This window comes from Pelophylax lessonae (assembly GCF_965119305.1).
Source record: "Pelophylax lessonae genome assembly, chromosome: 4".
In the NCBI taxonomy this organism is placed as follows: domain Eukaryota; kingdom Metazoa; phylum Chordata; class Amphibia; order Anura; family Ranidae; genus Pelophylax; species Pelophylax lessonae.
Genome location: NC_138771.1, coordinates 455145009 through 455433366, shown reverse-complemented (window position 1 = coordinate 455433366; position 288358 = coordinate 455145009). Strand labels below are relative to the sequence as shown.

The 288358-nt window shown below is 43.9% G+C and overlaps 3 protein-coding genes across 8 annotated transcripts in view; 2 read left to right on the top strand and 1 right to left on the bottom strand.

Annotated features, from left to right (window-relative positions):
• LOC309552113 (cationic amino acid transporter 2-like) overlaps positions 1-42931 on the bottom strand; it is a 251702-nt gene extending 208771 nt beyond the window's left edge. The window contains exons 1-4 of one of the 5 annotated variants that reach the window (XM_082252913.1): positions 42746-42923; positions 12519-12894; positions 3614-3769; positions 810-975 (exon numbers count right to left, since the gene is read on the bottom strand). In XM_082252913.1, the coding sequence (XP_082109039.1) occupies positions 810-975; positions 3614-3769; positions 12519-12894 (698 nt within the window). In that variant the 5' untranslated portion in view covers positions 42746-42923. Of the gene's footprint in view, positions 1-809; positions 976-3613; positions 3770-12518; positions 12895-20573; positions 20615-20788; positions 20908-42745 lie in introns of those variants that run through there. The other 4 variants (XM_082252914.1, XM_082252915.1, XM_082252916.1 and 1 more) reach the window with 4 other exon arrangements.
• Positions 42932-54117: 11186 nt separating this feature from the next.
• Positions 54118-56811, top strand: LOC309552699 (uncharacterized protein; the record flags this gene model as incomplete). Its single annotated transcript, XM_082253625.1, has 3 exons — positions 54118-54299; positions 54438-54539; positions 55887-56811. 3 exons carry the CDS (start codon positions 54118-54120, stop codon positions 56809-56811), a joined length of 1209 nt encoding a protein of 402 aa, XP_082109751.1.
• Positions 56812-86669: 29858 nt separating this feature from the next.
• On the top strand, positions 86670-261891 carry ANXA6 (annexin A6). Of its 2 annotated transcripts, XM_082254124.1 has the most exons (26): positions 86670-86843; positions 125130-125178; positions 156634-156724; positions 162381-162475; positions 170758-170871; positions 173597-173687; positions 173785-173864; positions 177985-178041; positions 180580-180673; positions 183248-183343; positions 185900-185958; positions 188379-188501; positions 192713-192771; positions 195929-196013; positions 203013-203094; positions 215232-215326; positions 216919-217032; positions 218507-218597; positions 223109-223188; positions 231611-231664; positions 241324-241341; positions 245527-245620; positions 247493-247588; positions 249616-249674; positions 253494-253616; positions 261466-261891. In XM_082254124.1, exons 2-26 carry the CDS (start codon positions 125167-125169, stop codon positions 261523-261525), a joined length of 2022 nt encoding a protein of 673 aa, XP_082110250.1. In that variant the 5' UTR covers positions 86670-86843; positions 125130-125166; the 3' UTR covers positions 261526-261891. The 2 variants fall into 2 exon arrangements, with proteins under 2 accessions (XP_082110250.1, XP_082110251.1); XM_082254125.1 differs by lacking the exon at positions 241324-241341.
• Positions 261892-288358: the final 26467 nt, after the last annotated feature.

Below are 288358 nucleotides of genomic sequence, written 5' to 3'. Positions count from 1 at the left end.
TGTGAATGTGTAAAACTATAAGTACCAATATCCTTTGCGGCTGTCTGTCTGTGTCCAGTGGCACACAGAGCGTAGTTCGGCCCCACTCCCCGCTCTCTAATCACTGGCTGTGATTGACAGTCTCTCTGTGCAATGAGGAGGGAGGGAGGCACTGTTCTCATGCACATCTCTGGATTGAGGTAGGGCTCAGGTAGATATTTAGGGAGCAGCCACATGCAGAAGGTTTTTTACCTTAATGCTTTATAATGCATTAGGGTAAAAAACCTTATACCTTTAGAACCACTTTAATTAAAACATATTTTTTATTAATTTTTGCATTCTTTTTAGGTGTGTCTGTGTGTGTTTTATGTAGTTTTGTTGCAATCGTTGCAAATTCATTTAAAATGTACAGAGGCGGGCAATCAGAGAGCTCTTCAAGATCTGATCATCTAATTCTGAGCTCAAGCACCATAGCACTATACATGATATTCTTGGAAATCATTCAACACCTGCCCTGATACTTTCCATGGTGATTGGATTAGGGTGACTGAGTGATCTGTATGCCTATAGAGTGTATTTTTGACACTCATCGGAACCAAAGAAGTGACTTGGAAGAGCAGTAAAATGTCTTCAACAATACAGAAAATGTCCAGCTGAATGTGACAATATACTGCTAGCTAGACATACACCCCATTGTGAGTATCTTCTTCCTGCTCCCATCTGGGCTTTTTAAGACACAATTCTCACTTTGTCTGATAGGATGAGCAATAAATATAAAGAACAAAACATTTACAAACTTGTAATAGTAGATATACAATTTCCAGGCATACCTCAAGCGATTGATCGCATCATCAAGCTCGTCCTGTGTGATCTCCCAGTTTCTCAGGTCACCCTTAACACACCCGCTGATGATAACAAACACCAACACCATTATGTTGATGGCTGTAAAGATTTTGTTCACTGTGGTTGACTCTTTCACACCAAAGGAAAGAAGACCTGGAATGGGAAAGAACTACTGTCTACGTGTATGAGTTGCAAAAAGGCATGTATTACATAGGTTCATTATACTGTTATTGCCATCAAGGGAACTTAGTTTACCCTGAATCTATTTGCTTTTTAAAGCATCAATCCACCTAAAAGCTAAATTTAGATATACACTACATAACTAAAAGTATTGGGACACCTGCCTTTACACGCACATGAACTTTAATGGCATCTCAGTCTTTGTTCATTGGGTTCAATATTGAGTTGGCCCACCCTTTTCAGCTATAACAGCTTCAACTCTTCTGGGAAAGGTGTCCACAAGGTTTAGTAGTGCGTCTATGGCAATATTTGACCATTCTTCCAGAAGCACATTTGTGAGGCTAGGCACTAATTTTGGAGAGAAGGCCTGGCTCGCAGTCTCCGCTCTAATCCATCCATCTATCAGGTTAGGGTCAGGACTCTGTGGAAGCCAGTCAAGTTCCTCCACCCCAAACTCACTCATCTTTGTCTTTATGGACATTGCTTTGTGCACTGGTGTGCAGTCATGTTGGAACAGGAAGGGGCCATCCCCAAACTGTTCCCACAAAGTTGGGAGCATGAAATTGTCCAAAATGTCTTGGTATGCTGACACCTTAAGAGTTCCCTTCACTGGAAATAAGGGTCCAAGCCCAACCCCTGAAAAACAACCTCACACCATAATCCCCCCTCCATCAAATGATTTGGGCCAGTGCACAAAGCAAGGTCCATAAAGACATGGATGCGGGGTTTGGGGTGGAGGAACCTGACGGTGACAAGCCTGCACAAAGTCCTAACCTCAACCCGGTAGAACACCTTAGGTATAAATTGGAGTGGGGACTGCGAGCCAGGGCTTCTCTCCAAAATCAGTGCCTGACCTCACAAATGCGCTTCTGGAAGAATGGTCAAACATTCATGCATTCAAGGACAGCCTTCCCACAAGAGTTGAAGCTGTTATAGCTGCAAAGGATGGGCCAACTCAATATTGAACCTTACGAACTAATGCCATTAAAGTTAATGTGCGTGTAAAGGCAGGAGTCCCAATACTTTTGGTAATATAGTGTAGGTGGTGCCTGGTGACTGAGTCAGCCTCTGGGTTCCTATAGGTGTGCAATACTCCTACAGGAAGATCTCCACCAACATAATTCCTGATTTTGTTCAACTGAGTGTTTTGGGTGTTCCCCCCACCTTTCTGTATTCCTGTTGTATTTTTCATAATATAAATGAAATTAAGAAACTTGCAAGGACAATGGGAGCCCCTTATAATAGGTAGATTAGCTATGCAGTCCCTGGAACTTAAGCACAGGTATCCCCATAATAGAGTCCTGGTGAGATACAGGGAGATAATGGGCACAGCAGGTTTACAGACCTAGGAACTCAAATATTCAATATCTCAATAACAGAGTTCCAGAAAGATCTATTTTTTTTTGGTTTAAAATATAACTAAAGGGAAAATGTTTTCTATAGTTTAGGATAGAGTGGAGAAGGATTAGAACACCTGGCAGTTTTTATTGTTGTCTGTTCCCCATTAAGGAGATTCACCCTCTCTATTTGTCCTGTGACCTTTATCATTGTTCCCAGAAAAGTAATAGAGGGAAAATCTTCCAATGGGGACACTAGGTCTGGTGACCTGGGGATCCCCAAGGAATTCCCTTAATTTGCAGGAATTTCCCTCACTACCTATTTGGCTATGGGACAGGAAGTGAAGGGAAATCTCCCCAATGCGACACAGATGGGGTCATAACCCTCCCTTATTATAAAATGAAAAAAGGTGTAGCCTACAGTTCTACTTCAAGGGATAGAGGGAAAGTGTTAAAATAGAACATTTACATACAGTTTAACTATCGAATAAAAACATAAACTTTGGGTAGACTAGACCTTTAAGCCCTTCTTGGCACAGGGTCATTAAAGCTGGATTCTTAGACCAAAATTTTGCAGCGTCAGTATGGATTGGTTCATTTTCACAAAAACCCTTAATTTGCCAACCCTAAATACTTTTTTAATTGCATATAAGAATTTATTTTGGTACATTGGTTTAATCAATTACCTGCTTCCAATTTATAATCCGATTTATGAAAAAAATTTGAAAAATGCATATTTTGGTTATTTTACAGTAGTACAGGTAGTTTTAAATGTATTTTCCTTTTTGCATAATGTAACATTTTGTAAAGCTGTCCATACATACAGTAACTAGATATATAGAAATTTGGCCAGTCCTGCAAGGACCAAATATCCAAAGGGTGTCTACGACCTCTGTATGAATTCCTCCCATATCGTTCTTTCTGTTCAGCTAAAGCTGCATAGTGACACCTTCAGACAAGAGGAGTTAATTTGCAAACACATTTACACTGATCAGCATAATTGGCACATGAATCTGTCGCAATAGTGGCTTTAATGTTGGTCACATGATCAGGAACTATGTTGATTGGTTCCCAATAATTTGTCTGAAAGTTCTAGCTGTCAGTGACAGCACAGCCACAAAACTTAAAATGCACACATTTGCAATGTAAATAATGTTCCCTTAGCATAAGCATTTGTGCTTGAAAATGTTAATGTGCATATTGCAGGCCCTAGGGGTTAATCCACTGCAGTAAGGTTATTTACAGATAATAACAGTAGACATATATAGAAATACCTGCAAGAAGGAGTATGAGACACACCGCAAATATATCAGGGTATTCAGCCAGCCCTGGCAGGTCCATGGGCATTATTCTCCTGAAAAAATTTCCAATTGCCTTTCCAACCATCTCATCAAATGTGGCACTCCATGCTCGAGCAACACTAGAAGTGCCTGTTGTAAACAAAACAATTAGAGGACAGGTTTATTTTTAATGACACTTCCACCCGAGTTCTGATGACATGTAATGACACAGAAAAAAATCTCCACCTCTCCAGTGATGCCATATATTAGGCTCCTCTTCTTATCATATTGCAATGTAGTAGTCTTCACCCCTAAAGGGATGATTTAATGGGTTTCAGACATCATGTAATGGGAAATCCAGTTCTGCCGACAACTGTCTAATAGGGAATTTCCCTTTGATTTGGGGGCTCTCCTATTTCCTTTTAGTTGTACCTACAGGACAGGCAGTGAAAAAACAGATCTTAACCATTCTATACTCTATCCAAGACATAAAAACACACACAGCAGAGGGTGCCATCTAAGTGCAGCATTAAAATATTTATTGTATGTATGTCAAGCCTTGAGGCTTGACAAAGAAGCAGGAATGCCTTGAAACGTGTAGCCATGCCCCCCTGGATGCCTTCTGACATCATTAATTGGGTTCCTCTGGAGTCTCCTTCTGACCAGCAAGTGGTCCGATCTTCCAATGCCCACCCGGCCAGCGGCAGTGCTGCACAATCCTTGGACTGGATGCTTCTGCTACAGGGTTACCTGGATGACCTGTTTTTATGCTCTACAGCCTTCACAAAGATACTTAATGTTAATTGCCAATTTGTTTATATCATACAATAAATAATTTATTGATGCACTTAGAGGGCACCCTCTAGTGTGTGTGTTTTTAAGTCTTGATTCAGAGATCTCTTCCGTCTCTCTCTGGAGAAGCTGCAGCTAATGAAATTAAGCTTACTGGAGCCAACCCCTGCAATACCTGATAAAGACCGATTTATTAATAGGTGTTTCCACTATTGCAAAACTTGGTGTAAGTTGCCAACATCCCGGTATATATGGAAAGAAGAAATCCTAAAATCCCAACCTCTTAGGGGGATTTCCTTCTTTCCAAGAATGTTTTTTTGGACTCATGGTTATGCATCCCAGTGTTTTTTCTCTGCCATAAGGAGGTTACTGATACACTACTTGCACCACGAAGACATTTCTTTTTATACCTTATCCAAAACTGAAAAAAAAAGGTTTTGCCTTTTACAAAAGCTTTGATCCAACTGCAGATTCCTGGAGCCTCATAGCATTAAATTTATAGTGTAAGATCTGCTAAAGTATAGCTGCATCTGACTGTTAGTCTCACTATATTTGGAGTGAGGTTTGGGTAATGCACCTTCTCTACTGTTCACTGTTCTCTTTGCTGTAGAGAAAAGCTGTACCTGAGAACTTGCAGAGCAAGGACATTCCTGCTCCTGCTGCTTTATTCATTCTATGAATCAGTGCTTTCTTCACTTCTACTGCTGCTTCTTGATTATGCCTTGATCATTATTCCCCCATCAGGGAAGCACCTCTGATATGAGAAATGAAAGACCTGCCTCTACCAAGATGGCTGCCCCACCTGATACAAGGTATGATAAGTCAGTAATGGGGAAAAGATCCGCTGCAGGGAACTGACAGCCTATACTAGTGACTAATCCTTTGTCCTCCTTTGGACACAGATTCCACAGTACATGTCCTCTTGAATAAGTCCAGTGCACTGCTCTAGAATTGTAATTTTAATTCTCACTGGGATACAAAGAGCATGACATTTGTATGTTTTCCCCACAGTCTCAAACTAAAAAAAGAGTTAAAGCGGAGTTCCAGCCATTCACTCACCTGTCCAACGGTCCAGCGATGCGGCCGCCCGAAGCCTCGATCCTCTCCCTCGGTGCCGGCATCACTGCTGTGGGCACCCGGCTGTGACAGTTTGTGGCTTTACAGCCGGGTACCCACTGCGCATGCGCGAGTCGCGCTGCGCATCTTGATTGGCCGGAAATCTTCTGGGACCTCTGACGTGTCCCAGAAGATTGCAGGGAGGGAGGGGGAGAGGAGAACTTCCGTTCAGGGCGCCGCGGCGCTCCGAGCGGAAGTGGGAGCGGGTACCTGTCAAAACTAGGTACCCGCTCCCCCCCCCAAAAAAATGACATGCCAAATGTGGCATGTCAGGGGGTCAGGACTCCCTAAAGCGGAAGTTCCACTTTTGGGTGGAACTCCGCTTTAAATTGGCTTCCACCCAGCAACTGTGTGTTTGTGACTGTGTAAGTGACAACAGAAAATTGCGACCAATACTTACCGTAATTTTCCTTTCCTGGCCAGCCCTCACGTCAGGACACCTGGGTTTGCTCCTCCTGCGAACCCTCAGGACCACCCTTATCCTAGCCCTCCCATTCCATCTTGTTCTATATTTAGCAGTGACAGGCCACCTAGGGAGGGTAGCAAGGCTGTGCTGATGTGAGGACTGGCCAGGAAAGGAAAATTATGTTAAGTATTGGTAACAATTTTCTGTTTTCCTGCCAGCCCCACGTCAGCACACCTAGGATCTAAGTTAGCTATGTAGGGGGGGATAATGCAATAAAAGAAAAATCAGTTTTACTGCTTTATGAATAGACTTTATTTTGTCTGCAAGGGTGCCGTCACTACTGCCGTTCCAAATCTTGTTGTGTTGGTTGACATCACGTCCAAGTTTTAGTGTCTGGCAAAGGTGCCGCAGGCGCTCCAGCTGGCTGTTCTGCATATTTACTCCACCGAGACTTTGGCGAGTGCTGCCCATGAGGTCACCACACCTCTAGTTGAGTGAGCACATAATACCTGTGGAGTAGCTAGGCCCTGTTGCTTGTATGCCAGGTTATTTGTCCTGATAATCCAAGTTGATATGAGTCTTGCCGATGTGGCCTCCCCTCTTTTAGGACCCGCTGGCAGGATAAATAGGCATCCAACTTTCCTATTTGTTGGGTACGGTGTAGGTGTGACTTGAATAAGCTGACCATATCCAGTGGCCTCAGGTCTAGCTCATCTGCCTGTTCTGCGGCTGTGTGAAACTTGGTAGGATTAACTCCCAATTTATGTGGAACTCAGAGACTACCTTGGAAATTAAGGCTGGTGAGGGTGGAAGGATAACCTTGTCTGCCAGAACAATACAAAATAGTTGTCAGCAAGATAGGGCTTCTAACTGATGTGATAGCTGTAAGGAAGGTTATCTTGGATTTCAGAAATACAAAGAGCATGTCTCGGTGGGGAAGAACAGAGGTTGGAGCAGGGCCTTTAGCACTATGCCCAAGTCCCAAGTTGGGAAGAGATTCCTCCTCGGAGGCCGTATTCTCATTGTCACTCTTAGGAATTGTCTTTTTAAAGGCTCTTCTGCCCACTTGTGACCTGTGTATGCCGATAATGCAGACACTTGAACTTTGATCGTGTTGTAGGCCAAGCCCACCTCTAGAGTTGATTGCAAGAAATCTAGCACACCCTTGATCCCTGGAGGGGACGGGGAAAAGCCCCATTATGTAGCAAAGATTACGAATCTCTCTCAAAACTCTTGTATATGTAGTATTTAAAGGTATTCTTATGAGTCTTGCGCTGTCTAGAGAGTTTAAATGTATGTATATATCTCTATAATGCCCCTTATTGCTGCAGACACCGGTTCTGTAGACCATACAGTTTCAGATATAAATAGATGGAGGAGGGGTATTGCGCTTCAGGGGGATGATAATAAATTAGCTAAAAGTACTCTATATCCGGTGATCAATAAATTAATGTATCAATAAATAAAACCTTAAAGTGTGCAGTGTTTCAGTATTTCAATAAAAACCTATTAAATATCTAAAACATGATAATTGTGCATAAACCTAAAAAAATACACATGTGATAAACCATAAATGAAACAATCATCAATATTAGTAATAAATATATTCAAAAAAAGTGCTCTGTGCTCCAAAATATATATAGGTGAGTGATAATCTCTCAGTATCCAGTGCTGTTTTAAGGTGCTAAATTGTCCAAAATAAACTTCATCAAATGAGGTAAAATTCTTCTAAATCCAAGTGTTGGACCTCCACCATCCACCGTGTAAACAAGCAAGGTGATTTTCTGCTCCTAATCACCCCTCTGGGTGTGCTAGCCGCTCACCTTCAATTATATAGTATTGCGCCTTTATTGTTATAATCATTAGATCCTCCTCTCCTTCCATTTCTCTCTATATCCTCTCAAAATGGTACTTGGCCTCAGTCTCTGGATCGGGGTATCCGTCCTCACAACGGGGTCCCAGATATCTCAAAGGAAAGTACTTACATAGTGCAGTATTGCCATAGATTTCAATAATTTATTAGAGTAAATAGACACACTTACAAACAAACGTGGTTTCTCCGCTTTGTATATAATACAGGGAATCGCGGACCTACTTCCGCAAACAAACGTCACTTCCGGCACTGTCCCTACGCGTGTCGTCACGTCCGCCCACGTGACTTCTTCAGGGGAAAAAGGTAGATCCTTATGTTCCTTAGACGAATATTTGCGATGGTGGCTAACAGGACCTTGGAGAAGACTCTGGGAGCTGTGTTAATTCCGAAAGGAAAACATCTGAATTGATAATGGTCTTCTCCCAAAGTGAACCTCTGATACCTCTAGTGGTGTTTGTTGATTGGAATGTGCAGATATGCATCTGCAAGATTGATTAATATCAACCAATCATTTGACTGTATCACTGATGTAATAGTATATATAGACTCCATCCTAGTCTCTGAGGGTCGATAAATAGGTTGAGCGATCTCAGGTCCAGGACTGGTCTGAGGTCTCCCGATGCCTAGGGAACCAAAAATATTAAAGAATATTCTTTCCCGCTGTTGTGGCGGGACCGGAATGATTGCCTGTTTCTGATGCAATTCTTTTACGTATTGCTATTAAAGATTCTTGCTTCCCCTGGTCCTGCGGCCATCTTGTTTGGATGAATATGTTCGGTGGTTTATCCCAAAAGACTATCTTTTAGCCCATTTTTATTGTCCTTTGAACCAAATGATCTCTGACTTCGTCCGTCCATACCCTGTCAGGCTGGCCCTCACCTTGAGTGGTGGGACGGATGCATCGTCAAAAATATTTTTCGCCCTTATTCGCCATCTGCACTGCTCGTGTTTTTACAGCACTTAAAAAGGAACTCTGCATTCCTCTCCATGGTTGTCTCTTCCTTGTTCTCTGCGGTAAGAGTCCCATTTTGCTTATTTGCTTCCTCTAAGGTCTTTCCAAAAAGCATCTTACCGTTAAACAGGATATTGCAAAATGCCTGTTTTGATGCACTGTCAGCTACCCAGTACCGCAGCCAAAGCGCTCCCTTTGCTGTCACAGAGTGCACCATAAGCCTCCCTAGCAGCTTTACAAGGTCTATGGAGACCTCTGCAAGGAAGGCCGCTGTCAGATTTTATTCTTCCAATGCCATAACAATCCTGGCTCTCTCTACTCCACAGTTTTGTGCTGTTTTCACATTAGTGACCCATACCTTAACGGCCCTGGAGATGGAGGCCAATGCTATGGTCAGGCGACAGGCTGCACCAGCAACCGGGTAGATCTTTTTAGGATCAGCTTTCACACGTCAAGCCATTGGGTCATTGAAGGTTTCGGAGTCCTCTAAAGGAAGAGAAACTTGCCTTGCCAAATGCTGTAGGGCTGTGTCCACCCCCGGTGGAGTCTCCTAAAAATCGTCATCTGCGGTCTTAAAAGGGTATAACTTAGAAAAACGATTTTGGGTATTCATTTTCTTCTCTGGTTTCTCCCATTCTTCTTCCAATAATTCCCATATTTCTGTCATGAATGGAAAGGCAGCTCCCTGCTTCTTCAGGGTTGGGAAGTATCTTCTTACCTTTTCTGGTGGCTGGGAGTCTTGCTCCCATTCTATGGCTTCCTTTACTGCCGTAACATATGGTTCTATGAATTTAAAATGAACATATGTTCCTCTAGTTCCACCAATTCCAAAGATGTCCCTGAGGAGATGTCCAGCACTGGTGGTGATCCCTTCTTGGACTCTGGGGTACTACTTGTTTTAGGCCAGCTTCTAGATGTACTTGTACTAGCCACCAGTTGTATGCTATCAGCCACGGCTTCCTGGATATAATCCTTAATTCTGTTTGCTTCTGCCTCCTTGTCTGTGGCCACATCTTTAATGCACTCGGCACACAGGAGTTTTCCAGGAATGGCAGGAGCCACACAGGTCCAACATAAGCCCTTTGCAGGTCGTCCTTTCGACCTCTTTGGCTCCATGGCTGGAGATTTACTGCAGCATGGCCTGCCCGGAGAATGAAGCATATGGCTAGAGCATGGTTCAGGTGGTAGTGAACCAGTTAGTTGGCGGGTCTTTTCCTTATGCGAGGGTTTTCTAGGGCTCTTGCTCCTAAAAGACAAACACCTTTTAAATATGGTGTAAGCACTCTTTTCTCCGTCTAGTCACTTGTAGCCCCCTCCTACCTTTCCGACGATCTTCACGCCTTCTGTGGCTGTGGCGAGCTCAAACTATAAAAGAGGAAAGTAAGATAAGCATATTTCCTCTGTTCCCTCTCACTGCAACTTTTCCTAACTTCTATACATATACACGTAACAAAAAAAAAAATACTGCTGCTTACCTGTACTCAAATAAGAGCACCAACAGAGAGAGGGAAGAGCTTGAGAGGAAGAAGCTGACAAGTCTGGGATCCACTGGGTGGCAGCAGAGAACTTACTGCAAGCCAGACGGGGAAAGGAGAGAGAGAGAGAGAATAAAGAGTCATAATGAGTAGAAAAGACAAACACTGCCACCCAGAATCTTAACTGCTTCACTGCAGCGACCTGCACAGTGGGTAGACTCTGCAGTGGCACTCGGCATCGCCGCCATTGCAGCTTCCAATTTTATGGGAATGAGAGGGCTCTCTCTTATAAGCTAGGATAATGGTGGTCCTAAGGGTTTACTGGAGGAGCAAACCCAAGTGTGCTGATGTGGGGCTGGCCAGTAAATTAAGCTGTAAGCTCCTTTAAGCAGAGGTTGATGTGAATGGCGCAGTGTTCCCTGTAAAGCTCTTCTGAATGTCAGGACTTCAACTTATAAAGCTAATCTCTTTGTTAAACAGCTATTTTCACAGCTCAAAATGGGCCTTTCATTTTACAAGTCTGCATATATAAATACCTGACATGTTATAGTATGCAGCAAAGTTGTTTCTTAACCACTTGCCGACCGCCTGCGGCAGGCTGGCTAAGCTGTGCGAATCGCCGTACCTGTATGGTGATCCACAGGAGCGCTCCTGGGGTGAGCACGCGCCGCCGGCGGTGCGCTCCCGCCCCCACTAGGCAGCGGGGATGCCGATCCATGGGACTGACGGATTTGGGAAAAACAATTTTTCATGAATCCATGCTGATTACTACTAATAATACCATTTTCATTACTAAAGTCTTGTATGTGGTCCCTTAACATCCCCTCCAAAATCTTGCAGACTGTTGATGTTAGGCTGACCGGCCTATAGTTACCTGGGATATATCTCTGCCCTTTTTTAAATATTGGTACCACGTTGGCTTTTTTCCAATCAGACCATAACCGTCTGTAAACTATCCTTAAAGATCAAGAATAATGGTCTGGCAATCACCTGGCTAAGCTCTTCAAGAACCCTCGGGTGCAAGCCATCCGGTCCCGGTGATTTATTTATGTTAAGTTTCTTTAGTTTCGTTCTAAGTCTATCTTCTGTTAGCCATGGCGGTACTTCCTGAGGTGTGGTATTTAGTTTGACGTCTGCTACATACATTCCAAAAGGATTCCTAGTGAAGAGAAGTAAAAAGTCCCTGCTGCTGACCTACTGAGTGCTGAGTGCGGGTTGAAGACAAGGACAGAGAGCAGGCCTGCTCCCCCCCCCCCCCAGCATGGATGGTGTAAACTGTGTCTGAGCAGAGGCTGGTTTATTGCCCCACTGGGGACTCTCCTCCCCCGGCCAGACCCAACCAAGCTGTCCCAGCTCCCCCCACCTGCCCCCTGCTGGTCAGGTCAGGAACCGGGATTCACCCGGTGAGTAGAGAGTATCTGGAGCAGAGCTTCAGCCTGGAATGGGGGTCAGGAGGAGGAGAGGAAGAGGGAGAGTGGGAGGGGGGCCGAGTCGCTGTACTATGGGCCTCTGGTTTGTACTTGCCCCCTGGGCTGAAGGTTTCCAGTCTGCCCCTGGCTGCTTGTGTGACATGGATGGAAATGCTGGACCACATATGGGACACTGGGAATGGGCATTTTCACTCTATACCAGGAAGTGCCTGAACAAAAACCATCATGGCAGGATCTCTAGGCATTATTTTCTTGAAAGCTGTAGATTGAAATGAAGATTGAAAAGAGCATTTAAAATGATATTATTGTGTTAAAGCCCATATGGGGGTTTAGTAATAGGGTTTAGATACACTTTCAGAATTTAAGTTTAAGAGACCCTGTCATTTCAGCAAAAACATTCCTATAAGATTGCATGTGCATTTAACATGTTTTATGCAAGTTATTTACCTGTAAAAGCTCTGAGACTGCTGCTGGATGCCTCCATCTGATGTGATGTCAGCAGCCTTAGCAGACTCAAGTGACAATCTATAATATTCCTATTCTCTACTCTCTTGCAAGCTTGGAGAGAGGGGAGGGGCAAAGGAGCTGGACCAGCACAGACAAAAATTAGACACTTCTAGAAGAGGAGAGGGCTATGAATTGCGAAGATGGAGGAGGTTGTGCTGGGGAATTGAGTGGACAATTGTTCTAGTAAGTTCAAAGGCATGCTGTAAATGAAGAAACAATAATTTATAGACATTTAAAATACTTGATTTTTCTGTGCTTTAATCTGCAATGTTTAAAATTGGTAAAGGGGTATTTTTAAAATCAAATGACAGATTATGAAACGGCTCTAATAGAAAAAAGAAATCTTGCCTATAACATAGGACAGTATCAGATTCCACCCAGTAATGAAGGCCCAAAGCTCTCCAACTGTCACGTAGCTGTATAGGTAGGCAGATCCTGTGAGGGGTACACGGGCTCCAAACTCTGCATAGCATAGTCCTGCAAGCACAGAGGCCAAGGCTGCAATCAGGAAGGACAGGATGATGCTGGGCCCAGAGTCCACTTTGGCCACTTCTCCTGCTAGGACGTACACACCAGCCCCTAGAGTGCTTCCCACACCCAGAGCCACCAGATCCACAGAGGATAGGCAACGGCACAACCCTGAGCCCTCTGCTGCTTCTGGCGTCACTCTCTTGGTTCTTGTTAGGTTTTGGTAAAATGTATGTAGAGCATCAAATGGCGGCATCTAAAAATAAATATGAAATATAGGTCAGAAAAGGCGTTACAAAAACATAAACAAAGCCTATAGAAAAGTCATTAACCACTTTCCGACCAGTCACTGGGACTGTACTGCGGCAAAGTGGCTCGATTCCGTCCAGTCTTGGACTCCTCCCCTTGTGGGCCCGGAGGCTCGCTCCCGCTGTTTTTAGTCACAGCGGGAGTCGGGCCAGGGAAGGAGCGGAGGCGATCGCCGCTGCTCTTCCCCGTTCGTCGGGGAATCGAGTCTGGAGATCCGCCCGCTTGTGTAAACAAAGCGGGCGGATCTCCTAAGTGACAAACAGTGACAGATTACAGGGTTCAGCATAGCTGAACATGCGATCTGTCCCTGTGTCACTCAGTCACCTCCCCCACACACGTTAGTAAGCACCAGGCATACATTAACCCCTCCCTCTCCAATAAAATTAACCCCTTCCCTGCCAGTGTCATTTTTACAGTAACAGTGCATATATATAGCACTGATTACTGTAGAAATGTCACTGGTACCCCCAAAAGTGTCAAAAATGTCAGCCAAGGGTCCGATCTGTCCGCCGCAATGTCGCAGTCCCGCAAAAAAAATCGCAGATCGCTGCCATTACTCGTTAAAAAAAAAAACACCAAAAATTACAGAAATCTTTCCCTTAGTTAGTAAACGCAATAACTTTTGTGCAAACCAATCAAAATACGCTTATTGTGATTTTTTTTTACCAAACATAGGTAGCAGAAAACAAATTGGCCAAAAATTTAAAAAAAATAGATTTTTACATTTTTTTGGGGGGGAATTTCATATAAAAAATGTGAAAAATATTGTTATTTTTTCAAAATGTACGCTCTTTTTTTGTTTATAGCACAAAAAGTAAAAATCGCACAGGTGATCAAATACCACCAAAAGAAAGCTCTGTTTGTGGGGGAAAAAAGGACGTAAATTTTGTTTGGGTACAGCGTTGCACGACTGCGCAATTGTCAGTTAAAATCTCACAGTGCCGAATCACAAAAAGTGGCCTGGACGTAAGAGCAAAATCCTCCGGTGGTAAAGTGGTTAAAGTGTATCTAAAGCCAAATAATCTTGAAAGGGGGAACAGTCAGAGTCTCTTTCAGGTTTTCATTGCAGTGTATGTCTCAATTGGCAGGTGAAGACAGGAAGTGAGATGGCAATATGTCACCTCAACAATGCCTGTTTTAACCCTCATGCTGAGCCACAATTACAGGACATTGGTGCCACAATGCTATGCACTTGAATGGGTCATGTTTGGTGGCGGTACCGGTTGCTGACTGTATCATGCCATTAAATTTTTGCTGCAGCCATGAAACAAAGCATCGCTGTGTACAGCCCTGAGTGGTGCATTTCTGTGTTTAGTTGGGCAGTTTTGGGAATGTAACATGGTGGCTCAGCTACCTTCTTTTAATGCCCCCTGTTTGAATGAACCCTAAGGCCCCATTCACACTTATACAACTCCAAGTCATGCATTGTTGGGTGCAACTTTGATGTAAAATTGGATGTGTGCGACTTGGATGTGACTTCTTTTCCCTCTGCAAAGTCAGACCCACTGTTGCATGTAAAACATTCAGCTATGACTTTAATGAAACTTTAGAGGCTTAACATTGAAGTCTATGGCCCTCAAGTTGCATGAAAGTAAAGACTCGAGTAGTGCATGAACTACTTTGAAGTTGCTAATACATCAAGGCACACATACAGGTGCAGCTCATAAAATTGGAATATCTTCAAAAATTTTATTAATTTCAGTAATTCAATTCAAAAAGTGAAACTTCTATCTTTTATATAGATGCGTCACACACAGAGTGATGTATTTCAAGAATTTATTTTGCCTAATTTTGATTTTCTATGCCTTACAGACAGTGAAAACCCAAAACTCAATATCTCAGAAAATTAGAATATTACATAAGACCAATAAAAAAAGGATTTTTAATGCAGAAATGCTGGCTTACTGAAAAGTATGTCCATGTATCATATAGTATGCACTCAATACTTAGTCGGGGCTCCTTTTGCATGAAATACTGCATCAATGTGGCATGGCATGGAGGCGATCAGCCTGTGGCACTGCTGAGGTGGTGTGGAAGCCCAGGTTGCTTTTAGCTCATATGCATTGTTGGGTCTGGTGTCTCTCATCTTCCTCTTGGCAATATCCCGCAGATTCTTTCTGGGTTTTAGGTCAGGTGAGTTTGCTGGCCAATCAAGCAAAGTGATACCATGATCTTTAAACCAGGTATTGATACTTTTGGCAGTGTGGGCAGGTACCAAGTCCTGCTGGAAAATGAAATCAGCATCTTCATAAAGCTGGTCAGCAAAGGGAAGCATGAAGTGCTCTAAAACACAGTGGACCCTCACCAGCAGATGCAATGGCTCCCTAAATCAGCTGGTGTTAGTCCACTGTGTTTTCTAAAGTCAGGAGTCAGCGCAGCCCTCTACCAGGAAATTCTAGAGCACTTTATGCTTCCCTCTGCTGACCAACTTTTTGGAGATGCTGATTTCATTTTCCAGCAGGACTTGGAACCTGCCCACACTGCCAAAAGTACTAATACCTGGTTTAATGATCATGGTATCACTGTGCTTGATTGGCCAGTAAACTCACCTTACCTAAACCTCATGGAGCAGGGGTCTCAAACTGGTGGCCTTCCAGCTGTTGCGGAACTATGATGAAGTCCCATCATGCCTCTGCTTATGGGAGTCATGCTTGTAACTGTCAGCCTTGCAATGCCTCAGGGGAATTGTAGTTCTGCAACAGCTGTAGGGCCACCGGTTTGAGATCCCTGCCATAGAGAATCTGTGGGGTATTGTCAAGAGGAAAATGAGAGACACCAGACCTAACAATGCAGATGAGCTGAAGGCTGCTATCAAAGCAACTTAACCACTTGCCGTCTGCTCACGTTGAGCCTACTGCGGCAAAGTGGTTAGTTATCGTCTGGCGACGTAGACCTACGTCGCCAGACACTCCCCTTTCTCTGCGGCGCGTGCACGCCGCCGGAGGCTCGCTCCCGCTGTTTTCAGTCACAGCGGGAGTCAGGCCAGGGGAGGAGCAGCGGCGATCGCCGATGCTCTTCCCCGAACGTCGGGGAATCAAGTTTTGGAGATCCGCCTGCTTGTGTAAACACAAGTGGGCGGATCTCCTAAGTGACAGGCAGGGTCAGATTGCAGGGTTCAGCATAGTTGAACCCTCGATCTGTCCTTGTGTCACACAGTCACCTCCCCCCACACACGTTAGTAAGCACCAGGCACACATTAACCCCTCCCTCTCCAATAAAATTAACCCCTTCCCTGCCAGTGTCATTTTTACAGTAACAGTGCATATATATAGCACTGATTACTGCAGTAATGTCACTGGTACCCCCAAAAGTGTCAAAAATGTCAGTCAAGGGTCCGATCTGTCCGCCGGAATGTCGCAGTCCCGCAAAAAAAAAATCGCAGATCGCCGCCATTACGCGTTTAAAAAAAACCCACCAAAAATGACATAAATCTTTCCCTTTCTTAGTAAACGCAATAACTTTTGCGCAAACCAATCAAAATACGCTTATTGTGATTTTTTTTACCAAACATGGGTAGCATAAAACAAATTGGCCAAAAATTTAAAAAATTTTGATTTTTACATTTTTTTGGGGGGGAATTTCATATAAAAAAATGTTAAAAATATCGTTATTTTTTCAAAATAAACGCTCTTTTTTTGTTTATAGCGCAAAAAGTAAAAATCGCACAGGTGATCAAATACCACCAAAAGAAAGCTCTGTTTGTGGGAAAAAAAGGACGTAAATTTCGTTTGGGTACGGCGTCGCACGACCGCGCAATTGTCAGTTAAAGTCACACAGTGCCGAATCGCAAACAGTGGCCCAGACGTAAGACAGCAAAATCCTCTAGTGGTAAAGAGGTTAATCTTCCATAACATCTCAGCAGTGCCACAGGTTGATCGCCTCCATGCCACGCCGCATTGATGCAGTAATTAATTCACAAGGAGCCCCAACCAAGTATTGAGTGCATACTATACTGTACATGGTCATACTTCTCAGCAAGCCAATATTTCTGTAATAAAAATCCTTGGTTTTTTTTTGGTCTTATGTAATATTCAAATTTTCTGAGATACTGAATTTTGGGTTTTCACTAGCTGTAAGCCAAAATCATCAACATTAAAAGAAAAAAATGCTTGAAATATATCACTGTATGAAACGCATCTATATAAAATATATGGGTTTCACTTTTTGAATTGAATTACTGAAATAAATTAACTTTTTGATGGCATTCTAATTTTATGAGATGCACTTGTATATGAATAGTTATCATTAAAAAACATGGGGTAAAACTTGTAATGCGACTTTGATGTTCAAAATCATATGACAAGTCACACAAGTGTGTATGGGGTGTAAGGGTCCATTTTTTTTTAGGTTTGTTCTAATTTTATGGTCTCAAAAGGATGGGGATTATTAGAATTGGACTTCGTATGTACAAATATTGTCAAACTAGGGTTGAATGTGGGTAGATAAAGCCAGTGTATATCTCTTTCTTTCTAAACCAGAGGTCTTCAAACATTTCAAGCAAAGGGCCAGTTTACTGTCCTTCAGACATAAGGGTTGCTGGATTGTGGCCATTGGGGGTGGAAATATAATGGATTCAGTAGCAATAATCAATGCCTTAGGCTTTATGGTCAGTGGAATTATAGAAATGACATAGCACCTGTGGTCAGTAGAAGGAATAGCGTCCCATCATATTTATCAAGTTGGAGGGATAGTGCCCCATTGTTGGTGTCAGTGGCAGGAATTATGCCCCACTCTTGGTGTCAGGGGCAGGATTTATGCCCCACTCTTGGTGTTATTTGCAGGAATTGTGCCCCACTATTAGTGTCAGTGGAAAGAATATTTCCCAAAGGGCTAGATAAAGGCTAGCAAAAGGGCCGCATTTGGCCCACGGGCCGCAGTTTGGAGACCACAGTTCTAAATGTTAGGAAGTGTGCAGCTCCCAAAGATTGACATAAAGGGGGTCTGGATAATATTGCTAAATCATGTCATGTTTTGTTTTTATAAAAAGCTAATTTATTCTTCAGTCAGTGGCCATTACAGCTTAATATTCCAGTCCAGCACTACAGTCAATCACCTCGTTTTGTAAGTTTAACACCTTGCTTACCAATGCAACAGATTCTTATATCAACAGAAATCTCTTCCCAAATTTCCGATATAAAATAAACCAAAGGGTAAAAAATGTATTGCACACAAAAAACGGAAGGGGCGAGATATAGCATAATTGTTTAGGTTTAAACTTGATACAGACTCATATATATGTGTGTTTCTAGTGGGTGCTTGTTCCTAATATAATCAAGTAATAAACATAAAAGCTACCGAGCAAAATATAAACACATACGTAAAAGAGAGCAATTAGCTATAAATATGTCTACATCCAACACCACCATGGTACATGACCCCATTGCATATTGCTAAATTCATGCCAGGGGCCCCCAAACTGCTTCAGAGGATGCAAAGGGCACCTGGCTCACTTATTCATATTTGGTGGGAATGTCCTAAGGTAAGGAAGTTATAATTATGCATCTATAATCTCATTATCTTAACATCAACCTTTCTAGGACACCCTGGAAAGCGCTATTACATAGATCCATACCTTATCTAACTAAACAGGAACAAAAGCTTGTACCCTTTATACTCCTGTCTATGAGGCTAAAAATCACAAAGACATGGAGGCAACCTATGGTACGCTTCATGGAAGGTAAGCAGAGAATTATAGGTACTATGATACAAGAAAAGATGATGGCTAGTCTAAAAGATAGCCAAAGGCTGGTCTCCTTGAATAGACAATCATCAACTCCTAGAGTGGAATCTTCATTCCTTTTCTGGTAACACATGGAGGTTATGCAGATCCTGTGCTGCCTGGTCAGGTTTTTTTTTTTTAATCAAAAAGCAAACTCTTTATTAAAAAACAGTGCAGTATGCACCAATAACAGAAAAGAGAAAGATAAGTTCATACAAATACAAGCAATAAAACATGCGGTACCTATATTCATAACGTATTACAGTAACCTGCTGACAGTCATCAAATACACCTGTCTACGATACACAATATTGCAGAATGAAAACATACAATAAGTAGTGCAATTCTATCCATAGAATAGACATTTACAAGCTAGACGATTCATCATCAGTACAAGTAGAGGTATTCTCTAGCCATCTGTCCCACATCTGATGATATTTAGCAGGGCACCCTCTATTGATATATAATACTTTTTTCATAAGGCAGTGGGGTGTTAACAGCAGGGGCCCAATTCTGAAAAGTTGGTGGTAACTCCCTGAGCCACACTCACAATTAACAATCTGGCAATGAAGAGTGTGAAGGTGTTTGTCCTCTTCCGAGGTAGGAAGGGAGCCCAGTAGACATTTTTTGGGGCACATTGCTAGTGGAGAGCCCAAACAATCATGGAGGGACTCGACCACTTGTGTCTAATAACCTTGGATAGCAGGACAAGACCACATAGGGAGGAAAAAGGTAGCGCTGGTCTCCTCACATCCGGGGCAGAATAAATTATGTTGTGGCCGATATCTGGATAGACGAATGGGAGTCAGACAGGATCTATCATACAAATGGGTGAGTCTGTCGGAAAGTTTTGGAAAGACTTGTTCTAGATTCTAGTTGCCTGGTCAGATTTACCCCAATCACACTAATTTCCGTTTGACCCTGTTCCCCTCCTGCAATCTCATCACCAATATTAGCCATAGTTTTTTAAAGCCACTTTAAAAAACTACAATGGCCAATATACCAAACATTTTGGGTGGAACGGCATACACTTAATGAATATTTAGCATTTTATATATATAACATGTGGAAATTGGATATCTTTGACCATCAAGTCTCCTAAATGTCATCCTTATCTTGATGGTTTAAGACTTGTTAAAGACAAATTAATGGTGGATCTTTGTTGACCTTTGACCAATATAAATATATATTATCATATATAGGTAGTTTAGTACCCCATATAGCTGTGTTAATCAGAAAAGTGGTCCTTTGCATCTTTTTGTTTGGTATATTGTTCATTGTAGTGTTTCAAGTGGGTTTACTATACTATTGGTGGTAATGGCGTTGAAAGTAGACACATGTGTAGCAAGTATCTATTTTATGTTTAATGGTGCTCGTTTTTGATGTTTTTTGACAAATTATTAAAGTGTTTATATTTTGAATATGGGTGTCTGAACAGATTTTAGCATCAATGCAAACTATCCTAGATAATGCATTGACATCTTTTTTGGATTTAAACTAAAGTTTAGATATGCTGCAGGATTTTCCTCTACCAGAGTATCACAAAGCAAGGAAGACTGAAAGCAGAACCTCTCTGAACGGTCCTGTGTTACAGGATAGTCTGCTTGATATCTCTTACTGTCATTTTGTGATGTCAAAATACCCTGAAGATCAATGAGTTAGACCACAAGTTAAATATGCACCTTCAACTGCTTGTATTGAAGCTAAAATCCCAATGCTGCAAGATGTTAACCTAGGACCTCAGTTCCACAAGATTATTTAGCAACCACATTGCCCTTTATGATAACACTCGTGTGTAGTGCACTGAAAACGCATCTACCGAATTGTAACAAACAATCTAATTTTGATGTCTCAGTAATAGTAAGCAATAGAGGGTTCAGAAAATCCCAAAAGCTGACATATCTTACCGTAAGCCTATCACAGCCAGTCAGGTACACCAAAATGTCAGTATAAAATGTATGTACTGGTCTGCCAAGGTCATAAAAGTCAAAAAAGTATTTGTAAGTTAATTCCAAAATCCCTTTTCCCCTCCTTTAAATCTTAACCAACTAATATCCATTTACTTAACCCTTACTATAACAGTCTAGCACAAAACGTAACATAGGATTCAATTAAGCATTACCTTCCAGCTCTCCTAAATACTGCCAGTAGTAGGTACATACAGTAACATGTTTCCTGGCTTGTCTGCTGACATCTGTGGCATTTTGGACAGTTCCTTAAATTTAAGATGCAGGGTACAAGGGGTTAACCAGCCAGCCCAGCAGAATACTGAAGAACTATTCAAACCTCGCCATTTATTTCTCAAATCTCATAATCTCCTTTCTATGGGAATGTGATGCAGGTCTCGCCTCCGCCTCTTATAAGCAGCCATGGTCAGCAAATTGTTAGAAATGGACCTCTTTGTTGTTACTGCTTGTGAGAGGGAAGAGCGTTTTCTTTGAAAGACAAATAGTTACAGAAACAGCAATTAAAGACGTTGGCAGCATCCAGCTAAATCTACGTTTATATATCAACTATATAAACCATTAACCCCAATGCTCAAATCCCAATGCTTAAAATAGCTCAGGAACCAAGTCAGAGCTATAGGCAAAGAACTGATTACACAGCCTAAATACATATGGGAACATTGGATTATAAATTCTATCCAGATTTTTTTAAATTTTATTTATTTTTTATTCACTTATCCCTGTTGGAGAGCACAGCAAGGTTCCTGACCTCACTTTTCTCCACTGCATATAAGGCAGTAGAGTTTGGTCATGAACCTGCCCCTATCTAGGTGTGGACAAGAGGGCGCAGGGACCAGTTTATCTTTTACAGAAAAATTAGCAATTTACATATGTCAGCCAACTCCAGATCAATTGGTTTCCTTGAATATTATTATTTGATCATATGATAAATTTGAATTGCACACATTTGTGTCAGGTTTACTTTAAAGTCTAAGTGTACTTTTTGGGAAAAAATAATAAATGCACATATTTCTGCAGAAAAGAAAATGTGCATTTAATATTATTTCCTGGCATGCATTGCACCGATGATCAGTGGATCACGGGTGAAATGTCAGGATCCTGCAGATAAAGCCTACAGCTTTCAGCCCATACCTCTGCACTGGGTGTCATTCTGAAAGGTGCAGAGCTTGTAAATGCACTATAATCACGCTCATCAGCGCCCTCACACAGTTCATTGAGAACTACAAGCTGTTTGCCAGAGATTCCTGTAAATGAATGATGCGGCTAAGCAGGTGGAGCCCCGCACAGCCGCACTGTTTTAAAAATGTGACAGTAGGTGCAGGGAGAGGAACCCTGTCCGCTGTCATGTCATAGGGCGGGGTTATATGGGCGTGGAGGACACCTGCTAAAGGATATTACCTCTTGTATCTCTTGACCCTCCCTCTTAGATTGTATGCTCTAAGGAGCAGAGGCCTCTGATTCCTACTGTATTAAAGTGTATTGTATTTTTACTGTCTACCCACAAGTTGTAAAGCGCTGCATAAACTGTCAGTGCTATATAAATCCTATATAATAATAATAATTATATTACACGTTATGCCCTAAATATGGGTGTAATGTGTAGCATGCTCCAAAAAGTGAACCTATCCTTTTAAAGGAGAAGTATGGCCAACGCTTTTTTTTTTTTTGGCCATACTTTTCCTATGAATCACAGGAGTGCACTTAGTTATGCACTCCTGTGGCTCAGATTCCGCCACCGAGCCGGTTCATGCTCTGCAGGGATCCTGACAGATGTCTGACCGCTGGCTCAGCCACACTGCTGAGAGCCTGAACCAGCTGCTCCTGTCTCCTCCACAGTCCAGCACTCCAGTGAATGCTGGAGTGCAGGGCACAAAGCCAGTTGACTAACAGTCACCATTCTCTGCTCACAGCAGACCCGAGAACTGAGTGATCAGCGGTCTATTATCGCTCAGTTCTCAGTGTAGAGGCAGGGAGGGACAGATGCATTATTGATGCTTTATGTACATAGGTTAGTATGAATGTTTTTTTTTTTTTTTTAATCCCACACTTCTCTTTTAAATTCATATGTTATATTGACTCAAATTTTACATAGGCTACAGTGCCACAAATGGCCACCAGATGGCATTGTAGAGACTTTATTTTGTAACTTCATATAATTCTTAACCACTTGACCTCCGAAGATTCACCCACCTTCATGACCAGGCCATTTTTTGCGATACAGCACTGTGTTATTTTAACTGATTATTGCATGGTCGTGCGACATTGTACCTTAATTAAAATTATGTACTTTTTTCCCCACGAATAGAGCTTTATTTTGGTGATATTTAATCATCTCTGCGTTTTATAGTTTTTACGCTATAAACAAAAATACTGAAAATTAAAAAAAAAAAAAATAATAATAATAATTTTTGCTTTATGCTATAAAACATATCCAATAAAAAAAGTAAAAAATCCAATTTAGGCCAATATCTATTCTTCTACATATTTTTGGTTAACAAAAAAAAAAAATCACAATAAGCATTATGTGATTGGTTTGCACAAAAGTTGTAGCATCTAAAAACTATGGGATATATTTATGGATTATGTATTTTTTACTAGTAATGGTGGCAATCAGCATCTTATAGTGGGACTGTGATAATGCAGGGGACAAATTAGATACTAACACTTTTTGGTGACCAGTGACAATAATACAGAAATCAGTGCTAAAAATATGTACTGCCACTGTACTAATGACACTGGCAGGAAAGGGGTTAACATCAGGGGCTATCAGAGGGTTAATTCTGTGCCTAGCCTATGCTTTCTCACCGTGGGGGAGGTGCTTGAACTATGGGAAAACTTTTCAGGAACACAGGATCAATGCCTTACCTACTGACAGAACAGCAATCTGCCTTGTTTACATAAGCAGATCGCTGTTCTGGGTCTGTCTATTGATCGGTGGGTTCCGGCGGACATCGAGTCCACGGTATCCGTAGATCAGCTCCTGCTGTGTCTAACTCTAATCACAGCGGAAGCGGGTTTCCGGCAGGGCACGTGCGTGCCCCAGGCCTGGAAGTACAGCATCACGTACTAGGTACGTGATCCTGTGCAGGAGAGCCACTTTGCCACTGTATATATACAGTATAAAGTTGGCAAGCGGTTAATCTTTGAACGAATCGAGGAGTACATGATTTGTATGTATCGCTTATCTCAGAGGTAAAATTCCCCAAATATAGCTCTAAATTTCTGTGCCTAACATTTCCACAAATACCAATAGCAGGCCATGGGAGTTTTTTAAACACTTCAGTATGGGGTACTTTCAACCCCTTCCTGCCAAGGCCAATTTTCAGCTTTCAACAATTGCGCGGTCATGCAACACTATACCCATATGAAATGTTATCATTTTTTTTCACTCAAATAGAGCTTTATTTTGGTGTTATTGAATCACCAAAATGAAAAAAGGCCAAAAAATTTCTTAATTTCTATTATGAAATTTTGCAATTTAACCACTTCCCGCCCGCCCTACAGGCGATTGACGGCGGGAATGTGGTTGCATTATCCTGACCGGACGTCATATGGCGGGGCGCGCAGAGCAGCGATCGGTGCTGCGGCGTGTCACTCTGACAGACCACATCTCCGATCTCGGTAAAGAACCTATCAGTGCCCACCAATGCTGCATATCAGTGCTACCTATCAGTGCCCATCAGTGCCACATATCTTGCCACCCCATCAGTGTCTCCTCATCAGTGCCTGTCAGTGTGGCCTCATCAGTGCTCATCAGTGCAGGAAAAAAATTATCTATTTACAAAATTGTATAACATAACAAAAAATTTTATTTTTTTTTCAAACTTTTCTGTCTTTTTTTATTTGTTTAGCAAAAAAGAAAAAACCTGCAGTGATCAAATACCACCAAAAGAAAGCTCTATTTGTGGGGAAAAAATTACATAAATTTGGTTTAGGTACAGCCTTGCATGACTGCACAATTGTCATTCAAAATGCAACAGCGCCAAAATCTGAAAATTGGCCTGGGCAGGAAGGGGGTGAAAGTGCCCTGTATTGAAGTGGTTAAATAATCTTTCTTCATAAATTTATGCCAAACTGCTACATTTCTTTGTTGAAAATAACCCAAATCGGTGTATATTATTTAGTCCATAGGAAAGTTACAGAGTCCACAAACTATGGGATATATCTGAAAGCTGTTCAATCTTGATGTACTGACGGCCAAATTCTTGAGGCCCAAAAATGTCAGGACAGTACAAATATCCTCGAAATTAAGACTTTTTGGAATGTAGACAGCCCAAGGTATTTAGTAAGAGGCATGGCGAGTTTTTGAAATTGTAATTTGTTTGTCACAAATTTTTGGAAAATGAAGAAATTAAAGAAAAAGTTTTGTCACAATTTTTTGGGTTTTTAACATACTGTAGTGCAGTACAGCCCCATCACACTTTGACCAGAGCAATACAGTGTTATAATAGTAACAATGTACTAGAAAAGGAATGGACAGAAGGTGCACCAGCCTAGCGCATTATCTTTAAAACAATTTATTAAAATGAAAAGACATACACATTATACTCACAAAGCAAATGTGAAACACGGGCAAACATAAGCAATACAGGACCACCAAGGGTCTCCACTAAGCATCCTTAACTGCCGCAGGCCGTGGAAGGAAGTGGACCTCCAAAGAACCGTTTACGTGTTTCGGAGTGTTCCCCCTTCATCAGAGCCCTGAAACGCGTAAGCCGTTCTTTGGTGGTCCACTTCCTTCCACAGCCTGCGGCAGCAGAGGATGCTTGGTGGAGACCCTTGCTGGTCCTGTATTGCTTATGTTTGCCCGTGTTTCATATTTGCTTTGTGAGTATAATGTGTATGTCTTTTCATTTTAATAGATTATTTTAAAGATAATGCGCTAGGCTGGTGCGCCCTCTGTCCATTCCTTTTCTAGAATCTATTTGGGTTACCACGGCCTGTTCAGAGTGGCAGCACAGCCGGGACAACTTCAACCAGACCTGAATCACAATTTTAGGATACCGGACTCAAGGCCACCCCTCAAGTGCAGGAGTCATTTGATTTTTGTACAGTAACAATGTACTACTCTGGAGGAGTGGTCAGGATTTTTTTTTTTTTTTAGACATTATGATTGCTTATACCAGTGAATTTCACTTCATGCCCCAAAGCCAATATAGGAGATCTCTCCAAAGTGAGGGAATCTCTAGTTCAAATTGAACAGTATATTTGCCCAGAGTTCAGTGATGGCCAACCTTGGCACCCCAGATGTTTATGAACTACATTTCCCTTGATGCCTCAACTACCCTGCAGAGTGCATGAGCATCATGGGAAATGCAGTTCCAAAACATCTGGGGTGTCAAGGTTCCCCATCAGTGCGGCATAGTCTTTATCATTTTCATGCTCTTCTTCCATCTGATGTACCGGTTTGATCCTTCCAGTCATCTTTATTCCTTGTTCTAAACTGACCACACAAAGTACAAAAGCTAATCTGTGTTAGCAGGGTCAGTTTTCATCCTTTGGCTGGCCATTCAGAGGTACAGGACACTGTGCAGACACAGCATGCCTATATTGGGTAGTTTGTTCAACCACCGCACCCCCTGACCAATCACATCCTGCCTCTGGCACACACCCCCTCCCTATCACAGCCTGCCCCTTGAACACGCCCCCTGCTCTTGCCTTAGGCTCCGTTCACATGTAAGCGTATGGATCACGGGCAGAACCGCCGCGGTTCCGCCCACGATCCGGAGATTATTGGGGTTGCAGGACCCTGTGCAGACACACACTGTGCCTGTATTCCATAGTTTGTTCAGCCTAAGGCTCCGTTCACATGTAAGCGTATGGATCACGGGCAAAACCGCCGCGGTTCCGCCCACGATCCAGAGATTATTGCAAATCGCGGGACGCCTGTGCGTTGCCCGTTGATTTGCAATAGCCCCCCAAACGCTGAGCGATGTTGCTGCGATTTCCGCCTGCCGAATCGCGGTAACATCGCGCAAAAAAAATCGCGGGACGCAATACGATCCAAAGAAGCTCTTGTACTTTTTTGGTCGTAATGCGTCCCGCGATTTTTTTTTGCGCAATGTTACCGCGATTCGGCAGGCGGAAATCGCGGCAACATCGCTCAGCGTTTTGGGGGTCTATTGCAAATCAACGGGCAACGCGATTTGCAATAATCTCCGGATCGCGGGCGGAACCGCGGTGGTTCTGCCCGTGATCCATACGCTTACATGTGAACGGAGCCTTAGGCTGAACAAACTATGGAATACAGGCACAGTGTGTGTCTGCACAGGGTCCTGCAACCCCACCCAGCACTATAAGGAAAAAAGCAATGTATGGTCACATGACAGAACTTTTAACTTTGTAAAAAAGGTAAGAAAACGGAAAATTTATATCAAATACTTACCGTAATTTTCCTTTCCTGATGGACTCCATGGCAGCATACGTTTGGGTAGTCCCGCCTCCACTCCTACCCTATAGGACCCCACTCCCATAAATCTTTGCTCCCTTTCAGCATCCGTGTTCTGTAACTAGCCTACTCAGGAACTGGGAGGGGACTCCTGCTGCCATGGAGTCCATCAGGAAAGGAAAATTACAGTAAGTATTTGATATAAATCTTCCGTTTTCCTGACAGACTCCATGGCAGCATACGTTTGGGAAATAACTCGCCAAAACACAATTGGGTGGGCAGATGCTGATAAATTTAATTAACACCTGCAACAGATAACACTTGAGTACCAAAACCAACAGAAGAAAGAGCCGCCGGCTCAACACAATAATGTGACATAAATGTGTGAATGGACGACCAAGACGCTGCTCTGCAGACCACATCCGGAGCGACATGTCTTGAAGCTGCCCATGAAGTAGCGACACCACGAGTAGAATGCGCAGTCACTGCTTTAGGAGGAACCAAGCCCTTCTCTCTATAAGCCCACTGAATCGTCTCTACTATCCAGGAGGCAATTGATCTTGAAGAGGCACGCATACCTTTGTTCTTCCCAGACAACAAGACAAATAGATAATCCGTCTTCCGGAAAGATGCTGTAGCTTCCAAGTACTGTTTGAGCGTGTTGCCCACATCCAGAGGATGGACTTCCGGAGGTTCGGCCGACGAATTGAAAGTAGGGAGAACAATTTCCTGGTTCTCATGGAAAACCGACGTGACTTTAGGCCTTGCTCCCAGCATTGGAATGAGGACAACTCTGTCCGGGAAAAAAGTCAGAAAGGGTTCCTTACTTCCCAGACTTTGGATCTCTGACACCCTTTTTGCAGATGTGATGGCCACCAGAAAGACCGTCTTGAGGGTGAGATGTTTCATAGATATAGAATCTTCAAGACTTGAGCCAACTGAGGATAAGAAATCCAGGACCAAAGGCATGTCCCACTTGGGGAATCTCAACTTCTTCTGTGGCCTTAGCCTTACGGCCCCTTTGAAAAATTGCCTGATCAAAGGATGTGCAGCCCAGGAAATGCCTGTGAAGGCGGACATGGCTGATACTTGGACTCGCAAGGCGCTTACTGAAAGAGGCAACTCCAGTCCTGACTGAAGAAATGAAAGGATATCTTGCACGGACGGAGATGACCAGGACTTTCCTTTGGACTCTAGGAAAGAAGTAAACCTAGCCCAAATCCTTTCATAGGTTTTATTCGTGCTTTGTCTTCTAGCACTCAAAAGAGTTGGTATGGCTACTTCCGGACATCCTAACGCTTCCAGCCTTCCCCTTTCAAAAACCAGACCCGAAGGTGCAGACGGGCTGGGCATGGGTGAAGGATGGAGCCCTGGGACAGCAGATCCGTCCTGAGAGGAAGAGGGACTGGGTCGCGGTAGCTCAGTTGAAACAGTAGGGGAAACCACGGTCTGTTGGGCCAGAACGGGATTACTGCAACCACTTTGACTAATTCCATCTGTATTCTCCGCAGGAATTGAAAGATGACTGGTACTGGGGGAAAGGCATAAGCCTTGTGAAACCTCCAGCAATCTGTCAGGGCATCCACCCCGAATGCTCTGGGATCTCTGTCCCTCGAGAAAAACTTCTGCAACTTCCTGTTGTTGAAGGAGGCAAATAGATCCACCTCTGGGATGAACTCCAAGGACAGGATCCAGCTGAACACATCCTCGTGGAGAGACCACTCGTTGTTGTTGAGTTGTGTTCTCGAGAGGAAATCTGCTTGTGTGTTCTGAGCCCCTGGTATGTAAACTGCTGACAGATTGACCAGGTTTTCCTGAGCCCAGGTCATTATTGGCTCCACTTCCCGAAGCAGGGATGCACTGCGAGTTCCGCCTTGTTTCCTCACATAGGCTACTGCAGTCGTGTTGTCTAACCTCAGCATGACTGAGGTACCCCGAATGAGGTGGCTGAAGGCTAGTAGCACTTGAAAGGCCGCTAATAGTTCCAAGATGTTGGACACTGTCTGGCGAGACCGAAAGTCCCATTTCCCTTGTGCCATCTCTGTTCCGCAATGACCGCCCCATCCGGTGTTGCTGGCGTCTGATGTCACTATCACCCAAGATATGGGGGTTATGGAGTGACAATTGCTCAAATTCTTCAGCTGTAGCCACCACGGAAGCCAACTCTTCATTGTTGTGGTTATCACAATTCGTTGGGAATTGCTGACTCCATTCCACTGCTGAAGGAAACCCCTCTGAAAAGGTCTCATCCTCCAGAGAGCCCACTTCACCATAGGGGCTGCCGACACCATGGTGCCAATTACCCTTAGGCATTGTTTTGCTGTGAGACGGGATGCTGACAAAGCTAGAGACACTCTGTCCCTGATTACCGGAATCTTTTCTTCTGGCAGAGAGATGGTACTATTCTTGGTGTTGAACAGCGCACCCAAAAAGACCAGGGACTGAGTGGGAATCAGATGGCTCTTCTCCCTGTTCAGGATCCAGCCGAACCTCTCTAGAGACGAGATGACCAGAGCTAGATGTTCCAGGATGACAGACTTGTCTTGGGCCAGAAGAAGGAGGTCGTCCAGGTAGTGATAAAGACGGACCTCTCTCAGTCTTATCAAGGCTACCACCGCTAATAAGACCTTCGAAAAGGTACGAGGCGACGTGGAAAGCCCGAAGGGGAGACATACAAATTGTAGATGACGCTGGCCGACCGAGAATCGGAGATATTGTTGAAACTCTGTTGACACTGGTACGTGGAAGTATGCATCCTTCAGGTCTACTGAGACCATCCAATCTCCTGGTTGAACGGCTTGCTGAATGGAGAATAGAGTCTCCATCTTGAATTTTTCGCCGTTGATGAAGCCATTCAGATGCGTCAGATCTATCACTGGTCTCCAGGCGCAGCTCTTCTTGCGCACCATGAACAGAGGAGAGTACACTCCGAGTCTTCTTTCGGATTCTGGCACTGGAACCACTGCTCCTTGAGTGACTAGCGAGTCTACGTAGGACAAGAGAATCTCTCTTTTGTCGCCTGACCGAGGAAGGGAGGTAGGAAAAAATCTGTCTCCGGGAATACTGGTGAAGGTCCAAGAATGACCTGCAGAGACCGTGTTGACGACCCAAGTATCCCGGATTGAGGCCGCCCAGACCTGCCGAAAGTGAAGGAGACGACCTCCCACCCGACCGGCCTGAGCGGGCCCAATCTCAAAAGGACTTTGTCGTGTCTCTATCCCCAGACGTATTGGTCTTGGGGCCTTTCCGAAAGGAAGACTGCCTGGATTTCCAGTTTCTTCCAAACTCCCTCCCTGGCCTACAACTGCGTGCCTCCCTGGCACAATCAGAATTTTGTCTTCTAAGAGGTGGCCTCTTCTGACCCAGAAGACGCCTATCCTGGGGGAGAAAGCCCGACTTACCACCAGTAGCCTTGGAAATGGCGCTATCTAACTTATTCCCAAAGAGGGACGAACCCTCAAAGGGAATACGGCACCACACCTGCTTAGAAGCAGGATCAGCCAACCAAGGGCGCAACCAAAGTGCACGCTTCGCCGTAACGGATGATAGCATTCCCCGGGCTAACAGGCGAATAACATCAATAGACGCTTCCCCCAGAAAAGCTGAGGCCAGTTTCAACTCTTGGATAGGAGAGTTCTTAGCTGCATCCTCGGAGAAGCTTCTGAGGGAATCATCCACATTGTCCACCCACACTTCCATGGCTTTGGACAAAGAAGCCAGGGCCAAAGCCGGTTTACAGGCAGCACCCACTGAAAGATAGACACGCTTCAAATCCGTGTCGATTTTCCTGTCAAGCGGGTCTTTGAAGGAAACAGTATCCTCAAGAGGTAAAGTTACGTGCTTCACTAGTCTCATGACAGCCGCATCTACCAGAGGAGGAGTTTCCAGATGTCTGACTTCCTCTTCCTTGAATGGATAGAGCTTGGCCAATTTTGAGATCATAGAATTCTTTTTCTCAACCTTACTCCATTCTTCCGTTATGATTTCTCCTAATTCAGGAATAAATGGGAAATTCAGCTGTTCCTTGCTCAGCTGTTTAAAGAGTTTTCTCTGCTTCGGGGCCGAAACTACTGGATCTTCCCAGTTTAAAGTTTCTCTGACGGCCTTTACTAAAGGTGGAACCAAATTGAAAGAGAATCCTAAACTTGGTTCATCCTGATCCGAATCGCTATCAGACTCGAATACCGAGGGATGGCTAGGTTCAGAGGATTCAAGGGCTCTTCCGCTAGTGGTCTCTCTAACTGGAAATACTGATGGCTCTGGCGCTGGAGATTGACGTCTATTAAAATCAGCCAGCGAATCCTTGACTATGCGTTTGACCATAGACTCGAGTTGTTGGTCAGATCTTCCCCTTTCATTCGATGCTCGGGAATAACAGGAGTCGCATAGTGATCCACCGTCCAGTAAACGGATACCACAGCCCCAGCACTTAGTCTCGCTGGATTGGCGTGAAGACCTGGGAGGTGACCGGTCTCTACTACGGTATCTGGACTTGGATGAGCCATGTTTGGAGGAGGAGCGGTGATGCTGCGGATTAGCATGGCGATCCTCCCGCGTGCCCTGCGGTTGTTCCGTCCTAGAAGAGGAGCTGCAAAAGTAAAACACATAAGGCAATACAGTAATGCGCCCATCCGTACATCCTGCTCCCCCCCTTCATGCAGCCCTGCACTCACCTAAGAGAGGGCTGGTCACAGGGGAGCGGTGACGGGTCCATAAAGCAAAGGAACCACTGGAATAAATAATGCACATAAGTATACTAGAAAGGGCTGACATGATGACCTCATAAAGGAAACCCCATAAAAGAAACCCCACATACCTGAGGACTAGAGCGTCAGCTCTTGGGAACAGCTACAGGCTGTGGTGGTCGCTTAGGGATTTGAACTTGCAGCCTGAGTTCAGCAGCCTGATATATAGTAAGTTCCACCGACTGTGGAACTGACAGCTATTTAAATTTGGCGCTGGCCGTGACGTCACGGTAGCGGCGCACTGCGCATGCGCGAGTATCGCACTCGCCTCTACTGCGCATGCGCGAACCAGGCCTCGCTCTCGGTCAGTCGGCGCGCATGCGCAGAGCGTCCGAGGACGGCGGAGATGGAACGCATAGCGTTCCGCGGTGTCCACAGAGCCTCCCGGACCACCAGGAAGACTGTGAACAAAGCGAAGAGCCGCACACTAGACCACCAGGCAGTCGCTAGACCACCAGGTATGAAATAAAAAGGGATAAAATAAAGAAAACACTTACCCCTCCAGTCGCACTAGACACCAGGGACACTTTAGAGCCATAGACCAGGACAACAACTCCAGCGTTGGGGCAATACAATGAGGCCACCCACCACAGCGGGGTCATCGGCCATGCCATTACCAACCCGCTTTGTCAGGCACTTCTTGGCTCCTCTTCAACTTGCCCATCCCATACCCCGCAGCAGCAAGGGCTTATTGGGAAAACAGGTCCTGCCGACTCCAAACGACCCTGCGTCATATAAAACGACCATATTCGTAGGGATTCAGCACCAAACAGGTGCATGGAGGAGGACAAAAAAAGAACACGGATGCTGAAAGGGAGCAAAGATTTATGGGAGTGGGGTCCTATAGGGTAGGAGTGGAGGCGGGACTACCCAAACGTATGCTGCCATGGAGTCTGTCAGGAAAGATAATTTCTGGAACTAAGCAAAAGAAGGTATAGTTCCTGCATAGTTATAACTGTATTATAAGGTGTCTATAGCATTGAATGTTCTCAAATACTTTAATATGGGGTTTCTCACTCTGAGATTTTCTTTCGTTCTCTGTTGCATCTACAAGACAGGACATGAAGGTAAATCTCCCCAGCCAGACACAGTCAGCAACAAATACCCTATGGGGTTACTCTACTCTAGTCAAGATAAAAACAAAAATGTTTCCACTTTAAGGCCTTATTTACATTAGCGGTTGGAGGGCAGCCCTGTTTTTTCTGCCTGCTACTCTGCTAACCTTCCTTCCCCCCCTTTAACACTTTAAGACCGGAAGGATTTGCCCCCTTGAATGACCAGGCCCTATTTTGCGATTTGGCACTGTGTTACTTTAACGGACAATTGCGCGGTCGTGCAACGCTGAACCCAAATAAAATTGATGTCCTTTTTTTCCCACAAATAGAGCTTTCTTTTGGTGGTATTTGATCACCTGTGCAATTTTTATTTTTTGCTCTATATACAAAAAAACAGCGACAATTTTAAAAAATAACAATATTTTTCACATTCTGCTTTATGACATTTTCATCAAAGAAATTTTTAAAAATCAAAATTTTTTAACATTTTAGGCCAATTTGTTTTCTACTACATATTTTTGGTAAAAAAAAAAAAAAAAACGCAATAAGCGTATTTTGATTGATTTGCGCAAAAGTTATCGTGTCTACTAAAAAGATTTATGTCATTTTTATTTATTTATTTATTTTTTTACTAGTAATGGCGGCAATCTGCGTTTTTTTTGCGGGACTGAGACATTGTGGCGGACAGATCGGACCCCTGACTGATATTTTTGACACTTTTGGGGGGGGGGGGGGCAGTGACATTACTATAGTAATCAGTGGTAAAAAATATGCACGGTTACTGTAATAATAACACTGACAGGGAATAGGTTGACATTATGGGTGATCAAGGGGTTAAATGTGAGCCTAGGGGAGTGATTCTAACTGTGGGGAGGCGGGGCTTCTGAACTGACCATAGAGACATGTGATCCTATATAGAAGGATCACATGGGCTCTATGATCATTGCAGGGAGAAGGACTGTCGGCTGTGTTTACAACAGCTGACCGTTCTTCTCTCTCAGCGGGGAACGATCGTGGGTGTCAGGCGGCAATCGCAGCCGCCTGCCTGCTGCATCGGCTTCCCTGCTGACGAGCAGGAGCGTGCCACAAGTGGCGCGCGCTTGCCCCCTAGCCTCCTGAGAGCGAGCGATGTATACTAAGGATGATCGAACTTTTGAAAAGTTTGGTTCGACCAGAACACCCGAATTTCCCAAAAGTTCGGTTCGGATTTCAGAACCCCATTGAAATCAATGGGACCCGAACTTCGGTAATCAAAAAACACAATGTTTAAGCCCTAAAACCCAATAAATGCCCCTAAAAAGTGCCTAGGGTTCTAGGTCATGCCCCATTAACTATTAATCACACAAAAAAAAGTTCTTAAAAATTGTCATTTTTGATAAAAAAGCCAATTATTGAAAAAAAAAAAAAAGAGATATTTTTTGATTTTGACTTTGGATTTAGTATCTGGGGGGTCTAAAAAGTGTACATGTGAAGTTTCAGCTCTGTAGCATGTCCAGAACCATGAAAAAAAAAAAGAAAATTTTTCAGTAGAACAGGGATGTGGGACCCTCCTTTAACACCTATATGATCTTTTTTTCTGGTTCTGGACATGCTACAGAGCTGGAACTTCACAGGTACACATTTTAGACCCCCCAGACACAAAATCACACAAAAAAAGTTCTTAAAAATTGTCATTTTTGATAAAAAAGCCAATTATTGAAAAATTAAAAAAAAAAAAAAAGAGATTTTTTGATTTTTATTTATTAGTGTGAGGAAAGGGATATCTAGTGTAGTTAGAGTGCTCCTTTACACTTAAGTTAGCTTCAAAAATTTAGTTTCTGTAGGGAAAGTGTTAAGTGTAAGGGGACCGTAGTGTAGTGTAGGGTTAACTGGCAGTGACTGCTATGGCAGGGTGACAAAACCCTTCCATAGCAGGGTGACCGCTATAGAGAAATGATCGTTTCTCTGAATTGCTTCGGCACACCCATATGGCTTCTCACCAGCCAAGCATTTTTTATGCTGCAGGGGCTGCCACTGCCAGTGCTTTTTTGAGGACATGTTTGATGTCAGACATGACATCTGAACATGTGTATAGGGGGTATATATAGACATATATGTCTGAATATATACCCCTAGACATATATAGGTGTGATAGTAGCTGAAATATATGCTTGCGCTAATGAAATCATTTACAGTAATATATTTCTGCTACTATCACACCTATATATGTCTAGGTGTGTATATAAATATATGTATGTGTGTATATACACCACTATACACAAGTTCAGATGTTTTATAGAAAAAAAAAGAAGAGGAGGCGCAAACACCTAGTGCATTACCCGTGGTCACTGTTGCAAATAGTTTAATTAAAAAATGCCAAATGCATACTCACAGACGCAGAGATAAAAACATGTTACAAGAATCCACCATGTGTGAACTGGAACAAGTCCTTCAGTCAGGACCGCTAACGCGTTTCGGGGGTCAGGCCCCCTTCCACAGAGCTGGTCTTACCACGTGCAGATCACAACTATATATGACAACTTTTAATTGCATCAATTCAATCCCCCTCCCTCCCTCCTCCCCCCAGGAGAAGGTGGGCGGGATCATCCAGTGCTTCTGATATTGGCTCTCTCAGCCTTAGATGGAAGTTAACCCCTTGTTCCTCTTGACCTAGAGATCATATAGCATCCATCAGGAACTCTGTACCCTAAAGTGTGCATATGTGGACACATGACCCGTTAAGATGACTGTTATTATTACTTTTACTTTTACTGGTGTGTATGTGTTCCGAGTGGGCATTTATCAACAGGAAGCTGGATGGTTAACAATACTCACGGAGACTGCACACAGTCCGCACATACCCCGCCATGATTGCCGGTCCATGTCCTCCCACTTCACGCTGCAGTGGTATCGGCAGTGTGACTGTCTCCCCCTGTTGCACACACGTGTCCGCAGCCTCCCGATGCCTCCCGATCGGCATCGGCGTTGGTTCCGGGTCTCAGGACGCTCGCACGCCACTCTGCGCCCCGGGACCCGTATCACCACACTTCCGGGATTGTGATGCGATGTGGGGCCCGCCTCTGCTGGTTGCCGTGGGAACCTGTAAACAATCCCCACTCGTTTATCATTTGCTGCCGCCACCTAGCGGCTGCAGTGGTGTACTGCACCCCGAAGATGTTATCTAGCAGTGTTAAGTTAGTGTAAGTTTGCCTCCAGGAAAAGCAACAAACGTAGGGGTGGGAGGACCCCTCTCCATCACTGAACAGACTAGCTGTGCAGGGATAGTGTCCTCCAAAACCCACCACTTCACATGAGTGTAGGGGCCAATCCCGGATCTCACTTTCAGTGCACAAAAATCATATACTCCAATGGTGTCGGTGTGACACCCACCAAGTGACAAGTTCAGATGTTTTGCCTGCCTCAAAAGAACCCCAAAAAATGCCAAAAAAAAACGCTAGCGTCAAAAATGCCCAGGTGTGTTTTTGCTGGCATTTTTTGGGGGGTTTTTGGAGGCAGGCAAAACATCAGAACTTGTGCACAGTACCACTATACACAAGTTCAGATGTTTTTCCTGACTGCAAAGAACCCAAAAAAATGCCTGCTTTGAAACCGGCAAGGTGTGAAAACCGAGGAGAGAAGCTAACCCCCTGAGCTGAAAGTTTTGATAGTAGCAGAAATATATTACTGTAAATGATTTCATTAGCGCAAGCATATATTTCTGCTACTATCACACCTATATATGTCTAGGTGTGTATATAAATATATGGATGTGTGTATATACACCACTATACACAAGTTCAGATGTTTTGCCTGCCTCAAAAGAACCCCAAAAAATGCCAAAAAAAAACGCTAGCGTCAAAAAAAAAATGCCCAGGTGTGTTTTTGCTGGCATTTTTTGGGGGGTTTTTGGAGGCAGGCAAAACATCAGAACTTGTGCACAGTACCACTATACACAAGTTCAGATGTTTTTCCTGACTGCAAAGAACCCAAAAAAATGCCTGCTTTGAAACTGGCAAGGTGTGAAAACCGAGGAGAGAAGCTAACCCCCTGAGCTGAAAGTTTTGATAGTAGCAGAAATATATTACTGTAAATGATTTCATTAGCGCAAGCATATATTTCTGCTACTATCACACCTATATATGTCTAGGTGTGTATATAAATATATGGATGTGTGTATATACACCACTATACACAAGTTCAGATGTTTTGCCTGCCTCCAAAACCCCCCAAAAAATGCCAGCAAAAACACACCTGGGCATTTTTTTTGACGCTAGCGTTTTCTTGGCATTTTTTGGGGTTCTTTTGAGGCAGGCAAAACATCTGAACATGTGTATAGGGGGTATATATACACATATATGTCTGAATATATACCCCTAGACATATATAGGTGTGATAGTAGCAGAAATATATTACTGTAAATTATTTCATTAGCGCAAGCATATATTTCAGCTACTATCACACCTATATATGTCTAGGGGTATATATTCAGACATATATGTCTATATATACCCCCTATACACATGTTCAGATGTCATGTCTGACATCAAACATGTCCTCAAAAAAGCACTGGCAGTGGCAGCCCCTGCAGCATAAAAAATGCTTGGCTGGTGAGAAGCCATATGGGTGTGCCGAAGCAATTCAGAGAAATGATCATTTCTCTATAGCGGTCACCCTGCTATGGAAGGGTTTTGTCACCCTGCCATAGCAGTCACTGCCAGTTAACCCTACACTACACTACGGTCCCCTTAAACTTAACACTTTCCCTACAGAAACTACATTTTTGAAGCTAACTTAAGTGTAAAGGAGCACTCTAACTACACTAGATATCCCTTTCCTCACACTAAAAATAGCTAAATGACACTTTTAAAGTAAAATTAACAGAACTGCTTCCACTCTCTTCCATGTCCAGTATAACAATGCTAGGAATATGGCGGGGGCGATCTTATATACTGGGGGGCGTATTCACTAATGATTGGTCTAGGGACCCCCTAGTCACTCCAATCACATTCCTAGCATTCTCCTGCCCCCTCAATTGGCTTTTGCTAATGGTTCTGGTCCAATCATGGGCTTTTAAAGCCCATTTCCTGAAGCATTGCATTTTGGGCGGTTCTGGTTGCCGAATTCCGAACTTTTTGGGCAAAAAGTTCTAAATTCGGCCGAACCTCGAACACCCAATGTTCGGGCCGAACCGATGGTCAACCCGAACCGTTCGATCTTCCCTAATGTATACCTACGTCGCTTTGCCCAGGAGCGGCTGCCTGCCGCAGTATATCTGTGGTGGGCGGGCGTAAAGTGGTTAAGCTGCATGAACGGGAAGTTTTCATGCGATGCTTCATTTTGCAATCCGATGCTTCATTTGACAGAGTTGACCCGACATGTGTCACATGCAAGCCAATGGGGAAGCACCACAAATTCCCCACAACCGATGTTGCGGCAATATTGTCGGCACAAAGAGGGTTAAAACAGGCAGTGAGGAGGCGTCGCATTGCTTCCTCACCGCCTGTCAGTAGCCTCTGGAGAACAATCCCATACCCCCCAACCGTCCCGGATTCCGCGGGACTGTCCCGCAATTTGGCAGGAGTCCCGCGGTCCCAGGAGCCGGGCTGAAGTCCCGGAAAATGTGGCCGGTCTTCTCTGCTCCCCCCTCCTCCTCCCAGAGCTCCGCCTCCCGATCCTGCGTCTCAGCGCTGCTGCGCCGGCCGCGATCGCTGCAGCGGGGGACAATCAGAGGAACCTGTCAGGGAAAGAGAACTCCGCGGCCGCCTGATACAGACTGTAGTTAATGCTGCAGCGAGATTCACTCCTTCACTTTTTAACTACCGTCTGTGTCAGGCGACCGCGGAGTTATCTTCCCCTGACACATGATGATTACAGGAAGTGCCGAGCCCGAGCAGGACCTGCGGGCGGGTGCAGCGGGACCCGGGAGTTGAGGTCTCTGCGATCTCTCTGGATCTCCCTTAGTTCTTCCGAGAGGTTAGTGTCCTTTTTGGAACTCCCTACCTCTTGCTGCGGTGTTAGCCGCGGGGGGGGGGGGGGTGGGTGTATGGAGCTGGGGTGAATGGATGTACCTGGGGGAGGGATTTAACCGGGGGGGAGGGGTGTATGGACCTGGGGGAGGGATTTAGCCAGGGGGTTGTGTGGAGCTTGGGTGGGCATTTGGGGTGGATGTAGGCTGGGGGGGTTTGTTTGGAGATGGGGTGGATGGATGGACCTGGGGGAGGGATTTAGCCAGGGGGGTGTATGGAGCTTGGGTGGGCATTTGGGGTGGATGTAGCTGGGGGGGTTGTATGGACCTGGGGGGATGGATGGACCTAGGGGAGGGATTTAGCGGGGGGGGTGTGGGGAGCTGGGGTGGATGTAGCTGGGGGGGTGGATGGACCGGGGGAGATGTGTGGAGCTGGGGTGGGCATTTGGGGTGGATAGAGCTGGGGGAGGTATTTAACCATGGGGGGGGGTGTATGGAGCTGGGGTGGATGTATCTGGGGGGGTGTATGGACTTGGGGGATGGATGGACCTGGGGGAGGAGGGATTTACCCAGGGGGGTGTATGGAGCTTGGGTGGGCATTTGGGGTGGATGTAGCTGGGGGGTGGATGGACGGACCTAGGGGAGGGATTTAGCCGGGGGGGGGGGGGTGTATGGAGCTGGGGTGGGCATTTGGGGTGGATGTAGCTGGGGGAGGGATGTAGCTGGGGGGGTGGATGGACCGGGGGGATGTGTGGAGCTGGGGTGGGCATTTGGGGTGGATAGAGCTGGGGGAGGGATGTAGCTGGGGGGGGGGGTGGATGGACCTGGGGAAGTATTTAGCCAGGGGGGGGTGTATGGAGCTGGGGTGGGCATTTGGGGTATATGGAGCTGGGGGGTAGATGGAGCTTTGTTGGGTATTTGGGGTATATGGAGCTGGGGTGGGTGTTTGGGATGGATAGAGCTGGGATGGGAGGTTGGGAAGGGGGTGAATGTAGCTGGGGGGGGGTGGAATGAGCTGACGGAGGGATGTAGCTAGGGGAGGGGTGTATGGAGCTGGGGTGGGCATTTGGGGGTGTATGAAGCTGGGGGGGTTGGATGGAGCTGGGGGAGGGATGTAGCTAGGGGGGGTGGATGGAGCTGGGGTGGCCATTTGGTGTGTATGGAGCTGGGGGTAGATGGAGCTTTGTTGGGCATTTGGGGTATATGGAGCTGGGCAGGGTATTTGGGATGGATAGAGCTGGGATGGGAGGTTGGTAAGGGGGTGAATGTAGCTGGGGGGGTGGATGGAGTTTGGGGAGGGATGTATGGACCTGGGGTGGGCATTTGGGGTGGATGGAGCTGGGGGAGGGGGTGTATGGAGCTGGGGTGGGCATTTGGGGTGGATGGAGCTGGGGGGGTGTAGGGAGCTGGCGTGGGCATTTGGTGTGTATGGAGCTGGGGGGTAGATGGTGCTTTGTTGGGCATTTGGGGTATATGGAGCTGGGGTGGGTGTTTGGGATGGATAGAGCTGGGATGGGAGGCTGGGAAGGGGGTGAATGTAGCTGAGGGGGGGTGTAGCTGGGGGAGGGTTGGAGCTAGGGGGGGTGTATGGAGCTAGGGTGGGCATTTGGGGTGTATGGAGCTTGGGGGGGTTATGGAGCTGGGGTGGGCATTTGGGGTGTATAGAGCCTGTGAGGGGGTGGATGGAGCTGGGGTGGGCATTTGGGGTGTATAGAGCTGGGGGGTGGATGGAGCTGGGGTGGGCATTTGGGGTGTATAGAGCTGGGGGGGGTGGATGGAGCTGGGATGGGCATTTGGGGTGGATAGAGCTGGGGGTGGGTGGTGCAGAGTCCGACCCCTGCATTCTGTACATTACACTCCTGTCCCCTGCGCTCTGCACATTACATACTCCTGTCTCCTGCATTCTGTACATTACATACTCCTGTCTCCTGCATTCTATACATTACAAACTCCTGTCTCCTGCATTCTGTACATTACATACTCCTGTCTTCTGCATTCTGTACATTACATACTCCTGTCTCCTGCATTCTGTACATTACACACTCCTGTCTCCTGCATTCTGTACATTACATACTCCTGTCTCCTGTACATTACATACTCCTGTCTCCTGCATTTTGTACATTACACTCTCCTGCACTATATACACAATACTGTACATTGTATACTTCTCACCAAAGTCTTCATTATCTCAACAGTTGCTGGTTGCTATGCAGTCTCTGACTATTTTAATGAAGATTCTATTTTAATGAAGTTCTTCTTTAAGGTAGGCTGAGCAATCAAAGCATATTTTATGAGTACATGGAAGTCTGGGTTTTGTTTACCCTATCCCTTAAGCCCCTCCCACTGCTACGCAATTGGCCACACCCACAATTTTTTGCCTGCAAAATAAATTTGGATTTTAACTTTTTGCATCTTCAACTGGTTGTGCGGCTTTTTGTGCTCTTCCATTTGCTGCTATCAGGACTGCGGATCCGTGCCTGCACCTGGGTTGGATGTGTTTGGAACTATCCCCTCACTTGAGCGGTTCTTTTCCCTCTTGACCGTTTGTCACACCCACAATTTGCCTAGGGCATCGGAGGCAAGGGAGATTTAGACGCACATCTAAATCTACCCTTAGGCTAGGTTCACATATCCGCATTTTATGTAGGCCGTGTTTGCGCGGGCACCGCAGCCTGTTCAAATGAATGGGCTGCTGTGCTTACATTTCCACTAAAAAAAGGTGCATGCACCTTTTCAAAAATGCGACCTCAGGGAAATTGAATGGTCTTTTGGACCATGTGATTTCCCTGCAGTTCCCCCACCCACAAATGTGCTGAGATTTGTGGGGGTGCCGTTCAAAATGATTGCGATTAGGCTGTGGGTATTTATGTGATTCCCCCACCCGGAACGTACAGTGAGGGCTAGTGTGAACATAGCCTAAACCCAGGGCCGCTGATAGGCGGGGACCACCAGTTCTCCTGTAGGGGGCCCAGGCACACAGGGGGGCTCCACTATCATGGGGAATCAGTGTGGTCGGGCTGAGGGGCAATTACAGAAGGAAGCCCTGTGCGGCTCTCTAAAGCAGCCAAAAGCCAGTTTCTCCCCCTCCTGCCAGCTTTCAGCTGCTGCAGGGAGAGAAACAGACACAGGGCATCATTCCTGTAATTGCTTCTCCGACATCGACCCCCCTCCCTGTTCTGCCTGCTTCTGATCCACCTCCCCATGTGCCCCCCTTTCACTGTGCCATCCCCCCACCTTCCCGCAGCGCTGCACCCTATTCTGCCTGCTTCTGATCCACCTCCCCATGTGCCCCCCTTTCACTGTGCCATCCCCCCTCCCTCCCGCAGCGCTGCACCCTGTTCTGCCTGCTTCTGATCCACCTCCCCATGTGCCCCCCTTTCACTGTGCCATCCCCCCTCCCTCCCGCAGCGCTGCACCCTGTTCTGCCTGCTTCTGATCCACCTCCCCATGTGCCCCCCTTTCACTGTGCCATCCCCCCGCCCTCCCGCAGCGCTGCAGGCTTGCCTGCCCTGTAAAAAAATAATAATTAGAAAGAAAAAAAAACAATTAAACATTGTAATAAGTCATTTAAAAAAATTGTAAAATAAATTAAATGTAAACATTTTTAAACTTTAAAAAAAATTATAATGTTTTTTTTTTTAAATGTAAAAAAATATTAAAAAGGGCTAATTCACACAGGTTCTCTGTTATGTTTGTGTCCGCGTGTATTTTTAGTTAAAATATTGTCTTGACATATTGGAGGGGGGCCCTGCCAGGTAGGCTGTATGGGGCCCTGTGATTTCTAACAGCATCCCTGCCTAAACCAGTTACCCACAACTGGCATAGAGCATATTTAGACAAAGTCTGTGATATGTTGCAGCCAGGAAACTAGCATTTTGTTAAAGAAGGTTAACCATAGCAACAACATATTGCGGTTGGTTAGGGTTTCCTGTTGATAACTGTCCCAGGATGACAAAGGTAACAATAAATAAAAGACTTACTGTGTGTGTCCGGTCCTGATGAGACGATCATAGAGAACCTGCACACGGGATGTGATGAGTGGTCCTCGATATTGTCATGGCACAGACTAGCCCTTTAGATCTCTGAATCTCCCACCTCTCATTCGCCTCCATCAGTCAGCGGTCAGTTCCACAAGGAGGTCGCTCTGCAAAGATTTTTTTTCCCACACAGCTTTCCAAATTCTACACAAGGAACAGAGAGAGAGAGAGAGTGTGCTGCAAGGAGGACAGGGTCATAATTAACATTTGGAAAGGGCCCATTCTGGCAAGACGTTCCTGTCACATCTTTCTCCTTCCCTACACATTTCTAATCAAAGCAGTTTCGTTCAGATTGTAAGGCCGGCCATACACAAACAGATATCAGATTGACATCAGATGGGTTAGCTGCAACTTTACTTGGATCCAAGCCCAGTTATAAACAGTCCTTCAGCTATGTATACACAAACTATTTTAGTCTTAGGGCTCTTGCATATGGACTAATATAATGTCAGGCTTTTAGGAATTCAGCTGTTTTTTTATTGAGCTAAATGCAGCTAATTTTTTTAACCAGCTCTGGAAGGTTTTACCCCCTTCATAACCAGGCCATTCTGTGCTAATTAGCACTGCGCTACTTTAAAGCGGAGTTCCACCTAAAAGTGGAACTTCCGCTCTTTTGCTTCCTCCCCCCTCCAGTGCCACATTTGGTACCTTTCCACATTAGACAGGTACCCTTCCCCAGTTCTGGGATACGGCGTCGTGGTGCCGTCCCTCGGAAGTTTGGCCCCCTCCTCCTTCCTCTGCCACCAAGCCAATAGGAATGCACCGCACGCTTCGCACATGCGCAGTAGGGACCTGCCCGTGAAGCCGCAAGGCTTCACTGCCGGGTTCCCTTACCGGCAATGGCGGCGGCAGCACCCGACAGTATGTGTAGCTGCTAACTTTTCATTTTTTGGAGTTGGGTGGAGGGGAAGGCGGAACTCCGATTTAATTGCTAATTGGGTGGTCATGCAACGCTGTACCCAATTTAAATGTATATAATTTTTTTCACACAAATAGAGCTTTCTTTTGGTGGTATTTAATCACCACTGCGTTTTTTATTTTTTGCTATATAACCAAAAAAAAAAACAAGAAAAGTTTGGCCAAAATATATTCTGCTACATGTCTTTAACCACTTCCCGCAAACTCACGTAGATCTACGTGATCTGCATGAAGTGGTTGTACCGGGGTGATGCCTGCAGCTAGAGGCATCATCCCAGTACCATTTTTTAGAGCCGGTTTTCAGCTTACAGGTGGTAATGGCCAGTGCAGCTCGGGAGCCACTCGGTTGTTACCCCAGAGAGCGGGAGGGGAAGCATCCCCCCTCCTGCCGCCTTTCCTTGACTCTGCCCAGGTCTCCCATCACACTGGGAGACCCGAGTAACCAGCCGGCACCTTCGCCGGCTGGTTGGAGTCCCGAAGGAAGCTGGATTCGGCTTTGATTGGGTCTCTGATGATGTATTGAAAAAGTATTCATACCCATTCAAATTCTCCACATTTTGTCATGTTACAACCAAAAACATAAATGTATTTTTTTGGGATTTTATGTGATAGACCAACACAATGTGGTACATGATTGTGAAGTTGAAGGAAAATGATAAATAGTTTTCCAATTTTGTTTACAAATAAATATGTGAAAAGTGTGGCATGACTATGTATTCAGCCCCCAACCCCCCCCCCCTTCTAAAATTGCCCTGTATTTGGCTCCATCCATCTTCCCATCAACTCTGACCAGCTTCCCTGTCCCTGATGAAGAAAAGCATCCCCACAACATGACGCTGTCACCACCATGTTTCGCGGTGGGGATGGTGTGTTCAGGGAGGTGTGCAGTGTTAGTTTTCTGTCACACATAACGTTTTGCTTTTAGGCCAAAAAGTTTAATTTTGATCTCATCTGACCAGAGCACCTTCTTCCACATGTTTGCTGTGTCCCCCACGTGGCTTCTCGCAAACTGCAAATGGAACTTCTTATGGCTTTCTTTCAACAATGGCTTTCTTCTTGACACTCTTCCATAAAGGCCAGATTTGTGGAGTGCATGACTAATTTTTGTCCTGTGGACAGATTCTCCCACCTGAGCTGTGGATCTCTGCAGCTCCTCCAGAGTTACCATGGGCCTCTTGGCTGCTTCTCTGATTAATGCTCTCCTTGTCGGCCTGTAAGTTTAGGTGGACGGCCATGTCTTGGTAGTTTTGCAGTTGTGCCATACTCTTTCCATTTTCAGATGATGGATTGAACAGTGCTTCCTGAGATGTTCAAGTGATCAAAGCATGATATATTCTGTAATAACCTAACCCTGCTTTAAACTTCTCCACAACTTTATCTCTGACCTGTCTGGTGTGTTCCTTGACCTTCATGATACTGTTTGTTCTCTAAGATTCTCTAACAAACCTCTGAGGGCTTCACAGAACAGGTGCATTTAGGGGACTTCTGAAGGCAATTGGTTCCACTAGATTTTAGGTAGGGGTATCAGAGTAAAGGGGGCTGAATACAAATGCACAGCACAATTTTGTAAAAAAATTTGAAACCCATTTATCATTTTCCTTCCACTTCACAATTATGTGCCACTTTGCGTTGATCTATCACATAAAATCCCAATAAAATACATATACGTTTTTGGTTGTAACATGACAAAATATGGAAAATTTTAAGGGGTATGAATACTTTTTCAATGCACTGTAACTGCCACTGACATTACAAGTGGCATTAATACAGTGATCAGTGCTAATAACATACACTGTCACTGTACTAATGAAAAAGGCTGGGAAGTGATTAACATCTATTGCAATTAAGGGGTTAAATGTGTGCCTAACAATGTGTAATGTATGTGCTGTGTGCTGATTTTTACTAAAGATCTCTTTGTTTCTTATCCCTACTTTGAAGGGATGAGAAACAGAGAGATCATTCCCTCTGTACAGAGCCCTGTGTTGCTTGTAAACACAGTGTTCTAGGCTGTGATTGGACACAGCTGATTAGCAGGTCTTGCTGACAGACTCGCACTGTGTGCGTCACTTTGCCTGCATAGGCCGCCCATCCACAGTACATTGTTTGGTCGCATTCGGAACCAAAGTCGCGCAGGACTCTTTTTTTGGTCCGCACCAGAATCAGGTTGCATGGGTGTTCACATCTATGCGATCCGATTTCTGTTCAAATTGACAGTTCGCACTGCGATATGCGAACTAATCTGGGGGTGTCCCTAACTTTGTATTGACACTCCCAGCAGTTCGCATATGACAGTGCGAACTGCCAGAGAGTCGATTGCGATGCGGGAAGCCACAGTGGATTTGCAGGGTTCATGCATCGCACCAGTGTGAATCGGCACTTACCGTCCGTTCAAAAAATATTATATCAGCAGTAAATTTATATATCTGTATATATTTATATAATATTTAGGATCCCTCAAAACTGCTGCTTTTGTATATAATATATATTTACTGCTGATATATAATATTGGGGATCAGATCACACAAGACTACTGCTTTTGTATATACAGTAATATACAGTAATTATTGCTGATATATAATATTGGGGATCACACAAGACTACTGCTTTTGTATATACAGTAATATACAGTAATTATTACTGATATATAATATTGGGGATCACACAAGATTGCTGCTTTTGTATATATTATATTTGCAGCTGATATTATATCAGCAGTAAATAGAATATATACAAAAACAGCAGTCTTGTGTGATCTGATCCCCAATATTATATATCAGCAGTAAATATTATATATTCAAAAGCAGCAGTCTTGTGGGATCCCCAAAATGATATATCAGTGATATTAATATTGGTGATCACTCAAGACTGCTTATTTTGTATATATTATATTTACTTCTAATATATATATATATATATATATATATATATAATAATATTGGGGACACTGGTCTGGTCCCCATCTCTTTTCTCTTATGGACCAGTCTTACCTTGTCTTCTCAGCTCTGTGAGGGACAGACAGGGACTGACGGCAGCAAGCTCCTCTGCTCTGTGGGTGAAAGGAGGAAATTATGTCACTTGGTGGTGCGCCGCACCTCATTGGCTAGAAGCACCTGTCCTGGCATACTGCTGGCAGTGGCAGCCAGGCCGCAGCCTATTCCTATTCGCGATCCGGATTGGCAGTGAACATCAACCAATCCAGGTTGCGCTCGCACACAGTCAGCACAGGTGACCGTGAGGCCTGCACTGCACACTAGTTGCACAGTGACAGAAGGACTCAGTCGTGGCCGCCAGCGAACGGCATGAATGATCCATCACTCCGCGCACACAGGCAGAGCCATGGAGTCTTGGGAAGCCGGGTCGGCATGCACCCTCCCTAGGCAACAGTGTGCCCCTAGGCGGCTGCCTAGTTTGTCTAGCGGAGTGCTGGCCGTGCCTAAAGCGCATCTATGGTCAAAATGTAAAATAATTATATTAATATTCAATTATATTTCAATTATTTATAGCCTTCTCCTATTACTCTGAGTGATCTTGGAATTTGTAAAATTACTTTGTAACGATCCCACATATTTACTTCCTTGAATTCTGTGACACATTTTCGCTATGCTCTGTGAGTGGGCATTGCTGTGTCACACATTTTACAGAGCCAGTCTTCTGAACTACAGAGGTGCTAAGAGGAGGAGTCTCAGGAGGCGGAGTTAGTACAAGAATCTCTGCTGCAGGTGGCAAGGTACCATGGGATATGTAGTCCTTAAAAATTGAAAGTAAACAGCAGAAGGGAAGTTGCAAAGCATGCTGGCAACCCAGGAAGTTGTGGAAAGAGATGGCCAGCAGACAGTCAGAGATCACAACATAAAAGCAGTTTTTTTAAGTAAGATTGGATTGTCAGAAATAACTATAGTTTGTATTACAATTGTAGTGCTAATGTTAAAAAATGAAACTGTATGCTGTGACCATAGATCTCTTTAGCTCATCACACTCCTAAAGCTTGGTAACATACTGCTACAGCAAAAGCTGAACAAAAAAAAAAACAGACAAACCGTATCAAACTACCAACACAAGCTATGTTGGTGCAAAGTTCTCCCCCGCTGTGGTTTTGTATTCTGGCGGGGACTCTCCTGCTAGAATACACTGATCAGCGCTCACAGTCATTGGCTACAAGCGCTAATTGGATGCTGGTTTTCCAGCATATCTCTTCGGCAAAAGTTGGTCATTAGACCTGCTTCTGTCGGACAGACAGCTGGATACACTAAACCAGCCAATTTTCACAGTTGACCTTCACAAACAGTTTGCATGAGAGTACAGATGGGTGCAACAATGTGAATGAGGCTTGAATAATGTCCGCTATCATGTCAGACAAAAAGTGCAATTTGTCAGACAGAAAGTTTGTATTTATTTGTTATGATGCCATCCATCAGTTACTTCAGCCCCCTACACTAGCAATCGTGTTCTCTTCTAGTGTCTTCCTGTGCCTTCACTGATGCCCAGAATTTTCTAATGTGTTCCTAGTGTGTTCCAGCTTGCTTCCAGCCTTGTGTTCCCTGTGTGTCGCACCCTGCTTCCAGCCATGTGTTCCCAGTGTGTTGCACCCTGCTTCCAGTCTTGTGTTCCCAGTGTGTCGCACCCTGCTTCCAGTCTTGTGTTCCCAGTGTGTCGCACCCTGCTTCCAGTCTTGTGTTTCCAGTGTGTTGCACCCTGCTTCCAGTCTTGTGTTCCCAGTGTGTCGCACCCTGCTTCCAGTCTTGTGTTTCCAGTGTGTTGCACCCTGCTTCCAGTCTTGTGTTCCCAGTGTGTCGCACGCTGCTTCCAGTCTTGTGTTCCCAGTGTGTCGCACCATGCTTCCAGTCTTGTGTTCCCAGTGTGTCGCACCCTGCTTCCAGTCTTGTGTTCCCAGTGTGTCGCACCATGCTTCCAGTCTTGTGTTCCCAGTGTGTCGCACCCTGCTTCCAGTCTTGTGTTTCCAGTGTGTTGCACCCTGCTTCCAGTCTTGTGTTCCCAGTGTGTCGCAGCCTGCTACCAGTTTTGTGTTCCCATTGTGTTCCAGCTTGCTCCAGTCCTGTGTTGCCAGTGTGTTCCAGCTTGCTTCCAGCCTTGTGTTCCCAGTGTGTCACACCCTGCTTCCAGTCTTGTGTTCCCAGTGTGTCGCACCCTGCTTCCAGTCCTGTGTTCCCAGTGTGTTCCAGCTTGCTTCCAGTTCTCTGTTTCCAGCGTGTTCCAGCTTGCTTCCAGTCCTGTGTTCCCAGTGTGTTCCAGCTTGCTTCCAGTCCTGTGTTCCCAGTGTGTTCCAGCTTGCTTCCAGTTCTCTGTTTCCATTGTGCTTCAGCTTGCTTCTAGTCCTGTGTTCCAGCTTGCTTCCAGCCTTATGTTTACAGTGTGTCCCAGTCTGCATCCAGTCTTGTGGTGCCAGTGTGTCCCAGCCTGCTTCCAGTCCTGCGTTCTTAGTGTGTCCCAGCCTGCTTCCAGCCTTGTATTCCCAGTGAGTCCCAGCCTATTTCCAGTGCTGTGTTCCAGCTTCGGGCCATCCATTGTTCTCTATGGAGCGGCGGGTGTCAACGGAAATGTGTCCATTGACACCCGCCGACATCCGATCCTGTCCGATAAAAACAGACGGATGGGGATCCATTCCTCATCCATCTGACGGATCAGTTGGGATCCGATGAAAGTCACATGGAAACGGACTGGCGGTTCATTTCCATCCGACTGTCCATAGAGGAAAGCGAGCCTTATCACCTGCTAAGCAGAGATCAGCAGACAGATTGTCTGCTGAGCAAGTGGATTCTGCTGCCTGTCTGAAGCAGGCTTTGGGAACAAATTACAATATCTGGTTCAATGGGAAGGATGTGGGCCATATGAAAATTCTTGGGAACTTGAGGAGAACGTTCATGCTTAACAAGAGATTTCCAGCAGAGCATTTTCCAGCCTTATCTCCACTGCCACTTGTACTGTACTTTGGCTTGTTCTTTGACTACGCTTCCGCTTAATCCCAACCTGCAACCACTTTACCCAACTTTGGCTTGTTTACTGACTATACTTCTGCTTGATAGCTACCTGCTATATCTGCTACTAGACCTTGGCTTGCTCACCTCCTGGTGGGGTGATCCTGAGGACCATGGCCTGGTACTAACACAAAGCAAAACACATCAGGAACTCTGGGAAATATCAGTTAGTTCTTAGACTCTGCACCTCAGGTGAGCCCGTGTTATCCTCCTGGTGACCTCCTTATATATTTATCCTGTTGATTGGTGGGGAGCCTCTCTACGGCTATAGCTACTGATGTTTGAGCCTGGCCCCTGGCAGTGATACCAGGAATGCATCCAGAATTGTGTTCCCAGAGTGTCCCAGTCTGCTTCCAGTCTTATGTTCCCAGTCTGCTTCCAGTCTTGTGTTCCCAGTGTGTCCCAGTCTGCTTCCAGTCTTGTTCTCCCAGAGTGTCCCAGTCTGCTTCCAGTCTTGTGCTCCCAGAGTGTCCCAGTCTGCTTCCAGTCTTGTGCTCCAAGAGTGTCCCAGCCTGCTTCCAGTCTTGTATTTCCATTTTGCTTCCAGTCTTGTGTTCCCAGCCTGCTTCCAGCCTTGTGTTCCCAGTCTGCTTCCAGTCTTGTGTTCCCAGACTGCTTCCAGTCTTGTGTTCTCAGTGTTTCCCAGCCTGCTTCCAATCTTGTGTTCCCAGTCTGCCTCCAGTCTTGTGCTCCCAGAGTGTCCCAGCCTTCTTCCAGTCTTGTGTTCCAAGCCTGCTTCCAGTCTTTTGTTACCAGTGTGTCCCTTCCTATCTTCCTTCATCTCTGTGTCTCCCTTTGCGCTTCATTCTGTTACTTGCATCCCTTCACCAAAACATGGTTGATTCCTGCTTTACTTCACCAGTCTGTTTCCGCTGTGAGTTCCAGCCAGCCTTGTTACCAGCACCTTGCACTCCCAGCCTGTGTGTCTTGTCTGTGTGTCTGTGTTTTTCCATGCCCTCTTACTATTCCTCCGGTGTTATCTGCTGTCTTGTGTATCCTGTGCTCCAACCCTGCAAGAGATTTTCAACAATGCAGTTGTGGCCTACTTAGGTGAGTTGGAAGACCGCAACCTTGGTATTAGCTGCAGCGTAACATCTCCACCTCTGGTGAAGCAATACCCTATACTCTGCTCATCAAATCTTTTAAGGGCTCTGTCTACTGCTGGCATGAGCAGGCATGCCGAACATAGTCATGACACCCAATTCCCTTAATAAATTTCCCCACATGTTTTTCTAATGATTTAAAGAATGTCAGTAATAACACTGAATGTATGCACAGAATAGGCAGTTCTGCTTTTGAACTAAATTGAAAGTACCATGTCCAGTATATGGATGTCCCGTGTGACTTGGTTATTATGCAACAGAAGACTCAGAGAACATTTGTCAGAATGGTCCTGGGATGTTGGCTCCTCTCCCAGACTAAGAACAAGAATGGTGCTTTCTGTTTGCTAGATAGTTTTCAATTCCACTTCTTAGAGATGTTTTGTAATGGGGTGACACAAATGACAAAGTCAGCAGGAACCTAGATGTGTGCACAGCTTGTTACAATAAGCACAAGTTTTCAGTCAAGTTTTTTTAAAGAGAGAATTAAACATTAAGTGCCGGTTTACACTACCGCATTTCGGGGCGACTTGTTAGGGCGACTTCAGCGCGACTTGTGAATTATTTTAAGTGACTTATATGATAGACGACTTTGTATTTGGCCAATCAGAATATGATGTGTTGTGACCGAATTTCCCTTTCTTTTTTTTTTTTTACTTTTTTCCTGTTTCCCATGTGTCCTGTGTTTGGGTCCAAAGCAGATCTCGATCTCTTCATGGTGGAACTTAACCAGAATGATAGAGGCATAAATTTGAGTTTTGAGGCCAGTCAAGAATCCATCAATTTCCTTGATTTAACGATCTTGAGTGCGGGTGACAAGTTTGTCACCAACACTTACTTTAAAATTACTGATCGCAACTCATATATTCCCACGGACAGCTGCCACCATGCTCCTTGGTTGCGTGCTGTTCCGAAGGGACAATATATGAGAATTAAGAGGAACTGTACTAATATGATTGATTTTGAGAATCAGGCCAAAATCCTCACTAGCAGATTCATGGATAAGGGCTATGATAGTACTTTCCTCAGGAACACATTTGAGGAAGTTAGAAGGATGGACCGATCTGATATGCTTTCCACAGTAGCCCGTTCAAAGACCACGAGCACCTCCTTTAGTGCTCCCTTTGTTACTACCTTTTCAACACAGCACAAGAATATAAAAAACATCATTCGGAGACATTGGCATATTCTTAAAAGTGATCGCCTTTTGTCCGATGTGCTACCAGAGCAACCCAGGGTTATTTTCAGAGGGGCCCCTACTCTAAGGGACAAGCTGGCTCCCAATGTTTTGAATCCCCCTGGACCTAAGCCGACCTTTTTTAGCCAGCTTACTGGCTATTATAGGTGCAACCATTGCCAGACCTGTTCAGTTAATAAAAATAAAAAGAGGAACATCAAGGAATTTCTGTCTACGAGTACAGGTATCACCTTCGAGATTAAGCCGTTTATCTCTTGCTCCACGACAGGGGTGGTTTATCTGTTGCAATGCCCTTGTGGCTTGCAGTATATAGGGAGGACTAAAAGACCCCTATACATTAGATGTAATGAACATTTAGCCAATATCCGTAAAGGGTTTACTAAGCATTCTGTATCCAAGCACTACCGACTAAAGCACAACAAGGATCCCCAGGGTACCATTTTCATGGGGATCGACAAATTTGTCCCTCACTGGAGAGGAGAGCCCTTTGTTAGGGGTCTCTCCAAGTTAGAAATGTCCTGGATCTACAGGAATAAATGCTTTACTCCTTTTGGTTTAAATGTAGACACAGACATTAATGCTTTTATCGATAACTCTTGACTTGTTCTTGTTGTACTTATTTCTCATATTGAATGTTCTGAACCTTTTTTATTGACTGGATTTATCCTGTTCCTGGTGGGAGTTGCACCCGTTCAGGCTCTGTGGCTAAATTTCAATCCTTTTCCTTTACATGTTTTTATACATTCTTTTTCATATTTTTATAATATTTTTATATTATAAGTATTTTTAATATTTATACCCGCTGCGATCTTATAACATATGGTGGGCTTAGTATATATTCTTATTGCTTTCTGATTGGGCCAGTTTTAGCTTGGATTGGGCGATTTATTACCCATTTACCCTTTATATAGCCTATTCCGTTATTTGGCTAATATTAGTGGCCATTGCACCGTTTTTATCCATATCGGGTTGAGTTCATTAATTTAGATCCAATCCAAGAGCAGATCCCTGCGGTGGCAACTCCGGCTGGATTTTAATGCTATTTTTTGTGTTTTTGTTTGTTAGTTGTTTTATATTTATCAGTTTCCAGGAATGGTGATTGAGCTTCATTAATATTAGAGACAGCTATGGCGGCTTCATATGTGATCAGGAGCTGAAGCCGCTGTTTGAATGCTCTCTCCGCAAATGCCTTTCCATGTTCTAATATGGCGCTGCCTGCTTCCCCGACTTCCGGTAGGGGCGTATGCCTCTGACGGTACTAATAGTGGTGACTCAGCGCGCTGCCCGCATCCCCTGGAAGACGTCAGTTTTGACGAAACGATCGTAGGGAAGACGTGCTGACGTCACTACTGTGCGGCCGGAAGTCGGGCGGCGGCGGCTGTGATCCTGCTCAACGCTTTTTATCCTTTGACATATTGTGAGTGTTATTCCATTTGTTTTCTATTAAACTGTATATACCATCTACACTATTGTGGCCCCACTCTTCTCTTGCATATGTTTGCTTGGCTTTGATGAGGACGAGATAGCTGGTGCTGTTTTTATCCCTGATTGCATTCGGTGGGAGAGGTGACTTACGCTGGAGCTGGCTTTGAGGATATTTGGTGTATACCCATGCCTAAAACCTGTATCCTTCTGGTAAGCGCATACCCCTGATGCATGCTTCACAGCGGTTGACCGAGTGCTCTCTGGTGGTGGACTTTCTTTTACTCGGAGTCTGTTGGAGGCTTCCTTGAACTATTACACTTGACCTGGATACTCTTTCATGAACTTGGACTGTATTCAAATTCCCACTGTTCTTATATTTGCTATATCATTTGTTAGCGCAGCTTTCCAACATATATTTGCCTCTAGTGTTTCCCACTAAAGCTGCAGCTCCTACTATTATTGCTCCAGCGCAGTTATTTACATCTGCATATGATAGACGACTTTGTATTTGGCCAATCAGAATATGATGTGTTGTGACCGAATTTCCCTTTCTTTTTTTTTTTTTACTTTTTTCCTGTTTCCCATGTGTCCTGTGTTCTCTGTGTGTGTGTGTCATTGCACAAGTATTTGTTAGCCATGTTGGCCTTGCCATATCTGATGTCAGCTGTTATAACAGCGGGTATGGCAGTATTAATTGAAGAAGAAGAGAGGAAGCGTAGGATGAGGATGAGAAGAAGAAGGCGATACTGGATCCATCCTATAATTTCAAATCGGGAAAGCAGAGGGCAGTTTTGGGCCATGTATGCAAACTTTCGTGCTTTTGAGGACAAGTTTTTCAGTTTTACTCGTATGTCCATGGCAAGGTAATTAAACTTTGTAAAATTAAATTGTCAAATGTGTATAAGCAAATATAGATATGTGCGTACAGCTAACATTGTCTAAAATTTGCAATTTTTATTTTAGCAACTGGCATAATTCTTATTTTCCTTTTTTTATAACAGTTTTGATGAATTACTTGGTCTGGTCGGCATCCATTTGCAGCGGCAGGACACGTCTTTTCGGAGAAGTATCTCACCTACTGAACGATTGGTAATCACACTAAGGTAAACTATAGTGACATATATGTCTTTTTTTTTGGTGTTATGCTCAACAAAAGAAAAAGTTATCACACCTTTTTGTTTGAAAATAGGGGTTCTGGAGCAAACTTGGTCAGCAATATATTTTCGGCTACTCTGCAAGTGTATTTTTGTCATTGCTTCACCAGATTATAGACTATGCATATTTTACCATTTCAGGATAGCGTATATTGCACAATATAGCATCTAAACAGTAATTTAACAAATGCACCACAATACTTTCATTTTCATTAGAAAAAAATATTTATTCCGTAACTGGAAAACATTTCAGGCAACTAACATCAAAAATAACATCAAAAAAGAATCACAGTTGGTGATAAACATTGTCATTGTTAGGATCACTTCCTGACCCACTGGTGCCTGTCCGGTAGGACAATAGGAAAATGTGGTGGCTGGAAAACTCTGGCTGGTACAGGTGTGCCTATATAGTAGATGTAATCGGTGATGGGGAAGGATATGGGACAGGGTTTGTTGTTTGGAGGACATTACCATATTCGTCATGGTACGGTTGAATCTAGGGGGATAGTAAGGGTGGGTTCTAGGTGGTGGAGGGGTTGGATGGGAATAATATGGGCCAGATGGTGGTGGTGGGCCATATGGTGTTGGTGGGCCAAATGTTTGGCCTGAGCTTGTTGCTGTTTCCTCCTGGCTATTGTCATGCAATATGTCCAAAATTTGCTTCCACACGTGGTGTTTGCGCTCAGGCCGAACATTTTTTATGAGGCCCGCAACCATGATGCCAAAGCCCTGGTCTTCGGACTCCATACTTTGTAAGGTCTCCTGCAGTTTGTCGACTACTCTAACAAACCTGTCAAGGCTTTCCTCACCCCTCGCTCTTGCAGGTCTGCTAGGACGACGCCTGGTGACACTTGGAACCTGGCTGGGCCCAGTTGGCTCCTCCAGGTTTGAAGATGCCTCTTCCCTGGATTCTTCATCTTCCCCAAGTGTATTGGCTTCAGTCACTTGCCCCAAGGTTTTCTGTGATTGTGCCTGCTCTGCACTTGCACCCTCCCAACTGGCTTGTGTTCTGGAATAAAAATAGAATACTTTTAGGCACACCATTCAATAATTCTAATCAACAAATTACAAACATTACAGATGTTAGCTCACTCTCTCAACGACATGAAGGGTCGCAAGAAGTCCATCTCCTCCGCGTGGACATACAGGACCACTTTTTTTGCTCCAGAACCACTCCTCTGCTCCCTCACCCTTCGAAGGTGTCGCTAGAAACAGTCCCGCAACCCCTTCCATCTTGTCTGTATGACTTGCACTGAAAAACATAACAAAAAACATAAAATGTATTTTGTCTTTCAGGTACCTGGCAACAGGACATTCCATTGTGAGTTTACATTATCAATTCATGGTGGGCAAGTCGACACTCAGCTACATTATCACTGAAACCTGTGAGATATTATGGGATGTGCTCAATGAAATTGTAATGAAGAAGCAGAATGAAGATGACTGGAAGACAATAGCCCAATGTTTTTGGGAATGGTGCAATTTCCCAAATTGCCTTGGAGCTATAGACGGGAAGCACATCCATGTTGTTAAGCCACCTGGTAGTGGAAGTTGGTTCTTCAATTACAAAAAGTTTTTCTCCTTTGTTTTGCTAGCAGTGGCCGACGCAAACTATTGCTTCATCTACATAGACATTGGATCATATGGAAGCAGCTCTGATTCCCGTATTTTTGCCAATTCATCTTTTGGCCAAATGCTAGGAGACAATCAGCTACTTCCTCGTAACTGTCCCTTACCTGGGACCGATGAACCTTATGTCTTTGTTGCAGATGAGGCGTTTGCGTTGGGAGAACACCTAATGAGGCCTTACTCCAACCGTAATCTGAGTACACCCAAGAAAATTTTCAATTATCGGCTGACCAGGGCAAGAAGGGTGGTGGAGTGCACTTTTGGCATTCTGGCCAATAAATGGCACGTACTGCACACCCCTTTTGCTTTAAACTTAGAGAACGCAATAACTGCAGTGAAAGCAGCTTGTGTGCTCCACAATTTTGAACGACAACAGGATGGGTACAATTTTGAGAATTCTCTTCAACATGATCTGGAAACAGCACAATTGACTGCTGCTCGGGGATCCAGTGATGGTGCCACAATTAGAAATAAATTTACCATGGCAAATGGAGGCTATTGGATCCTAGGATGCTGGGGTGTTTTGAGTTATATTATATGGCCTGTACTGCGTGTTTATAACTTTTTATGTTATGCTATTCTCTTTGTTTAATAAAAATTTGATTCTGATTGATGAGTAAAATCATTGTCTCCATATATATATATATCCTATCAGTGTCCACCAGTGCCACGTATCAGTGTCCACCAGTGCCACGGCCACGTATCAGTGTCCACCAGTGCCACATATCAGTGTCCACCAGTGCCACGTCCACATATCTGTGTCCACCAGTGCCACGTATCAGTGTCCACCAGTGCCACGGCCACGTATCAGTGTCCACCAGTGCCACGTATGAGTGTCCACCAGTGTCACGGCCACGTATCAGTGTCCACCAGTGCCACGTATCAGTGTCCACCAGTGCCACGGCCACATATCAGTGTCCACCAGTGCCACGTATCAGTATCCACCAGTGCCACGGCCACGTGTCAGTGTCCACCAGTGCCACGTATCAGTGTCCACCAGTGCCACGTCCATGTATCAGAGTCCACCAGTTCCAGGTATCAGTGTCCACCAGTGCCACTGCCCACAAGTGCCACTTATCAGTGTCCAACAGTACCAGGTATCAGTGTCCACCAGTGCCACTGCCCACCAGTGCCACTTATCAGTGTCCACAAGTGCCAGGTATCAGTGTCCACCAGTGCCACTGCCCACCAGTGCCACTGTCCACCACTGCCACCTATCAGTGTCCACAATTGCCGACTATCAGTGCATATTAAAGAATAAATGAAAAAAGAAGTTCAACTTACATTTTTCAGACCGTTCATCCAGAGACAGCATCTCCCAGTCCTCAACTATTATGCGCACTATCTCCAGCCACGCATTATCTCTTTTTGTCTGATCTTTGTAATTACTGTCAGTGGTATCATAGAGTACTGGACGCTGCTTCACCAGCCGGATGTAACGTTCATGCGATTTTGTTAGTGGATGGATTTACAGCTGCAGAATTATTACACTCAGTAGCCTTGTAGAGATTCTGTTGAACAACATATCCAACTCTCAGGACTTCATCACCGTGCACAGCCTGTTATGCAATATACATATACTCAATCAGATGTTTAATGGAGGGATAGAATATATGAGAATGTATAGATGAGAGACAGGCAATTGTATGGTGAACACTAAGAGTAGTATTAGGAGAGTTGCAGGTGATGGTAAGCAGATAGGTTCTGATGTCAAGTATAGTGCAGATGGTGAGAGGACACAGATGGAGTATACTTAGACAGAGTAACCTAGTGCAAAGATAGTTGAAGGTAGTCCCAAGAGCTAACTGTCTATGCAGATGATAGTAGATAGATAGATACAGATAGTCCTGGTAATTGTAGCAGATGACAGTAAATAGATATATACAGATAGTCCTGGTAATTGCAGTAGATGACAGTAGGAGATTGGTTAGTAAGAATCCCCTGTGGGGTACTTATCACTTAGATAGGTTAGTAGTAACAGTGTCCTTAGAGAGAGGTGATCCCGTAGCGAGATACGGATCAGCAGCGAGGTTCCGGCTTCAGTTCAGCAAAGGGAAATGTCAGCAGCTCCGACTTCACAGGAGAAGGTGCGGTGAACATGTGGTTTGAACGAGCAATGAGTGAGAGAAAGCCGGCGATTGAAATAGCCGCTCATAGCGGCGCTCGGCAATGATGTCATCCGGTCTTAAAGGTGTATGCGTCTCTTGGATAACAAGATGGGACGCAATTTAGAAAGAGAGAAATAGGTAACAAGGGTACCAGAGGTACCAGAACATTACACCGGATCAGCAGCTCATTGTCCACTGCCTCACTCCTCACATTGTCTCTGCAGCATCTGGAAGACATTTTTAGCAGCAGGACACACAGACCAGGCAGAGATAATAGTATATACGGAGTATAGGAAGTGGAGGCGTGGCTGCAATGTGGGGAATGCCTGAGTAATTTTTCTTCTTCTTCCTGGAATGTCTGATGACAAGTCGCTTGACAAAAGATAAGGATCCGACTTGGAGGCGACTCCCATTGAAGTCTATGGGCACAAGTCAGATACAAGTCACCTTGAAGTAGTACAGGAACCTTTTCTGAAGTCGGAGCGACTTCTGTAGTGCATATTAAGACGGCTCTCATTCATTTACATTGCATTTGTTATGACAAGCGACTTGGGGTGACTTGAGGGCACACAAGTCACGTCCCAAGTTGGAGTAGTGTGAACCGACACTAAAGCAACCCTTGGATTGAGCTAGGAGTAGAAATATTAGGATTTACCTCTAGTGCCGGGAAATAGGAAATGCCGTTCATGCATCATTACACAAGCAATATTCAATGCTACTGTTTTGATGGAAAAGGTAATTGACTGAATGATCATGCATGGAGTAACTGGAACTTGCAGTTTACTAAACAGGTGCAAAGTTAGCAAAAATGCAAAACAGGGTGAGGATGGCAAGGAATGCATACACTGCACAATGATATAAAACAGATTATGAAAGCTGTACAAATATGGGTTCTTCACAGCAATGTCTCTGTGACTCAGTCAGGGTAACATGTGGCTATATGGTATAGTCTCTAGCACCCTTCTAGGTAGGTGCTAGAAAAAGGAGTATAGTTTTTGGGTCTTTCTGCTTACCAGAGAGTTTTCCAGGTAAATGTGTATTGCTCTCTGCCTACCAGACAGCAGAATCTGCTAGTAAGGTCTGCTCATGGTGCTAAGGTGCAGCTCAGCTTGACTGAAGTGTTTAACACTGGTCCAAAAGGGAGGCATATTGGACAGTGGGAAGGAACCTGACAAATGAGTGCACCAGCATTTAGTACAGCCCTGGTGATTGGCAGAGAAGTGCCTTGGTGCATGCTGGGATACTGTATAAATGCCAATGGCACATGCGCTTGGGGTCTTTTGGTTGGAGAGCGGGGTCTGGGAGGGAGCGGGGTCTGGGAGGGAGGGGGGGGGGTGACTGCCCCTCCTCTGTAGATGCTGCATTGCGGCCTCAGGTGGTCGACCTGAGGGCCTAAATAGCCAGAGAGGAGCTGAACCCAGATGTCCTGCAGAGCTGACTAGAAGGGAGACACTGGAATGGGTCTGATTCTGCCTACAGTGAGTACAGATCTGTGTCATAGGCCTGTCCTGAGAGGGCCATCCCTTCTGCTAGAAGAGTCAGTGGATGGGTGTCAGTCAAGGGGATGCTAGCGAGTGTCCTGAAGATAATGTAGTTGCATCAAGTCTGCTGCTAGAGAAAGCAAGAGGACTTAATACTTCCATAGAAGTGGCAGTATGGTTAAAGCAGTGTGTCTGCTTCCACAAATACCCTTGTGAGGCCAAGCAAGAGTTATCCTTATCTACTGTGAAGTTCAAGTTGGAATATCCCATTATTCCCTTCTCCCATCCAAGTTCCACAATAGATATAAAAACCAAATCCCCTGGACTGTTTATTGAGTAACGAGCAACTGGGAGTAAGGATGGATGAATGAATTGTCCCATACTGACTGTCTGCAGGTAATCCGAGGAGACCCAAAATGTCATCACACAGCAAGCCCTATGGCGACAGTGCTACATCTATAACAGGGATATTAAATGAAAATTCTCGGAGGCTTGGTTAGTAAAATTCTCTTCCAGCAGAGATCTGAATGGCTTGTTTGTGCATCCTTCACAGCGCTGTCCTCAGCACCCTGTCAAACCCCCCCCCCCCACCCCCATCCTTCACACTAGCATCCTCAGCCCCACTTCAAATCACCACCCATATTTCAAACTAGTGTCCTAAGCCCCACTTCACATGCTCCCCACCCTTCACTATCCTACATTACATGGGAAGGAGGGAGGAGGCATACATTTCTGCAAGCTGGTGATTAATTGCTATGACCACCTTAGCAAACATAGCAAACAACCTCCTGCTGGTTAAAAAGTTAATTTGGGCAGCTCCTGTCCTCTGGCCAGAACTGTCCTGCCTCCCGCTGTCGGCTCTACTGTGAAAATGACAGCGGTGATGACTACAGCAAAGAACTGGCTCCTAAATGATGAGACCATGGCAGTCCGGACAGGGCCGGTTTTAGACAAAGTGTGGCCCTGGGCAAACCTAAAAGTGGGGCCCCAAATTTTTTTATATTCTACCAAAAATATAGGCGCATTTAATCAATTTAGCCAAATAAAACATACAACTACATAAAAATATGCTTTAATTAAATAACATTAAATTAATTATAATCATAATCATTATAATCACATCAATTATAATATTCTATTATGTTTACTGCTCCTCACCCAGATCTATTATAAGTAGGCCTGGGTGAGGAGCAGCAGAGCCATATAAAGAACATACACAGCTCTGCACATAGAGCTACTCATTTACACTAAATAGAAAGCCCCAGGGCAACAAATATAGAATAAAAACTCTAATACTATCACCATTGACGGATTACACTGTAAAAAAATTGCGTGACTTAACAAACAATCATTAGGTTGGTTCAAGAATGACCAGCGTGTCCCCATTCAATGCACAGTGACCAGCATGTCCCCCATCAATGCACAGTGACCAGCATGTCCCCCATCAATGCACAGTGACCAGCATGTCCCCCATCAATGCACAGTGTCCAGCATGTCCCCCATCAATGCACAGTGACCAGCAAGTCCCCCATCAATGCACAGTGACCAGCATGTCCCCCATCAATGCAGTGACCTGACCAGCATGTCCCCATCAATGCACAGTGACCAGCATGTCCCCCATCAATGCACAGTGACCAGCATGTCCCCCATCAATGCACAGTGACCAGCATGTCCCCCACCAATGCACAGTGACCAGCATGTCCCCCACCAATGCACAGTGACCAGCAAGTCCCCCATTCAATGCACAGTGACCAGCATGTCCCCCACCAATGCACAGTGACCAGCATGTCCCCCATCAATGCACAGTGACCAGCATGTCCCCCATCAATGCACAGTGACCAGCATGTCCCCCATCAATGCACAGTGACCAGCATGTCCCCCATCAATGCACAGTGTCCAGCATGTCCCCCATCAATGCACAGTGACCAGCATGTCCCCCATCAATGCACAGTGTCCAGCATGTCCCCCATCAATGCACAGTGACCAGCAAGTCCCCCATCAATGCACAGTGACCAGCATGTCCCCCATCAATGCACAGTGACCAGCATGTCCCCCATCAATGCACAGTGACCAGCATGTCTACCACCAATGCACAGTGTCCAGAATTCCCCCATTCAATGCACAGTGTCCAGCATGCCCCCCATCGATGCACAGTGTCCAGCATGTCCCCCATCAATGCACAGTGACCAGCATGTCCCCCATCAATGCACAGTGACCAGCATGTCCCCCACCAATGTACAGTGACCAGCATGTGCCCCACCAATGCACAGTGACCAGCATGTCCCCATTCAATGCACAGTGACCAGCATGCCCCCCATCGATGCACAGTGTCCAGCATGTCCCCCATCAATGCACAGTGACCAGCATGTCCCCCACCAATGCACAGTGACCAGCATGTCCCCCACCAATGCACAGTGTCCAGAATGCCCCCATTCAATGCACAGTGTCCAGCATGCCCCCCATCGATGCACAGTGTCCAGCATGTCCCCCATCAATGCACAGTGTCCAGCATGTCCCCCATCAATGCACAGTGACCTGACCAGCATGTTCCCATTTAATGCACAGTGACCAGCATAGCATGTCCCCCATCAATGCACAGTGACCTGACCAGCATAGCATGCCCCCCATCAATGCACAGTGACCTGACCAGCATGTCCCCCATCAATGCACAGTGACCTGACCAGCATGTCCCCATTCAATGCACAGTGACCTGACCAGCATGTCCCCATTCAATGCACAGTGACCTGACCAGCATGTCCCCATTCAATGCACAGTGACCTGACCAGCATGTCCCGACTCCCTGGCGACCATGCTGCTCGGGAGTCGACTTCTTCCTCCTCCATGGCGCCGCAACTCGGCCGGACCGGTGTCCTCCGACCGGACACTGGACTATTCTTCCTCAATGCGCGCCGCCCACTGCCTCTTCTCTGACGGCGGGCGGGAATGTGACGTTGGGACGGGGGGGGATAGGTAGTAGTGAATGATCAGGTCTGAAGGGGATCACATATTGGGATGGGGGGGATCACAGTGTTGTGCTGAATTTGGGGGGAGATCATATATTGGTGGGGGGGGGGGCAGTGCTGAATCGTCAGCCCCGAGTGTCAGTGGTGAATTGTGTGTTGGGGAATGAGAGCAGTGGTGAATTTGGGGGAGATCACATTTTGTGGGGTGTAAGGGGGGGGTGACACAGCAGTGGTGAATTTGGTGGGGGATCACATATTAGGGTGGGGGGTGTCAGTGGTGAATTGTGTGGTTTTGGGGGGGCTACACCACCAATGTATCATACCCCCCCGCACACAATTCACCGCTGATCTCCTCACCAAATTCACCACTACTGTGTCATTCCCTCCGAATGATAAAGCAGTGGTGAATTTGGTGAGGAGATCAGCGGTGAATTGTGTGTGGGGGGGGTATGATACAATGGTGGTGATTGGTGAATTTGGTGGGGAGATCACATGTTGGGATGGGGGGGGGGGTGTCAGTGGTGAAATGTGTGGGGTATGACACAGCAGTGGTGAATTTGGTGAGATTACATATTGGTGGGGGTGTCAGTGGTGGTAAGGGGGGGGGGAATAACACAGCAGTGGTGAATTTTGTGGGGAAATCACATATTGGTAGGGGGTTTGTGCCACAGACCCCCTACCAATATGTGATTTCCCCACAAAATTCACCACCGCTGTGTTATTCCCCCCCCCCCCTTACCACCACTGACACCCCCACCAATATGTAATCTCCCCACCAAAGTCAGCACCGCTGTGTCACGCCCCCACCCCCGACACCACACAATTCACCACAGAGTCTGAGTCTAAAAAAAGTCACAGAGTCTGAGTCACAGAGTCTAAAAAAAAAGCAATTCCAGAGAGAGAGAGGTTGGAATTGCTTTGACAAAATTTGTTTCCCACCATATTAAGGGCTGCTTCCAAAGCCTATAAATGTAGCACACTGACACCCCCTCCCCCCTCCCCTTGCTACTGTGCTTCGGAATCGGAACTTACACAGATAAGCACAGTAGCAGGCAGCAGACTCTTAATCTCCATTCTCCTGCACGAACTTCACAGATAAGCACAGTAGCAGCCAGCAGAGGCAGAGCAGACTGTAAATCTCCACGTACCTGTCACAACCTGTGGGTGGCTGCCGGCTGGGCTGGCTGAGAGATGTCTTCCGCTCTCTTCTCTCTCTGCACTCTGGCTGCCCCCCGTGGCGGGAACGTGTGGCCCCGCCCCTCAGCTGAGCAAGAGTGTGTAGGCACCTCCAGGGACAGACTGCTGTGGGCCCCCCCCCCTCAACCACGGGGCCTCGGGCAGTGCCCGACTGCCCGAATGATCAGTCCGCCCCTCGCCTGCCGGCACATAGTGTCACGCTGCCTCCGCTCCGCTGACAGGGGGCGGCTGGGGGCCCCTGGACACTCGGGGCCCTGGGCAGTTGCCCAGTTTGCCCCCCCCTAACGCCGGCCCTGAGTCCGGATGGGACAGTGACTCGGTCCAGATGCAGACTGTGGTCCACCGTTTAGTGATGCCTGCTCCATAACAACAGAGAGTCTAGCTTCAGTAGAACAGTACAAAAACATAAAGAACTACTTGTGATTAACCTCATAAACAGCACCCCCCTCAGTAAAGTCCAGGTTAGGGATCCAATGACAAAGGTTCAGCCACTGGAACTGGAGAACTCTCGTAACAATCAGGGAGGTGCTCCCCACAGTAGCTGATTCTTCTGGAGAAGCTGCATGTCACTAGGCTCTGCCCTGGATACTTGCACATCAGCTCTGACAGTGGAGAGTCTCTCACCTGCAGATCACTTTCCCAGCTACCACCTTTGGCTCATCAGTGTAACCTTTCTGAACTGCTGAGGGAGGAAAGTTATCTTCCCTGGGCAGCGCCGGGAGCCCAGGAAGTTGTGAATTAAAGAGGAGGTCCAAGCTTCTTCAAAAAAAATTAAAAGTCAGCAGCTACAAATACTACAGCTGTTGACTTTTAATATTAGAACACTTACCTGTCCAGGAATCCAGCTGTGTCTTCACTCTTCATTTTTCCATCGGCTCTCGGGTGCTGCTGCTGCTATTGCTTGTAAGGGAAACCGGCAGTGAAGCCTTGCAGCTTCACAGCTGGTTCCCTACTGCGTGTGTGCAAGCTTTTGTGAATGTGCAAAACCAGGCGCCTGCACCCCCCTAAAGATGCCAAATGTGGCACCGGAGGGGGGGGGGAGGAAGATAAGTGGAGCTTCCCTTTTGGGTGGAGCTCCGCTTTAAGGAGTTAAAGGGCCCATGCCTGCATCTAAATATAGAAAAAAAAACAGGCACTCTACTATGCTGTAAAAATTTCCAACAGCTACCAAAAGACAAGAAGGGAAAGGATGGTGGGGCTGGAAATAGGCTTTAAATGCCATTGTGGTTATGCAGGAGAGTGCCCATTAACATAGAAAAGGAGCTTCCTCTCCCCACTATATGGTATGTTCGCTTTTTTTTTTTTTTTTTGCTTTGATACATGTCCCAGTGTTTCAAACGCTTTGTTGTTTTAACTAGGTATTAGTCCAGTTATTCCTTGTGTTGTTTGCCTTATCTTGTAACGATGGGCCCATATGTTGTGGCTGCAGTTTGTTTCATGGCAGATTGATTCCCCTATGTCCATGTATTCATTAACCTAGCTTGTCCCTATTTACTAAAGACACTGGCGTCTTCTTGTTCCTGGTCACACAGCATCCACTCAATGCCTTGCCATTTCCTCTGTGTTGCTGTTGCATCACAAATGCGGGAGTGCTAATGATATGAAACTGCTAGGGTATTTCTCTTTTTTTTTCTCGAAATACTTTATTTGAAGTGCACAAAAATGACACTTCATTCTGTAGAGTGACATGCGATCCTGTACGGTATGCTGCACTAAAATTTAGCATGCTCAGAGCTGTATTTCAGTGTGATTAGAGCACACAGAAAACAATTGTTTTTTGTGTATCCTTGTGGTGACCTGCATTTAACAGTGTGATAAAACACTGGAATTGCACATAGCGTGAATTAGTCATTAATTGCTTTGACTGTTGGTGTCTGTTTCAGATCTAATTACTGGTTGGCTCTCACCTGCATAACACTAGATTGAGAACTAGTTGTTGGAAAATATGTATTTTTTTTTACAGGAAGTGTCAGCTCACACTACAGATAGAGGTCATGCGCTAACCTGTGCAGTGCCATGCGGCATGCCTCATGTTTGAACACAAACAAAAACTTCTGACACTGGAATGGGAAAATGTACTTTACTACAGGCTGTGCATATAAGGCAATAAATGCGGGAGCACCAGTGGGTGCCCATTATGCTCTTTATGACATAAAGCTGCACGGACACATTGTGGTTACAACACATCACGCATTGTTTATTTTTTTTTTACTTTATGTTAATGTCACAAAATGTAATTTATTGAATTTTTATGCACCGCAGCGCATAATGCTGTGGTGTAGTGCATTGCAACATGCTGCGTTAAATAATGATGCAACTTGTCCACTTTTTTTAGTATACACCAACACAGCGCTATGGTGTGGACTGAAATAATAGAGAATAAGACAAATTGCCTTGTGTATGCATTGGAGATTAGTTGGACAACGCTGTGCAGTGGAGCCCCACAAATATGTTGTGAAAAAAAAAACACTTGCTCTTTATAACAACCAAATTGCATCATCCTTATAGGGTGAGGTACATAAAAAGTGTAGCACCCTTTAGTGTGCTAGATGTACATAGTTTGTAGTGTAGGGAAATTTGGATTGGCTGAGAGCCAGGCCTGAGTTGAATCTGGGTCTCGGCTGAGTGACTCAGGGAGGCTGGGTGACTCCCCCTGCTTTTTGGAACCTTAGAGAAGCTTCCAGAAGAATAGGGTGGAGTCTAGGAGGAGCTGCTTGGACTATTGATGGGAGGCCCAGCCAATCCCCAGCAAAATGGGCTGGCAGGGGGCAGGCCATCTCATTAAGACTCATTAGCCATGCCAGGAGGGGCAGTCAGGTGAAAGATGGAGATGGAGTGCTGAGGAGGCTGTCAATGACCCTTGAGGGTGCCCGCTAGTCTGTGGGGGGGTGACTTTGGGCCTTGGGCTCAGGATCTGGGGGGACCCTCTACAACAAATGGAGGAATCCTACCTTGAGGCAGAGGAGTAAGGAGAGGACAGAGGGAGCAGGTCAGCACATCCAGGTGGTCTACTGAGAAGTTAACCGGGTGGGCTGGTGAGTGATCAGTCTGGGAGGACTGTGCAGTGAGGGAGTGTCAGTCTGGGAGGACTGTGGAGAAGTAGCAAGGAGGGCTAGTGAAAGAGGCAGGCGCAGCCAGACAGGCTGGCAGTGCCTGAAGGGGTGGTGCCGGGATAAGTAGCCACAGGAGTGAGTAAACTGGACACTGCATTTTTAGCTTCACACTTAAAGGAGCCTCGGGTTCCTGCCTATGACAGGCATTTGCTCTAAATCTGTCTGCTTTGAGTGCTTTGTCAGATCTACAAACTGTGTGCCAGCTGGAGGTCTGCAAGCAAGTGTGCTGGAGGAAGTGAGGAGTGTATATATAATGTATATAGGAGAAGTCGTTCCTTGAAGTTGTTTGAAGTCAGGTGGCCATCCCTTAATTTACCAATCCCTGTCCAAGTTCTAATTTCTCAATAAAAGAAACAAAAAAAAAGGACTCAAGTGTGCCTGTGAAAATTTGTTGTGCATGGTTGTGTGGGGTGGGGAATCCCATTTCACTTGCTGCTCCTTTAGGGGCACACTACAAAAGTATAATCAATGGATAAGTGGCGTAATAGTCCATAGCACCCAAGTTTAATTTTTCATTACTAAAATTGTGAAATTTTTTTTGTTTGCTTTTTAAATAAACTTGGTGGCTCCAAGGAGAAAACGTCTGAGAGGATTGTAATTATGTTGTACTGAAATATTAATGGGTAGACTGGGCTTAGAAGAGAGGAAACGCTGAAAGGGACAGCTGTGGGGACAGCTATGAGCCAGAATAAAGTAACTGGTGAAAGAAGAGTAGAAGACAGCTGGGGAGTAGAGGGTTTATCCTAAGATGTTTGCAAGAAGGATCTAACTACAAATTCTAGAAATGTAACTAAATCTGAGTTAAAGCTGAACTCCATGCAAACAGTTAAATACACAGATGAGATGTGGCTGTTTTTCTTGCCAAGGGATTTACATTTCTGTGCATTCAGTTCTAAGATTTACACAGCTCTGCTAAACAACACAATAGTAAAGTTAGGCAGCCCACATGCTTACATAAACTCTGGTGGCCCTCACTGTTTATTCCTGGTTTTCTCCAACCAGGGGCAGTTTGCATCCCAAGTGCTAGAATATGTGAAGCAGAGTTCCTTCTCCCTACACCAACTTGCGTCCCAGTTGCCGGTCCAGGCTCTTCCTTTTGTTGCTGGGAAATGGGACGCAGCCTCCCAGCCACATCCCAATGTTTACTGTACTTTTTCCTGTCTGAAATGCAAACAGAAACATCAGTGCTACTACCCATATAACATATTGAGGACAGAGCTCCCGGGTGCTCGATCTACAGACATTAGGGTAGAATAATGTAAAAAAGGTGATCCGCACTACAGTTGTTGCTCTTAAGAAATCTTAATTTTATTGGAAAGCCACAATGTACAAATACAGATAAAATAATCAGACGCATTTCAGCCTATAAGGCCTTAGTCATAACCACTGGTGGTTATGACTAAGGCCTTATAAGCTGAAACGCGTCAACTGATTTTTTCCGTGTTTGTGCATTGTGGCTTTCCAATAAAATTACGATTTTTTTAAGAGCAACAACAGGAGTGCGGATCATCTTTTTTACACTTTTTCCTCTCTGCCTTGTTGGTTGACCAGGTCATGTCCCAGCACACACACCCTGGCTCTGAGATTGGCCCCTGGCAAAGCCAGAGCTTTATTTGCACTTCACCAGCCTGTGTCTGTGTGCTTAGAGTTGCTTTTCCTACTGACCAAGTGCACCTGATTTGTTTGTTTGTTACTGTTGTTGAATACCTCTATTGTCCGCCACGTGCCCTCACATTTGCTACATCCACAGGCTACACCTGCTCTTTCACCTGTCCTCACTCCACATGTGCCCACCATCTTGTTTGCCTCCTTCACTGTATGGCAGGGCCTCATTCACACTTAACGTATGAAAGTGTTCCCACTTGAAAGGGCTATATTGGCCTGCACGGGGATGCACAGGTGTTCTGTGTATCCCATTACAGGCAGTCCCATTACTGTCAATCGGGACACAGTAGCTGCATGGATAAAGCCGCTGCTCCCACTATTACATTTATGCATGGTCCCTGAACACAGATGTCATATTTGAAGCAATGGCTGTGTCCGTGCAGCTGCCGTGTCCTGATTCACATCACGGGGATGCATGGAACACCTGTGCATCCCCATGCGGGTAAACACAACCCTTGCACACGGTACATATTGATACAACACACCTCTAGGGGGCTGTTCCTCAGCCATTACCCATCAGCCACTAGGTTCTGCTCTTCAGTTTCATGCTGCCTAGCCTAGGAGTAGGACCTAGGTTTACCTGCTTGGACCTATGTCTCAGTTGTTTGTCTTTTTCTTTTGAGAAAAAAGTTTTCTTTTTATTTCTTTCCTCACTCACTATTGCAGTTAGTCAGGGGGGTCCCTGGAGGACTACAAGCGACACTAGAGCTGGGCCTTGCACTGGATAATATAGATCCTTACGGTGTCCCAGCCTGCCAACGAGTGTCGCAGGTCATTGGTACGCCCAGGCCTCACCACGACAGTGCCCCTGAGGATGGGGAGGAGCCTGTGGAGAACCCATGTTCGCCGGGATGTCTCAACTCTGGAACGCCCGTGTGTTGCTAGCATCCCTTCCTGGTTGACGGCACCCCCACTCAGGGTGGGAGGTGTTTCGTATCAGAGAGGAGCCCGCAGGCCATGGTATGGTGAGTGATGTTACCCCCCATGTCCCTGGGACAGTCGGCCTGTGGGGGGTGTCATGTGAACCCACTCCTAGGGGAAGGCAGAATGTGATGGTCTCTGTAGTGTCCCCCTGACCGATATGGACGGCCCCTACCCCCTGCCCCTTTGGGGGCACTCTGTGGTGCTCAATGCCTGGTGGTGGGTGTGGGGGTTTTGTTATTTTGTCCTGGGGGTGTCTCTGAGGGCTCCCCGCGGTGGCCAGCTCCTGGGTGTCCTGACTTCTTTTCGAGGGCGGCTTCACTGGCTTCCCTGTGTGGGCAGCAGCCATTTTCTAAGCCTTGGCGTCGGTTCGGTCGCCATCTTAACTGTGGGTGGCCGCCTAGTGCTTCTGTGTACATTGCATACCATAGGCAACCATTATATTGTGGCTCAGGGCTCTATCGGCATCTAGTGGCTAAGGACACTGATTGTTTTGCTGCAGCAGTTAGTGAGAATGTCTGCTTTTACATTGTGACGCTGTGGGGCTGTTTTCTCTCTGTTTTTTTGGGGTTGTCACCATAGAACTGTGCCTTTGCTGTTTTTTGCATCATTTGTAAGGAGACTCCGGCGGCAGGGCAGAATTGCAGTGTGGACCGCGGAAACCGCCGATTTAAAGGGCCAGTGTCCAAATTATTTTTTTTTTCAAAACTTGAGTCCTAAGATGGCAGTTTTTCCCCACAGACCTGGTACTTGCTCAGTGGCGGAGCCAGAGGGTTAGCTGGGGTGGCAATTGTGGAGGCGGAGCCAATGCTAGGCGGCAAGGAGAGGAATTTGAAATCCTCCTCCGCTCCGAGAACCTCTTCTGCTGTCACATGACGAGCGGAGGAGGATTTCAAATTCCTCCCCTTGCCGCCTAGCATTGGCTCCGCCTCCACCCCCCTCCGTCTTCTTCTGGCCGCAGCGCTGCTCAGCTCAGCTGAGAGCCGAAGGAAGAAGAATGTGAGTGCCCGAGGGGGGAGGGGGGGAAAGAAGGAAGAATGTGAGTGCCCGAGGGGGGAGGGGGGGGAAAGAAGGAAGAATGTGAGTGCCCGAGGGGGGGGGGATGTGAGTGCCTGAGGGGGAGGGAGGAGGAAGAATGTGAGTGCCCGAGGGGGGGGGGAGAATGTGAGTGCCTGAGGGGGAGGGAGGAGAAGGAAGGTGAGTGCCCGAGGGGGGGAGGAAGAAGGTGAGTGCCTGATGGGGGGGGGGAGGAAGAAGAAGAAGGTGAGTGCCTGATGGGGGGGAGGAAGAAGAAGGTGAGTGCCTGATGGGGGGGAGGAAGAAGAAGGTGAGTGCCTGATGGGGGGGGGAGAAGAAGGTGAGTGCCTGAGGGGGGGGGAGAAGAAGGTGAGTGCCTGAGGGGGGGGGAGGAGTAAGAAGGTGAGTGCCTGAGGGGGGGGGAGGAGGAAGAAGGTGAGTGCCTGAGAGGGGGGGGGAAGAAGAAGGTGAGTGCCCGAGGGGGGGGGAAGGAGGAGGAAGAAGGTTAGTGCCTGAGGGGGGAGGAGGAAGAAGGTTAGTGCCTGAGGGGGGGGAGGAGGAAGAAGGTGAGTGCCTGAGAGGGGGGGAAGAAGAAGGTGAGTGCCCGAGGGGGGGGGGGGGGAAGGAGGAGGAAGAAGGTTAGTGCCTGAGGGGGGGGTGGAAGAAGGTTAGTGCCTGAGGGGGGAGGAGGAAGAAGGTTAGTGCCTGAGGGGGGCGCAGGGGCGCCGCCCCCCCATCCATGCGTCCAGCCCCCTAATCTGCATGCAGGGGCGTTCAATGGGATTTTTTTTTTTTGCATCACCTGATTAGAGCCAGAGGCTCTAATAGGGCGATGCAAAGGGTGTACCCGGGGCGCAGAGCAGTGCATCCCGAGCCCACCCATTGCGTGACAATAGCGAATGAATATTCGCTATTGTCACACCGATCCAACTCCTGGCCAATCAGGAAGCGCTTCCGATACGCGCTTCTTGATTGGCCACAAGACAAACCCCTTGCCATTAGCCGAGGAGGAGGCGGAAGGACTCGTGGAGACGCGCCGCCGGTCACCGGTACTCAGAAGAAGCCGCTGCTGCTGGAAGGACTCGTGGAGATGCGCCGCCGGTCACCGGGGCTGAGAAGAAGCCGCCTGCTGCCGCTCCAGGTAGGTAAGGGGGCACGCACGCTGATCTCTGCATTGGGGGCATGTACGCTGGTCACTGCATTGGGGGCATGTACGCTGGTCACTGCATTGCGGGCATGTATGCTGGTCACTGCATTGGGGGCATGTATGCTGATCTCTGCATTGAAGGGGGCATGTACGCTGATCTCTGCATTGAAGGGGGCATGTACGCTGGTCACTGCATTGAAGGGGGAATGTACGCTGGTCACTGCATTGAAGGGGGAATGTACGCTGGTCACTGCATTGAAGGGGGAATGTACGCTGGTAACTGCATTGAAGGGGGAATGTACGCTGGTCACTGCATTGAAGGGGGCATGTACGCTGATCTCTGCATTGAAGGGGGCATGTACGCTGATCTCTGCATTGAAGGAGGCATGTACGCTGATCTCTGCATTGAAGGGGGCATGTACGCTGATCTCTGCATTGAAGGGGGAATGTACGCTGGTCACTGCATTGAAGGGGGCATGTACGCTGGTCACTGCATTGGGGGCATGTATGCTGGTCTCTGCATTGGGGGCATGTATGCTGGTCACTGCATTCAGGGCATGTATGCTGATCTCTGCATTGAAGGGGGCATATACACTGATCTCTGCATTGAAGGGGGCATATACGCTGATCTCTGCATTGAAGGGGGCATGTACGCTGGTCTCTGCATTGAAGGGGGCATGTACGCTGGTCACTGCATTGAAGGGGGCATGTACGCTGGTCACTGCATTGAAGGGGGCATGTACGCTGGTCACTGCATTGAAGGGGGCATGTACGCTGGTCACTGCATTGAAGGGGGCACGCTGGTCACTCTGCATTGAAAGGGGGCACACTATACCTTAATTACTGAAGGCCCGTTTCTCACTTTTGCGACCTCAAAGTCATGCAATTTTTTACAGCGTTTTTTGCCGCAAAGCAATGCCTATTACATTTTTCTGTTTGCGCCCCCCTAACATTTTTGAGCACCAGCCGCCACTGTCCCCAATATACCTAGAACATTGTGCACATATTAATCTGCAAGTGTTCACAGATATGTATAGGTCAGAGTGAACTGACAAAGAATGATGTGCCATAGAACTGCTGATGTGGATGTATTTTTCTGCTCTGTATCTAATAAATGCATACTTTACACCCCCCCTTTCCAGTACCCCCCCAGAGCTCTTCAGGCCCCCCCCCCCCACCAGTGCTCTTTAGTCCCCCCCCTCCCCCAGGACTCTTCAGCTCCCCACAGTGCTTTACAGCTCCCCCCTATTTTCATAGATTTAGGCTAATATGTATTCTGCCACATATTTTTTGTAAAAGTGTATTTTGATTGGTTTGCAAAAAAGTTATTACATCTACAAACTGGAACTTTTTATTTTTTAATTGTTTTTACTAGTAATGGCAGCGATCAGCGATTATTAGAGGGACTGCGACATTGCGGTGGACAAATCTGACACTAAATGACACTTTATATATTGACCCCCCAAAATAATACCTTGCCCCCCCTTTGCCACCCCTGTTTTAAAAGTCTAGCTCCGCCACTGTACTTGCTTCAGGAACTCCTGAATCAATGGCAATGACCTCCTTACCTGCTGCACTTGCAACCTTAGCGATTAAGGTTTATCTGCTGCTGTCTGATACCGCTGTTCATAAACGGCTGATGCCTTCTCAGTTTTTTCTGCCTCAGAGCCTGATTTTGGTTGCCACGGACAATGTCCCCCCCCTGAGGGGTCCCAGTCCTCGCGTTCGAATGTGGAGGAGGAGGAGTACTCCCCCACTGGGGCACGGAAACGCGCTTTAGTGGATACGCTTGTTAGCTCTGCAGTGGCGTAGCGTGGGTTGTCAGCACGCGGGGCAAGGCAAGTAATTTGCGCCCCCTAACCCGCGGGATTTTAGCACTCGAGTCTCTTCCACTAGATTAGTTAAAGAAACCCTTACCCCCTAAGCACATGTATTGCTTGTTATGAAAATACTGATGTAATTAAAGTAAAATGCATCTAAATACAAGTTTGAATGACCAGCGTGCCCCCTTTCAATGCAGAGTGACCAGCGTGCCCCCTTTCAATGCAGAGTGACCAGCGTGCCCCCTTTCAATGCAGAATGACCAGCGTGCCCCCTTTCAATGCAGAATGACCAGCGTGCCCCCTTTCAATGCAGAGAGACCAGCGTGCCCCCTTTCAATGCGGAGAGACCAGCGTGCCCCCTTTCAATGGAGACAGACCAGCGTGCTCCCTTCAATGCAGAGAGACTTACCTGCAGCGGCGGCTTCTCCTCAGTTCCCCATGTCTCCTCGAGTCCTCCTGCCTCCTCCTCGGCCAATGGCATGCGTTCGCCTTTCAGCCAATCAGGAAGAGGGTCTCGGACCCGCTTGATTGGCCAGGAGGAGGATCCGTGTGACAATAGCGAATTTTCATTCGCTATTGTCACACAATGGGTGGGCTTGGGGCGCACTGCTCTGCGCCCCGGGTCCACCCTTTTTTTAAGCTTATTAGAGCCTCTGGCTCTAATCAGGTGATTAAAAAAAAAAAAACCCACTCTGTGACAGCGCTAGGCTGCTGACTCACTCGCTGCTAAACTGACTGAGCAGTGAGGAGAGGCGGCATAGGCGGGGCTTGGCTTGCAATGCCACCCAACCCTACACCATTGGACAGGTGAGGCACAGTCCAGCCCCGCCCCGACCTGCCATTTTCAGCCATAGGGCAGCTGCGCTGGACATCTCCCAGCCTAAAGATGGAGGCAGCCACAGACAGTGGGTGAACTGTGTATGTCAGAGTCAGACAGACAAAGTGACACTGCGGATGCGCCCCCCCAGATGTTGCGCCCGGTGCGGCCGGCCCCCCCTGCACCCCCCAAGCTACGCCACTGTAGCTCTGTCAGGGAGACTTTAAACATTGCGTTTGAGCCCACCGAGTCAGGTATGCGGGTTTCTTTCGGGTCCCACACAGCCCAGAAGTTGGGTCAGGTTTTCCCCTGTCCCGATGAGTTTCACGAAACCGTGAACAAACTATGGCATTGCATCAAGCATATGCTGGCAGTGCCTAAGTGGTTTTCCATACCGTTATCCCTTTGCGGATCCTGTCAATAATCGTTGGACGGTGTCACCAATGGTGGACCACACTGTTTTCAGGTTAAATAAATCCACGCTGATGCCCGTGGAGCAGTCCCCGGTGTTCATAGACCCGGCGGATAGGCGCGTGGGGGCACTTTCCTGCCACATATATTTGGTGGTGGGCTCCCTGCTCAAACCTGTGTTCGCTTCTGGGATGGTTTCTCAAGCGGTCACGGAATGGTTCAAGGTGCTTAGGCGCACCTTAGTGACGGAGTCGGTCCCTCCAACTGCCCTTGTCCTGGTGGATCACATGGCCCAGGCCGTGATGTACCTATGTGATGCGGCCTTGGACGAGGCTCCTTTGGTCGCAAGGTTATCTGCGGTTGGGATCGTGATCCGCCGCATTATTTGGCTGAAAAGTTGGTCGGCTGACCACGCTTCCAAGACGACTGTGTCTGATGTCCCTTATATGGGTTATCAACTTTTTGGGGATACTTTAGATGAGTTGATCAAAGGTCTTACTGGTGGTAAGAGTACCCCTTTTTGCCCCAAACCTCTAAGGGAATATCGCTCCGCGCTTGGTGGGGTCCTTCCTTCAAGGCTCATAGTGGGTCCTTTTGTGCCTCAGGGGCACGGGACACAGGTACCTCCTTCAGGAACTCAGGCGGTCACAATGAGCCATGGTCCGAGAAGCCCAAGGCTGGTCAGGCCGGTTCAGCAACCCGGTAAACCTTCCGCCTGATGGGCCACCCTCACCCTTTTCAGGGGTAGGGGGTCGTCTGCGTTACTGTTTCGTTTGGGGTGCAAGATCGAGTTTTTATCTCACCCCGTGGACAGGTTCTTTCCCGCAAATCTCAGTTTGACTCCCGATTGTTTACAGATCTCAAGGGGGCGGTGCAAGATCTTCTTGCCCAAGGAGTTATTGTGCCAGTCCCTCAGCAGGACAGGTTTCACGGGTTCTATTCCAACCTGTTCACGGTGCCCTGAAAAGAGGGCAAGGTGCATCCGATTCTGGATCTCAAGTGCGGAAGTTCTGAATGGAATCCATCCGGTCGGTGGTGGCATCGTTGGGTCCAGGGGACTTTCTGGCCTCCATTGACTTAGAGGATGTGTATCGGCACACCCCTATGTACGGAGGTCATCAGTGATATCTCCGCTTCGCAGTGGCAGAGGAGCATTATCACTTTGTGGCATTACCCTTGGTCTAGCTTCGGCTTCCAGGGTGTTCGCCAAGGTTTTGGCTCCGGTGATGGCTTTGCTGCGCATGACGGGGATGTGGTCCTCGATTATGTGGATGACCTCCTGTTGAGGGCAAGCTCGTGTGCCGCTCTGTCGAGCGATCTGACGGTCATGGTTCAGATGCTTCAGGAGTTCAAGTGGAACATAATTTTTCAGAAGTCGGCACTGACCCCGTCAGTTTATCTCAGTTACCTGGGGATGGTCCGGGACTCTGCTCAAGCAAGGTTTTTTCTCCCGGAGGGAAACCTTTGATCCCTGCAGGGCGAGATAAGGTCCCTCAGGGACAATGATCTCTCCTCTCTAAGGGCCTGCATGCGGTCCCTGGGTCTGTTGGCTTCGGCCTTCAACGCCATCCCGTTTGCTCAGTTTCCAGCGAGCTCTCTGTAAGCAGAGGTTCTTGCCTGGTGGGACAGTATTCCTCAGTCATTGGACAAGAGGATATCTTTGAGCCATCTCACGGGGAAAGACCTTTCATGGTGGCTCCTGTCACCCGCTCTGACACAAGGCAAATCTTTTCTGCCTCTACTTTGGATAGTGATCACCACGGATGCCAGCCTGTGAGGCTGGGGTAGCTTTCTGGGCCCACTTTGTGCCCAGGGAACGTGGTTGGCGGAGGGATCCTCCTTACCGATAACCGTCATGGAGCTCCGGGCACTCAAGCTCTGCTTGTTCCTTTGGACGACTCGGCTTCAGGGTCGACCGGTTCATGTTCAGTCGGACAACGCCACGGCGGTGGCTTACGTCATTCACCAGGGCGGCCAAGGAAGTGACCGAGATCCTGTCTTGGGTCGAGATGCGCGTTCCAGCAATTTCGGCTGTTCACTTTCCGGTAGTGGGGATCTGGCAGGCAGACTATCTGAGTCGCCAGTCCTTGGACTGGAGGAAATGGTCCCTGCATCCCGATGTTTTTCGCCCCTGTGTGCCTGGTGGGCTACTCCGGACATGGCTTTGTTCGCCTCCTGTCTTAAGATAGAGGTAGGAAGGTTCATGGCCGGAACCTGCGATCCTCTGACATGCCATGGACGCGTTGGTGGTGCCCTGGCACCAGTATCGGCTGGTTTATACCTTCCCTCCGTTTTCAACTGCTGTCCAGGTTCCTCCGATGGTTGGAGTAGGAACTGGTGCAGGTAATTCTGGTGGCCCCAGGTTGGCCTCGTCGGTCTTCATGCGCAGACCATGTACAGATGGAGGGCCATTCTTCCATCCTGATTTACGGTCTCTGGCTTTCACGGCATGGCTGTTAAAAGCTGAGTTTTGAGAGACAAGGGTCTCTCGCATGCTGTCATTCCTGCCTTACTGTAGGCTCGGAATTCTACCTCCAGGTGGGTTTACCATCGTGCCTGGAAGGCGTATGTTTCCAGGTGTGGGTCACCAGGGTTTCGTCCACGCTCTTTTTTTGCGGTGGCGGGGGTATTTGGCCTTCCTGCAGGAAGGTGTGGATCAGCCCTTGATGCTGGGCATGATCTAAGGTAATTTGTCATTAGCCATTTTCTTCCAGCATCCCTTGCTGACTGCTTTCTTGCTTCGCACCTTTGTTCAAGGGGTGTGTCTTCCGGTTCCCCCGTGGCAGGCTCCTTTGCCTCCATGGGGCCTGAATTTGGGTTTGTCCATTTTACAACAGCCTCCCTTTGGAGAACATCGGAGCGTTAGCTCTACCTGTGTTATCCCAGAAAGTTGCTTTTCTGGTGGCTATCACCTCTGCTCACAGGGTGTGTGGAGTGGCAGCTCAGTCTTGCCATTCGCCTTATCTGGTTGTTCTTAGGGATGAAGTGGTCTTGCGACCAACTCAGTCTTTTCTCTCTAGGGTGGTGTCTGCTTTCCACCTGTTTGAAGCTGTTATTTTACCTTCGCTTGTGCGACGCCCACGCATCCCTGGGACTTTGCTTTGCATTTGTTGGCTGTGGTCCTGGCGAACAGGGTTGACCTGTCTGCCACGGAGTCCTTTAGGGAGTCTGCTCCCTGTCTGTCCTTCTGAGGGACTTTGGTAGGGTTCGGCTGTGTCCACTGCAACCATTTCCTGTTAGGCTGGACAGGCTATTGCACTGGCCTATTCACTAAGGGGTCAGGTGCCTCCTTTCCCTGCGAGAGCGCGCTCTAGTAGAGCTGTTCTTGCCTTTTTGGGCTTTTCACTTTCAGTTTTTTCTGTGGCTCCAGTGTGCCCAGCGGCAGCATGGTCGTCTGTGCACGCTTTTCACAAACTTCTACGAATTTAATGCTAATGCTAATGTAATGTAGCCGCTAAGTTTTGTGCGCGGTGGTTCTTGCAGAGACGTATTGTTCTGTCTCTTCATGGGGTGCATGTTGTTCTATGGTTGGCTCCTGTTGAGATTCTGTTGCCCTGTTGGCTCAGTTCTTTCTCTGGCCTGGTTGATACGTTTCCTTTTCTTGGTTGAGTCTTCCCACCCCTCACACCTGCACTGCTTTGAGATGTCCCAATGGTGAAGGAATACTAAACGGGCTGCGACTGTCAGAGGACGTAAGAGAAAATATAAGTCCTCTGACAGTTGCAGCCCCCGCCCCTCTATTTTTGGGGTTGCTTATCTTCCTGTACTGCTTGCTACGATACTGAAGAGCAGCACCTAGTGGCTGATGGGTAATGGCTGAGGAACAGCCCCCTAGAGGTGTGTTGTGTGTAAAAGCTTTTGTTGTTAACCGTTTCACTACCTAGCATGCTCCTGCAGAGAGGGCGCATTACCCAATGGTGAAGGAATACTGAACGGGCTGTGACTGTCAGAGGACTCAGAGAAAATAATTTTACGGTAAGTTCTTACAGAAATGAAATTTTCTCTCTTGGGTAGGCCAGATTCCCCTTAACGGAAGAGGGCTGCTAAATGTGAAGCTACACTGGCCTGCTATTTACTCTGAGTGGAGTGTCTGCTTTTGCATCTTACAATTGCCTACTCAGGAAGGGGGCCTGATCTTTTCTGCTGTAGTTTCATGTAGGCTGCATTCACACCCAGGCATTTTCAATAGCGGGCATATTTTCAGTGAGTCTGCCCACGATTTCAAAATGCCCAGGTGTGCATGACAAATCACACAACACACATTTTAGATGCCATTAGTTTGAATGACACCTAAAAACAGAGTGCAGTTCTGCCATGATTGTTCCACAATAAATTGCGCTGCAATCACGGCAAACTCAATCGCGTGAAGCTTGCCGACAAAAGAAGTTTCAGGAGCTTCTTTTGGGTGACATGCTTCACGCGATGTGGTTTGCCGCGATTGCAGCGCGATTTATCGTGCAACAATCGCGACAGAACCGCACCACGCTTTTAGGTGCATTCAATATACAACATACAATGTAAGCATTCAAGATTCTGGCTCCTGGTTCTGCTACCCCCTCTTTCTGTCTGAGCTCTGCTAAACATAGTATTAGAAGAGAATAACAATTCAGATTCATAGACTAGCTTCAATTAAAAAATACATATTTTTATTGCTCAATAAATACATCTCGATAACCACACGATACTCGATACAATACTCGATTAAACACTTGCCGACCACCTCTTAGCAGATTTACTGCTACAGGGCGTATATTAGTGATTCTGCACTTCTGCATAGGGGGCGCGTGTGCACGCCACGGCTCATCGCTTCTGCTGTGCTTAGTCACAGCAGAAGCCGATTAGCGGGTGCGAGTCAATGGATGTTCGCTGGCACCCGCCGATTATCGGGGAGAGGAGCTGGACAGAGCTCTACGTAGGTAAACAATGCAGAGCTCTGTTCTGACAGCGGGATGTGATGGATTTTCTTTCCCTGCTAAGTGGGAAATAAAATCTATCACATCCCTTAGTGAAAGCAGCACACATAGTACACAAAAACACTGGTTAGGCACACATTTAACCCTTTGTTCGCCCATGATGTTTAACCCCTTCCCAGCCAGGGAAGATGGAGACCCTGTGTTTCTGTTAAGGAACATGGATCTCTGTCTTCCCCCAGTCAAAGCACCCCCCACACAGTTAGCAAGCACTCCCAGGGAACATAATTAGCCCTTTGATCTCCCCTTAACCCCTTCCCTACTGGTGTCATTAGTACAGTGACAGTGCATATTTTTAGCACTGATCACTGTATTAGTGTCACTCATTCTTACAAAGTGTCAGAAGCATCAGTTAGTGTCAGATTGTCTGCCGCAGTATCGCAGTTCCACTATCAGTCGCCGATCAGTCGCCATTACTAGTATAAAAAAATAAATGAATACAAATTGCAGTACATATACAATAGTTTATAGACGCTCTAACTTCTGCGCAAAACATTTAACATACGCTTATTGAGACTTTTTTTTACCATAAATATGTAGCAGAGTACATTTTGACCTAAATTTATGAAGAAATTTGATTTTTTTTTTATGGGATATGTTTAATAGCAGAAAGTAAAAATTTTTTTTCAAAATGCTCAGTCTTTTTTTTTTGTTTATAGTGCACAAAATAAAAAACCCAGTGGTGATCAAATACCACCAAAAGAAAGCTGTATTTGTGGGGAAATAAAATCGCACAATCGCGCAATTGTCAGTTATAGTGTCGCAGTGCAGTATCTCAAAAAATGGCCTGGTTATGAAGGGGGTTAAATCTCCTGGAGTGGAAAATTGTTAATTTTACAACTGCATAGAGTGAAGATTGGCTATCTGTGTCCCTATGGGTAGATTTCCCCCAGAAAGTGTTAGATAACATCTATATCAGGGAAACAGACAAAAACCTACTTTAATCACTTGCCGACCGCCAGCGGTACATATACTGCGGTAAGTTGGCTCTGTCCCGTGAAACAACGTAACTGTACGTCATTTTGCAGGACCACTAGTGGAGGCGCATGCTGATTGGCTACAGGGAAAACCGATCAGCGGGCCGGTGGCCACAACTGCCGCCGGGCACCTGCGATTGCTCCCCGTAGAGACAGAACGGCGGTCTGCCGTTGTAAACACGGCAGACCGCTGTTCTGTCAGTTATGAACACAGGGATCCTGTGTTCCACTTATGTAGGAAGACAGCTCTTTGTGTTGATGCAGGAAGCCCCCCCACAGTTAGAAAGCACCCCCTAGGGACACATTTAACCCTTTGATTGCCCCTGGTGTTAACCCCTTCCCTGCCAGTATCATTAGTACAGTAACAGTGCATATTTTTAGCACTGATTTCTGTAGTAATGTCACTGGTCCCCCCCAAAAGTGTCAAAAATGTCAGTTAAGTGTCCGATCTGTCCACTGCAATGTCGCAGTCCCGCCAAAAATCGCTGATCGCCGCCATTACTTGTAAAAAATAAATAAATACAAACCCAGTTCCAAAAAAGTTGGGACACTGTACAAATTGTGAATAAAAAAGGAATGGACTAATTTACAAATCTCATAAACTTATATTTTATTCAAAATATAATATAGATAACATATCAAATGTTGAAAGTGAGACATTTTTAAATGTCATGCCAACTATTGGCTCATTTTGGATTTCATGAGAGCTACACATTCCAAAAAAGTTGGGACAGGTAGCAATAAGAGGCCGGAAAAGTTAAATGTATATATATAAGGAACAGCTGGAGGACCAATTTGCAACTTATTCGGTCAATTGGCACCATGATTGGGTATAAAAAGAGCCTCTCAGAGTGGCAGTGTCCCTCATAAATCAAGATGTGCAGAGGATTACCAATTCCCCCAATGCTGCGGCGAAAAATAGAGCAATTTCAGAAAGGAGTTTCTCAGAGAAAAATGGCAAAGAGTTTGAAGTTATCATTACAGTACATAATATCATCCAAAGATTCAGAGAATCTGGAACAATCTCTGTGCGTAAGGGTCAAGGCCGGAAAACCATACTGGATGCCCGTGATCTTCGGGCCCTTAGAAGGCACTGCATCACATACAGGAATGCTACTGTAATGGAAATCACAACATGGGCTCAGGAATACTTCCAGAAAACATTGTCGGTGAACACAATCCACCGTGCCATTCGCCGTTGCCGGCTAAAACTCCACAAGCCAAAAAATAAGCCAAATCTAAACATGATCCAGAAACGCTAGCGTTTTCTCTGGGCCAAGGCTCATTTAAAATGGTCTATGGCAAAGTGGAAAACTGTTCTGTGGTCAGACGAATCAAAATTTTAAGTTATTTTTGGAAAACTGGGACGCCATGTCATCCGGACTAAAGAGGACAAGGACAAACTAATTTGTTATCAGCGCTCAGTTCAGAAGCCTGCATCTCTAATGGTATGGGGTTGCATGAGTGCGTGTGGCATGGGCAGCTTACACATCTGGAAAGGCACCATCAATGCTGAAAAGTATATCCAAGTTCTAGAACAACATATGCTCCCATCCAGATGTTGTCTCTTGCAGGGAAGGGAAAATAAAGTAAATTATTGCTGCGCTATGGTGATACGTGAAACAACTCAAAGTGCCGCTGTGCAAAAAATCAAATAGATTCTTTAAAGTGACAGCGCAAAAAACAGTGTAAAAAGGTTGTGCTATCATAAAAATATTAAATTATGTGCCAACATCAATTCACATAAATAGAACAAGTGTCCGGTGCACCCTGTGCAATAAATATCAATAAATAAGAATAAATATAATGTGAAAAAAAGTTTCTCATAACATTGCATATAAGTCTCAAAGTGCTTCAGCAAGTAGCAAGTGAAAGATAGTTCATAAAGGTGATTGAGTGCTGAGGGATCGGTGCAAAATTATGCTGACACTGTGAAGTTAGAATGGTGAATATCCAATCCCCTAGGATGTTACACTTACCGGACAGTATGGACCCCTAGACAATACTGTGTAAGGGTCACTCAAGCTTAGTCCAGTAAGGAATCCGGGCAGTATCCTCTAGACTGGCCAGGGACGACAATGGACCTCCGATGTATGTGCTCAGCAGGATACACAGACCATATGGGGAAGGAAAGGCTTACAATAGTGTGATACTGATTTCAAAGCGTTTATTAAGAAAAACATAAATGGATCACTCACATTTTGGTAAGAGAAAGCAGGCTTGTTAGGTCATTCATATGGTATTGAAGATCATTCAGATCGCGGTGTGCTCGGGGCTCCCTTGGTCCTGGCGTGCGTTCCACCGCAAGCGTAGGACCGGAAATTGCGTTGACGCGTTTCGTCCTCCTCCAGGGCATTATCATAGACGTATTTGACAAATACGTCTGTGATATCGCCCTGGAGGAGGGCGAAACGCGTTGACGCAATTTCCGGTCCTTGCAGGGAAGACCTTGCATTTTTCAACATGACAATGCTAGACCACATACTGCATCAATTACAACATCATGGCTGCGTAGAAGAAGGATCCGGGTACTGAAATGGCCAGCCTGCAGTCCAGATCTTTCACCCATAGAAAAATTTGGCGCATCATAAAGAGGAAGATGCGTCAAAGAAGACCTAAGACAGTTGAGCAACTAAAAACCTGTATTAGACAAGAATGGGACAACATTCCTATTCCTAAACTTGGGCAACTTGTCTCCTCAGTCCCCAGACGTTTGCAGACTGTTATAAAATGAAGAGGAGATGCCACACAGTGGTAAACATGGCCTTGTCCCAACTTTTTTGAGATGTGTTGATGCCATAAAATTTCAAATCAATTTATTTTTCCCCTAAAATGATACATTTTCTAAGTTTAAACATTTGATAAGTCATCTTTGTTGTATTCTGAATAAAATATTAAAATTCGAAAACTTCCACATCATTGCATTCTGTTTTTATTCACAATTTGTACAGTGTCCCAACTTTTTTGGAATCGGGTTTGTAAATAAAAATGACATAAATCTTTCCCCTAGTTTGTAGATGCGATAACTTTCGCACACATTATATGCTACCATTATTGGGATTTATTTTTACCAAAAATATGTAGCAGAATACAAATTGGCCTAAAATTATGATAAATGTAGTTTTTTACATTTTTCATTGGGAATGTTATATAGCAGAAATATTGTTTTTTTTTTTTTTTTTAGAATTCGCGCTCTTTTTTTATTTATAGCACCAAAAATAAAAATCGCACAGGTGATCAAATACCATCAAAAGAAAGCTCTATTTGTGGGAAAATTTTTATTTGGGTACAGCATCGCACGACCAGGCAATTGTCAGCTAAAGTAACGCAGTGCCGTATCGCAAAAAAAATGGGCTGGTCATTAAGGTGGAAAACCTTCCGGTCCAGAAGTGGTTAAGCAAAGTGAGGAAGGGTTAGAGTTTGAGCTGACAGTATATTTTGCTGTTTATGCTTCCCTGCCTGTGAAAACGCACCCCTTTTTTGTACCAGTGCCACAGGTACAGGAAAGGAGGGATCTCCATAGTGGGGTCAAAGACAGGAATAAAAACCTTGATCGAAATCCCCAAAAAAGTGGCTTGATAATAGGCTGAATGTTTATTTGAACAGACTAGACAGTTAGGCCGGGTTCCCATATGTGCGAATAGGATGTGGGTTTCCCCGCATCCAATTTACATGACATGCGAGAATGACTGGCTCTCAATGGAGCTGGTTCAAACACGTTCAGGGCAGCCACAGTCCATATTCCAAAAGAGTCCTGTGCGTCTTTGGGTCCGGTTCAGGTGCGATTCCAGGCGAAAATTGGGACCTGATTTGCAACTGAAAGGGTGAACAGGAACGCACCAGACTCCATGCTGGGAACCACAGCCACACATATGCGAACCTGGCTTGAAATAAACGCAGTAAATCCCTTGCTGCTATTCAATCAGCCCTGGGCCGATCTCTTCATGCAAGTGTGACATTTGACTTAGTTAGCAGGCAAGTGTCATTGTGTACAGTATATTGTAGCATTCTGCAGTAAAGGGACAACATAGTAGCAGTAAAGTGACCACACCACACATGACAGGCCATTGAATATGAGGAGAGGGGATTGAGTTGTAGGAATATTATGTGTGCTGATTACAAAGAACATAACTATGCAACTATCTACTCTTTAGTTTCCATAGACACATAAGCATGCACAGGGGATGTGCCTAGTGTGCCTGGGCCTGTACTGGGCCCGTGTCCTATTAGTGCAAAAGGGGAGCCCAGGCACCCTATGAGCAGGAGGACCGTACTACCTTATTGCAGATACCGATCCTCTTGTTCCTCCCCCTGCAGCGCTGCCCGCTTCTCTTTCTCCCCATCCCTCCAGCTCCACTGCAGGGGGATCAATTCTAGCATCTGCTCCCCCATCCTGTCCTCAGTCCCTTTCTCAGTTTTAAATGTAAGACATCAGGGGTCTGTTTAGAACCCTGATATTTCACCAAAGCCAGCAGTTAAGAAATGTAAAAAATAAATAAAAATGTTAAACAAATGTAAAAAAAAAAAAATTACATATATATACAGTATATATATATATATATATATATATAGATACACACACACAGTATATAAAAAGAATGTCAGCACCACAAAAGAATATAATAGAGAAGTGGCCCCCTGGGATTGTCACCCCTAACACCCATTTGTTTTATAAATACATTTTACTTTTAATAGAGGGCTATGATGTTTGCTGACCACTTCTGAACCGGAAGGATTTGCCCTCTTAATGACCAGGCCATTTTTTGCAATTCGGCATCCAATTCCCACCTAAAGGTCTGTACACATGATCAGAAAATGGCACAAAAAATACAGCTTTCGAAACGATCTTGCGATAATCTGACCTTTAGTACAGAGCTTTCAAGAGCCAATCACAACAGTTCATCCTATATTATCGGATGTGACAAGCGCAAAAATCTTTCTCGTACAATGCCAGATCGTACAATTTCCATTTAGGCCCCTTTCACACTTGTGCGCTCTAAAAGTCACGTAAATTTGACGCAACTTGAAGCAATGCCTGTGTAATCTTGAGGTCTATGAACCGCAAGTCACATCAAAGTCGTACCAAAGTAGTGCAGGGACTATTTTGAAGTCGCTGCAACTTGAGTTCGCACAGATATGAACGGTACTCAGATCATGGGAAACAACTTGTCATGTGACTTTGCAGTCCCAGGTCGCAGGACAAGTCGTACAAGTGTAAAAGGGGCCTTAATTAGTACAGTTGTCGTTGTCTTTTGAAATAACAATACAGATATACTACAACACATTACATCGCTTCCATATCTTTATTCTGTCGTATGAGGATTTTTGTAACTTTAGTAAACTTTTCATTTTCGAGACTAGTATGCAAACAAAAGAAAAAACGCATGATAATTCGTCCGATAATCTCATTGTGTGTACCAGGCATAAGTGTGCTTCACTTGAGCTGCCAAAATTTGTTTAAACTGATACGGATAAATATATATTTTTGTATAGACACAGTATTGTTATTATACAGGATTTTTTATAGGGCCAACAGTATACGCAGCGCTATATAGGGCATGGGCCCTTTTTACACCCTGATAAAGCGAGCGCTGCCCCTTCAATCATACATTAATAATGTGACCTGGGCTCAAATCCTTTCTCTTTTTACAATCTTAAACTGCATTCGTAGCAATACAGAATTACAAACTACAAAACAACTGTCTAAATATGTTATGTGTTATTTCAGTTCTCTTTTCCCAAGAGCAAGGCTAGTTACGGTGTTCTGCATTGAAAGGGGTATGTCCCAGCCCTTCCCCCTGAAGTCACTTTAGAACTCAGCTCCAGCAGGCAGACTGCAGGCCTGTGACATCACACTGACGGCTGTGGCAGCAGCAGCTGCTAGTGTAGGAGGGTAGGCTTCTTCTCTCTTCTCTCTCCTCTTCCTCTGCAGGGCTGCACAGGACTTCTCTACTCTCAGGATCCCCAAAAGCTACTTTCATCCTGCAATCAGCCCTACAAGACATCTCAAAAAAGTAAGTTCTAATGTCATTCTTTGTTCTATTGCTCGCACAATGGCCGAGGCCACTGGCACAGTGCCGAGACATTAGGGACCTTCACAAGTCATTTAATCTTTTCCATGTGGCCGTATCACACACTGCTATGACTACGTATACAGATTATCTTTCCGTCCGTTGAAAAAAAGTATCGCATTTTAGCACATATTACCTATTTTCTTACAATTTTCCACCCTGAAGAGATAGAAAAACTTTCGCTAACTTGTTTTAAAAGCAAGATCGCGGTTGGCAGATTTTTAAAAAGAATATATATATATATATATATATATATATATATATATATATATATATACACACATATACACATCATTTTTTCATTTGATATATATATATATATATATATATATATATATATATATATATATATATAAATATATATTTCTATATAATATATATATATATATATATATATATATAATATTCAGTATATATATATATATATATATATATATATATATATAAATATATATTTCTATATACATATATATATATATATATATATATATATATATATATATATATATATATATACTGAATATAATATATATATATATATGTATTCAAATTACTATCTGTATATATATATATATATATATATATATATATATATATATATCTTTATATATCGATTTTATCAGGATAAGCACACTTATACATCTTCTTGAATGTACAATGGTACAGTAGGTTGGGTGTGTCCTCCTTACCGTGTACAGTACTGTACACTTCCCATTGCAACTGCAGCCAAGAGCTAGCTACTGTAACAAAGAACTTTGACTGCACTACGATAATGTAGTCTGCAGATTTGAAGAAAGTTGGCTGGATTGCTGTCTTTTTCCTTTGTTTTATGGTAACGCTGGCCATACATTATGCAATTTTCTTATTCAATTTCCTTTAGATTCACCTTCAGCTATGAAGTGCAAGGGCCTGCCTGACTGCATACTAATTAAAAGCGTTTGGGTTTGACCACGTAATATATGGCTTTGGTAAATCTGAGCCCTCGTTCACATTGAAATCGCGTGACTTCATCTGAAAATGCACGATTTTAAAGCCGCGTGTCAGTGCGACTTGGGGTGCATCTGTGCAGCTTCATGCAGGTCGCACCCAAAATCGCCAAACGTAGCGCAGGAACTACTTTTTTAAAGCGATGCGGCACCGCAGAGTCGGCATTGCACCACCGCAAAGTCGGCATTGCACCACCGAAAAGTCGGCGTTGCCCCAATTTGAACAATGCAATTGCTGGCAATAGGATGTGACTTGTCATGCGATTTGACTTGTCAAATCGTATGACAAGTCGCTCCAATGTGAACGAGGACTAAAGGTAAATTGTACAAGAAAATTGTATAATGTATGGCCAGCCTTAAGCTGGCCTCACACTTTACCATTTTTATACAATTTTCTTGTACAACTTTCCTTTAGATTTACCAAAACCATTTATTATGAGATTAAACCTAAACACTTGCAAATTGTATGCAATCAGACAGGCCCTTGCACTACATAGTTGAAGGTAAATCTAAAAGAAATTAAACATCAACAATCGTATGATGTGTATCCAGCTTTAGTCTGCAAATATAGATTGATATAAGATAAAGTGACAAAAAGTGACAGCACAGATTAGGCATTAGCACGATGTATCCTGGAAATGCTGTGGAACTACAAGTCTAAGCATGCTTGCACTGCTGGCCAAAAGGCAGGCTGAGACTTGTGGTTCCTGAGTAATGGACGACCCTGGGTAACACAATCCATATTCCCCACCCTAGTGCTGCTCTGCAGTTAGATGTGACACCGGGATTAGAGTGATTTCATTCATTTTATGTCATTTTTAACACTGCTACTTTGTATTTAAGTGAGCATTTGAAATGTATGTTTCTGCAGTTCTATGTCAAGCAGTAATATAATGGGCATATGTTCTATGCAAGAAGTAAGTAATTTTTTAGAAACATAAATCATAAAGATCATCAGAATTTCAATTGAGACATTGGGTGTAAATTATTTAAAGTAATTCCTTTTTCACCATTTTTTTGTAGTGTAGTTTAAGTAAGGATTGGCATTAATCTCAATGTACATCCATATGACATAATACAAAAAAAACTGTTTGGAAAATTCTTCTATCTACATTGAATTCAGATCTGCTTTCAGGCACGAGTCATATGATGCTTATCTGCAGTACTTTGATGCTGATAAGAATGCTGTGTATGTACATGGTATTTTCTTGGCATACTGAAGGGTGTGGTTCCCGAAAGATGCAAAGCCTGGTTTTAATTTACCAAGCTGATACCTAGTGCATCCACATTGGCTGGCCGAGACATCCGATGACCCTAGTGCAGGTGCTATAAACTGGCCACCCATCTTGACCATCTTACTGGTAGATATTTGTTAAAGTGACCCTGTTGGAAAAAATAAAAAGTGGAGTTTCAAGATAGACCTAACTAGTCCTAAAATGCAAACCCCCTCCCAATACCTATGCTGACTAACCTATGTAACAATTATATATATATATATATATATATATATATATATACACTATATTACCAAAAGTATTAAGTTGCCTGCCTTTACACACACACTTTGATGGCATCCCAGTCTTAAGGCCCGTACACACGTACCGATTGTCGGCCGTAAAGATTCGGCCGATGACCGATCGGCCGATTGTAGGCTTGTTAGTATGATACTTCCGACAGCCGACAGCGCATTTTCGGCCAAACAGAATCTGTCGTGCAAGCATTAAAATTTTTGTTGGCCAACACCAGAACGGCCGATTATTCGCCAGTCAGTACAGAATTCGGCCGACAGACAGCAGATTTGCAAGACTGGGCATGCTCAGAGAAGAAAAAAGACAAGGAAAGTTAACCATCACATGACATCACTTCTGCAGTCGGCTGTTGTTGGCCGACAAAATTCGTGTGCAGTCTTTTGCAGTTTTCAACAGACACGACAGCCCTGGACAAAAGACGGCCAATCGTTCGGCCGACGATTGGTACGTGTGTACGGGGCTTTACCAAAACCATATAATGTGAGGTCAGACCTAAACACTTTCAATTTGTATGCAATCAGGCTGCGGCAGGCCCTTGCACTACATAGTTGAAGGTAAATAAAAAGGAAATCTACCAACAAAAGTTGTATAGTGTGTATCCAGCTTTAAGGGCCATACACACTATAAGATTATCTGAAGACTTTTTCCTTCAGATTTACCTTTTCTATGTAGTGCAAGGGCCTGCCAGATTGCATACAAATTGAAAGTGTTTAGGTTTGACCTCATATTATATGGTTTTGGTAAATCTAAAGGAAAAAATCTTCAGAAAATCTTACAGTGTGTATGGCCCATTAAGCCCCCTACACATGTACCGATCGTCGGCCGAATGATCGGCCGTCTTTTGTCCAGGGCTGTCTTGTCTGTTGAAAAGTGCAAAAGACTGCACACGAATTTTGTCGGCCAACAACAGCCGACTGCAGAAGTGATGTCATGTGATGGTTAACTTTCCGTGTGTTTTTTCTTCTCTGAGCATGCCCAGTCTTGCAAATCTGCTGATTGTCGGCCGAATTCTGTACTGACTGGCGGACAATCGGCCGTTCTGGTGTCGGCGTACAAAAGTTTTAATGCCTGCACGACAGATTCTGTTCGGCCGAAAATGCGCTGTCAGCTGTCGGAAGCATCATACTAACAAGCCGACAATCAGCCGATCGTTCGGCGGCCAAATATTTGCGGCCGACAATCGGTACATGTGTACGGGGCTTTAGTCTGTAGGGTTCAATATTGAGTTGGCCCATGCTTTGCTTCAACAGCTTCAACTCTTTTAAGAAGGCTGTCCACAAGGTTTAGGAGTGTGTCTATGGGAATGTTTGACCATTCTTCCAGAAGTGCATTTGTGAGGTCAGGCGCTGATGTTGAACGAGAAGGCCTGGCTTGCAGTCTCCGCTCTAATTCATCCCAAACTATCGGGTTGAGGTCAGGACTCTGTGCAGGCCAGCCAAGTTCCTCCACCCCAAACTCGCTCATCCATGTCTTTATGGACCTTGCTTTGTGCACTGGTGCGCAGTCATGTTGGAACAGGAAGGGGCCATCCCCAAACTGTTCCCACAAAGTCAGGAGCATAAAATTGTCCAAAATGTCTTGATGTGCTGACGTCTTAAGAGTAGGGTTGCCACCTCATCCTTTTAAACCAGGACACATATTAATTACACAGGTTCTGAAGCTAATTTAATACAGATAAGGTGAGTTTAATTACCACCTTAATTAGCCAAAAAACCTGTGTAAATAATGCGTGTCCTGGTTTAAAGGGATGAGGTGGGAACCCTACTTAAGAGTTCCCTTCACTGGAACTAAGGGGCCAAGCCCAACCCCTGAAAAACAACCCCATGCCATAATCCCCCCTCCACCAAATGATTTGGACAAGTGCACAAAGCAATGTCCATAAAGACATGAATGAGCGAGTTTGGGGTGGAGTAAATTGACTGGCCTGCACAGAGTCCTGACCTCCAACCGATAGGACACCTTTGGGATAAATTAGAGTGGGGACTGCGAGCCAGGCCTTCGCGCCCAATATTAGTGCCTGAAATGCGCTTCTGGAAGAATGGTCAAACATTCCCATAGACACACTCCTAAACCTTGTGGAAAGCCTTCCCAGAAGAGCTGAAGCTGTTTATAGCCGCAAAGGGTGGGCTAACTCAATATTGAACCCTACTGGGATGTCAATAAAGTTCATGTCCATGGAAAGGCAGGCATCTCAATACATTTAACAATAGAGTATATATATATATATACAGTAAAACCTTGGTTTGAGAGTAACTTGGTTTAAGAGTGCTTTGCAAGACAAGCAAAATTTTCAAATAAATTTTGACTTGGTTTACAAGCGATGTCTTGATATACAAGTAGCTTCAAGTCACAGCTGAGTATAAAAGAGAAGAGAGGCGCCTCTAAGTGTAGCAATATGGTTACATTTAATGAAGGTACAACATTTAGCAACTCACATGGTTGATGATTGGAACAGGCACATCTAAGTATGCAGGCATCCAGGCTAAAGCTGTCCACATAGACCATCCTCTGCACCGCCATCTACGTCATCCCTTCCATGCTGCCCCTCGCTTTTAGATCCCTTTACTGCAGGGTGGTCTTCCCGGTCAGGATTACAGACTGGCAGCCGGCGGTGCAGAAGATAGTCCATGTGGACAGCTTTACCCCGGATGGCTGCATACTTAGATGTGCCTGTTTTATTCATCAACCATGTGAGTTGCTAAATGTTGTACCTTCATTAAATGGAACCATATTGCTACACTTAGAGGCGCCTTTCTTCTCTTTGATACTCTGTAGCTTCTACTGGATTTTGCTTCTTATCCCCTTGTGGAAGGGGCTATTTGTGGATGGACATTTTATGGTTATATAACCTATCGCAATGCTATAATCTTTTTATATGGACTATAAACTGAAGGACTTTTGAATAAATGGTTGTGGAACGAATCATCTGAGTTTCCATTATTTCTTATGGGGAAATTTGCTTTGATATAAGAGTGCTTTGGATTACAAGCATGCTTCCGGAACGAATTATGCTCGCAATCCAAGGTTTTACTGTATATATATATACACACACACACATATTTTTAGCCTGCTCTGGTTCAGCCACGTGATCTGGCTCCCCTGTGTCAGCTAGCGGCAGCTGCAGGGGAGAGGAGGGACCACTGACAACGGCAGGGACTTGGGAGCCTGTGGGTGACATCACTGCACCAGGCTTTTCCAGCTATTGTTGAGCACTATCTCTTCCCCCCTGCAGCTGCCGCTGGCTGACACAGAAGATCGCTTGACTGCACTAGTGTGGGCTTAAAATAGGTACGTATATACATCTTACTACAGAGGTTTGTCAGCATAGGTGTTAGGAGGGGGAAGTTAGGTTTACCCTTGATTTCTGCTTTAGGCTTGTCAATCAGCTGTTCCTGCAAAAGAAGCATGTAAATATTTACCTCTGCCGCCAACCACATCTCAAAAGGAAGCTCTGTTGAAGAGAAATAATCCTCCAAGGACTGCAAGGACTACTTTTTTTTTAGAAATGTCCCCCTTAATGAGGATAATTGTACCACTGACAACTGTCTAAAGTTGGGTATACATTAGTTGATTTATGATTAAAAATGCATACATTGTATGAACACATTCGTAAGGAAATTTGTACTAAAATTCCCAGTACAGTCAACGACTTGATGAATGCTGTTGGAAAAAAGATCACAATATTGTTGACTTTTAAATTTGGTTACCAATGAAAACCACGTACATTATTAGAAATTATGTTTGTTCAAGCACAATAATCCATCCTGCTCCTTCAAATTTTCTCATCACTGTGGTTTAAAGAAATGAGAGGTTTTATGAGAAAATCAAATGGAACGTTCCTAAAACAAAATTCTACTAGTACTTAGCCTGCTTAAACCCAAAAGTGGGGTTCCTCCCCCCCTCTGGTGACACATTTGGTACCTTTCAGGAGGGAGGGGGTAACAGGTACTTGTTTTAGACATGTACCTTTCCCCAGTTGTGGTACATGGCACTGAGGCGCTGTCCCTCGGATGTTTGCCCTCCTCTCCTTCTTCCTCCGCCCCAGGGCCAATTAGAAAGCGTAGCGCGCTTCGTGCATGCGCAATGGGGAACCGTCTGTGAAGCCGTAAGGCTTCACTGCCGGTTTCCCTTATGACAGATAGCATAACCTGACAGCCGACATCGCAGGCTCCCTGGACAGGTAAGTGTCTATATATTTTAAAGTCAGCAGCTACAGTATTTGTAGCTGCAGACTTTTAAATTTTTTTTCCCCCAGGCGGAACTCCTCTTTAAGAGGGGATTTCCTTTCACTTCCTGTTGTCTACAGAAGCAGAAGTGAAAGGAAATCAGGCTTTAGCTCTTTCCTTATCTATCCAAAATGTAAAATAACAATTTGGTTTTAGTTATAGTTTAAAGGAGAAGTACAGCCAAAGCTCATTTGGCTGTACATCTCCTATGGATCACAGGAGTGCAATTTGTTTTGCACTTCTGTGACCCGTTTTCAGCAGACAGCGGGCTGAAGTCTGCTCTCTGCTGACGCCACAGATGTCAGTCCAGGCACCGCGTCATCACGATAATGGAGTCTGGATCCGCCAGGTGCCTGGACCGACACCAGATCAGCCTCTTAGCGAGCCGCTGAGAGCCTGAGCCGGCCTCTCCCGCCCCCTCCACAGCTCAGCACTCCAATGAGCGAGGAGGGGCAGAGCAGAGAGCTGCTGACTGACAGCCAGCAGCTCTCTGCTCGGGGAGCCGTCAGAATGGAGCGATCGGTGGTGTTCGATCACTCGATTCTCAGTGCAGAGACGCCGGAGGGGGGACGGTGCAGATGATTTTGAGCTGCAAAAATCTGTTTAACGCTGATACCAGGGACGAAATTGTACAGATGAGAAGGAAAATATTGCTTCCCAAGATACATTTTAGTAGAAAGTGTTGTAGATTTGTATAGAAGGCAGCCCCTTATCCCTCCTCCTACATGTGTTGCAGAAGGTTACTCAGTTAAAGAGGAAAAGTTCCCCATAGTTTCTAGGAAAGGGAGAGGGATCCCCTCCAATTAAGGGTTGCCATCTCATCTCTTAAAAGCCGAAAACATATTAATTACACAGGTTCTATAGCTTATTAAGGTGGTAATTCAATTAAATTAATGCCTTACCTGCATTAAATTGGCCCAGAACCTGTATAATTAATATGTATTTGGTTTTAAAAGGATGAGGTGGCAACCTTACCTCCAATGCAGATCCTTGTTTCAGTGCCACTTGTCTTAGGCTGGCCATACATGGTTTGAATCTCAGCTGTTTCAGCAGGAACCGGTCATGATTCGAATCAGTAATGGGCAGGCTGAATGTACCAAGTTGATCAATCGATTTACTATGGTACAACCAGCCTGCCGGATTCTCTTGCGATTATCTCTAGCGGCTGCTAAAGCTGCTTCCAATGATAACTGTCTTCTCCCAGCAGGGATGGCTTCCCTTGCCCGCCGGGAGAACATCATTGCTGATTCCCCTGTGAACATTGTCTGTGTTGATGTAAAGCGCTGCGTAAACTGTCGGTGCTATATAAATCCTGTATAATAATAATAATAATGTGGGAATTGTGCGCAATTCTTTCCTGCAACCCATGGTTGCAGGAAAGAAATTTGCACAGTGTATGGCCTACGTTAGAGGGCATTTCCTGTTACTTCCTGTTGTGTCTACAGAAGAAGAAATGAAAGGAAATCATGCAGGGGTTTTTGACCCTTCCCTACTAAAAAAATATTTATTACAGGTACTTATGTAGCGCCATCAATATACATAGTGCTTTACATACAGTATATATACAGTAAGACCTTGGATTGAGAGTAACTTGGTTTGAGAGCGCTTTGTAAGACAAGAATATTTTTTTATAAATTCTGACTTGATAAGCAATGTCTTGATATACAAGTAGCACAGTAGCTTCATATACAAGCGTCATGTCACAACAGAGTATAAAAGAGAAGAGAGGCGCCTCAAAGTATAGCAATATGGTTACATTTATTGAAGGTACAACAATTAGCAACTCACATGGTTGATGATTAAAACAGGCAAATCTAAGTATGCAGGCATGCAGCGTAAAACTGTTCACATAGACCGTCCTCCGCACCGCCATCAACGTCATCCCTTCTATGCTGCACTCCATGAGCGCCTCAAGCCTCGCTTTCAGATCGCTCTACTGCAGGGTAGTCTTCCCTGTCATGACTGCAGACTTACGGCGGTGAGGAGGATGGTCTATATGGACAGCTTTACCCCGGATGCCTGCATTCTTTGGTGTCTCATCAACCATGTGAGTTGCTAAATGTTGAACCTACATTAAATGTAACCATATTGCTACACTTAGAGGCGCCTCTCTTCTCTTCTCTTCCCTGTAGCTCCTGCTAGATTTTGCTTCTATTCCCCTTGTGGAGGCTGCCATTTGTGGATGAACATTTTATGGTTATACAACCTATCACATTGCTGTAATCTTTTTTTATGGACTATAAAATGAAGGACTTATGAATAAATGGTTGCGGAACAAACCATTATTTCTTATGGGGAAACTCGCTTTGATATACAAGTGCTTTGGATTACAAGCATGTTTCCAGAACAAATTATGATCACAGTCCAAGGTTTTACTGTATTGTACATTCACATCAGTCCCTGCTCTCAAGGAGCTTACAATCTAAGCTCCCTAACTCACATTCAAGGGCAAATTAGACAGGAGACAATTAACCTACCATCATGTATTTGGAGTGTGGGAGGAAACCCACACAGGCACAAGGAAAACATGCAAGCTCCAGGCAGGTAGTGCCATGGTTGGGTTTCAAACCAACAACCCTAGTGGTGCTAGGCGGAAGTGCTAAGCACTTAGCCACTCTGCTACCTCATTAACAATAACTTGGGCTTAGATATATTTTAATAATAAAATACATTTCAATGAACTAACTCAGTGTTTCTCAACTGTTGGGTCACGGCCCTGTGCTGTGGACAGGCTTCCTATCTGCAATAGCCTACAGCCAGGATAGGGCCAAGCACTGCACAGCAGGCAAGTGGCAGTCCAGCGCAGGCACTCCCTGAACGGAAAGCCTCCTGGGAGTCCGGTGCTGGCGGTGCATTCTTGGGGAATCTGAGCTGGATGTCTCACTGTCAGGAGATGCCAAGGTCCCCTCTACATCTGCAGGAGCACAGAGATCCTCCTGTTGATCGCACAAAATCCAGTAGAGGCATAGAGCCCGGGGGAGTCCGCAGCAGCATGGATGAGTGGAGAAGACCTACACTAAATAAAACACACCTAGCATTGTTAAGTGAACTGCAGTATGACAGATGTGTCACCTGCCTAGTGCCTGCGTTGTATGCCTATTGATCTTCCTTGCAGTCGCGTACATGACTGCAAGGTAGATCAATAGACATACATAGCGGAAAGTAGGCAGGTAAAAAAAGGTTTACACTCATTCAATAAAAGTATATGAATACATTTTTTGCATTCCCACACTTTTCTTGTATGAGTGTAAAAAAAGGTCAGATTCACACTTTTACTTTCATTTTAAATGGCACCTCAACGCAGTAAGGAAGTGCAACTGTGTTGTAGAATGCCTCAATGTATGGCGTAGCATACCTCAACGTAGCGTGTTGCTATACCCTGCGTCACAATTAAGAGCCATGTGCTATCTTGGACGCTTTGTTCATTTTGAATAGGCTGCCTAATGCCATGCACATTAGCACACAACATAACACATTATCGCAGTAGGAAAAAGTAAATAGGCTCTTAGTGTTGGGGCATGGAAGGTTTTAGAAGAGTTTACCAGACCCTGGTCTCACTAAAGCTGGCCATACACAGATCGAAATTCGGCCGGTTAAGCAGGGACCGGTCGAGATTGGATCCATGTTTGGGCAGGCTGATCCATCGATCAACTTGGGTACAACCAGCCTGTTTGATTTTTACGTGTGATTACTGCCATCAGCTATAGTTGCTAGCAGTAATCGTCTTCTGCCAGACAGAAAGGCTCTTCGCACCTCTTCCCCAGCAGAACACAATAGCACAGCAGAAGGCATTCCCCCATCAACGCTGACTGTAAATCATTTGGTGGAGGGGGGATTATGGTGTGGGGTTGTTTTTTTTAGGGTCAGATTTGGCCCCATAGTTCCAGTGAAGGGAACTTTTAAGGTGTCAACATACCAAGACATTTTGGACAATGTTATGTTCCCAACTTTGTGGGAACAGTTTGGAGATGGTCCCTTCCTGTTCCAACATGACTGTGCACCAGTGCACAAAGCAAGGTCCATAAAGACATGGATGAGAGAGTTTGGGATGGAAAAACTTGACTGGCATGCACCTCAACCCGATAGAACACCTTTGGGATAAATTAGAGCAGAGACTGCGAGCAATATCTGTGCCTGACTTCACAAATGCGCTTCTGGAAGAATGGTCAAACATTTAAACATTCCCATAGTCACACTCCTAAACCTTGTGGGCAGCCTTCCCAGAAGAGTTGAAGCTGTTATAGCTGCAAAGGGTGGGCCAACTCAATATTGAACACTACAGACTTAAGCCTCGTACGCACGCAACGATTGTTGGCCGTGAATTTTTGGCCAACGTCCGATCGGCCGATTGTCGGCTTGTTAGTATGATGCTTCCGACAACCGACTCCGACTTTTCGGCCGAACAAAATCTGGTGTGCATGCTATAAAATTTTTGTTGGCCATCAACAGAACGGCCGATTTTCCGTCAGTCAGTACAGATTTCGGCAGACAAAAATCTGATGAGCAAGACTGGGCATGCTCAGAGAAGAAAAAACACATGGAAAGTAAACCAGCACATGACATCACTTCTGAAGTTGGTTTTTGTTGGCTGAGAAAATTCGTGTGCAGTCTAGGCACATTCCAACCAATACAACAACACTGGACAAAAGGCGGCCGATCAGACCGATAATCGTTGCGTGTGTACGAGGCATTAAGCAGTTTGGTGCAGAAAAACACAGCTTAACACACTGGGGTTGATTTACTTAAACTGGAGAGTGCAAAATCTGGTGCAGCTGCGCATTGGTAACCAATCAGCTTCTAACTTTAAGGGTCCTTTCACGGACTCCGTTTTGGTCAGCGGGGATCGATTCGCCGATCCCCGATGAGCAGGCGGATGACAGGTCCGTCTCCACTCACTGTGCTGAGACAGACCTATCAGAGCCCCGCTCTCCTCTATGGGAGATCGGATGAAAACAGACCATCTGTCCGTTTTCATCAGATCCGATCCTCCAGACAGATGGAAAATAGGGTTATTATCTGTCCAGATTTCAAGGACAGGATCGGATCGGATAGCAGCGGGTGTCAGCGGACATGTCACCGCTGACATGCGCTGTTCCATAGGGATGAATAGAGCGTGGGATCAGATCTGCCTGAAAAGCGGACCTGATCGGAAAGCTTGTGTGTAAGGGGCCTTACTTGTTTAATGAAGCTTTGACAAATAAACCTGGAAGCTGATTGGTTTTCAATGCAGAGCTGCACCAGACTTTGCAAACTTCAGGATAAGTAAATCAACCCCATGGTTTGAATATGCCCCTTGCAAACACAGCCGAGAACTGCAAAGACGCAAGGATTTACATGATAGTGTCATCTCTGACGTCTCAGTCCAAGAAGTAGATCCTGGCCCTGGATAATGCCTGAACAATGACAGCTCTGTCTTTTTGAAGAGAAAAGCAGATGAAGGCATTGTCAGGGGAAGTACTGCGATGTAAGTCATCATTTCAGTCCCGACTCCCTTCACCAAAATAATATGGATGCAGATGTGACAATAGGTAGTCTACATGTGATATTTTCCATACCAGGGGAGACCTGCAGCAGGTGCTATTTCCAGAACAGCCTTTTTAATTATTGCTGTGTTGGGATGTTGCCTGCGGCTAATTAGCAGGTCTGTGAATGTTGCTTTAAATAATGCAACAGAATTCACCAGTGAGTCTCCCTTGTAACGTTTGTACAAGTACATTGATGTAACATATGATAAGGGCTTGTTTACAGATGCATTGCCCTCCAAAGAGTGTTCCGTGGTGGATCGCTTTTTAGATTGCGTTTGTCAGGCGGTGAGGAGGCAATATGTCACCTCCTTGTCCTTTTAACCCATAAAAGTCTGCACCGCCATGCCCCCACTGCATGCGTTGCATGCACTTGCAGCACAGCCCCTTTAACTTGAAGGGGGTATATTTCTTGCTGAACTTCAAAACAATGCATTGTGGCCATGGAAAGTATACAATCCATCCAGCTGCCTTTGCAACTTAAGGGGGGGGGGGGGGTAACTGCCTGTTTTTACTGCCCTCCAATTGCAAGTGTAAACTTATATGTGACCTTTGGTGCGAAGCAAGTGTGAGACAGCAGCGGATCTCTCTGTAACGTCACAATCCCTCATCTATGTGTTTCTGAAATGTACTCCTCTACAGCAAGATATTTTTTTCAAAAAAGCTGTATTTTATCATTAAAAGCCATCTTTGAGCTCCACGCATGTGATTTTGCCTAGGCTGAGATGATGTCATCATCTCAGCCTAGGCTGAGATGATGATGTCATCAGTCTGCTGCAGGCATTTCCTCAGTCCCCTCTCCCCTAGTAATCAGACTACAACATAGTAGACTCAGCATGCAGTAAGTGACAAGATGAGTGGCTACAACAGAGGTTTATCTGTGTCAGACAGTTCTAGACACAACCAAGAACTGCACATGCACCAAAATGTACATAAATGTGCCTTTTATGAGCCAATATATCAGTGCAGGAAGTAGGTACTGACCCCTAGAGCATGCCAGAACAAAAACGGCTCCATCCTTCTCATAAGACAAGCAAATAAAAGTATCATCACTGTGAGAGGTAATCACAAAGGTGCATTCACGCTTAAGGGTTGTGCATGTGCGTTAAAGCATGCGTTACCATGCATTGCATTAGGGCAGCCAATTCAATATGGCAGGGCTGACAAGGCACCTCAACAGATGAAAAAAATGTGCAGGACCACTTATTTAAAATGCAGTGCAACACATCAGCGACAATAATATTTATAAAAGGAGATCACACGGTACTATTTGGGCTTGGTAAAACTTGTGGTCAGGAGCTGTAAAAATATGCAGCTGAGCCACAGTTTTACTGCTCCCTCCTAAAGAGGAGCTCCAGGCTCCTTCAGAAATCATTAAAAATCAGCAGCTAATACTGTAGCTGCTGACTTTTATTATAAGGACACACCTGTGTAGGGATCCCTCAATGTCCTCACCTGAGCCGATTCTTCAATCAGGCTTCAGGTGCCGGCGCCGGCATCTCTAGTAAGGAAAACAGGAAGTAAAGCATTGGGGTTTCACAGCCTGTTTCCTACTGCGCGTGTGTGAGTTGTGCTGCACCTTGTGAATGTTCCCATAATCCTCTGGGACCTGTGATGTGTCACAGAAGACTACGGGAGAAGGAGGGGGGCTAACCTCTGGCTCAGTTCGCTGCGGCAGCAATCTGAGCCGGAAGTGGGAGTGGGTACCTGTCAAAACCAGGTATCTGCTCCCCCCCGCCCCCCCCCAAAAAGTGTCAAATGTGGCAGTGGAGTGGTGCAAACAAGCGAAGCCTCCTCTTTTGGGTGGAGATCTGCTTTAAGGCTCCAAAGCCAACTGGGTGGGGTTGTACACAAGCTGCAACAAAAATTATATACCCTGTTGCAGTCGCCAAACTCGGCCTATTCAAGTGAATGGGGCTGCACCGCAATTACATGCAATGCATACTGTTGCAGTGTGGTGGTGCTGGCTTTTAAGGATTAAAATAGGCACTGAGGATGTGACATATTGCCTTCTAGCTCCCTGTCAACTGCTCTCTGAAAAAAGATCCAAGGTGGATCCATTTTCCTTTTCTTTTGCTCAACTTCAACCCTGCTCCCTGCCTCCATTCTTGCCTAAGTGAGAATGACGTGTATGCCTGTCGGCAGCCCTGAGTCAGAGCCAGCTCTCATCAAGCTGGCCAGGGGCGCCGCCCCGCTTCTTCTTAGGATAGGGCATGCCCATACCTGTAAATGGGAGGGACATTTTGTGTCCAGCCCTGAGACCCACTCATGAATAAAGGATGTCCATGATCAATGCTTTTCAAAAGTTTACTAGAAATGTTTACATAGCATTACAGGCCATAATCCGATGTCCTGAACAGTGTCTTTACAGTGCAGAACACATCTCCTCCATTACATGACCCTTGAACAGTAGTTTCTACAGTGCGGAGCACTATACTTCAGCTATCAGGAACCCATTGAGTCCAGCCATCACTTCCCTTACTGTTCCATGAGTCCCCCAGCAGTGGGTTCACACACATTGAGTCTCTTCCAACCCAAGCCCTTAAGAGCTGCTCCACTTCCAGCTACAGACCTTCTAGATCAGGTGTCTTCAAACTATGGCCCTCCAGTTTTTCGGGAACTACAATTCCCATCATACCTAGTTATGTCTGTGAATGTCTGAGTTTTACAATGCCTCATGGGATGTGTAGTTCCGCAACAGCTCAGCTGGAGGGCCGTAGTTCGAAGATCCTTGTTCTAGGTCAGGGGTCTTCAAACTATGGTTCTCCAGTTGTTCAGGAACTACAATTCCCATCATGCCTAGTCATGTCTGTGAATGTCAGAGTTTTGCAATGCCTCATGGGAAATGTAGTTCCCCAACAGCTGGAGGGCCGTAGTTTGAGTATCCCTGTTCTAGATGAAGGTCAGGGGTAGCTACATACTTCTGCTTCCCTCCAGTTGAGTGCCCCAATTAAGTCTCTCTCCAGTTCAGTCCTGAAGAGGGCCCTTTTTCTCTAGACACAATCACAAGCCTACATCCCAGATAGCAAACAATTGAGCTGCAAGTTTGAAAATGGCTTGCTAAACTATTACTAGACTTGCCAGGCTGCACAATTTTGTTAGACAATTGCAGCAATTCCGCATTGCATGACTCCAGATCAACTTTCTTTGGAAACATCCTGCAAGTCTGCTGCAAGTTCCAGTTCAGTTATGTTATGTGTGCAATAGTCATCCCACCACAGGGGGTCACTGTGACTTGCAAAGCTCTTGCTGTAGACTCACCACTGCAACCTTGCTCTTGCTAGAGACTTGCCACTCAAACTTTGCTTCTAATCGGAAACGTTTCAACTAGAACTTGTGCTTCAAGTGCTCTGCAAGTGTACGACTTGTTAGTGAAAATGTGCAGCCAGTTAACAAGAATTTCAATTCAACACTGCCACAAATTTGTGTCAAGTCATCCATGCTATCTGGGATGGTGTTGGCCAGGGGTGGCCTGTTCCCATACCCCAACTAATTGGCCCCACCCACTGCAGATAATAAAAAGGGCACAGACTCCACCCACTACATCACCAGGGGAGTGGCACTACTTATGGGGCACTACACCTGCCAACAAGCCTCCTCCTGCTGCCTCCTGGGATACTGACATTACATATCCCAGGAGACATCAGCTGTCCCTCAGACCAGGATATGCACCCTGTCATTGGGGGGGGATTAAGTACAAGAACTGCAGATAACCAAGAGCTGCAAGAACCAGAGACTGTTGGCCCCCCACAATGTACGAGAAGAAGATGGTGGCACAGGAAGGCGAACTTGTATTAGGAGAGATGTGTGAAAGAAGAGGACAATGCTGGACCTGTTGGGCTTGTAAGTATATTTAGCCCACATAAAAAGAACACAAACGGTAAAGGGCAGCTGAGCTGTAATTTTTTTGGGGAGCGGTAAGATTCCTCTTTCGGCTACATCCCTGTTCCAGTTTTTTCTGCAGTATACACCCCTAGTTTTTCACCCTATAACTGTTCACCCAGGTTAACATCTCTCAAAGGGCCTGTGTTGAAGGGGTTTTAAGGAGGTAAACAGCAGATCAAATACCCGTGATGATCTACTGATGTCAAACTGATGCTATCGACACAAGTTTAAAACCTGGAAACATATACAGTAGCTATTGTAATTTCTTTGTAAATAGTTCATTTCTAATTTAGCTATTTTTGGCAAATAGCCTGTTGCCTAAATTTGAATAAAATAATTCAAAAAAAGTGATAGGACTTCTTTATAACCACTGTCTGCCCAGACTATGCAGTCTATATGGCACCATTGGGAAATGTTGTGTAGTCATTTGTGTGACTGGGTCCATTCACTATTTACTACATTTGATCAACAAATGACCGCTTTGTAACATAAAGTAGTCTTTTTATACTCTCAGTTATGCTTTGACATAACTAGTCATTAAATAAGGAATGTTCATAAGATACACCACCGTGCCGGAAAGGCTTCTTTGTGCGAGCTCCAGCAGCTGCTAAACAGCCTTCTATTTAGATTTATGTGATAGAAAGAAATATACTCATAATCTCAGTGGAACAGGGCTGTGTGTTCCTATTGATGCACACAGTGTAGGGTGACACAACTCTAGTCCTTGCCATAGGATGCTCTAAGAGTAAGGAGCCACCCTGAAACAGGAAACCTGAGGCAGCAGTCACGGCGCTAGCCTAACTTTTTTTTTGCAATTTTTGCTTACACATAGATTATACAAAACCCTCAAACAATATCTATTTTCTAAAAGCAGACACCCTAGAGAACAAAATAATGGTAGTTCTAATTATTTTATGACACATGTTATTACCGCAAAAGTTCAGTAAAAAACACAGTAGTAAAATTTTAGGGCAAACAAACACAATGAACCACCCAAATTTTTGATAAAAAATAAAAGACAGGGTTGCACCTAGTAAATAGATAACCAACATGTCCAACTTTAAATTTGTGTGCGCCCGTGAAATGGCGAAAAACTTCAGTACTTTATCTTTCCTGTAGTCGATGCTTCAAAAGCCCCTATAGGTATCAATTTAGGGTTACGGAGCAGGTATTGTGTTAGAATTATTGCTCTCCCTCTGGCGTTCACAGCGATATGTAGCGTGTATTGCAATCAACGTTTTCATGCATAGGCACCCTTGACGCATGCGTTTACGTATGTATGTGGGATGGGGGGGCCTCAAAAATGTTTTGGGTGTAAAAAATGTTTTTTCACTTTCTTTTTTTTTTTTTTTTACATAGGGCATAAAAAGTCCCCTATATGATGTTTTTTAGGTGAAAGGTTCTCTTTAATGAGACTTGCAGGATCAAAAGAGAAATAGACTATTAAAGGAACACTCTAACCACCATGACCACTTCAGTGATTTGGAGTGGTGATGGTGGTAGGAGTCAGAAACATCGCACATGCTGGGATAATTACAATTATGTGCGGGGAGATAGTTGCACCCCTAGTACATGTGAATTAGGCAGCCAGAAAATGTAATGTCCTTATTCATACATGTATGAATAAGGACATGACATATTATGACAAAACACAACTAGTTATTAAAAAACACGTTGCAACAATTTACACACGCTAATGCACATATCTTTTCTACTTTTTTTGCAGTCTGGCGGTTACTGCTGGCGGGTACTGCTGGCGGTTACTGCTGGTGGGTACTGCTGGCAGTTACTGCTGGTGGGTAGTGCTGGGGGGACTGCTGGTGGGTAATGCTGGCAGTTACTGCTGGTGGTTGCAGCTGGCGGGTAATGCTGGTGGGTACTGCTGGTGGGTAGTGTTAGTGGGTAATGCTGGCAGTTACTGCTGGCGGGTACGGCCTGTTGCCCGAATCCGGCCCTGATAGGCAGAGGAGACAGAAGGAACCTGTAACAAGCAGACAGCGTCCTACAAGCCATGTTAAACTATCCAATTCCAAGGACTGACAAGTGCCTCTTTTTTGCTCAGAAAGTCACTTGTCAGTCCTTGGAATTGGATAGTTTAACATGGCATGTAGGACGCTGTTTGCGTGTTACAGGTTCCTTCTGTCTCTTCTTCCTGTCAAGGCCGGATTCGGGGCAACAGAAAACAGCATTCGTTATCTGAAGGGAGCATTTTTTTCTGGATGGTACCTTGATCAGATACCCAGGATTCTTTACACACCCCTAAAAGTTACATTCGACCCAACAGAGGGTCTTTATTTTTGGTGAGTACGGGTGCAAGAGGGGAGTGTGACACCTTGGCACCGATGAGCACTTTTTTCAGCACAAAGAAATTAAAGGAACATTAGCACAGTTTGAACACTTTTGCATGTGTTGTTGGACATTTTATGGACTTTTTTATTGAATTATTGTACCATTGATGAAATTTGAAACACGTATTGCATTTTTACACATTTCTATATTTATTATTCATATATTTTTGCACCTTTATTCTCATATGGATTGTATGCATTTAGCACTTTATTTTGTAGTATTTTTAGCACTCTAGTCACTTTAGGCCCCTTTCACACTTGGGGTCTGTTTGTCCATTTTTCAACCATCCATTAACGGATGAAAAACGGACATCAATGCATCTCTATGTAAAAACGGATGACAACGGATGATCATCCGTTAACATCCGTTTTCATCCGCTTCCGTCAATGTCTGTTTTTTGGAACGGATGAATGCCCTATTTTTCATCTGTCAAAAAAACGGATCGGACGAAAAACAGATGTAAACTGACAAACTGCCCGTTTTTCATCCGTTTTTGCATTGGTAGTGGATGTAAAAAAAAACGGTTGAAAAAAGTAGTGAAAAACGGGTGAAAAAAACAGATGCAAAACAGGTGCAAAAATGGACGAAAAACTGATACATTTTGACGTGACTGAACTGATGAATTGAACAGACCGTATGTGTGAAAGGGGCCTTACTCGTTTTAGTCCTATATATCCCTTTGAGTGAACAGCAGCTGCTTTTTGTTTTTCTTACACCATCCAAGCGCGGGCTATATTTTCATTACTATTTACATTTTTCTAACTGACTTGTGTAAAATGCGTGGATCTTAGATGAAAAAATTGCCAAATAGACCTTTTGGCCTCTGTCTTGTAGTAGTGTGTTTGTGTTCACCACACAGAGCTGCGGGGGTTACTTTAGCTGAGGTTGCCCTTTCCTCGTAGTTACCTGAACATGGTCTACAACTGTCTAAATATAGCTCAGCCCTGGCCCTTCAATGCTTCTTTCATGACTAATCTTCAGTCCTCCTCCTTATGAGTCTGCAAATCCGGACAGCTGATACAGGCAATGAAGCAGAAGGATGTACTACAGGGAATCAATGCTGCAGAGCGACATGAAAACACAGCATTTTATGTCCGGACTCTTCCCTTGCTGTGTTTGCTGCGGTTACTACTTATTAAAAGGTCTGTCCACCCAAAGTTGGTATTTTAGAAACAATAATGGATGAAGTTATTCCTTTCCTCAGGGACTTCAGCAGTCAGATACTCACCCCCTGCCCCCCAAACCCCACCCACCACCCACCAATATGGCGTCTGACGTCTACTGCATTCTACACTATGCAAAGTAAATAAACATCCTAAAGGCCTTGTAGCAGCTAAAGGAAGTAGATGGGAAAGGGACTTGGTATCAGAAAGCTCACGACTGGGGATGTTCAAAGCTTAAAGTATTTGTAAGTCCCTGTTCACATAAGCTTGATGACAGACATCACATGTGATTCGAAGCGCACTGTGCTGAAAATCACATGCGATGTCTGTGCGATGCTAATTCAGCCATACAGATTGTATGCCTGAATTTGCATCGCATTCGGGCACAACACGTACAGGACCCTTTTTTTGGGTTCGCAGCAGAATAGGATCGCATGGGTGTTTACACCTATGCGATCTGATTCATATCCGAACTGACAATTCGCACTGCGATGTGCAAACTGATCTGGGGGTGTCGTTCACTTTGTATTGACACCCCCAGTGATTTGCATATGGCAGTGTGAACTGCCTGCGATTTGAATGCGATGCAGGAACCCGCAGTGAATTTGCAGGGTTCCCACATCCCATATATGTGAACCAGCACTGAAGGCGCATTTGTTTTTTTTAAATGACAAACATGTTTTAGCACCTGCTCTGTGCATTGGTTTTGCACAGAGTTGCTCCGTATCCTCCTCTTCTCGGGTCCCCTGCTGGCGTTCTGAGCTCCTCCCTTCTGCATGCCCCTATAGCAAGCAGCTTGCTATGGGGGCACTCGTGTGTGCTTCCACCAGCGCCCTGCTCTTTGTGTTCATAAGACAAAGAGAGCTGGGCTCAGCCCCGCCCCCTCCTCACTGGTTGTGATTGACAGCAGTGGGAGCCGATGAGGAGGGAGAGACCCAGGAGAGCCAAGGCTCTTGTGCACATTGCTGGATCAATGTCAGGCTCAGGTAAGTCTTAGGGAGGCTGAAGTGTAAGTATTAGGAGCTGCACACTGAAGGTATTTTACCTTCATGCATAGAATGCATGAAGGCAAAAATCCTTCAGCCTTTAGAACCATTTGAAAGCCTCATGCACAGGCTGTCAGCAGTGGGGCCGGATGGTGCACCTGTGCCCTCCGCCCACAGCTAAATGCCCAGTGTGCATGAGGCCTAAAGCTGGCCAAACCAGACGTGTAGAAAGGAAAAATTAGTTTAGTTTTAGATACATTCATTATGTTACTAATTTTATTTTGTTGATTCGCTAGGGGAACCCCACGCCACTTCTTTTTTTTTTTGGTTTGGGGTTACCCATAGAATCCAAACGAGGCCCAAAGGGCCTTGTATGAATGGGGGGGGGACCCTATGTTGTTTTTTTTCTGACTTTTCTATTGCCAGCATTTCTTAGTTTACATTTCAGCTCTCAGCGGGAAAGCACGCTGACAGCTGATAATCAATCAGTTGTAAGGATGCGGTGCTGGCTTCCAAGCCCGCTCCATAACAACCTGCTATTCTTCACACAGAATTTAAATCGGTCAATAATTTTTCAACTGATCCAAATTCGAATTGTTCTGAAAATGTAGAATTCTTTAGAAATGCAACAAATTTTTACGAATTTCAATTGAATGTATTACTATTTTATTCTTAGATTTGGATTCAGCATTTGGACCAAAACGAATTGCACATGTCTAGGCCATACACTATACCAGCCATTCTGAACCAGGGTGCAGTGGAATCTTAAGGTACCACCAGAAGTTGATAGGGGTTCCTTGAGCTGTGACTGATTGACCTCTCATCTGATGGTGCTTGCATAGTTCTGAGGCCAACTTTACCTGGCAGAGCCATTGACGCCAATGTTATTTTAAGCTGTTTATAAGTATGACATTCTAATCAGCACTGTAGTGTTCTATTCTTCTCACTTATCATCAGTGTAAGAAGCATTCTTCCCACTAACCCCGGTTGAATTAAATTTACACGGGTTTGATTCCGAACACACCATCCACAGCACATGTTCAACCCTGTGTATGTTCAGCCCTTGGGTCGCACAGCGCCATTGGTCGTTATGGTACAGGTGACCGTTTGACACTGTGCAGCTTGGCTGACTGCATCCTGAAAACCAAAGACACTGTGCAGCCTGGCCGCTAGCTTCCTAGCAACCAGGTGGTATCCAACTCTGGCACGGTCTTAAATGTACCTGCACCAGTGACCAATTTCACCTGGACTGAAAGTAAGGAGGTTTTACAAAATTTTACAGTTGTCTCTGGAACAGAAGAGGAGGGGAAACACGTATTTTTATGGAAACACTGGCTTCATTGATGATTGTCAAAGCTGGGGTCTTCATAACTTGTGGGGAGATCTCCTTTTACTTCTCTCTAAAGCTTGCCATAGATGGGGGATTTAGGAATTTCCCAAGATGGGACATTGCATTCTGACAGCACCTCCCACTGCTGTCAGAATACACTGATCAGCTGCTGCAGCTGCTAAACGACAAATGTTTTCCAGCAAGTCGTTTTGACAGAAGTCAATCTTATAATGAGCCTCACACATATCGAAAATCGGCTGGTCCCAGCTGAACTGATCCACCCAGCTTAAGGCAGGCTATGAGGGAGAATCTCTATAACTAAACTGCAAATGACGGATGAAACCTGATAAAATGTGAAGTAGAGTATAAATTACCTTGAAATCTTATCAGGGTAAAATCAGCTTGGTGATTACTGCACCATCCATAATTGAATTAATAGAGAACAGACATGCAATATCCTGGCAACCAGCACAATATAGGAAGAATAAAAAAAAAAAGAAGCTAAAAGCTGTTGCTGATATAATTAGTATGGCATTTAACCACTTAAGCCCCGGAGGATTTGGCTGCTAAAAGACCAGGGGGTATTTTGCGATTCGGCACTGCGTGTCTTTAACGGACAATTGCGCGGTCGTGCGACGCTGTACCTAAACGAATTTGACGTCCTTTTTTTCCCACAAACAGAGCTTTCTTTTGGTGGTATTTGATCACCTGTGCGATTTTTTGATCACGCACTATAAACAAAAAAAGAGCGACAATTTTGCAAAAAGAACAATATTTTTCAAATTTTTTTATATGAAATTCCCCAAAGAAAAAAAGTAAAAATCAAAATTTTTTAACATTTTCGGCCAATTTGTTTTATGCTACATATGTTTGGTAAAAAAAAAACACAAAAAGCGTATTTTGATTGGTTTGCGCAAAAGTTATTGTGTTTACTAACAAAGGGAAAGATTTTTGTCATTTTTGTTGTTTTTTTTTTTAACGCGTAATGGCAGCGATCTGCGATTTTTTTGCGGTACTGCGACATTGGGGCGGACAGATCGGACCCTTGACTGACATTTTTGACACTTTTGGGGTTACCAGTGACATTTATACAGTAATCAGTGCTATATATATGCACTGTTACTGTAAAAATACACTGGCAGTGAAGGGGTTAACTTTATTTGAGAGGGAGGGGCTGTGTGTGTCCCTAGGGGCGTGATTCTAACTGTGATTGGCTGTGGCTTGAGCTGTAGTTACAATGATCAACGGTCCTACATAGTAGAACCGTATGATCAGTGTTTCTACACAGGGGAGAATGACAGGCAGCTTGTTTACACAAGCTGCCTGCCTTTCTCCCTCTCCCCCGACGATCGCAGAGTGAGCGGCGGACATCGGGTCCGCCGGCCACACGCGCGGGGGGGGGGGTCCGTGACCGGGCGGGATCGCGCCGGCGGCGGCACGCGCTCGCTCCCCAGAACCTCACAGGCTAGGTAAGTATACGTCACTTTGCCTGTGAGGGGCTGACCGCCGCAGTAAATCTACTTGCGGCGGTCGGCAAGTGGTTAAGCAGCCAGGAGTTTCTTTTACATTTTTACTCATGGCAGTCAGCCTTCTAGCACAAGTTATTCAGGTTGCTGTAAAGCCACTTGATCAGTTCTACATGTACCAGTGGCAGCCGGTCCATAAGGGGCGCAGGAGCACCACCCCTAGTTTACATGCGGGAAGCCAGACTATTAGCTTACTTTGAGGTCTGTCATTTTTTTTTACAAGCATGTGATTAGAACCTGAGGCTCTAATTGGCTTGTAAAAGGTTGTCCCCTGGTTGCAGAGCACTGCAACCCGAACCCTCCCAGTTGTGATACTAGCGAATCAATATTCACCATCAGTTTCCACCTTCTCATCCCAGCCAATCTGGAAATAAGGCGGATCTAAAGAAGACTGGGTCAGGCAGGTGGAAGCCGTGGGACCGGGTATCAGGGGAGCCGTGGCCACGGAGGGCTTCGTTTGTGGGTTGAGTGAGTACCTGGAGGGGTTTCTTTGCCGCTCCCCCAAAAATATTTAGCACCAGCCGCTGCTGACATGTACAGTAACGTATGACAGTTGGGCCATATATATTAGATATTGCTGTGCACATTGGAGTGGGAGTTATAATTCTAGGGCCATCATTCATTGCTTACTGACTGAGCTGCAAAAGCTTTTAACACATTTCCTAAGGACAATTTTGAGTACTGTCGTTTTTCACAGTTTCATTGGAGCTCAACATTTTGAGGCTTGAAAAATTTGATATCTGATTATTTGACACGCATTAGCACCGACAATGGATGGGCCATAGGAGCCTATAGGTTACATCGCTACTCCCAGGTATTCCATTGTCGAGCGCACTCTCCTCTCCCCTGCAGCCGCCGCTGGCTGACATAGGGGAAATCATGTGATGACTGGGCCAGAGCAGCCTGAAAGTAGGTAAGTACATTGAGGGAAAAAAGTATTTAATTCTCTGCTGTTTTTGTATGTTTGCCCACTGACAAATTAATGATCAATCTATAATTTTAATAGTAGGTTTATTTTAACAGTGAGAGACAGAATAACAAAAATAATATCCAGAAAAGCGCATTTCAAAAAAGTTATAAATTGATTTGCATTTTAATGAGTGAAATAAGTATTTGATCCCGTATCAATCAGCAAAATTTCTGGCTCCCAGGTGTTTTATATACAGGTAATGAGCTGAGATTAGGAGTAATCTCTTAATAGGAGTACTCCTAATCTCAGCTTGTTACCTGTATAAAAGACACCTGTCCACAGAAGTAATCAATCAATCAGATTCCAATCTCTCCACCATAGCCAAGACCAAAGCTCTGTCCAAGGATGTCAGGGACAGGATTGTAGACCTACACAAGGCTGGAACGGGCTACAAGACCATCGCCAAGCAGCTTGGTGAGAGAGTGAGAACAGTTGGTGTGATTATTCACAAATGGAAGAAACACAAAATAATTGTCAATCTCCCTTGGTCTGGGGCTCCATGCAAGATCTCACCTTGTGGAGTTTCAATGATCATGAGAACGGTGAGGAATCAGCCCAGAACTACATGGGAGAATCTCATCAATGATCTCAAGGCAGCTGGGACCATAGTCACCAAGAAAACAATTGGTAACACACTATGTAGGACTGAAATCCTGCAGTGTCTGCAAGGCCCCCCTGCTCAAGAAAGGACATGTACAGGCCCGTGTGAAGTTATTAATCATCTGAATGATTCGGAGGAGAACTGGGTTAAAGTGTTGTTGTCAAATGAGACCAAAATCAAGCTTTTTGGCATTAATACCACTCACCGTGTTTGGAGGAGGAGGAATGCTGCCTATGACCCCAAGAACACCATCCCCACCGTCAAACATGGAGGTAGAAACATTATGCTTTGGGGGTGTTTTTCTGCTAAGGGGACAGGACAACTTTACAGCATCAAAGGGACGGGGCCATGTACCGTCAAATCTTGGGTGAGAACCTCCTTCCCTCGGCTAAGGCATTGAAAATGGGTCGTGGATGGGTATTCCAGCATGACAATGACCCAAAACACACGGCCAAGGCAACAAAGGAGTGGTTTAAGAAAAAGCACATTAAGGTCCTGGAGTGGCCTAGCCATTCTCCAGACCTTAATCCCATAGAAAATATGTGGAGGGTGCTGAAGGTTCGAGTTACCAAATGTCAGCCTTGAAGCCTTAAGGACTTGGAGAGAATCTGCAAAGAGGAGTGGGAAAAAATCCCTCCTGAGATGTGTGCTAACCTGGTGGCCAACTACAAGAAACGTCTTTCCTCTGTAATTGCCAAGGGGGTTTGCCACCAAGTACTAAGCCATGTTTTGCGAAGGGGTCAAATATTTATTTCATTCATGGAAATGCAAATCAACTTATATTTTTTTTGAAATGTGTTTTTCTGGATTTTTTTGTTGTTTTTCTGTCTCTCATTGTTGAAATAAACCTACCATTAACATTATAGACTGATAATTTATTTTTCAGTGGGCAAACATACAACATCAGCGGAGGGTCAAATACTTTTTTCCCTCATTGTATATACATCTTTATTACACAGGTTAGTCAGCATAGGTGTTAGAAAGGGGAGACGGAGCAATTTTAAGATGTTAGGTTTAGCCTGGAATTCTACATTAACCAAAGAGCTGTGTATTATTATGGTCAGTTCTATTCTCACCATTGGGTTCCTCTTCCTTTATGAGTAGGACCAAGAGTTCATTTATCACTGGATTCAATGGATAAAGTAAATATTTGATTTGCTGCACTAGTCAGCTTTGTGTGCTTGTCTTTCACACTCAGCTGTTGCAGGACATCAGTGTTGGTGCCATAGAACATCTGCTCCATTCCACAGTGATGATAAGTTGGGGGCTCTCCGGGGTTGGTGTGAGTGGGATCTGCAGAAAGAATGAACTGTTAATTCCTGGGATAGCAATGTCGACTGCAAGGCATAAACACACTAGACTGTTATGTCCTAGGAAAAATGTTTGCTTTGGGTAATATGCCTTACTATGTGATATACAGACTATACTATTTGGACCTACTATAGAAATACAGAAAGGCCTTTAAATTCAAATAGATTACATAAACTGTATATTACACATAAGGTGCTGAAACGTTGTGACCACATTAATTCAAAATTCTGAATTAGACCTTTGCACATTGCTATATATCGGGGGTCAGCAACCTGTAGATCGCGATCTACCAGTAGATCGCGGGCAGCTGACTGGTAGATCTCGGTCTGGGCTTGCTAACCCACCATATGTTTGTAGCAAACTTTTGCAAAAAAAAACAGGAATTCTTGGTTCACATAGATGAAATCCATGTTTAATTGTCCAACTGTGTCAAAGTGATCCCTTTCTGGACAGTCCTTATTCAACTGTGCAAAATGTCAAATACTAAATCTGACTATATTCCTGCCTAATTGGCTGAAACTCCAGGCATGGGTGGGCCTGTCAGCACCACCTGGTTAAAGTGGAGTTCCGGCCACAAAAAAATATTTTCAATGAAAATACCACTGGGACAGTCAGGGCTAGTACATTCCACAATGGCTAGCCTCTGATCTGTCCCAGTTCGCACTTACCTGCAAGAAGAAATACTCACTTTTAAAATTTCTTCTCCAGCGTTGCCATCTCTGATGTGGGCAGCTTAAGCCAGCGCGATCCTCTTCTGCGTCCTCTTCTCCCAGAATACGCCTGCTCCGGCCCCTCTCGTCACTTCCGGTGCGGCGCTGCATTCCTCCACAGCTTCTGGGCATGCCCAGAAGCTGTTTAGCAGGGAATGCGGCGTCGCACCGGAAGTGACGAGCAGGGCCGGAGCAGGCGTATTCTGGGAGAAGAGGACACGGAAGTGGACGCAGAAGAGGATCGCGCTGGCTTAAGTTGGACTGGCTATGCAACCTCTATAGGGTCCAGGTATCGCTGTATGCTACCAGTAGTGACACTGACCCTAGCCAAATGCAAAACTAGTGAAAAACAGTCAGAAATGATAAGTAGGGTCAGTGGCCTCCACCTGTATCTAGTGCAACTATTGGTAATTTCATTAGCACCAAAGCAGTTGAAACTGATTAAAAAAACCCCCTCTGCTACTTAACTGACCAGATCAATATCACTGGAGTTTATTTGACTTGATGCTCTACTCTGATTAAACTGTCCCTTTAATTTTTTTGAGCAGTGTATATTATTATCGAACATGCAGTGCCAAAATGGGGCAGACAGAGCATTGGAGGAGAGCAACATACTCAGGACTGGTCACTGACCCGGACTACTCTCTTTGGCTAAATTCACATACTTACAAATTGCCTACTTAAAATTACTATGTTGCTGGATGTTCAGGTCCATAAAACTCACTGTAGTCTTGCCACCAGATGGTCGCAGCATGTTATTTTTATGTAGATTCCCCTTGGGATCGGAAAAAAAAAAAACAGGGATTCAGCAGGTGGAGTATTGCCTTTGACCCACTGCAAACTGCCTCTGAAAAGCTATCCACGGTAGATTGCTTTTCTTGGTGGTGGTAAAATCCATTGCCCATGTGAAAAGGTGCCTTTATGGGACAGCAGATAAACTGACATAACACAAAGATGCCACGATAGAAACGTGGGAGCTGCTATTGCTGATATGAGCCATTTTCACACAGGCAGCACCCTCTAAAAAATCTATTTGCAGTGGTAGAGCAGTGGCTTCCAGGTGTTTAGGAAGTGATCCTGTCATCTCCTAATGTTGTTTTTTTTATGGAGGGGCCTTTTTGTTTATCCCAAGGGGGATCAATAAATTTGTAATACTGCGCAGCAACCGCAAGCAAAGTGTTCGGCTCATGGTTGCAGTCCCATTGACCTCATTAGATGAGTATGATAGAGGCAATGCTGTCTGTCAAACATGGTGAGCTATGTTACACCTGCCATGGTAAGGTTCTAGTCCTGTAATTTGGATCCTGGCTTTACTGCCTAGTGCAGGTCAGATTTAGTTTGACTTTGATATTGGCACTTGATTTTTCTCAACTTAATAGCGAAGTTCCAATACCCTTCACCCTCTTGTCCAGTGAGTGTCTCAACTGGCCACTGAGATGCTCTTACTGGAGAGACCTATTCATGGAGTCAGGACCCAATAGTTGTATAGCGCTGCACAAACTGTTGGCGCTATATAAATCCTGTATAATAATAATAGCATAATGAAACAAAATCAGAGAGGGGCACAAGAGAAGTTTTTTGGCTACTAAAGGTAATACCACATGTTGAAAGTTGACTATTCTCAGGCAGGACTTTTTTACCATTAGGCCCCTTTCAAACGGGCTTTTTGATCCGGTCCGCCTGATAGGATACTCCAGGCAGCCCTATGGAGCAGTGGATGTCAGCGGTGATCCAATCCGGATGGATGGAAACCCTATTTTCCAATCCGTCTGGAGGATTGGATCGGATAAGATCGGATGAAAACAGACAGGCGGTCCGTTTTTTCCCGATCTCCCATAGAGGAGAGTGGGGATCTGAGAGCTCCATACCTACAAAGTAAGCGGAGACGGAGCTGTCATCCACCTGCTCAGCGGGGATCGGCGGATTGATCCTCGCTGAGCAAAACGGAATGCGCCGGCACACCGCCCGTGTGAAAGTGGCCTTAAGGCTCCATGCATACTTTTTTTAAGCTCCTAGACACTATTAGCATTTTTCTATGCTCCTAGAGGCTAAATAGTGTTACCCTATGTGTCCATGCACACTACTTTAAAGCCTCGTACACACGCAACGAATTTCCGCCGACCGGTCGTCCGTCTTTTGTCCAGAGTGCGTGTCTGTTGGTTGGAATGTGCTCTAGACTGCACACGAATCGTCTCGCACGACAGAATTCTACTTCAGAAGTGATGTCATGTGTTGGATTGCTTTCTATGTGTTCTTTCATCTCTGAGCATGCCTAGTCTTGCTCATTAGATTTTTCCCCTTCGAAATCTGTACTTTTTGTGTTTTGACGGTCGACAAAAATTATATAGCCTGCACACCAGGATTTTTTCGGCCGAAAAGTCGGAGTCGGTTGTCGGAAGCATCATACTAACAAGCCGAAAATCGGCACATCGGTCGTCGGACGAAATGTCCCGTCCGAATTTCTACTTGTGTGTACGGGGCTTTAGGCTACTAGCATTTTTTGAGCTTCAGCGTCTAGGAGCAGAAAAAAATTGTTTTTTTAGAGTTTTTTTGGAGTTTTTTTCCAGCAGAAACACTTCTAAACGCTACTAATAGCATTGTTTGAGCTTTTTTTTGGTAAAATGCTACTACAAAAAGCTATTACCAGCATTTTTTTTATCCTTTTTTCCTGTGTTTTTTTTAGCTGCTAGTGTGCATAGAGCCTAAAACTGTAATATGCAGTACAGGTACACTTTAAATTACTCTTCAAATTAAGCTTCCTTTACACAGCATACAGAATACAGGCTTGGTTCCAAGAAAGTTGAGTCACACATAACCCCCCCTCCCAGCCATGATGGGCTACAGGGTCTCCAGGAAAACGTGAGAGACTGAGCCAAGATTTTACAGTGTGAATAATATTCCATAAAAGGGTTCACAAGACTATCAAAGAGCCAGGAGGAGGGACAGCCCAGGCAGGCTGGAGTGATTCAATGAGTGATGGGGTCAATGTGCATTCTCTCTTTTCATTGTTTATATCTGATTTTCTTGCACTCCTTTCCGTTAATAGACTTATGCAGGAAAATGTTAGGCATGCGATTCCAATTTTCAAGCTTTTCAAAGCTGCAGAAAGAGAGCTTTCGACTCAAGACTTGCACTTTTAATTTTCATTTTGCATGGACTTGAGCAAGGTAAATTGTTTTTGTTACATATATTGTACATTGCTTTATCCCCATTGAGGAGATTGCACTTATGCCTCGTACACACGCCTCGATTATTGGCCGGGAATTTTCGGCCAACGTCCGATCGGCCGATTTTCGGCTTGTTAGTATGATGCTTTCGACAACCGACCCCGACTTTTCGGCCGAATAAAATCTGGTGTGCAGGCTATAAAATTTTTGTTGGCCGTCAACACAACGGCCGATTTTCCATCAGTCAGTACAGATTTCGGCAGACAAAAATCTGATGAGCAAGACTGGGCATGCTCAGAGAAGAAAAAACACACGGAAAGTAAACCAGCACATGACATCACTTCTGAAGTTGGTTTTTGTTGGCCGAGAAAATTCGTGTGCAGTCTAGGCACATTCCAACCAACAAAACACAACTCTGGACAAAAGTCGGACGATCGGTCAGCCGATAATCGCTGCATGTGTACGAGGCATAAGTGTTGGTTCACACTATAGCGATGTAAGAGATCGCATTTGATTTGCACTGCGCTGCAAATCACATGCAATGTCTGTGCGATGCAAATTCAGCCATACAGATTGTATGGCTGAATTTGCATCGGATTCGGACCATGCAGTCATGCAGGACCCTTTTTTTGGTTGGCGCCAGAATCGGATCGCATGGGTGTTCACTCCTATGCAATCGATTCATGTCTGAATTGACAGTTTGCACTGCTATATGCGAACTAATCTGGGGGCATCGTTAACTTTGCATTGACACTCCCAGCAGTTCGCATATGGCAGTGTGAACTGCCTGCGAGTCGGGTCTGATGCAGGAATCCGCAGTGGATTCGCAGGGATCCCACATTGCACCAATGTGAAACGGCACTTACTTTTTTATCCTAGTGACAGCAGGACAAGAATTATCTGTTTTCAGATACAGACAATAATACTAACCTGACAGAGGTTCAAATCCTTCCCCCTATTTTTGTTGCAATGTAGGCCTAGTGGAGAGAATTTCCATCACTCCCTGTCCTAACAGAAAGTGAAGGGCGATTTCACCAATGGGGAAATAGGACATAATAAAAAGCGATCAGGGGTTCTATTCTCCCCATCTCTCCTGCTCAGTCAAAAAAAGTTTTGACTTGAGTTAGGCTTGTAGGACTCATTGACACGGGCGTTCAGCCTCCGGAAGCAGAGCCTGTGTGTTTTAATCCGTGAACCTGTTCCTGCATACCTGTCAAATTTGGTTGCACGGATGAGTCGTTACAGCCAATGTACATACATTTACTTTATATAGGCTGCCTGCATATGGTTTAATACTAGTAAAATAGTAAACAAATGGCTCTGTGCAAGGCTGGGTGCCCATGTGAATGAGCCCTTCAGAGTTTAGTTATTGTAAGGGTTTACCCTTTTGAGGTTACATTAAAGTGTTAGTTACCCTAACACTTCATATTTCTTGATATGTGCCTGCTGTGCAATGTACTTGTATGAAAAAGTATCCTGTTCTCTTTGTTTTGCTTCCCTATGTGAAATCCCTGGTAGTCCCTCTTTTTTCCTATTAAAAGCTGATCACACTAAGCAGGAGAGCACACCAAGGTCAGCTATAGCTATGCTGGGAACTCTTTGTGCTCTCCTCCGATGATCAGACTTGTCCTGACAACCCCCCCCCCTCACCCCCGCTGCACAGCCATTCACTGGGAAGCTCAGCGTGCTGCTGCTGCTTCTCATCTCCAAAGCTCTTATGCAGCTGAGAACAGAGGGAATGTGATCACTTTTAAAGTAGGGAAAAAAGGTATATTATATTTATATCTGTAGCAATAGCAGGTGGGTCTGCCATCAGTACCGGTAACACTTCCAACACTTTTAAGTTGCGAACCCAGGTGTGAGAACTGAGACAATGACCATTCCGGCATCTTTGGTTTGTTTTGTTTTATTGTATTTAGGGGATGGGAGAAGGGAATGAGTGGTATACTCCTCTGACTCTTCTAGGCTTAACTGGGACTTTGTACAAAAAATGTTCACTAGCGCTGTCTTGGTGCCAGCTGAATGCCGACCAGCGCTCCCTGACGCATCAAATGCTGCTTGACCGACAGTGCTGAAACTTTGACATTAACTTGGATTGTTAGCTCAGAAGCTCCAGAACTGTAGAACTCTTGACTCCTGATACTTGGTGTAGCTTGAAAGTCACTGAACAGCTCCCTCTAACCCTTCACTGGCTGAGGTAGCTCCTTGTCACTCCTTGTGCTGCTGCAACTCTTAACTTTGTACACTTCACTCTGTGCACTGACTCTTCAGGGCCCAAACTGCAGGTACCCCCTCTAATACTTCAGGGTCCCTCGACTAGGTACCCCCTCTAATACTTTAGGGTCCTCTGACTAAGTATCCCCTCTAATACTTCAGGGTCCTCTGACTAGGCACCCCCTTTAACAGTTAGCTGACTCCTGGATCCCTAGAACCTTCTCCGGAGTGGTCCCTTCTGACACTAGGCAGACCCCCAGTACTCATGACCTTTGTAGGCTTTCCTGGAACTGGACCCCTCTCTCTCTCAGCTAGTTCTCTGCACACTGGATGCCCTCTGCAGCTTAGCTCCACACTCTTCGGATTCCCAGGCACCCACCCGGGACACCCGCTTCTTCTGACAGTAGGAGAGACAGCCGTACTCTCCCTCCTGGGACTCTGCTTCCCACCAAAGACGCTGCGTCATGCGTTCCTTCAAAACTTATACACACTCCCAGAATCCTCTGTGGCAGAATCTGCTTTCTGGGGGTAGATATAGGCCTTACATAGTTACATAGTTACATAGTTAGTGAGGTTGAAAAAAGACATCAGTCCATCCAGTTCAACCTATGATGTGTGTGTGTGTTTGCTTTTAGCCGTACATTGTATACCCCTGTATGTTGTGGTCTTTAAGGTGTCCATCTAACAGTTTTTTGAAACTATCAATGCTCCCTGCTGATACGACTGCTTGTGGAAGAGAATTCCACATCCTTACCGCTCTTACAGTGAAGAACCCCTTATGCACTTTAAGGTTAAACCGCCTTTCCTCTAGTTTTAGTGAGTGGCCACGTGTCTTATTGTATCTCCTTTCTCTGAATAGTTTGTTCCTTATGCTCGGGTCGCCAGTACAGTATTTGTACATTGATATCATATCCCCCCTCAATCGTCTCTTCTCCAGAGAGAATAAGTTCAGGGCTTGTAGTCTTTCTTCATAGCTGATGTCCTCCATCCCCCTAATTATTTTTGTTGCCCTTCTCTGGACTTTCTCCAGTTCCAGCACATCCTTTCTGAGGACCGGTGCCCAGAACTGGACAGCATACTCCAGATGTGGCCGGACCAGAGTCTTGTAGAGTGGGAGAATAATCTCTTTATTTCTGGAGTAAATCCCCTTTTTTATACATCCCAGTATTCTGTTGGCTTTGCTTGCGGCAGCCTGGCATTGCATGCCACTGCCAAGCCTGTTGTCTACCAGTACCCCTAAGTCCTTTTCCATCCTAGACTCACCCAGAGGTTCCCCCCCTAGCGAGTAGCTTGTTTTCTGGTTTCTGGCCCCCAAGTGCATTACTTTACATTTTTCAACATTAAATCTCATCTGCTATGTAGTTGCCCACTCCGTTTATTTTGTTCAGGTCCGCTTGCAAGGTTTCCACATCCTGCATAGAAGATATTGGCAATGCCTAATTTAGTATCATCTGCAAATACTGAGATTGTACTCGATATCCCCTCCTCCAGATCATTTATGAATAAATTAAACAGGATTGGTCCCAGGACAGGCCTGAGTGTGTCTCTGATTGGGTTTCCTCCACTGTCCAATGAGAACCCTCTCATGGAGCCAGTGGGGAGACTCCCCTCTCAGCTGACACACCTGGGAGACATGACAGCCAGCTGAAATCATGGCCCTGCTATTCTGACTCGGATTGTTGTGGTAGTGATCTATCCCTTGTGAGACCTCTGTGCCTGGCCTGTATAAGCAGATACGGTCACTGCGGACAATCCTCCTCAGATAGCTGAACTCACCAATACTGGTTTCATCCAAAAGCTGGGTTATTCTGAACATCACACAACAGGAATACAGCAGAATGAATGGATTTCAGTATCATGCGGTCAAAAGATGATGCTTTCCTTAGCTTAGCATGTGGAATACAAGAGTCCCTGTTACATGAGGTAAATGCAAGCAGCCATGACACAGGAAATACAGAAGAGCAGGGGGTGGAGTTTACATATAAGGAAATTATGTATCAAGCTCACAGGAGGAACAAGAGCATTACCAAAGAAGGCCAGAAGGGGCAGCAAATACCTACCCATAGAAAAATACATGGTAAATAAATCACAGAATATACTATGTAAATTACATCTACAATAATGAGAATATTAACTGTGTAACAGCACACCTGCTGTTAGGCAGACAAGGCACACTATACTTTACCTAGCACCCACCTGTAGTGTGCTACATATCTATACAAAAATGTTTTGCCTTTCATTTCTATTTTAAACTAAATTAGTTCTTTTACATGGTGTTTGTATACAGTCACATTTAAAAGAATATTTGAGTAAAAAAAATTATGAAAACCCTCTTGCAACCATAAAGCCCAACTCCAGGCGAATTGCCCACACTGCATGGATTAAATGCTCATTTTTTCTAGGGGCAAACACAGCGCCTATACTCACGAGCTCCTGCGGAAAATGGTGTTACCCCACATCCAATGGTGGACTGTTCCTGACGTCTTCGTGCCCAGAACTGGTCTATGGGCATGATGACATCAGGAACAGTCCACCACACAAGACTGCTGGACCGCAGGGGTGAAGGAGCCGAAGGGTCTTGCTCTGGGAGGCTCTGAGGATTAGGTGGGTATATCTTGGCTCTCTGAACTCCAGACCAAAACCAGCAGTTAACCCATTCACTGCAGGCACAGCCCCACTGCGTGGTAGAAGAAAAAACAAGGGGATAGTTTGTGTAAATTTCAATGTAAATCTGAGGTTAGGGGTTATGCTAGACTAGTATTGGAATCAGGCATTAGGGTATTTAGTTCACTTTTTAGGGCTAATTGTAGGATTGGGCATAATTCCCAACTGTCCCTGCCAGAGGCGTAACTAGAACCTTCAGGGCCCCGATGCAAGAAACCATGAAGGGCCCCCCAGACCCCTGGCCGGGGCCCTTCCCTTCAAGCCCGGGGCTCTTCCCACTAATCCTGGGGCTCTTTACTCTCATTGCATGGCCTTTTATTATGGTCCCGCATCAGGATCCTTTCACAAGTTCTGCAGTGGGCCCCCTTCCTGCAATCTTGGGGCCTCCCCACAGTGGTGAAATGCCAGGGCCCGGTCGCAAGTGTGACCTTTGAGATCCTAGAGGTTCACCCACTGTTTTGCTACCGGGCCCCCTGGAGCATGGGGCCCGGTAGCGATTGCAACCCCTGCAACCCCTGTAGTTACGCCCCTGGTCCCTGCTTTGGATGGACTGTCCCTGATTTGGAACAAATCATTTTGTTCCAAATCAGGGACAGTCCCTCATTTGTGTCCCTCATTTTTGTTTGATCTATATAGTTGTATATAAAATGCACTATTTATCATTCAAAAAGTGTTTCTTCCCAATGCTAAACCTTTCCTCCAACTTCTAAATTGCTGCATTTGTACATTTTAAAAGCCAATATAAAGGAATAAAAGTGGTAAAAAAAAAAGCACTCGTGGGTTAATTTAATCTTTTTTTTTTGTAGAATTCTCCTTTAAAGGGGGCATGGCAGGGGTGTGTCCTATACGTACATACGTTTTACTGCTAGGTGTCCCTCGTTCCCATCCCAAAAAGTTGGGAGGTGTCGGATTGGGTTTTAGGGTAAAGATTACTGTAGGAGATTTAAAATACTTTAAACCTGTGCACAGACTTAAATCAAGCCCTCATTTAGCTCTGAATCTATAGGCATTGTGGTAAAATTCAGTTTTAAATTTCACAACAGGGGTAGTGCAGTGTTTTTTCTATGACAGTCAGATTTATGCAGGCTGCCAGCCTTCTAAAGTAAAAAACCTTTGTGGCTGTCATTGCCATGCCTGAGAAAAGCGATCTGACAGGTGGCTTGGAGGCGAATCGCCGTACCTGTATGGCGGTTTGCGGAAGCGATCCTGGGGGCACGCACGTGTGCCCACTCACCAACGGGGAAGCCGATCCCTGGGGCAGGCGGCCTGTGATTGCCGCCGGACACCCACGATCGCTCCCCGTGAAGAAAGTACAGCGGTCTGCTGTTATAAACACAAAAGACCGTTTTTCTCTCTGCTATCAATACAGAGCCCCTGTGTTCCTCCTATTTAGGAACACAGATCTCTGTGTTGATGTCACAAGCCCATCCCCCTCACAGTTAGAAAACACCCCCTAGGCTCACATATAAGCCTTTTATCGTCCCTGGGTTAGCCCCTGCCAGTGTAATTATTACAGTAACAGTGCATATTTGTTAGCACTGATTACTGTAGTAATGTCACTGGTCCCCCCAAAAGTGTCAAAAATGTCAGTTAGGGGTCCAATCTGTCCGCCGCAATGTCGCAGTCCCGCTTAAAAATCACAGATCGCTGCCACTTATAGTAGTAAAAAAAAAAAAAAACAATAACATAAATCTTTCCTCTAGTTTGTAGACGCGATAACTTTTGTGCAAACAAATCAAAATACGCCTATTAGGATTTTTTTTTTTACCAAAGACATGTAGCAGAATACAAATTGGCCTAAAATGATGAAAACATTTTATTTTTATTTTTTTTTGGGGGGGGGGGGGGGAATGCTGTATAGCAAAAAGTGAAGAATATTGGGTTTTTTCAGCTTTTTCGCTATTATTTTTGTTTATTAAAAAAAAAAATCGCACAGGTAATCAAATACCACCAAAAGAAAGCTCTAGTTGTGGGGAAAAAAGGACATCAATTTGCGTTGCACGGCGCGCAGTTGTCTGTTAAAATAATGCAGTGCCGAATCTCTAAAAGTGGCCTGGTCATTAAGGGGAAAATCTTCTGCTCCAGGAGTGGTTAAAGGAAAAATAAAAGGAAAATCCCACATTTTGGTAGTAATAGAGATGAAAACTTCCAATGGGGACATTAGTTTTGGTGACCTTGGGGCCCCAAGAAATTCCTTTAATTTTCAGGGATTTCCTCTCACTTCCTGTTTGGCCATGGGACAGGAAGTGAGGGGAAACCTCCACAATGGAACAGATATAGAAAATCTGACAGGGATTACAACCCTCCCTTAATTTTGCAAATAGTTCTACTTTAATTGAACAAGATAAAGTAAGAAGTTGATTGGCTACCATGAAGAGCTGCACCACATTCTGAGTGCTCCAGTTTTAGTAAATCCCCTCCATAGACTCACATTTGATCACCTAAAAAATTGAGTGATGGACCCGATCGGTCTACGAGGCCTAATAAGTGAGTTTTACTCTCAAAGATGGAGCATAAATTAAATAAATAAACCAATTTGAATGGCTGGACGAGGTAAGTGTCCTGTAATGTCTGTAGACACATTTATGAGTTTGCGTAGATGGGCTTCTGATTTGGAAGCAAAGTCAAATGCAGTAGGCTTTTGTGTTCCTTTGACTTGTGTGTAAGTAGCTTTGATCTTCTATAAACTTGCTTCTGAGAAGGGTATAGTTAGTTCATGAGTTGCTTTGCTTCTAATTTGTGTTGTACTGCTTCTGACTTGCTTTGAGTTGCCTTGTATAGGGAAGGAATGGCAATCCAGTTGTGAATAAATGACCATGTAGAAAAGCCCTGCTACATAGTTAAAGCGGGCATCCTCAAACTACGGCCCTCCAGCTGTTGCGGAACTACACATCCCATGAGGCATTGTAAAACTCAGACAATCCCAGACTAGACTAGATGGGAATTATAGTTCCTGAACAACTCGAGGGCCATAGTTTGAAGACCCCTGCTTTAAAGCATACCTGAACTCAAAAATAATGATTTTCTGTGTTTCTTGTTGTGTAATTTGTTAAACACATACTGAAAGTATGTTCTTTTGTTTCTCAACAGATCTTTATAACTGCTCATTGATCTCAGCAGAAGCATCATGTCATTACAGGTAAAGACATATGGAAGAAGGGTGGGGAAGGAAGGATATCCAGATGCTGTTTATACTGAATCTCGTTAGCACAGAGTTGTGCCAGATGCATTAAATATCTGCACAGGCAGCGCACCTCTATAAATAATTATTTTTACCGTATACTCCTGGCCAGGAGACATAGGTAGACAATAGAAGTTCCATAGAACCCATAGAAGTCTGTGAAGCTGTAATGCTCCTGCGCACACAGGAGCGAGAGCTTGTGCTTCAGTAAATAAACCCCTGAGAAAATGGCAGTCGGTTGGTAAAAATACATTTGTGGAGGGAGAGGGTGGATTAGCTCAGGGCAAAAAAGTCAAAAAGAATAAGTGTACGTTGTTTTAGGCCTCTCGGGCGTACTACAGCATACATCTGTGCGTGAGGTTATGTTTACCCATGTAGCTATGCACAGGTGTTCCGTGCATCTCCGTGCAGGAACTCCCAAGTTGGGACGTAGCAGCTGCACAGACACAGACGTTGCTCCTAATTTGACATCTAAGCAGGGCCCTAAATGCACACTATTTGTGTTTGGGGCTATGCATGGAAGTCAAATTGGGGGTAGCAGCTGTATCTATGTAGCAGCTACATTCTAGTTTACACGAATTGAACTGCCTGCACGTGGATGCACAGAACATATATGCTTTCCCGAGCGGGTAAACACGGCCCTCACAAGTATACGCTGAAGTACTCCCATGTAGGCCAGACCTTAAAGTGCACTAGTCATTTAAGGGCATGATATCTAGAACAGTGTTTCTCAACTCCGGCCTTCAGGACCCACTAACAGGCCATATTTGAAGTATTACCTTGGGGAGATGCAGACTAGAATACTGCAATCACTGAGCAGCAAATTATATCACCTGTGATGTATTTCAGTTTTCTTGCAAACCTGGCCTGTTAGTGTGCCCTGATGACCGGAGTTGAAAAACACTGATCTAGAGGAAAAACCACCTCAGAACTACTTCACCTGGATTACTAGATGCTCAAAATGTAGAAACTGAGCAAAATGTGTTTCTAATCACACTAGGATGTGGTAACATTCTCATTGTACTGTAGGTTGACATTATGAAAACTAGAGCAGGAAATGTAGACCCTTAGCAACCAATCTGATATTGTATTTTTAGTTCCTATTGCAGAGAGTAAATGCCTAGAAATAGATCTACTTTCTTTATTAAAGCGCTGCGCAAACTGTTGGCGCTATATAAATCCTGTATAATAATAATAATAATATTAGAGGGAATGCATCAGTCCTTCCATTATGGAAAAACAGAGGGTACCCTGACTGGGCTCATCCCGCCAATAGTGGAGTGGAGGTTAGCATAAAAATCTTTCTTTACAGAAACCAGATAGTGAATTCCATGGCTAACTGGTCAGAGGACACCATAACAGGTCCATGGGAACTGCCACATCACAGTTAATTAACAGCGATTGCCATAAAATTAGTAGCACACAGATGGTTTGAATGGACCCTTAGAAGTATTGGGCCTATTCAATAATGCAATGCAGAATGAAATGGTGATTGGCAAAGTGTACTGCTCTCCGGCAACCAATCAGAAATCATATTCAAAAGTGGTGCCGCGTTTCCAAATGCTAAGGTGCTAGTATCCCCTTAAATCTGTTTGCATAGCAATTTTCAAAACCAGCATATCATATCAAACCATATTTACCATTAACAAAACAAAACAAAAATGCATCAGTCCTTAAAGTGTCCTTAAGTATGAATTTGCTTGCATATGCTCAATCTTTCATAAAAAACAGGCTTGTGTTCACATATCCAAATGACTGCTTCCTTAACCACTTGCCAACCAGCCGCCGCACTTGTACTGCGGCAGGTCGGCTCTATTACGTACCTGTACGTCGTTTCATGTAATAGCCAGTGGGGGCGAGCACGTGCCGCCGGACCTGCACGTGCACTGATTGGCCAGAGGGGGAGCCAATCAGCAGGTCCGGCAGACCCAATGTCCACCAGCCACCCTAGATTTAATGGACAGGATCAGATCGCATACCAGCGGGTGTCAGCGGAGATGTCAATGCTGACATCAACTGCTCAATGGGGGTGGATGGAGCATCCGATCAGGTCCTCCTGAAAAAACTGACAGGCGGACCTGATCGGAAAGCCTGTGTGAAAGGGGGCCTTACACTTATCTTCATACGCCCAAATCATAAAGAGAAAGCTGGACATGGTGCTTTATCTTTTAAAAACAACCGGTTTATTAAACACTAAGTATAAAAACACTCACATTTTCCTGGTGCTTAGAGTGCACCAAACTGTAAAAAATCATTCAGTCCTCATAGTATGGGTATAAGACAATCAGACAGTATTACCACGGTATGCTCACAATGTGCGCCTCAGCGTGATGACAGATTGGCATGGCGGGGGGGAAGGGGGGGCTCATCGGATTAGGGGATTATCACTAATGTATGTGGATGATTGGAGCACATAGTGGTGAACACTAATTAAGGAAGCAGTCATTTTGGATACGTGAACACAAGCCTGTTTTTTAGGAAAGATTGAGCATATGCAAGCCAATTCATACTACAAGACAGTTTATGGACTGATGTATTGTTCGTTTTGTTTTGTTCTGTTAGTATTATATATGGTTTAGGGCTCTTTCACACGGCCGCTCCGATTTTTTATTCCGCTGCGACATTTTTTTTTTTTCACGGACACGGATGACACTTGTGTCATCCGCTCCGTATGTCCGCATATCATCAGGATGATATACGGACATAATGTATGTTTATGGGATTGCAGATGTAAGCGGATGACACCGCTGACATCCGATTTTGTATCGGAAGAAAAATAGGGTTCTGTTCCGTTTCAAAAAACGGAACAGAACTGAAAGGACAAAAATCGGATGTCATCCTCTGACATCCGCAATCCCATTGACATGCATTATGTCAATTTTTCATCCACAAAAAAATGGGATGAAATACGGACATACGGAGCGCTCGTGTGAAAGAGCCCTTAATATGCTGATTCTGAAAATTGCTATGCAAACAGATTGAGTGCTGGTTCACATATATGTGATGTGGGAACCCACCCTACAAATCCACTGCGGGTTCCTGCATCGCACTCGGCTCGCAGGCAGTTCACACTGCCATATGCAAATCGCCGGGGGTGTCAATACAAAGTTAACGACACCCCCGGATCAGTTCCCATATCTCAGTGGGAACTGTCAGTTCGGACATGATTCGGATCGCATAGGTGTGAACACCCATGAGATCAGATTCTGGTGCGGACGAAAAAAAGGGTCCTGTGCGACTTTGGACGGAATGCAAAGCAAATTCAGCCATACAATCTGTATGGTTGAATTCACAATGCACAGACGTCGCGTGTGATTGGCAGAGCAGTGCTCTGCCAATCACATGCGATGTCTGACATTGCATATGTGTGAACCGGCACTGAAAGAGATACTAGCACATTAGAATTGGGGAGCACGGCACCACTTTTGAATATCATTTTGCACATTGATACACGTTTAGAGAGTGTGTGTATAGGTGTGAGCGATCCGCTTAGTAAGTTTTGTAGTCTTACAGCACTCAATAGCACAACATAGCAGCACACAAGTACACCCCTTTTTAATTAACCAATCAGAAATCATTCTCTGATTAGACTACTGTTTATGTACAGAAGACATAGGTTTCTCTGGACTACTGCATTTTGCACATCATCACTTCTCTTTGCGCTTATTAAATGAGCATTTGTATGGATTGTGTGAGCTGTGCAGCATTCTTTGTTTCATTAAACTCTGGTCCCATAAATTGTGATTTTTCACATCCGTTTCAATACCAGGACTAATAATAGTCTGTACTTCTTGGAATGTGTAGTGTCGAGCAACAGAGTATAGGGAAAGGTGGTCATTTCCCAGTACAGCCTTTTTAAGATCTTGTGCCAAGGCAAGGCATGCTAAGAGCGTTGCATCTCCTCCAAGATGGGATATTTATAGTAGTGAGTCAACCGAGATGATTCACAGAGGATTGGAAGGACAAGAATGTTATTCTGCCAAGAGGTCGTCTGAGAGACAGCAGACTGCATGACCCAAATTCAAATGTTTTATTCTGGAATATGGACAATATCTGGATTTCTATGTTTTAAATTCGGTCTGTGCTGAAATTTACCTCTCAGTCTTGGCCATGCTGCTTCTTGGAATAATACAGTTAATAAAAAAAATGTGAAACTTGTTTTGTGGAAAATGATGAAACAGTATCCTGCTGGTCATGTGACTGGATGCCCAAGCATTGGTCACATGATCTTAGCCAATGGGGGCTTAGGAAACTGTCATTTAGGAACAGATGTGCAATCAGTAGTGCTGTTTGAAGTTTGGTCCCACCTTCAGGTGAGGACAGATTGTTGGCTGGTATGGGTGCTTAAAGCGGTAGTATATCGCTTTTTTTCACTTTTAACTACAGGTAAGCCTATAATAAGGCTTACCTGTAGGTACAATTAATATTTTAGGAGATATTTGCAGTGCATGCAGCCACTCACGCGAGCTGCGCATGCGCTCTGAAGGTCCGGCAGACCTTCAGCTTCCCTTGCCGGGAGCTTGCCGGAAAATGCACGCGTGGGAGTGATGTCACCACGGCTCCGGCCAATCACAGCGCCGGAGCCGCCGAACCCAGAAGAGACGCCGTGAGATCATGTCAGCGCCCGCAGCGGTGTCCGGGGGTCCATGTCGGGGCTTCGTTCTAAGGTAAGTAATACATAATGAGCTAGTATGCGATGCATACTAGCTCATTATGCCTTTGTCTTGCAGGTTTTTTTTTTATTTATTTTTTTTTTATTTTAGGTTTACAACCGCTTTAAAGCGGTATTTTCTACATTATTGGTAAATATTGAAGGAACTTTTACTATTAAATGCTGTAAGGCATAGGGTGGTTAGAACTGGGAGGTCATTAAAACAATATTTAACCCAAAAACAAAAATGTATTAAATTGCAGCTCACAAATTCTTAGATGTGGTGGCTGCATTCATTTTCTTTTTTAGGCATTTTTCCTTTATTTTCACCCCCTGCCAGTAAGTCTTATTTTTTTTAGCTTCCTTTAAAAAAGCAATCTGTCAAGCAAAAGTGGCAGTTAGATGGTTGGGACAAAACATTTCACCTTGACAGGGGTGCTTACAATGTGAAATCTTTATCCCAAAAGGAAAAAAAAAAATTTCTGTAGCTGCCTATAAATTGTTAGCTGGATTTCAGCTTCAGTTTGTTAGTCAAGTCCATCTAAATCTGCTAGCCTAACACTATCCTCTCTGCAGACTGACAAAGCTGCTTTCCATAGGTCTCTGCTTTATTTTTTCATCCAGAATGCAGACACCCTAAAGCCCTGTACACACGCACAGATTGTTGGCCGTAAATTGTCGGCCAACGTCCGATCGGCCGATTGTAGGCTTGTTAGTATGATGATTCCGACAACCAACTGCGAATTTTTGGCTGAAAAAAATCTGGTGTGCATGCTATAAATTTTTGTTGGCCAACAACAGAACGGCCGATTGTTCCTCAGTCAGTACAGATTTCGGCAGGCACAAATCAGATGAGCAAGACTGGGCATGCTCAGAGAAGAAAAAGCACACGGAAAGTCAACCATCACATGACATCACTTCTGAAGTTGGTTTTTGTTGGCCAACAAAAGTCCAGTGCAAGTCTAGAGCACATTTCAACCAACAAACAACACTGGACAAAAGACGGCCGATCGGTCGGCCAACAATCTGTGCGTGTATACAGGGCTTAAGAGAGAAAATGTGTCCTGGCCAGATCATCAGGTAAAATAAAGGAAAAAATAAATAAAAGAGTAAACTATTGCAGCCACCACATCTAAAGATTGGTAAGTTGCATTATATAACATTTTTGTTTTTGGGTTTAATTTTGATATATACCATATTTCAACCCTTGGCGCCAGCCTCACAATGCCTGGACCTTAGCACAGAGAGGCCGCATATTTGCATGAATTGAAGCCTCCTGTCAAAGTGACCGACGCCTAACCGAAAGCTCCTGATCACTGCATGCATTTGGGAGTTTTCAGATCACCTGACCACCGTGACAGCCAATCACGACGGTCCCATGTCTTAAGCCATGCCCCACTTCCTGGCATCCTGAACCTCTTAAAGAGGCAGCAGGTGCCAGCGTGAAGAGGCTAATGTTGCTAAACAATAGTTCGAGGCTCTCCTCCTAAAAAACTGCCTGTAGTTAAAATATAAGAACATTTTCTTAGCCAGGGGCTGGTCCATTACCCATCTTTGTTCTTGATTGCTTATTTTTGGCATGTAATATATATGTTAGTAATTTTGAAGTATGGAGAAAGCAACCCAGTATATAGCACTGTAGTGGTCAACCTTGTTTTACTTGATTGATGGCTTCTGCTCCTTATGTAAGGCAAAACCCAAAAAAATCCCCAGCTCAACTCACCAACCAACCGAAAACAGTATGTGTTAAAAACAGGGGTTTAATTAGCACACTTTTGCAAACGCATGCGTAAGCTGAAAGGCCCCTTAATGGCACCCTGAATTACTTGCAGTCCTAACCCTTCTAAATTTGTGAGAGTCTCCACAGTGGAAGCACATGCATTCTAATGGATAGATAGAGGGCAGGTGGGCCTGGAGGTAGCCCAGTCCTCCTTAAAGGCACAGGGGCACACACACACTGGATACCCAGCACATAGCACAATGGCAGTAAAGATGTCTAGTGTGTCCGCTCAATAATAATACATCAATAACAAACAAAAGGCGCCTGCCCCATCTATATCTGGCCTTTACAGCAAGGATCACCTGGAAGGGCAATGCATGGAGGACAAAACCAAAGAAAATTCCCAGCTCAACTCACCAACCAGTCTGCTTATCAACCAAATTATCCTATCTAACAGTTTGCGTTAAAAACAGGGGTTTAGTTAACAAAAATGTGCAAATGCTCAGTATGTGCCTACCATTTGTATATAGCCTTGTTCAGATGTACTTACCTCTATGACATCAGAGATTGTACTATGGAACTACTGTTCTTGCATTTGTTTTTATGTTTTTTTTTTTTAAATTCTCTAATAAAAATTATTGATCCAGAAAATATAAGAACACAACTGACATTAAATTGCATCCAAACCCACATTTTAAAAGGTACACACATTTTATATTGTACCTTGACCTTTAGTGATTGCTGTATTGGCATTCTTTTTTTGTGCTACTTTGTTTGCTGTAATAATATCTATTTTAAAATAGTGCCCCAGTCACTTGCCATAGCAGAATGCAACACTGCCCCCTGTGGTGTTTCTGCAGAATCATTGCTGTCACCCTCAAAATTTGCACTATTGCACATTCAGCTAAGCACAGTGAGCCCTCCTCCTTGTGCAATGGCCATGCCCCTGTGACGAACAAAAAACGTGCAAAAATGTAGGCTTGTGAATCTATTGGAAAAAAAAAAGGTAAATGTCTTAATTTGTTATCCCAAGAGGATACATATACTGTATATTGCTGTGAAGTAGTTATATTTAATATAGTAACACACAAAGAACAGTGGAAACATTTCTGTAAAAAAGATCTAAAGCATGGTCCTCTTCTATTTTAATATGATAATAAACATATTTCATTTACTGTTTCATTGAGGTGAGTAAAAGGTTGGCTGCAGGGCCAGGACAAGGGGTGGATAGGAGGGCGGCTGCCCTGGGCACTGTGATATCATGTGAGGTGGGAGGGCACTGTGAGGAGATGAAGGGGGGATTTGTGTTGGAGGAATTTGGGAAAAGCAGGGAGTGAGAATTGTTCTAGTAGGGCAAATATGGGGGGTGCTAGGAGTGATGATTTAGGGCGATTGGGGGGTTTTGTGCTAGAAGGGGGATTGGGGGGGGGGTTTGTGCTAGAAGAGGTGATATGGGGGGTAATTGTCTTAGGAGAGGGGATTTGAGATGGGAGTAGAGGATGGGAACTTGGAGGGCAATTTTAGGGTTGAGGATTAGTGCTAGGTGGGGGGCACTGGGTGGTGGGGCATTTTTGCTGGTGGGATTTTGGGGATGGGGGACAAAGATTTGTTCTGAGAGGAGGGGATTTCAACAGTGGGTGGATTAGTACTGGGAGGAGGGGGGATTTATGCTTAGGGGGTAATTATGCAGATTAGTGCTAAGTGTATTTGGGGGGAGGGGGGTTTCTGACACATAATGCTCATGCATCTTGGGGGGAGGCGCAGTTTGGCATGTTCACCCTGGGCTCTAGATGACCTTGTCCCTTCACCCAGCACATTTGTGCAGAATCATACATTTCACTTTGCAGTTCCCTCGTGCCATGGGGGGGAAAGCAGAACCTTCCCTAGAAAGGGAAGAGAGAGAAGAATCATCTCAGTAATATTAAGAATGGGGAAGTGAAAACGTAAAAATAATGTTCAACCAAAATTAACTTAATACAACAGTTTTTTTTTTTTATCTTTGGACAGTTTAAGCCTTTAAGGGATGATCTGACCACCCTACTGGCTATACTTAGGAAGAGACAGTTACACAACATAAGCAACTTGGGGAAAGCTATGCAAACATTTTAGAGCCTATTCACACTACTGTGAGCATTAACGTGTGGTGCGTTAAGGGAGTGCATTATTTTATCAAGCCCCAATGCACAAACAAATGCACCTGCACTACTTTTGGGCAACACATTGCACAGAGCATTCACACCTGTGTGTTTATGTCTAGCTGTAACACTGATGTTTACATTTGTTTACACTGTATATGTACATAGGGCTGCTGTTTACTCTAATGCATAACATGCCTAGGTCTGTTTGTGGCACCCCCTCCCCTTCCCCCATCTGCAGATTGTTAAGCCAGTTCCTGCACCCGGGACCTACTGTAATTCGATTCTAGTGATGGAAGATCTAAAACCCCAGCCCAATCCCTCCGGCTTCACACTCCTTGGCCTACTGCCACTTCAAAAAACACACGCTCACTTTTGAGAGACTCTGTCTGAGGTCACACCAAACAGCCGGCCCTCAAAATTATCCGGGTCACAGGTACAAAAAAGTAGGGGAACCCATCTTACCACAGACAGGTCAGCCATCCCACCTTCACCAGGCCTTCAACCATTTCCTGACCAAACCAGTCTATCTTTGCTCCCCATGTAAAGGCTTACCCTCCTTTCCATTGGACTAAAGAAACTTGGTCCAATTATTTTCCCCCTCTTTACTGTATAAAACTTGTATAACAAAGTCCATAGGAAAACATTGTTCCATCTTGCATGGCTGGAATCATTCAAGTTTTCCAAGTAGGGATTTGCTTTATTAACAGTGACTTCCAGCTATCATGGCGGTGCCCACTTAGGAGAGAACTGATGGAATTCACCTGAAGAGAAAGTCCACACAATATGAACTACACATTTTATATTCAGTCTTTGCTGAGGTTCTAACTCTCCTACAAGAAGCTCTTTTCCTCTCCAAGCCACTCATGAATCCTTCTCTATTCTCTCCAAGCTGAACCTTCGGGCACTGACTCCACTCCAACTACACCCGTGCCTTTTCTGCATGGACCCTGGTCCTCACTAACAAGCATTACAACCCTGACCTAAGACCAAATATGGTGAGCAACAATCTATTTATGGTACAGCCAATATCACAACAGCAGAAGCCATCATAAAAAAAAGTATATTCACATCATTCAACTAACAAGCTTAAACAGCTCTAATATAGAATAAAATTACACTGGCAAAAATGTGATGTCCAGTCCTAGGCAGTGGTGTATTTAGGTTTTGTGCTGCCCTAGGCCTGACTATACTTGGGCACCCCCTAATTTAAATATGACCCACCCCTTCCTGTAAAGGCCACACCCCTTCCTGTTACCCGCCCTGTCATCTGTAAACCACAGACCACAACCACAGTCTATCAGTGCCCTTCAGTGCAGCCTGATCAGTTCCCATAAGTTCAGCCTCATCAGTGCCCATCAGTGCAGCCTCATCAGTACCCATCAGTGCAGCCTCATCATTTCCCATCAGTGCAGCCTCATCAGTGCCCATCAATGCAACATATCAGTGCCCATCAGTGCAGCTCATCAGTGCCACCTCATCAGTGCAGCCTTATAAGTGCCCATTAGTACAGCCTTATGTCACTGGATTAGTAAGATTACTCCTTTCTTTTAAGATATTTGGACTTGTGTTTGCTGCCACTGATTGTAATCATAGGATTATTTCACTTATTTGCATAATGACTGGGAAGTCCGTAGTCATTATACAAATAAGTGAAATAATCAGTGGCAGCAAACACAAGTCCAAATATCTTACAAGATAGGAGTAATCTTACAAATCCATTGACATATTGTGATAGTACATATGAGGTGAGCAGGTTCAAAATATTATTGCCATCATATACAATTTAAAGTCCTAATTGTATATGATGCAATTCAATATGCTAGCTCAAGAACAAGGATGTTTAAAGAAATGAAATTATATTATTGACATGATGCCTGCCATACCTGGGGGCAGGGGAGGGTAGGCGGAGCATTAGGCTGCAGTGCCAAACTTATTAGCATTGGCGGCTGTCGGGCCATTTTGTATTAAGTGTGGTCGGTGGCCTGCGGTCTGTCCGAATGTCCTCACCAGCTGATATTATCATACTGGCAGGTAGCAGTGTGACTGCTTTATGGGGGTGCCAGACTGATTTGCCTCCTGGACCTTGCCCTCTGGCCCAATTCGCCCCATAAGACTGGCACTATACTAAAAGTGTAACGCAAGCCAGCGGGGACCATTTTTTGTGGGAGGAGCCTTTTTTTTTTTTTAGTACGTGGTGCAGGTTTTTTGCTGCCCCCTGCAAAGTGCTGCCCTAGACCTGGGCCTTGTTGGCCTAGGCCAAGATACAGTACTGGTCCTAGGGTGTGTCCGGGTAACTGAGAGAACCACACCCTCTGCCCGAGGGCATGCCTTGTCTTTTAGTATGTGCCATCCCAAGCTAAATTCTCTGAAACAATACTTGCCTGGTGATAGTCGTTCCTTCTTCAATAAAACCAAAGAAAATTCCCAGCTCAACTTGTCAGCCAATCTGCTACCAACCAAATTATCCTGTCCAACAGTTTGCGTTAAAATAAGGATTAAATTAGAACACATTTGCAAATATATGCGTAAGCTGTAGAGCCGCTCCAAGGCACCCCAATATTTCTGCAGTCCTAACTCTTGTAAATTTATGAGAGCTTCCACAGTGGCAGCACATGCATTCTAATGAATAGGCAGAAGGAAGGTGAGCCTGGAGGTAGCCCAGCCCTCCTTAAAGGCACAGGAGCACAATGGACATTCAGCACATAGCACAATGGCAGCAAAGGTGTCAATTGTGTCCCTTCACCAATATTACATCAGTAACAAACAACTGGCCACTGCCCCCACCTATAACTGGCCCTCACAGCAAGGAGCACATGGAAGGTAAACACATGCAAAACAAAACCAAAGAAAATTCCCAGCTCAACTCGCCAGTGAATCTGCTACCAACCAAATGATCATGTTTAACTGTCTAAAGCAACAGTTTGCAGTAAAAACAGGGGCTGCAAAGCCACTCTATGGCTCCCCAATATTTCTGCAGTCCTAACTCTTGTAAATGTATGAGAGCCTCCACGGTGGAAGCACATGCATTCTAATGGATGTTCCTTTAGTTTTGGAAAAGGCCAGGTATTCCTTTTTAAAGCCAATTCAATTAAAAACATCTCTGGGACATATGGGTACTTACAGCCAAGTTCAAATTGAGACAAAAAAAAGAGACAAAAAAGTGTTGCAGCAGAACATATGGGGTAAGTCTTCATTGACATCCTTCTCCTAAGGGCAAGTAATAATCTGATGCATGGCACATTGTTGACAGTTCTGATCCTGGTCTATCTGCCACTCCTGGCATGGAAGAAAGAGGTGAGGGCCAAAACCTTCTGGCAAGTCACCTAAAATGGGTTGATAGAGCAGACTTTTTGTCTGCCTTTGGCCCAATCCAGTTGTGGATTCAGCTGGAGCATCTGGGAAATCTCTACTCTTGATAATAGAGTGGAGATCTCCTTAGCCCTTCATTGAGTATCTGCTACCCAGTTGAGATGATTCTGATAGCAATCCAGGCACTGCCTCCGACACCGCTGTCTGTTCATGGTAGATTTTTCTACTCACCGCCATGTTCTGGTGGCATTTGAAACAGGAATTGTCACAATGCATCCAGGGGTGGTTTCAAATGTTACCTGGAGCCACTCTGCACAACAGAACTTTAGTTCCTCCAGCATGGCAAAATGCTTCTTTGGGGAACAAAATGAGTTCCCATATTGAAGCACCTTTAGTTTTAGCCAACCCCATTTCTTGTGCTATGTTTTTGTTGTACAGTGCTGAATACTGCCCATTCTCGATCTCCCTTGGAAGCATACACCACTCTTTCTCCTTTTATCGTTCAATGTTTTTATTGAAAACTTTTCACAAATAACAGTTGTAAATAAACATAGTCTGTTGTACAGTAAGAAACTGCCTATAAGGAAACACTTGGGTAAGTACCTACTGTATGTCATAATAGGATGATATCAAAGGTGAACAGTATAAACATTATATGTATTGGTTGGTACATGGTATAAGGTAAAGGTGAGGTTTTTGTCTGCCTCCCCAGACACCCCTTCTGTGAGCAAACTGTGTCGGGGAGGGAAACAAACAGCACTGCCTTAACCCTCTTGGACATGGAGTTTACCAGAGCTTCACATGATGACATCACAGAGCTGGTGAATGTTAGAGACCTTGCGCTCCTCCACCTTCCATTTGAGGATGCCCCACAGATGCTCAATAGGGTTTAGGTCTGGAGAGATACTTGGCCAGTCCACCTCCTTTAACCTCAGCTTCTTTAGCAAGGCAGTGGTCATCTTGGAGGTGTGTTTTGAGTCATTATCATGTTGGAATACTGCCCTGCAGCCAAGTCTCCGAAGGGAGGGGATCATGCTCTGCTTCAGTATGTTACAGTACATGTTGGCATTCATGGTTTCCTCAATGAACTGTAGCTCCCCAGTGCCGGCAGCACTCATGCAGCCCCAGACCATGACACTCCCACCACCATGCTTGACTGTAGGCAAGACACACTTGTCTTTTTACTCCTCACCTGGTTGCTGCCACACACGCACTTGACATCATCTGAACCAAATAGGTTTATCTTGGTCTCATCAGACCACAGGACATGGTTTCAGTAATTCATGTCCTTAGTCTGCTTGTCTTCAGCAAACTGTTTGCGGGCTTTCTTGTGCATCGTTTTTAGAAGAGGCTTCCTTCTGGGATGACAGCCATGCAGACAAATTTGATGCAGTGTGTGTCGTATGGTCTGAGCACTGACAGGCTGACCCCCCCTACCCCTTCAACCCCTGCAGCAATGCTGGCAGCCTTCATACGTCTAATTCCCAAAGGCAACCTCTAGATATGACACTGAGCACGTGCACTCAACTTCTTTGGTTGACCATGGCGACGCCTGTTCTGAGTGTACCGTGTCCTGTTAAACCGCTGTATGGTCTTGGCCACCTTGATGCAGCCCAGTTTCAGGGTATTGGCAATCTTCTTATAGCCTAGGCCATCTTTATGTAAAGCAACAATTCTTTTTTTTAGATCCTCAAAGAGTTCTTTGCCATGAGGTGCCATGTTGAACTTCCAGTGACCAGTATGAGAGAGTGAGAGTGATAACACCAAATTTAACACACCTGCTCCCCATTCACACCTGAAACCTTGTAACACTAAAGAATCACATGAGGGAAATGGCTAATTGGGACATTTTCTCTTAGGGGAGTACTCAATTTGTTGCCAACGGTTTGGATATTAATAGCTGTGTGGTGCGTTATTTTGAGGGGACAGCAAATTTACACTGTTATACAAGCTGTACACTCACTACTTTACATTGTAGCAAAGTGTCATTTCTTCAGTGTTGTCACATGAAAAGATATAATAAAATATTTACAAAAATGTGATGGGTATACTCACTTTTGTGAGATAATGTATGTATAAATGTGAGAGGATTTGGCGAAAATATTTTTTTTAGATGGATTCAAAGATTTATTTATTTCCAAGGCAACCATGGATTCCACAGTTGGGAAATGTGTTCTCTTTTGTTGTTTTTAAAGGCTAAGGTATGTTCATAGGTGAAATGTGTAAGAGTCAGGTCTAAAAGTGTTGGTGGTACCAGGTTTTTCCATTTTATTGTGATATTAATTCTGGCAGACATTAGGATGTGAGCCATTGTATGTTGTAGCTGCCTTGGATAGTGTTCTATTTCGAGGGATAGGAGTGCTAGGCTAGGCAGTGGAAGAATTGGTAGTTGAGTGATTTCTGAGATTAGATGGAAGGTTGACTTCCAATAGTTTGTCAGCTTGGAGCAGCTCCAAAATACATGTATCATATCCCCCTTCTGACCACATTTTCTCCAGCATTTATCATCCAGACTCTTATTGAATCTAGATATTTTCTCAGGGGTTAGATACCAACGTTGTGTTATTTTAATGGAAAACTCCCAAAGTGTGGAGCATCTGGTGGTTTTGTACGTGGATTTGTAGGCTCTTGCCCATTGTTCCTCACTTTTTCTCCTTTTGAGCAAGATGCTTCTCCTCTGTACTTCCCACTTTCTAGAGGATTCCAGTTCCAGAGGCATCCAGCAGCACACTGCCCTCTCTCACAGAATCTATAATGTCTTTTACTGATTGGTAGCCTATCCTGCTGACTATACGACAGTGGCATTTTGTTGAGCCATTTCTCAGCTTGGGGCCTACTGTATTTCGATTCCAGTGATGTAAGGTCTGAATCCCAGCCCCACTGCCAGTACTCCACACTCCCTAGCCTATTAGCCATGTCAGGAAACACACTCACTTGTTTAGGAGGGACCTCTCCAGTTCCATTGGCCACAGGCCTGGTCTCTCAGGGGTTATGTCGAACACTTCGAGCCAAAAATCACAAGGATTGCAGGTCACAAGGTGCATGGATTGGTCACACAGCGGAACTCAAAAGCCCAAAGCCAGGTCAGCCAACCCACATTCACCAGGCCAGGTGAAGACATCCAGGTTCTTCTAGGTCTGCTATGTCTAAAGCTGACTTTCCTGTTTTAGGTGACATCTCTATTTAAAGATAGTCTTTACATACATGTTAAAAAACCTCAGGTGGAAGCTGGTATTCTCTGACCCGTGGGCTTAATTTTATTTCTAGTTGTTAGTGTAAGGCCCATGAATTTAGAGGATTACAAAATCCATCACAAGTATCTAACAAAGGTATTTTGCCTTAAAATACATGTGTAATACAGTTAACATTAAGGTGGCCATGCCAAGGGTATTATTATATGTCATATTGTGAGATTGATTTTAATAGGATAAGAGACCTTCATTTAATTTGTTTTACTGGTACAGAAGACATAGGATTAAGATTACCAGGAGATCACATGGCAGGCATTACATAGTGGATATATATATCCCATGAGCATAGTGGGGTTGTGGGAGTCTGTGATCATTTGGGAATTTCATAGTGCAGGGAAAGATGAGAATGGGATAGAGAATGAAGTTTTTAGTATAGCACAGCAAACTGCTGGAATCAACATGCCATTATGCTACAGCTGGGGTGCAGACATCAAGACGGTCTTGTGACGTTACAAGCTGATTGGAGGAGGAGAGACAAAGCCACACAGATTAAACCTTGAAATGCCAAACATTTTCACTCACATTAGGATTTGGTAAGTGGATGCCATTTAAAGGACCATTTAAAAAAAAAATTCTTCAATAAGTTGAAGCCCAGTAATATCCACCAGGTTCTCCTTTGCTGATAATTAATCATTAATAAAGATATCACTATTTTTTCTTTTTAAACTACTATTTAAAAAGCAACATACAGCCCTAGTCTCTAAAATACAAGTTTCAGAACAGCCAGCATATGATCTGGTAGAGTATTCCAATGAAAGAAGGAGTATGAGCTTGCAGGCTACTAACAATGCTTATACCAGTCATTAGAATGGGAATGGGTTCTGCTAGAGCAGTTCTGGGGGGGCAGATCAGTACCTCTTGGTGCTTACACCTGGTAAGATTTGGCTAAGCTGCGTTTGGGACACAGAGCAAGGGCTTAGATCAGGGCCGTATTTAACTTGGGGCAAAAGGGGAAGCTGCCCCGGGTCCATTTATTGTTGTGGAGCCCAAAGCAGCTGCCCCTTGAGCCTGCACTCCATTAGAATGCATGTGCTTCCACTGTGGAGACTCTCATAAATTTAGAAGGGCTAGAAATGCAAGTATTAGAGGGTGCTTACCGTTCATCACCCCACCGCCAGAGAGGACCTTGCGGCTCCTAAGTCCTGAGGGATCGTTAGCATTGTTTTTATGTGAGTACCTGCTTTTATCTTGGATGTTTTAATAAAAGTCTAGCGGTATTTCACCATTTGGAGGCATCTTTCTTTATTTATACACATGTCCTGGAATGGCTTGGTTGGAGCATTAATGTTGGAACACCCCTACTAACACGCCAACTAGTTGTGACTCGGGCAATTGGAATATTAGAAGTGGACCAGGTGACCGGACCCCTCTGCTTTGGGAGCGATCCCTAAAAATATCGACCTGCGCTCTACCCCTGTAGGGGTAGTACTTTCTGGTAAGCTCGGTATTTACTAGAAAGGGGAGCACCGGACCCATTGAATAGGGGAGCACCATAGTCTTCACTCTAGAACCATCCAACCGGTCGCACCTGTGATTTTGGCACCTCATCACCATTTTGGACTGCTATACCTCTATGCGCTTTTTAAGGACTCAGTGGATGTTTTTTTCTTATGCATTTTTGACCACTTTCTTTGCGCATTTTTTCACTAGCACACTATTGATTTTGAGATATTTTGTGTAACAATCACCTAGCCACCATTTTATATTTTTTTCAGCATTTTCTATTATTAATTTTTTGGATTTATTTTCCCCCATCTGTGGCCCACCCCATTGTCATTTTGGGGAACCATATTGGGCACTCTCTCTTCCCAGGCTTGGGATTGAGGTTTCTCTTCCTTTTTTGCACACGTCACTTTCTGGTCACTCAAGTCACTGTAAAATAATTTATATTTACCAATTTTTTTACTTTACCTTTTTATTATCACTTATACACCTGTGTTACATATCACCAAATATTCACTGCACCATAATACCAATTTTGAATTTATATATTTATTTATTGTTTTAACACCACCACTTCACCCTCACTTGAAGGGCACTATATATATATATATTTTTTTATTAGAGTATATTGTGGATGTATATGTCATCTTTTATTTATTCATTTTTTGCATACCTATTTACTTTTATACATTTAAATATTGGGTTTTAGGTTTTATGCTCTTACACTTTATTCCTGTTTTTACCTCATTTAATACCTCACTTATTTATCCAACATCCATTTTTTCAAACGTGCATAATATTTATAATATCTGTGACATCTGTGTTGTCTATACTAGTTTCTACCTTCCACACTTCTAAACGCATATATTGGCAGCGCCAAGCACTTCTTTTTTCCTCTCTATATGGTTTTGTAACTGGTTTATCTCCATTTCGGAGTCTCTGCTAATAACTAAACTGTTTTATTGAGATTTGATGATACTGCTGCATTCCTTGTAGCTGATCTTCTTTGTGTCAGTGTGTCCTAAACTGGACTGTTATGTGTTATTTTTAATGAGCACCGACATGAGATTTAAATCTAACCGTTTTTGTTGTTGACTTGTGAGTTTTGGAGACATGAAGGTGGCAATACCAGTACAACTCCCCTCTGTGCTCCACACATTTTGGGTTTTATCAGACCCCATTATCGTCACATGGACTTGGTAGCTTTAGATACACCATCTTGGCAGCAAATTTTTCCCGCAAGTGAAGTTAAAATGCTGTCAATGATTCACCCTGGAAACCTAAATGAAAAATGCACCTTTAATTACAAAATCATACTTCCTCCAACGGCAGCAATGTCCCACATTGTTTACATCCCACCTGGCAACAATCTAGTGCAGCATTGCATAGTAATGTCTGACTTAAGTGAACAGTATGCGTGCATCCCATTTATTTCAATGGGACTCTACTGGGCACGTGCTGGAAACCAAGCTAGATTTTGCCAGCTAGAGCATACTCCATCATGTGAGTAGATGCTGCTGTAAGTAAGTACCTGGAAAGGAGGGGGGGGGGGGGGTTTACTGGCTGGATCACCAATTAATGAAGAAAGAAAACCTAAAAAAGAAAAGTAATGCAGCCATCCAGTGCTGGGACAAGATTATCCAGTGACCAGGGCAAAGATGGCAAATTGCCCCCTCCCCCCCCCCCCAGATTATGTGCACAGTCCACACCTCCTCCCAGCTCTCTCCTCCTCTTCTTGCTGCTTCCAGCACTGGGCTGACAGTAGTGCTCCTGTAAACCTTATAGTAGAAGGAACTTGCAGCCCCCCATTGCTACAATACACGCTGCACCCAGGGCAGTTTCCCCCTTCTGCCCACCCCTTGTCCCAGCCCTGCAGCCATCACATCTAAGAAATGGTAAGCTGCAATATAATAAATGTTTGATTTAATAACACTTTACCTTTACCAGTTAGTTAAAGCGGTAGTAAAGTCGGCTGTCATTTCTCTTTTTTGGGGGCCCCCAGGTGGGTTATGGCATAATGTGCTGGTATGCACAGCAAATTAGCCCTTTATGACTGACTTACCTGTCAAGCCGCCGGCGAGTCACGGGTGCTTCCATCTTCAGAGAACAGTATTTCTCCTGCGCTCGAGTGGTATGCAAAAAAAAAAGGGTGAGTGATCTTATGTGATCTTTGTAGGCACCACCTTAGGTCTTGCCGCCCCCTCAGGACCAAGGGTATCCAAATACACTGAAAACAACAACAAGAGAAGGGCGCACCAACCTTGTGCATTATCACTAAAAAGTTTTATTAATATCCAAAAAAGCAACATACATTATACTCACAAACAAATAGTGGTTGCACACATGTAAAGACAATAGAACCAATCGCCTCCAAAACAGCCAGGACACTCCTATGGTGCTGGATGACGTGCTGGTATCCGCATATGTCTGTCTGACACGTTTCGAGGGAGGACCCTCTTCCTCAGAGCCAAAAAGTGCTACTATGGAGGAGTGGAAGAGGACTCCAGTGGCAACCTGTGTATCTCTGGTGAACTCAATGCCCAAGAGTTTTAGGGCAGTGCTGGCCACACAAAATATTGACACTTTGGGCCCAATTTGTGAATTTTCACTTAGGGGTGTACTCACTTTTGTTGCCAGTGGTTTAGACATTAATGGCTGTGTATTGAGTTATTTTGAGGGGACAGCAAATTTACACTGTAAGGCACCTTACACACGATACTCCTGTTAGAGCATCTACGTTTTCTGGCGTAATTGTAATGCGCGCATTTTCACGCATTTTCGCGCTTACGCGCTCGCGCGAATTCGCGTAAATGCGTGCAATTGCGCATAAATTTATTCTAGCGTTCTGGATATTCAATTGACATTTTAGGGTCATTTGCGCGCATTCGCGCGTATTTGCGCGTTTTTGCGCACATCAGGCGTAAATTACTGACCAAAAATGCAGATTTTTCTATTTTGTTCTTACTGAAGAATAAGCGGCGCTCAATTACGCGGCTGTGTGCATAGGCACATAGGAATGAATGGGCTCTATTTTAGCACAGAAAAAATAAATGCTGTACTGAGCATTTTTAAGCTACAGTGTGCAAGAGGCCTTATACAAGCTTTACACTCACTATTACATTGTAGCAAAGTGTCATTTCTTCAGTGTTGTCACATGAAAAGATATTGTGAGATACTGTATATAAGTTTTTAAAACATTAATGCTTACCTACTGCTTAGACCTTTTATAATAAATAGGTCACCTTCACATCTATGGCTCCTAAAAACTGCAATGATTTTCATTTCTGGGGGAGTTGCCACATGAAAAAGAGAACAATGTAAATCTGTGTCTAAGTAATGTGTGGCTTCTCTGCGGTAAAGCAAAAGGTAAAAATTACTAAGACGTGCCCCTCACTACTGCATCCTGTTGTGTTTGGGTTGCTAGGCAACCCAGTCATTTACACAGGAAACTTTCTTGGTTTCACAATTGCAGTGCAGTGCAGGATATGGGAATGTATATTCATATATGGTCATATGAAAAGAATACATAAAAGTAAAGTAAAATCAGTCATATAAGATCATTTGATTTTCATAAAAGCCTAACTACTGGTTTTCCCATCACATCTAAAATACCCTCCAAAACTGCATGATGGTTTTTCAGTGTCACACAATGTTTTATTGTAAATTCCAAACTGTTTAGATTTTTAAAAGCAGAACTCCAGACAAGCAACTAAACAAACAGTTGGACTGAATATGTTCAGTATGGGCAAAAAAACAGGTTCACTTTAAAGCGGAGTTCCATCCAAAAATGGAACTTGCTCTTTAAGGCCTTCTCCCGCTCCTGTTTGTGAAACTGAGCTTTTGGGGGGGGGGGGGGGGAGCAGGTACCCGATTTTGACAGGTACCTGCTGCCACCTTCGTCCCGGTTGCCTTACGTTATCGGAAGTGGAAGTTCTCCCTCCTAAAGTCTTCTGGGACACATGACAGGCTCTAGAAGACTTCGGGACCAGTCACAGAGCTCAGCGTGGCTTGCGCATGCGCAGTGGGCACCCGGCTGTGAAGCCCCAAGCTGTCACAGCTGGGTGCCTATAGTAGACATACCGGCGCCATCAATGGAGGACACGGGGCGAACATGGCTGGTGTGAGTACACCACTGCAGTGTTAATTTCGTCAACTAAAACCGACTAAAACGTTTTCGTCGACTAACACAATTCAGATGACTAAAATACGACTAAAACTAAAATGGCATTTTAGTCTTAAGACTAAAATACGACTAAAACTAAAATGGCATTTTAGTCAAAAGACTATAACTAAAACTAAATTGAAATTTGCTGCCAAAAATTAACACTGGTGCATGCTCAAAGCATAAATAATAACATATTAGATTTTTCACTCCAGGACCAGCAGTAGTATATAATGAGTTTGGAAATTGTAGAGAAATGCTTAAATAATGCATTACAAATTACAATTGAACTACACCCATTTGATTATAGATGACTAAAATGAGTTTTAGTCGACTAAAATGTAGGGCGTTTTAGTCGACTAAAATATACTGGAGTTTTAGTCGACTAAATACGACTAAAACTAAAACACTTGCAGAAGACTAAAATAGGACTAAAACTAAAATGCCATTTTAGTCCTAAGACTAAGACTAAAACTAAATTGAAATTTGCTGCCAAAATTAACACTGCACCGCTGGATCATGGCACAGGCTGTAGATTAAAAGTCAGCAGATACATTTTTGTAGCTTCTGACTTTAAATAAACAAAAAAAAAGGCTATAGAGGAGGATAAAATAAACAGTCAAGGAAAACAATTGCTATGTCATACTTTAATTTTCTGCAAGATAGAGGGTCACCTGTTAATACAAAGTGTGTAGGTAGAAGACTCAGCACTGCTTTGTCTCAAGTTAGCACAAACAATTAAAGCAAAACTAATCCCTCTTATCATTTTCAGCCAAGGGAGCTGCCATTTTGGCCTCTGTTTGATCTTCAACTGCCATGATGATGCACATGTGATCAGTTACGCCACCAGCCATTTGATAGTTTGACAGTTTGTTTGAGAGCACAACCAATGGAAGTTACATAGTCGGGAATGTAACTGTTTTTTGAAACTGTTAAATCAATGGGTTTAGTTCCACTTTAAAACAAAAAAAATTATGGTTGCTTAATTCTAGAAGTGTTTTTTTCACCACTATTTTCTTTAAAATGGCTTTTTAAAATGACAGATGCAATCATCTTGAGGTCAGATGAAAAGTTGTGTGCAATATAACACAAATATAAGGTAAACGGTAGATTCTACACATCAGAATAAGGGCTCATTTAGATGGGTGTCTAGAGGTAGTTAGACTGCAGCATTTAGATGCAGCTAAACACCGTCTCTGGATGCAGCAGAACTCTATGCTATGGCGCATACAAACTGGATGATTAGCTGCTGTGTGTGGTCAGAACCGCTGGCCCTGGATGCAAACTGTCTGCATCTAGAGCATGTCAGAAGTCCTGTAACTGCTCGTATGAGTTATTACATTTGAACAGCGGTGGTCATACCTCCCAACTTTAGAACTTGAAAATTAAGGACACATTAGGGGGATAGTGACCTGCGGTGGTGGCCAGGAGGGACAATCTTCTTAGCACAAATCCCCTCCACCAAATCCCCCCTCCCAGTAAAAATCCTCACCCCACTTCTAGCACAAATCCTTCCCCCCACAATTCTTTCTTCTGATACAAATCCACTTCGCTCCACAAATCCCCCCTCCCAGCACAAATCCTCACCCCGCTTCTAGCACAAATCCCCCCCACAATTCTTCCTTCTGATACAAATGCACTTTTCTCTTTAAACCCCACCTTCCAGCACAAATAATTTCCCCCGCAATTCTTGCTTCTGATACAAATGCACTTCTCTCCCTAAATCCCCCCTCTCAGCACAAATCCCCCTTCCCTCAATCTCCTCTTTCATCACAAATTCTTTCTCCCCTTATAGCACAAATAACTCCACCAACCCAACCCCTCCTTCAAGAACAAGTCCTATCCCTACCAAGTCCTCCCCAACACATATCCTCTTTTTCCCTCCCTCCAATCACTTGTCTCAGCAGAAATCTTTGTAACTTGCCCCCCCCCCGTCACTATGTCCCCCTCCAGTGCAATTCTCCATCCCTCTTTAACGTACAGACCTCAGATTAGTGTGGCTCAAGGGGGAGGTCCCTTCTTCCAGGCTCCTCCCCTTGTTAGGGAAAACTTCCTTCAGCTCAGATGTGTATTTCAGTGACAGGCAGCTAGTGGGAAGAGATGCTGGCTACCAAAGAGTGAACAATCACTGAATCTGGGACCTGGGGCACCCTGCAGCAGATGGGGGGGGGGGGCAGGTTCCCATCGCTATTATGCCCCTACAAAGTGGAGACAATTAGCGGAGCCAAGTGCCAGAACTCATCTAGCTCTTGAACTCACCCCAGATCTGCGGGACACTGGGATTTTGTTAAAATCCCAGGACAGTCCCGCAGAATCCAAGACAGTAGGCGGATACGGTGACACTAGCAAATTATTTGTAAGGGATACAGATGTGGTCATGCAGCTGCTTGCTTGGCCTGTTCGCAGACAAGGTGTGCATGGGGCTAGTTTCCCCACTGAATCCAAGTTTCTTTGAAACCAAGAAACAGGCCTGTTTATAAATATGTAAAACTTTACAAAGTGTATTTATTTGCAAACGTGCTAAGGAAAATCACTGGGGCTGATTTGCTAAAGCAAATCAACAACATCATGACAGCATGCACAAGGATGTCCCTAATAAGTGATTGCTATCCTTGAAAAAATTTATTTGACAGTATGCTTATTTTCAGCCTGTATAGTACGGTCCGGATTTACTGTGCATGTTACACATCCAAATGCTGCTTTTTGCACCTTCTGTACCTATTCCTGTACCTAATTTAAACGGCTGTAAAAAAAAAAAAAATGCAGTTACAACCATTTTCTATTTATGTATCTGAACGCAGCTGCATTGTTTTCAATGGAGACGGTCACACAGGTGCGTAAACTTGCACTGCATTCAGATCCGTTACCAAAAATCTGCGTCTGAAGACACACGTATACATGTATACCATTAAGAAAAAGAACATGACAATTCTTACACAAAAAATTTACCTTTTTACTGATGGTTTACACATTTTTACTTAAAAATATAATTAAAAAAAAAGAACAAGCACCTTGAGTTTCATATGCTGGCTAGTGCTTGAGATATGTACAGTAAAGTACCCTCCGCATAAGTTCCTCTGGGTTTTTTTTACCGATTACCTTTTTTTAACATTCTTCAGTGATGGCGCAAACACTGGATGCAATTTGGTGCCTATATAGTACGTACATTTACAATTGTAGCAGTTCAATAGACCCAAATGCTAGAGAAAGCCAGATTCATATTTTAAGCATTGTTATTTATGGCAAACCATGCCTGTTGGTAAATTTCAGGTATCTATGCTGCAGCCTATGCGTCCATTTCTGCAGGCAAATATTATTTTCTAGGGGTATACAATTTGCTTGTTCATGTATGTTTGATGCACCGGCGTAATTGCATGTCCTTTAGCTTTAGATTAAAGTATGAACAAAACAGACTTCTCTTCTTACTTTTGCTCTCCTGTGACCCAGAATCAGCCAACAGCATGATAAAGTCTGCTGTCTCCTGACATGACAGAGCCCCTTCAGGCTCTGGAAGGATCCTGACCATATTGTCAGGATCCACCCAGGGGCTGATTGACAGCTAGCTCTGGATTTCAGCACACCGACTGAGAGTAGAAGCCAACTGCACTTGCCCATTCTCCACCATGGCGCTCCAGTGAGTGTTGGAGGGGCAAAGTTTAGAGCGATGACTGAAAGCAAAGTAATCAGCACGTATGATTGCTCAGTTCTTGGGGTTAGAGCCAACGAGTGACAGCTGCTACATCCACATAGGCGAGTATAGATATTTGTTTTTTTTTAAATCGCCCAAAGTTATCTTTTAATAAGTATGAGAAATGGATAAAAAGTATAGAAAGGGAGCAAATTTTCAGTTTTCTCTGCTTTAGACAGCATTCCCATGTAGGGTAATGGACTATATAATGCTGAGTGACCCCTACTCTGTAATAGCAAAGGACTCTTTTCTGTAACATATGAATTCCTGGATGAGGCTTGTGCAGCTATTGTGGACAACAATGGGTTATTATTATCAGTCTAGTAAAGATGATCCGGGATCACAGATGTAACACCAGGCTCACAAGTGGTAGAGTTACGGGTAAAGGTAACCGGATACTGCAGACATGCCAGTAAAACGGATGGCACTTGCAGTTTCTTGTGAAGCCATGGCTGGGTCACAGGAACCAGAAATCTGAATGGGTCATCTTGATCTCCCTAGGACTCATTTTTGATTTATTTGTGGATATTTCTGAGATTAATGCATTAATATTTTGATGTTCTAAAAATCCGGTTTAGGATTTCCAGCACACCACTGCACACATTGTTCTATGTATAAGAATCGTAAAATGTGCTCACACGTGGCAGATTCCTTATAGACGCCCTCTGCTGGATATATACATATATACTGGTATTCACTAAACAACGGAAGATATAGTGTATATATACAGTATATATATATATATATATATATATATATATACATACACAGTATCCCACAAATAGAAACATAGAAACATAGAATGTGTCGGCAGATAAGAACCATTTGGCCCATCTAGTCTGCCCAATATATCTGAATCCTATGAATAGTCCCTGGCCCTATCTTATATGAAGGATAGCCTTATGCCTATCCCATGCATGCTTAAACTCCTTCACTGTATTTGCAGCTACCACTTCTGCAGGAAGGTTATTCCATGCATCCACTACTCTCTCAGTAAAGTAATACTTCCTCATATTGTGAGTACAACCCTCACATTTTTGTAAAGATGTTATTCTATCTTTTCAAGTGAAAACACTGAACAAATGACACTTTGCTACAATGTAATGTAGTAAGTGTACAGCTTGTATAACAGTGTAAATTTGATGTCCCCTTAAAATAACTCAACACGCAGCCATTAATGTCTAAACCACTGGCAACAAATGCGAGTACACCCCTAAATGAAAATGTCCAAATTGGGGCCCAATTAGGCATTTTCCGTCCCCGGTGTCATGTGACTCATTAGTGTTACAAGGTCTCAGGTGTGAATGGGGAGCAGGTTTGTTAAATTTGGTGTTATCGCTCTCACTCTCTCATACTGGTCACTGGAAGCTCAACATGGCACCTCATGAGAAAGAACTCTCTGAGGATCGGAAAAAAATAATTGTTGCTCTACATAAAGATGGCCTAGGATATAAGAAGTTTGCCAAGACCCTTAAACTGAGCTGCAGCAAGGTGGCCAAGACCATACAGCGGTTTAACAGGACAGGGTACACTCCAAAGAAGTTAAGTACACGTGCTCAGCATCATATCCAGAGGTTGTCTTTGGGAAATAGACGTATGAGTGCTGTTAGCATTGCTGCAGAGGTTGAAGGAGTGAGTGGTCAGCCTTTCAGTGCTCAGACCAAACACCACACACTGCATCAAATTGGTCTGCATGGCTGCCGTCCCAGAAGGAAGCCTCTTCTAAAGAAGATGCACAAGAAAGCCCGCAAACAGTTTGCTGAAGACAAGCAGACTAAGGACATGGATTACTGGAACCATGTCCTGTGGTCTGATGAGACAAGGATAAACTTATTTGGTTCAGATGGTGTCAAGCGTGTGTCGCGGCAACGAGGTGAGGAGTACAAAGACAAGTGTGTCTTGCCTACAGTCAAGCATGGTGGTGGAGTGTCATGGTCTGGAGCTGCATGAGTGCTGCCGGCACTGGGAAGCCACCGTTATTGAGGGAACCATTAATGCCGACATGTACTGTGACATACTGAAGCAGAGCATGATCCCCTCCCTTTGACGACTGGGCCGCCGGGCAGTATTCCAACATGATAACAACCTCCAAACACACCTCCAAGATGAAGAGACAAGAACTCACTGCTCAAGGTGGTGTAATTGCCTGATGACTCACACCGGTGCATGCCCCGGCTCGCCTCCGTGAAAACTTGATAAAGGAAAAGGAATTGGCAGCACTCCAGGTTGAGTCAAAATCCAGATTTATTGACTGGACATCCAAATATGACAATCGTGACAAGGTAGACTCCTTTTACACACTGACTGTGTGCTTAATCATTACCTAAACATGTCTACCTTGTCACGATTGTCATATTTGGATGTCCAGTCAATAAATCTGGATTTTGACTCAACCTGGAGTGCTGCCAATTCCTTTTCCTTTATCGACACCTCCAAGATGACCACTGCCATGCTAAAGAAGCTGAGGGTAAAGGTGATGGACTGGCCAAGCATGTCTCCAGACCTAAACCCTATAGAGCATCTGTGGGGCATCCTCAAACAGAAGTTAGAGGAGTGCAAAGTTTCTAACATCCACCAGCTCTGTGATGTCGTCATAGAGGAGTGGAACAGGAGTCCAGTGGTAACATTTGAAGCTGTGGTGAGCTCCATGCCCAAGAGGGTTAAGGCAGTGCTGGAAAATAATGGTGGCCACACAAAATATTGACACTTTGGGCCCAATTTGGCCTTTTTATTTAGGGGTGTGCTCACTTTTGTTGCCAGTGGTTTAAACATTAATGGCTGTGTGTTGGGTTATTTTGAGGGGACAGCAAATTTACACTGTTATACTGTACAAGCTGTACACTCACTACTTTATATTGTAGCAAAGTGTAATTTCTTCAGTATTGTCACATGAATAGATATAATAAAACTCACTTTTGTGAGATACTGTGTGTATATATATATATATATATATATATATATATATATATATATATATATATATACATGCTCATGTGTGCGTGTGTGTGTGTGTGATCTACATACTACTACTTAGTCAAGGATCTAACAATACCATATCATTTTGCGTTAGTTGTCATGAATTTCATGTCACAATATATTATTATTATTGTACAGAGTTTATATAGCACCAACAGTTTGCACAGCACTATAAAACAGACAGGGGCAGACAGTACAATTCCAGTACAATTTAATAGAGTAAGAATCAGAGGGCCCTGTTTGTATATATAGCAATTGTATCATTTCTTTTTAGAAAAACTGCACCTTTTACTATTAAAAAGGATTCTTTGAGCTCCGCCCAAGTGACTTTGCCTAGGCTGCAACGGTGTCAGTCTGCTGCAGCTAGGAGGAAGCAGTTCATCAGTCTTCTCTCAGCAGGAATTAGGCTCCTTTTACACAGGCTTTCTGATCACCTGTCAGTTTTTCAGGCAGACCGGATCGGATGTTCCATGCACTCCTATGGAGCAGCGGATGTCAGTGGAGACATGTCCGCTGACACCCGCTGCTCTCCGATCTGATGTGGTTCATGAAATCCAGACGGATGGAAACCCTATTTTTCTTTCGTCTGGAGGATTGAATAGGACAGGCGGTCCATTTTCATCAGATCTCCCATAGAGGAGAGCAGGACTTTGACAGCTCAGTCTCTGCAAAGTAAGCGGAGATGGAGCTGTCATCCGCCTGCTCAGTGGGGATCGGCAGATCGATCCCCACTGAGAAAAACAGAGTCTGCTGAGCGAACCGCTCGTGTGAAAGGACCCTCATTCAGACTGTACATTGTAACTTTGTAGCAAGTCAAAAGGTTTAGAAGCTGCAGTTGGGGGCTGATCAGAGTTAGACGTGTAAACACTGCACAGACATCGGCATTTATAATTGTGTTATTTTAGGCCCAAAATCCCAGTCTCCAAAGTAGAAGCTGACCCTGAATTTTTAACCTGAAATATGAATATTATTATACAAGATTTAAATAGCCCAAACAGTTTGCACAGTGCTTTTACAAAATAATGCAAGACAGTACAAACAAAAGGGCTTATAATCAAAACAATGTAAGAGAGCTTACTGTGTAAGGCCTTGTTTACATGGGCATATGTAGCACTGTCCCCGTAGGGCTTGCTGTATGATGACTTGTTGGGCCTCCTCTGATTACCAGCACACAGTCACTTAGGGTACAGTTCACACATTCATCCTTACTCCCGATGGCTCGTCACACAATAAACAGTCAAGATGTATTGGTTTTTAGTGTTTATTTTGGAACTTGGATGGGAGAAGGGAATAGTGGGATGCTCCAACTGTAACTATTCACAATGGATAAGGACATCTCGTGTGAAAGGACCCTCACTTGCCCTCACCAGGTTGCTTGTGGAAGCAGCTGTGCTGCTTAATCCATACTGCCACATGTATGGAAAGGGTTAAGTCTCCTTGCTCTTTTCTCTCCAGCAATTGACTTGGTGAATCTACATGATCTTTGGGACACTCACTAGCATCCCCTTTACTGACACCCGTCCACTGACTCTTCTAGCTGTAGGGGTGCCCCCCCTCAGGTCAGGCCCCTTGACACAGATCTGTACTCACTGTACTGCAGAATCAGATTCTCCAGTGTCTCCCCTCTCAGTCAGCTTCCCTGGACCTCTGGGTTCAGCTCCTCACTGCTACTCTCTAGGCCTCCCCCCTCTACAGAGGAGGAGGCAGCCGCCCCTCTCCCCCTGGAACTCTGCTATCTATCCGAAAGACCCCAAGGACATGTGCTCCTGGCTTTTATTCAGTATCCCAGCATGCACCAAGGCACCTTTTTATCTACCACATCACCAGGGCTATTTTAAACGCCCATGCAGTCATTTGTCAGGTTTCCTCCCACTGTCCAATATGCCTCCCTATTGGACCAGTGTGAAACATTCTTCAAACAGACTGAGTTGCACCTGAGCACAATGAGGAGACCTCACTAACAGATCCTGTTCTCTGGTAGGCAGAGAACAATATAGATTTACCTGCAGTCTTTCTGGTAAGCAGACAGGACCCAAAACTATACTTTCTCTCTAGCACCTACCTAGGAGGGTGCTACACATACTATACTATGCACCTGTGTATTCCCTCACTGGGATGCACAGGTGTTCCCTGCATCCCTGTACAGGCAGTGCCATTCATTTCAAATGGAATGCAACGGCTTCACAGGCATAACTGTTGCTCCCAATCTGACAGCTGTGTGGGAATGTGGCCCCAAATGCAAACAGTGTGCCTGCACAGGCTTATGCTACCGTGTTTCTCCGAAAATAAGACCTACAATGAAAATAGGACCTACTGTGATTTTTGGGGAGGGCTGCAATATAAGCCCTACCCTGAAAATAAGTCCTAGTTTAGAGTGTTTGTAAAATCCTAGAATCCACTCTATTACTGTTTCATATAATGTCCAATGTGTGTGTTTCTGTCTTATAATTGTGCTAAATACCTTTGGTACAGTGGCGCTCAGCTGATCTCCCGCTGCTCTTCTCCCGGCTGTCAGCAGGAGATCTCAGCCCCTCCCCTCTGCAGTGCTCAGAGCGTAGAAGAGAGCTCTGGTGTGTCACGGAAGCGCTGAGCAGCGCTGTAGTGAATGTATTTGGCACAATTATAATACAGGAACACACACATTGGACATGATATAATACTAATAATAAAGTGGATTCTAGGATTTTACAAACACTTTAAGGGCTCTTTCACACGGGCGATTCGATCAGATCCGCCTGTCAGTTTTTTAGGCGGATCTGATTGGATCCTCCATGGAGCTCTATAAGGCAGTGGGTGTCAGCGGAGACACCTCCGCTGACACCCTCTGCCATCCGTATTCGATCCTGTCCGTGGAATCTGGACGGATGGAAACCCTATTTTTCCATCCGTTCAGGGATCGGATTGGATGAGAGCGGACAGGCGGTCCGCTCTCATCCGATCCCCCATAGAGAGCAGCGGGGGCTGTGACACCTCCCTCTCCGCACTGCAAGCGGAGACGGAGCTGTCATCCGCCGGCTCAGCGGGGATTGGTGGATCGATCCCTGCTGAGCAGCACGGATCCGCCTACGGAGGCGGACCGTGTGAAAGAGCCCTTACTCGGTTCACACTGGGGATTCCTGACAGGCATGGAAGGAGAGGGGGAGAGAAGACAGCACATTACACAATAAGACCTACCCCCGAGAATAAGCCCTACTGTGTCTTTTGGTGCCAAAAAATAATATATGGTTTCGGGAAAACACAGTATAGTATGCCCATGTGAAAAAAACCTAAAAGGAGGAGAAAGAAATACAAAAATATTAGGTGTGAGGGGATGAATTGATGGAGAAAGTTAAAGTTCAGTATGTATGTAGGGGTAGGATAAGCTTCCCTTAAGAGATGAATTTTCAGGGATTGCCTAAAGACAGACAGTGTGGTGGATAGCTGGAAAGACTGGGTAGGGAGTTTCGGAGGATAGGAGGGCTTCTGGAGGTAATGAGGAAGCCAATAATTCCTGAGCAAAGATGGATTTGTCCATCTTGATAGAAAGATGAAAGCAGCAGCAATACTGCGATCTCTGGTAAATATAATAAATATATTGGTGATCTTTTCCTCCTATCATCTAAAAATATACTGCTAAGGTACTTGACTTCTTTTCTTTATGTCATTTCATGCATCTGTGTATGACTGTACTAGAGGGGGTGAATAATTGTCAGCTCATGACTGATATGGACTGTTCAACGCTTTTAGGCCTGCCATACACGGTCTGAATCTCGGCCAGTTCAGCAGGAACCGTCCAGGATTCGAAACGTTAATGGGCAGGCTCAGTGTGCCAAGTTGATCAAGTTTGCGATTATCGCTAGTGACTGCTATAGCCCCTAGCGATAATCACTGTCTTCTCTCAGCAGGGATTCCCCTGTCAGGGCTGTCTGTGTGGATGGGAGAATCTAGCCGTGGTTGCAGGAAAGAAATTTGCTCTGTGCATGGCCGGCCTTAGTAAGATGCAGAGTATAAAATGTCAGTGCTTTATAATTGAAGAGTGGTGGGTTTGAATTCAAATTTTGTTTGCTCACTTCACTTATGTTTCTATTGGTTGCAGGTTGGCCGTTATAGAGGATCTGTAAAGGATTACCCGGATTTTGATCCCAGCCAAGATGCTGAAACCCTCTATAAAGCCATGAAGGGGATCGGTGAGTGACAAATATTAATGTAACATCAAAAAATAATAATAACTAAAAATAATGGTACTATAGTGAGAACAATGATTATTTTCTCACTATATATATATATATATATATATATATATATATATATATATATATATATATATATAGTGTTAAGTGATGTCATTTACTTTATCTACAAGTGGCTATTCATTGAACATTTTGAAGATAAAGACTGCATTTATCCATAAGTGGGTATGGTAAAGACACAGAGGTGCCACCAGATCAGAATATAAATCTGTAATACAGATCAGAATATACACTTTGGAGCAGCCATGCTCAACAAATCAGATTCAGATTTTCTGTTCATTAAAAACAGATCTTTCTGTACCTGGCCAAAGCCCAAGATCTCCACTCTGCTTGCCATAAAACCAAACTTCAGGCGAACAACTAAATATACAGTTTATGAGCCATTATACCTACCAAACAAATTGTAATTCTGTCCATCCAGTTTTGAGATGTACTCAGCTGTGCCACACTGCACATCCCTGCCTAACAGGGCAAGAGACCTGTTTTTCTTTAATACATTTCAGGATGTAATAATGAATACAGAGCTGCATTAAAGTGTTAGTTTCACCTTTACAAAAATGTAGAGGTGATTTAACACTTTGATGTATATCTGGAGTCTAGCTCTAAAAGCAGAGTAAGGAAAATCACTTTTGCATGGATACTTAGACAAATGGTACATTTTTACACAAATTTTCTGCTTCAAAATACTGAAAGAAAGATGTATCTGGGATCTGATTGCTTGCTGTGAGCAGTTCTATTTTATGAATGAATTGACTTACTTATTGACATATTGACTATATGGGCAAGAACTGCAGCAGCTGTAATAATAAACAGTTAAATAGTGGGTGAGGGTAAAATAAAGGCAGCTTTGTGTTCTGTGGTCTCTGAGCGGACCTCTAAATGCAGTTAATATGAGCAGCTTAGGTACGTGAAAGGAAATAAATCTGTTTTGTGTTACATTAACTTTCAGTACACCATAGCAACCCTTTATAATAGTCTGTAAAACATGGTAGGACTTTCTAAGATCCATAAAGTTGTAAAAGCCCAGATCCATTTGTGTATTATTCCAGAACATTAAACAAAATAAAAGTAATGGCAACATATATATATATATATATATATATACACACACTGTATTTTCTGGCGTATAAGACTACTTTTGAACCTCAAAAAAATCCCCCAAAAATGGGGGGTCGTCTTATACGACGAGTATAATATCTCTAAGGTAACCTAAGTATAAGTATTACCTGTAGATGTTATCTCTCAAGATGCTGGCTGTGTGGGAATCCTGTACCGGTATATCGTATGTACCGTAGCTTCGGCTACATACAGTGTACCGCTCTGAGCCAATCACAGAGAGCGATGTATTCTATTATTGAATGCAAAGCCTGCTCGGATTGGCGGAGTAACATCAGCCCGCCTCTCTGACTCTGCCAATCCGAGCAGGCTTTGCATTCAATGATAGAATACATCGCTCACTGAGATTGGCTCAGAGCGGTATGCTGTATGTAGCCGAAGCTACGGTACATACGGTATACCGGTACAGGATTCCCGCACAGCCAGCGTCTTGAGATTACATCTACTGGTAATACTTAGGGTACCTTGGAGATATTATGAGAGATTACATGTATTAAAGTACTTGGGGTACCTTGGAGATCTATGAGAAATCTGATGTTTTTCAATGGTGTTGCCTTGCTTCCGAAGGGGGTAGTCTTATACAGCGAGTATAGCCCAAAACCTATGTTCTAACTTGAAAATTAGGGGGGTCGTCTTATACGCCGGAAAATACAGTATATATATATATATATATATATATATATATATATATATAAATGCATAAGCATGTGAAGGGGACTAGGATTGGGCAGATGTTGGCACCAAACTCAGCATATACCCACCCCACTTCTACTTGAATATTTGTTGTTGATGGAACCCTCTGCCATATTGTGTCATACTGCTGGCCATAGGCCTACTTTCAACATCCCCAGCTGTAGGCCTTAATATTAAGGGATATGAAATGAGGAAAGTCCACACATAAAATTCATCTTCCACACTTAACTTCAGCTTCTCAAAGATTTCCATGACATCTGATATAACATTTTATATACTATCAGAATTATTTGGTGCAGAATGCCATACACAAGAGTAGATATTCTGTAGTTGTCAATTTCAGCACATAATTTGTTAGCCATCTTCCCTTTGCACCTCTTTTCTTTGGGAGCACCATAGAGTTTGGACAACTTCCCCCATGCTTCAGCTTCCTTCACAAAGAAGGATCAAGGTGCCCCCTTGGTATACCAGTCTCTTCACAATGTGCCTTCCCATAGCTCTGCCCAGCCAGGCACGCTCCCAGATGGCCCACTCATTCCTAGGTGTCACCTAGTACTCACATCAGAGTACTCTGGCCTGGACTCCTAGGCCTTATGCACCCCGCTACAGGACCCTCAGAAGAAGGTCAGTGGAGACAGGGCAACTACAGCTGTTGAGTTATGTTCTGTTGGGATTTCATCCCTACAAAGAGCCCTTTAGAACAGTAGCTGACTACATCCTCTGGGTTGTTTAGCTCCCATAGCCCAACTCAACTCTGTCCCTCCCATACTGGTATTTATATGGGCACTGACTTCCCCTATTAACATCACTAAGGAGGAACTTTTCTAAAAGGGGACCTAACACCCAAATACACAATTCCCTTTACCATACTATACTGGGGAAAGTGACTTTATTAGCAGGCAAGCTAGGTGCACCTGCTTACAGACTTACCTGTCAAAAAAAATGTAATCTAGACATGCTTTTTGCACTTTTCTTTACTGCAGTTAGAACAATACAGCTTGGTCAAGAACCACTCCTAGCCTGTGATTAGATATTGAAAAAGCAGATGGACACCGAGTAATTCATCCCTGTACATTGTATAAAGTGTGATTGGTTTACAGTGTTGAAATAGTGTTTAACACTTCTGTAAAGGGGGTGACACTTTTAAACCAAAAGCCCCTTTAAGACAAGGTTTTTCCTTTGGGTGTCTCCTATTTTGTGAGTATATATAGGAGGCCTGAGAGAGATCCTGGAAGCTAGAAGCTACCATAGGATGTAAAGATTAGTTACTTTCCTAAGCTGGGTCCCTTAACAAGACCCTATGTAGGTTCAGTACACCCCGAGGGGGGAACACTAGGATGACTCCCTGCTGGTAGGCAAGTCTGCATGTTTTTCTAAAATGAGGAAAGTTGGAACAATTATGACTTCTCCGAGTGGTCTTAAATCTCTTTTACCTTCTCTGTCCTAATAAGGAATGTTTGCAACTTGTTTAAAGCTTGTGCAGTCATTCTGTTACATGGCTGTTGTTGGCTCACCCACTCTACAGTAAAGTTTGGTAACTGTTTTTAAGGAAGCTGTTACAGTCCCTGATTATTCCATACGCTTGGGCATGGATCTGTGCTTGGGGACTTAGCTAGAACAACATAATGAAACAGAGTGGGCTTGTAGTTGGAATGGTATTCCGGTGATGCCAGCCTGGTTTTCCTCTACAAGTTCCTTTAGGGAAGATGTCTTTGTGTTCTGTCTTGTCTACAATGGGAACCTCAAGGGACCCCATCTCAGGGACTATAGCATGCTACATGTTGTCCGAGTCAACGGAAAGAAAGGTGTCCCTTTCCCTTATCTATGCGGTCTGCTACACAACACTTCTAAGTTGCAATACAGGCGGTCCCTGGTTACAAACATCTGACTTACAAATGACTCGTACTTACAAACAAAGGGAGACAACAGGAAGTGAGAGGAAATCTACCCCTAGGAAGGGAAATTCACTCCTTTAACCACTTAAGCCCCGGAAGATTTGACCCGCTTCCTGACCAGGGCCTATTTTGCGATTCGGCACTGCGTGATTTTAATGGACAATTGCGCGGTCGTGCGACGCTGTACCTAAACGAATTTGACGTCCTTTTTTTCCCACAAACAGAGCTTTCTTTTGGTGGCATATGATCACCTGTGCGATTTTTTGATCATGCGCTATAAACAAAAAAAGTGCGTCAATTTTGCAAAATTAACAATAATTTTCACATGTTTAATATGAAATTCCAAAAAAAATGTAAAAATCAAAATTTTTTAACATTTTAGGCCAATTTGTTTTATGCTACCTATGTTTGGTAAAAAAAAAAATCGCAAAAAGCGTATTTTGAGTGGTTTGTGCAGTTATTGCGTTTACTTACTAAGGGAAAGATTTTTGTCATTTTTGTTGTTTTTTTTTTAACGAGTAATGGCGGCGATCTGTGATTTTTTTTTGCGGGACTGCGACATTGCGGCGGACAGATCGGACCCTTGACTGACATTTTTGACACTTTTGGGGTTACCAGTGACATTACTGCAGTAATCAGTGCTATACATATGCACTGTTACTGTAAAAATGACACTGGCAGTGAAGGAGTTAACTTTATTGGAGAGGGAGGGGTTAAGTGTGTCCCTAGGGGCATGTTTCTAACTGTGATTGGAAGTGGCTACTAGTGTAAGAACAGAGATCAACGGTCCTACATAGCAGAACCGTTTGATCTCCATTCTTACACAGGGAAGAATGACAGGCGGCTTTGTTTATATTAGCCGCCTGCCTTTCTTCCGGTGTAACGGAAGATCGCGAGTGCCCGGCGGACATCGGGTCTGTCCAATGATTACATCTTTCCTGCAAATGTTCCCATTTCCTCCCTTAAAGCGGAGTTCCGGGCACAAAAACGAGATTTTTTTTTTGTGCCCCTCCGCTAGGTATGCCTCACCTGAAAAGGAATTGGGTAGTTATTTTTTTTTTTTTTGTTTACTTACCTTGCAATTGAAGATCGAAGATACTCACCTCAGAGTACTTCCTCCCTCGGAGCCGCGGCTCACCCCGTCACTTCCTGCCTCGCTATGATTCCTGGGAGCTGAACGTCACAGCTCCCAGGAATCAATGCGACGGCACCGGCCCCGCTCGTCATTTCCGGGCGACGCCGCATTCCCCTGCTAAACAGCTTCTGGGCATGCCCAGAAGCTGTGGAGGAATGCGGCGTCGCGCCGGAAGTGACGAGAGGGGCCGGTGCGGCGCATTCTGGGACAAGAAGACGCGGAAGAAGACACAGAAGAGGACCGCGCCGGCTTCAGCTGCCCACAAGAGAGATGGAAACGCTGTGGAAGAAATTTTATAAGTAAGTATTTCTTCTAAAAGGTAAGTGCGAACCGGGACAGATCAGAGGCTAGCCATTGTGGAATGTGCTAGCCCTGACTGTCCCGGGGGTATGTTTATTAAAAAATGACATCTGTGCCCGGAACTCCGCTTTAAATGAAAAGCATACTGGTGGCGTAAGTGGTTTCTGACCAATTTGATCCTAGAATGTACAGGGGCTTATGTGAATATACTTACTTTGTACTCTCATGCTCTGAATGATATATGGATGCTATAAATATGGGAAACAAAGATTAAAACCACTGGGGCTGAAATTGATTTTGTGATGGCATAATTAGTTATTGACTTCAAATAAATTTGATATATACGGTATTTATGCTGACCTCATGTGTGCACATGATTGCCAGGAAAGATGGTCGAGTTTTTAGTTGATTTCATAGAGTCTTTATTCCTGTGTCTTGATCTGTCTTCTTGCAGGTAGTGATAAAGAAGCAATATTGGATCTCATTACCTCCAGGAGTAACCAGCAACGTATCCAAATCATTCAGGCCTACAAATCTCTCTATGGCAAGGTAACTGTGAAAAAACATACTGCAAATGTCAAATATTAGTGTTGGGCCCTCTCTTCTACAGCAATGCTTGCTGATGTATTTGTTAGGTGATACCTTCAAATACTGTATAATGGCATGCAAATAGGAGCAAATAGGGAAGAAGGTTAAAGTGTCATTGCAGAACTGTAACTTACAGGATTATATAACATATTTTATTATTAACGTATTTTTTTACACATACTGTATTTGTCTCTAAAGCTCCTCACAAAATACTTCTTTCCCATCTTCAGAAAACAAGGGGAAAGACAATTCTTTATATATATATATATATAAAGTGAACCAGTGGGCTCACCTTGCATCTACTGTAGGTGCCTACTTGCTTCTTCTGATAGCCCAGGATTCCCAAATCCTAGGCCGCCCATTTATGAAAATATGAACCATATCCTTTGTTTTCTTGCCTGACCATTTCTGTTAGCTGCCAAATGTGATGGGTGGCCTAGCTGTCCAACAGAATGGCTCTAGGTATGCTGGATTGCAAGCAGATTTAATTTAATATACTCAAATAATTACTGCTAACAAATTAATCTAAATAATACAAACTCAGCAGTCTACTGAGAGACACCCTGTATTGCATGGAGCAGCCTTGCAACCTGGGCGTCTTCAGGTTTCTTCAGGTTTGCCTTGACAAAATATTGCCCAAAAAGTGTATACAAGCCAGAAGCCTGCATCAAGCCTGCCTTTTAGTTACACAAAGCTATGGGTTTTCACTGCGCACCATTACAACATTACAGCCACCGAAGGATGTCCAGCACATGCAGAGCATCCTTGTTTGCCCTTCTCCATTAGCACTAGGGTCATGTTAGCAGAGCAAGGGAGAGAAACGGAGGGAGAAGAAAATGCTAGAATGCTAGTCAGTACAAGGGTGTAAAGGTGTATCTGCTTTGGAAGACGAATGTAGCCCATAGATGAGTCTGTTTTTTTTATTCAACGAGCAGGTTGAACAAAAAACAACTGGCCTGATTCCCCCATCCACACATTCAAGGTGAATGGGGGAATCCTCCCCACTTTGTCCATGTATTGTGACAGAGGGGAGACTTCCACATCATCATTATACACTGATCAGCGTTGCCTGCAGTGCTGATCGAGTGGAGAAAATCCAATAGGGCGGTTGTAAAAAAGTTGATCGGTAGATCAACTTCTGTACAACCACAGTGCCCATTCCCTGCTGAACTGGCCAGCTTAAATCACCACTAAGGCTAAGCGTCCTACGTGTGTGTATGTTGCTACATGCAGTACCTCACAAAAGTGAGTACACCCCTCACATTTTTGTAAATATTTTATTATATCTTTTCATGTGACAACACTAAAGAAATAACACTTTGCTACAATGTAAGGTAGTAAGTGTACAGCTTGTATAACAGTGTAAATTTGCTGTCCCTCAAAATAACTCAACACATAGCCACTAATGTCTAAACCGCTGGTAACAAAAGTGAGTACACCCCTAAGTGAAAATGTCCAAATTGGGCCGAATTAGCCATTTTGCCTCCCCGGTGTCATGTGATTCATTAGTGTTACAAGGTCTCAGGTGTGAATGGGGAGCAGGTGTGTTACATTTGGTGTTATCGCTCTCACTCTCTCATACTGGTCACTGGAAAATCAAAATGGCCCCTCATGGCCAAGAACTCTCTGAGGATCTGAAAAAAAGAATTGTTGCTCTACATAAAGATGGCCTGGGCTATAAGAAGATTGCCAAGACCCTGAAACTGAGCTGCAGCACGGTGGCCAAGATCATACAGCGGTTTAACAGGACAGGTTCCACTCAGAACAGGCCTTGCCATGATCGACCAAAGAGGTTGAGTGCACGTGCTCAGCATCATATCCAGAGATTGTCTTTGGGAAATTGATGTATGAGTGCAGCCAGCATTGCTGAAGAGGTTGAAGGGGTGGGGGGTCAGCCTGTCAGTGCTCAGACCGTTCGCCGCATACTGCATCAAATTTGTCTGCATTGCTGTCGTCCCAGAAGATGATGCACAAGAAAGCCTGCAAACAGTGTGCTGAAGACAAGTAGACTAAGGACATGGATTACTGGAACCATGTCCTGTGGTCTGATGATAAAAGGATAAACTTATTTGGTTCAGATGGTGTCAAGCGTGTGTGGCGGCAACCAGGTGAGGAGTACAAAGACAAGTGTGGCTTGCCTACAGTAAAGCATGGTGGTGGGAGTGTCATGGTCTGGGGCTACATGAGTGCTGCCGGCACTGGGAAGCTATAGTTCATCGAGGGAATCATGAATGCCAACATGTACTGTGACATACTGAAGCAGAGCATGATCCTCTCCCTTTGGAGACTGGGCCGCAGGGCAGTATTCCAACATGATAACGACCCCAAACACACCTCCAAGATGACCACTACTGCCTTGCTAAAGAAGCTGGGGGTAAAGGTGATGGACTGGCCAAGCATGTCGCCAGACCTAAACCCTATTGAGCATCTGTGGAGGAGTGCAAGGTCTCTAATATCCACCATTGGCATCCTGTGAAGCTCTGGTGAACTCCATGCCCAAGAGGGTTTAGGCAGTGCTGGAAAATAGTGTAGCCACACAATATATTGACATTTTGGGCCTAATTTGGACATTTTCACTTAGGGCTGTACTCACTTTTGTTGCCAGCTGTTTAGACAATAATGGCTGTGTGTTGTGTTATTTTAAGGGGACAGCAAATTTACACTGTTATACAAGCTGTACACTCACTACTTTACATTGTAGCAAAGTGTCATTTCTTCAGTGTTGTCACATGAAAAGATATAATAAAGTATTTACAATAAGTGTGAGGGGTGTACTGATTTTTGTGAGATACTGTGTGTAAAACTATTAGTTCAGTTTTTTACATTTTAGAATGGGTTGACTCAAGATTGTGAATATTTTTAAAGAGTGCCTTGACAGAAAAGAGGTTGAGAAACACTGGCATAGATCAGTGGCGGAGCCAGAGGGTTAGCTGGGGTGTCAATTGACACCCCAGAAAAAGTCCCTGCCACCCCTGTTGCCACCCCGATCCTGGCTGGCAGCAGAGGAATCACAGGCAGTGGTGGGATCAGCCGGTTCGCAGAACCGGCTGATCCCTCTAAGCTGGCGGCCAGGGTCAGGGAGCAGCAGAGCAGTGCGTCCCGAAGCCGAGCCCGCCCATTCTGTGACAATAGCGAATGAAAATTCGCTATTGTCACATGGATCCTCCTCCGGCCAATCAGGGAGCGGGTCCTCCCGCTTCCTGATTGGCCGAATGGCAAACGCCGTGCCATTGGTCGAGGAGGCGCCGGCGGGAGGACTGAGAAGATGCAGGGAGCCGCGGACCGATGAGAAGCTGCTGTGATGACCGTCCGTCCATGAGGTAAGTAAGCCGGTCTCACGGGGGGGGGGAGACGCTGGCACTCTGCAATGATTGCGGGCAAATGCTGTGGCTGTGGCACTCTGCAATAATCATTGGGGGCAAGGCTGTCTCACTCTGCAATAATAATTGGGGGCATTGCTGTGGCACTCTGCAATAATCATTGGGGGCATTGCTGTCTCACTCTGCAATAATCATTGGGGGCATTGCTGTCTTACTCTGCAATAATCATTGGGGGCATTGCTGTCTCACTCTGCAATAATCATTGGGGGCATTGCTGTCGCACTCTGCAATAATCATTGGGGGCATTGCTGTCGCACTCTGCAATAATCATTGGGGGCATTGCTGTCTCACTCTGCAATAATCATTGGGGGCATTGCTGTCTCACTCTGCAATAATCATTGGGGGCAAGGCTGTCTCACTCTGCAATAATCATTGGGGGCATTGCTGTCTCACTCTGCAATAATCATTGGGGGCATTGCTGTGGCACTCTGCAATAATCATTGGGGGCATTGCTGTGGCACTCTGCAATAATCATTGGGGGCATTGCTGTCTCACTCTGCAATAATCATTGGGGGCATTGCTGTCTCACTCTGCAATAATCATTGGGGGCATTGCTGTCTCACTGCAATAATCATTGGGGGCATTGCTGTCTCACTCTGCAATAATCATTGGGGGCATTGCTGTCTCACTCTGCAATAATCATTGGGGGCATTGCTGTCTCACTCTGCAATAATCATTGGGGGCATTGCTGTCTCACTGCAATAATCATTGGGGGCATTGCTGTCTCACTCTGCAATAATCATTGGGGGCATTGCTGTCGCACTCTGCAATAATCATTGGGGGCAAGGCTGTCTCACTCTGCAATAATCATTGGGGGGCATTGCTGTCTCACTCTGCAATAATCATTGGGGGCATTGCTGTCTCACTCTGCAATAATCATTGGGGGCATTGCTGTCTCACTGCAATAATCATTGGGGGCATTGCTGTCTCACTCTGCAATAATCATTGGGGGCATTGCTGTCTCACTCTGCAATAATCATTGGGGGCAAGGCTGTCTCACTCTGCAATAATCATTGGGGGGCATTGCTGTCTCACTCTGCAATAATCATTGGGGGCATTGCTGTCTCACTCTGCAATAATCATTGGGGGCATTGCTGTCTCACTGCAATAATCATTGGGGGCATTGCTGTCTCACTCTGCAATAATCATTGGGGGCATTGCTGTCTCACTCTGCAATAATCATTGGGGGCATTGCTGTCTCACTGCAATAATCATTGGGGGCATTGCTGTCTCACTCTGCAATAATCATTGGGGGCATTGCTGTCTCACTCTGCAATAATCATTGGGGGCAAGGCTGTCTCACTCTGCAATAATCATTGGGGGGCATTGCTGTCTCACTCTGCAATAATCATTGGGGGCATTGCTGTCTCACTCTGCAATAATCATTGGGGGCATTGCTGTGGCACTCTGCAATAATCATTGGGGGCATTGCTGTGGCACTCTGCAATAATCATTGGGGGCATTGCTGTCTCACTCTGCAATAATCATTGGGGGCATTGCTGTCTCACTCTGCAATAATCATTGGGGGCATTGCTGTCTCACTGCAATAATCATTGGGGGCATTGCTGTCTCACTCTGCAATAATCATTGGGGGCATTGCTGTCTCACTCTGCAATAATCATTGGGGGCATTGCTGTCTCACTCTGCAATAATCATTGGGGGCATTGCTGTCTCACTCTGCAATAATCATTGGGGGCATTGCTGTCTCACTGCAATAATCATTGGGGGCATTGCTGTCTCACTCTGCAATAATCATTGGGGGCATTGCTGTCGCACTCTGCAATAATCATTGGGGGCAAGGCTGTCTCACTCTGCAATAATCATTGGGGGGCATTGCTGTCTCACTCTGCAATAATCATTGGGGGCATTGCTGTCTCACTCTGCAATAATCATTGGGGGCATTGCTGTCTCACTGCAATAATCATTGGGGGCATTGCTGTCTCACTCTGCAATAATCATTGGGGGCATTGCTGTCTCACTCTGCAATAATCATTGGGGGCAAGGCTGTCTCACTCTGCAATAATCATTGGGGGGCATTGCTGTCTCACTCTGCAATAATCATTGGGGGCATTGCTGTCTCACTCTGCAATAATCATTGGGGGCATTGCTGTCTCACTGCAATAATCATTGGGGGCATTGCTGTCTCACTCTGCAATAATCATTGGGGGCATTGCTGTCTCACTCTGCAATAATCATTGGGGGCATTGCTGTCTCACTGCAATAATCATTGGGGGCATTGCTGTCTCACTCTGCAATAATCATTGGGGGCATTGCTGTCTCACTCTGCAATAATCATTGGGGGCAAGGCTGTCTCACTCTGCAATAATCATTGGGGGGCATTGCTGTCTCACTCTGCAATAATCATTGGGGGCATTGCTGTCTCACTCTGCAATAATCATTGGGGGCATTGCTGTCTCACTGCAATAATCATTGGGGGCATTGCTGTCTCACTCTGCAATAATCATTGGGGGCATTGCTGTCTCACTCTGCAATAATCATTGGGGGGCATTGCTGTCTCACTCTGCAATAATCATTGGGGGCATTGCTGTCTCACTCTGCAATAATCATTGGGGGCATTGCTGTCTCACTGCAATAATCATTGGGGGCAAGGCTGTCTCACTGCAATAATCATTGGGGGCATTGCTGTCTCACTGCAATAATCATTGGGGGCATTGCTGTCTCACTCTGCAATAATCATTGGGGGCATTGCTGTCTCACTCTGCAATAATCATTGGGGGCATTGCTGTGGCACTCTGCAATAATCATTGGGGGCATTGCTGTCTCACTCTGCAATAATCATTGGGGGCATTGCTGTCTCACTCTGCAATAATCATTGGGGGAATTGCTGTCGCACTCTGCAATAATCATTGGGGGCATTGCTGTCTCACTCTGAAATAATCATTGGGGGCAAGGCTGTCTCACTCTGCAATAATCATTGGGGGCATTGCTGTCTCACTCTGCAATAATAATTGGGGGCATTGCTGTGGCACTCTGCAATAATCATTGGGGGCATTGCTGTCTCACTCTGCAATAATCATTGGGGGCATTGCTGTCTCACTCTGCAATAATCATTGGGGGCATTGCTGTCTCACTGCAATAATCATTGGGGGCATTGCTATCTCACTCTGCAATAATCATTGGGGGCAAGGCTGTCTCACTCTGCAATAATCATTGGGGGCAGTGCTGTCTCACTGCAATAATCATTGGGGGCAAGGCTGTCTCACTCTGCAATAATCATTGGGGGCATTGCTGTCTCACTGCAATAATCATTGGGGGCATTGCTGTCTCACTGCAATAATCATTTGGGGCATTGCTGTCTCACTCTGCAATAATCATTGGGGGCATTGCTGTCTCACTCTGCAATAATCATTGGGGGCATTGCTGTCTCACTCTGCAATAATCATTGGGGGGCATTGCTGTCTCACTCTGCAATAATCATTGGGGGCATTGCTGTCTCACTCTGCAATAATCATTGGGGGCATTGCTGTCTCACTCTGCAATAATCATTGGGGGCATTGCTGTCTCACTGCAATAATCATTGGGGGCATTGCTATCTCACTCTGCAATAATCATTGGGGGCAAGGCTGTCTCACTCTGCAATAATCATTGGGGGCAGTGCTGTCTCACTGCAATAATCATTGGGGGCAAGGCTGTCTCACTCTGCAATAATCATTGGGGGCATTGCTGTCTCACTGCAATAATCATTGGGGGCATTGCTGTCTCACTGCAATAATCATTTGGGGCATTGCTGTCTCACTCTGCAATAATCATTGGGGGCATTGCTGTCTCACTCTGCAATAATCATTGGGGGCATTGCTGTCGCACTCTGCAATAATCATTGGGGGCATTGCTGTCTCACTCTGCAATAATCATTGGGGGCAAGGCTGTCTCACTCTGCAATAATCATTGGGGGCATTGCTGTCTCACTGCAATAATCATTGGGGGCATTGCTGTCTCACTCTGCAATAATCATTGGGGGCATTGCTGTCTCACTGCAATAATCATTGGGGGCATTGCTGTCTCACTGCAATAATCATTGGGGGCATTGCTGTCTCACTGCAATAATCATTGGGGGCATTGCTGTCTCACTCTGCAATAATCATTGGGGGCATTGCTGTCGCACTCTGCAATAATCATTGGGGGCATTGCTGTCGCACTCTGCAATAATCATTGGGGCATTGCTGTCGCACTCTGCAATAATCATTGGGGGCAAGGCTGTCTCACTCTGCAATAATCATTGGGGGCATTGCTGTGGCACTCTGCAATAATCATTGGGGGCAAACCTGTATCCTGTCTGTATCCTCTGATCACCACCACCTGTATCCTGTCTTTACTAGTAATGGCAGTGATCATTAGAGGGACTGCGACATTGCGGTGGACGAATCTGACACTAAATTACACTTTGTATATTGACCCCCCAAAATAATACCTAGCCACCCCTTTGCCACCCCTGTTTTAAAAGTCTAGCTCCGCCACTGGCATAGATGGATGCATTGCAGGAATTCTTGAGTGCTGGCTAAGAATATGACAGTTACATACTGCAGGCACCTAGGTTCCCGCTGCTCTCAGGCTGCTGTTACATTTTTGCTGTAGTCTGCCCCCAGCTTCTCCTACAGCCTTCTACTCACCTCTTCTAGATCCATTGAGATATTGGCTGTGCTACCTCATTAGCTCAGCACAGCTGTGTCAATATCCTATCAGGTCGGGTTAATGGCTCAGCACTCTCATTTAATTAAAATACAGAGTTCTTTGGGCCAGAGTCCTCTGTAAAGCATTATTGAATGTGTTCATGTAAAAGATGAAGAAAATAAATTAAATATTTAACTTTTGGCATGTGTATCTGATGTGTATTTTTGTCAATAGGATCTCATTGATGACTTGAAATATGAGCTCACTGGTAAATTTGAGAGGCTTATTGTAGGATTGATGAGACCCCCAGCCTATTTTGATGCCAAGGAGATTAAAGATGCCATTGACGTAAGTATTTTAATATGAAGGAGAATATTTTAGGCAGAGTTCCCCAAATTACTGGAAGACACATTCTGCATAAAAGATAATACTTTACCTGCAACGTTGCCCAGTTACATGGTCATTAGGTTACAAAGCCAAATATTCAGATTACCAAAAGAAGACAAACAAAAGGGTCTACCTTTATGTCTTGATTTACTGTATATGAATTAAAAAATTTTTTTTACCATTATTATATGCATACATACCTTTTTTTCCAAGGGTCTTCTAGCTGGTCCGTTTGCATCATTGGCTCTTTGTCTGTTCTTCATGGACGGTTCTTATTGCTTCACTGAATGCTTCTCATGTAATGATGTATGTTTGCTTTTAGGTGCAGTAGTATAGTGAGCCCAACTAGAAAAATAAATTACAATTACCTAAATTCTGCACTTTCAACCTACAAAAAATAAGAACATGCAATACCTTGTGTGCGTAAATTATAAACAGCACTACTCTGATCCCCAAGTTAGTTCATTTGTGGATTTGCATTATTTGTGCATTTGTTTTTTGGATTTGAGGCACTTTGTATTATCACATATCATATCATATATCATATCATATCATATCATATCATATCGCCTCCCCACTGGCAATCAGTTTACCTATATGACTGAGGACATCTAGTGACATAAAAGAAGTACTGCAGAGGGCAGCAAGGCTTGCTTTTTTATTTTATTATTTAACAGTCAAATAATAGTTTTTTTTTGCAGCTAGACCTGAACCTGAAACAAGTTTTTCTCCAGCTAATAAAGGCTATACTTTCCTAAATACTTTGGAGAATTGATGCTCAGTTTATTTAGTCTCGGTTCACATTGATGCGGCTGCGCTGATCGCATGTAATATCGGAGCGCACTGCTCCTTCATTACATGCGATCGGCTGTGCGGTGTGAGTTTAGCCATACACTTTGTATGGCTAAATTCACACTGCACCCGCAGCAAACACGCACAGGACCCTTTTTTGCAGCCGCATCAGGATCGGATCGCACAGCGGTTCACACTTGTGCGATCCGATCCTGTGCGAACTGCAAGATCGCACTGCGATATGCGATCAAACTGGGGGTGTCGTTAGGATTACATTGACACCCCCAGCGTATCGCATATGGCAGTGTGAACTGCCGGGGGTGCGTTTGCGATGCGGGAACAGGCTGCGAATTCGCAGCCTTCCCACATCGCATAAGTGTGAACCGAGCCTTAAAGTAGCATTAAACTTTGGTATAAAAAAATAATATTCAAGTATGTATTCTAATTACAAAAAAAGTACCTTATATTGCTTTCAGTCTCCCTCAAATCTCCAAAGGTGATTTTTTTTTTCTTCCTGCTCTGATCTGGCTTCATGTTGGAAGGGTGGCTACTTTTGTTTTCTATGGTATGAATGTAGCCACTGTGTCTTGAGGTGAACTATGGATTATGGGATGTGTAGTATGCACATGACCACAACTAACATGCACTGCTCATTCCTAACAAATTTAGTACTGATTAGATGCCCTTATTGTCCAAATTAAATTACAATTTAACCTCCCCATAAATATTCCTTAGTCTATTAGACCAATTTCCTGGTAGATACGTTGCTTTTTTATATATTCCACAGTGCTTACCTTTTTGGCTTCAGAAGTTCATGCAACCTACTTGTCTACTTTGCTTCTCTAAGTGACTTTTGTTTTGTGTACCCTCATTGTACTTGCGGATGCAGATTTCCTTTCAATGACACGGAGATTTAATAATGTCTCGTGCTCTCAATTGACTCCATGTAAGGAATACCAGGTGTAGGTATCGAGTGGCAGCAGGGATGACCAGGTCAGTGCAGCTGCACTTAGGAAACTGGAATCAGACTGAGTAAGAATAAAAGAAAGTTGAATAATGCACACAATGCTTATCCAACACCAACAGACCAAAAGTAAAGCATAAGTGAAAAAAAAAGTGACAGTGAAGCAAAACTAATACAATAACCTTAATATAATACACCATATACAGATGATAGGAAGCTGACATACGCGGGCATGACAGGCTACAGAATAAGGTAGGGATCAGGATAATCAGCAAGCAGGTGTATGGCTATTAGGCAAAACACTGCAGCACTAATGAAAATCAAGGGAGGGGTTATATACCTTTCCAGCAGCCAGCATCAGGGGGAGACTAATTACTGGGACCTGCTGGTGGCTAAGAGACATTCGCTGATGACCCTCAGCCCTTCAGTTCTGGGAACCACAGTGCCACCAACAGGAGATGCAGGTCCTGACACTCCAAGCAGGTCATGCTTATCCACTGTGCATCGTGGCGTTAGCTTTGAATTCGCAGTGAGCACAAATCTTGGCATTGCAACACTTCTGCTGCTTAGGAATATTCTCAAGGTGCTTTGTTACTCTAGAACAGAAAATATAGAAACTAGCAGAATCACCAGGTAGGATTAAATAAAAAATACAAAATCCAGCAAAGAGAGTGAAGCTCCATAGCAAGAATGCACATCAAGTAACTCAAACAGTGAGCCCCTGAGGGAATAACAAACTTGTCAGGTGATTTTGCTTTCTAGCATGTTTAAAAACTAAAATATTACTTTTAGGTGGACCAGTCCTTTAAAGCCCGGTTTATTTACCTTATGTATGGTCCTCTAAAATTAAACTGATAACAGTACTGGTTAATAAGCTTTGCAAAAACAATAACTTTCTGAAAACTACCTTTCTGTGACAATGTATTTCAGGGTATTGGAACCGATGAGAAATGTCTCATTGAAATCCTGGCCTCTCGGAATAACCAGCAGATTCATGCACTGATAGAGGCCTATAAAGATGGTGAGAGAGAAGTGAAGCTTTCCATAACATTTACAAAAGTCTTAACTTGGCTTACCATTCAGATATTTACTGATCAGCATCTTCTGCATTCTTACAGCTTATGACAGAGACCTGGAGACGGACGTCATAAAAGATACCAGCGGACACTTCAAGAAGATGTTAGTTGTCCTGTTGCAGGTAACAAATAAGATTTTCCAGTGCCTGTATTTGTTCTGTCAAAGCCAAAGTCAGTGACCATTTAAATTATGTATGTTTTACCACAATGCAAGGAACCTGTGAACCCTGGTGTTCTGGATCTTTGTGCTATTAATTATGAATGACATGCCAAGGCACTATTACAATTGCAGGCAACATAGCCCCTCTGAAATGCCCCACAGTCCACATGTACTATGCATTTTGAATTGCACCCCAATGCACCATTACAGTTGCAGGTAACATAGCCACACTGAATGCCCCACAATGCACATGTGCTATGAATTTTTAATGGCACCCCAATGCACCATTACAGTTGTAGTCAACATAGCTGAATGGAATGCTCCACAATGCACGTGTGCTATGAATTTTGAATGGCTCCCTAATATACCATCAGAGCTGCAGGCAACACAGTCACTCTGAAATGCTATGCACAGTCACAATGTACATGCCATGTGTTGTGCTGTTTGAAAAAAAAGTCACCTCCTTTTTGCCTTATGTTAAGCTCCACTTACAGCCCATCCATAATAAATGGGCTGCTGAGAAGAGGAAATGCACTGTGCTAAAAAGACAGACAGGGACCAAAGGAAAAAGTCACCAGTATTACCTGTAGTTTCCATGTAGCGGGATCTACCCTGTTACTGACTTATCATGCCTTGTCCTGCACTATGTCTCTGTGTGGAGGTGACCATCTTGGTAGAAGAGACCAGGTTCTGTGAGTAGCACAGTAGTGACATCACCGAATCTCATTACAAATTTTACAAAACTAGCAGTCAGAAGCTGTCAGTGTCTTTAATCTCACACTGCAGATATACAGCCATAAGGCTGTGGGTACTGGAGTGCCTAGGCACACCCACATACCAGGAAGTGCACTGCTGTTTTTTTTAGGAGGAATTACAGACAAAAGCTACATTTTTAAAAGTACTACTCAGGCACAATTAATATTCCTAAATGTTCCCTATAATAGAAAATCACTTTTTGAGTTCAGGTCCACTTTAATGCAGCACGCCTTATTGCATAGTAACCAGGGCCATCTTTAATATTGATTGGACCCGGGGCAAACTTTTTCTTGGGCCCTTCTGAATCCACTTATCAACTATTTGCGAGCTGTGCAGGCTCAAGGGGAAGCTGCCTTGGGCCCCATAACAATGACTGGGCCCAGGGCAGCTGCCCCTTTTGAAAATCACTTTTTGAGTTCAGGTCCACTTTAATGCAGCACGCCTTATTGCATAGTAACCAGGGCCATCTTTAATATTGATTGGACCCGGGGCAAACTTTTTCTTGGGCCCTTCTGAATCCACTTATCAACTATTTGCGAGCTGTGCAGGCTCAAGGGGAAGCTGCCTTGGGCCCCATAACAATGACTGGGCCCAGGGCAGCTGCCCCTTTTGCCCTGTGTTAAAGACAGCCCTGATAGTAACATTTTAAAGTATAACTAAAGGCAATTATTTTTTTAATTTTTTAAGAGCGCAGCGGGATTAGAGTCAAAAGCACACACTCTCAGCGCTACCCTCGTCGGTACAAAACCTTACAAAAAATAGCAAAAAATAGCAACAGGGACTATTGTCCCAATATACTGTGCTGATCTAACACAATATATTCCTGGATGTTAGAAGTAATATACGTCTATCAGGCACTGGCTGACATCCAGGGCTGGAGCAAAGCTGCCTTCTCAAAATTGGCTGGGAACCTGAGTGCTGCAACAGAAAAAGGGGAGGGAAAAAGAGGCGCCAAGCCACCGCTGGTGTAGCACAGTTAAATGTAGAAGCATAAAATCACTAATAAGCTACGCTCATAAAGCAGTCTGGGTAACAAGGCAGAGTCGTCGCTAAACAGAGCAGTGGTGCTGGATTCCGAACAATTCTTCCGGTGGACGCCACGGAGAGGGAACTGTCATGCTCGAAGAGCAACCTGTCAACCCAAGATGCTGGATGGCCAATTTGGACATGTTTTGGAGGCAAGCCATGCCTCCTTCCTCACAGAACACCTGTCGGTTTTTATTGCTGTCTGTGTCCCTCTTAGGGAGATTTGCTCTCTCTATTTGTCCTGTTTACCATTATCATTGAAAGTGAAAGTAAAAGAAAATTGTCCCCCAGAAAAGTAATAGAGGGGAAATCTTCCAGTGGCGACACTAGTGACTAGTCTGGTGACTTGGGGGGGCCCCAAGAGATTCCCTTAATTTGCAGGGATTTCTTCTTACTTCCATGGGACACAGATGGCAAAAATAAACCTTACAGGGGTTTAACCCTCCCTTACTCTTTCCAAAATTAAAAAAAAAAATGTTTTGCTATTAGTTCTAATTTAAACTTTGTTACACCACTCATACCTACAGGTAACACACAGAAATAACCAGGCACTGGAGGTCTGTCCTATGATGAGATCAGATGGTAAATGAATAGTGCTGCCAGGGATGCTGCTAACCCACACTCAAACCCAATGAGATAGATAATACCAGTGCTTTAAGTGGCCCAAAAGAGGTGCCGGTACTCTATTATAGCCTATAAATTTTGTCGCCCCCCCCCCCCACACCCACATCAGGGTCCCCACAGAGCACCCCCCCCCCCCTGGCCTGGGCTGGGACTCCGGAGCAGGGGGACTCACTGGTGGTGACTGGTCTGGCTCTGGAGTGGGAAATATTCTTGGGGGGGGGGGGCAATTGAGGGTGCAGATGTCCAAAATGAGCATACTGGTACGCTAAGGCGCACGGAGAGGTGGCGGTATGCTCAAGAGCCATATTTGGAAGTGGCATTACTGAGTACCAGTGCATACCGGCCCACTTAAAGCACTGGATAATACATAAAACAAAGTGGAATGAAAAGCGCTACCATCAGTCAGGCAAAGAAACATTTGCTTCCAAAATTAAAGCAGAAAAGTCTTAGTTTATTGACAATAAGTGCTTCACAGTGAATAATTCAAATTGTAGAGGATGCAGGCCACCATATGAAATAACACAGATGGATTCTCCACTCTGCACATTCCCGTCTGTGATCTGCCCGTCCGGTGACGTCATTTCTGGGCGCCGATGCGATCTTCTCGCAGAGAGAGACGACTGATTCTGCATACTCAGCGGTCACTGAAGATGGATTTGCTTCTTCATGCTTCACCGCCACCTTACCTTGATGTGGCCGGTGCCTCTTCAGTTAAGTGCAGGACGGCTTTTGTGGTGTTCCCTTCATTCTCCATCATGGAACCCTTCCATCTGACCTCTTACCATCCTGTTGCTTGGTGGCATTGCCTGCTCCTCATCCCATCCTCCTCCTGGGAACACGAAGTTATCAGTCATCTGCACTGGCTCCACTCAAGGTACTGCCGTTTTGCCGTTTTCCATCTGTGTTATTTCATATGGTGGCCAGCGTCCTCTACAATTTGGATTATTCACTGTGAAGCACTTATTGTCAATAAAGTAAGACTTTTCTACTTTAATTTTGCAAGCAAATGTTTCTTTGCCTGGCTGGGGGTAGCGCTTTTCATCCCACTTTGTTGTTTGTAATACCTCCAGGGAAGCCTATAATAAGGCTTCCCTGTAGGTACTGTAAATATTTCTTAAAACGTGATGTCACTGATGCATCTGCGCTGTAGGTCTGCCATACAGTGCCATAAAGGGCATCTCCCGCATGCATGTGCAGGAGTGACATCATAGTGCCCCCGGCCACTCTTGTAGGCAGAGGCCGCGAACCCGGAAAGAAGACAGAGGAAAGCACTATCAGTGGTGTTAGCGTGGCGCTAGAGGGCTTCATCTTAAGGTAAGTCTCTCATAATGTGGTAGTATGCGATGCATACTACCACATTATGACGTTGCCATAGGGAATTATTTTTTTTTTTTTTCTCTAACTGCGGTTTACTACCGCTTTAAGGTGCGTGTGCTAAAGCAATGCATAATGTGTATTGTGCCTTGCAGGTTATTGCTCAAGCACAGGTCAGTGTGAACTCTAGCATTGTCTAGAATAGATTTATTGCTAGTTTATTTTCAGCATTTTTAGGCTTACTTTATGACTATTTAGTATATATGCATGTTTTTGATTCTTTGTGACTTTATTTAGACTTCTATCCATAGTAAAAGATATAAGAATTTCGGATTCACAGTCCTGTTTTTATTTTACTGCAGGGGACACGGGAAGAGGATGATATTGTGAGCGAGGAATTAGTAGAACAAGATGCCAGGGTAATATATATATGTGTTAATGAGAAAAGCTTGCTTAATACATTGCATTGTATGTTAATGTTTACAAAATGTGTTTCAATGTATAGATTGCTCATTGGAGGCAGCCGGTTTTGCTAATGTCATATGCAGACAGTCCTTACTGTTGTGCAATACAACTTAGTTGTTCTGCTTTACTGCTCTTCGTACAGTCTGCAATCTGCAGATTAATTTAGAGAATATTACTATACATTCTTCTTTGACACCCAGCAATTGAGGCAGGCCATACACGGTGCAAATTCCTTTCCTGCAACCAGGGGTTGCGATAATCTTAAGAGAATCCAGCAGGCTGGTTGTACCCAAGTTTATCGATCAATCAACTTGGTACATTCAGCCTGCCAAATAATTTTTCGAATCCCGGACGGTTCCTGCTGAACTGGCCGAGATTCGAACCTTGTATGGCAGGCCAAAGAGTGCTGAACAGTCCACATCATTTAGGAGCTGACAATTATTCACCCCCTCTAAATGCCCTTACTGGGATGCACGGAACACATATAGTATGGTATAGTATGCCCATGTGAACAAGGCCTTAAACATTAAGCTCTCTTACATTGTTTCGATTATAAGCCCTTTTGTTTGTACTGTCTTGCATTATTTTGTAAAAGCACTGTGCAAACTGTGGGGGCTATATAAATCTTGTATGATAATATTCATATTTCAGGTTAAAAAGTTTCTGCTGACCTGGCCTAGATTCAAACCAAGAATGGCTGGTCTCACACTGCATGCAGCTGCTAGCTGTCAGATCTGACTGTCACTGATAGCCATGGTCCTCATTACCAGTAAAAATTGATCAAAGTAGTTCCTGATCATGCAATCACTATGTTACCTAAGATATTTAACCACATGCAGACTGAGGGTTCATTTACAAAAAAATGAACCTTTAGCTTTCAGATTCCATTGCAGACTAATGATAGCAGTATGTCATTGTTTAAAACTGTATTTGTAAGATACAATTCTAGTATTAAAAAAATTACAAATATATATTTAATTATATGTAATTCATAATATGTTTTACTTTGTAAACATATGCAGGGAATTAATTTAACCTATGTACCAAATAATTATATGTCATTCATAATATGTTTTACTTTGTCAACATATGCAGGGAATTAATTTAACCCATGTACCAAATAAAAAACATATATGTCCTTTAAAAGATATGTAACTTTTTTTTAGGTAGACACATTCAACCTTGTAACGAAGTTAACTGAAGCACACGGATGCTGTTAAATTAGGTCTAGAGACATCTATGCTTCAATCGCCTATGGTCACAAAATACTGCTAATGTAGCTTAGAATATACTCTGTTTTTCCCTTCAAAAATACAAAAACCAATAGGCAAAGGTCAGATGACTTTTTTTTTATTGTTTGGACCTTTTCAAAACCATACAAAGTAAAATGTTATTGATTGTGATGGCCTACTGTACTTTCCTTAGAATCACTACTGTTAGCATTTCTATTTTAAAAAATAACTTTCTTTATTGGTGTCATTGGATGCAGTAATAACCCCCGATTACTGGTATCAGTGGATACAAAAATAACCCTCAGCATTAGTGGCAATGGCTGCAATTATAACCCCCAGTACTGGTGTAAGTGAACACAATAATAACCTCCAACATTGGTGTCAGTGGACCTAATAATAACCCCCAGCACTGGTGTAAGTGGACACAATAATAACCTCCAACATTGGTGTCAGTGGACCTAATAATAACCCCAGCACTGGTGTCAGTGGATGCAATAACTCCTAACACTGGTGCCAATACTCCACCCCCCCGTTCCCACATTGGTGGTCAGTGGCAGTGAAACTTAATTCCCCCCCACTGCATTAGTGGTCAGTGGCAGGGAAGGTTAACCCCCAATTGGTGGCCTTTACCTGATCACAGGTTCCCGTGCCACTTTCTCTCTTTGAGGCTGGGACTTGTACTGTGGGCCTCTGCCAAAGTCCAGTCTTTCTTTCAGGGCCAGGCACTGGAAGGCAGAGAGCCTTGATCATAGCTATGACTGATGTGGTTGGTAGACACATTCATATCCCCCAGCACTGGTGTCAGTGGACGCAACATTAACCACCAACACTGGTGTCATTGGACACAATAATAATTCCTAGCACTGGTGTAAGTACTATTAACAACCCCCCCCCCCAACCACCCCCCTGCATTGGTGGTCAGTGGCAGGGAAAGTCACAGAGTCACAAAGTCACAAAGGATATTCCAATGCCTAGTCACCTCTCTGCCTGGTGACTTCCTGACTGCATAAAGGGCGGTAGGGCTAATATTAGAGGAACATTTGAATAGCGGTAACTGTGGCTTTTAGTCCCAACAACTACTGTAGCTGTTGGTTAGTGGTGTGTGTGTCAATATTAACTTACAATCTGATTGCTTTTTATGATCTACGGCATGGTGCACCCCAGCTTTACTCTTTCCACCATCTTCCCGAATAAGTATGTTAGTGTTTCCTACAATTATCATACAGAGAAATAATTAGATTTTTTTTCTTTTATGTTCAGGATTTATTTGAAGCTGGAGAACAAAAATATGGCACAGATGAGGCTCAGTTCATCTACATTTTGGGAAGTCGGAGCAAATCACATCTCAGACTTGGTGAGTTTTACCAAGCTGCATTTCTTTCTGTGTACACAAGCTGCGTTAGTCTACAATATGGTATTATTTGTGGATAAGGCCTCTACCTCTTTCCTTTTTGGACAGGGGTAATGCTGCTGATTCATGGTCCAGTGAGTGGACAGAAAACTGAGAATTGATACAGCCATCTGCATTGTGAAACCCAAAAATACATGTGCCACATAGCTGTATATATGTTACAGGCAACATGTGAAAATTAGGCCTTCTATAGAATGCCTAGGCAATGTATAAAATGGCGAATTTCACACATTGCCTGTATTATAAATATGTGTGTATATATATATATATATATATATATATATGTGTGTGTGTATATATATATATATATGTATATTATCTTGACAAAAGTGAGTACACCCCTCACATGTTTGGAAATATTTTATTCTATCTTTTCATGTGACAACACTGAAGAAATTACACGTTGCTACAATGTAAAGTAGTCAGTGTACAGCTTGTATAACAGTGTAAATTTGCTGTTCCCTCAAAATAACTCAACACACAGCCATTAATGTCTAAAGACATTTCAACAAAGTATTGAGCAAAGGCTGTGCATACTTATGTACATGGGATTTTTTTTTTTTTTTAGTTTTTTTTTTTAATAAATTTGCAAAGATTTCACACAAACTTCTTTCACGTTGTCATTATGGGGTATTGTTTGTCGAATTTTGAGGAAAATAACGAATTTAATCTTTTGTAATAAGTCTGTAACATAACAAAACTTTCCAGATGCACTGTATATATATATATATATATATATATATATATATGTATATATATACAGTAAAACCTTGGTTTGAGAGTAACTTGGTTTAAGAGCGCTTTGCAAGACAAGCAAAATTTTCAAATAAATTTTGACTTGGTTTACAAGCGATGTCTTGATATACAAGTAGCCTCAAGTCACAGCTGAGTATAAAAGAGAAGAGAGGCGCCTCTAAGTGTAGCAATATGGTTAAATTTAATGAAGGTACAACATTTAGCAACTCACATGGTTGATGATTGGAACAGGCACATCTAAGTATGCAGGCATCCAGGCTAAAGCTGTCCACATAGACCATCCTCCGCACCGCCATCTACGTCATCCCTTCCATGCTGCCCCTCGCTTTCAGATCCCTTTACTGCAGGGTGGTCTTCCCGGTCAGGATTACAGACTGGCAGCCGGTGGTGCAGAAGATAGTCCATGTGGACAGCTTTACCCCCGATGCCTGCATACTTAGATGTGCCTGTTTTATTCATTAACCATGTGAGTTGCTAAATGTTGTACCTTCATTAAATGGAACCATATTGCTACACTTAGAGGCGCCTCTCTTCTCTTTGATACTCTGTAGCTCCTACTGGATTTTGCTTCTAATCCCCTTGTGGAAGGGGCTATTTGTGGATGGACATTTTATGGTTATATAACCTATCGCAATGCTATAATCTTTTTAAATGGACTATAAACTGAAGGACTTATGAATAAATGGTTGTGGAACGAATCATCTGAGTTTCCATTATTTCTTATGGGGAAATTTGCTTTGATATAAGAGTGCTTTGGATTACAAGCATGCTTCCGGAACGGATTATGCTCGCAATCCAAGGTTTTACTGTATATATTTATATATATATATATATATATATATATTTACAGTGCATCTGGAAAGTTTTGTTATGTTACAGACTTATTCCGAAAGATTAAATTCATTCTTTTCCTCCAAATTCGACAAACAATATGGAATATATATATATATATATATATATATATATATATATATATATATATATATATACGTACAGACAATGTGTGAAATTCACCATTTTATACATTGCCTAGGCATTTTTTAGAATGTCTGATTTCACACAATTGCCTGTAACCTATATATCACAAGGCTGGCTGTACAGAATTGTAAAAAAAAAAAACCCATTTAAACACATATATGTAAATTGCGCATCTAGCTGTCTGCCTTGAGTTCAGCTATAATAATGCTTCTGAGGCAAAGTGTAGGGGCTGACCATGGCACTTTGCTAGTGTGCAGCCAAATTGCAGAAATAGCTTAACTTGTGCCTATTTACCATACTTAATTGAAAAGTATCTTCATTTTACTCCTAAAAATGTAAGACCTTTTCCACCCCTGCTGATGATATGGCAACCCCACCAGCCAGCTGTTTTAACTGAGTATGCCCACCTATGTGGCTGTCACCTCCAAGAGAACTTCCTAACTTTGGAAAACTACTTTGCACTGTGGTATAACCAGGCCACGTCAATGTGTTTTCGAGAAAGTATACAAGGATACTTGGAGCTGCTTAGCAGGGATGTTATTCAACTGACTGAAAGGAGCTCCAGGATTGGAAGCTCTGCTCTCAGAACCACAGCTAATAAGCAATAGGCCTTAATGGGAATTGGTTTTCCACATTCACTATGAAAATTAAACCTTTTACAATCTCCGAATAAGTAGAAGCTTTCACAAAGATTTTGTGTGGATAAGAGCTGTGTATCTATACAGTATATTATATGTATATATTGCAGGTTTATTGGACCTTCAGTTATGTCTTCTTTTGCAGTATTTGATGAGTATGAGAAAGTTGCTGGGAAGAGTATTGAGGAGAGTATAAAGGCTGAACTATCTAAGGATTTTGAGAAGCTGATGCTGTCTGTAGGTAAGTCCTTTGCTAATGTGCTATCCCTTACCTGACAGTGATTCCTCAAGAAATTGACAAATAGATGGCACTGTACACCTTTAGCTGTTAAAGCGGAGTTCCACTCAAAAGTGGAATGTCTGCTTATCTGCCTCCCCCCCCCCTCCGGTGCCACATTTTGCACCTTTTGGGGTGAGGGGCGGGGGGGGGGGGTATCTGTTTTTGACAGGTACAAGATGGATTCCAATAGTCAGCTTAACATCTTGAATGGACTTTGCAAAGTCCACCCTTAAGCTGGCTACACAATATACAACTTTTGTTCTTCGATTTCCTTTAGATTTACCTTCAACTATATAGTGCAAGAGCCTACCTGATTGCATACAAATTGAAAGTGTTTAGATTTGACCTCATATTATATGGTTTTGGTAAATCTAAAGGAAAAAATCTAAAGACAATTGTTTAGTGTGTATGGCCCATTAAGCTGGATACACACTATACAATTATCTTTAGATTTACCAAAATCATAAAATATGAGGTAGGCAGGCCCTTGCACTATATAGTTGAAGGCAGAGCATTTTTTCCCAGAAAATAGGTGCATGAACTCCACCACGACCCCCTAAACCCCCCCCCCCCCTCGACACACACACACACAGTTACACACATTGTGCATCCTTCAGGGGTGCGCTACATACTGCAAAGTTCAGACTTCTTCCCCAGCTGCTTACCTGCATCCCCTATTCACATCTCACTTTCACCCCTCTTCAGCTCTTGCCTCTGCATGCATCTGCCCTCATCTCTGTTCCTCCTTAAAAGCTCCACTATTTTCCACATGTCTTGTGTTGCTGTATTAAGCTGAAGCACCCAGCCGGTTCTAGTACATCCCGGCACACTGTAGGTGGCTCTGCCTCACTCCTTCGCAGGGAAATCATCCAGTAGGGGTGTTGTAATCTGCACTGCACCCTTGGCACCTGCATCTCCATTGTCCCCATCCTGCACTCAGTGGGAGATGCTCCAGAGATCAGATCTGTTGGAGCTAAGCTGTCATTAGTACATGCAGAAACCAGCCTTCTGTATTTATAAGTGATAGTGGTGAGTAGGGAGCAGAGGGCCTGAGCCAGAGGTGGTGGAACTGAAAAAAGCCCTGGTTGAAGGTAAGTCTAAAGCTGGATACACACTATACAATTTTCTTTAGATTTTTTCCTTTAGACTTACCAAAACCATATAATATGAGGTCAGACCTAAACACTTTAAATTTGTATGCAATCAGGCAGGCCCTTGCACTACATAGTTGAAGGTAAATCTAAAGGAAATCTACCAACAAAAGTTGTATAGTGTGTATCCAGCTTAAGGCCCTTTTCACACATACGGACCGTTTGTCCGTTTTTCATCCATCCGTTGACAGCCTCAGCTCTGGTCCTTTCTACTGTGTGAAGGGGGGTGTGTCTCTTCCCTCCAATCTGCTCTCAGACCTCTCCTCACTGAGTGTAACATCAGCTCTCCACCCCCTTTTTTCTGAACTCTCAGACAAGCTTTATAAATTTAGCACTCTGAATAAATGTTGGAAAAGACAACTGTAGATATTCAGGTACAACTTATATGTAGAAGGATTTGTTTCATCTCTTTGTTTCACCTGAGGTCAGTCACTTCACTGCGTATATGTAAGGGTTTTCAACCACTATCAGGGCCGCTGATAGGGGGGGACCACCAGCCCTCTTGTAGGGGGCCTGAGCACACAGGGGGGCCCACACAGGGAGGGGGATAAGTGATAAACAACAAATACAGAAATCTTCCTCCAGCACCTGAGTCTTATCTCTGTCCCTCTCCCTGCTATCAGTTTTTATCTGCTGAGAAAGAGACAGTGGTCCCTCACTAATCCCCCTACCTGTGTGGGCCCCGCTCCCAGCACTGGCTCTAATGTTATCTCTGCTCAGGAGTTTATTTGTAACTTTGTTTCTCTCTCTCTGTCTCTCTGATCACTGAGCTCCAACTGCCCAGCCTGTATATTTTTCTTACCTCATCTTCATTTTTATTTAACATAGTTTTTTTTTCTTAGATTTAGCAGGAATTATGTGAGTTATGTTATATTTGTGTCTGCTAATAGTGATTTTGTTGTCATTTTAGCTAAATATATCTTTAATATTTTCTTGGGGGGGGGGGGGGCCTTCCAGGTAGTCTGTACGGGGCCCCGCGATTTCTAACAGCAGCCCTGACCACTATATAGAAACCTGATATAGCCAAACATGTAGGTTAACATTATTGCACTTATTCTGAAATGGTAGTTGCCTGTGTGTTATACTGATCCTCTGATTTCAGTGCTTTATAAGTCACTGACCTAGAACAAGCAAGTGGCAAGTAAACATAGAACTCCTTGTTCTAAGGCTAGATGGCAATCTAACAGCTACAATTTCAGGAGGTGAAATGTTGCAGCTAATGTATTTTTCTTGTGATAATCTTATCTCAAAGTGTTTTTTTTTTTTTTTTTTGAGACACCATACCAATCTTTGCAAAATTATGTGGGCACCAAAACTGTATTCCAATTATTTATTTACCCATATAATGTTTTTTTGTTTGTTTCAGTAAAATGCATTCGTAGCACCAAGGACTACTTCGCTACCAGACTGTACAAATCAATGAAAGTAAGTGAAGTAGTGTAATCAATGACACAAATGTTTTTGGCTCTGCCATATATGAGTGGGCAGAGCTAGTGAAATGTTTGGCGTGACTACTTAAAAATCTGGTTATAAAAACAGGATCTTCTCTGGCTGGTATAACATTTACAAATCTTTCACAGGTTTTTCTTTTATTGTTGTGTTTTTATTGATCTATTTAATCTAAGTCCCGGTTCACATTAGTGCGATGACAGACATGGCATATGAGTCAGAGAGCACTGCTCTAAAAATCACATGCGATGTCTGTGCGATGCAAATTCAGCCATACAGATTGTATGGCTGAATTTGCATCGCATTGGGACACAACTCACACAGGACCCTTTTTTGGGTCTGCAGCAGAATTGTATCGCATGGTGGTTCGAATTTGGCAGTGTGAACTGACTGTGAATCGAATTCAGTGCGGGAACCCGCCGTAGATTTGCAGGGTTCTTGCATTGCATATATGTGAACCGGCACTTCAAACAGTAATAAACCCAAAAACAAAAATTAATATATTGCAGACTACCAAACCTTAAATATGGTGGCTGCCTTTGTTTTCTTTGTTTAAAGTGGAACTGAAGTTCTGCTATAAGAAACAGAAAGCAGGCAGGCTTTTATTGCACAAGAGACTTGCCCAGTCTCTTCTTTAATAAAATGAACCCTTCCTGCTTGCTTGCTGCCTTCTCTGGGGCTGTAAGTTGAGCTGCGCATCCGCAGCTCAGCTTAAAGTGCTGGGCCAGTCTCTGAGCGCTGGAATGACTAGCTCCTGCACATGCGCCGGAGTAACGTCATGCCCCGCCGGCTAATGAAGAGGCCCAAAAACTAGCACTCAGAACAAAATTCCAGCACCTGAAAGGGACTGTTGGACAGATAAGTATTCCTTTATAACCTTTAGTTCCACTTTAAAGCTGAAGTATACTCCGCCATTAAACTTTTACCTATAGGTAAGCCTATAATAAGGCTTACCTGTAGGTACAATAAATATCTCCTAAACCTGCACGGTTTAGGAGATATTCTCCCTGCATGCAGCCACTGACAGCAGCGGCACATGCGCTCTGAAGGACCGGCGGACCTTCAGAGCTCTTTTCCGGCTCCTTGTCGGAAAGTAAACTCCCGCGCGCATGCGCCGGAGTGACTTTATCGTGGCTCCAGCCACTCACAGTGCCGGAGCCGCCGAACCCAGAAGAGACGCCGAGGGAACATGACAGCTCCCTCAGTGTTGTCCGCGCGACCGTGTCGGGGCTTCGTTCTAAGGCAAGTTTTTTATAATGTGCTAGTATGCGATGCATACTAGCTCATTATGCCTTTGTCATGCAGGTTTTTTTTTATGTTGTGAGGATACAACCGCTTTAAGTTTATCCGGTGATCTTCCCAGTAAAACTGTTATTTTTCAACTGCCTTTATTAGTCCAGCAAAAGTGGAGGTTGGAGAGCTGAAATAAACAGTTTAACACACAGAGGTGCTTACAATGTTTAGCTTGTATTCATTTATGTAAAACCTTTATCCCAAAGGATATAAACCTGTTGCTGTAACTGCTTAAAAAGTGTTAGTTGGAGTTTGGCTTTAATTTGTTGGTCAAGTCCAACTAAATCTGCTAGTGTATATAACACCACCCTGTCCCCAGATTGACAACACTTTGTTCTTCCATCCAGACATGAGACACTCTAAAATAGGAAGTGTGTGGCTGAATCACCAGGTGAATATAAAGGGAAAAAAGCCCCCCCCAAAAAAATGAAAACTAATGCAGCCATGACATTTATGGATTGGTAGGCAGCAACATATTACATTTTTAATGCCCGTAGGAGTGCTTAATAGCAGAAAATGTGCCTATGTAAGCAATTTCCTAAACACACTGGATTATTAGGGTCCTTTTACACTGGCTTTCTGCCTGGCAGACTACGTTTTGCTCAGCAGGTATCGATCCGCCGATCTCCACTGAGCAGGTGGATGACAGCTCTGTCTCCGCTCTCTGTGCTGAGACGGACCTGTCAGAGCCCCACTCTCCTCCATTTTCATCCGATCCTATCTGATCCAATTCTCCAGACGGATGGAAAATAGGGTTTCCATCTTTCTGGATTTCACAGACAGGATTGGATCGGATAGCAGCGGGTGTCAGCGGAGGTGTCACCCCTGACATTCGCCGCTTCATAGGGATGCATGGAGCATCTGATCAGGTCTGCAAAATCTGACAGGCGGACCTGATCGGAAAGCCTATGTGAAAGGGGCCTTAGGGTTTGTATTTTAGTACACTGTAATTTGCTCTATTGTATTACCTCTTTGACCACAAATGTAATACAACGAAGGAATGACATTTTGCTCACATTGGTGTTTTGCTGTAATTATACCTTTTGTTTGGACATTACCATCTTTTTAGAATTGTAGCAGAAGTTAATCTTTTTATTTTTCAGGGCCTGGGCACTTCGGACAACACCCTGATCAGGATTATGGTGTCACGCAGTGAGATTGATATGATGGACATTAGGGAGTCATTCAGGACTCAGTATGAAAAGTCTTTGTACTCTATGATCAAGGTAATTTATTTACCATTGGACAATGCAGCTCCCAGGCTCCCTTTAATATGTCATGTTGTATTTCTATTTTTGAGTGAGGACTCACCATAACCTAAATCAGTGTTTCTCAACCTTTTTTATTAGTCAAAGCACCCTTTAAACTTATGGACAATCTTGAGGCACCCCATTCTAAAATGTAAAAATGATTATTTTAATTTTACATTACAAGTGCGACAACATCCAAATGTCCAAGTAGGACACCCAACTTTGCGGGTGATTTAGTCTTCCACAGCAATTGCACTTTTGCAAACTGGTACTGACGACTAGTATACCTAGGTTTCTCTTGTTCCTCAGTTTTTCTCCATCAATCAGCTAATGTTACCCCAAAGCTCATTAGAGAGAGAGGCAAGGGAAGGTCAAACATTGATGCTATGTAGGCAACTAACATCCTCCTATTTAACTGATGATGTCATTAGTCATTAGAAGGTCGTAATGGTGCACAATGCAAACCTGTGGCTTTGTGTAACTATAAGGAAGGCTTCATCCACCCACCAGCTTGTATACAACTTTTTGGCAATTTCTAGGCATTTTGTCAAGGCACCCCTGAAGAAACCTCAAGACACCCCAGGGTGCCAGGGCACCCTGGTTGAAAAAGGTTGACCTAAATTGTTCTACCTTCTCATTGGGTCCCAAGCCCTAAGCCAACCAAGCAATGGATTTCATGCACTGCTGTGATGATAGCCAAAAAGCCAAAAACTGCTGATTGTAGATAGAAATAAATGGCTTTTTAATATTAGGTTATATTTTCACAATACACCAGCAATTTTAGATATACTTTTGGCCATTGGAGCATAAAGTAATGACCTGCATGGCTTCCCCGCTGTTCTAAAAATAATACCTTTATTTTTAGAATATGTAATGGAATGAGACATGTAAATACCTTCTGTTCAAACTTTAATCTGCTGATATTTTGCCTTTCTTGACCCCCTACCTCATTAAGATGCTAAAGAAATGTTGAAATAAAATCTTTTGGTTTGCATTACATGCCTTACTTTAGACTTATTGATGTCATCACTGGGTCTCTGGCAGTGGCGGCTGGTGCTCAAAATTTTTGGGGGGGGCGCAAAAAGAAAAATGTAATAGGTATTGCTTCGCGGCAAAAACGCGGTAAAAAAATTGCTAGACTTGGAGGTCATGGTACAGGCATGGCACAGGTGATGGTATAGGCATGGCACAGGTGATGGTACAGGCATGGCACAGGTGATGGTATAGGCATGGCACAGGCATGGCACAGGTGATGGTATAGGCATGGCACAGGTGATGGTATAGGCATGGCACAGGTGATGGTACAGGCATGGCACAGGTGATGGTATAAGCATGGCACAGGCATGGCACAGGTGATGGTATAGGCATGGCACAGGTGATGGTATAGGCATGGCACAGGTGATGGTACAGGCATGGCACAGGTGATGGTATAGGCATGGCACAGGTGATGGTATAGGCATGGCACAGGCATGGCACAGGTGATGGTATAGGCATGGCATAGGTGATGGTATAGGCATGGCACAGGTGATGGTATAGGCGGCATGGCACAGGTGATGGTATAGGCGGCATGGCACAGGTGATGGTATAGGCGGCATGGTACAGGTGATGGTATAGGCGGCATGGTACAGGTGATGGTATAGGTGGCATGGTACAGGTGATGGTATAGGCATGGTACAGGTGAGGGCACAGGTCGTCTTCAATCACTTACCTGCTCTCCTCCTGGGCTGCCTGCGAGACCTCCACGGCGCTGCTCCTCTCCTCGAGTCCTCTTCTTCTGACGGCGGCGGGATTCCGGGAACCGTCCACGGCGCTGCTCGTCTCGTCCTCTTCAGTCTTCTGGTCTTCCGATCGGTCCAGGCGGCGGGAAGGAGATCGGGCGGTGACGGTGCGTGACTGACGCACGCACCGGCACCTCCCCCATTGCGACGTCAGCGGGGTCAGCAATCGGATGTCCTGGATGATGATTGGTCCAGGCTGGAGACTGCACAGCCAGGATATCACAAAAGTGGGGGTGTCCTAGCGCTATGACCTGCGCCCAGGTTACGCCCCCAGAAGGCAGCCAATCAGCGCCTCTTCTGGGTCGTAAACCCCACCCCCCCCCCATAGCCACCACATAGGCCGGCGAACAAAATTTTTTTTTTTTAAAACTTTATTGTTCTTTTTGTAATTTTTTTTCCTTTTTTTCAGGGGGGGCGGCGCCCTGGCGCCCCCTATGCACAGGCCGCCACTGGTCTCTGGGCTTCTCTGTGCAATACAGCCAGATTATGGCTGGTGGAAGGGGCTACACATCCTGTAGCTTCCTGAAAACAGCAGCATGCCCTAGGTCTGTGGTCGCCAGTCTTTAGGACCTCATGGACCACTAACCTCACAATTTTGAATCCTGCGGACCACTAACATGTATTTTTGCCTTATACACATATGGGTTCACATATACAGTATGCGAATTGGATGCATTTTTACACCGCATCCAATTCGCATAACGTGAATGTGACTGGCTTTCAATTGAGCCGGTTCCCACATGTCCAGGGCAGACGTGGTGCAGTTTTGAAAAGGGTCCTGTGCAAACTGCAGCTGGACTTATGTGAACCCAGCCTTACACAGACTCACAATTGGATCTCACCTTCTTATCCAGCCATGTGCTCAAGCTTCGTGCTCTCTTCCTCAGTCTGTGATCAGCGCTGCCATTGGAAGGCCCCTCCCCCAACTCTCACTCTCTGCGATGCTCCCAGCGATTCCCTCTGAGTTCACAGGAACCAGAACTACAGAGGAAGCATCGGGTATCAGTGCGCAGTACTGCAAGGCATCAGTATTGACTGTCAGTGCACATTGAGAACACCACTGGAAACAACATTGGGCAGAATACACCTGCCACAATGTTCATTTCCTGCAGAACCCTTAGGGACCATCAACATTTTCTGATGGTCCACAGAAAACTAGTTGGTGACCGCTGCATTACGTAATGTCCACATGTGATGCTAAGCCTCAATGACAGAACTGACATCCAATGAATAAAGAGGGCAGACAAGGGACAGTTTAGTAGGAGAGAAAGAGCTAGATGATGCTAGACATCCTCCATCCAGGAAATGGGGCAGGCTCTATCTACAGCCGTGGCCAAACATTTTTGTCAGGTATTACTATGGTATACTGAAGTATAATTACAAGCATTTCCTAAGTGTCGCAGGCTTTTATTGACAATGACATGAAGTTTATGCTAAGAGTCAATATTTGAAGTGTTGACCCTTCTTTTTCAAGACTTCTGCAATTCACCCTGACATGCTGTCAATCAACTTCTGAGCCACATCCTGACTGATGGCAGCCCATTCTTGCATAATCAATGCTTGGAGTTTGTCAAAATTTGTGGGGGGTTTTCGTTCACCCTTCTCTTGAGGATTGACCACAAGTTCCCAATGGAATTAAGGCCTGGGGAGTTTCCTGGCCATGGACCCAATATTTCAATGTTTTGTTCCCCAAGCCACTTAGTTCTCACTTTTGCCTTATGGAAGGGTGTTCCATCATGCTGGAAAAGGCATTGCTCATCACCAATCTGAAATGGGATTCGTCAGAGAAAATTATTTTAACCAAGTCCTCGGCTGTCCAATTCCTGTACTTCTTGCAGAATATCAGTCTGTTCCTCATGTTCTTTCCTGGAGAGAAGTGGCTTTTTTGCTGCCCTTCTTGACACCAGGCTATCCTCCAAATTACTTTGTGCAGGCATGGTTGTGTGCAGATGCACTCACCCATCCCTGCTGCCATTCCTGAGCAAGCTCTGCACTGGTGGTGCTCTGATCCCACAGCTGAATCAACTGTAAGAGACGGTCCTTATTGGACTTTCTTGGGTGCCCTGAAGCCTTCTTCGCAAATGCAGTGGAAATGTTTTTTTATGGGATTAGGTTTATTCTCATTGCAAAGAAGGACTTTACAATTAATTGCAATTCATCTGATCACTCTTCATAACATTCCAGAGTATATGCAAATTGCCATCTTAAAAAATGGGGCAGCAGACTGTGAAATGTAATATTTGTGTCATTCTCAAATCTTTTCGCCATGGCTGTACTGCAGGAATGGTATAGAAATCCCTTTTCTCTGCTGAGAATCTGCACATGTTTGGGGCATCTTTAGTAGACTTTAGAATAACTTGGTTGGATCTGTTGTAAAGTTTTTTTCACTTATGTGCGGTTTTATTTCAGAATGACACATCCGGTGAGTACCAGAAGGCTCTGCTCAACCTGTGTGGAGGAGATGATGAGTATGTATCCACTGATTATATATTATTGTATTGCAGAATAGAGTTTATAATTGTTTACAGTTTCTTATATTTTTTGGATGTCTTTCTATGCTGGGACCTTTTTTTATGTGATTGGTTATTGCTTTTGCTATTCCACAATGATTACATACATAACATAGTGCAAAGGCAGTATTAAAGAGGTTGTAAACCCACATATTATTTTTATTTATTTTCTCCCTGAAAGAGAAATGAAATACTTACCTTAGAACGAGCCCCTGCCGTGCCGCCCGCTTACCTCTATGACGGGCGACATGTCCAGTCGTCCGTCTTCCGGGATCGCGGCATCTGGCCATCTGATTGGCCGGAGCCGCGGTGACGTCACTCCCGCGCACGCGCGCGGGAGCCGACGGTCACGGCACGAGCGGCCGTTCCTTCAGAGCGCATGCGCCAGTGACGTCACTGGCTGCATGTAAGGTAAATATCTCCTAAATGGTACATGTTTAGGAGATATTTACAGTACCTATAGGTAAGCCTTATCATAGGCTTACCTATAGGTACAACTTGCAGAGGAGGGTTTACTTCCTCTTTAATGGATTGTGAAATCCCAGACACATGTAAATGCTGATGCCCTTTTGCATAGGCTCCTCCCCTATATCACATCTATTTTACTGGTTCCATTTTTAAAACATTGAACTAATATGGTACTGGAGTACCATATTGGTGGTACTGTGCTGCCTGATGTATATCCAGAGCTGCTGTTGGTCTGCACAGTCCACCAGTCTACATAGAAAGATGGAAGCATGCATATTATTATTATTATTATTATACTTGATTTATATAGCATATAGAGATGATTGCGACTCGTAAATGCTCTTTAGCAGCTCCATTATCAACTTTGTTGCTGGTTTTAAAGGGGTATTAAATTACCACTCATTAGATGTGGTGGCTGCAATAGTTTTATTTAGGTTGTTTTCCCCTCTGTTTTCACCTGGTGATATGGCCAATAACATACCTCCTGTTCTAGGATGCCTGTACTCTGGATCAGGGGTGTCAAACCAAATTCCATCACAGGCCACATCAACATTATGGTTGCCCTTTAAAGGGCAGGTTGTATCTGTAAGACCAGATGTCCATAGCACACAACCCCCCCCCCCTTAAATCAGATGTCAAGAATTACCCCACCATTAGAAGTCATAAATTCCCCACCCTCCCTTACATCACAGTGCATCCCCCCTTGTGCAGCTGCTGGGAAGAAGCTGGGGGCCGGGCTGGGAAGCCGAAAGTGCAAGGTCTGGTGGAGAACCAGGGAAGGGGGAGATCAGGGGGTGCTGTGGCTGCACAGAGAGGAGCAGGATCTGTAGGAGGAGTTGTGGCCTCATCCCTGCTGCTGACTGCTGAGATTGGTGGCCAGAGACTAGCCATTCTGCGACTTCACAGAGAAGCACAGGATCTGGTGGAGGAATTCTGTCCTCCTCTCTATTGCCAACTGCTGAGACAAGGTAGGGGTGGAGACCAGGAGGTGCCACAGCTGCAGGGCCACATGAAATTACCTTGTGGGCCAGATTCGGCCTGCAAACGTTGTGTTTGATACATGTGCTCTGGATGAAAAAGCAACAAAGAAACCTTTAGACAGCAGCATTGCCAGTCTGGGGGGATGGAAGTGTTATATTGAGCAGATTTAAATACACTAACAAATTTAAACCAAACTCCAGCTAACACTTTATAAGCTGTTACAGCAACAATTATTTTTTTGGTAAAAGAGATTTTACATAAATAAAAGCTGATCATTGCAATCACCCCTGTCAGTGGTAAATGTAAAATAGTCTGTCTCAATCCACTAACTGCTACATCTGCAGAATAGTTTGTTCTGTTGAAAAAAAAACTTGTTGGCAGGATAACCAGGTGAAAATAAAAGAAAGAAAAGACTAAAAAAGAAAATGCAGCCACTACATCTAAGAAATGGCAAATTGCAATATAATAAATGTTTGGTTTTGGGTTTAATAGCAGTTTAATGCCTATTTACATTTCTCTGCACAAAAAGCTTTTTTGGCCCTATATGTGGGTCACAGCAGTGCACTTAATTCTGCACGCCTGTGACCCATATTTAGCTGACAGTGGGGTAAAGTCTGCTGTTAGCTGACGCCACTCAGCCAGTTCAGAATCTGGGGAAATTCCAACTTTATTGTTGGGATCCACCAAGATGCCTAGACCGTCAACTCAGCCCAGGTGAGTGCTGGAGGGGCAAAGTAGAGAGCTGGTGACTGACAGTCACTGCTTTCTGCTCACTAAGGAGTGAGAACTGAGCGATCAATGGTCGTTGATCACTCAGTTCTTGGTCTTAGAGGCGGTGGAGAACAGATGTTTGTTATTTTTAAATCCCACACTTCTTTTTTTATTATGCTTTTTTTTATCATGTCATTGTATGTTGCAGTGGGCTTTTAAGACATGTACAGTGATCACAAAACACGCTTGACTTTTCTTTTTTCCAGCACACTGCAAGGCAATAAATGCTTTTTACTGCTTGCTTTGTAATGAGCTGAAAGTTACGTGTGTTTGCATTTTTATGTGCATGTTGGGGTGCCAAAATTAAATGGTAACATACCCCTTGGCACATACATTGCACACTGTTGTAGCCACTTTCAAAACACATGAAAAAGTGTGTAAACCTGCTACAATACACAAAAACAAGAATAAACATGGCCTACAGCTAACTTGGACTAAAAGAAGGTTAAAGGGCTGTAATTGCTGACCTCTCCTTCTGAAAAGGTTAAAAGCCCAGGAGTCATGCTGATCCTATGGCCTATGGCTATAACATCTCATGAGTCAATGACCTGCAAAACATAAGCAGGTCAGGAGTTTTAACTTTTTAATGTGCAAGTTCGTTTTAGGTCAGTGACTCAAAAAGTCAGCAATGGCAACCTTCATATTTCTCTTCCATTAAGGTAGCGGAGCATGACCTGAACAATTCAGGCAATAAAGTTTCTGTTGTATAGGATGATATACAATAACCCATAGAAGTCAGCCTTTACCTGCTCAGTCATGGTAAACAGTTGGAAACCGACTGATTTGGCTTGACTTCCATGGGTTGTTGTATACGTCATTCCTCACTCTGTGTTATGAAATGATTCCACCATTCAGTCTTAACTTCCCATGTGAGTTGTTCCTCTTCATTTTTTAGTGCCGCTGGGGAGTTTTTCCCAGAAGCCGCTCAAGCAGCCTATCAAAGATGGGAGCTTAGTGCAACACTTGCTTCACGTATCGAGGTTGGAACACGGGATGATATCTCCCTTTTCTTTTATTGCACCTGCTGCTTAGAGGCCAACCTAACCCATCTAGTAGTCTCACAGCCTCTCTTTCTGCTGCTTGCTTGCCTCAGACTTGTATTGAGAGAAATAAGAGTTGCCACAGCTCTTCTCCTTCTAAAAGTGTTTTTTTGCTGGCTGTCATGTTGATCCTCGGACTTCAATAAATTCTGAATCACAGAACAGAAGTATTCCACTAGTGATATCCAACTGGTGTTGGAACTCCTAATCTGCATACTTGTTCTGGGTTAGTGACTCAGAAATGATTGAAGTTGGACAATCAGCATGAAAACAATGTAACTAGCATTTTTTTTTAAAAGGAGATCAGAACAGGCAATTTTTTTTCTTTCATTACAGGTTTCCTTTAAACAAAGCTAACATGCGTGCTTTCACTAACCATTTCATTTTTTCTAAAATTGTACTAGATATCCTGCTAACACTTTGCTTCTTCATAAAACAGCACTGGTAATTGTTTTATTTGTATGTTGCCTTGCCTTTGGGTTTTTCCAATGCATTCTGGCTCAGAGCAATGCATTGTGGTCATGTTTCTTTTTCTGCCTGTTTACTCTGGAGTGGAATGTTATTTGAAGGGTGAAAAGCCAATCTGTCCAGCCTCAGTAACAAAAATGTTGTCTCTAAGAAATCCAGACTTATCACTTGTATTTTCCATTCTACACCAGGACTAACGGACATGACAGACATACACCAAACTGTAAATTAAAATGAATTGCCTTCAAATGGTTACCCTTCACAATATTAAAAAGAAAGAATACATACTTACAGAAGTTTATTTTGTTCCTCTCCCAAATCAAGTGACCTTGTCATAACATTGACCACATAGCCAATCCCTTAAAGTAGAACTAAAGGGAATTTTTTTTTTTTTTTAAATAGAGTAGGAAGTGTTATAACCTCTGTTCTTTTGCCATCTGTTTTGCATTAGGGGGATTTCCTCTCACTTTCAGTCCCATTGTCAAGAAAATGCCTGATAGTCACCAGGACAAGTGTTTCCATTACACGATTTCTATTTATTCCTGTTCTGGTGACAACCCAAAATTTGGAAATATCTTACTTTTGGTGATAACAAAAATTGGGACAAATAGAGAGTGTAAACCTCCCTGATGGGGGCACAGACAGCTATAAAAACCTGTTCTAATTCCTTTCTACTGTATCCAAAAGGAAAAAAAAAAAAGCTTTGTCTTTGTGTGCTGTAAAACTAAGGCTGACCATAGACGGAGCAATTTTCTTTCCTGCAACCACGCGCTTCCCCATCAACACTGAACTGTGTTCTCCATCGTGTTCTCCGGGGGGGAAGCCGGGAGAACACAGTGATCATTGCTAGTGGCTATGACAGCCGCTAGCAATAATCGCGAGTAAAATTGTCGATTGGTGATTGATCAACTTGGGTATATTAAGGCTGCCCACACATACTGGTAGTTAGAATCTCAGCAAGTTCCTGCTGAACCGGCAGAGCTCTGATGTCTATGACCAGCTTAAGAGCAGCTCTGATGTAGCTACAGGGTGTCCTTTGAAGAGAATTATACATGAGGACGTTTGAGAGCACACCACCAAACATGCATCAGCACTAGCTCTGATGTGTGAATGGATCAATTTAGGTGGGCAAATGTTTTATAGATTACAGCCCAACTGACAATTTGGTTTAAATTGGCTAATTATTCCAGTTGCTTTAAAGCAACAGATGTGAAAAGTGTTACAGTTTGTTTTCTTTCACCACCTCCTTCCCAAGCCTATTCTGACACTTTGCTCCTACATGTAAAAATCTACTTTTTTTTTTTGCTAGAAAATTCAGAACCCCCAAACATTATATATATATATATATATTTTTAGCAGAGAACCTATAGCATAAAATGGTGGGTGTTGCAATGTTTTATGTCACACACAGTATTTGCGCAGCGGTTTTTCAAACGCAATTTTTTTTTGGGAAAAAAACATAATTTGGCCCCCCCATGCAGCTAATCAGACCAAGATTGGTCCGATCAGCTGCTTCTCTGGCCGCAGGTAAACAAAGAGGCGGAACCAGAAATTATGAACTACTCTTCGCTCCTGGTTTCTTGGGTTACAAAGAGAGGAGAACAACGTCAGTTCCTCTCTCTCTGTACAAGGCAGTCATTGCTGCCAGTCGCATCGCTCCCGGGCATCGCAATCGTGGTGGGAGGGGGGTGGGACCCAATTCTACCACCCGCAGAAGTGATCAAGAGCCTAATTAGCCACTCAGGTCACTTATGCCTGAAACGGATTTGCCGGCTGAAAAGAATGATACCAGGATGATGCCTGTAGGTGCAGGCATTATCCGGGTATAACCACTGAAACCCAAGGACTTCCAGGAATGTCCATTTGGGGGAAGTGGTTAAAAAGTAGCCACAGCCTGAGTAGAAGAATCTTTCCCCTGCCAGGACCTATGTTTTATGTGTGGAAGCTGTGATGTTTCTGCAGCGATCTGATACGTCCCTGATAAATGTCAGACCTATAGCTATGCAATCAGCAAAAGCACATTTTTCGTGCTGAATTGATAGAGCAAGCTCTGATTCAACTGGGACCTCTGCAGAGATACCACTGCTTCAATACAGACAGCAAGGGTCCCACTATGCAGTATGCAGGCAGGGGACAGGTTCTTCTACTCTAAAGAAAACACACTGCAGGACTTTTCACACCTTTTGTTTTTATTAATCTCGGATACATTTAGCCAGGTTTAACTAAGAGTCCAATTGGGCATTTGGGCTACATTGACACCTCCTGAATTTTTTTGTGCAGTACACTTTGTGCTGTGCATTTTGCTTACCATTCATCCCTATACTTCTGCAAGCTAAATTAAAGCGGCCACAACAGGGGTGTAAATGCACCTCCAAGTAAACTTTTCTATGCCTATTTTCGTTCAATTAATTTCCTTTGATAAAAAAAAAAAAATTATATACAGTATTTATATATAGCTAAAAACCTATGAAAATGTTTACGTTTTTCTCTTTTTTTTTTTTTGCTGTTTTTCTTTCATTGTGGAGATTTCCCTTTACTTCCTGTCCCGAACACACAGCCAATGTAGATCTTTCCAAAGGCAAGGGAAATACCCTATTAGACACAAAAGGCTTCCTGGTTAAATTATTTCCCCTTCTGTTCTGGTAAAAGCTGCAGAATTTTGGTTTCCCCATCAATTGCTGTTTCATTGTCTTCAGGACAAATAGTGAGGGTGAATCTCCCCAGCAGAAACACACAGTAATATAAACTTTACAGAAAGTCCAAACTTTCCACAATTTTTAGGTGTACCGTAACATTTTAAAGGCTAACCTCTGATTTTAATTTACAGTTCAGATTTGCTTTAATTGAAAATCACTGTGGGGTTTCCCTATGACAACATAATATAAACATGATTTCAGTGGGACTGGCACTTCCCAATAATATTAGAATTTAGGATAGTGGTATTCAGAACACGCTTTCTTTTTAGAAAGATACCGGTTTATTAGTGTCACCACAGGATGACACTGTGGACAATAAGATAATTCTGTGCCTCGTCCTAATTAATATTAAGAGAAAAGTATGGACTTCTTCTCTGTCTCCGTGACCACCCTGGGCCCCGCAGACCAATGCGAGTGAACACCGCTGGACTAGATGTTTGGACACACGCTAAGTCTTATACCTCTATGTGGGTTACTACTGTTTTTATTGTTCCATTAAATAACATTGCATTTAGAGGCGCTCTCCTCTCCTTCTTTTATCTACTATCCAGAGTTGGCTTCACTCATCCGGAGAGCTTGCCCTTTGTAGCAGATCATCCTACCCTGGAACTGTTATGGACCCCACAGATGGACTTTGACACAGTCCTTTATTTACGTCCCCATCCCTTGTGCATGCACATGGGCATTATAATGCCCCTTGTTCATGTTATGTTCCCTGTCCCTTTTACTTTGCTCGGTTGTGGTACATTTATATATGTCCTAAAGTGCCAACACACCCATATGTTTTTTTACTCTGCCTTTAGTAAATCAACCCCAATGTTTTCTATGAAGCTAGACATTATTTTGGGCCAATTCAGCCTACTGCTTTGCAATTAAGTGATTCGGGAACACAAAACTGTGATGTGCAATTAAAAAAATCTCATTACACTAGAATGGCTTCCTGACATTTCCCAAAGGAGGCAAATCAAATTGACTTCCTTCATTAGCTTAAATAAATAATTTGTTTATGATAACTGAGAAAAGGTAATTGATCTTCTGAGTGTGTATTGCCTCTGTGTGCTCTGTTTCCTTCTAAATTGTTGTTGGAGTTTGACTTCACTATTCCAGATCAAAGCATCGAACCTTTAGATTCATTTGACCATTAGCGATACAAGAGTATGTCAAGGGCATGCTAGATTAAAGTGCTTCCTCCATATCTGCTACCTGCTAACAAACACTGAACTGTAAACTAAGCCATTCTGCTGAAAACACCCTTCCATACCCTTTAGTTGGGGGTGCTTGGAAAGTACTGAAACTGCCACCTTTTAGCATCCATGTGAACAAGGAATATGGCCCATGAAGCTGGGACAATCTATTCGTTTACTAGGGAAAGTTGTTATGGAGCCAAAGTAAACGTCTAAAGTCATGGGTGGTTCTTTAGAAACAACATTGGGCTATGATGCTATTTTGTGGTCATGGTCAGTTGATAAAAAGAAAGGGTAAGATAATAAAATGCCAAATTAAGTTATTGTGAAATCAGGATAAGCCATTATGAATTGAGTGTTAGGTAACTGCATCATTGCAGTGCATGTTATCTCAGCTTGCATAGCTTGGATTCAATGAATGAGTTTACCAAAAAATGTAAATATTAAAGAATATACAGCCTCATGCTACATAACTAAACTCCATTTCATGCTGAATAAACTATTAATGTATCCTAAATAGAAAACTATCTTTCGTAAGATTTTTGCTCCAAAAGCATTTTATTAAAATAAATTTGGTAAAAATAAAAAAAAATCTGATTTAAATTAAAAAAAATCCAACTTAAATTTAAAAAATCTGATTTTTTTTTAATTTTATTTAAAAAAAATCATTGAGTGGTGCCAAAAGAGCCACCCAGGGCTCAAATTTCTTCTGAATACTGCTGAATTGGCTGAAGAAAGTTTGTTGGCACCACCCAGCTCAACAAATTTCAACTAAAAAATCAAAAGGTTCCGATTCAGTTCAGATTTCTTCATCCACGCTATTTAATGTGGATAAGGGAATGATGTGACATCCATAAGCATATAGCTAGCAAAATTTATATACAGTATCTCACAAAAGTGAGTACACCCCTCACATTTTTTTAAATATTTTATTATATCTTTTCATGTGACAACACTGAACAAATGACACACTGCTACAATGTAAAGTAGTGAGAGTACAGCTTGTATAACAGTGTAAATTTGCTGTTCCCCCAAAATAACTCAACACACAGCCATTAATGTCTAAACTGCTGGCAACAAAAGTGAGTACACCCCTAAGTGAAAATGTCCAAATTGGGCCCAAAGTGTCAATATTTTGTGTGGCCACCATTATTTTCCAGCACTGCCTTAACCCTCCTGGGCATGGAGTTCACCCGAGCTTCACAGGTTGCCACTGGAGTCCTCAAAGACACACTTGTCTTTGTACTCCTCACCTGGTTGCTGCTACACACGCTTTACACCATCTGAACCAAATACGTTTATCTTGGTCTCATCAGACCACAGGACATGGTTCCAGTAATCCATGTCCTTAGTCTGCTTGTCTTCAGCAAACTGTTTGTGGGCTTTCTTGTGCATCATCTTTAGAAGAGGCTTCCTTCTGGGATGACAGCCATGCACACCAATTTGATGCAGTGTGCGGCGGATGGTCTGAGCACTGACAGGCTACCCCCCAACCTCTGCAGCAATGCTGGCAGCACTCATACGTCTATTTCCCAAAGACAACCTCTGGATATGACGCTGAGCACGTGTACTCAACTACTTTGGTCGACCATGGCGAGGCCTGTTCTGAGTGGGACCTGTCCTGTTTAACTGCTGTATGGTCCTGGCCACCGCGCTGCAGTTCAGTTTCAGGCTCTTGGCAATCTTCTTATAGCCTAGGCCATCTTTATGTAGAGCAACAATTCTTTTTTTCAGATCATCAGAGAATTCTTTCTCATGAGGTGCCATGTTGATCTTCCAGTGACCAGTATGAGATAGTGAGAACGATAACACCAAATTTAAGACACCTGCTCCCCATTTACACCTGAGACCTTGTAAAACTAACAAGTCACATAACACTGGGGGGGGGGGAAATGGCTAATTGAGCCCAATTTGGACATGTTTACTTAGGGGTGTACTCACTTTTGTTGCCAGCGGTTTAGATATTAATGGCTGTGTGTTGCGTTATTTTGAGGAGACAGGAAATTTACACTGTTATACAAGCTGTACACTCACTACTTTACATTGTAGCAAAGTGTCATTTCTTCAGTGTTGTCACATGAAAAGATATAATAAAAGACTTACAAAAATGTGAGGGGCGTACTCACTTTTGTGAGATACTGTAGCTATAAAGACACTGTTGTGTCTAATATATATGTCACAGGGTAAGAAATGATTGTATAACATCTCATGACACCAGGGTGAACTATTCTTACACAAGGCTGAGTGATTATGACACTAGGGTGAGCTATTGTGACATGACAGTTGTCGATTGCTCTAGCCCAAATATCTTATGGACATTCATCAAGTATTTTCACAGTGTCCCTCTCCTTTGGCCTAGCCCTGGTTATCTTTCATCCCTAATTAATAAACATTGTGCTGGAAATCCCATAAAAGATCCTGCAAGCATGACTCTTTCCAATGTGCTTAATTGGTTGCCTAACAAGGCGTTCAATTAATACATGGTTGTGAAGTATCATAAAGCTATCAAGAAAATATAACACAGTTACAGAACAGTATTGAAAGCCTTTGTTAGTAGATTTCTATGTTCATGCTTATAATTTCTCCTTCAGCTGAAAGGCACCGTGTTTCCTGCTGCTGATTTTAATGCGGACATTGATGGGAAGGCTTTGAGGAAAGCGATGAAAGGCTTTGGTAAGAATGCCCACAAGCTTATGTATCCACTATGAGAACAGACTAATGTGAAAATTCACGCTGAAAACTTTGCTTATGAAAATTTTGTACAAAGCTAGATAATGTGCAGTCATAACTACACACAGCTAAAGCTGAACTCCAGACAGATATACACCATATTACCAAAAGTATTGGGACACCTACCTTTACACGCACATCAACTTTAATGGTATCCCAGTCTTAGTCTGTAGGGTTCAATATTGAGTTGGCCCACCCTTTGCAGCTATAACAGCTTCAACTCTTCTGGGAAGGCTGTCCACAAGGTTTAGGAGTGTGTCTATGGGAATGTTTGACTATTCTTCCAGAAGCAATTTTTGAGGTCAGGCACTGATGTTAGAGAGAAGACCTGGCTCATCTCTAATTCATCCCAAAGGTGTTCTATCAGATAGGTTCCTTCCCAGTGTTCTCTCATCAATAAGGATGCATTGTACACCCTAATTCATGAGAAAATGAAGAAATAGAAAAGATCCCTTTACACAGGACGCGGGGGGAGGTGCAGTGCACATATACAGTATGCGCGGGGGGGGGGGGGGGGACTGTCAGTGTTGCTGGAAGTGCTCTGGGGTCTCAGTTCACAGTCTACAATTATCACTATACATTAATGGAATAGTACAGGCAACCACACTAAAACTCAATACTCACATGTAATGAGCAATAATAATCGATCTGTATCATTCTAAACGTTCAAAAATGTTCCTTTGTACCTTATTTCTTTCATATATTGTGCCGGTCATGTGACATTTCTTCCCCAGCTCCCACTGCCGTTCACAGGAGCTGGGTGTGTCATTAGTCCACAGCAGCTGGGTGGTCATTAGTCCACAGCAGCTGGGTGGTCATTAATCCACTGCAGCTGGGCTTGTCATTAGTCCACAGCAGCTGGGTGTGTCATTAGTCCACAGCAGTTGGCTTGTCATTAGTCCACTGCAGCTGGGCTTGTCATTAGTCCACAGCAGCTGGGTGTGTCATTAGTCCACAGCATTTGGGCTTGTCATTAGTCCACAGCAGCTGGGTGGTCATTAGTCCACAGCAGCTGGGTGTGTCATTAGTCCACAGCAGCTGGATATGTCATTAGTCCACAGCAGCTGGGTGGTCATTAGTCCACAGCAGCTGGATATGTCATTAGTCCACAGCAGCTGGGTGGTCATTAGTCCACAGCAGCTGGATATGTCATTAGTCCACAGCAGCTGGGTGTGTCATTAGTCCACAGCAGCTGGATGTGTCATTAGTCCACAGCAGCTGGGCTTGTCATTAGTCCACTGCAGCTAGGCTTGTCATTAGTCCACAGCAGCTGGGTGTGTCATTAGTCCACAGCAGTTGGCTTGTCATAAGTCCACAGCAGCTGGGCGTGTCATTAGTCCACTGCAGCTGGGCTTGTCATTAGTCCACAGCAGCTGGGTGTGTCATTAGTCCACAGCAGCTGGGTGTGTCATTAGTCCACAGCAGCTGGATGTGTCATTAGTCCACAGCAGCTGGGCTTGTCATTAGTCCACTGCAGCTAGGCTTGTCATTAGTCCACAGCAGCTGGGTGTGTCATTAGTCCACAGCAGCTGGGCTTGTCATTAGTCCACTGCAGCTAGGCTTGTCATTAGTCCACAGCAGCTGGGTGTGTCATTAGTCCACAGCAGTTGGCTTGTCATAAGTCCACAGCAGCTGGGCGTGTCATTAGTCCACTGCAGCTGGGCTTGTCATTAGTCCACAGCAGCTGGGTGTGTCATTAGTCCACAGCAGCTGGGTGTGTCATTAGTCCACAGCAGCTGGATGTGTCATTAGTCCACAGCAGCTGGGCTTGTCATTAGTCCACTGCAGCTAGGCTTGTCATTAGTCCACAGCAGCTGGGTGTGTCATTAGTCCACAGCAGTTGGCTTGTCATAAGTCCACAGCAGCTGGGCGTGTCATTAGTCCACTGCAGCTGGGCTTGTCATTAGTCCACAGCAGCTGGGTGTGTCATTAGTCCACAGCAGCTGGGCTTGTCATTAGTCCACAGCAGCTGGGCGTGTCATTAGTCCACAGCAGCTGGGCTTGTCATTAGTCCACAGCAGCTGGGTGTGTCATTAGTCCACAGCAGCTGGGTGTATCATTAGTCCACAGCAGCTGGACATGTCATTAGTCCACAGCAGCTGGGCGTGTCATTAGTCCACAGCAGCTGAGTGTGTCATTAGTCCACAGGAACTGGGCGTGTCATTAGTCCACAGGAACTGGGCGTGTCATTAGTCCACAGCACCTGGGTGTGTCATTAGTCCACAGCAGCTGGGTGTGTCATTAGTCCACAGCAGCTGGGTGTGTCATTAGTCCACAGCAGCTGGGTGTGTCGTTAGTCCACAGCAGCTGGGCGTGTCATTTGTCCACAGCAGCCGGGTGTGTCATTAGTCCACAGCAGCTGGGCTTGTCATTAGTCCACAGAAGCTGGGTGTATCATTAGTCCACAGCAGCTGGACATGTCATTAGTCAACAGCAGCTGGGCGTGTCATTAGTCCACAGCAGCTGAGTGTGTCATTAGTCCACAGGAACTGGGCGTGTCATTAGTCCACAGCAGCTGGGTGTGTTATTAGTCCACAGCAGCTGGGCGTGTCATTAGTCCACAGCAGCTGGGTGTGTCATTAGTCCACAGCAGCTGGGTGTGTCATTAGTCCACAGCAGCTGGGCGTGTCATTAGTCCACAGCAGCTGGGCGTGTCATTAGTCCACAGCAGCTGGGCTTGTCATTAGTCCACAGTGGCTGGGTGTGTCATTAGTCCACAGCAGCTGGGTGTGTCATTAGTCCACAGCAGCTGGGCGTGTCATTTGTCCACAGCAGCTGGGCTTGTCATTTGTCCACAGCAGCTGGGCTTGTCATTAGTCCACAGCAGCTAGACGTGTCATTAGTCCACAGCAGCTGGACGTGTCATTAGTCCACAGCAGCTGGACGTGTCATTAGTCCACAGCAGCCGGGTGTGTCATTAGTCCACAGCAGCTGGGCTTGTCATTAGTCCATAGCAGCTGGACGTGTCATTAGTCCACAGCAGCTGGGCGTGTCATTAGTCCACAGCAGCTGGGCGTGTCATTAGTCCCCAGCAGCTGGGCGTGTCATTAGTCCACAGCAGCTGGGTATGTCATTAGTCCACAGCAGCTGGGTGTGTCGTTAGTCCACAGCAGCTGGGTGTGTCGTTAGTCCACAGCAGCTGGGCGTGTCATTTGTCCACAGCAGCCGGGTGTGTCATTAGTCCACAGCAGCTGGGCTTGTCATTAGTCCACAGAAGCTGGGTGTATCATTAGTCCACAGCAGCTGGACATGTCATTAGTCAACAGCAGCTGGGCGTGTCATTAGTCCACAGCAGCTGATTGTGTCATTAGTCCACAGGAACTGGGCGTGTCATTAGTCCACAGCAGCTGGGTGTGTTATTAGTCCACAGCAGCTGGGCGTGTCATTAGTCCACAGCAGCTGGGTGTGTCATTAGTCCACAGCAGCTGGGTGTGTCATTAGTCCACAGCAGCTGGGCGTGTCATTAGTCCACAGCAGCTGGGCGTGTCATTAGTCCACAGCAGCTGGGCTTGTCATTAGTCCACAGCGGCTGGGTGTGTCATTAGTCCACAGCAGCTGGGTGTGTCATTAGTCCACAGCAGCTGGGCAAGTCATTTGTCCACAGCAGCTGGGCTTGTCATTTGTCCACAGCAGCTGGGCTTGTCATTAGTCCACAGCAGCTAGACGTGTCATTAGTCCACAGCAATTGGACGTGTCATTAGTCCACAGCAGCTGGACGTGTCATTAGTCCACAGCAGCCGGGTGTGTCATTAGTCCACAGCAGCTGGGCTTGTCATTAGTCCACAGCAGCTGGACGTGTCATTAGTCCACAGCAGCTGGGCGTGTCATTAGTCCACAGCAGCTGGACGTGTCATTAGTCCACAGCAGCTGGGCGTGTCATTAGTCCCCAGCAGCTGGGCGTGTCATTAGTCCACAGCAGCTGGGTATGTCATTAGTCCACAGCAGCTGGGTGTGTCATTAGTCCCCAGCAGCTGGGCGTGTCATTAGTCCACAGCAGCTGGGCATGTTCCTTCGTGGATACCTAATTTCCAGAAGTGACATTGTTCCCGGTGTAACGTCACTTCCGGGTATAAGGACACACAGAGAAAGCATTAGTTAATGGAAATGAAGGCGCACACCTGCTGTATGGTGGCATCATTTCCATAGCAACTGGGAAGCATTTGTATCCATCCCCGACCCCGTGTGAATGTGGTAGGAGAGGAGAGAGACACCCTGCAGCAGCGTGGGACGGCTACATTTGGTCTGCCACAGCAGTGCTCATCACAGTGCCGTCACTTCTCATGACAGTGCTCATCTCAGGGCTCACTACAGTGCCCTCAATGTTCATCGCAATGCCGTCAGTGCTCATCACAGTGCCCATCAGTGCTCATCTCAGTGCTACCAGTGCTCCTCACACTGTCCATCAGTGCTCGACATTGTGCCCATTAGTGTTCCTCACAGTGCCCATTAGTGCTCATCACAGTGCCATCAGTGCTTATCACAGTGCCAACAGTGCTTATCACAGTGCCATCAGTGCTCATCACAGTGTCCATTAGTTCTCATCACAGTGCCATCAGTGCTCATCACAGTGCCCATTAGTGCTCATCACAGTGCCCATTAGTGCTCATCACAGTGCCTCAGTGCTCATCACAGTGCCCATTAGTGTTCATCACAGTGCCCATTAGTGCTCATCGCAGTGCCCATTAGTGCTCATCACAGTGCCCATTAGTGCTCATCACAGTGCCATCAGTGCTCATCACAGTGCCATCAGTGCTCATCACAGTGCCATTAGTGATAATCACAGCGCTCACCACAGTGCTATGCAGAAACAACCAAGTACACTGTAGAAAATCTGCAGCATATCGCATGGTCTGGTGCATTAAGGTACAAAAAACCTTCTGCATGCAGTTCTCCTCCCCCAGCCCCCCCCCCCCTTATATTTACCTGATTTTGATCCAGCGCTGTGCACGAGAGCAGAGGCTCTGTCTTCTCTCTTCCTCCTCATTGGCTTAGAGACAGCAGAAGACGCTATTGGGCCACAATGATGTCACACCTGTGCAGCGAGTGCCGTGAATGTATGCTGAGCTGCGCGGTCTCGCTTCTGTCATAAAATCCCTGCCTATCAGCAATTTTTTAAAAAGTGGGTTTAATACCAATTTTTTTTTTTTTTTTTTTCAATAAAAAAGCTTTATTGCAAGAATTGTCAATTACAAACATTAGCTTTGCAAAGGAAATGACATAGATACATTTCAAATTGGAATGCTTAGCAAAAAAGTGACAAGAACATGTACATGGAATAGGTCAAAAAGTGCAAAAATGACGAAACAAATGAGGTAACACTCACTGCATAGACCAAACCATGAAATTAAAATAACATAACTACTAGAATTAACTGCCACTTAACGTGGCCACGGCAAGTGAGCCGTAGAAAAGGGAGAGAAAGGAGAAAAGTGACTGAGAAGAGGGAAAATACAAGGGAAAGGTGGGTAACGGGATAAGGACAAGTTGAGTGTGCAAAAACATGTAAATTATGGGAGGGAGGCATAGTAAGCAATCACATAATCATGTGACAAACAGTAACCTTGGACCAAAGATGACTAAATTCAGATTTAGTTGACATAAAATCTTTTGAAAGTATCAGAAAGAGTAAATTCTAACCAGGAACGCCAGGTTTTGTGAAAGGCAGAATCGCATTCTTTTTTAATAGCAATTATCTCTTCCATCTCAAAGAAAGTTTTAACTCTATCAAGCCACTCCTTCACAGAAGGCCCAGACTGGGCATTCCAATGCAGGGGAATGACTGCCTTTGCAGCATTCAGCAAGTGCCTAGTGAGAGATCGTTTGTAAATCCTATAGGATACATTATGCACATGTAAGAGACAGCAGGCGGCATCTAACGGTAGATTAGTGTTGGTAATAAATTTAATCAGATGTATGATTTCAATCCAGAATTTTTGGATGATGGGACAATCCCACCACAAATGCAGGAAAGTACCTCTCTCCTTTAAGCATCTCCAACATCTGTCCGAGAGTTGCGCAGACCACATCTTAAGTTGTACAGGGGTAATGTACCAGCGTGTCAGGATTTTAAAGGAAGTCTCTTGCACCCTTGTGCTCAAGGAGCACTTATGTGTAAAGACACAAGCTTTTTCCCATTGTTTGACAGAAATAATACGATTTAAATCTTTTTCCCACAGTAGTTTGTTTTTGTCAGGGAGATCGCCACCAGACTGAGACAGCCATTGATATGCTTGTGAAGTGGTTTTGGTGCGAGGTGTCTGTCCGAGGCAGATCTCCTCAAGAGCTGTTAGAGGAATGCTCAATTGTAGTTTAGATTTCGCGTTTCGGAAAAAGTTATGAAGCTGCAAGTAATTCCAAAAGGAAAGACAGAAATCTTTAGGTTGCAGCGAGTTAAACTCCTCGAGAGAGAGTAGCCTACTGCCAGACACACAATCACCAACTCGTAGCTGTGCTCCGCGATGATTCCCAGACCTGTCCCCTAGCCTAAAGTCCAAACCCGGGATGAAATCTGGATTATGTGAAATAGGTGTCATTGTCCCGAATTTGGTAATCAAATGATGTTTAGTAGCAACACGGTTAACCAGGTCTAAGGTAGTGGAAATTAATGGATGGTGTTTAATTTCTAAGGGGTAATTCTCCGGACTAGTCCAAAGTAGGTTTTGTGTTTGAAATTCGGTGCAATCTCTTTCTAGTGCAACCCAATCTTTTTGTGATAGATGACAGTGCCAATCAACCACTCTCGTGATGTGAGTGGCCAGATGATATTTAGCAAAATTTGGTAAGCCAATACCTCCGTCCTGCTTAGCACGATGTAGGATCTGAAGGCTAATTCTCGGTCTCTTATACGCCCACAGAAATTGTCGCTGGATAGAATTAAGTTTACGGAAAAAACTTGTAGGGATCTTAATCGGCAAAGCATGGAAAAGATAAAGTAGGCGGGGAAGAATTACCATCTTCAAGATGGCCGCCCTTCCAAACCAGGAAAAGTTCTTGGAGTTCCAACTCTTGAGATCTCTACCTATATCCGCCAACAATGGGGTGAAGTTGGCGTCAAAAATCATATCTGTTTTGGGTGTAAGTTGAATTCCTAAGTATTTAAGAGATTTAGGTACCCATCTATAGGGGCAATTGGCGCGGGTTAAAGCTTTCGTACTCTCAGAAAGTGAAATATCCAAGGCTTCAGACTTCGAGTGATTCACCTTGAAGTTTGATAAGAATCTAAATTTTTGGAAATGTAAATTAAGATTAGGGATAGAGACATGTGGTTGGGTGATATAGAACAGCAGGTCATCGGCGTATGCCGAGACCTTATATTCTCTACCTTTGACCCAAAACCCATGAACGGCCGTGTCCATTTTAATATGTCTAATTAACGGTTCTAGTGCTAGAATGAATAATATAGGTGACAGGGGGCAGCCCTGTCTCGTCCCATTTTTCAAGTGTAGGGGCGTAGAAAAAACATTGTTAACCTTCACCCTAGCTGTCGGGTTAGCATAAAGCGATCCAATCCATCCCATCATGTTGTCTCCCAACCCGAGGTGTCGACAGGTAGCAAGTAGATAGTCCCAAGCCACTCTGTCGAAAGCTTTCTCAGCATCGGTGGACAACATCAAACCCTGTATTCCATTAGTCCTTACAGCATGTAATAAATTAAGAGATTTGATAATGTTATCACGAGCCTCTCGTCCTGGCATAAAGCCGACCTGTTCTGGGCCTATGATGTATTGTAACAAAGGCTTAAGTCTATTAGCCAGGATTTTCGCCAGGAGTTTAACATCTAGATTGAGCAACGAAATCGGTCTGTAGCTTGGACATAGAGTCGGATCCTTGTCTTTTTTGGGAATGACAGTTATATGGGCGGACAGGAATTCAGAAGAGGGACGCGTCAAAGTGGAAAGGTCGTTCAATGCTTTGGTTAGGGGGCCAGTCAGCAGGGGATGTAATAATTTGTAGTACTGAGACGTTAGGCCATCAGGTCCGGGGCTCCTACCGCATTTTAAGGAATCTATCGCTTGCTTGACCTCCTCCTGGGAAATGTCTTTTTCTAATAGGGCATTATCCAGTTTGGAGAGGCAGGGAAGTCCGCTATCAATAATGTATTGAGAAATTAATTGGTCTCTGGGACCCGAAAGATTAGCAGGGCGTGTTTGTTGGGGGAGGTTATAGAGAGTTTCATAATATGAGCGGAACGATTCTGCAATAAATCTGGGATCGTGAATTTTGATATTTTTCCTGTTTCTCATGAACGGAATATGTGAGGCCGCTTGGCTGTCCTTAAGGGCTCTAGCAAGAAATTTGCTGCCTTTGTCACCGTGCTCATAATAAATGGCTCTGCTGAAGTAGATTGATCTTCTAGTTTTATTATTAAGTAGATCTCTCAATCTTTTCCTAAAGTCGGTTAACTCCTCCAGAATAGAGTCAGCCGCAGAGATCTTGTGTTGCGCCTCTAACTTAGCGATTTTGGAGACCAGATCGTTCATCAGCTTCTCTTTCTCCTTTTTTTTCCTCGCTCCAAATTTAATAAATTCTCCTCTAATGACGCTCTTGTGAGCTTCCCATATTGTCACACTAGACATTTCATGTGAGGAGTTCTCTTTGAAATAATCGGAAATAGAGCCCTCTATTTCCTTTTTAATGACTGGGTCGAGGAGCAACGAAGGATTCAATCTCCAATTGAATTCGGGTTTGTGCTTAAAATCAGTGTTGAGGGAGATGGAAACGGGCGCGTGGTCCGACAGGACCACGTGCCCTATCTTTGCCTCCACTAAGTCGGGTAAGTCCCTTTGTGAGATCATGATCATGTCTATTCTAGCGTATTTGTTGTGTGGGGCAGAATAGTGGGAGTAATCTTTATCAGTCGGGTGTAAGGCTCGCCATGAGTCCACAAGATTAAGGGATCTCAACAAGTCTTTGATTTTTTTAAGTTTGCCGTATGCAATACTAGTTTTTCCTGTGGAGGTATCTCTCAGTGGTTCCAGGGGGACATTAAAATCTCCCCCAAGGATAATGCAACCAGAAGCAAAACTTTTAAGTTCGTCAATCAGTTTCGTACAAAAGGTGACCTGGGCCCTGTTCGGGAAGTAGACATTAGCAAAAGTCATGGGACGTCCATTCAGGGACCCTGCCAGGAAAACGAATCTTCCCTCAGGGTCCGATAGTTCTCTTTCGACTACAAATGGGGAGTTTTTACTAAGCAATATAGCGACACCTTTCGTTTTTGCCAACTGGTTAGAAGCCGTGTATAGTTTGGTGAAGTGTCTGTCTGTGAATTTGGGGATCTGGTCTGATCTAAAATGAGTCTCTTGAATAAAAGCTACAAGAGCTTTGCTCTTCCTCAATTCACCTAGTAGCTTTCTCCTTTTCTCAGGAATATTAAGTCCATTGGCGTTGAAGGAAACGACCAATGGATTTCTGCCTAGGTGGGCGAAAGCCATCTTAAAATTGCACACTCGTAGGAGTGGGGGGGGAAGTCAAAGGGAAAGGGGAAGGGGAAACAGAAGTTAGTATGAAAAAAGAGTGAGTAAGTAAAGACAGTATAGGCCGGTTAACTAGAGTTCAGCTCTCCGTCAACCAAAAAGTAGGCTATACCGTCAGGTTGGGATACAACCAAACGGTATGAGAGCCTGGTGGGAGCACTGGAAGTAGCACAACGCAGTGCGTAAAGGTAAGTACTGAAGTCAGAAAATGCCCCAACCCATGTGAGGCGACATTATTAAAAAATGCGATAGTATAAATTTTTATAAAACAACTCTACAGCATATAAACAAAACAATGGCAGAATGTTTAGGAAATCTTATAAAAATCACATCTAAACGGTCAATAATGGCATGTTAGGACCTAGAAAAAATGTCAAAAAAAGAAAATAAAATAAAGAAGGCAACGAGTATTCACTTATGATGAAAAGCCTTTTGAGAAAAGAAAGGAAAAAATTAGGCAATGTTCAGTTCCTGTTGTAAATTGAAAATTGTTTTGGAGCGATCAAGATTATCCTGCAGCCATGTTATTATCTACAGCCTCAACACTTCGTAGAACACTGTGTGTAAACCACATCGAGACCATACAGTACCTTAAGGGAAACGTCGAGAAGAAGTCCTATTTCCATGCGGCAAAGTTTCCATCTAAGGAAAAGTCACAAAGAACATCTGAAGTGGGCTGTAGGTGCAAGTAAGATTATCTGAGGAAACCAAAAAATAAAGCAAAGTCAGCATGCTTAATACTATGACAAGAGCTGCGTTGGATAAGGAAAATCCTCTATTATAAGTATAGCTCACTTTCTTGGAACAAAGGCGACCCCTAGTGGCGAAAAAATGAAAAAAGCCACCAGAAAGCGTCTTAGCTTATATTGCTTATAGAACAAGAATTCCAGTCTAATCATCCGTTTTATAATGGAGGTAAACCTTCCGACAAATAGCAACGGCCAATGCTAGCCATAATCAAATGACCTTAAAAGTAAAACTAAAAAAAAACTCAGCAGAGCGATCAACAGCAAAGGTAAGACCATAAAGATGAAGTGTCAACAGGAGAAATGAGAATTAATCCGCAACCTGGAAGATTGTGGACCTTGTTATTTATCTCTCATCCTCGGCGTTTTAGGAGGTGATGCAAAAGGAAGTGATTGATTTTTAAATTTTGTCTTGTTACCTCCTTTGGAAAAGGGAGATTTGTGAGCCGAGGTTGAAGGAGAACTATCGTATGCATGATGGTTGACCGGTGAAGAGGGCAATAAAAATTCTGCGTACCACTCTGGTAGGCTTATTGGATCCAGATGCAAATTTGTACAGAAGGATTGCAGGTCGTCCGGTGTACGCAAAAGATAATTTTTCCCCTTGAAAGTGGCCTGCAGAGCAAAAGGAAACTTCCACTTATATGGGATATTTCTTTCTTTCATAACCTCTAACAAGGGTCTCACCGCTCTTCTATTTTTCAGGGTTATAGGTGACAAGTCCTGAAAGAGTAAGATAGGAACCTCATTGAATAGGATCTCCTCATTTTGTCTCGCTTTGGCTAATATCTCTTCTTTGAGAACATGGCTGGTGAGACAGCAAATGACATCTCTGGGTGGTAAAGTATCAGGGGCCCTTTGTCTGAGAGCCCTATGAGCTCTGTCCATTTCTATCGGGGACTCAGGTGGTCTCTCCAACAGACTGTTGAATATGGATGAGAGAGCTGCTCTAATGTCCCCCCCCTCCACCGATTCAGGCAGGCCTCGCACCCTTATGTTATTTCTTCTGCCACGATTATCTAGATCCTCGAGGTGGCGATTCATCGAGATTAAATGGTTAGCATGGGTACATGTCACTTCTTCCAGTCTTTTTATCGCCTTGTCTCTGACTCTGCCGGCCTTCTCCACCCCTGCCATCTGATCAGTTAGTCTCACCATATCTGCCTTTAGGTCCGTGATGGCGGCCCCCAGGGAGCCTTTTATGTCAGCAGCGATAGCCATCATATCTTTAAGGGTCACCTGTCTGTCTCTGGGGGAGGCTGAACTTACGTTGTCCTCAGAAGCTGCTATGGAGTCAGTATCGATCTCCTCCTCATCCTCAGAGGCCTGTCTCCGCGCCATCTTGTGCCCAGAAGTATGTCTCCTGGAGAGTGTCGCCTGGGCCTTGAAAATATCGGCGATGATTTTCCCCTGGCTGGTTTTAACGGGCTTCACACTTCTGGTCGTGGGGTTCGCCTTGCCGAGCCTGCCCATTCTGTGGCAAAAGTCAGCTAAGAAGACGCTGTAGAGTTCGTGCAATGTCGCCTCGGGTCCGGAGCTCAGGGATCAGGCAGCCATCCTCGCTGCGCGCCAAGCCACGCCCCAATACCAATTTAGTATTCCCTCTTTGTAGTAGACAAAAAGAAAATATATTCTTGGTTTGTTGATGCCCCTGAAGGTTTACATCACTGGAACTGGATGGATATTATCAGCTGCCTTGATAGGTGGCTTAAATAATGAACCCTAGAGGAACTACATGTTTTTCATTTGCTTTTTACATTATAGCAATAAAAAAATGTATCTAAATCTTGTCACCAGATTGAAGTGAAAGATAGGCAAAAGTTGTATATGAATTAAGTAAAGGTGTTTTTTATTGCAGGTACCGATGAGGACGCCATTATCGAGATACTGACCAGGCGCTCTAATTCCCAGAGGCAAGAGATCAAGAAAGCATTTAAGTCACACTTTGGACGTGTAAGTCTGTATTATGTCTTAGGAGTGGCAGAATGTGTACTAATGCACATGTGTAGTTATGAATAGCCCCCTATAGTTTGCTCATCGCAGTGCCATCAGTGCTCCTCACAGTGCCCATCAGTGCTTATCTTAGTGCTCATCACAGTGCCCATCAGTGCTCATCACAGTGCCATCAGTGCTCACCAGTGCTCATTACACTGCCATCAGTGCTTATCACAGTGCCATCAGTGCTCATCACAGTGCCATCAGTGCTCATCACAGTGCCCATTAGTGCTCATCACAGTGCCATCAGTGCTCACCACAGTGCCTATTAGTGCTCATCACAGTGCCATCAGTGCTCATCACAGTGCCCATTAGTGCTCATTACAGTGCCATCAGTGCTCATTACAGTGCCCATCACAGTGCCATAAGTGCTTATCACAGTGCCCATTAGTGCTCATCACAGTGCCATCAGTGCTCATCACAGTGCCATCAGTGCTCATCACAGTGCCCATCAGTGCTCATCACAGTGAATAGGCCCCTATAGTTTCCTTTCAGAACACGCTGAACTGCAACACATGGATGAGAACAGCCACATAAGAAAAAAGCAAAGTTCTGCTTTAAATGCAGTTTAATACAGCAAAATATGAGTTTTGCTGTATGAAAATGGACAGTTGCGAATAGGTCCTTAGGCTGGAATTATACTTTTCCTTGCATGTTTTCATGTGTTTATGTTTGTTATCAACAATCTTTAATTTTCCTGTGCAACACTAGGACCTAGTATACCCACTGATGCATCCAAAAACCAACAATGCTCTTCAATGCAGTGCACAGGTGTGAACTAGCGCCATTTAAAACAATGGCTAACCTGTGTACTTGGGTTGAGGTTAATTAAAATGTGTGCAATAAAATGCAGAGGTGTGAGGAGGCCCTTAAACTACCTTTAAGTTGCATATATTTAAGGTCCCATTCACACTAGTGTGTTGTTAGTAACCCATGTTAAATTCACATTATTGCACTGCTCAGTAACACATAAAGCTAAGGGTGGAACGTTGGGGATTAATGGCAAAGCACCCATTCAGGCACCACACCAAATCACACTAGCATTTTATCACACTACAAAGTACAGATATAAATATGCATTGCCATTCATCGATAGGCCCTGCTCTAAATGCTCAAAATACAGCAGATTAATGTAAATTCAGTAACTTGTTGGACCAGTGCGAATAACTGTTTCAAACAGACCCTTCTAAAGAGAAATATGGGAGCTGCCATTACTGACCTCCTGTTGAAAATGCTAAATGCCAGGCTGTCATACAGATCCCCTAGCTTCAGTGATTTTTGACTCCATGTCAAATCAGGATTCAGGAAGTAATAGTAGAGGCAAGATTCCTTATTAGCATACTTGTTATAGGTTCATGACTTAAGGTATTGAAACAAAAGGAATGGCTTGACAACCAGGCAAATAGCTTTTGTAGATTGAGAACTCAACAATGGCAGCTCTATCAGAAAATATTTTTTTTATATTTATATTGCCTAATTTGTGCTGTGTATACAGTAAGTGCAAAATCTGCCCAATCTCCACCATTACAAAATATTTGTATCTTTTGTAGGACCTGATGGCCGATCTGAAGTCAGAGATCTCTGGAACCTTGGCTAAACTAATCCTGGGACTAATGATGACACCAGCCGAGTTTGATGCTAAGCAGTTAAACAAAGCCATAGCAGTAAATATATTTCTTTACTTTTCTTGGAGCACTATTAAATAATTTTTTCTTTACTACTATATAACATAGCCTTCAAAGATTATGCAAGAATCAGAAAGTAGGGATGCATCAAAATGTGAAAGAGATAAATGATAAAACATATTGGTTCTTCCATTGGCTTCTGCTGCTGTCAATCAAATCCTGTGAGGAGGGAGCAGGGGGCTGAGCCGTAATGTGTGACTATATAGACGCACACAACCAGACTCAGGATCAAGCCTGCACGAGTGCCCCCATAGCAGGTAGCTTGTTATGGGGGCACCCTGAAAGGAGGAAGAGCCAGGAAGGGCATCAGGGCTGCTCGGTGCAAAACAATTTCAGGTAAATATAACATGTTTGTTAGTGAAAAAAAAAAAAAATGACCTTTTAGAATCACTTTAAGATGACAATATATACCAGATCCTTGGCTTCCATTACTTGACACCAGGCTGATGACCTCATGGGATCTTACTGAGGGAGGTATGTCTGGTAGTTGGAAGGGTATTAAGGGTAGCACCATAATTAATGGGTTTTCTGATACCATATGCCCATATTCAAGCCCACTCATGTTCATTGAATGGAACCCTATCACCTCTTAAATGATGGCAGCAATATTTTGTTTTAATCCTGCTAGCCTCTTCACAATAATATGGCACTGCACATGCAAAAAAAAAAATCCATCAACGATAGTGGGTAAAACAACGCAAGGCATCCAGTTTCCTTGTGTTGCAGTATTCTTTGTTGCCTTTTGCAGAACAAGTGTAACATTTCTTAAAATTTGGTCATCGAAGAACATTTGACCATGAGAGTTAACATTCACCAATTGAAAAATCAGTACAACATTATAGGCTAAGAACATTCAACCAGCAGAGGAAATAAAGAGAGAGTTCTGCACTGTCTACAGTCTATGGAGAATCTTGTGTGAACGCCTGAAGAATGGGTGTTCGGCTGGCTGAGTGTGAAGCAAAACATTTAGCAGTGGTATATCACAGCTTTCTCCTGGTTGTTAGGAAGCCAGCACCCGCCAGCATCCTAACAACCAGTGACCTATCTCCACACAGCACATTCGGCTATTAGCTTGGAGTTCCCGAGTGACAGGTGAATGTACACAAACAAGGGGGATAGAGTAAAACAAAAAACAAAATGGCATGGGCTCTCCCCCAAATTCCATACCAGACCCTTTGAGTTTGCTATAGATTCCAGCCAATCAAATCCCTTGGTGTCAGCCTTGCAGGGTCAACCAAGAAGGTCAGATCTTCAGAGACTGTCAAGTGACTGCTCTGCAAATGCTCAAATGTACAAAAATATTTCCTGCGCTGGGGGATTTTTTTTTGTGGAAAAGACACATGACATATGTTTTTCTAAATGTTTCAGCTATGTCATAATTTAGATAATTATTTTTCTTTTTTGGCAGACAAATCTCAAAACAATAAAAGTTAACGTGTTTATTTGTCTGCAGGGGGCCGGCACAGATGAGAAAGTCTTAATTGAGATCTTAGCTACAAGAAACAACCAGGAGATCCAAGCTATTAATCAAGCTTATCAAGAAGGTGAGCCAAAAAAAAAAAAACATAATATGGTAGTTTAATTAATTCATAGGATTGATGCCAGGTGGGAAAAGATGACACTCCAATTCAAACACTGTTTATGCTTTCCTTAAAGCTTTCCTATATCATATATAACCATTGGTTTTTATTTTTGGCACAAAGTAGTGTCATTTTATTAAAATAAAAAAATAAAAAATTCTTCTTATCTTCGTAAGAATCCTTAGAGCCTAACCCCAGCCTTTCCTTTAGCCTTGCACAGTTGTACAGACTCTTCTGTACTGAAATTGTTTACTCTGATTTCATTGCACACTGTAAGCTTCTTGCAGTGTGCATTGGCAGTGACGATGATAGACTATTTTTCGCCCTAGGCAAGACCATATACTTGCCAAAAAAAACCACTTCAAAATTTTTAAAACAGCATTTTATTAAAAAAAGCATATGTTTGCAGTCTAGGTCCAGCTGCTGATAGCTTTTGAAGGGGGGTCAGATCTCAAGGAACTAGGACTTGTAGTCCTTCACTAGTGGGGGGGGGGGTGTTAAGTCCTAAACTCTGAGGGGTTCATGCTGGAAATTGCAGTGCTTTACTTTGGGGGGGGTACATCCCCCAAAAGTGATGGACTATAAGTCACAGCATGAACCCCTGAGATCTAAGGATGTGACCCCCCCAAAGTAAAGGGCTACAAGTCCCAGCATGAATCCTTGAGATATAAGGATGTGACTTCTTAGATCTCAGGGGCTCATGCTGGGACTTGTAGGCCTTCATTAGTTGGGGGGGGGGGGGCGGGAGGGGATTATAACGTCCCAAGCTCTGAGGGGATCATGCTGTGTCATACACCCAATGCATAGAGAAGCATGTCACTGGGTCTAAAATAATGTATAGTGTGCAAAGAAAATGGGAACGTTTATGGAATTAGCATTGCATGTGGGGGGGGGGGGGGGGGATACTTGGGAAGGAAAAATATAGGCACATTAAACTGGAAGCCATCAAGGCCACCAAAATGCATGTTCAGCCCAAACAATGCTTCATTTACAGTCTAAACAAGACAGACAGTAGATCTACTTTTTAAGGGTTAAGCAGGGAGGTTAACATGGGAACAACCATTTTGAGCTGTATGTCCTGATTTAGCCTACACCATGGTGTGCATACAGTGAGGGGGAAAAAGTATTTGATCCCCTACTGATTTTGTACGTTTGCTCACAATAATCAGTCTATCATTTTAATGGTATGTTTATTTTAACAGTGAGGGACAGAATAACAACAAAAATCCAGAAAAATGCATTTCATAAAAGTTATTCATTGATTCGCATTTTAATGAGTGAAATAAGTATTTTACCTCTTCGCAAAACATGACTTAGTACTTGGTGGCAAAACTCTTGTTGGCAATCACAGAGGTCAGACGTTTCTTGTAGTTGGCCATCAGGTTAGCACACATCTCAGGAGGGATTTTGTCCCACTCCTCTTTGCAGATCCTCTCCAAGTCATTAAGGTTTCGAGGCTGATGTTTGGTAACTCAAACCTTCAGCTCCCTCCACATATTTTCTATGGGATTAAGGTCTGGAGACTGGCTAGGCCACTCCAGGATCTTAATGTGCTTCTTCTTGAACCACTTCTTTGTTGCCTTGGCCATTTGTTTTAGGTCATTGTCATGCTGGAATACCCATCCACGACCCATTTGCAATGCCCTGGCAGAGGGAAGGAGGTTCTCATCCAAGATTTGATGGTACATGGCCCCATCCATCATCCCTTTGATGCTGTGAAGTTGTCCTGTCCCCCTTAGCACAAAAACACCACCAAAGCATATGTTTCCACCTTCATGTTTGACGGTGGGGATGGTGTTCTTGGGGTCATAGGCAGCATTCCTCCTCCATCAAACACAGCGAGTTAAGTTGATGCCAAAGAGTTTGATTTTGGTCTCAAATGAACACAGCACTTTCACCGAGTTCTCCTCTGAATCATTCAGATGTTCATTAGCAAACTACAGATGAGCCTGTACATGTGTTTTTTTTGAGCAGGGGGACCTTGGGGGCACTGAAGGATTTCAGTCCTTTACAGGGTAGTGTGTCACCAATTATTTTCTTAGTGACTATGGTCCCAGCTTCCTTGAGATCATTGACAAGATTCTCCTATTTGGGCTGATTCCTCACCGTTCTCATGATCATTGAAACTCCACAAGGTGAGATCTTGCATGGAGCCCCAGACCAAGGGAGATTGACAGTTATTTTGTGTTTCTCCCATTTGCGAATAATCACACCAACTGTTTTCACCCTCTCACCAAGCTGCTTGACGGTGGTCTTGTAGCCCATTCCAGCCATGTGTAGGTCTTCAATCTTGTTCCTGACATCATTGGACTGCTCTTTGGCCTTGGTCATGGTGGAGAGATTGCAATCTGATTGATTGCTTCTGTGGACATATGTCTTTTATGCAGGTAACAAGCTGAAATTAGGAGCATCTCCCTTTAAGAGATTACTCCTAATCTCAGCTCGTTACCTGTATAGAAGACACCTGGGAGCCAGAAATCTTGCTGATTGAAATGGGACCCAATACTTATTTCACTCATTAAAATGCAAATCAATTTATAACTTTTATGAAATGCTTTTTTTCTGGATATGTTTGTTGTTATTCTGTCTTTTACTGTTAAAAGAAACCTACTATTAAAATTAGAGACTGATTAATTTCTATATCAGGGGGCAAATTTAAAAAATCAGCAGGGGATCAAATACTTTTTCCCTCACGGTAGAAAGTATCTGCCAATGCTTACACCAAAATATTTTGATGGGTTTGGAAATTCTGCTTCTATAGAAAAGCTTTTAAAAGAATGTTACCTGAGGTTACTGTACAAAGTCAAGCCTACTCCTTTAGGGAAAGTACAAGGTATTAGAGGGAAGTACAAAGTCAAGCCTTCTTGTGAAATATTAAAAAGATGATAAGGTCTAGTAAATACTAGAAAACAGATCTGCTGTGTATACTTACCAGCAAATGTCATATTAAATCCCAGGACCTCAAGAAATAATGACAATGACCTGTGGAGACTTTTCCTGTAAAATCTTTGACACTGGCCAGGCTAGCATCTAGTGGAGATTAAATACAGATGGCACAAGGCAAGGTCAAGCACAATAAGTGCATTTACTCACAGTTTATATTATTAAAGGTTCAGTTCAGCCAAGACAAACTATTTTAAAGATGAACACCAGGCAGATATTGAAGGCACAAACCAATACAACTGTTTATTTCAATAAAGTATAACCAAAACCAAAACTTTTTCATTTTAGATAGCATAAGGGAGGGTTATAACCCCTATCAGTCTATTTGTTTTTTGCCATCTGTGTCCCATTGAGAAGATTTTCCTTCACTTCCTGTTCCATAGCCAAAACAGGAAATGAGAGGAAATCTCTGCAAATTAAGGAAATTTCATGGGGACCCCCAGGCCATTAGAACTAGTGTTGGGATTTTCTTTTACTTTCACTTTCAATGACAATGGTAAACAGGAAAAATAGAAAGGGAGAATCTCTGTATCAAGGGTACAGACAGCAATAAAAACTGATATGGATTCTAATCCCTCCACTCTGTTCAAAATTGTACTTTAATAAACCAATAAATATATTTGTTAAAACCAATCTGCTTATGCACCTACATTTCACTTAATATCAGCCTCAAACTATCTTCTGTACAACATCACTTAGTCTGGGCAGGACTGAGAGACAATCAGTTTTGTTGGATGCAAATTTACATGATGGATGCAAATAAAAATGATAGGAAGAGGGAATGGATCAGTCAGCCGCTGCTCTTTCACTGTCCAGTCAGCAGGATGGAAGTGGAGAGATGACACCTCGGTATTCCTTCTACAGTTTGGGACAGAGAAAGGGGTGTCATCCACCTGGCTATGCTCTATGGAAGGCCTGTGTACATTTCAGGACTTGATGGACAAAATGAAAATTATTTTGGAATGCCAAACAATTCCTTTATATGTATTTTATCTGTTTAGTAAGCTGTTTGTTTGGAGTTCAGCTTTAAGTGTAGCCTGCTAGATTGAGTCCTTGGAGATCTCACTGCAACAACTCCAGAATCCCTCCTTCCCTTGCTGAACATATTTGAATCCCTAAACCATGCCTACAATTATGAACTCTTAAATACGCCCAACCCTTTTTACTAGGAGTACCCAAGGCTTAGAAGGTCTGTCACCTGTCTGATAAAATAAGTGTACATCTGCACATGGTAGAAGCCTGGTTTGTAAATTGACTGTCATTGAAAATATCGTCCAATGTATTTTTTTGTTTACTGTCTTTTTTGTTGATTCTTAGACTAATCCAACTGAGTAATGTACATTATAGACTGATTTTGTCATGCTTCTAGCCAAATGTACAAAGATGTCACATATGCATTTAATGAAGGGGCCTTGGTGTAACCTAAAATTTTGTCATCATGCTGTGTGGATATTTTAAGTTAGGTGTTTTACAGTCAAGCGGTGATAGAATTTCCAGCAAACTTAACTCTTTCATATTCTATCTTAACCCAGCTTACAAGCAGTCACTGGAAGATGCTATAAGCGCCGACACATCTGGACACTTCAGGAGGATCCTTGTTTCATTGGCTTCGGTTAGTAACTTATTTACAAAGTACAAGATAACCATATTTATGGAGAACTTCAGTATATATACGAGGTTTGTCCAGAAAACCCCTAGCCATATATTGAGAAAAATAGAGACATTTATTGAAAAAGATACAAGAAACATGGTACATAGGACAATGATGCCACAGTCCCTTTCAAAGACACAATTTCCATTGGGACGACTGGGCCTTCATTTCTGGATCATAGCCGTAGACACATGATTTATCTCAGGTTATGACCTTCTTGAAAATCTGGTTCATTGGTAGCAGTTTGAAGCAAGTCATTAGCGACTGCAGCATGATGTTCCTTCTGCTCTGGTAACAGAAGTCGGGGAACGTATTTTGCCCAAACACATTTCATGCCAAGATTCTGTGTCAAAATCTCAGACACGATTTGTGACCTTGTAATTTGCTGCCTGTCTGGATGTAATTTATATAAATAAATAACTAAAAAATAATAAAATCTTGGACACAGTGCTTTCTCTTTCATTCATTGACGGACACATCTCCTGATATTCTTAACCATTGGGTTATACTGCCCCTACAGGAGTAGAACACTAGGCAGAAAAGAAATCTGGCTATGCCCATGAGGAGTCCCAGGGGGTATGCTCCCTCTCTCTCTCTGCTATAGGCACTTTTTTCTGACTAGTCAGGAGTAAGGGACCTAGTTCCTTGCTGGGATATTTGGTCCTGGTAAAAAATTTTCTTTTTAGATAAAAAAATATTTTCTTCTGGAATTTTCCTGTGAGATCCACAATCAACTGCCGGATTGGGCGACAAGCTGAATAACCTAGACCCAGTGGTCACCCCAGTCTGGCCAGCGAGTGCGCAGACCTCAGCTCTGTGCTAGGTCAGTTGCGACATAGCCCCACTGGACGGGGGCTGGCCTGCGAGTTAAACACCTCACGAGGTTGCATATGACCGGGTCTCGGCCTTAGTCGCAGTGTTCCTCCTGGCCGACAGCCCCCCATTTCAATAGAGAGGGGTTCTGTCTGGAGCACTGCCTGCCTAGTTCCTAGTATGGTGCAGAGCTGTCCCCCTCTTCCCCTGGAGGGTTTTGTGGGAGACATGGACCCTCCTTGGAATGGTCGAAACCCTGGGTTCCCCTCCTTCCCATTTGGCACCCCACCTTTCCAGTGTCCCCCCTCCTCATATGCTGGGGCTGTTTGGGTGGTCTGGTCCACTTCCTGGGGTGGGGGCAGGGCGCTAGCTGGCGATGGGGGCCGGGGGGTGCGCCGCCAGCGACCGGACGAGCGACTAGCGAGGGGGGGTTGTACCTGGTGGGGGCTCTTGCCAGTGCTCCCCGTCCTGCCTGGATCTGCCCTTGAGGCCTGGGTTCCCTCCTGGGTCCCTGTAAGCCTCATGGTACCGCATGGGGCTGCCATTTTGTTGTAGCCTCTGTGTTTCTATACATGGTGGCCATATTTGTGTAGTCCAGCAGCCATTTTGTTGGGGGTTTGCCATTGAAAATAGCAGTGGCCATGACAGTGGAGCCCTGTGGCGCCATTTTCGACGGTGGGAGCCCCTCCTCATCCCCTGGTGCTGACTATCCTGGTGGCTGCAGGTGCCAGTTTCTGCTGGGTGGTGAGTCTGGTGGGGTCCTCTCCTTCTCTGCTGAGGATCGCTTGGTGCTTGTGCCTGGCAACTGGGTGGTGCTGCCAGCTCGGTGGAGGTTGTCCCTTAGCAGTGTTTTACACTTTTTGTGGGGTCCCCTATTGAATCATGGAGTCTTTGGAGCACATCTCCCCACCTGATCTCCTCTCTGAAGCTGCGGGGCCCTCCGGGTCCCACCATCCATCAATTCACTGACAGCGGTCCTAGAGTCCTTTGTGTCCCGGGTGGAGGTGGCTTTCGGGCGACTGGCTAACAAAAAGCACCCCCCCCCTGCCTTCCCCTGCCTCACTGCCTCATCTGTCTTATCAGATCCGGAACCTGATTCAGCTGCCGTGTATGTGGGTCACCCTGCTGGGTCTGCAACCTCGCGCCTGGAATCCTCTGATAGTGAGGGTGATTCCTCCACGTCTGCAACCGCACATGAAAAGGCGCTGGTGGAGGCACTGATTATATCTGTGTGTGAGACCCTAAAGATGAAGGATTCAACTGCAATGGAGACACAGGTTCCGTTTGGCCCTCACAAGCCATCCAGAGCAGCAAAGGTGTTTCCTTTCCCCGCCTATTTTGACAGAATTGTCGCTAAAGAGTGGGGACGACCAAAGCGTCCCCTTGGGGTCCCTAAGCACTTTACTAGGCGTTACCCCTATGAGGAGTCCCTTCTTAAGAAGTGGACTGTTCCACCGGTTTCCGGATTTAAAAAGGCAACCATGATTCCGGCTGAAGAGTCCCTGGTCTTTAAGGATCCGGGTAAACGAAAGGCGGATGCTGTGGTCCGCAATATGTACACTTTGGCAATGAGGCCGATATTCACCATTGCCCTGGTGTCGCAAACTGTGACCGAGTGGGCTAAGCTCTTACGCCCTGACCTGGAGGGAGAAGAGCTCCCCCCTGACTTTGCCAAGCTGGTGGACCAGCTGGTCAAGGGGCTGCAGTTTAAATTTGATGCCTCTTTGGATGCGGCTCCCCTAGTGGCTCAGCTCTCTGTTTTGGAAGTGGTCCTTCGGCGTGTCTTTTGGCTCAAGTGCTGATCTGCAGACCATCAAGGTCAGGTTCCTCCTTTCCCTGTCAAGGCGCACTCTACTAGGGCGCTTAGTGCCTCCTTGGCTTTCCTTCATTAGGCGTCAGTGATTTAGGTTTGCAAGGCGGCCACCTGGTCATTGGTGCACACTTTCACAAAGTTCTATAAAGTGGATGTGTTGGCATCTGCGGATGCTTCTTTTAGCCGCAAGGTTTTGCAGGCTGCTGTTTAAGAGGACCTGATCCTCTTTGAGGGTGTATTGTTTTGTTTTTTTTCAGGTGGGTTTGGTTGAGCTCCTGTTGCCTGGTTGGCTACTGTTTAGCATTGGGAATTTTTTGCTGTTCCCACCCCTCATGTTTAACACTAGTTTGGGACGTCCCAATGGTTAAAAATATCAGAAGCTGTGTCCATCAGTGAATGGAAGAGAAAATGGGATTTTTGACTTACCATAAAATCAATTTCTCTGATGTTCATTGACGGACACAGCACCCACCCCTCTGTGACGTTAAGATTCTCCTGACACTGCTTGTAACTAAACTGAGTGCTTATAGCAGAGAGAGTGAGTATACCCTCTGGGACTGCCCATTGGCATAGCCAGATTTATTTTCTGCCTTGTGTCCTACTCCTGCAGAGGGCAGTATAACCCAATGGTTAAGAATATCAGGAGCTGTGTCCCTCAATGAACATCAGAGAAATGGTTTTTATGATAAGTCAAAAATCCAATTTTTTGGAATCCCCAGATCAGCTTCTAGTTCTGGCACTTTCACTCGAAAATCTTTGTTGATTGCAGTCTGTACACATTCAGCATTCTCAGGCGTTCTGCTTGTTTCAGCCCTTCCAGAATGTGAATCACTTTCAACAGACTGTCGACCATCTTTGAAGCGTTTGTGCAACACTTTTTTCGTGCTAAACTGATTGCATCATCCCCCAAAAGCCTTCTGAATCATCCAAATAGTTCAGTCAACAGCATCTAGTGTCCCCACTGACTAGTACAGTGAAGTCATCATTGTCATTGACAAGTCATTGCTCACGCATGCGCATTCCAGTCCACTCTTTTGGCTGCCAAACTGTTATCGTTAAAATAACAATGGCTCGACCTTTTCTGGACAGACCTCGTACATTATATTTATAGTGGGGGTGTCAGGGATACCACATGCAGGCATCCAGCAAGGGTGATCAGATCAGTTGGCTGCACCAAGGAATCAGGACCCAGATGGATAAAGATGTAAATAAGTTTATTAAGCAAAATGACACACTCCAATACCAACACCAGTGACCATAAACAAGTAAACAAAATATAAATGATAACAGTACAAAACCCCAATAGAACCTAACAAACTATATACAAAGGGATAGCAATAGCAGGACAGGACAGGGACAGGAGACAAGGAAAGCAGGGAGCCAGGTACAGGAAGCAGGATGCAGGGAACAGGACTCAGGATCAGGATACAGGTTTCAGGATACAGGTTTCAGGATACAGGTTCAGACAGGGACACGGCTAGCAGAGAAAATACTGAAGCACTGAGCCTCAGTGAAGGGCGGGCTTATATTCCCTCAGCAGTCCTCCTCAGGTGCAGCTTAATTAAAAGAACAGTCCAGCTGCTGGGAGACACCCGCTGGTGGGCCCTGGAACTGCGCCCCTCAGTTCCAGGAACAACAGTGCCACCAGCAGGTGACCCATGTAACGACACATATCCTGACAGTTCCCCCCCTTTAAGGAGCGGCCTCCGGACGCTCCATTGTGCTTCTACCCCAAAAGTCCAAAAAGGTCTCCCCTCCATGTCTGCGGGTCTTCTAGCACTCTCTAGGCCAAAGTCCTTTAACTTGCCGGAAGGCGTGCCACCAGAGTCCAGCAATTGATCATGCGCCCCACCACCAGGGTCTGGAAGCCGTCTTGGCACCCCACAGGTCAAGTTCCTGAAGAGGCGTAACATTAGGGATACACCTGCCCTCATTGCAACACATGTCCCAACACTGGGACTGAAGGCAAGCTGGACATCAAGCAGGGGAGCGCCAGCGGCATGCAGGATATCCGGCAGTGGCACACCAGGCTGGGCAACAGACAGTGGCACATCAAACAGGGCGGCAGACCGTGGCTCAGCAGGCACTGGATCAGCAAACACTGGGTCAGCAGGCACCGGAACAGCAAGCACTGGGTCAGCGGGCACTGGAACAGCAAGCACTGGGTCAGCAGGCAAAGGATCAGCAGGCACAGGATCAGCAGACACATGATCAGCAGGCACAGGATCAGCAGGCACAGGATCAGCAGGCACAGTAGTGGTCACCAGAACAGCGGGCACGGGATCAGCTGGCACCGGATCAGCGGGCTGAGTAAGAGACACCGGATCAGCAGGCACCGGAACAGCAGGCACTGGGTCAGCGGGCACTGGAACAGCAAGCACTGGGTCAGCAGACTGGGTAGTGGTCACCAGAACAGCGGGCACCAGAACAGCGGGCACTGGATCAGCAGGCTCAGTAGGAGGCACCGGATCAGCGGGCACTGGACCAGCAGGCATTAGAACAGCAGGCACTGGATCAGCAGGCTCAGTAGGAGGCACCGGATCAGTGGGCACTGGATCAGCAGGCTCAGTAGAAGGCACCAGATCAGCGGGCAATGAAACAGCAGGCACTGGATCAGCAGGCTCAGTAGGAGGCACCGGATCAGTGGGCACTGGAACAACAGGCATCAGAACAGCGGGCACTGGATCAGCAGGCTCAGTAGAAGGCACCGGATCAAAGGGCACTGGATCAGCAGGCTCAGTAGGAGGCACTGGATCAGAGGGCACCAGAATAGAAGGCACTGGATCAGCGGGCTCAGTAGGAGGCACCAGATCAGCGGGCACTGGAACAGCAGGCATCAGAACAGTGGGCACTGGATCAGCAGGCTCAGTAGGAGGCACCGGATCAGTGGGCACTGGATCAGCGGGCACTGGAACAACAGGCATCAGAACAGCGAGCACTGGATCAGCAGGCTCAGTAGGAGGCACCGGATCAGTGGGCACTGGATCAACAGGCTCATTAAGAGGCACCAGATCAGCGGGCACTGGATCAGCAGGCATCAGAACAGCAGGCACTGGATCAGCAGGCTCAGTCGGAGGCACCAGACAAGCGGGCACTGTAACAGCAGGAATCAGAACAGTGGGCACTGGATCAGCAGGCTCAGTAGGAGGCACCGGATCAGTGGGCACTGGAACAACAGGCGTCAGAACAGCGGGCACTGGATCAGCAGGCTCAGTAGAAGGTACCGGATCAGTGGGCACTGGGTCAGCAGGCTCAGTAGGAGGCACTGGATCAGCAGGCACCGGAACAGCAGGCACTGGATCAGCGGGCTCAGTAGGAGGCACCAGATCAGCGGGCACTGGAACAGCAGGCATCAGAACAGTGGGCACTGGATCAGCAGGCTCAGTAGGAGGCACCGGATCAGTGGGCACTGGATCAGCAGGCACTGGAACAACAGGCATCAGAACAGCGGGCACTGGATCAGCAGGCTCAGTAGGAGGCACCGGATCAGTGGGCACTGGATCAACAGGCTCAGTAAGAGGCACCAGATCAGCGGATCAGCAGGCATCAGAACAGCAGGCACTGGATCAACAGGCTCAGTAAGAGGCACCAGATCAGCGGGCACTGGATCAGAAGGCATCAGAACAGTGGGCACTGGATCAGCAGGCTCAGTAGGAGGCACCAGATCAGTGGGCACTGGATCAGCGGGCACTGGAACAACAGGCATCAGAACAGCGGGCACTGGATCAGCAGGCTCAGTAGAAGGCAACGGATCAGTGGGCACTGGATCAGCAGGCTCAGTAGGAGGCACCGGATCAGCGGGCACCGGAACAGCAGGTACTGGATCAGCGGGCTCAGTAGGAGGCACCAGATCAGCGGGCACTGGAACAGCAGGCATCAGAACAGTGGGCACTGGATCAGCAGGCTCAGTAGGAGGCACCGGATCAGTGGGCACTGGATCAGCAGGCACTGGAACAACAGGCATCAGAACAGCGGGCACTGGATCAGCAGGCTCAGTAGGAGGCACCGGATCAGTGGGCACTGGATCAACAGGCTCAGTAGGAGGCACCAGATCAGCGGGCACTGGATCAGCAGGCTGGGTAACAGGTATAATTGTATGCGTTGGGAAAAATCTCCTTTTCTTTTTAGGTTTAGATACAGAAATCTTGCTAGTGGTTGCAGGGCTATGAATAGATTGTGAAGTAGATGGAAGCGAAATGGCAGTATTGGGAGATGGTGGAAAAGGAGAGACAGTTACAGAGGAGAATTTCTGAGAGGTTGCTAGAGGCAACAGAGTAGTAGAGGAAGTTTTCACAGAGTTAAATGCAGGAAAAGTGCAACTCGTTAAGCCAGGATATGAACAAGCAGTGGAAAGCAAACCATACCTAACTGCAGCTGTGGTTGCTACGGGTAACGGAGAGGATAAACTTTGAGAAAACTGGTGTCCAGAGGCAGAAGTGGATTGGTGTGAGTTAGCTGATGCTAAATTGGAAAGATCTGACCAGGTTTGCAATAAGGCCTGAACAAAACTCAATTTACAACCCCCTTGTCTGATTAGAGAATATACAGCATTCATGCAATCCAACAGGGCCTCTGGAGAATACACTGAATAATGTTCAATAAAATAGGGTTTATCATCTTCCAAGAGCCACACAAGAGATACCACCTGAGAGACACTAAAAGGAGGAGAATAATCATCACCACCCTTAGGGGTATTAGATAAAGCCAACTCTGCACAGAGCTGAATAAGTGGCTGAATCTCTTTGAACAAAACTCTGCCTTTGTCAACAAACGAGTGGGCCAGACGGATGCATTCCAACAACTGCTCGCTAGTGTAAGTTTTCAAAATTTGGCGACAATATTCCCTGTCTTCTGTTACAAGCAAAGAAAAATAAAAGACCTCCTCTGACTGCATCTTGCAACAACCAGAAAATTCCTAATTCCCAGGTGCAACCGATCTGATCGTTAGTGGCTTCAGTATTCTGTCAGGGATACCACATGCAGGCATCCAGCAAGGGTGATCAGATCAGTTGGCTGCACTAAGGAATCAGGACCCAGATGGATAAAGATGTAAATAAGTTTATTAAGCAAAATGACACACTCCAATACCAACACCAGTGACCATAAACAAGTAAACAAAATATAAATGATAACAGTACAAAACCCCAATAGAACCTAACAAACTATATACAAAGGGATAGCAATAGCAGGACAGGACAGGGACAGGAGACAAGGAAAGCAGGGAGACAGGTACAGGAAGCAGGATGCAGGGAACAGGACTCAGGATCAGGATACAGGTTTCAGGATACAGGTTTCAGGATACAGGTTCAGACAGGGACACGGCTAGCAGAGAAAATACTGAAGCACTGAGCCTCAGTGAAGGGTGGGCTTATATTCCCTCAGCAGTCCTCCTCAGGTGCAGCTTAATTAAAAGAACAGTCCAGCTGCTGGGAGACACCCGCTGGTGGGCCCTGGAACTGCGCCCCTCAGTTCCAGGAACAACAGTGCCACCAGCAGGTGACCCATGTAACGACACAGATCCTGACAGGGGGTGTGTGTGTGTATGAGAGTATATTAGTCCCTTCCTTGAATAGGTTGTAAATGAATGTACACAGTAATAGGGCACTATAGAGGTTAACATATTGTCTGGGTATTATCATAGGATCTTATATCTAAGAACATTGAGAAAAATGAACATCTGATTGATTGCTATCTTTGTGCCCAATCAATCATATTAATAAATCCTAGTAAGTATTGTGTATTTCTGTCTCTTGTTAGGCAAACCGTGATGAGGGTGGTGAAGACCTTGACAAAGCCATAGATGATGCTAAGGTAAGTAGTATGAACTGTTATTTTTCAAAGCCAACAGGACAGAAGCAATGATGCATTTTTCTTCAACATTCTCTAGTATAAAAAAAACCCATAATAAATTAAACACTTGTACCCCTTTCATGACCAGGGCAATTTTTGCTTTTCAGCACTGTGCTGCTTTCTGGTTCAATAATGTTTATTCAGTTATAAAGTATAACAGTAGGAGCACCAGATCCACCCACGCAGGGGCCTAAAATGACAGTATTGGCAAATACAAAGATCTATAGGTGCCAAAGGAAAAGGAAACAACAACGACTAAATGTAACCACTTGCCGACCAGCCGCTGCACATATACTGCGGCAGGTCGGCTCTATAGCGCGAAACAAAGTACCTGTATGTTGTTTCATGCAATAGCCAGTGAATTGGCCAGAGGGGGAGCCAATCAGTGGGTCTGGTGGACACAATATCCGCTGGCCAACCGCGATCCCTCCCCATAAAGACAAAACGGCGGTCTGCCTTTGCTATTCAGGAACACAGATCTCTATGTTCATCTAGTGAGTCCATCCCCCACACAGTTAGAAAGCATCCCCTAGGGACACATTTAACCCTTTGATCGCCCCTGGTGTTAACCCCTTCCCTGCCAGTGTCATTAGTATAGTAACAGTGCATATTTTTTAGCACTGATTGCTGTAGTAATGTCACTGGTCCCCTCAAAAGTGTGAGTCGGGTGTCCGATCTGTCCGCCGAAAATGTCGCAGTCCCGCTAAAAATCGCTGGTCGCCGCCATTACTAGGTAAAAAAATTAAAAATAAATAAAAATGCCATGAATCTATCCCCTAGTTTGTAGACATGATAACTTTTGAGCAAACCAATCAATATACACTTATTGGGGTTTTGTTACCAAAAATATGTGGCAGAATACATATTGGTCTAAAATGAAGAAAAACATTTTTTTTTTTTTTTTTTTTACTTTTTATTATTCGCTGTGTTTTATAGCAGAAAGTAAAAAAAAATGTGTTTTTTTTTTTTTCAGAATTGTCGCTCTTTTTTTGTTTATAGTGCAATGGATCTTAATGTATGCTTGATGCGCAAATAACTCAGTTGATCTAATAAGTGCACTTTTGGATATTAATATACGCCAAGCGCAATTAATCCCATTGTGCTAAAAAGCACAGTTCTCAGCTCTTTTGAATAAGGTAATGGAGTAGGCTCAGCAGTACCCAGTAATACAGACACACAGGCTGTTATCACATTGGATAACATATTGGATATGACAGGAATAACAGCAAGAAGTGATGACTTTACAACATCAGCCAATCAGTTCCAAATGTACAGTCACATGACATAAGTTACTCGCATAGAATCAGCCAATGACACACCTGTATACATTAAAAAATACAATAGAAATACAATAGAAAGGGGAAGTACACGATCATGAACGCCATTGGTGCGTGGAAATCTGAGCAACGCAGTTAACAATGAAACCCATGTGTAGCAGAATTTGCGCCTAACACTACACAATGAAACCAGCACGTAGACCTGTAAAAGCTGCTCTGATCAAACTCGTGCATGCACTCCCTCCACTACTACTAGTGTGAATCCCACTCAGCAAGGCCCAGAGAACAATGCCTAAAAGGATTATACTACTGTTCCCATAGATGTGAGGCTATCTGCAGGGAAAGAGCCATGCTGTTTCCACTATGGTGATCAGGCACAGTAGAAAGACATGAGTGTATCCCTTCATAAAGGCAGATAGATATCAAAATAATATTAACTTCACAGGGCAAACATATCCCAGATGAGTGAACAAATCTGCACATTATATAGGGGCCCCGGCTGGTGGTCATATCCTTGCTGCTTGATCCTTGAACTCTGCACCGCAATACACATAGATCTCTACTGGCAAACAGACCTTCACATAAGGCATCAAGTATTTGTCGGCGGAGATGTCTATGTAGAGCGAACGCATCTACACATCTAAAGGAAGGTTTTCACTGCCAGTAGTCTTTCCTTAATGCCGTTTCGCCCGTACATGCTCTAATGAGCGTATTGCAAGCAAACCGACAACAGGAGCCATAATGACAAGCTAAATATAACACATTCTGAAAAATATCCACACTAGTCCTAATAACATTTCCACAACAACTGCAGAGGTGATCAAATACCACAAAAAGAAAGCTCTATTTGTGGGAAAAAAGGACATCAATTTTATTTGGGTACAGAATCGCACGACCGAGCAATTGTCAGTTAAAGTAATGCAGTGCCTTATCACAAAAAATGGCCTGGTCATTAAGGGGGTAAAACCTTCCGGTCCAGAAGTGGTTAATAGGTGTGAACAAATGAATAGAGAGGTCCAGGTAGGATCCACGTGGATGACAGTGCCAGACGTGGAGGAGCAAACTTCTGGACCATAGTACAGTATGGCATGGGTGCATGAAAATAGGAAAGGGGGGCAAGAACCCCACAGAAAAAAGAAGAGCAAGAGGAGGAGAAAACAAGAAAGGGAGAGGAGGAGGGGTGCAAGGGGGGCATTGACTTGGGATCATCACATGCGCCCAACGCAAGATGGGAGAAGTGAAGGGAAAACATACCTAAGCCAAGGCTCCCAAATTTTAAGAAACTTGGCATTAGAGTCCTTCAGAATACTGGACATTTGTTTATTACGTATCAAAGCAACCATTCGGCCTCTCACGCCCTGGAAAGAGGCCATGGGTTCACTTAGCCAACATAAATAGGTAGGATGCTAATTTTTGTTGATGAGCATATAGGCCCGGCATGGGGCAATGCAGTAAAGCAAATTTAGCATCCTTTCGAATAGTCAGAAGGAACAGAATGTGCAACAAGCCACAAACTCAAGACCAAAAGCCAATTGCGGGTATGTCTACCAAGTGTGTAGGATGTCCCCATGAAGGCCACAACCTCAAAAGCAGCAGTCACTAGAGCTAGTATTGGCATGGGCCATTCTGGCTGGGATCCAATACCACCTCAAGAGTACTTTGTATGCTTCCTCCAGGGTAGCGGCATTTTGCTCAGTCTGCCAGGACTATCTCAGACACCAAAGCCCGGTCCCACTAAATCACAAAAGAGAGAGAGTTAGGAGATGCTCAACGATTTAAGGATGGGAGGGTGGAAATGAAGCCCGGCGACCCTGGGGAATGTTGGCAGACATGGTCAAAAGTCATTTAAGTATAAGTAGAGGTACGGTGGAGTGGTAGTATTCAGCAGTGCCGGAACTGAAGGTAATGAAAAAACTGTGGGGCTTTATGTATTTCTCAGAAAGCGGCCAACATCGAAAAAAAACGGGTGGAAGCACTGTGCTACTTTAATTGGCAATTGCACGGTCATGCAACACTGTACACAAATGAAATTTATATACTTTTTTCACACAAATAGAGCTTATTTTTGGTGGTATTTGATCACCGCTGGATTTTATTTTTTTGCATTATACCGGTAAATGAAAAGAGACAGAAATTTTGAAAAAAACCTACAATATTTTCTACTTTCTGTTAAAAAACACATTAAAAAAAAAAAAAATCACATTTATCATTTATTCATAAACTTAGACCAAAATGTATTCTGCTACACATCTTTGGTAAAAAAAAATATCAATGAATCAATTAATTGGTTTGTGTGAAAATTATAGCGTCTACAAACTATGGTATATATATAATGGAATGTACGTAGCTATAGATGCTTAACTGGTAATGGCGGTGATCAGTGACTTATAGTGTAACTATGATAGTGTGGTGGGCAATCTGGCGCTAGCAGACACTGCAGGGAGGGTCACTAACTGACACTTTGGTCACTAGTGACGCTAATACAGTAATCAGTGATAATACTTTACACTGTATTAATGACACTGGCTACAAAGGGGTTAACATCAGGGGCAATCAAGGGGTTAACTTTGTGCCTAACAGGTGTAATGGGTGCTGCTTTTGCTTACTGACCTGGCTGTTTTTTCTCCCTGCTTTTCAGGGAGAAGAAACAGCCAGATGGCTGTTCTCTGTACACAGAGTTCTCTGTGTTTGTAAACACAGGACTCTGTGTGTAATTGGACACAGCCGATCAGCAGGTCTTAGCTGAAATCATTGGCTGAAATCTGCTGCCAAACTCATGCTGTGTCCAATCACAGCATGGATCGGCCCAAAACCCAGAAGTTAGTGACATACATGAACGTTGCTGAACTTTCACTTGCCGCCCGCTTGCAGTACTGTGAGCGGTCGGTAAGTGGTAAAATACATTTTTATATACACCAATCAGCCATAACATTATGACCACCCATCATAACCCATTGGGGAATGGAAGTTATGAGACTTCTGAAGGTATGCTGTGGTATCTGGCACCAAGCCGTCAGTAGCAGATTCTTTAAGTCCTGTAAGTTTTTGAGGTGGGACCTCAAACTTGTTGTGTTACTCAATCCATTCTTGAATTCATCAGACTAGACACCCTTCTTCCATTGCTCCATGGGCCAGTTCTGATGCTCATGTGCCCATTGTTAGGTGTTTTTGGCTGTGTACAAGGATCAGCAATGGGCGTCCTAACCGGTCTGCAGCTATGCAGCCCCATACACAACAAACTGAGAGGCACTGTGTTCTGACACCTTTCTATTGATCCGGCTTTACATTTTTAGCAATTTAAACTAAAGTACCTCTTCTATTGGAATGGGCTACAAAGTCCAGCTTTCACTCCCTGTGGGCATCAGTGAGTCTTGGCTGCCCATGATCCTTTTACTGTTTCTCCAGTTTTCCCTCCTTGGACCACTTTTGGTAGGTGCTGTCCCCTACAGACTGGGAACATCCCACAAGAGCTACAATTGTGAAGTTGCTCTGACCCAGTCATCTAGCTGTTACAATTTGTTTTTTGTCAAAGTCGCTCAAATCCTTACACCTACCATTTTTTTTTTTTTGCTTTGAACACATCCACTTCAGGAACAACATGCTGATTACACATGCTGCATAATATATCCCACCCACTTTCAGGTGCTATCGTACTGAGATATTCAATGTTATTCACTTTCAGTGGTCATAACCTTTTAGCTGATCTGTGTATATCTCACATTTTATTTGCAATGTAAAAAATCTGTGGTGGAATCTCTCCTCTTTAGTGAAATAAAGTAATTAAAAATAAAGCAGTCAGAGGAAAAATTTAGTTTGATTCCTGACCTCTAGGTGATACTGTTTGCTAGGATACAGCCTTCAGCCTTAAATCAGATGAGGAAAAACTAAGAGCCCATTCACACCAATCACGTTTAAGTAATGTGCAGCATTCTAATACATCTCCAGAATGCATGTTTACTGCAATGCACTACAGCAAAGCATAACACACATATTTTTCATATGTGGAACTGTGCTACAGCCTATTCATTTTAAAGGAGATGACGAATGCACCACACCACAGTGCACATCGATGCGCAAAAACGCCTGCACTTCAGTCAAGGAAAGGATTGACACATTTGGACTTGTTCAGTTTTTATCCCTAATTCTTGTTCCTTAAAGCTGATCTATGGGAAAACAATGTTTGCAAATGTTCTACGTAAAATTGAATTACACCTAATGATGAGGGTCCCATTGGGGGATGCTGCTGTGTTAGGTTAAAACTGACACATCATCCCAACACTGCTGTAAGCGCCAAACTTCTGGTGCTAAAACATAAGCTCCTAGTATAGTATGCATACAGTGGAAAAAATATATGCAATGAATGGTGCTCCTTGCATATGTGCAAACAATCACTGTAGATATTGTGCAAAAAATGCAGTAAATACTGTGCAAAACAAGCAATAATATTGTAATACATACTATAAATTGTGCAACTCTGAAAAAAGAAATAAGCTCCTCAGGTGGGTTCAATAAATGCCAATAAATAATTAATCATAAATTGCTAATGATAATAAAGTGTGAAAATCAAATCATACAGGTGCTATATGATAAAAACAGATACTCCAGTATAGATAGTTCATTATGCAGTCCATGTGTCTTTACAACAGTCTCTTTTATTGTTTATGTCCCGTGTGGGGGATAAATAAACTTCTATGTCTCCTTTACAATATTGCTGTGACACCACTGTGCTCTCTGGACTCTCAGCTTCTTACTACTCGAGTTAAAGAGGAGTTCCAGCCTGTAAAAAAAAATACTGTAGCTGCTGACTTTTAATAAAATGACACTTACCTGTCCAGGGATCCCACGATGTCAACACCCCTAGCTGATTCGTCAGTCGGCTACGGGTGCAGGCACCCACATCTGCCGTAAGGGAAACAGGAAGTGAAGCCTTGAGGCTCCACAGCCTGTTTCCTGATGCGTATGCGCGAGTAGTGATGCGCTTTCTGAATGGGCCCGCCATCTTCTGGGACCACTGTGTGTCCCAGAAGGCAGTGGGGGGAAGGAAGAGGGGCCAGCAATTTCGTAGATCGCCATGCAGCGATCTTACCCAGAAGTGGGAGCTGGTACTTGTCAAAACCAGTGCCTAAAGTGGCAGTAGAAGGGGGTGGGGGTGCGAACAAGTGAAGCTTTCCCCTTTTGGGTTGAGCCCTGCTTTAAAGCATAAGGAATATTCTCCCAATGAGGTGGTCATCCTGTCCCTTGTTTCCATTAGGGGCCCTCTTTTTGTTCTTCCCCGACATCCGGGTCTGTTTGGTGGTTAGGATCTCCTCTATGGTACTCCTCTATGTCAGGTCTTAGCCTTGCCAAGGGTATACAGAAGTGTAGAAAAGACTTTCCATAGTGTGAAATCATTTTATAAAAAGAATCTATCAAAAGAAATAGCTTCACTCACATTTCAATAACTTAGAAATAACATATCATCCACGAGTCTGAGACTCATACATTCGCTTGTGGATAAATAAATCCGCGCTAAGGATATCAAGGGATTGTAACAATATATGCACAAATAAGCTGCAGCCTCCCTTAAACTATAGCCAAAGGCTATAAAGAGATAAATAAAATGGAAGGTGATGGCGCTGCTTATTTAATAGAGTGCAAATAAATATAAGATGCTAAAGTATAAATATGATTGAGGAATAAGTTAATAGATAAAAGATGCGGAGGTGAAAAACCAAGTAAAAAGATCAAACGTATAGTGTTATAAGGGATATAAATTAATCTAAAAATAAATTTGAATATATAAAAATATTCCAAAGGTATATGAGAGAAACAACCACCAGAGGGCGTAATAAATGGCAAAGTGTGACAATAAATATGCTTGTGTATATGCCAAAATAAAATAAACAATGTGAATATATGACAATGCTAAATAAATAAATAAAATTTATACAAGGTGTATATTCCACAAGTGATAATATAAATAATAGTGAATAGATAAGTAAATAAATAGGTGATAAATGTGCGGGAAACTATTATGCACGGGATGGGTGTGCAAAACAACAGTTGGTATACAGTGCAACAAAAAGTGATAACAATAAATATATCAAGGTGAGTCAAAGATAAATGTGCCAAAAATAATTTTTTATATAAATATGCAGGTGAATATAAAGGTGCGGGAAGTCTATTTGTGCAACGTGCAAAAAAATCCAAAAAATTAGTCCATAAAATAATGGTGATAGCAAAAAATATATAGGTGTACAGGATATCTTACGGTGACCCCCAAGGTGGGTGACTGGTGAGTGGCAAAGTGGCCCCTGGTAAAAAGACCTACTCACCAGATGTACCCACCCCACACAGGGGTATAGAGCGGGTACTGAAGAGGTATCTTTTAAGCCTGGATCTGTGTAGTAGTTCCCTTCCTAGGGTAGATGTGTTATGGAGTCCGGAGTGTCCTGAGTGGGGTCCGGTAGTGAATTGTGGTATCCAAAATCTCGTGGGTAAATCAAGTGTGGCCACTCAAGGGTATATGGATGGAGGAAAAAAAGGAGCTCGATAGTGTATTATCGTTATGCTAGAAAGTTTATTGTCAATAAACATCCACAATATCCACAATAAACTTTCTAGCATAACGATAATACACTATCGAGCTCCTTTTTTTCCTCCATCCATATACCCTTGAGTGGCCACACTTGATTTACCCACGAGATTTTGGATACCACAATTCACTACCGGACCCCACTCAGGACACTCCGGACTCCATAACACATCTACCCTAGGAAGGGAACTACTACACAGATCCAGGCTTAAAAGATACCTCTTCAGTACCCGCTCTATACCCCTGTGTGGGGTGGGTACATCTGGTGAGTAGGTCTTTTTACCAGGGGCCACTTTGCCACTCACCAGTCACCCACCTTGGGGGTCACCGTAAGATATCCTGTACACCTATATATTTTTTGCTATCACCATTATTTTATGGACTAATTTTTTGGATTTTTTTGCACGTTGCACAAATAGACTTCCCGCACCTTTATATTCACCTGCATATTTATATAAAAAATTATTTTTGGCACATTTATCTTTGACTCACCTTGATATATTTATTGTTATCACTTTTTGTTGCACTGTATACCAACTGTTGTTTTGCACACCCATCCCGTGCATAATAGTTTCCCGCACATTTATCACCTATTTATTTACTTATCTATTCACTATTATTTATATTATCACTTGTGGAATATACACCTTGTATAAATTTTATTTATTTATTTAGCATTGTCATATATTCACATTGTTTATTTTATTTTGGCATATACACAAGCATATTTATTGTCACACTTTGCCATTTATTACGCCCTCTGGTGGTTGTTTCTCTCATATACCTTTGGAATATTTTTATATATTCAAATTTATTTTTAGATTAATTTATATCCCTTATAACACTATACGTTTGATCTTTTTACTTGGTTTTTCACCTCCGCATCTTTTATCTATTAACTTATTCCTCAATCATATTTATACTTTAGCATCTTATATTTATTTGCACTCTATTAAATAAGCAGCGCCATCACCTTCCATTTTATTCATACATTCGCTTGCATCACTTCCGGTATGCCTCCGCTTCCACCTTGTGTTACATCACAAACACGTGACTTCTTCACGTTCTCTTTGTATAATGTATATATATATTAGAAGTCATAGCACGGGAGTACACCACACACAGTGTTTGCGTATACAGTGAAGAACTTGCATTCCTCCTTCCCTTAATTCGCAAACCTCAAGTTTTTTTTTCACAGAAAACAAAGTGTTCTGTAATGAGAAAAGGGAAGATTGTGACATTTATCCACCCTCATCTCCCAGAACATCTTGTATTTCTGAGAAAAAATACAAGACATTTTGTGAATGGAGTGTGAGCAAACCATCATCATTCACTGTATGCAGTGTCCAAGAGCTGGGACTGTATGTTTCAGCAGTGGTGTCAGGATGAATGAAAGTTAGATGCAGGAGCATCATCCAATGGGACACCCAGCATTAGGAGTAATAAACGTTTACATAGTAAATTCCTTGATAGTTCAGCTTTAAATGCAGTAACTGATAGCAAACAATTATTATGTACCTAGAAAGTTCACCCAACTATTAAAAACAAATAAAAATATACTTATTTCATAAGTAGCATATTCTTGCTACAAAATGGCAGGTGCTCTTTAGGCACCTACTTTCTACATTCTTGCTTTGGAATGTTCCTAAACTTGAGTTCTATTGAGTCCTTTTCCTTTCTTTTTTTCTGGAAATTTGTTATCTCGGGAGGTGAAACCTCCTTCCTGCATCTAAGCATGCCTTAATTGTCATTCTTTCTCTTGTCCATAGATTATTGCTTCAGTCCTGGTGAGTAATAATCATATCGCTTCCATTCTGCTTTTTTTGCCAATTTTTTATATTTGTGTTGATGAAGTCATTATAAAATATTTCTACCTGTTGATGTAGGAAGTAGGAAAAAGATCTTTTGGGATGATTGAAGTAAAGCCGAAATTAGGGGATGATCCCCCATGATACACATAACTGGTAGATAGTGGTACGGAGACAACAGTTATGATGCCTTTGGGTGCCTACTCCTAATAAACACCAGTGGCCTTCAGCCTTAAATCTGCGTGTTCCTGCGACCCAACCAAAGCCAGGTATTACTGGGAGCCTGTTACTAAAGAGAGCTGCCATGTTATTATAGAGACACTGTCACTTTGCCCATTCAGATCAAAGTTAGAGACCATGAAGAGGTTTTTCCTTCCCACCCCAATGACCCACTGATACCCACCTATCCAGTGATCCCCCACCTCTCATTTCTCTGTTGCAGTTGGACCAAACATGGCAAGTTTTTTCTGGTGAACAACAAAAAGAAAAGTGGCGCACCTAGTGCATTACCACTAAAAATATTAAAAAGTATACATTATACTCACAAAACAGGTGTGAATGGACACACATCAACATAATACACATAAAGTCTCCAAGGTAGCCAAGGAACCACACTGCAGCAGCAACTCTTTTTGGCTCTGAGGAAGGGGGCTCGCCCCTGAAACGCGTCAGCCTAGACACAGCAGCCTCATGCGGCACACTACATACCATTCAGCACAGTGCGGTTCCTTGGCTACCTTGGAGACTTTATGTGTATTATGTTGATGTGTGTCCATTCACACCTGCTTTGTGAGTATAATGTATACTTTTTAATATTTTTAATACATTTTTAGTGGTAATGCACTAGGTCGGTGCGCCCCTTTTCTTTTTGTTGTTCCCTAGTTGGTTTCGGATACCCTTGATCCTGAGGGGGCAGCAAGACCACAAGCTTTGTCCTCTTAAGTCTGAAGTATTCCTCTTCCCTCCGGCCTGTTTTTCACTCGAGCGCAGCAGAATTGTTCTACTACTTGGCATAAGTTTTTTTCTGGTGTCAGAGCCTAGAGGGCCATCACCTACTCAGTGAAGTGAGAGCTAGAGATTTGCTGCTAGGACCAATCGCTATCACTTGAGTGGAGTTTCTATGCTCCTTCATACCTGGTAGCACTAGCTATTTTTGCCAGCTGAGATAGAGGGTGGAATACTTGGTTATCCCTGGAGAGGTGAGTATCAGTGGGCCAAGGGGCTTTTTTGCAGACACTAATATCCTGCCCTGATTGGAAAAGTGACAATGTCTCTGTAAAGTGCATCTTTCAAGAAAGAAGCCTCTGTAAAAGTGGCTAGATTGACATCCCTCTGAAAATAGTAGGATTCCCTGTAGGGGAAATATGAAGAGGATGTTACTAGTACCAATGGAAAACACATGAAATTATAAAGATACATTGGCAAGAGTGGAACTGGGGTGGTGGTTCCCATGTTTACCTGCATCCAGTTAGATGGTGGCCGCTAGATATGGGCCGTTAATGAGGGTAGGCTATTCCCTGACTGGAAGGGGATTCATGTTTCAACAGACAAAAGGTCTACTTATATGGCTTCCTAGTTATTATCAGCCCTGAACTGTGTTTATGGTTTTCGTAGCATTCTCAGAATGTTAACACTTTGTCTATAATCATGATGCATTTTTGATGGATTTTGCATCTGGATGATTGGATAATCATATTACAGAGCATTCTTTTGGTATTTCTTGGATTTTCCTGTGAAGTGGCTGGACAGTTTGGCATACTTACTTTGCATGGGCCAGGGAACCGCTGCAAATTCCTTTTTTTTTAAAGGCATATTGCTCTTCTATGAAGCATATGAAGGGTTCAGAAGAAGCAATTTTGTGAAACGCATTGACCTCAATGCATTTGTTGTGAAGATATATGTTTACATTTCTACAAATTCCTCATGATGTGGAAGAAGCAGCAGTATATGGGGCAATATAATCCGTTAATTGTATGTGGTTTTTTTTTAACAGTTGGTAAAGAAAGGTATCTGATATTTAATTCCCTGTGTTTTCTGTTGGTACCAGTAAAGTCCCCTTCATAGTTCCCCTACAGGGAAACGTTCTACTATCTAGCTATACTTGGGATGTGATACTTACTTCAGCAGCACATACAGTGGGTATGGAAAGTATTCAGACCCCCTTAAATTTTTCACTCTTTGTTATATTGCAGCCATTTAAAATCATTTAAGTTCATTCTTCTTCCTCATGAATGTACACATAGCACCCCATACTGACAGAAAAACACAGAATTGTTGACATTGTTGCAGATTTATTAAAAAAGAAAAACTGAAATATCACATGGTCCTAAGTATTCAGACCCTTTGCTCAGTATTTAGTAGAAGCCCCCTTTTGATCTAATACAGCAAGGAGCCTTTTTGGGAAAGATGCAACAAGTCGTTCATACCTGGATTTGGGGATCCTCTGCCATTCCTCCTTGCAGATCCTCTCCAGTTCTGTCAGGTTGGATGGTAAACGTTGGTGGACAGCCATTTTTAGGTCTCTCCAGAGATGCTCAATTGGGTTTAAGTCAGGGCTCTGGCTGGGCCATTCAAGAACAGTCACGGAGTTGTTGTGAAGCCACTCCTTCGTTATTTTAGCTGTGTGCTTAGGGTCATTGTCTTGTTGTAAGGTAAACCTTCGGCCCAGTCTGAGGTCCAGAGCACTCTGGAGAAGGTTTTTATCCAGGATATCCCTGTACTTGGCCGCATTCATCTTTCCCTTGATTGCAACCAGTCGTCCTGTCCCTGCAGCTGAAAAACACCCCCACAGCATGATGCTGCCACCACCATGCTTCACTGTTGGGACTGTATTGGACAGGTGATGAGCAGTGCCTGGTTTTCTCCACACATACCGCTTAGAATTAAGGCCAAAAAGTTCTATTTTGGTCTCATCAGACCAGAGAATCTTATTTCTCACCATCTTGGAGTCCTTCAGGTATTTTTTAGCAAACTCCATGCGGGCTTTCATGTGTCTTACACTGAGGAGAGGCTTCCGTCGGGCCACTCTGCCATAAAGCCCCGACTGGTGGAGGGCTGCAGTGATGGTTGACTTTCTACAACTTTCTCCCATCTCCTGACTGCATCTCTAGAGCTCAGCCACAGTGATCTTTGGGTTCTTCTTTACCTCTCTCACCAAGGCTCTTCTCCCCCGATAGCTCAGTTTGGCCGGACGGCCAGCTCTAGGAAGGGTTCTGGTCGTCCCAAACGTCTTCCATTTGAGGATTATGGAGGCCACTGTGCTCTTAGGAACCTTAAGTGCAGCAGAAATCTTTTTGTAACCTTGGCCAGACCTGTGCCTTGCCACAATTCTGTCTCTGAGCTCTTCAGGCAGTTCCTTTGACCTCATGATTCTCATTTGCTCTGACATGCATTGTGATCTGGAAGGTCTTATATAGACAAGTGTGTGGCTTTCCTAATCAAGTCCAATCAGTATAATCAAACACAGCTGGACTCAAATGAAGGTGTAGAACCATCTCAAGGATGATCAGAAGAAATGGAAAGCACCTGAGTTAAATATATGAGTGTCACAGCAAAGGGTCTGAATACTTAGGACCATGTGATATTTCAGTTTTTCTTTTTTAATAAATCTGCAACAATGTCAACAATCCTGTGTTTTTCTGTCAGTATGGGGTGCTATGTGTACATTCATGAGGAAGAAGAATGAACTTAAATGATTTTAGCAAATGGCTGCAATATAACAAAGAGTGAAAAATTTAAGGGGGTCTGAATACTTTCCGTACCCACTGTATATCTTCTCCCTCTGAAAATGATGGTGTGGTCATGTTTAGCCTCAGTACTTCTGAATTACAGATCTAGAACAAACATGCAGCAAATGAAAGTTGAAGCAAGACTGACTTAAAAAGTATTAAAGCCAAAGTATTTACATGACCACCAGGCAACTAGGATTTTAGGGTGATCTGTATTCATACTTTAGGGAGGTCTTCATATTTCTTTCCTATATGGGTTGTCAATGCAGAGCAGATTGGCTTCAAAGGATAACTTGGTATAGTTATTATATCTGTGTCCCCTTTTCAAACTAAATGTTGACAATATAATTGCTGGTTTACCATTTGCCATTATACTGACCCTCCTATGTGTGTATCTCTCTTTCTATTCTTTGTGGCTTCATGCTTGGCTTTGCAGGAAGTAGCAGATTCAGGATCTGATGACTCTTCCTCCTTAGAAACCCGTTTTATGACCATCCTGTGTACCCGCAGCTACCCACATCTCAGAAGAGGTGAGCATTGACCCAGCTACTTGTCTGATGTCTGATGCATGTAAGCTGGCCCCTGTTTCCTTTGCTGGATTTCTACCTTCATCGTAAAGCTGAACTCCCATAAAACAGCTACCTCATGGGTGTTTAACCGACAGCAGCAGGAGCCAATGGCTCCAACTGCTGCCTGAGTCTCCTGTGATACCAAGAAGAGGGTAGATGGGATTACTTTAAAAAAATCTTTTTTTTCTACTGTGCAGGTTTAGGGGAAAAAAGGTTGCCAAGCAGATCGTAAGAAAGACCTGCCATGTACGTAACAGCTGCAAGAATGGTACTTTCTTCAGTGGTCACTGTAGCAAACTGTTACAATGATTACTAAAAAAAAAAGCCACTGTTACAGACCTAGAGGTTCTACAGACTGAAGTTTTTTTACCTTCATGTATTTTATGCATGAAGGTAAAATAACTTCTGTATCCAGTCCCCCCCCCCCCAAAGCCCCCTTTATACTTACCTGAGCCTCATCGCGATCCATCGCTGTGCATGAGAGCAGCAACTCTCTCTGCTTTGTCCCCCCTCCTAGGGCAGATCCGCAGCTGTGGAAGCCATTGGCTCCCACTGCTGTCAATCAAACTGTGTGATGGGGGACGAGGTCATGCCCCTTTGTCTGTGTTTATGGACACAGGCAGTGCAGCTCAGGAGTGAGCCCAGATGAGTGCCCTGACTGAAAAGACGGAGCCAGGAGCAGGGGCGGGGGACAAGAAGGATCAGGGCGGCTTACTGCAAAAAAACACTGCCAAGAGCAGGTAAGTATGACATGTTTTTTTTTATTTTTTTTAAAAATGTACCTTTTAGAAACACTTTAAGCTAATAAATTGACCCCAGTGGGTTTTGGGGTGGGGGTTGTGCAGTGGCATGGAGGCATTGTAGAGCATGATAGCTAAGTCCTGCAGGGCATAGCTAGTATGCTTTTGTCAACAACTAGTTACAATTAGTCATATCATGCTGCTCCCTGGCAGCTACATCAAAAGTTATGGAATGAGGAAGGGGGCGGAGGAGCTGGGCCAGCACAGAGAGTAATTAGACATTCCCAGAGGAGGAGAGGGCTATGACAAGCAAGGAAGGAGAGGGCAGAGCTATGGAAACTTCTATTTGCCAGAAACTTAAAGCGGAATTCCGGGCAGAGAAACGATTTTTTGCTGAACATACCCCCGGGACAGTCAGGGCTAGTACATTCCACAATGGCTAACGTCTCATCTGTCCCGGTTCGCACTTACCTTTTAGAAGAAATACTTACTTAGAAAATTTCTTCCACAGCGTTTCCATCTCTGTTGTGGGCAGCTGAAGCCGGCGCGGTCCTCTTCTCTGTCTTCTTCCGCGTCTTCGTGTCCCAGAATGCACTGCACCGGCCCCTCTCGTCACTTCCGGTGCGGCGTCGCCCGGAAATGACGAGCGGGGCCGGTGCCGTCGCATTGATTCCTGGGAGCTATGACGTTTAGCTCCCAGGAATCATCGCGAGGCAGGAAGTGACGGGGTGAGCCTCGGCGCTGGAGGAGGAAGCTGTCATAGGTGAGTATTTACGATCTTCAATAAAAAGGTGAGTAAACCAAAAAAAAAAAAAATAACTATCCAATTCCTTTTCAGGTGAGCTCTACCTAGCGGAGGGGCACAAAAAAAAAAAACGTTTTTGTGCCCGGAACTCCGCTTTAAAAGGCACATTGCAAGTTAGTATAAATGTGTTTATGGAAAAGAAAAAAAACAGCAAGGAGGGAATTACAATTTTTCTGTGCTATTACTTGCACTTTTATTTTGTGGTGACAGGATCTATTAAACTGCTTCAGGTTTTAGGCTCTGGTGGTAGTGTGTTTTTTCTATTGACCCTCTGTCTCTCTACTACAGTCTTCCAGGAGTTTATCAAGCAGACCAACCATGACATTGAGAATACCATTAAGAAAGAAATGTCAGGTGACGTCAAAGATGCCTTTGTAGCTATTGGTGAGTATTGGCAACAAGATGCATAGCAATGAGATGCATCCCTTAAAGTGGTAGTAAATTCCCTCGTATGATTTTTACTTACAGGTAAGCTTATAATACGGCTTACCTGTAGGTAAAATGAATATCTCCTAAACATACACCGTATAGGAGATATTCACCCTGCATGCAGCCAGTTATGTCACCGGCGCATCCGCTCTGAAGGTCTGGCATACTTTGCCGGACCTTTAGAGCTATGTGCCATAACTGAGGGCTCCAGGCCAATCACATAGCAGAAGACAGACCGTACGACAGACCGTACAGTGCTGGTGGGCTTTGTTCCAAGGCAAGTATTTCATAATGTGCTAGTATGCAGACATGTGTTCTAGTTACCACTGAGTGAGAACATCCCCTCACTTTGTAGAGATTTCTTCTCAAATCCTGTCATGTCCTCGGATCAGGCAGCCAAGGGAAAACTCCTCTATAAAACAAACGGAGCAAAAAATTAATAAATTGATGGGTTATAATCTTTTCTCGCTGTATCCAAAAATAGACAGTAAACCTTAATTTAACAAAACTTACAAAACGAAATAGGATTTATGTGATATTTTTACAACACCTGAGTTCTTTTAAGTAAATCAAGTAAATTTGCAGCTATACACTTTCCCTTTTTCTTGCTAAAGTGGTAGAAAGCTTTATTGTTTACTTTTACCTACAGGTGAGCCAAAAATAAGGCCTACCTGTAGGTACAGTAAATATCTTCTAAACGTGCAGCATTTAATAGATATTTACTATACTAGCAGCTGGTGATGTCACTGGCGCATGCGCACTGCGCTCTCAATGGACGGCTTGCCCTCCATTGAGAGAGCCGTGCCACGGCCATGACTCCTGCTCGCATGATATCATCATGGCTTGGCCATTCAAACTGCCGAAGCCCGTGAACCTGGAAGGAAGACCGGGTGAAAATGGAAACCCTGTCAGTGGTGACAGGATGCCGCTGGAGGGCCTTGTTCTAAGGTAAGTGTTTTGTAATGTGCTGGTATGCGATGCATACTAACAAATTGTGCTATTATTTTGCAGGGGGATTTTTTTGTGGATTTATTTTTTTTTTATTTACTTAAAATGTGAGCTGTTTATACAGGGCAAAACAAATATTCACATTGAGAGCTGGTTCACACTACTCCGACTCAAAGTCGCCCTATGAAGGAGCGACTTTGAAGAGACTTGAAGAGACTTTGAAGAGACTTAAATGATAGGCGACTTTGTCTGTGGTTGCCTGGGTAGTCTTTTTCTTCTTCCTGGAAAGTCTGATCACAGTCGCTTGAAAATAGATAAGGATCCGACTTAGAGGCGACTCCCATTGAAGTCTATGTGCACAAGTCGGATAGAGGTCGCCTTGAAGTAGTACAGGACCCTTTTCTGAAGTCGGAGTGACTTCAGTAGTGCATATTAAGACGGCTCTCATTCATTTACATTGAATTTGTAATGACAAGAGACTTAGGGCGACTTGAGGGCACACAAGTCGCATCCTAAGTCGGAGTAGTGTGAACCGGCTCTGACGGTAGCACCACCATTTGTTTATAATTACCTTTCCTTTACTTCCTCGCTGGTTTTGTTTGGCCCCATGTGCAAAGAAAACTACCTGGTACTTCTGGGTATGGGGGAAGCACATAACTCTCTTTTTGTCCCTTTTCTTGGTATAGCGCTCATGTTTGGTGATTGTCTGCTCAGGCACCTAGGGTTATCAAATAGGGTAGATATAAAATATCAATGTAAAAAGTTATGAAATAACTCCCCAACCATTATAGTTTCTCTTGGTTTACTATAATGGTAAATTATAGGAAACTAGTAGATATAATGGTTCAGTGGGGGTCTTTTCAGGTGTTGCACCATGTCAATGGATACATTTTACAAAGTAACTTGCTGAGTTTCCTACAGTGTTTGTGTGATTTGTTGTGTAAACTGCTTTAGGGTTATGCTTTTAATATCTTATCTAAGAAACAAAATCTTTAACATTACCTATAATTATTTTTTCTCTTTCCTCTCAACAGTACGGAGTGTGAAGAATAAACCAGGCTTCTTTGCAGAGCGTCTCTATAAGGCAATGAAGGTAGGAATTATGATGAAGTACCTACAACCTGCAAACCAAACTACAAGAGTACCTATCATTGTCCCCTCATCTGTAATGTCTGTAACACCAAAACCCAGTAGTTTAAACTACCATCCTCCATGCCTACCTGCCTTGTTTTAGCCTAATTTATGGTTACCTTCTGTCTTCCCATCCATGCTTTAAAGCAGGGGTGGGGAACCTTTTTTCTGCCAAGGGCCATTTGGATTTTTGTAACATCATTCGGGGGCCGTACAAAATGTATGCATAAATGTAATAGGCATTGCTTTGGGGCAAAAAACCCTGTAAAAAATTGCGTGACTTTGAGGTCACAAAAGTGTGAAAGGGGCCTTCAGTAATCAAGGTATAGTGTGCCCCCTTTCAATGCAGAGTGACCACAGCGTGCCCCCTTTCAATGCAGAGTGACCACAGCGTGCCCCCTTTCAATGCAGAGTGACCACAGCGTGCCCCCTTTCAATGCAGAGTAACCACAGCGTGCCCCCTTTCAATGCAGAGTGACCACAGCGTGCCCCCTTTCAATGCAGAGTGACCACAGCGTGCCCCCTTTCAATGCAGAGTGACCACAGCGTGCCCCCTTTCAATGCGGAGTGACCACAGCGTGCCCCCTTTCAATGCTGCTTTAAAGGGTCAGACCATCCAAGTGAGATCATTCAATTATTTGTGGAGCCTGGTAGTCTAGATCCGTCTCTGACTTTAATACCTGAGATGCCCCAACAGCTACATCTGCCTGCCATGACTCATGATTCTGTTCCATGATTTTTGGTGTTCCTGCCCACCTTTATCTGTTGTAACCCTTTCTGTTGCATTCTAATTAAATAACAAATCTAACAGGGAGAGTGGGAACCCATCATAATGGCCTTAGAAGCTGCGTAGACCCAGAAACTCCAAAAAGATATAAGAAACTGTCAGGTGGTTTTTGTTTTCCAACACCTACCAGAATAAGAAATATCTGTTTTGGAGGGGCTGGCTCTTTTAGTTAGAAAAATGGCATCTTGTTAAAAAAAAAAAATATATATATATATATATATATATATATATATATATATAATTGATGTGCTGCAGCATTAAATTCAAAGTGCATCTTCATTTACAATTTTTGTTTTGTCCTCCTGCAAAGTCCCACAGTTACTTGTAGATCCTGCCAGTGAAGTCCACCTAATACAGCTTCCTGTTGCATTGTGTGGCACCAATGCTGCGCTGCTGCTGAATTCAAAGCAGAGTTGCCACCCTTACCTAAGCTGTGCCAGTTTGCACTATAGTGGGATGAGAAAATGTTGCAGAGGGCATGCCTATCAGCATTGTTAATGCTGATTCACAGACGTATTAGCTTGTCAATCAGTACATGCCATGTACTACATGGCCATACCTAGATCTGCCTACTCTTTCCTGGATTGGCAGCATTGCCTCTGTTCCTTAAACTCTCCAACTGTGAGCTGCAGTCTGCTAGAGGAAGCATGTTAGACACACATAAAGGAGTTTAGGTCAGTCAGGGGAGGAATGTAAAGGCAGTTTTTTTGTTTTCTTTCTGCATCCAGTAACTGCATTTGATATTTTTTTGGACTGTCATGCAGGAGCCTTTTTTGTTCTTTAGTTGTCCCTTCATATTACTAGTGACCTACTTAAAGCGGTAGTATACTCCGCTTTTAAAATTTTACCTACAGGTAAGCCTATAATAAGGCTTACCTGTAGGTAAAATTAATATCTTCTATACCTGCACGGTGTAGGAGATATTCACCCTGCACGCAGCCGCTGACACCAGTGGCGCATGCGCTCTGAAGGTCCGGCGGACCTTCAGAGCTCCTTCCTGGCTCCTTGCTGGAAAGTGAACTCCCACGCGCATGCGCGGGAGTGACATCGTCGCGGTTCTGACCACTCACAGCCCCAGAGCCACCGAACCCGGGAGAGATGCCGAGGGAACATGTCAACTGCCTCAGCGGGGTCTGGGCGACCATGTCGGGGCTTAATTCTAAGGTAAGTATTTCATAATGAGCTAGTATGCGATGCATACTAGCTCATTATGCCTTTGTCCTGCAGGGTTTGTTTTTTTTGTTTTTTTTGGGGATACAACCGCTTTAATGTCACTTGAAGACAAAATGCACTTATCATGTATACCCCTTTGCACTGACCTAAAATAACCGACTCCTCCCTCCCCATAGATGCATTCTTATCTGGATCCAACAGTTATGATCCCCCCCCCCCCCCAACTTCCAATATATATTGGTTGTCAGTTAGTCTGTTAGGCCTTTTGTCAAGGGCTGCATTTAATGCCAGAGCTAAATTGCTTTACAAAGGCATCTATCAAATTTGACACTACTGTAGACATTGAAGTAATACAAAACTAGAACAATATGACATTTGTAAAAAAAAGAAATAACAAATGAATGCTATGTAATAAGGCAGTGCAGAGAGCATCGATACTGTGCTGCTACCCGTAACTGTCAGATTTCTGGCTGTGCTTTAAAAGGGAAGGCATGGTAGTTTTGTACATGTTTCCTTTACTGACCGGTCAGAACTAAAAGAATAAAGATGTAAAATGTAAAAAAAAAAAATCTTTTTTTCTTTAGCTATGTAAAATTGCAGCTTATAATGTGTATCTGCTTACCACATGTTGTAAAAATCCTGTTCTTTATAGAGCTCAGTAGCTTTTTAAATTTACACATCTACAGTCAAAGTTAGTAATTTTCATTCAGACAAACATGGACCCAGCATCTTTTACTCTCTTTAGATAACCTATAGGGCTCTAGGAATCCCTTGTATCATGCATATGGTAAAAAGATAGGTATCAAAATATCAGTTTAAAATTGTATAAACATAAAGCAAGCTTTTACTAGCTCTGGTGAGTCTACATCCCTGGCACCGTTTCGTGGATTACTGTTGTTGGATCAACGAAAGGCATATTTTGATTGGGTGCCTATATTTTGCCCCCAATGAGTTCACCTTTTTTAAAAGTTTACATTGCATTTGATACTGTTTGGTATATACAATGAGGTGAATGTATCAAAGCTGGAGCAGATAGGATCTAGGGCAGCTATGCATGACAACCAATCACCTTCTATCTTCAGCTTGTTCAGTTAAAGTGGTTGTAAAGGTAGAAGGTTTTTATCTTAATGCATTCTATGCATCAAGATAAAAAAAAAAACCTTCTGTGTGCAGCAGCCCCCCTCAGCCCCTCTAATACTTACTTGAGGTCGATCGTGATCCAGCAATGTTGCACGAGAGACTCGGCTGTCTGGGATTCCCCTCCTGATTGACTGAGACAGCAGCAAGGCACCAATGGCTCCCGCTGCTGTCAATCAAAGTCAGCGAACCAATGAGGAAAGAAAGGGGCAGGGCCGGGCTGCGGCTCTGTGTCTGAATGGACACAGGGAGCTGTGCATCGGTTTGGGTGCCCCCATAGCAAGCTGCTTGCTGTGGGGCACTCAACAGGAGGGAGGGGCCAGGAGCGCCAAAGAGGGACCTGAGAAGAGGAGGATCTGGGCTGCTCTGTGCAAAACCGCTACACAGAGCAGGCGAGTATGGCATGTTTGTTTTTTAGCAAAAAAAAAAAAACAGACTTTAGTATCACTTTAAGCTTTGAAAATAAAAGATAGAAGCTGATTGGAGCCATGCACATCTGCTGAAGACTCTTGCTGCTCCAGTTTCAATAAATGCCCCTTGATCTACTGAAGGATCTGCCATGCTACAAAGTGATGAGCCTCTGCTCTCTCAGTAAATCTACCCCAATGGGTATAGAGATAAGGTAAACATATTTACAACACATGTTAATGCTTACTTGTGTGCTTACTCATGTTATTTCCACAGGGTGCGGGGACAGATGAGCGGGCGCTGACCAGAATCCTGACATCCAGAAGTGAAACTGACCTGTTTAACATTCGTAAAGAGTTTAAGGATGCTTTTGAGAAGTCCCTGCACCATAGTATTGAGGTAATTAACAGACAAGGATAGACTGATATCTGATCTTAATGTTTGTTACATGATCCTTAAGCCCCGTACACACGGGCGGTTACATAAAAACTGTATGTAGGGCAGCCATTTGGCTGGCTTCTGTCGGACCTGCATGCTGGAAAACAAGCAGCCGGCCACTTTCAGCCAATGGCTGAGAGCACTGATCAGAGTGTTCTCCTGTCAGAACAGAACATCTCAGCAGGGGAGATCGCTGTACTAACGTCAGATCATTAGTACAGCAGCTCTGACCGGAGCTGATAGTTTTTTTTTTGTTTAACCCATAGTGTGTACCAGGTTGTACCGACCTGATTATAACCATGTCATCTCCATGTGGAAATCAAAATGAAATGCTCTGACCCTGCCCGACAGAAGCCTGGAATACACTGTGCATGTATTGCAAAGGTGCACTGGGTGTCATTCAAAATGAATGGCACCACGAGGCATGTATGCGCAATGAAATGGTTTTAATGGGTCCTGAATCTGAAGCTTTCTCTGACAGTACTTCTTTTCTGTCAGCAGATGCCCTCAGACTTCTGGGCTAAATAACAGCCACCATCATTCAACTCCCTTCCTCTGAGTTCAGACCATTAATGGCCTGCCCCAGCATGTGACTGAGCAGTGAAGAAGAAACAGCACAGTGATGAGCTCATGTGTCTGTCACTTTGCTGTCTTCTCCTATCACCATGTCCCTAGTCAGCGCATTAACTGATTAACTCCTTGTGCTGCTTCTTGCTCTCACACTCTGAGCGCTGCTGTACAGGGACTGCAAAAGGCTGATACCAATTAGATTCAGATATTTACACCCACCACTGAAAAAAATCTTTTTTTTTGAAATACAAAGATTTAATTTTGTCTTTAGCGTTCAGCTTCAAAGCAGATCATCAGTTTGACACTCATTCAGAAATGAATAAAATACAACTTTAACAAAGCTGGACAATTCAAACTGATCCCATGATAAAAAAAAAAAACATAATCAGAGGTTACATCAAGTGTAAGAACCAGAAACGAAAATAGTGATGCTCCTGCGCTCAGAACTAGGTCCTCAGGCTGCCTCTATCCCGGGAACTCACACTTGGCATCCACTATGGCTAAGCTTTGCTGCCCTCTACGACTGGGGTGGTCAACAAAACACTGCAAATAAAAACAAAGAAAAGAGCGCACCAGCCTAGTGCATTATCCTCAGCGGGCTTTTAATAACATAAGTTTAAAATCAGCTACTCACAAACATGCGTAATAATCCAGCATATCAATTCCATAGAGCAGCATCTTTTTAAAAGTCCAATGTCTAGTGAAGACGGAGGGCTGACGCGTTTCGAGGCTGTGCCTCTTCCTCAGAGCCTGAAGGCCATGACTGAGTCCATGGTTTAAATACAGTGGACGAGGCCTCCACATGACCCTGTGTAAGAACCATCAGGACTGTCAGTACTACTAAGCTGGCCATACACCGGTAGTAAATTTGATAATGCCAAAAGAAACTTGACAATCGTTGCTCGAAAGTACTTCAAAACTAAATTTGCTTTAAAATATGATTATGGTATGAATAGAATTTCCTGAACAAAAACCACCTCCACTGTTAAAAAGGTGCTTGTTCATGAAAAACTTTACATCCCGCTAACAGTTGAAAACAAACATTGATTTGACCCCACTAACCATCAGAATATGAAATGTTCTGAAAACTTTTTGAACAGATGTCTACTTGCACATGGCCAGCTCTAGTAAACTGAAGGACAATCTATTGAAACTGAAGTAAAGTCTGGTGTATTTTTTTTTTTTTTTTTCAAGGCCCCCCCTGGTGGGTTATGCCATAATGTACTAGTATGCACAGCATATTAGTATGTTATCGCAGACTTACCTGTAGTGTCCTCCCAGCACAGCGCTGAGACCGATCCGGCCCTTGATATGCAAGGCCGCGATGAGGCCACTCTCACGCATGCACATGGGAGTTACATCACTGCGGCATGGATCAGAGGGCGATCAGGGCCGTAAAGGTTCGCTGAGCTACACATGCGCGTCTCAGTGAACATAGGGTCTCTTCTGTCATAAAAACCCTGCCTGTCAGCCATTTGAATAAAAAAAATGATAAAAAAGGAGTGTATGTGGGCGCTTCAATGGGATAAGGACCTGGATCTGGATGGATTGTGTGAGGATACCTACACCCGAGCAGCACTTGGGAAAAGAAGAAGCTCTGTGGAAAGGTTCAAAGAAACAAGGCACCTCTAAGTGCAGTATCTCACATATATTGAGGGGTAAAAGGTTAAAAACACTTACAGAATGTAAGCCTTAAAAGGTGAAGTGAGGAGCTGAAGTGAGTCCGTGGTGGCGTCCGGGGTCAGAGGAGCCGATGCTCAGGTGAACGGATGTCCAAGACGCTGCTTCCTGTGTGGGTGTACACTGAGCGGGGCGCAAACTTCCGGCAACCACGCTGAGACGCAAACAGCCGGCATCTAGTGCGGGAGGATGGTAGGTTACATGTTTCGGAGCATGCGCAGCTCCTTCATCAGACCTCCACTGATGAAGGGGCTGCGCATGCTCCGAAACATGTAACCCACCATCCACCCGCACTAGATGCTGACTCTTTGCCTCTCAGCGTGGTTGCCGGAAGTTTGCGCCCCGCTCAGTGTACGCCCACACAGGAAGCAGCGTCTTGGACATCCGTTCACCCGAGCATCGGCTCCTCTGACCCTGGACACTACCACGGACTCACTCCAGCTCCTCACTTCACTTTTTATGGCTTGCATTCTGTAAGTGTTTTTAACCTTTTACCCCTCAATAAATTTGAGATACTGCACTTAGAGGCGCCTTGTTTCTTTGAACCATTTGAATAAAAAACAACTTTACTTCCTCTATAAGGTAAAATTCCTATTCACTGCTATGGGGCTAGGTCACATCAGTTCACCATATACATCACGGCTAAGCATGTTTTTTTAAAAAAAATATTATTTTTCTATGCTTATACTGTGTATATTAACAGGTCAAATGAATCAATTGGCAATTCTACAGAAATGTAACTATTGTGCATTTTGTGTGTGATTTATTGTATCTGCACGTTCCCTGAGCAACATTCTTCATTGGAGCACTGTGCAGGGCTGGACCACTGGAGTTTCCGGACCCTTGAGCTCTGTGTTGAGCAGTGGTCCAGATCTTCAAAGTTCTACCAGCATAGCTTATTTTAACAAAGCATTCCAGCATACTAGTTCATTCAAAAAAACAAAAAAAAAAACTGTTTTTTTTGGCCAAATTACAGTAAAAAAAAAAGACCTGGTAAATAAGTCTGCAATATCAACATTACAATTGGTAAAACTTTAGAACTGTCTGACACGTATCTCATATAATAGTTCTTTGGTTTTGTAGAAGGTACGCTGCAATATGATACATGTTTCCGCTGTTATTGCACTGTTATCACATTATTCTGGAATTCCCCACTGTCTTGCAAAAATCCCTTTTACCGGCCTTACCATCAAATGAACGCTATGGTCAAATATAGCATCTTAAACTTGAACTGCAGATTTATTGTTTAATGGAAAACCCCACTCAGGAAAGACCCCACATTCCAGAATAGCCTGCTGATTTTTTAGGACTATTTTGTGCTATCCTGCTGTATTGTGTTACATTTATGTTTCTGGAACCCATACTGAAAACCATATTTGCACAACCATTTCTCATCATAAACTAACAATTTTTTTTCCTGAATGTGTTATGAAAAGGATCTTTAGGAATATTTTCTTAAATGACAGCTATCCTGTCATGCTCTGGTATCCATATTGTTTTAGAAGTAAGGGGGTAGATATTAGACTTTATTCTTCAATCAATTGCCATCATTTTTGAAACTTTTAAGCAAATCTGTGCTGTGTTCATGCAGGGTAAAACAGTAGATTCACTTTAAATAGACACTAAATAAATCCAAATACCAGCTCACTGTAAGAAAAGAGGTGTTATACTCACCTCTCCGGTGGCCTGTGTGTCCTACCTTCGTCTGGTTCTGCACTGCAGCCTCTGTCAGTGTCAGATGCATGTGACCCTTACCACACACCATAGTTCCTGTCCTGGTCACCCATGTCTCTACTAAGTCCTGTAGTGTAGTGTAGAATCAGTGGATGGAACTATGGTGCATGCATGAATTGTGTTGCAAGTAGTTACATAGTTTGCAGTCAATGCTTGCTGTCTTTCCTCATAGCTGATGTCCTCCATTCCCCTTATTATCTTGGTTGTCCTTCTCTGGACTCTCTCCATCCTTTATGAGGACCGGTGCCCAGAACTGGATAGCATACTCAAAATGTGGCCGGACTAGATTCTTGTAAAGTGGGAGAATAATCTCTTTATTTCTGGAGTGAATCCCCTTTTTATACATGCCAGTATTCTGTTGGCTTTGCTTGCAGCGGCTTGGCATTGCATGCCACTGCCAAGCCTGTTGTCGACTAGGACTCCCGGGTCCTTTTCCATCTTAGATTCACCCAGAGGTTTCACCCCCCCAGTGAGTAACTTGGATTCTTACACCCAAATGCATCACCTTACATTTTCACCAGTGTGTTCAATGAAAGAAGGTTTCTCAATGGAGTAGAAGAAGCAAGGGGGTGTGTCCCCATCTGACCATCTGTCCATCTGTCTTGCTGTTCGGTCTGAAAATCCACAGAGCCAGGAAGAGGACAAGCATTCCTGCAGTGAAGACTGCAGCTGCTTGCACATTATTAGATACACTACATTACAGATAAGTGAGTTACCTAAAGCTGTAGGGATTTTTAGCTTATCTACAAAGTATTTATCTACATTCTTACAACAAACACACAAAGAAAACACTAGTACGTGCGCTGATCTTTATGTCCCATCATGACTGGAAAATTTAGCCCAAATAAATCCTGAAAGTTCAATGAACACTTGGCTTCTGCAGATGGTACTTGCGGTCCTTAGAGGAGCTGCACATGTAAGCTGCATGGAACCGTCAGTGAGGAGGGAGGGAGCAAACAACATGGTTGCTATGATGACGGGTTTCAGAGGAATGGCCTCCTTTTTCAAATTTACCCCACTGAAGACAACCAAAGGGCCGTCTCCTCCGCACACCCTAAAAAGACCTACCTGGGAAAGGCAGGCAGCGAGCAATCTACTCCTATTCTACATAGCGGGTTAAGAACACAACCAAGTTTAAGCAATAATTCATATAAAAATAATAATAAAAAATGTCTAACAACTACTTTGTGTAGTTTTGTCTTCAGTGGGTTGAACTTGAAAAAGGAAGCCACGCTTCTGAATCACTTTGTCATAGTAACCACGTTTTGTCCCTCTCACTGTAAGAAAAGTGGTGTTATACGGTTAAATCCGTGTCCACATATATGTCCACGTGTCCCACTTGGCTAGGTGCATGCACAGTGGGTTCTGCACGCTTGGCTGTGCAGCGGCCGCTTTACCGGGAGTATTCGGATTACCGAGGCTGCTCTGAAGCATACACGGTTATCTCCTCCATGGCCCGAAAGTACCATCATCCAGGAAAGGCAGCCAGGAACTGTTTTTGGCTGGGTTCACACCTAAATTGGATGCGGCTCACAGCAGGGGTCCGGTGTGTCCCTGTTCTCTGTTTCAGGGACAAATCAGGCCCAAATTTCTGCCTGAATTTTTGCCTGAACCTAAAATGGACTCCTGTGCAATCCGCTCTGCAACAGCTACAGAGATATGTGAACCTGCTCCATTGAGAGCCAGGCAAACTCTTCTGTCATGCGAATTGGATGTGGGGAAACCCTCATCGAATTCGCACTAGTGTGAACCAAGCTTTACTCTACTTAATCTGAGTGCATTGGATGAAATTTTTACTATCTATGTAATAAATTTTACACTAGGGTGATTGTGCACTTTTTCTCTTGTTTTGTTCTTGGTTTACATTCTTACAATATAGTTGAGTACTGTCCATGATACTTTTTTAATTACATTTTCAAGACCAATTAACTTAGTGGAATTAAAAAAGTGTTAGCACTCAGCTGTGTTGTTGCAAACGCACTAATGCGACTACATTTACCGTAAGCTTGTGTTGTGTACATTCCTAAAACCTTAGGAGTTCAATGAACTTCATAGAGTGGCATGTTTTTATTAAAAGTTCACTGTGCTTCAAATGTTTCTGGAATGTTTATGTTGTTTCTGGGTTTGTTGTAATGTCATCCAAGCCACATATGAAAGGTATATTCTTGTAACCATTAAAACTGAGGCCAGGTGCCTCTAAACTGCAGGATATAAGAGATTTTATTGGATTTTATCAGTGAAGTTACACGCACATAATTTTATATGAGACAGGTGACAAAAAAAATGGTGGATCGTTGCCAGTGTTGGGGGTAACTAGTTACAAAGTAACTGATTACAGTAACTACATTACTTTTTTTGGTAACAAAGTAATGTAACTAGTTACAATACTAATATTGGTAACTACACTACTTTACTAGGCTATAGGAGGCAACTACACTACTTTACTAGGCTATAGGAACGCGCTTTCCTGCGTTACCCAAGCCGTGCAATACAATCGTTATTTCGAAGAATAGAGAGGGATGAAGTTTATGACTTTTTGTTGCTCTTTATGTTTTATTCTGTTTTTTCAGGTTTTGTTCTCATGTTTCCCAAAGCCTGTGTTTATACAATAAACTCTATGCAGAAAGAGTGTTGTGTATCTTCTTCTACACGGTCAATTAAGAAAGAGGAAAGTAAAGTAATAAGTAGTGAAGTTACTTTTCAAATGCAGTGAACTAGTAAAGTAATCTCGTTACAATTTACAGAAGTAACTAGTAACTAGTTAAATTTTTTGAGTAACAACCCCAACACTGATCGTTGGGAAACTTTTCATGTCTCCTACTGCTTTACATCATGGGAATTTCTATTATTGCAGGTTGGCGTTTGATTTGTATATATTTGATATGTATGGAATGCTCTGCTTTTGAGATCTGCAGTAACTTGGATGCCCTTAAAGTGTATCTAAACCCAAAAACAAAATGTAATATACCGCAGCTTACTGATTCTTATGCGTGTTGGCTGCATTTGTTTTTTTTTTTTGTTAAGCTTTTTTCCTTTATTTTTACCTGGTGAGCTGGTCAGTAACACACTTAGGATGGCTACACCCCCTCCTCCACACCATCAATGGAGGAGCACATAGTCCCATTTTCAACTGCAACTTTGTCAACCTATGGAGAGAGTAGTGCTAGATGGACTGTACCCAAGGGTCTGTCCACACCATGTTTTTGTGGTAATATGCATTACTGCAATTTTATTTGAATCAGTTGGTGTTATTCATTGCCATTCATTCTGAATTTCAACACAAAGTGCCTTACGATGTACGTATGTTGGAAAATGCTGCTAAAAATACAATACATTAGTGTGGCACATGGGCAGTAAAGCCCATCTGCCATGTTGCCGCACATATGGGTTAGGCAGGCAGCAATAAATCAAAGGAAGTTGAAAAATATCAGACTTACTGGCAGGTAATCAAACGATGATTTAGGGAAATTGCTATTTTAATGCTAGTGACAGACTGTATCTTTTATGTAGTTTTTGATTTTGTCCAAAGTTTCATTTTAACTTTCTGCAGCTCCCTGGTTGTGTACCCTGTCAAGGAGTTGTGTTATTATAGTTCATGTACAGTACCACCTGCTGGAGAAATCTGGTAATACTGTTGCTGTACTGTGAATGTATTCTGTGTCGGGGTTTGGAAAGATGAGCCTCTAGCTGGTATATATAAATTTTAGTGCCATTTACCTTGCAATTCGAAAATAGAAAGAGAATAGAAGTAAAACATGCTTTATCTGACCTAATGTTGTCTAAAATGTTATATCATTTACAGCCTTGTCCTAATTATTGTTTGCAGAGTGAAACATCAGGGGACTATCGCAAAGCCTTACTGATCATCTGTGGAGGAGATGACTAAAAGAAGAATATCCAGTTATCCTTGAACCTGTCAGTTGTTGCCGGAAGCCCACACACCAAATGTCTTTATGGTAGATAGTATTGTGGACCTTCTGAGAACCATGAAACTTCACCTGAAACTTCACCAAAAAATTGATTGTGCACCAAAGAAATACATACTTGGGGGAAATGGGGTTGGGGCAGAGATGGGAACAGAAGACCTAAAGAAAAAAAAAAGGAAGGTATATACACTACCCTTATGTACCAGATACTGCTGTGTACAAGGTGCAGAATGATGGTACTTTCAACACCAAAGCCAATTTTAGATCCTTCACAAGGGTGATAGGATCCAGCCAAGATCAAATAAAATGTCTCAGTGGTTATCCCACATGTTGTTATATTTATTTAATATGTTTACAATATATGTATACAATAGTGTGTGTGTGTGGTTGTGTGTGTGTATATATATATATATATATAATATATATAAAAGCAATTTACAACTAAACTTTGATTGGTATCAGGCTCTTGCAGTCCATGTACAGCAGAGCTCAGACTGTGAGTAGAAGAGCCTTTACAAGTAACTGGTCAGTTGTGCTGCATTGCGCAGTAAAAGAAAAAGAGAGGGCAGAATGAGAGGAGAAGTGTGCTCATCAGTTTGCTCTTCTACTGTATTGATTCCCAGTTAGACTTTGTTACCCTGACTGACTCTTTGCCATCCTGAAGTTAGATCAGGTCAGGAGCAAAAATCAGGAACGGGAATTGGAAGGAAAGTCAGCCAGACCAGATCATACACAGGAGCACAGAAAGGAAGCACTTAGAGATTTTAGACCACACAAGGGCAAGGAAGAAATGAGCTAAGCTGCTTAAATAGCAGGGACTGGCTGTAGGCTGAACTAATGAGGCAGGTTAATGGTAACCAGGTGAGTCACAGCTGAGCAGCTTCTAAGCAGTGAAAAAAAAGAGCTGTTCGTTAAGTAGCAGGAGCCCAGCTCTGACAGTACCCCCTCCTCAACGCCCCAGGCTTGAGGGGAAAATGTACATGGAAAGCACAGAGGAGGACAGAAGCATGTACGTCCGAGCACAAGACCCCTCTGGACCGTAACCTCTCCAATAAACTAGATATTGTATGCGTCCATTAAATCTACCGGAGACAATGATAGATGCCAGCAGTGGCGGCTGGTGCTCAAAATTTTTGGGGGGGGGGCGCAAAAAGAAAAATGTAATAGGTATTGCTTCGCGTAAAAAAACGCAGTAAAAAATTGCGTGACTTTGAAGTCATGGTACAGGCATGGCACAGGTGATGGTATAGGCATGGCACAGATATGGTATAGGCATGTCACAGGTCATGGTACAGGAGATGGTACATGCCCCCTTTCAATGCAGTGACCAGCGTACATGCCCCCTTTCAATGCAGAGACCAGCGTACATGCCCCCTTCAATGCAGAGTTCAGCGTGCATGCCCCCTTCAATGCAATGAACATTGTGCTATGCCCCCTTTAATGCAATAAACACTGTGCTGTGCCCCCACAATGCAGAGTTCAGCGTGCATGCCCCCTTCAATGCAACACTGTGCTGTGCCCCCTTCAATGCAACACTGTGCTGTGCCCCCTTCAATGCAATAAACACTGTGCTGTGCCCCCTTCAATGCAATAAACACTGTGCTGTGCCCCCACAATGCAATGAACACTGTGCTGTGCCCCCTTCAATGCAATAAACACTGTGCTGTGCCCCCTTCAATGCAATAAACACTGTGCTGTGCCCCCTTCAATGCAATAAACACTGTGCCCCCTTCAATGCAATGAACTCTGTGCTGTGCCCCAACAATGCAGAGTTCAGCGTGCATGCCCCCTTCAATGCAACTGTTCCGTGCCCCCATCAATGCAGAGTTCAGCTTGCGAGCCCCTTTCAATGCAGAGCGCCACAGCATTGTCCCCAATCACTGCAGAGCGCCACAGCATTGTCCCCAATGATTGCAGAGCGCCACAGCTTTGTCCCCCAATGATTGCAGAGCGCCACAGCTTTGTCCCCCAATGATTGCAGAGCGCCAGCATTGTCCCCCAATGATTGCAGAGCGCCAGCATTGTCCCCCAATGATTGCAGAGCGCCCACAGCATTGTACCCCAATGATTGCAGAGCGCCACAGCATTGTCCCCCAATGATTGCAGAGCGCCACAGCATTGTCCCCCAATGATTGCAGAGCGCCACAGCATTGTACCCCAATGATTGCAGAGCGCCACAGCATTGTCCCCCAATGATTGCAGAGCGCCACAGCATTGTACCCCAATGATTGCAGAGCGCCACAGCATTGTACCCCAATGATTGCAGAGTGCCACAGCATTGTTCCCCAATGATTGCAGAGCACCACAGCTTTGTCCCCCAATGATTGCAGAGCGCCAGCATTGTCCCCCAATGATTGCAGAGCGCCCACAGCATTGTACCCCAATGATTGCAGAGCGCCAGCATTGTCCCCCAATGATTGCAGAGCGCCAGCATTGTCCCCCAATGATTGCAGAGCGCCACAGCATTGTCCCCCAATGATTGCAGAGCACCACAGCATTGTCCCCCAATGATTGCAGAGCGCCACAGCATTGTCCCCCAATGATTGCAGAGCGCCACAGCATTGTACCCCAATGATTGCAGAGCGCCACAGCATTGTCCCCCAATGATTGCAGAGCGCCACAGCATTGTACCCCAATGATTGCAGAGTGCCACAGCATTGTTCCCCAATGATTGCAGAGCACCACAGCTTTGTCCCCCAATGATTGCAGAGTGTCAGCGTGCGTGCTCCGTTCAAACTTACCTGGCGGCGGCGCGGCTCAGCTTCTTCCTCCTCTTCTGCGGCGGGTCCTTCTCCCTCGTCGTCTCGGCGGCGGGAACCGGCGGGCGGCCTCTCCTCTTCTCTGAGCGGCGGTGACGGTGAGTGATTGACGCACGCACCGGCACCGCCCCCATTGCGACGTCAACTATATCCTGGATGATGATTGGTCCAGGCTGTAGACTGGACCAATCACAGCCAGGATATCAGAAAGTGGGGGTGTCCAACCGCAAAGACTTGCGCCCAGGATACCCCCCTACCTCCCCAGAAGGCAGCCAATCGGCGCCTCTTCTGGGAGGTAACCCCACCCCCCCCCCCCAGCCACCAGTTCCTTGGGTTCAGGCCGGCGAACCCAATTTTTTTTTTGAACAACTTTATTTGTTCGTTTTGTTTTTTTTTTTTTCTTTTTTTTTTTCTTTTTTTTTTAGGGGTAGGGGGGCGGCGCCCTGGCGCCCCCTATGCACGGGCCGCCACTGGATGCCAGTTCTTTGGATGAAGGCAACTTCTGTAACGGAATGCAATGTGACATTTTCAAAAAAACGGTCAACCACCATGAGAATAACTGTGTTGCCATAGAAGCTAGGTAAATCCACAATAAAATCAATAGACAGATGGGTCCAATGCCTCCCTCCACTGGCTATAGGTTTGTTAAAGGCCCACTGGAAGTTTTCGGGGTGTTTTATTCTTGGCACAAAGGGGACAAGTGGCTACAAAGGTGGTTACATCAGCACAGGGACTAGGCCACCAGAATGGTTGAGACAGACAATATGAGTTGATTCTTCCCTGATTGCCCAGCAGCTTTAGGAGAATGGTAGGTCTGGAACAAAGCAGTGGGGAGATTATCGGGCACAAAGCAGCAGTCATGAGGTTTTCCAGGAGGCGAATGGATCTGAGAAGCAAGAATTCTCTCACCCAAACAGGAAGTGAGACTAGTGCGGATAGTGGCCAAAATGAGATCCAGAGGTATCACAGGAGTAGGAACAGACTCAATTTTGGAAGAGGAGGAATACTATCACGATAATGCATCTACCCTTATAGTCTTCATAACGGGTAAAAATCAGGCTACGTAATTAAAGCTTGACAGAAAAGGGGCCCACTGAACCCTTCTAGGAGATGAGCGCTTAGCCTCAGAAAAAAAAAATTAGAGATTTTTTATGGTCAGTTAAAATGGGGACTGGCACAAAATTAACCTTGAGATGCCTCCATTCCTTAATAGCTAAAATGATGGCTAATAATTCTCTGTCCCCAATTTCGTAATTGCATTTTGCTGGAGACTCCAGTCTCAGAAGTATCAACTTTAGGAATGAAGTGTAAAATCGGATCAAGATGTACCAGCACTGGAGCTGCAGCAGAAGCAGCCTTGAGGGATTCAAAGGCTTTAATCGAAACTGGGGACCAATTCTGTGGGTTGCCCTCTTTTTTGGTTTTATCTGTTAGAGGTTTGACCAGAGAAGAGAAATTACAAATACATTTCCGTTATTAATTTTCAAAGCTAATAAAACATTGTAGAGGATGTAGATCTATGGGTTTATGAAAAACCCAGTAACAGATATGACATAACCCAAATATTTAACCTATTCACGAAACTCACACTTTTCCAACTTGCATTACAGGATGTTCCCCCTCTAACCTCTGAAACACATAGGAGACTTCTGTGTGTTTGTTCTCTAGAGCTTAGTATATATGATTTTATATATATATATATGAGAATATCATCGAGGGAAACCACCACACATTGCTGCAGCATATCTCAGAGGACATCATTAAATAATTCCTGGATAACTGCAGATGCATTGCAGAGACAAAAAGGCATTATGCAGTATTTGTAGTGTCCACTCCCTATATAAAATGCAGTTTTCCATTTGTGGCCCGCTTTAATGCTCATGAGGTTGTATGCCCCTCTTAAATCGAGCTTAGTGAAGACCGTTGCTCCCTTGAAACGGTCAAATAATTACATAATCAATGGAATCGGATAACTATTTTTAACAGTGATGCAATTGAGACCTCTATAATCGATACAGGGTCTCAGTTCACCACAGTTTTTTTTTATTTTCACAAAGAAAAGGCCAGCACCAGCAGGAGAAAAGGATTTGCGGATGAACCCCCGGGATAGTGAATCCGCAACATGCTCCTCCATAGCCTTATTCTCCAAGACAGACAGAGGGTGAACCCAGCCATGAGGAGGAATGGCACCAGCAATTGTGCAGTCATCAAGCTAATATGGCTGCAAAATACCGGATTGACCTTTGTCAAAGACATCACAGAATTCACGGTACTCCTCTGGCACATGACCTTTCTAAAAACATATATAAATGCATTGTGGTGACCATGACAGAACCTCGGGTCTATGCCAATCAAATGAAGAAATGTGCCTCTGTAATCAATGCTTACCAATGACAACTGGGTAATGAGGTGAGGAAATGACCTGGAATTGGATTATCTCATGGTGAAGAGCCCCTACAGCCATGGTCAACAGAGTAGTTTAATGGGTCACATGGGCAGGCTGTAGAAGTCTCCCATCAATAGCCCAATGACAAGTGGGAAGGCACGAAGCTGCAACGTTATTGAGTGCTTCACCATGAAGGCACTATCTATGAACAAGCCTGCAGCCCCAGAATCGATTAGTGCCTTAGTATCAATGGAAAACTCAGATCAAGAAAGGATAACCAGAACTAGAGGCTTATCTTTCAGAATAGCTGGGGACGCAAAGGTCTGTCCCCTACAGCACCCTAGGTGTGGGGGTTTCCCGGACAGGTTGGACAAGACTTCAATAAGTGACCTGCTTATCCACAATAAAGGCACAAACTCTCCCTTTTCCTAAAGGCCCTCTCTTCGGCAGAGAGACGCATGAAGCCCAGCTGCATAGGCTCTACTTCACTAGAGGCCTCAGGCCTAGGATGTATGGGAGGTGAGGGAGGCATGGGAATGCAAAGCTTGGAGTAAACCCTAGAGGAGGCCTCCACAAGCACTTCTTAAAGGAAGGTCTCTACGAGATCAACGCCTAAAGACTCCCAGGTATATCTCAAGCTGCAATCTCATCTTTAACCACTTCTGGACTGGGCCTTTTTCTGACACTTGTTGTTTACAAGTTAAAATAAATTTTTTTTTTTGCTATAAAATTAAATAGGACCCCCAAACATTATATATATATATATAATGTATTTACGCAGCGGTCTTACAAACGCAATTTTTTGGGAAAAAATAAACTTTTTTGAACTAAAAATAGGAAAACAGTTAAGTTAGCCCAATTTTTTTTCTAAAATGTGAAAGATAATGTTATGCCGAGTAATACCCAACATGTCATGCTTTAAAATTGCGCACGCTTGCGGAATGGTGACAAACATTGGTACTTAAAAATTCACATAGGCATAGAAACATAGAAACATAGAATGTGTCGGCAGATAAGAACCATTTGGCCCATCTAGTCTGCCCAATATATCTGAATCCTATGAATAGTCCCTGGCCCTATCTTATATGAAGGATAGCCTTATGCCTATCCCATGCATGCTTAAACTCCTTCACTGTATTTGCAGCTACCACTTCTGCAGGAAGGTTATTCCATGCATCCACTACTCTCTCAGTAAAGTAATACTTCCTCATATTACTTTTAAACCATTGCCCCTCTAATTTAAAACTGTATCCTCTTCTGGTAGTTTTTCTTCTTTTAAATATGCTCTCCTCCTTTACCGAGTTGATTCCCTTTATGTATTTAAAAGTTTCTATCATATCCCCTCTGTCTCTTCTTTCTTCCAAGCTATACATGTTAAGGTCCTTTAACCTTTCCTGGTAAGTTTTTTCCTGCAATCCATGTACTAGTTTAGTAGCTCTTCTCTGGACTCTCTCTAGAGTATCTATATCCTTCTGGAGATATGGCCTCCAGTACTGCGCACAATACTCCAAGTGAGGTCTCACCAGTGTTCTGTACAGCGGCATAAGCACTTCTCTCTTTCTACTGCTTATACCTCTCCCTATACATCCATTCTGCTGGCATTTCGTGCTGCTCTATTACATTGTCTTCCCACCTTTAAGTCTTCTGAAATAATTACTCCTAAATCCCTTTCCTCAGATACTGAGGTCAGGACTGTGTCAAATATTCTATATTCTGCCCTTGGGTTTTTACGCCCCAGGTGCATTATCTTGCACTTATCCACATTAAATTTCAGTTGCCAGAGTTCTGACCATTCTTCTAGTTTTCCTAAATCCTTTTCCATTTGGCGTTTCCCTCCAGGAACATCAACCCTGTTACATATCTTTGTGTCATCAGCAAAAAGACAAACCTTACCATCGATGCCTTTTGCAATATCACTTATGAAGATATTAAAGAAAATTGGTCCCAGTACAGATCCCTGGAGGTACCCCACTGGTAACATGACCTTGTTCTGAATGTTCTCCATTGACTACAACCCTCTGTTGTCTGTCACTCAGCCACTGCCTAATCCACTCAACAATATGGGAGTCCATGCTCAATGACTGCAGTTTATTGATAAGTCTTCTAAGTGGGACAGTGTCAAAAGCCTTACTAAAATCTAGATATGCAATGTCTACTGCACCTCCACCGTCTATTATTTTAGTCACCCAGTCAAAAAAATCTATAAGATTTGTTTGACATGATCTCCCTGAAGTAAACCCATGTTGTTTTTCATCTTGCAATCCATGGGATTTAAGATGTTCCACAATCCTATCCTTTAACCACTTAAGCCCCGGAAGATTTTACCCCCTTCCTGACCAGGGGGTATTTTGCGATTCGGCACTGCGTGACTTTAACGGACAATTGCGCGGTCGTGCGACGCTGTACCCAAACGAATTTGACATCTTTTTTTTCCCCACAAACAGAGCTTTCTTTTGGTGGTATTTGATCACCTGTGCGATTTTTTGATCACGCGCTATAAACAAAAAAAGAGCGTCAATTTTGCAAAAATAACAATATTTTTCACATTTTTTTATATGAAATTCCCCCCAAAAAAAAAGTAAAAATCAAAATTTTTTAAAATTTTCGGCCACTTTGTTTTATGCTACATATGTTTGGTAAAAAAAATCACAAAAAGCGTATTTTGATTGGTTTGCGCAAAAGTTATCGCGTTTACTAACAAAGGGAAAGATTTTTGTCATTTTTGTTGTTTTTTTTTTTAACGCGTAATGGCGGCGATCTGCGATTTTTTTTGCGGTACTGCGACATTGGGGCGGACAGATCGGACCCTTGACTGACATTTGTGACACTTTTGGGGTTACCAGTGACATTTCTACAGTAATCAGTGCTATACATATGCACTGTTACTGTAAAAATACACTGGTTGTGAAGGGGTTAACTTTATTTGGAAGGGAGGGGCGTGCTTTCTACTGTGATTGGCTGTGGCTTGAGCTGTAAGGACACTGATCAACGGATCTACATACTAGATCCGTTTTATCAGTGTCTTTACAGTGAGGAGAATGACAGGCAGCTTGTTTACACAAGCTGCCTGACATTCTCCCTCTCCCCCGCCGATCGCCGAGTGACCGGCGGACATCGGGTCCGCTGGTCACACGCGCGGGGGGGTCCGTGACCACGCGGGAGCAGGAGCGCGCCTCCGGGGGCGCGCGCTCGCTCCCTAGACCCTCACAAGCTAGTGACGTAGCCCTACGTCACTTTGCCTGTGAGGGGCTGACTGCCGACGTAGATCGGCGTTAGGCAGTCGGCAAGTGGTTAATAGGGTTTCCATTAATTTGCCTACTATTGATGTCAGACTCACTGGTCTATAGTTGCTCGATTCCTCCCTACTACCTTTCTTGTGAATGGGCACGACATTTGCCAATTTCCAATCTTCCGGGACGACTCCTGTTACTAATGATTGGTTAAATAAATCTGTTAATGGTTTTGCCAGCTCACCACTAAGCTCTTTTAATAATTTTGGGTGTATCTCATCAGGACCCTGTGACTTATTTGTCTTCACTTTAGACAGCAATCTTAGAATGTCTTCCTCTGTAAAGACACATGCATCAAACGATTCATTAGTCATCCTTTCAAGTGGAGGTCCTTCTCCTTCTTTTTCTTCTGTAAAAACTGAACAGAAGTATTCATTAAGGCAGTCGGCTAGCCCTTTATTCTCTTCTACATACCTTCCGTTCTTTGTTTTTAATTTAGTTATTCCTTGTTTTAATTTCCTTTTTTCATTTATATATCTGAAGAATGTCTTATCCCCCTTTTTCATAGACTGAGCTAGTTTTTCTTCTGCCTGCGTTTTAGAAGTTCTTATAACTTGCTTGGCCTCTTTCTGCCTAATCTTGTAGATTTCCTTATCTTCATTGCTCTGGGTTTTTTATAATTACAAAATGCTAGCTTTTTATTTTTAATGATTTGGGCCACTTCTGCTGAGTACCACAGTGGTCTCTTCCTTTTTTTGCTTTCACTGTCAAGTCTAATGCAATTTTCTGTTGCCTTCAATAATGCACCTTTTAAGTAGTCCCATTTCTCCTGGACTCCATGTAATCTGTACCAGTCTGATAAGGACTCATTTATGACTAATTTCATTTTTGAAAAGTCTGTTTTTCTAAAATCTAAAACTTTTGTTTTTGTGTCGTGTGACTCTTTCACAGTTCTTATATTAAACCACACTGACTGGTGATCACTAGATCCCAAGGTTTCGCCTACAATGACATCATATACCGAATCCCCATTTGTGAATACCAAATCCAAAATGGCCTCCCTCCGGGTTGGCTCCTCAACCACTTGTTGCAGAGACAACCCCAGTAGGGAATTTAGAATATCCGTACTCCTGGTAGAACTTGCTATTTTGGTTTTTCAGTTTATATCTGGAAGACTGAAATCTCCCATAATGATAACTTCTCCTTTCATTGTCATTTTAGCTATTTCTTCAACTAGTAGATCATCTAGTTCTTTGACTTGACCAGGTGGTCTATATATCACACCTACACGAGTTACTGCATGATTAGCAAACTGCAACGTAACCCAAACTGACTCTATGTTGGCCTCACCAACTTGTATTAGGTTAGATTTAATGCTATCTTTCACATACAGGACCACTCCTCCTCCTTTCTTGCCTTCTCTGTCTCTTCTGTATAAAGAGTACCCTGGTATGGTTATGTCCCAGTCATTTCTTTCATTAAACCATGTCTCCGTAACAGCCACTAAATCTACATTCTCAGATGCCATTATTGACCCAAGTTCATTGATTTTTTTACCTAAACTGCGAGCATTTGTAGACAGGACTCTGAGCTTATCATTTCTTAACCTCTGTGCTTCTGACCTGTTCTGGCATTGTTTCGGGGGGCAATTGGACTCTTGTAATTCCACTCTTTTGCCCCCCCTTCCTAGTTTAAATACTCTTTAGCAAATTCTTGGAGTTGTTCACTAAGTACATTTGTTCCTTTGAGAGAGAGATGCAAACCATCTTTTTTGTACAGTTCCTTTCTATTCCAAGTAGAGCTATCATGAGAAACAAAGCCAAATCCTTGCTCTTGACACCATTTACTAAGCCATATGTTGAACTCCTTTATGCGCCTCTGCCTATCATTCTGAACATTATGCACAGGCAGAACTTCAGAAAATGAAATGGTGGATGCAAAATCCTGTACGTCATTACCAAGTGTGATAAAAGATTTTTTCACCTCTGACACTTCATTGCAAGCCAGGTCATTTGTCCCTAGATGGACAAGAACATCCACGTCCCCTTCCTGCTTTGCTTGCTTAACAATATTAATAATACGTCTTCTATCTCGTCTAGCAGTAGCACCAGGGAGACATCTCACAAAACCATTTTCTTTAAGCTCCACACTTCTTATGATTGAATCACCCAGCAACAGCTGCTTCCTTTGAGACTTCACTTTATCTTTTTTGTCCTTGGCTGTAGTCTTGCATACATTAGACATAGGAGTCGATCTTTTCTCACCCTCTGTGCTTGAGTCCATATTGTCCTTACATTCTGAGAGTGCTGCAAATGAATTTTGGAGAACCACCGACTGTGGGACATGTCTTCTATCCACCACTTTAAGTCTTCCAGAACCTACAGTAACCCATCTGCCATTTCTGGGGGTCCTCTGTGGCAGTGGCATTGCAGCAGTCCCAGCTGGAGTTTGTTTAACAGATAATTTAAATATCTCTGATTTAAAAAATGCAATTTCCTGCTGCAGTAAGGAGAATTGTCTACAGATCTGACAGCATCCGAATCTCCAAAGAGTGGAACATGAAATAAATGCACAACAATTCCTGCACTGAACCAAGTCTGCCATTTTAAAGAGGAGAAAAAAAAAATAAGAAAATTTGTAAATTTAAGTCAAACAAATCTTACCTTTTTTTTTTCTTTTTTCCACCTTCCAGCCTACCTCCTGACTATCTCCTGCAATATCTCTTCACTGTACTTAAAAAGTTGTACTTGCAATGGAGTACTTGCAGCTAATGAATTAGGCCAGCTAATTAGTATGTCTATATATATACACTCACTCCTTCACAGCTCCTCCCCCAGCAACAAATGTAACACCTTTATGAGCTGGTCTCATTAGCAAATGCACAATAGCAGACACCTGACCAAATTCCTTTCCTCTTCTCAAGCAATGGTCAGCAAAAAGAAACACAGATGAGTTGGTTGCAAACTCCAAGCCAATCTCTTTCAGTATCTCTTCAATCTCTTCAGTCTCCTGCAATATCTCTTCACTGTACTTAAAATGTTCTACTTGCAATGGAGTACTTGCAGCTAATGAATTAGGCCAGCTAATTAGTATGTCTATATATATATATACACTCACTCCTTCACAGCTCCTCCCCCAGCAACAAATGTAACACCTTTATGAGCTGGTCTCATTAGCAAATGCACAATAGCAGACACCTGACCAAATTCCTTTCCTCTTCTCAAGCAATGGTCAGCAAAAAGAAACACAGATGAGTTGGTTGCAAACTCCAAGCCAATCTCTTTCAGTATCTCTTCAATCTCTTCAGTCTCCTGCAATATCTCTTCACTGTACTTAAAATGTTCTACTTGCAATGGAGTACTTGCAGCTAATGAATTAGGCCAGCTAATTAGTATGTCTATATATATATATACACTCACTCCTTCACAGCTCCTCCCCCAGCAACAAATGTAACACCTTTATGAGCTGGTCTCATTAGCAAATGCACAATAGCAGACACCTGACCAAATTCCTTTCCTCTTCTCAAGCAATGGTCAGCAAAAAGAAACACAGATGAGTTGGTTGCAAACTCCAAGCCAATCTCTTTCAGTATCTCTTCAATCTCTTCAGTCTCCTGCAATATCTCTTCACTGTACTTAAAAAGTTGTACTTGCAATGGAGTACTTGCAGCTTTTTTTTATAATATTCTACAGGCTACCAGCTTCGAGTTGCAGAGAAGTTCTTGGGCTCAAATTATTGTGCTCGCTCAAACGATTGTGTGGATACTTAACATGTGAGGTTTAAATACCAATTACATATGTGGGTGCAATTTGCGTATGCGTTCGCTTCTGCTTTTTTTCCCTATTCATTTTATCTTTTATTGTTTTGTTTTACACTGTTTTTTTTTTTTTTTAAATTTTTGATCACTTTTATTGCCCTCACTCGACTTCCTGTCTGAGAGGATAGCAGACCGGATCGTTTTCCCCGCTGCTGGCGGGTCCAGTAAGCAGGGAAAACGAACGGGAAGCGACAGGAGGGGGGTGGGGCACCCCTCCTGCCACCCATAAGGGTGAATCCGATGCAGGGACCACCCTTATGTTAAAGTGGACCGCCCTCTCTTTCATAAAATACTGGGGTTATGGCAGCTATCTGCTGCCATAACCCTGGTATTTAACGTCAAAATACCGAAGAAAAACTGCGGAAGTAGTTAAGGTTATCAGAGAGGCCATGGGAAATATCAGCCATGAGAGCCTCATTATTCCAACCAACTTCTGCTGCCAGAGTACAGAATTCAATAGCGTAGTCAGCAACAGTTCTCGTACTGTTTAATGGACATGAGGCTTTTGGCAGCAAAGGTGGAGCAAGCGGGAAAATCAAATACCCTTTTAAAGGAGGCCACAAACTCAGGGTAATTCTAGACAACGGGTTTTTGTGTCTTCAATAGTGGGTTTGCCTAAGCCAGGGCTTGGTCAGAAAGCAAAGAAATAATGAAGCCTACGAGGGAATGCCTGGGGCAACATAACAAAATATTTTCCAACCTGGTTGAGAAACCCTCTGCAGTGAGCTGCATCGTCCCCAAAACACTGGGGAAGTGGAGCAGAACCCATCATACCACCTACAGTGGTAGTGTTAAAGGTGGCTGCCTGAACAGAGACAGGAGCAGCAGCAGGGATGGCTTGCAACACTGGTTGTACTGGAGCAACCAGAGTAGTAGGATCCAGATGAGCAGTTTGAACCAGTAGCATTTGTGACGCTAAGGCAGACTAATCCATGCGGTGGTCCTGCTCGTCCAATCTGAAAAAAGTATTACAACTAGGTGGATTGCCTGCATCTTCTGGATTCATGGCCCTTGCGTAATGTCAGGAACCATAAATCGGACGGAAACAGAAAGTGCAGTTGAAATCACACCTTTAATGAAATGGCACAAGTAACACAGTTCAGGAATGTAGTCAAAAACAGAAGCCAGGGTTTGGATGTCAGAGCAGGTAATCAGATGAGCCGGGGTCAGGAAGCCAGAAGTCAGTGTAGCCAGGAGAAAAAATCAGGAACAGGAATCAGAAAGAGAAGTCAGCCAGGCCAAGTCACACACAGGAGCACAGGAAGGAAGCACTTAGAGATCTTAGACCACGCAAGGGCAAGGAAGAAATTAGCTAAACTGCTTAAATAGCAAAAAGGGGCTGGCTTTAGGCTGGGTTAAAAAGACAGCTTGCTATGGGGGCACCCGAGCCGAGCTGCAGCTCCGTGTGTCCATTCAGACACAGAGCTTCAGTTCGGCCCCACCCCCTCTCTATCTTGATTGGTTACTGACGTTGATTGACAGCCGTGGGAGCCAGTGGCACCCCGGCTGTGTCTCAGCCAATTAGGAGGGAAATTCCCAGACAAAAGTCAGGAAAGTATTAGGGGACACAGGTTTTTTATCCTAATGCATAAAATGCATTAAGATTAAAAACCTTCTGCCTTTACAACTCCTTTAATGGTAACCAGGTGAGTCACTGTGGTAACCTTCACTCAGACATTTAGAAGGAAAGATTCTGGAGAAGGAAGCCCACTGTTCATTTTCTTACATAGGTTAAAGGACAACTCTAGAGAAGAATCGTATGGTATCCAGGAAAAATGTAATTGGGCTACAGTAAAAAAAAAAAACAAAACAAAAAAAAAAAAACAGAAAGAGCTGCTGGATGACTAGTTCCCTCATTCCTGGTGATAACAACCCTTCAGGCAGTACCACACCCTCTAACTCACCAAAACTTAAGGGGAAAATGAAAACTGGAGTAATTCTCAAAACAACTTTCGGGGTCTCAAATTTGGATTGGGCTGTCTCTTTAAGTGGGAGCATAAGAAAGATAGTGGACAATGGCCTCTCATCACTCTGAAATTTGAAATGGCGCCCAATCCTTCTCGTGGGTAATCAGAACACTGGGCACAGGACCAGGCTGGAGAGAAACTCAAATTGACCAGCACTATGGGGTGTGTAACTGTATCCGTGTAGGTGTGAGCTGCCACAAACCTACCCCTGGAAGACCAGGGGTCAGAGAAATGAGTGAAAGATGTTGTTGGTATATGGCGCTACCTTTTCAAACCAAAAAATGGATGCAATCACGTGTTTTGCTCAGTATTGATTGTGTATAAAATTAAATAAAATTCATACACATATAGCTAGTGTATTTCAATAGTGCATACAAATTAAGTAGATATAAAGTGCACCGTGCAGTTTAGATCAAAATAAAAGTGCAAATATTGCCTATATAAGGTGCTAAGTTTTTGTACAAATAAAGATTACTGTACCAGTGTTCAAAGTGTTTTATAGGCTTTATTGGTAAAAAAAAGTGCTTATATAGTGTATGTAGTACAGATAAAAGGTGGGTAACTCCAAGATACTGTGAAAACCTCTATCTGGAGGTTCTATAAGTGCACGAAAAATCAAATTATACACATAGATGTGAGAAACAAAATATATATACCCCAAATTGGGGTTGGGATAAAAATTGTGAGAAGGTAAGAAATTGCTCCCAGTGCTCTAACCCAATTGTGAATGCCATTTGCTACCGGCGTGAGATACTGGTTTCGGTGGGGGTGCAGATAGTGCCTATACCCGTGGCCCCCCAACAGGTACTGCACTCACCCTTCTGATTCCCCTTTAAGGCAGGGCTGCTGGCTGTGTATTATCAGGGATCCTGGGCTGCCCTGGTATGGTGGTGGGATCGGCTGTTAGTTTCCTCCCTGGAGGTCCGCAGGGTCTGGTGGGCTCAGATAACAAACAGGGAGTCCCCCATAGTGTAATATGTAAAGTACATATGCAATAAACAATGCAGTAAACTCACAGTTTGAATACGAGCTATTCAGCGGGGGAAAAAACGCCGGGACACGTTCGCGTTCCGCGGCCCGAGCTCCCCTAACCGGAAGCGACGTTGACGCCCAGGGCGGAATTCAGTGCGTCAACAGGCTGGTTCCTGTATTCTTCAAGGGTGGTAATAGCTGCTCTGAGCACTGTAGCAGTGATTCCGGGCAAAGCACCAGATGTTCTGGGCACAGATGTCCTTTCCCGCAGATTGCTGAGTTTGTCCACTCCAAGAGCTCTACTCTCTATTTTAGGAAGAAGGGGAGATTACTATAGTCCTGCTCTGGGGTGACAACATTGCTGCTTCATAGATGCAGTACAGTGATTGTTGTGACCATACAATAGGTAGTGTCTTACTGGCAGAATCCCCAGGTAAAATAAACAAATGAAGGAAAAATACCTGTAGATAGAAAACTGCAGCCTCCACATTTAAGACCTAACCGGTAGGCTGTAATATCCTACATTTTTGTTTTTGGGTTTAGAAAATCTTCTCTCACTGCATTCAGGTAGGATTGTAGCTACCTGGTTTTGTGCTGTGCAACCACACTTTTTTGCATGTGTGTATCACAGTGGTCCTTCCTTAGAAGATAAAAAGTGGCCAAATAGGTAGTTTGTTTCACCTAAACATGATTATAAAACCACTGTAGGTAAGCACAACATTCTATGAAATTATATTATACCAAGTGTCTCTTTAGCAACTTGGTTTTTATAACCATTGCCTATAATAATGGTTAGGGATGTGCATGGGCAAAAAAATAGGTTTGGTTTGGTTCGTAAATTTGTGTAAGTAAAAAAATTAGTCTAAGGTATATAAAGTGTTTATCCCGCGCTATGGATCTATATTAAATACGTATTACTAGCTGCTGCCCCCACTATAAACAACCACCCAATAGTGGTGTCTCAAATAATAAACATGCTAAAGTGCAAGTGGGTGGTGGCGCTGCCTATGATAAATAAGTTATGATACAAAAATAAAAACTATCATTAAATATAAGTGTTAAATATTGCAAATTAAAATAAATGTTAGGTGTTTTACCTTGTGTAGTGTTCAAACCATAAACATGAATGGAGATATCAATTAATAAACCTGTGCAATTAGTGCATATACAATTAGTGTGACATATGCAATAAATGATGCCATATAAATCATACAGACACAATAATGGTGCTAGTCACACCATAAGGTTAGAGTCCATAAATACTAAAGTGACTAGTGCCAAATACTTTTAGTGCAAAAAAGTGCACAAAATGCAAAAGCGTGCTAACATTTATTTTCATTTGCAATTTTTAACACTTATATTTATTAATATTAATTTTATTTTTGTATCATAACCTTTTTAACATAGGCAGCGCCACCACCCACTTGCACTTTATCACGTTTAAAAAAATTAGTCTGCTTCGGCAATTCGGACCAATGTCATTCGTTTCACTTTGAGACTTCTGCGCTTTGGGACTTCGGCGCTTCGGACACTTCAGGACTTTGACGCTTCAGGACTTCGGCACTTCGGCCCTGAATGGCCTAAGGACTGCCACTAGCTGCCCAATCATTAACCAATCCTCCCTGACTAAGGGGCTATTGATCCCGATGTAATACTCATAGTACATGGCATTGATTGTTTTCTGCTGCTCCAGGATGTGCTCCAGCATCTCCAAAGTGGAGCTCCACCTAGTCCCAACATCTTGCTTGAGACAATGCTGGTCAATGCCTGCATTCCTTTGCTCATTTCTCAGGAGCTGGCTGTCCTTCACGCTCCGGTCTGCAACATATAAAGTAAATGGAATGTTGTTTACCTCTTTCAGTCTCTTTGTGCTATCCCAACTAGTCTGCCGTCTGGTCACATAAATGCAAGCCAACACCCTGAGAGCCTGATTTATTGCTATCCCACCTCAATGACTCTGTGTGCCTTCATTGTGCAAGTGTCAGTGACAAGATCACCATTAATTGGCTGTCCTCTAACATCAATCACAAAAATTTGCTAATTTTGTTGGACAGGGAATAGTGAAGCCAGATTGGGCAAGCAAGCATTACATTGCACAAAAAATAATTAGCTTATTGGTCAAGATTCCGGTCATCATTTACGTAATTTTCCCTCCCTCTATCTTGTTTTGCCACTTTTCCGGAATTCCAAATCACTTCGGCAATTTGGTTCGGTTTGCCACCTCCGAGCACTGCGCCCCGAGCCCACCCAGTTGTGTGACAATAGCGAATGAATATTCGCTATTGTCATACTAACTCTCCTCCCAGCCAATCAGGAAGAGGGTTGTGAGACCCCTTTCCTGATTGGCTGAAAAGAGAAGCGATCTTACTGGCCAGTGGCCAGTAAGAGGCAGTAAACACACGGCGGCTGGAGGAGGACAGCGGCTCAGCCACCCAGCACTCCCCTGCTCCCGACAGGAGGAAGGAGGTGAGTTAAGGAGGCAGTGGGGGGGAGGGGAAGGATGTATTGCCTGACTGACTGACCCGACCAACCGGGTGGGGGGGGGGGTGCGCGCATTGGTTTGCCCCCTCCCCGAATTACCGAGCACCAACCACCGCTGCTTTTATGTAAATGACACCCAGTATCATCCAACTCATTTTGCAAAAACCCAGGGCATCATGGATATACCCCCACTTTGGGCCATCATAATGCTGGCCTAGGGCGTACGGTACCACTGGACAGCGTGGCTTGACAACAGTGCTGTTGAACAGAAGTTGTTGCCCAAGAAAAAAAGAGTACATGGTATGTCACCAGACTAAAGACTGCAAGAAAAAAGGTCATTTTAAAGTGGAAACAATACCCTGCTAGTGACTTCTGAAAGAACTCTTAATTTCATATTTTAAGTCCCAAAAAGCATGCTGCAATGTCCAGTTCTAAAAAAAAAAAAAAGGTATTTACTCTGCTGAACACTGCAGGTCACACCACCCTTCCAACCTTAGAAGTTTGCAGCATTTTGTATTGGCTTGCTGGCTGGTTTTCTTGGGCAATGGCACTCTTCAATCATGCACAGGTGGTAAGGAATAGACTTGCAAGTCACAAAGGTTGGTAGGGAGCAGCAAGGGCATCACGAGAGCACATTCCCATCAAGGTGCTATAAAGATCTATGGCACTGCTGAGAATGCGGCAGACAGCGATCCGCATTCTCAGCAGTGCCATAGATCTTCATAGCACCTTGATGGGATTGTGCTCTTGTGATGCCTTTGCTGTCAGAATGAGAAAATAAGCAACACATTTAAGGGTAAGATTTGAATGACTTGACAGCTATCTGTGGATACTGTTTTATGTTCATTTTCAGATTTGGCAAAGTTTTATCAGTGAGTTTAATTCTGTCTTCATTTTTTTTTAAAATGGGAGGGCCTTCAGGTAGCAAGGACAGAGGATGGGTAGAAGAGTGAGGCTGGACTGTAATACTTTCTTCATCTTTTTGTTGAAACAAATGCTCAGATAAAGAGTTATGGCTTAAAGTGGAACTTAACTGTATCTGAACACTACAAATCGAAAAAAAAATGTTAAATAATGTTTAATATTCAAAGCAAACTCACCCATCCATCCATGTGTGCTTTATTGTATTCAGAAATCCCCTTGGAACCCCCCCCCCCAGCACGCTAGCTACTGCCATCTTGAGTAAGGGCAGATGATTCTTAACATTTACTTCCTGGAATCTGTCTGCCCTTAGATCAGGCATGCAGGCAGGTGGGTGTTTTGGCTGAGAAAACCCTTCCTCCTTTTCTCCAGATAAAAGAAAGAAAAAAAAATGCCCAGGAAAACTCCTGGGATGTATGACATCATTTTGGGCTAGGCTAGAAAGCAGGAAGGAATAAAGAAATGTAAAAAAAAAAAAAAAAGGTTAAAACAGGTAAATATAATATACCTTCCCATCTATTTACTAAGGCAAACAGCATAAGGCTTTAAAATAGTTTATGTTGATTGAGAGTTTAGATGCGCTTTAACTTGCTGCATACTTCCATTGGTCAGTGAATCTGAGAGCCTTGAATCAGATACAACCAGACGACTAGCAGCCCTCCACCCCCTTATTTCCTGCAGGTTTTCTTTAAAACACATGCGCAGTAAAAGATGCAATATTAGGAAAACTACTACATTATTGTAAATTCACAGCATGGAAATGCATTGGTGAAAACCAGACAAATATTTCCATGTTGTCTAGGAGCATTTAAAATGTGGTAAAGGTTAGCCCAAACCACAGAAACATAAACACACAGGCCCTTATACATTTCAGACAATTATATATAAAATCTATAACACATTTCTGTTTAAAAATGTTCACACATGAACTGTTTTTAGAACATTTTGACCTTATTACCAAAACCACAGCCCATATGTTTGCTATAATTATACAGATGTCAGAAATGCTGACCCAATTCTCATAATAGGTATTGATGAATGTTATGTTAGAGCCTGACTTATTCTGTAAATCCAGTTATACTTGTTTTATCTAACTGTCATTTTTCAGGTACAGGTTAGAATTTAAAACCGACACTTTCATTGGCCAGTTAGAAAAACTCCTGCCTTCATATTCAAGGCCATAGATAAGGGGGTTATCCTTATCCTCCTGTACAGGGCCTGAGCCAGCAGGGGGGCCCAGGCAGCAGGGTGAATCGAATATGGGCAGGCAGTGTGGTTGGTATGGCAGGGGGGCAATTACTGGAACCAATCCCCTGTCTGGCTCTCTCTGAAGCAGCTGAAAGCTGTCTTTTTCTCCTCTCCCTCCTATTGGCTTTCAGCTGCTGCAGAGAGAGCCATGCAGGGGATCGGTTCCAGTAATTGTAGCTGCTAGCACACAATAGGATCTTTCAAGATTGAGAGTGTTGGAAAGGTTAGGTAAATATGTCATATTTATCAGCCCCTTTCTTTCTCGAATGAACGCACTGAGTGGCACCGATCGGTGCCGATCACTCACTGTGTTCATTCATAACTGAAGCATTGGCTGTATGGAGCACCGTGTCAGGTTGCCTGTATGGGGCCTCATGTCAGGTTGCCTGTATGGGGCCCCCTGTCAGGTTGCCTGTATGGGGCCCCCTGTCAGGTTGCCTGTAGAGGGTTGACCCTGTTCCAAATGGAGTACTATACAGTAGTAGTTGTTTCACTTAATCCCAATGCCTCTTGCAAGGATAGAAGGGAAAAGGAATTTGGAAATAGGGCTTCTGGCCCTAACAACAACTTTTTAAGATGGTGAAAACTCTTTAGGCACTCTAGCCCCTTTTATTTTAATTGCACAACACTAGTAAACATTCAGACTAGCTAGCCTCTTAACAGTAGAACTCTCCTGGCCGGAATAGGAACTCTGCACCCTCAGCAATAGTAGTCAGGATAAGGTATCCGATGAATCTTTCCTTTAGAGTCCTGAACTCTAATAGCCCAAGCTTGGCCTGTTCCATTCGGGCGATGAACTTCCACCAGATCAATGTGGATGGACTTCCAGTTAGCCTTAACAGACAGAAAGATGTCCCACAGCTCAGGCCCCCTCTGATTGCGATATGGCTTGGGGTTGTAGAGAAAGTCCCAAACGGCTTCATCACATCAAGCCTCCCTCTTGGCCTCTATCTCCTCCATGATCTCGCAAGGAGCATATGGATAGTCATACCCATATTTTCGTCCAACGAAAGACCTCAAGCACATGTTGTGCTCCCAGCTTTTATACAGTATCCCAACATGCACCGAGGAAACTTTACCTCTGCCAATCGTCAGGACTCTATTAAAATCCCACGCACCCATTCGTCAGGTTTCCTCCCACTGTCCAACATGTGTCCCTATTGGACCAGTGTGAAACACTCTCTAGACAGAATGAGTTGCACTCTGAGCACAATGAGCAGACCTTACTAACAGATCCTGCTCTCTGGTAGGCAGAGAACAATATATATTTACCTGCAGCTCTTCTGGTAAGCAGACAGAGCACAGACTATATTCTCTCATCAGCACCTACCTAGGAGGGTGCTACACATATTTTCTGTATGAGATTATATGTTGGGTGTGTTTTATGAGGTTTACCAAAGGGCTGGGCTTCAAGAGCCATTGGGGTAGATTCCCTTTGTACTGTATATAACATCACCGCCAGGGAAGAGTTACTGCTGGAATCATCTTGGGCTCCCCTCCCTCTGCATTGCTCCAATCAAATGCTGCAGCAGAACTGCCAAATATTATAACCAGGGGTTTGGCCGAGCCAAACCTCCATCATTCTTGGGACGCTGTAAATGCTCCAATTTGATTCTTGGCGTATGATTTTTCCATATTAGGGTTTGAAACAGGGAGTTAATAGAACCATAAAAATAGAGAGAGAACAAGGAAAGGCCAAAGTAACCCTCCTGTAACCCACTATACAGTAGGACTTTAAAGGATGTGGAGTTGTCACTAAATGGTGAACACCATAAACTTAATTTGATAAAAAGTAAAATGTATTCATAATACAGCATTAAAAAAGATTTTTTCCCAAAGAGGCTATACATATAAAGACAAAGGTACCATAAACATCCAAACAAACTGTCATTGCTGAATAGAGAAACATGCTTAAGCGGTCCTATGCGTTTCGCAGAACATACTGTTCATCAATTGCTTCATTAGGGACCATCAGTTGACCCCAGTTGTTTCTACAGACGTAGCACATATTAAAGATCCTTTTATATTTAGTATCTTTTGAGCTCAGGCAAGATACAGAAATCAGCACTCTATAAAAGCCATTGGACCACTGGACAGTGTGGACACCGATCAGGGTGGGCTTGATGTGCACCAGACCATGCCCAAAATGACAAGAAGAACAGAGATACCAAATAGGATGGAAAACAGCAGGGGGCTAGAGCTGTGATATCTATGATGGATAGCATACCCAAGATCTCAAATCTTGTCTCAGTCAGATAAGGGATCTGCCACCCAGCCGCTGGGAACCAGGGTCTGGGCATCCACGAGACAGCGGGCACAGGCTGCTGAGTCCCCGCCGGGGGCGTGATGTCAACACTGGGTATGGGATGGCTGGGCGTGGCTAATGCATTTAAGAGCTGCCCACAGCTCCTTTCCCAAAGCGGGCTGGCCGCAACCGCGCCACCTGCATATATAGTGACTTCACCTGACATCCACCTGTGTGCCATCTACTTTTTGTTTTAACTTCACTGAAAACTGAGCATGTGCAGATTAAATAAGAAAAAGAGGTTGGGACTTTAAATGAGGTGCGTGGCAATTGATTGGTAAAATGTAAACACATAATTATTATATATATATATATATATATATATATATATATATATATATACATACACACACACAGGTGGACTCATGGTATGATAAAATGTACAGTATTATTATTGTTGAGAACAGATTTATTGAAAAGCTTCATCAAAAAATTTGTAGAAAATACATGATTGCAACAATTCATACATATGGTGAAATACTTTCAACAATGATTTGGTTGGATCATAACACATTAAAAATATATTAATATGGGTCAAGAGCTGGTCGTATACAAATATCAATAAAACAATGTAAAGTTGGTATACGATTGGCAAATTTCATATGTAGAATCAGGTACATGATTGTAATATGGCAATTACATCCTAAAAGCTTGACGCGTTTCATGGAGTATGCTCCACTTCCTCAGGGACAGATGCAATATAGGTAACTAAAAAAAATATATACAAACAACATTATAATCTAATAGTTTAGCAAAAATGAAAAAAAAATGTCCATACTTCCCGGTAGAGATGGCTCCTTGTGGCCCGTTATCCACAACACTACGCGTTGCATTTAGAGCTGAGTTGTGAGTATATTAGGAAGGGGTATTCTTTCATTGGGGTGAATTCATTTTTCCCTCTTCCCCTTTCCTCAATAATTTTTTTTTTTTTTTTCATTTTTGATAAACTATCAGATTATAATGTTGTTTATATATATAAAGTATCTCACAAAAGTGAGTACACCCCTCACATTTTTGTAAATATTTTATTCTATCTTTTCATGTGACAACACTGAAGAAATGACACTTTGCTACAATGTAAAGTAGTGAGTGTACAGCTTGTATAACAGTGTAAATTTGCTGTCCCCTCAAAATAACTCAACACACAGCCATTAATGTCTAAACCGCTGGCAACAAACGTGAGTACGCAGGATTGTGAGAAAAACAATTCAAAACCCACGTTTGACTGCACGATCCCTCCAGAAAGATCTGGCAGACACTGAAGTTGTGGTACACTATTCCACTATAAAGAGATACTTGTACAAATATGATCTTCATGAAAGAGTCATCAGAAGAAAACCTCTTCCACGTCTCACCACAAAAATCAGCGTTTGAACTTTGCAAATGAACATATAGACAAGCCTGATGCATTTTGGAAACAAGTTCTGTGGACCGATGAGGTTAAAATTGAACTTTTTGGCCGGAATGAGCAAAGGTACGTTTGGAGACTTCGGAGGATGTGTTTTTTATGGTATATCTCCAGTATGGGGGCTGTATATTGGTCTTTTTGGCATAGCCTATTACAATGGATAAAAACATGGATATACAGTGTTGGATTGCCAGGTTGTGTTATCTATAATATATGTCTTTGGATTTTATTGTATTTCACATTCCAGGTTACTTAACTCATTCAAATTCTCTGTGTCTCCATGTTTACTCTCGCAAACTCACCTTCAGTACAAGTGATTGTATACATAACATGTGCATATTACATTTTATTTAATTTACTTTGCTGATTGTGACTCTTTTCCCATATGGCACGGGGTCATTTGTTGAGTTTTTAGTATTGTATATGGTTGACTCATATGATGACACGAGAAAGATCTTATGTTTTGTATTGCATTTAGTGTAATAGGTATTGATCGATTTTTATCGTCAACCGATATGTTTATCTTAGCATCTATGGGTTTTTCATCATCTTTTATATTCATTGTGATAATTATATTTATATGCTATATTGTCCATGATGTCATATGCTTTTTCAGGATTGTATTATTGGTTTTCTGATTGCATCATCTACAGTTAGGATGAAGTTTCATCCATACTGTCTTTGATCGGCCCTTCTTCTCTTTTTTTCTTTTCTCTTTCTCTCTTTTCTTTTCTTTTTCTTCTTTTTTCTTCTTCCTTTTTTTTTTTTTTTTTTTGCTCATTATATATATCCACACATGTGTGCTTTGCATCTATGCATTTTTTATGATGAATATGTCTATATTATTGGATTAATTACATTGTATCGAATGTTCACCCAATGTGGATACATGAGTAGATGCTGCTCTTTTTGTTTCTTCGGGGAGAATCATTTTACATCACGTTTCATTCATTCAACTTTAGATATATGCATTTGTAACTGTGCATTTTTGGAATTATTATGCCTTATGTATATGTTCCTTATTCTAAATTTAATTATTATTTTTATAATATTATTATATCCCCCCCCCCCCTCTCTGTCTTTCTTTCTCTCTCTCTCTTTTTTCTTTTTCTTTTTGATTTTTCTCTTTTCTTTTTTCTTACTTTTCTTTTGGTGGTTTTATTCATTTTTATTTATTTTTCTTTGTTCTTTCTATTTTTCCTTCTTTCTTTCTCTCTCTTTTTTCTTTTCTTTTTTCTTTTCCTTTCTATTTTTCCTTCGTCTTGGGATGTTTTTGTTTTGTCTGCTTTTTCACTTTTTTTGTCTTTGTTTTTCTTTCATGTGGAGTTCACTCTTCCTTTTCTATTGTGGAAATTTGCCAAATTTCACTTTGCTTTCAATCAGCATTCATGACCTGCAGCCTTCTTCATTCAATTAACGGATATTGGCTTTTTAGATTGTAGCTCAGTATTTAGGCAGCAACTCCACATGTATCCACACGGTTATGACTAAAGCCCCGTACACACGTACCGATCGTCGGCCGACAGAACGTCCTACAAATGTTCGCGGCTGGTGTGTTTGTTGTTTGTCTGTTGAAAAGTGCTCTAAACTTGCCCAGGACATTTGTCTTCCGACAGAAAATGACGTCACTACGTTCCACGCACGTTCGCCGCTACAAAAGAGGAAGTGAGTGTTTGGCCGTGATCCTTCTGGGCATCTCGCGCTGATTTCGGTAGCATTTGTTTGGTTGACGACATTTCGCTATTTTCCGAGACATCGTTCGAGAATTTATTATGGCGACCGTGAATTCGTCCGTTGCTGTCGTTAGTGTTGGAGTTTTGGCTCTGAGACGACGTACGAGCAATAGGAAGAAGAAGCGGACCTCCTGGACGAAAAATTGGTTGCTTAACCGTGATCAATTTTCTCATATGTCCTTGCTGAGGGAGCTCCAGGAAAATAATCCTGATGACTTCAGGAATTATTTGAGGATGACGGATCCCATCTTTTACCGTCTTCTTGCCCTGGTGTCCCCCTATATTCTGAAGCAGGATACTTGTATGCGGCTTGCAATTACTCCTGAGCAAAGGTTAATTGCGACGTTGAGGTATCTTGCAACAGGGAGAAGCCTGCAGGATCTGAAGTTCACCACAGGCATCTCCCCCCAAGCTCTTGGTATCATCATCCCTGAGACCTGCTCTGCCATCATCAAGGTCTTGCAGAAGGACTATATCAAGGTATGTTTGATTTTTTACATTACATTACATGTATTACTAGTTTCACCCGAATTATGATGTTTTTGGATGTACAGCAATTGACACAGGCCATTATTTGTAAACTACCCTCTGTCCGCATGCACATAGTAGTAAAGATGTAGATTATCTTTAACCATTTGTAAAATTACCCACTAACCACCCCACCATTCTCTCCTATGTGTCCCTAAACGCATTGCCTGTTAACAGTATTTTGAATTTGGGTCATTTTATTGCTTTCCCTCAAACAATTATTCCTTGGCCAATGTTTTAGTACCTAGTTAATGATTTATCTAAAATACATCAGTCCATCCATTCCCACCTATGATTCTGTATGTTTATGTAATGATGTTAAAACCTTCACTGACCACAAGCCCTTATTGATGTATAAATGCCCAGTTTTACTTACCCATCCCCCACCCACATGCTAAATCTCAAAGTCAGCATATACCAAAGCTCAAGTTCAGAGGTCTTCAAACTATGGCCCACCAGTTGTTCACGAACTTCAATTTCCATCATGCCTAGTCATGTCTGTGAATGTCAGAGAATTACAAGGCCTCATGGGATGTGTAGTTCTGCAACAGCTGGAGGGCCGTAGTTTGTAAATCTCAGCTCTAGCTGGTGAGTATAATGGGCCATACACACTAGAAGATTGTCAGAACAATTTATCCTTCCGATTTACCAAAACCAAATAATATGAGGTCCAACAAACACTTTCAAATCCTATGCAATCTGGTAGGCCCTTGCACTACATAGAAAAGGTAAATCTGCACGAAAAAGTCTTCAGAGAATCTTCTAGTGTGTATGGCCCTTTACAATATAAGAACAATAGGAGTTTGAAAATAAATGTATGTAGATGTTACATCCCCATATCCAAACCTTTGCCTTCCTGTTGTATATTTTTTTAGCAAGTTGCATAAGCATTTAACAGACAACTGTGTGTGTAATTAATAATGTGATGTGCTCAAGCACTAATTTTATTTTTTTTATTTTTTCCCCACAGTTTCCTTCAAACGCAGAGCAATGGCTGGAGATTTCTGATCAATTTCTGGAGAAGTGGAATTTTCCCAA

Bases quoted from the DNA above. Each gene is read 5' to 3' on its own strand.
- ANXA6 (XM_082254124.1), top strand. The intron at 196,014-203,012 runs GTTGGAACACGG...TTTCTCCTTCAG, and splicing joins CACTTGCTTCACGTATCGAG to CTGAAAGGCACCGTGTTTCC. The intron at 249,675-253,493 runs GTAGGAATTATG...TTATTTCCACAG, and splicing joins GTCTCTATAAGGCAATGAAG to GGTGCGGGGACAGATGAGCG.